Raw genomic sequence first — 247669 nt, 5'->3', positions numbered from 1 at the left:
CTCCTGTCTCAGTTTTGGGCCATTCCCGCTAGTCCTGTCACAGTAGGCAAGGCAGAAGAGACTGGCCCCCAAAACCTCCTTTTCAGGCAGTTGTAGAGAGCAGTGAGGTCCCCCCGACCCTCCTCGCGACTAAACAACCCCAGCTCCCTCAGCCGTTCCTTGTAGGACAAGTTTTCTAGAGCCTTGTTTCCCTTCTCTGGATGCGCTCCAGCACGTCAATCTCCTTTTGAAACTGAGCGGCCCAGAAACTGATCACCGCACTGGGGGTGCGGCCTCACCACTGCAAAGTACAGAGGGACTACCGCTGCCCTGGCCCTGCTGGCCACACTATTCCTGATACAGGCTGTGAAAAACGCTAATCACTTGTTTTAAAAATTTATAAAAGTTTAATAAAAATAAAATGGTTATAAAAATAATAATACAAGTACAGTAATAAAAGTTAGACAATTAGAGTTAGGACAATTAATGGGACAATAACAGCAAAGAGTTACAGACGTCGGGATGCTCTGGGGCACTTAAGCCACGACAAGCATGCCTTGTGAACAAAGGAATAACCTTAAAACCAATAGCCTGTTGCATATACAAAACACCTCATGATTATGCATTATTTTATTTAAAACAAAAAATTCGTCTGGTACTTGTCAAAAAGTTTCTGTTAATTTCCAGGCTCCTTCAAGTCTAAGTAGGCTTGAAGAAGTTCATTTCTGTTGATAAGGAAACTCATAAATTCCTCTCCTCTGGAAAATTTAGGGGTTTCTGTAATTTTTATCTTTGTGAGAAGAATTCCTTGATTATCCCATCTCTTTTTTGAGCTAGTTAAAAAGTATCTTACATAGTATAGTTTCTATTTTAACATTGTGTTATAACCCAAAAATACATTCAACACACTACTTGAGAGAATTAATACGGCATAACTTTCTAACATTACACATACAATATTCATTGTAACATTTGCGAAAAGCCAATCATAAAATATGCATTTTTTCACACAGGCCAAGATGCTACTGGCGTTCTTTGCCACCTGGGCACACCGCTCGCTCATACGGGCTGTCGGCCAGCGCCCCCGCATCCTTCTCCGCCGAACAGCTCTCAAGTCACTCCTCCCCAAGGCCGTAGCCCCGCACGGGGCTGCTGCGATCCAAGCGCAGCCTCCAGCAACTCGGTCCCGACGGTGCCCTGCGGGGCAGCGGCGGGAGCGTGTCCCGGGGTCTGCCGCGCCCCCCGGCTTGGCCGCTGCTGGCCGTAGAGTCAGGCCTGGGGGCCCAGGGACGAGTCCCATCGGGTCCCGAGCCCCAGGGTCCAGGTCTGCACAACCGGCTGGTCTCACGGGTTTTTTTACGCCCAGTCTCTTCTGTGTCAACATCAGGCTGCCATCTCCTGCTTTCCTGCCACACCACCGCCGGAATGAGCCTGGGTCCGTTCTCTCGGGCACCTCCCCACAGGAGCTGTGGGCTGTGCCTGGGGCTGCGTGCTCCGGATTCGTGGCCAAACAGGGCTGGCAATAAACTGCTGTTTTAGCGATTGCTGAACGCTGTTTGCATACTGTTAAGGCCTCCTCGCTGTCTCACTCCGCCCCACCCAGCAAGTAGGCTGGAAGTGGGGAAGAGCCTGGGGCAGGGGGAGAAATCGTACAGATGACTTGAATCGATCGAAGTGATGTTCCATGGCACGTAACATCACTCGGGGCAGTAAAAGCTCAGGGCATAGACTTTCCAAAGTGACCATTGCTCAGATACTGGCTGAACATCTTGTTGTGGGAGGTGGTGAGTGATCGTCTGTATGTCTGGGGGGATTTTTTGTTCCTCTTTCCCTCATCCACTAAAACATCATTGTCTTAACCCACCGTTTTTCATGCTTTTGCTCTTCTGGTTCTACCCCTGAGCTAGCAGCCGGCTGGGGTCACCCCATCATGACTGCAAAGTTGAGTCTGCGCAGAGGCCTCTGCTGAGACGGGCAGGCTCCCCAGCAGTGGGGACTGAGTCCCGTGGCACCACTACTCACCCCCCACCTTGTAAAAAAAAAAAACCCTTTCACCCTTTCTCGCAGCTTTACAAGTCTTCCTGAATTCCTCCCGATCCATGTGCACCCAGCTCTTGAATGCTGTCACATTGTACTCACAACAAACAGGCTCTCGGCTGCTGCTCTGGGGTGAGGTTCTCTACTGCCTCTCATGAGATCTTCTATCAAGAGACTGTAAGTCCACCCTGTGTGACTTTCCCTTTCCTTATGAACACTGTCACCACTGCACACTTCATCCAGGATGCCACCCTCACAGTAAGTAAGAAGTTGATGTTCAGTATTCAAGGACACCAAGGAAAGAAACTTTCACTTTGAAAAAAAAGAGTCTTCTCGCAATGTTAAAAGTGTTTACTTTTTAAGAAGTCACAAGACCCTCTGTGGCTGCAGAGAGTTATTGGAAAACATGATCTGCAAAGTGTCCAACAAATAGGCAAATTTGTACAGGTTACTTTTATAGCAATATATTATCAAAGACATTATTATAGTGAAGTAATCTTAGTCCTTGGAATTATCAAAACGAAGTAGGAGAGTCCCAAAGAAGAAAATGGACTAGGGTTAGATTTTGTGGGAAAAAATACAGCAGGCAACAGACAGTTTCAACTGAGTTATTCTGTTGTTTTTTACAAAGCATGAATTTATTGACGTATTCTAAGATGGGACTGTACTGTCTACATGCTGTTCTGAGTGTGGTGGTGTTGGGTTGTGCTGTTGTTGTTTGTTTCCTTTTTTTTTAAGGAAGAAAAATAATTAGTCCACATGGTGGGTTTCGTTTCCAATTACTTCACAAACAAATTTGTATTGTGAACTAAATTGTTGTGGACAAGAAGGTCATACGTCAAACATAAACCCCATGTAATTATAGGAGAATTGACTCCTAGTATTAGTAAAAGGGCCTTTGATGTTACAAAGGCTTGCCCAAAGCTACAAAGTCGTGAATAATCTTAAGTGTTCACAGGGTGTGAGCCTCACTTATTCAAAATTGTCTATTATATGTTTCTCACCATTTCTGCTGTGAAATAATTACAGAGAAAGGAAGGTAAATTTCCTACAGAGCAAGTGCACCTAACATCAGTGCTGCACCTAGCCCAGTATTTTGACTCCAACATCAGTAAAACAAGGTACTAATAAGGAAGAGCTCCATAGTGTGGTTGTTTCCAGGTACTTCCCCTGTGGGTACATCCCTACCCACTTCTTTCAGTGTCCACTTGTGGATGTGTTTGTCACCAATATGAATAATGTATCCTTCAACCTACAGATAGTGTCCAAGTCCCCAGCCCCTGGTGCCAATATGTTCTAGAAGCTTTCTGCTTTGCAGAAAAGAATTTTCTGTGCCTCCTCATTCTCATACTGTGGGGTTTGGTTAACAACAACTTTGTTGCCTTTCATGATTTTGTAGAATTTGATCAATCCTCTCCCCTGCCTTCTCTCTCTGCATCAAACAGTTGCAGTCATACAGCTCTTGCTGTAATATAGCAGTGCCATCTCTCCACAGTGCCTTTCCCAACTTCTCTACATCCCTCTTGAGCTGTGAAGACAAGAATTGATGCCATAATCAATCTGCGGCTGCACCAGCCTTTTACACAGCAGCCAAACAGCTACCTCTGTCTTGTTCTCAATATTCTTCCCAACGACATACAATGGTTTTTTGATTGCCACTGCACATAAAGTTGATGGGACAATTTGAAAGAAGTGTTTTGGAGCTCTGAGCTGTAACTGCCACTACTAAATTCAGCACAAGGGATGCTTAGGAAATCCAACCACTCTGCAATGCAGTAGCATGTTGAAAGCACATGGTCAGTTATGGACAGTCACTTCCCCTCTGTGAAGTTCACTACTGTTAAATAGCTCCAAAATCATGACCGACCTAATTAACGATTATATCTCAAGGCATTTATAAGTATCTTTATATCTATAAGGTATTTACAAGTATCTTCAAAGAAAAAAATAAATTTAAGTGCACCATTTCAATAAAAATACATGACACATAGAGTCATACTTGATGCCTCAGAAAACCAGTGGAAACTGTCAGCTTTCAAGAAAGTAACTTTTTTTCGTGTACCGATTCCTGGTATAGTTTAATGAGAAAAGGAATTGCATTTACTCTTGTTATTCCAAGTCTGGAGAATAAAATTAGACTTCATTAAATATTGGCTGGCAACGTAAGTAACCGAGTAGAAGATTTATAAGTATTATGAGATTTTCCCCTGGCAATATTTTAGAAATACTTGTCCTCAGACAAAGCCTAAAATATTAATCATGTAAGCTGAACACACTTTTTTTTTTTTTTAGTTACTTAAGTAATTGGTAACCATAAGCTCTGTTTGCTATTATGAAGCTTGCTTAAATTTGAGAACTGTAATGATGACTTAAAATGAACAGATTGCAGTCTAAGAGCTGTACCCTTTATACTGTGGAACTGGCCAGTTGAAAAATCACTCTTGCAATGCAGTAAAAAAAAGTCCTTTGAATACCATCCATGTGGGCACTCATACACTTTTATGTGTAGTAAGGATTCAAGCATACTAATCAGAAGATATTTTAGAAAATTCCCAGTACAGGTACTGCTAACATAAAGGTAATATCACATCGTGGTAGTTTGACCAGTTTGGGTTGGAAGGGACCAGGTGGGGGTTGGCCTCTTCTGCCAGGCAACCAGAGACAGGGCAAGAGGACATAGTCATAAGCTGTGCCAGGGGAGGTTCAGGCTGGACATTCAGAGGCAGTTCTTCACAGAAAGGGTGGTTAGACATTGGAACGGGCATCACATTCCAATGGAGTCACATTTCCTGGAGGTGTTTAAAGAAAGACTGGACATGGCACTTAGTTCCATGGTGTGGTTAACATGGTAGCGTTTGATCGTAGGTTGGACTCGATGATCTCAGAGATCTTATCAACCTAATTGATTCTGTGATCTTAGAGATTGTGGCAAGCACATTTCCCTCTCTCTCAGGATTTTTCATTGAGGTGCACAGAGAGAAATGAAAGAGAAAACAATTTCTATTTCTGCTCCTTGTTTTTCTCTTGTGGAATGTGTTTGGAGAATTGTTTACCCAGAGTGAGCGCTTGGTTTGATCATGGTGGATTGTTTGGGCCTGACGGCCAATCGGATCCACCTGTGTCTGGACTCTGGAGGACAGGGTCACGAGTTGTGAGTAGATAGATATGATAGAGAAAGTAGCATGTAGTTTTTAGTATCCTCTTTTATACAGTATATTAATGTATTATAGCATAATTATAATAAAGAAATCATTCAGCCTTCTGAAGTAAGTCAGACGTCATCATTCTCCCCATTGCGTTCGCCGACATCTACAACAAGAGATCATGTCCTTCCAACCCCGCTGCCGTGAGCAGGGACACCTACTACAACAGATTGCTCAGACCCCATCCAATCTGGCCTCGAGCACTTCCAGGGATGGGGCATGCACAGCTTCACTGGGAAACGTGTTGCAGTATGATTTTCTAGAGAACCAGCCACTTTCCATTTTTACCCGCGCTGTCTTTGGTAAACTCTGTAGATGTCAGGCGAGATAAACAAACGCGCACTCACACGGCGCCCGCTGCGCGCCCGCGTCCCGCCAGGGGGCGCAGCGCGGCTGAGCGCGGCGGGCGGGGCGGGCGCGGCGCGGGGCACGCCGGGAGCTGTCAGGGCGGCGCGGGGGTGCCGGTGGCGGTCGGGCTCTTCCGGCTCGTGTCGCTCAGGTAACGCCGCTCCCTCCGCTCCTTCGCCGGGACCCTGGTGCGGGTACGCAGCGCGGCCCGGCGGCGGCTGCTGCTGCTGCTCCTCCTGCTCCTGCTCCTGCTCCTGCTCTCCTCCCTCCACCCCTGTCGCCGCGCCGGTGTTGGGGAGGGTCCGCCCCTGGAGCGGAGCCGAGCCGGCCCTCTGCTCTATCCTGCTCTCCTCTGCCCTGCCCTCCCCTCAGGCACCGTCGTGGCACACGACTGCTGGGCTGTACTGGGCTGTGTGCGAGGGGCAGGGGAGAGGAGCCCAGGGAGAGCGGTTTTAGCCTGTTAATTACGCCGCATCAATTGACCTGTGGCACCTGCCCCCCTCCCCGCTGGGCTCTGTGCCCCGCAGCGCGGAGCGCGCCCGGGTGAGTTCTGGGGTGCGGAGCCTCTCCGCCCGCCCGCACCGGCAGCGGCCGGCGGGGCCCGGCTTCGCCCTTCGTGGTGGAGCTTCCCCCGAGAGCCCTTCCCGCCTGCCTGGGAATGAGCTTGGCGTTGGGCTGCTGGGGTCGTCCTGCTTTGACCTTGAGCGTCCAGGGGGCTGTGGGCCTCTTTTAGGTGACATTCCCGGTTGCTGGAGTTACTGCGTGTGGTATTTGGAAGGATACATGGGACATACGGCTGTCACTGGGTTGTGTGATGCGGGGTTGAATTTCATCTGTTGATGGAGAGATGGCCTTAAATCTTCTGATGCCAGTTTGAAAAGCATAAATATATGACAGCTTCTGGTGTTAAATGTTTCTCAGAAATAATATTTTCATACCTGTGACAATAATCAGAGAAGCCTAAACAATTTATCTCTTTAAGTGACCTAAAATATGTTAGATACAAGGTGCAGGTTTTAAAGAGCTTATTCTGGGTGACTCAACCGTTGTTTTTATTGCTGATTGCAGGAACCCTTTCACTCCTAGATCTTTCAGCATGCACTAATAGTGAAAGTGTTATGGTTCTCAGGTTAACTGCAGAGTGTTACTGATACCTGAATTCTAGCTGTAGGAGTGTGAAGAGTTGGGAAGACTGTATCTAAAGAGTAACAGGCTAGATAATTGCAGGTAAAAAGGAGACACATCATAAGGTTGAAGATCCTAGTCTCTTCATTTTGCTGCTAAGGCTTGGCCTGTGTTAAATACTTAAGCAGGCCTGGCTATCAAATTTGCTTTCTTTGTGGTTTTTTTTTGTTTGTTTGTTTGTTTGTTTGTTTTTTGTTTTGTTTTGGTTTTTTTTGTTTGTTTTTTTTTTTTTTTTTTTTTAATGTTGGTACCTTTTCAGAAACAGGTGGAATACAGTAGACCTTTTGCTAATAGTGTGATGCCTGAGTATTGTGATTATCCAAAATGTACAGTAATTTTCAAAATAGCATGTATGAATGTTCTGAGGGGGGATGTCAGTTTGGAAACAGGCAGAATATTTGCAGCATAATTTCTGATTTTGTTTTCAATGGCATGAGAATTGGCACTTTTGGAAACTAAGCAGCCTGTAAATGATATGGGGAGAGGCTGCGTTTCTAGCTCACTGAATGTTTTGCTTTCCCAGCTTGTTGGTAGCACCTGTGACGGTAGATATATAAACAGCATTTTGCAAAGAAAAGGTATCTTAATCTTCCATTACTGGAGTGGCTGTGCATTTGAGTGGGTGGGTTTGTTCACAACGTAGGCAGTGTTTTTCCTGTGTAAAATTATTGGCATGCTATGCAGACCATTAGAAATGCTCATCGCAGGCACAGCAAGCTGTGTGGGTAAGGTGGTGCTGTGGTTCAACCCCAGCCAGCCCCATTCCCCTGCCTGCGGTACAAGGAAGAGAATGAGAAGGATAATAGGAAGAAAACTCATGGGTTGAGATAAGGACAGTTTAATAGGGAAAGCAGGAGACACACAGGCAAAACAAAACAAGGAATGAATTCACTCCTTCCCATGGCAGGCAGGTGTTCAGCCATCTCTAGGAGAGCAGGGCCCCATCACACCTAGTGGTGGCTTGGAAGAAAACAAACACCATCATCACAAATAACCCCCCCCTTCCTCCTTCTTTGTATGCTAAGCATGATGTCATGTTGTCTGGAATATTCCTTTGGGCAGCTTGGGTCACCTGTCCCAGCTCTGTCTCCTGAACATCCCATGCACCTCCAGCCTGCTCACCGGCATGGCAGTACAAAAAGTAGAAAAGGCCTTGGCTGTGTGTAACCCTGTCCAGCAATAACAAAAACATCTCTATATTATCAACCATGTTTAGCACAAATCCAAAACAGCCCCTACCAGCCACTGTGAAGAAAATGAGCTGTACTCTGTTGGTGTAAGTGGGCTCAGCCTGTAATCTCCTGCCATTGTTTCCTGTTTGAATAGAGGGAGGACACTTCCATGTGTTCATCACTGGTTTAGTTCTCTTGGCCACTGTTCCTGCTGTCCACCTTTAGTTTCTTCTTGCTTAGCCAGGAATGACTGCTTGTTCTGGGTTGGCTGGCTGAAAATGCTTGTTGATATTCTCTTTTCTTCCTTTTCTTTTCTTATTTTTCTTGTCTTTGGTGGAGCTGTATTATGTTAAACCTGCAGTGTGTAGAAGAGAACCAAGAAGAGATATGATGTTGTTAAGAACCACTGTTTTGAGAATGGGTGAGAAAAGTAGGAGATAGAGGCTGCACTAAATGATACCTGCTAAAGCATGAAATAGAAAAATTGAAGTAATTTTCCTGTATGCACATAAATTGTCTTCCAGATTAATAACCATGTTGCTCTGACTTGTAGCTGAAAAGAAGCTGAATGATAAATAGAAACAGTAAGTGATATGTTTCCCTCTGAGAGGCTGGGGAGAAGAAACACTGCAGGATCAACCATTTTCTCCCAAGAACTGAAACAAGAAATGAAAACACCAAAGAGAATCAGTAAATAGTTTTACTAGTCAACACATTCCTATTTTTATCAGAAACTTGTAGTTCAGTATAAGCATTAAAAAATAATTAGAAGTCAGGGAATGGTGCTTTGCTTGTTTTTTCATTTGCAGAAATTGTAGTGAATTAAACCCTTTATTTATATCTTTTCTGGCTTACTTCTGAGGATAGGGAGAGTGAACAAGTTTTGGTCCAGGCACCGTTTTCAGAATAGTCAGGAAAGGAGTCTACTTTACAAATGCATTTGAAATCTGCCTCTGGAACTGGAAACCAGATGCAATGTAACCACAGTCTAGATAATGCAGAGATATATGCACAACATACGACACTATTTCAGAATTAAAATCAGAATAAAATTATAGAAATTAGTTGAAATTTGAAATTAATGAATTGCTAATACCTTAGACCTCAGGGCATAATAAAAAAAGAAGATGGACAAAGTCTTGCTCAAATGCATTGTATTAGGTTAGCCAAGTAAGGTAAGGATAAGGATATGAGAGCTTCTGACCTGCCTTTGTGAAAAGACCTATCAGGATTGTTTGGAGACAGAATGTTAAACCTACCTGAAGCTACATATTAGAACAATGGGTATGGATTAATGAAAGGCTATTGTGAGCAAAGAATCAATGAAGAAATTACCTGGCTACCACTTTCTTGTTGTCAGTTTGGTAGATTCTGTGTTAAACTGTGTATCAGAATATTTTAAGAGAAGTCTCAATGTGAAGGCACAGCATTACCTTGGAAGCAAAGCTTCTCTCTCAGTACAGAGTACTGCAAGTGTAATGTAAGACAGTGAACCTCATGTAAGTCCTTTTTTTGTGTACTAAGCTGAAAAGTATCCTCAAGTTGGCAAACTCTCCTTTAAAACAAAATATATTAAAAATATAGCTGTAAATGAAGTGATTCTGGTTTGAGTTGACTGTTATGTTTGCTATGGTTTTTTTTTGCCATTGTCTATTTATTTTAAATGCATTGCATATTAATTTGACTTACTAATTTTACAAGAGTAAAGAATATGCAAGAAAGCAAAAGAATACCTCAAGATAAGTCTCCTCTTAATAAATGCTTGGAAAAGAAAAGCTGGCTACTTAAAAGGAATTCTTTTCAGAGAGGATATAGGGACCATTTGAAGCCATGAGGGTGAAACACACAAAAGTGAAAATAAATTGCCATTTATTTTAGGAAGCCTGTCCTTTTCCTGTGCTCGGGCAGTTGGAGAGAAGATAACTATTTGATGTCGTGTACTTATCAAGCACTACTCGACAGGGAGAGCAGTGTTCCCAGGGCCCAGCAGGCGTGTGTGAGAGCTGGGCAGTCCTGCTGTGGGACTGGGAAAGCACGAACTCACCGTGCTCACAGGTGGTGCAGGAGCCACGAGGGGAGAGCGCGGCTGTGCTCGCCCCAGAGCGCTCGTTCTCCCTGTGACAGTGCTTTTTTCAGCCCACTGAACTTGTGGTTACCATGGATGTGGCTGTGGCAGTTAAATACCTTCCATATCCTGTTTTGAGTAATCCCAACAGCCTTATTGCTCATATTCAGTCTCAGGAGCTCTTTATGAAAGTGAGAACTGACACTGCATGATGTTGCAGGTTTGATTGTGGATAGCTGAAAAAGGCCCTACCTGCTCAGGGAGCAAGCCACCCTTTTTTTTTTTTTTTTTTTTTTTTTTTTTTTTTTTTTTTTTTTTTTTTTGACCATGGCAACAGTTTCTTTTGGTCCAGGGAGCAGTAGTTGATACACTATATACAATGTTACACATAACTTTAGAGTAAGGATTTTTTGTTTCTGTTTGGCTTAGTATTGTGAATGTGACTGGTGACTCCAGATCATATTTCATGTTCTAGTGGAAGGTGTCCCTGCCCATGGCAGAGGAGTTGGAGCTAGATGTGCTTTATGGTCCCTTCTAATTCAAAACATTGTATGATTTTAAAAAAACTTCCTAAATATTTGCTATTGTTCAGATGTCAGCTGTGAGAATGAAATAATTATTTTTAAAATGTCTTTAATCAAATTGTTTACACTTCTTTGGATGTATTGCTGCCAAAATTTAGGTTGTGTGGAAGGATGGTAACTCTGTGAGCTGAGATGAAATAAAGTTTAAGGGGGCATATGTAATATTGGTTGTTCAAATATAGTGGTCAACAAAGGGAAGCAGGGGACAAAAAAAGTACTTGAAACTAAGTATTGAAGACTAACCAATAATTTCAAGGAAGCATTTTCCCATTTTTCGCTATGTTGTGTAATTCTGACTTAAATTACCATCTGTTTTTCAGTAAGACATGTTAGATATTTAGCATAATTTAGAATAAGAAGCAAGGCTATCTGGAGCTTTGTTGGTTTTTGGATGTAAAATGATCACTGATTAAGCTGTAATTTATTACATAGATAATTCAGGAATCATTTGTTGTAAGAAAGGAAAAATGGGGAAATGTTATTTTAGTAAAAAGAAATTATTTTAGTTAATGGTTGACCTGAGTTGTAAGAAAGAGGCAAATCATCATCTTTCATTTACTGAGTGACATAAGTTCAGATCTGTGAAATCTGAATATGTGATTTGATCTCATGAAGAATGATACTTTAAAAGTAGAGACCCTAGTGTAAGATTCTGGCATTCATGAGGTGCAAAAGTACTTAACTCTAGAAAAAATGATGTCTGTTATACTTTGCCAGAAACACTAAGATAGTCCTGAGCAATATGCAGGCAGTAGTGCTCAAGGGCTGAAAGAAAAGGAATAAGAAGTGTTCTGTTAGTGGGTCTGGAGTCAAAAATCAAGATTTCATTCCACTGTATCAAACTGTTTTGTTGTTTGCCTGTTATATATTAAGAAGCTGTAATAAAATAGAATTGAGTAGAGGGGTTAAAATGTTACCCTAAACTCAGTTTTTAAGAGGCAATTGGAAGAGATATGTATTTGTCCATGAGAGTGAGAAGTCTTTGGTTACTTTCTTCTGCCCTCTGATAAACAGATAGACATAGATTTGATATTTTTTTAATTTCAGAAAAAATTGTGCTCTAAAGTATATTCATTTACAGTTTGTTTATAATTAAAATTTTGTTTTCTTAAGTAGTAACTAGAGCAGCTGAATTCTTAGAAGACTTGTTGTATGTATCTTATGAATTTTTAAGCTTGTTTCTTGTTCCTCTTTATGAACTCCTGTCTGGTGTAAGCCACTCTTTGGAAGATCATATGACAGGAATAGCAGAAAGAACATTTTACATACCTGATGTACTTGTATCAGACTATACTCAGTGATAGACTTAGGTTTATTCCAGTCTTTTTTCTGTGAAGAACATGCAAAAGATGGAAAAATGTACTTATTTTCTTTTTACTGACAGCTTGATTTTTTTAATGTAATAATAAATAAACTTGTTTTGTAGCTTTAGAAGTAAGGAGGGTGCACATCCAGTTGCTAAGCTAACCTCTGTAATACAAGCCATAGGTTCTTTTTTGATATGAGAATAACTCCCAAGAAAACATCTTGTGTTGATTTAGAAGTTGCCAGTATGCGTAATGCGCAGATTATTATACAGATTTGATTTAATTACATTTTGTTGTGAAAGAAATTTGAACACCTAAAGCAGAGTTGTTTTTCCTGTGGAAAAATATAATGTGCTGTGTTCACTTGTGAAAATAACTAGGTAGAAAAGTGTACTGAGAAGTTATTAATCACAATATTAAATCTTACTAAGTGTTGTAGACTGTTGAAGGGTACTAATGACATAATGGCTAGTTATAGTTAATAATACTGCTAGGTGGGGTTCTTTTGTTTTGTTTGTTTGTGTAGTATGGGGGAGATTCTTCTTTTGTTATTCTACTGAATGGCAATTGGCCAAAATAACAAGTTCAAATAGTTCTTATTCTTCAGAAGACATTAGAGATTCCTATTTGAAAAATTCCAAATAAGAGGATTCTGTGGAAAGTCAACCTAGAAACAGAGTAATTAGCTGTAATTGGAAAATCTTTATCTGTGGTTACAGAAGAATGTATGTATTTTCTGTATATGAGTTTTATCTGTGGAGTCTGGTGTGGGATTTGCAAGACTTATTTTGCTATTCATGTTGTTAAATGCTTCTGAGAGGAAGCAAAGCATAATAAATTACTAAATGACAAGGCTTCTGTTTTCTTTGTATTCAAATCTGTGTTTGTATTGAGTCTATTTAAATACAAATGTTTTTCTGCAGTTGCTGGCTTAATATGTGGGCACTATATGCGACTTAAAAAGCAATAGCACTGCAGTGAAATTAGAATGTTTTGTCATCTGCTTTTTAATTGTCTACTAGTTCTTTTTCTGTGCATCCCATAGCCACCTTTGAAATGGTACACAATTTTTAAAATGCCTTGGAATATTGCATTGCAAAGCAGAAACCCTGAGGAATTCAAAGGAACAAGCTTGTGAGCTCAGATTCTTACAGTACTTGGAACAGATCTTGAGATTTCTGAAAGTGATTTGATGTATGCAGATTTGTGCTCCACAATCAGCCACTGGACCTGTACCAGTATTTCAGTATTGCAGATTGGGTGAAACATGCAAATAGAGCAATTATCTGATGCTTGAAAAATATGAGTGGAATAGTAGCAAATCAAACCTGAAGAGGAGTTTTGGGGTAAAATAGATAAGGGAGAGCTTATGAATCAAGTCTTATAACCTTGTGATTGAATCAGAACAGAATCTAGATAAAAGCTGCATTTTTGGAATTGATTTGGTGAAAATGCTGTTCCTCTCTGCGTTCCTTTGGCTTCAGTGAAAAACATTTAGAGCCTCCTAGACAGGTGAATAGTTTGTGTTGAGGTGGGACAGAAGGCACTTAGGTACAAAAGTTATGAAGAATGAGCACATGCTGTGGAAACACCACTGAAGCAGTATTGTTTTAACGTGAGTTGGAGGAAAACCAAAACCACCTCATCAGTGAAGGGACCTGAAGGCTGCTCTGGGAACACACTATGCACAACCTGCTGCCAAAGAACCACAGCCCCAGACACCTGCTGTCCTTGTCAGAGTCATGTGCAAAGACTCCACAGCCATCCAGGTATCCCCAGAATCGTGTGGCATTGGTATTTTAATCCCTGCTAGACGTGAAGTAGAAGGTAGTAAGTGTCAGGACCTACTTCTGCAATCACTTATGATTTAAATATAAATATATTAAATTATTTGAAATTGTATAGTACATCTTAAGTAGTTTCTTCCTCATTGATAATAAGCTTTTTGCTGGGATGGAAAGCATATTTACATTTTGACATTCATTTAAAAAGTCATGGCCATCTAACAGGTCAGTGATTGCCTGTGTCAGACTCATGAGAATGGCTTCAATCTGAGAAGCTTGGCTCATCTCATCTGGTATACAAAAAGGGAAGAACACCTCCAAAGGATAGTGCTCTTCATATCTTCGTTTAAAAAGAGAAACAAATAAAGAATGTTCCAGGGAAAGTTGGCCCTCATACCAAATGGTGGTTGTGTAATGTCAAGATAAATACTTTATTCTGTAGGCTGTGTGATGGTGCAGCAGAAAATGCTATTTTTCGATATGTTTTTTTTTGATTTATCAGATTTTATTATTTATCTATTTTTTTCAAAGTAGTAAACAATGGATGAATAGGGGTGTGATACTTATAAAGAAATATACACTACCAAGCTTTACATTGTATTGAAATACCAGTGGTAAAATCAAATATTTTTATTATAGATTAAGAGAACAGGAAAGTATGGATAAGAATGCATTATGGAAACATGAAAATATTAAAAACTACACTGTGGAATATCTTCAGACTAAACAAAAAGAAAACCATAGTAAACAAGTTTATTTTTATGTATGAGAACTCATAACAATTGGCATTCCTGTAATTTTAATGATTATAGAATAGGAGTACTCCAAGGTTTATAAAAATAATACATAACATTTATGTAGTATGCTCTCTGGGTGCCTCACTTATTATGGCTACTCATGATTTGTCTAAAACTGAGATTTCTTTGTGGGAAAAAGTATGCAAGAAATTCTTTGCATAAATTCTTTTTGAAAAAAACCCAACTTTTTGTAAGATAGCAAAGTGAGACTGTGACTGTGGAGTAGTAAGAAAATAGAGTATGTTTTTTCTTCTCCATACAAAACTTCATGATGATGATATTTGCACAGCCAGTGTACGGTAGGCATGTCTAAAAGCACAGTTATTCAGTCAAAGATGTTAATGTATTTTGTTTTCAAAATTAAGGGATTATTCTGATTAGTTTTTAAGTCTGAAAAGAAGCTACGTGTTTAACCCTGTGCTCTACCTGGTTTGTTTAACCTTTGATAATCCTTTAACAGATCACTCTCAGGTCTTTCAAACACTTGAGGAAGACAGAGCCCTGTCTTCCACTCAGCCATAAGTGGTTGCATTTATGCTTTAGCTGGATAAAAGGGATTCTGATGCATTCTTCACTCAAAAAGAATTGTTTACTGTGTCAAATTCTTTCTCCATCCACTGTGCCTGGAAAAATTTGAATTGTGCTGCTTTTATATGTTGGTTCTTTCTTCTTTTTTTCAGTGTTAATACTTTATTTCACTTTTGGAGATCAGGCTTTGGTGGTTGTGCAGCTGTCTCTTTGAGAAATCTGTTGGCATTTTACAGGTTTTCCAGATCAAACCTGATCTTTTTTGGGATTTAATCCAAAAATTATTATTATAAAATGAAACCACATGAAAGGGGTTTTTGTTTTTTAATTAAAAGTGGTATCTAAGTGCTTTATGCCAGTGAGATACTGTGAAATCTATCAATTTGACACTCAGAATGTGTTTTTTAAATAATGGTTTGCACTTCTGTTCTGTCTTGGAGACAATTTGTCATTATTAGTCTGCCATCAGAATCAAGAGTGCAGAAACCTTGTAATTTTTTGGCCTTGTAAGTATTTGCTCCTTCCATCCAGTTCTTTTAATTTTATCTATCACTACTTTGTTTTTCTCTGTTCTTGCAACTTTCCTTATCATACCTGGAAGACAGTCTTGTTTTTTCAGTCATGCTTCAGCCTGCACTTCTGCACACGATTTTCTTCCCATTTCCCTTTGAGACAGAAGAGAACAGCATCTGCTGAGTATGAAGTCTCTTCTGAAGCCAAGTACAAAAGAGATCCCAAAAAGTTTCCCCCAATAACACCTCCATTAAAAGGGGCACCAAATCTGCCTTTTTAACATTCGTGCTACAATAGCATTTCTCGTTGAGTTGTATTTGCTTGGGATGAAAGTAGCCTAAAAACTCATTTCTTTTAAAAGGTTATTGAACCTCTGTTATTAAAAAAAGTAGTCTATAACCTATAAAAGTACAGGGTGGTGTTTCTGGAACTCAAATATCTTAATTACTTGGTGTAGACTACCACATGATGAAAATATATTGGGCAAATTGCAAAAGCCTATAATTACAGAACAGTGGTAAACATGTACTTTTGTTGTGCCTGGACGACAATAATAGAAAAACAAAGTAGGGTTGCATCACTGGATTAGAATAGCAAGTCTTGTAAAAGGAAGTGTTGATGTACAGAAGTCTTCCTGAATAGTGTGTAACTATTGTATGTGTCCTTCAGTTTTGTCTTCTGCTTGGAAGTGATTCAGAAAGATTGGTGTCTTCTGTTTGCAGAAAGGCTGGTTTGTTCCAAGGTGGGGATTTCTGGCGATGGACCCCAAGGAAGTAAAAAAGAAAATGAAAAATCACTTTGTTGCATTGTTTAGAACAAACAGTGTTTTTTGGCAGAGACAATGGATTAATTTTCTAGGGATTTTCATTTGGCTTGTGATGTTGTGATTTTTTTTATTATTTGTTTGGGTTTTTAAATAGGACGTGATGTTGGACGTGTTAAATATTTGTTAATATTTGTTTGCAATATGTTAGCTTTTGTTTCTGGTTTGTTGTAACCTGATTTCAGATTTTTTTTTAATGCCATAGATGAAAATGTAATGCTTTTTATACATATTTTAACAATCTTTTCAGGGCTTTTTTCTTTTATCTTTTGAATAGGTAATGTCTGTACATGAATTGCAAGCTGGTCTCTAGCGAGGACACCGTGGGAGGATGAACACGGAGGAGCTGGAGCTACTGACTGATTCCAAGTACAGAAACTATGTAGCAGCTGTTGACAAAGCACTGAAGAACTTTGAATATTCCAGTGAATGGGCAGACTTGATATCAGCTCTTGGGAAGCTAAACAAGGTATGCCTGGCAAGTGCTTTTAAAAAGACTCAGGAATTGCAAAAGGTACTGGTGTAACAGTACAGAAGAGCGAGGTTCCAGCCATCTCTTGCAAATATTTCAGCACTCTGAGCCAAGTGTTGGGTGTGTGCAAGGAGTAAATATATCAAGCACCTTTCTAAGACCTAGAGTTGAACCCTTTGTAATTGTAACTAAAGGGAGAAATTATTTACATTTCTAGTGGAAATAAAGGCAATATCTCTTTTATTAGTAACATTTACTTCTAGTATCATTCAATGTTATAGAAAAATGTGAAAAATAGTAACTGGTATAAATATCAGCAGTAGTTTTATGAAGAGTAAGTTCTAAAATGAGGCTCAAATCATTCATGGACCAGAGAATGCTATCATTCTGATTAATTTAAACAGTTAATTTTAATGGACAATATCATTGTAATCCTTAATAGCACTTCACAAATGCATACAGATCCTGATATTCATAAAAATCTTGTTTTAGTCAGTTGTATGTGTTTCTAGGCAGCCCCACTCAGGAAAATGACAATATAGTTGGAAGTGGCATCATATTATATATATGAAAGAAACTCTCGCTTCTTTTTTTTTTTTTTTTTTTTGATTGTAGCAGTTCTTGCTTCATGTTTGTGCAATGTGAAGGCTATGATATGGAGAAAAAAAACATCAAAATATGTAAAAGCAACTCTGTTTTCCAGTCCTGAAGTGATTGCATAGTTTGACAGTAGTAAAGTTCGTATGTGATCTCACTCTATGGCATTCTCTAAAAGCTATCCCAGACTCATGACCCACAGTTTAATAGTCCTCTTTGAGCTAGTGATAATGGATTTTATGAAATGGAAATAGCAATTTTTGTCCTCAAATGGATGAGTAAATAACAAATGGACAAGCTGTAGGCAAGAAGCCCATTACAAGTGAAGTCGCCTTGGCAATCTTACCTATAACAAGTGTAGAAGTGAAAAGTATGGCAAAGAAAAAGCTCCACAGTAGATTTTAATGGCCTTGGGTTTTTTTCTTGTAACCTAGGTTTGTGTGGTGACTTATGAAACATATCCAGGAACTCCTTTATAAAATGTGCATTTGATGTTTAACTTCTTTTGTGCTGTTTTTCTTTTCTTTTTTTTGTTTTTGTGCTGGTTTACCAGGTGCTACAGAACAACGCCAAGTACCAGGTAGTACCCAAAAAGCTGACGATAGGCAAGCGCTTAGCACAATGCCTGCATCCAGCTCTGCCCGGAGGGGTTCATCGGAAGGCACTTGAAACATATGAGATCATTTTTAAAATCATTGGACCCAAGCGCTTGGCCAAAGATCTGTTCCTCTACAGGTACAATATTTTAAACAACTCTGTTCCAATTGCATAGTCGAGATCCTTTTGTTTTCCTGCATTTTATATTCACAGTATTTCTTTGTAATATAGCAAGAATCAATCAAGAACCAATTTCTTTCCCTCATGTTATTGGTGCTTGTCTAATATTTTTCTTTTGAATATTGTATAATGGAAGAGAAACAGATCACCTAAATTTTTGTTAGGAACTGATTTTAGTGCAATAAAACCTGGAATTTATTATTTTTTTCATTGAAATGAAGTTTTCTGCCTGTACGTACCGTATGTATAGTAATTGAAAAGTTAGCACCTCATTTTATTAACACTACATTTTATTATTTTTAGTGTTGTTGGAAAAGAATCTGAGTATAGTTTGTTGCAAGAAACTTTATTATTAAATTAACAGAACAGAAAGATTTTGTTTTGTTAGCATGGGGGGCAAGTATGAACTTTTTATCAGTCTCTGGAATTGATGATAATGAAAAGGAAGGATAATCTTGAAAAGTTAAGTTTAGTCATCATACACTGGTTTCTAAACCTCCATTATGAGGTGTATATTTTTGGTTGGGTGGGGTGGGCAAGATATTAAGTTATTATATAATGAATAGAGAGATGTGTGCACTGTCACACATGGTTCTTAATCTTTACCTGTTCCTAGAGATGAAAATTTCATCGGTTTGAGAAATGGTGGGATAAAATAGAATTCTGTTTGGGTAGAAAAGGTGTTCATTAATGCTTGGAAAGAAATTGCATGCCTTAACATCAGCTCTTCTTTCTTGCATGGTCAGGATGTTTATATATAATCACATTGAGGAGGGGAGTGTTTTGGTTCTCTATTTCCACATGTTTTAAAAGAAACTCTGAACTCATAGCTCACATTTTTTTGCTTGTACAGTGATTCAGTAGCTGCAAGATCTCATTAACAGTAAGTTCTAGCGTAATGGAAAATGCTACCTTGTGTAATCTAGCTAAAAGCTATTGTTACTGCTGCTAGGGCAAAGACAGATATTCACATTAGGGCATTATCAAAGATTCCAGTATTTGTCATGAATGCAGAATGCCAGTGTCTGAACATCAGATCTTGAAGTGTGAGTAACAGCCTTACAAAGAATGACTGTGGGTTAGTAGGCTGCTTATTGAACACAAAGACATTTTCTGTAGAAAAAATAAGCCAATTGACAATGGTAAAGGACAATTCCTGCTAGACAGATAAAGGCAAAAAAAAACATTTTAACCGAAAGTGTTATTTTGGAATGAGTTTTGTAGGATTTTTTCCTCTATCATGGATAATATCCTATCTACATAGATATTGTTTTAATAGTAAATTTGTAGGTGTACATTTTAAGACTCTTTCCTTAAAATTACCTTTTTTATTGTTCTTTAATTTTCTTCTTCATATGTCAAGGTCTTCTAACCTGAGTCCTCAATGATTTTGAAAATTGGAGTTGTGTTCACATGCATTTGATTATTAGTACACTTCATAATATTAGTAGCAGTAGCAAATATTACTTTAGTATCTCTGTAACTTCTTAGGAGATCACACTTATAACTTCCATGAACTTACATTCAAGTAAATTCAGAACATACTTCCAGTGTTTTCAGTCCTTTACAGGCTGTGTTATGAACAGAATTGCAAATAGGGTTTATTGTTAGTTTTAGAATCTGTTTTCAGACTGAATTTCCGAAGTAGATATATACTTTGATGCCACTTAACAGTATAAATGTCTTAAACTTTACCTCAAGGTTACTTGCTGAAATAAAACACCATGATTTTTCCTTCAGAAAATTATTTCTATGAATTTCCTCAAATTGTTCTTATCCAGTCTTGTTTTTTTTCTTAATAAGTGCAAAGAAAATGTATTTTTAAATACAGTTTTCATTGTGATGTGGTTCAGTGTGGGCAAAATTAACATTTTGTTATGCAGAGATGCTTCTAGTTTATCATATTTATTTTATTGGTGATTTTATAGTAATCTCTAGGCCTTCAGTGCTTGTTATCATAATAGTAATAAAGCTCATAAGCCTTGGGGTACCAACCTATCCATCCAAAGGCAGTCATATTGTGTGGTGGTCTATGCCTATGCACAATTCTAAGATAAAAATCTGATAATAACTATACTGGATGTGCCTATAGCAGTCTTTAGAGAGAAGTAAAATTGTCACATGAGAAGCTTCTTTAAAAAAGGTAAAATTTATTTTTCACAGTTCTGGACTATTTCCACTCCTTGCCAATGCTGCTATGTCTGTCAAGCCAACATTATTGAGTCTGTATGAGATTTATTACCTCCCTTTGGGGAAAACATTGAAACCAGGACTGCAAGGACTATTAACTGGGATTCTGCCTGGGTTAGAGGAGGGATCAGAGTATTATGAAAGGTAAGGATACTTATATTAATAAGGTGATATGCTTGATCTGAGGGAAGGGTTTACTGTAACTTTTCACAGTGTACTTGTACGTGGATTTTATTGTTTTCAAGGTGGTTGCTTTTTAATATGATGCTGTCATATTAATTGCAACAGAATGCTATGGTAGGAGGTTCTTAGCACTAATTAGGACAAATTAACTGTTAGTTGTTCCTGCTAGTAGTTATGGAAAGGGAATTGGCATTAAGCAGATTTAGTGTTATATGCCAGTCTCTTCTCCCAGGTAGCAAGCAATAGAACAAGAGAAAGTGGCTTTAGGTCATTCCAGGAGAGGTTTAGATTGGATATTTGGAAAAGTTGCTTCACCTAAAAGGTTGTCAAGCATCAGAACTGCCTGGGGTAGTAGTGGAGTCACCATGCCTGGAGGTATTTAAAAGCCATGTAGATGTGGCAGTTTGGGACATGGTTTAATTGTGGATTTTGCAGTGTTGGGTTGGACTCAATGATCCTGAAGGTGTTTTCCAACTTAAACAATTCTATGACTCTTGATATTGGTTGACATCCATAACTGCAGCATCTGGGCTGCTGAGGTAGCATCTTAACATATTAAAGGATGAAGTTACACTCCATCACTTGGAATTCTTGGAATTTGTGCTTATATATTCTTGATATTTCCAACTTCAGAAACTTGAATTTTCACAACGTGTATGTCAGGAGCAATTCAACACTGTCTTTTTCTATTTCTGTATAGGCAGACACACACACAGTGTGGTTGGCATCACTACAACAGGGAACAAGGTCTATCCAGCTTGCCTCCTGGGGCCTGCCAGAGGGGGTCAAGGTGCTGCCACATGAGTTGGAGGAAATGAGGACAGGGGAAGGGATTGCTTGTGCTCAAAGAATTGGGGTATTTTTATGCCCTGTTATTACCAGAAGGACTCGGTGCAAGGGGGAGGGCAAAATGCCATCTGCTTTGATTCTTTTCTTCAGTAGCTACGCTTTCCTGGTGTCTGTCTGCACCTCTGTCTGTAGCAACACTTGGCTTTAAGTAGCAGATGAAGGAGTTATTTGACTCTTTGAACATAAGGAGTACAAAAAGAATATATAAAGAGAAGCTGTGGGCAAGCCAAAAGCATTTTGCAAGCCAGATTGACCCACAGGCTTGCTAGCTGGATTGCTCTGTTCAGGCTGCATTATAAGGTTCAGTGTATAACTGGGCCTCTCTTGGCCTCTCAAAAGGAAGTTTTGACCTTCCTTTAATTATTCATTTTAATATTTATTAAAACTGGGGGCAGCTGTGATATGAGCCCTGATTCAGCTGACTTGGTTTTACTGCAGGACAAACACACTGCTGGAGAAAGTTGCTTCAGCTGTGGATCAGTCAGCGTTCTACAGTGCTCTCTGGGGGAGCCTCCTCACCAGCCCTGCAGTGCGCTTGCCTGGCATCACCTATGTCCTCTCCCATCTGAACAGGAAGCTTTCCATGGAGGACCAGCTCTACATAATTGGCAGTGACATTGAATTAATGGTAATGTTTTAATGGAACAATGAACTTAAAATAAGTAAATAACAACACTGAAGTTACTTATTATGTAATGTATTTTGGAGGGGGGGTTTAGATGTATTCTCTATCTTTGAACTTAGCCTTTGAAGAGATGAAAATGCATGTTTGTTATAGCTCCAGTTAAAGTGATGTTTTGGTGCATGAGAGGAGGGTTTCAAAGCTGAATTAATGTATCAGAACTGCTTAGGTTTTGTGTAAAACTTTCCATTCATTACATGCTTCAGCTAAAAGTAATTGAGTTTTGTTGCAATATTTGGTTCCTTTTTTTTTTTTAAGATGTAGAGAGTAATTTTGTCTTTCAAACTTAAGATATTCATTGGTAATATAAAAAAGCAAAAGCTGTTGATATAGTTTAGGGGATCTGTTGATTCTATGTTTCCTCAGTGGTGAAACTTTTTATTTTCCTGTTTCATCTTGTTTCATTATTCAAAATTTAAAATGACTTCATTTAGTACTTATCATTATTTATAAATAATTTTGAGTGCTTTCTTATATCTACTTAAAATAATAAATAACTATTTTGGGGGGATCTACCATTTCTTCAGGTGGAAGCAGTAAGCACTTCAGTGCAAGATACCAGTGTTTTAGTACAGAGGAGCACATTGGACCTTATCCTTTTTTGTTTTCCTTTCCATATGAGCCAGGTAGGTTATTAACATGAGAGATGAATTGACAAATTCCTAAATGTTCTTCACTTCTGAAGTCAGTAGCAGTATTTGGTTACTTTTTGTTAATAATTTTTCTCCAAGCTCCAACAACAGTCACACATAGGAGTTTCTCTGCTAGGCTGGGCTATTCTCGTGTCGTGATCTCTGCCCTTCTGCTCTTTAACTTGATGTGCTAACTTTGAAGTTAAAGTTGACTTCTGTGTATGTAAGCTCAAAATATGCAGAAGCTTTGAATTTGCTCCAATTTGATGAGAAAGCAAATTACCTATTCATTTTCAAGTTTCCAATTCCCAGTGTTCAAAATAAGCAAAAGTTAATCCTCTTAGCACAACAGATTCAGGACACTAGAGAATTGAAAAAGGTTTTTGGTTTTGCGTGAGTCGTTAGCCCTGGCAGTAGTGGGAGATAGACCTTACAGCTTCTAGATAATTTTTTTTTACTGCATTTATTGTTAGTTATATCCTGGTTTTAAATGATCCATGAATTATTTAACTCCTGGAGGAAAACTTATACAAGACTGATTCTCATCTTGTTATAAATTAGGAAAAAAACTGCACTTCTATGTAAGAAAGAACTGTGTTCTTGCTTGGGGAAGTGCTTTACTCATATTTATCACTTACTATAGGAGTATTTGGAGTGTCTCTGTTTAGGTATTGAAATGTTGAAATTATCAATGCAACATTTTTTCAATATTTAGACTTACACAGCATTTAAAGTAGTAAGAAACTGAAAAAGTAGTTGAATTTTTTTTAAACTGGATTTTAAGAATGTTCTTCCAAAGCTTTTGCCTCATAGTAAAATGTAATGTCTTGTAACAAAAAGGAGCTGTTAGTCAAATCTGTTATTTTTGCTGTTCTTAAAGGATGCATGTTATTATATAGTATCTGTTCCAAACAATAATCATATTTTGGTATCCTGAGAGCAAGAGTATGTTTTCTTGTACTGTGCGGAATTCAGAAATGTCAAAACATGAAACTAGCTAGGTTTTTAATGAACATTAAGCTGCTAACATAGAAAAAGCATTACTTTTCATAGTTAAATTTAAATGTGTTTCTGACTTCTTCAGGCAACACGTCCAGACATGATCAGAATTTTGTCAGCAGCCCTTCACGTAGTGCTGCGCAGGGATATGTCACTCAACCGAAGGCTTTATGCATGGCTTCTAGGTAGGTTTGTATTTCATTCCATTGGCCACTAAAAGTGGAGGATGGATTGTATCTTCCTTATCAGTTTGCACTACTGTGTAGAAAGAATCTTGGAAAAATGAAATAATTAATTTCTTTCATAAGAAAGAAAGGCACTTTCTCTCTCCGTGGACATAGAAGATGAAGAATGTCATCCTGAAACTCATTCCTGTCATATAAATTGTTGATACATTTTCCTCTAGCAGTAGTTATGGGCCACATTCAAGGGTAGAGCCTGGTGTAGTAGGCTCATGGAAACAGGCACTCTGAAAGTTTTTCTCTAAAACACAGAATGGAGAAAACAGAGAATAGGCATTATAGAGTGTAAATGGTAGTAGGAGCACAACAGTATACAACATATAAAAAGAAAAGAATGCTGAAGAGCATTGATATTACAGTTAGTGTATGCACACTTTAAACTTCGTTAGATCCTTGTCTGATGGAATTAACAGATCACCAATCACTTTTCAACACTTTTCTGGAGTGAAAATTGAGCAATTTGGAATACAGTTCTACCAAATGACATAAAATCAATACAGTACAAATTTAAATTTTTATACGAAACCAACATGTAATTTAGAAGAGTGTAGCAAAGAATTATAGGTATTAGAAGGCTCTTACCTATTCAGGGAATAGTTGGAAGACTAGAAATTAGAAAATTTTAGAAAATAATTACTCTTATTCAGCCTTGTTAGTTTAAGGAAATGAAGCCTGTGGTCACATGAATCTGATCAGTTACTCTTTAAACCCATTGTGAAAGAAGTTAAAATCATGGAAGTTCCTAGGTGTGTCCCAGGATTTGGAGACTGAATGGAGAGACGTGAAGTGGCTTCTCTACTTGCTATGTTTTGCAGTGTGCTGTTACCTTCTTTGTTTGACTTCCCAGCTCACCAGCAAGCACATATGTGCTTCTTGGGCTACCCAGAACCTTTCCCAGCTGTTAGTTAAGACTTCAGAGGCAGGTAGCCTGTGGGTGACTGGGGAGAGAGAACATGAGTAGCAAAGGGCCTGAGAGAGAGCTGAAATTATGAGGAGGGAAGAAATCAGCATCAGTGTTTTGCATGAGGGGGTTGGTTGTGTTGCTGTAGGAGCTGTAGGGGTTTAGAAGTTAAATATGAGAAAATCCTGGCTTCTTTGGTTAATCATTCTTTGTGACACTGACTTGCAAAGGATTCATCTTTTAAAGAAAGACAAAGAAAAGCAACTTTATGCTTCATACCTGCATTTACAAATTTGGGGAAGAAATAGTTTCTAGATTAAACACTGCACTCATGTTTCATCTAGATTTGATGGATTAGATATGTCTTTTGCTATTATTGAAAAAGGTATTTTGTGTATTTAAAATATCATGCTGCATTTTTTTAGTTGTGGAACCTTCTTTTACAGCTATTTCATGAACATAGTCTCTACTGAAAGTCATACAGCTTCAGAGAATACTTTTACAGTGATTTCCATGTCCTGTGTTGTGCACAGCTACTTCATCTATTTGCTATATTTTTGGACAAACTTCTTGACAATGCAGGATGTTTTTTTCCTTTGGATGGTGTGCTGCTTTTCTATTATCATGGTATTCTATTCCTAATATAAGACATTGCAGATGGAGATCAGTTGTGTTGGAAGACTGTCTGAATTCTGTTGTTCTGTATGGCATAATTTAATTCTGGTGTTTGCTATTCCTTGCTGTTATTTTACAGCTAGAGGTGACCTATTAACATTCTCTATGAATAGAAATCATACACATCTCCTTAAATCAGGTTATCTTAACCATTGTTAACCAATTGATTTTTTTTCTTACTTAAGCCTATTTTTTTGTGCAATTAAAAACTTACTGGGAAAAGAAAAGAAACTTACAATACAAAGGTCCATCTTGTTAGTGTAATTTTGAACTAAAAAAAAAACTTTTTGTAGTGTGACTGATATTCTTTCTAACATGTCGCTGTGTTTTGTTGATCATCTCTATATACTTAAAACACTGAATTTTGTGTTCTCATTAATATTGAAATATTTTTATGTGACAACTTGTGGCTTTCTTTAAATGATTATGGGTTTTGCAGCATTTGTGAACATCTTTCAAGAAGTACCAGAAGTAATTGGTTGATAATATTACATAAAACTATTTTTTTTGATTTGTGTGCAAATTGCTTGTGTGAAAATATAACTTAGTTTCTCTTATTAAACTCTATAAAATCATCTTTTTCTTGCCAACATGACTTGGACTTGGACTTCATATTGGTAAGTTATCAGTGCTAGTGTGTTGATCTCTAGTTTAAAGAAATTGGCAATATATTCTATTAAACTGCAAATATTTATCTGCTTTGTCCTTTGTTTGCTTGAAGGTTTTGATAACAATGGTGCCCTTGTAGGACCCAGAAGTACAAGGCACAGCAATCCTGAGGAGCATGCCACTTACTATTTCAACACCTTCTCTAAGGAGATGTTAGTCCAGGTAGCTATACTGTTTTATTTATACAGTTTTATTAGAGCATATATTTTTATAAATAGATCCTGATCAAAGTTGCTGTAACTTTATCTTTTGATTTGCCAATGCAATGTGACAATATAATCTTGTCTTTTTGTGGTATTTGTGTCCTATTCTTCCAAAACCTTCTCAGTGGAAAAATGAAGACCTCTAGAATAGCAGAATGAACAGAACAAATATTAGATTTCTCCCTCTCCTTTTCCACAATGAAGGAAGCATACATGGATGTTATTTGATTATGAACCCAGCACACTGGAGCCTGTTCTTTCATGAAACTGAATTGGAGAATTCTCTTCCGTAGATATTGGAAATTCCTCTGTGTCTTGGGAATCAGGAAAAAATTATCAGATGGCACTCAAAGTCTGTGTTAAAAGCATCTTTCCCCCTGATAGGAAAAGGGAGCATCTTCTGCTCTCTGTTGGCAGCCAGGAATACTTGAGAAAATTGGCAGTTAAACTAGTTTACCCTTATAGCCTTCCTATGTGAGTTGAGATCACTGGTTCTAAGAACTGTGCTGCTTTTCTCACAGTTGAAATACAGATGTCTTTTAAACTTCTGTGAGTCTGATCTTGAAGTTGGGAAGACATTTTATCTTTAAGACAAATTGATAAGGTCAGGATTTTTCTGAGTCAGAGCTGTGATGCTATGTATGGTAATGAGAGTGGCAATTCTAACAGTAGTAGCTGACACAAGAATATTCAGCTCATCCCAGTTCAAAGCGGACACCCAGCATGGAGCTAGCACCTTCAGTTTTATCTGAAAGTTGTGAGATCTGCTGTTCTATTGATGAGGAAGAGACATCAGAATTCCAGTATTCCAGCAGCAAGGGCCTCCTTGGCACTCTCTCAGCCTTCTTTTATCACCCTTCTGCCTTCCTTAGCAGATGATTCAGAAATTACACAAATGTAAAGGAGAGGCCTGAATGAGCTACAGTTTCACCTGTACCTTATATAAAAACACCATGGTGAGCTTTCAGCAGCATTTAGGCATGGTTAATTGTTATGGTCTTTTTAAATCTGTCCATCTTTTGAACTTAATCAGTGTCAATAAAGCTTTTCTGTCTGAAAAGAGTATGGACATTAGAATCTGTGCCTTGCCTATACATAATACAAATAACATATAGCTTCTAAAACCTTTTTCTGTCTCTTGAAAGAATTTAAAAGCATTGCTCTTTTCTGTCTCATTCTCTAGCAGTCTCTTTGTGTTTTGTTTTATCCAGTCAACTCCTATCTTATTCACAGATACAATGTACTGAAAATTCTGGCCTTCTAAAGACATATGAAAATACAGAAGATTTTTCTTTTAAGATACTTGCTGATAATACTTGGTTTGTAGCAGATATCAAGGCCAACTGGTTTTCATGGCTCTTTCTTCTCTCTTGTTTTTTTTTTCTTTTTTGTCCTTTTTTTTTTTTTTTTTGAAACTGTAGAAGAAACATACTAGCTCAGACAGTCAAGTCAGCCAGGCAGAAAACTAAGCAAAATCTGTAGTTGTCTCATGGGGCTTTTTTTAAATTCTACAGCTCATTCCCTAACTTGCTTTGGTATAGAAACTCAGTCTTCCCATTTATTTCAAAGTTGTCATTGCTATTTAGACAAGGAAATTTTCATCCATGTAAGTGTGTATATCATAGGATAGATGGTGTTTTATTAAGCCCTTAATATCTACCTACTTTATCTTCTCAAATAATTGGTTCATTCTCATGTCTTCTCTTTTAAGAAATATTGAGTTATCTGCTTATAATACTCTATTTTGATTTTAAATAAATACAAGTTACCAAGTTCTGTTGCACAGAAATGTTCTCAAAGGCAAAGTTGACAGAACTTAATCATGGGAGACTGAGCTGCAGTGAGATGAGATAATGGTCTCCACTGTTGAGAATTTCCCCTTTATGTGCAGCTTTTATTGCTTTCTAGCTTTCTTTTTGTTTTCCTGATATGTTTTTGCTCTTTGTAGGCAATGGTTGGAATATTGCAAGTTAATGGACAGGGAGAAGAAAGCACATTAATGCAAGACTTAAAGCCTTTTCGAATTCTTATCAGTTTGCTGGATAAGCCTGAACTGGGTAATTGTAATTTACTCTTCTTGATTTGTTTCATGTCATTTTGCTTTGAAATTTTTTTCTTTTTTATCAATTTGAATAAGTTATATGCTTAATACTGGCAGGTTATCCAGATTTCTTAGATCTTCCAAGCTGTATCTATGTTTTACATTTAATTTAATGCAATCATCAGATTTGCCTTTTACCAAATGCCATTTATTCTACTTTCTACACAGGAAACAGTAAGTCAAAGCCATAGAGAGAACTAACTGCGTATTGGAAAAAATGCAGATTGAATCTTTTTCATTTCTTTCATCAAATAATGACTTTTACTATTATAAATCTCAGCTATTGCTTTTGGGAATAACCTATACTTTCTTGAATATACATACAGAGATGATAGATATTAACAATAAAACATTTTCAGAAGAACGTATGCAGAAGAAGCAAATATTTTTTTGGTTTTGTGAGTGGTTTGTTGGGATTTCTTTTTGGTGTTTCTTTTCAATTTTCCTTTTCCCTGTTTAAAATGTTTTAATGCCCTCTTTAGCAGATGAGTGCTGAGGACTATAGGACAAAAGTACTTACAGTTAAGACTTGGTAAATCTTGCTTTTTTCTTCCTCAAACATTATATACAGTGTTTATATAATGTGTGTTTGGAATACACTTTTGAAGGTGTCTGAAAAAAATCAAAATATTTTTTAAATGCATTATCAGATTTGAGGATGGGATAATAAAACCATAAAAATACAATAATTAAAGAAAAGAATTGGTTAGGACAGAAGAACTACAAGGAACAAAGTATCTGTCAGAAATTTGCCATCTTCCTTGTAATTTATGATTTCTAGGGTCACTCTAAATTTTCAGAGGCAATGTATATGTTAAGGTTTCATGAAGTAGCAAAGCTTTGAGGATTCTTTCAGCAAAATGAGATAGAATAATCTAAAAGGATTTTTGCTTAACTCTGTAAGCATACTCCTACTGAAGGCAGCTCAGTAAGACTAGGAAACACATAAAAAATTAAATGATATCTCAAGCAGGACTGCTTTTTAAATTCCTTTAAAAAAAATTTGGGTTTTTTTTTTTTTTCATCCAACCTGAGATTTAGCTCAAATCCAAAGGAGGAGCTATTTTATAGAATCATAGAATGTTTTGTATTGAAAGGGACCTTACACTTCATCTAGTTCCAACTCCCCTGCCACAGGCAGAGAAACCTTCCACTTGACCAGGTTGCTCAAAGCCCCATCCAACCTGGCCTTGAACACTTCCAGGGATGAGGCATCCATGGCTTCACTGGCAGCCTGTTCTATTGCCTTATTACCCTCTGGGTAAAGAATTTTTCTCTAGTATCCAATCTAAATCTCTTTTCTTTTAGTCTAAAACTGTTCCCCCTTGTCCTATTCCCGTCTGCCTGTATAAAAAGTCTCTCTCCCTCTTTTTTCATAAGCCCCATCTAAGTACTGAAAGGCTGCCATGAGGTCTCTCTGAAGCCTTCTTTTCTCCAAGCTGAGCAATCCCAATTATCTCAGCCTGTCTTCATAGGAGAGCTGTTCCAGCCCATTTGCTGTCTTTGTGGCCCTCCTCTGGACTTGCTCCAGCAGGTCCATGTTTCTATGTTGGGCATCCCAAAGGTGGATGCAGTACTCCAGGTGGGTTTTCACAAGAGCAGAGTGGAAGGTGAGAATCACTTCCCTTGGCCTGCTGGCCACACTTTTTCAATGCAGCCTGGGCTGCAGTTGGCTTTCTGTGCTGCAATTGCACACTTTCAAAAATACTTCCAAAAAGTACCCTGCAGACTATATCCTGAGCTAAAAAAAACCTGCTTCAAATTAAAAGGAAAGATGATGCTCAAAATATTTTATCTTGTATTTGCATTTAAATATTTGAGTGTATTGTCCATATGCTAACAGCATAACATTGCTATATTGTCCATATGCTAACATTGCTAACATAAGGAGATAGCTTAGGGGTGAGTATTGCAAAGTGTTTTGACTGAAAGCCACCTCTGATCAAGAATCCATGAAGTCCATTTACATGTTACTGAGCTGAGCTGTTGACCTGAACATGATGTGTACTGCTGTGACTGCACAGCTTTTGAACTTGGTGTGTTTGTACCCAGCTGCCATTGTACACACATTGAACATGGGACTTGTGCTTTCTGTGCTCCCAGGCACTACAGTTGTCTCAGTGTTTCTGGAATGCAAACAAACCAAACTTTTTGACATGCAGTTAGTTTATGAGATTGAACCAGAAGAAATTTTGTGGTTTCAATGACTAAAGCTGGCTAATGATTTCAATAGCTTTCAGCTGTGGACTGTTGGCAATGCTGTAATGCAAGAGTGTGACTGCTGGTATTTCTCCCTAGGCCCTGCCATCCTGGAGGATGTATTGATTGAAGTGTTTCGAACATTATATACACAGTGCAAAGCAGAGCTGGAGCTTCAGACAGAGCCATCCTTCAACAAAGATCACACACAGCTCAGCAGGTAAATAATGAGTGTAATGTATTTTGTATTAAATAATATATCTTTGTTGCTGGAACCATGACTGTGAAGCCTGTGAGACTGTGACATGTTTGCATGATACAAGATCTATTAACATTAATTGCAACTTGTGTTCAGTGCAAAGGTTTGAAGTGGTTGGCTTTATTATTTTTATTTTTTTTAATATTTAGTGCATGTTTTATTCTTTATCCATGTCAAAAATGCTTGTTTGATTGATTGTGATATTCTTTACATCTGTGTTCTTGGAAAAAAAATAGACTGTTGAGTTTTCTTGTAATAGAAAAAAATTAGGACTGCTACAAGAGGGCTGGGGAGTGGGATATAGAGTTTGAACATTTGAATTTAGGACTTTGAAAGGTGGAGAGGAGAGGGATATTCGAAGCTGGAGAGGGGAGGGAACAACTGTGGGAACAATTATGGTAAAAACAGATCTATTAAAAATGTGGTTAAAAGACAAATATTAAAGAAAGAATAGAGGAGAAACCTAGCAACTGTGAAAAGACATTGGTGTGCGCAGCCTGCCAATATCCTGAGCCCTTGAGCAACAGCTACTTGTAGGGATGGGAGGAGGATCATTTGTCAGTGTTACTTGACAGTGGGTAAACTCACAACGATGTGTAGTTATATAACTTCAAAAATAAGTATAAAAATATGAAATGTTCTTTTTATTTTCTTTCAGCAAACTGAGAGAAAACAAGAAAACAGCAGAATTGATTAAAACTGCCAATCTTCTTTTCAATTCCTTTGAGCCTTATTATATGTGGGATTACATAGCTCGTTGGTTTGAAGAGTGTTGTAGGTAGGTGATAATATTTAATCTCTGTATGGGTAAAGTTGAAGTTAATTTTTGTTTTGTATACTTTTTTCTTCAAAGAAGTCAGTCTCATGAGATCATTAAGCCTGTAAGTATTTTTTTCCTCCTATCCCTCTAACTTCAACCTTTTGGCCAGTTTTCATCAGATGTGATTGTGGGTCTTATCACAAACTCAGTGTCTGGGTTAAATCAAGAGACAGAATTAACCCCTCTACTGAAGGGGAGACTCCAGAGTGATCTCTGAAGCTAGTTCTGTCTGGCCAGTACAGGATTACTCATTGTACAAATTGCTTTTGGTAAAATTGACAGATTTGCCAAACACCTGATGTGTCATCATTAGTCCTGCTCTTTTAGGGAAAAAGAAGGATGGGAATCTTGTCCATGACAAGGAGGGCTACAGGAGAAAATAGCAAACCATAAATCAGGGAAAGTTGAAAATATTAACAGGAGGGAAGGGGATGAAGGAACCACAGAAGAGCAGGGGTTTTTGCTGTGGCAAGGGGTAGATGATGTAGAGATGTCCAATTAGTCAAAATTTTTCTTCCATTGTTTATGGAATTTCTTGATAAAATATTAAGATACTTGGACATGAATTAGTCTATGAGCCAACGGTGTGCCAACTAAAGAAAACTGTGTCTTGGGCTACATTATAAGGACTGTGGGCAGCAGGTGAAAGGAAGTTATTTTTCCTTTCACTTAGTGTTTCTAAGGACAGATGTGGAATATTGTGTCCAGCTTTGGACACGCCACCTGAGGAGAAGTGTTGAGAAACTGAAGAGACTCTGGTAGAGAAACTGCTAAGCTGGTCAGTTATAGGACACTGCATTGAAGGTTGAGGAAGGTGAGTTTGGTTTAGCCTGGCAAAGAAGGAAATTGAATAGCACCTTATGATTTCCTGAAAGGCATTTGCAAAGTTCATACAGCTATACTTTTTATAACAGCTGATGGAAAACAAAGGACAGCAACAAGTGCTCACTCAAGTGGTCAGGTTGGACTTTGAGAAAAGCTTTGCTAAGAACATATGCAGCAGTGGAAGAGGTGGAACAGTGGAAGCCAGGAAGGCTGTGGAACTTTCTTGTGAGATTTCCAGAACTCTGCTAGACAAAACTGTGGACAAATTTATCTAGTGTTTTTAGCAGTCCTGCTCAATGTGAGAGGTTGATCTAGATGTCTGTGACTTGATTTTTGTGTGTTGGGCTGAATTGCTAACATAAGGATAGTCATCTACAGCCAGGTAACATGCAGGTGAGTATTTCACTACATGTAAGTAGTGTTACTGTCAAAATGGATACAAAATTGCATCATAAATAAATGAAATCTGGACAATTGTTTTTGTTTGGAATTTTTTCTGCATGAGCTTCTGTATTATCTAAATTTTTGTCTTCCATGCTCAATTTTCTGTAGCTTGAATTTCCTTATTTTACAAATGTTGGTTGTTTTACACCAAAAGGCTGGTTACTGCTTTTTCTGAAAGAATGGCATGGAGCCAAATAAGCTACTTAGCAGTAAAATGAGAAATTGCTTATTGGTTTATAGTGATTACCACCCAATATATACAGCTTTGCATTGAGTTACAGAAATATGGTCAATGTAAGGGGAAGGGAAAATATTGTGAAACTCCATTTGAATTTTGCAGGAGGACTTTACATGCCAGACTTCAAACTGGGCCTGGAGGTGATAGTGAGCAATCTGAGTTACCTCTGACAAATTTCTGCTTGTTAGTGGATTTTTTGTTGGATATTGTTTCTTTGGTAAGAATTCCTTTTTTCATTACTAACATTGGGATTCTGTATATTTATGGTCTGCAGAAATACTGTATATGCTTTATTAATTGCTTTTCCTGAAAATATATTGACATAAATTGACATTAAGAGAAGTTTTTGGTTCATTGTATGATTCTTGATAGACTGGTTAGACATAACTGAAATTATTTTTATGATGCTTATGCCTGAAAATTTTAGTCTGTCCTCATTTTCTTTCCTGTGTATTCATTTCAGGTATAGTCTTTTGTAGTTTGATATGCTAGTTTAAATGTGCAGCTTTCTTTTAAGAATCTTTTAAATGTCATGATAAGATGTATCTTCGTTTTCTGTTGTCACTGCTTAATCTAGCAAAGACTGTTGGAACTGTTTTTTCTATAGCTGTCTTTCCTCAATTCTTTGCTTTCTCATTTCAAAGCCTACTAGAAGTATGAGAGTGCTGTGTCAGGTATGGCAATCAGCCTGTTCTTCCTTTGGCTCTTAACTTATCTTTCATTCTTAAACTTTTATCTTAAGATTAATAAAGTAATATTAGCTTTCTTCAGCCTTCTTATGATGTTTTTAAATGTATTTGTTGTGTAATGAACAATATGCAGTAGTTTGAAAAAGAGCTAAATATATTTCTATTTATTTGTTACCCAACTTTAAGTTAATTTTGTGAATATTTTTTAGTAAAGCATGTATTTCTTATTCTTGGACATTAAGATATTTTCCTTTTTTCATGTTCTGTATGTTTAAAACAGAGTTAAGCAAATGATAGGTAGCTCTGTTATAGAAAATAAATCTCAGGGTGGAGTTTGGTGTGACAATTAACAAGTTTTTATTATTACTTTACTACTCCTATTACTAGGAGACTTACATTGAAATACAGACAGAACACTTGCCTCAGCTGTTGCTCAGGATGATTTCTGCATTGACAAGCCATCTTCATACTTTGCACTTGTCTGAGCTTACTGATTCTCTCAGACTCTGCTCAAAGATCCTTAGTAAGGTTCAGCCTCCATTACTCTCTGCTGGTACAGATGGTATCCTGCAGCTTCCTACTGGACAGAGCAGCTCCATCAAAGAATGGGAAAATAAAAAGGTAACTGATTAGGTTTTGCATCTTCCAAAATTACTTCTTATGTGGAAAAAAGAAATGGGTTTTGTACAGCCTGTGTTGAACACCCTAGAAGTCTTTGATTAGGTTTAGATATCACAATAATATGTGAAACCTGGGTAATCAAGATAACTCATAATTGTGGTAAAATTTCTTGATTCTTAGGGGTTTTTACCCAGATAAAATATTATACATGTATAAATCACTTCAGAATCAGGGTCTAGGAAACAACTAATCAACTAAAGTTTGTAAAGCACTTGAGGAGTATCATGAAGTAAAATAACTAGACTGAAAAGAATTCACCATTTTGGTTAAACATTAGACATCTCACCCAATTTATGTGCATTGGTTTAATGCCCATCACATATTTTACTGTCACTGTTCAGTTCTTAGAATAATTTATTAAAGAAATAAAATAAACCAACCAGCAGCTATTTCTCTTTTAACTTGGTCCACTTTGTTCTATGCAGCCATGGCTCTGTGAGATATGTTAAGTGACATGCCCTGAAATCCTTGTTTTCCAGCTGAAGAAACTTAAGGAACATCATAGAATAAATTAGGTTGGAAGTGACAGTTGCAGGGCACTGCTAAAAGCAGGGCTGATTTCAAAGTTAGATTTTACTTTAAAGCTAGGTCATGTCACTCAGGATCACATTTGTTTTAATTTTGAATATTTCTAAGGAGGAAGTTACCACGACTTCTCTGTACAGCCTGTTTGTTTGCACTGTTATTTAATCAGAATTTCCATTGTTGGTGCTTGTGTTGGTTGCCTTGTGTTCTTTCACTGTGGATTTCTCAGCATATCTCCATCTTTTCAACTGCCTAGTGGGAACTCACAGAGAGCAATAGAGCTATCTTCACCCCCTCCACAACTTTTAGCTTACTTTTAAACTGAGTAAATCCAACTCTCTGAGCATTCCTTCTTACGTCAGGAGCACCCGTGGTGACTTTCCATTAGGCATACTCAGTACATCAGTGTTTCTTTTGTACTGATGAGTGCAAAATTGGACACAGTATTCTGGTTGTGAATCTGAGACTGCTGAGCAGAGTGGATTAATTACTTCCCTTGATTTGGTGACAGAACCTTTGCTGATATGGTCCTAGATGTGGCTGGTCTGCTTCACCAAAGGAGTCCACTGCTGGCTCACATTCCCATTGTCAACTAGGACTTCAGCATCCTTTATTCAGGATCCTATCCTTATTCTTTCTAGCTAATTGATACCTGCCTTGTTTTGTTATTTTGTTAGTTTGGAGTTTTGTTTTTTTTTTTTTTTTTTCTGAATGATGTTGCCCTTTGAATCTTCAGTGGCCTTCTGTTTCCAATTACAACTGTCTCTTATGTGGCCGTGGTTTCTCTTAAGAGATAGTGAAATGATTTGCCATGCTTCTAATCACTTTTAGATTGTATTTTGTAAAATTGGGTCATCATTTATGTCTCTTCAAGCTTTCTAGTACCTAAGTTTCACTGTTTTCTGCAGTAATATCTCAAATTTCTATTCTTATTCCATCTCTGGTAAAGCAAGACATTATTCACTGTAAATAATAATGGCACTGTTTTTATTTATTAATGAAAAAGTTTTTCATATTATTACATAAGGCTCAAGTTCTGTATTTAACACAGGTAGTGATTAGAGTCAAAGCAACTTCTGGGCCTATTAGGTCTCAGGCAACATCTGCCATTGCTGGTAAAATGCAGGATTGGAAGTAAGTGAGCACCTGCATTTAGGGCCACTGATGGATGCATTTCTATTTCAGTTGTTTCCCTACCTCACATTCTCACCAGGAAACAGACACTATGCTACCAGTTACTACAGCTGTAGAGGGCTAGAGCAGTGCAAAAAGCCACTGGGGGTGCTTTCTGAGTAAAAGCTATTCATCTATTTATATTCTGAATTATAAGAAATTAAGACATATATGTCATGAAGAACTGTTTTTGTTGCAGCAACCTCTCTTTCTCATTTTGAGGAGATGATTTATTTTTATTGTAGTTGCAAATGATTAGTAGTTTTTAAATTAAAAGTTTATATCTTTTTGTAGTTATAACTTTGTATTTGATGGTTTATGATGCTGTATAAATTAATAATACCTATGTCTATGTATTTCAGCATTCTTTCATAATAGAATAGAAATAGTTATTATGTGAAGAAAATGTTAAAACCAATTATATTTAAATATCTTTCTTGATAAACAATTTTTTTAAATGTTAGCTTAGTCTGGCAGGCTTACAGAAACACCAAATATCATTTTGCATAAAATGTATTTGTATGAATACATTTACAACTCTGGAATAAAATTGTTGCTTTCAAACAAAGACATAATAAATATTGTTTTGCTAAGACCTAAATAATATATTTTGAACAGTCATTAAACTTTTATATTGCTCAGGTGCCATCAGTGTCACTTGAAAATCCTAGTGATGTGTTTGAAGATGGTGAAAATCCTCCAAGCAGTCGATCATCAGAAAGTGGATTCACTGAGTTTGTGCAATACCAGGCAGATACAACTGATGACATTGACAGAGCACTGAATGAAGGTCACGGTGCACCTGGCATCCCTATTGTTGGTAGCACATCCTCAGAGACTGAGACAGCATCAACCGTGGGTTCTGAGGAGACCATTGTACAGCCTCCTTCCATAATGGCACAAGGGACAGCAACTCGTAGTGGGAAGACAATCCAAAAGACTGCAATGCAGTGCTGTTTGGAATATGTCCAACAGTTTTTAACCAGATTTATCAACCTGTATATCATTCAGAATAATTCCTTGTCTCAGCCCTTAGGGGCAGAGCTTCCAGTAGACCCCACTAGAGCGCAAGGACAGAATACAAAATGGGACAGAGAATCACAAGATGATGCTAAGGTGAAGAAAACAAAGAAGAAAACACCGAAAGAATACCTTCCTGCCTTTATTGCTGCTTGTCAGCTCTACCTTGAATGTTCGAGCTTTCCCGTTTACATTGCAGAAGGAAACCGCACTTCAGAATTACATCCTGGGAAGCCTGAAGTTGGTAAGCTGCACTCTCATTTGTTCTTTCTTTTTAAATTATAATTATTATTTTTCTGCCAAAAAAAATTTAAGCAATACTATCATGTTTTGTGTGTGTTACTGTTTGCTGTTCCTCTCAGAAATCTAAGTTTTCTTCTGTGTCAACTGGCTTACTTTTGGAAAGTAAATTATTTTGTCATAGATTTTTAAGAATATTGTTGGTATGGAATTTGGCAGTAATTAATATTGGGGTGAAAAATAAAAATTATGCAAACTGAAGCCTGAGAGTAGAATCTAAATTGTTGAGTCTTCCTCTTTACTGTATGGATCCACAATGTTTTCTTTGTCATATAGCAATAGCCACAGCTCACATCAAATATGTTTTTGCTTCCTTTTATCAACTTTGGATTGATGTGTGCTTGATGACTTTGGCAATACATGGAAATTGCAAGCTACTGTCCAATAAAAATCATACCAGCTAAGAAATTTAATTAATTCTACTTTGCTCCTATTAAAGGGACAGTTCTTGCAAAAAATTATTCTATATTTCCATTAAGAAACAAAATAAAAAGTGGTGAGTTTTGGTGAGATATGGATGTGTTCACAGACAGATGAAACTATTCAGATATAGACATGATTAAAACACTGACAGTTATGGATTACTGTAAATTGTGACATTTTAGGATGATCAATGCTTTTTACAGTTTGTAAAGCCTTCAATTTACAGTTCCAATTTCGGATCCACTTCTGATCTGCAGTCTAAGAGTTACTTCTTAGAATGTTTTCATGGTGGATATGTTTGGAACATGCAAGAAATAGTAACACTAATTTTGGCTACTGTCACAGTCAGCTCTGTTTTGTTTTTTTTTTTTTTTTTCCCTAGGAAACTTCGTAGTTGCAGCTTTTTGTTCTTATTTACAATTTTCAAATCAAGGCTAAGTGGTGAGCAGTGCTTGGAGAGGAGTAGTTTCTTTGGTTTTGGAAGCAAGCACGCTAATTTAACATGACTGGTTCTGTTTGTGGTTTTTAAGATGTGTTGTTTATGTCTTCATTATAGGCAGGAGCAGAGCATATATTTGACTTTGTAACATTCAGACATATAAAATATTTGTCTGTTGAAGGCAATTTGGTTTTAGCTGTTTATTAGTATGACAACGCCAAAGATCTGCTACCTTTTATAAAAGATCTACCTCAGAATATTTGTGCTTTTATAGCATGACCCTGAAAATGCTAGATGTTCATTCATTTCTCCCAAGCAGCCTACAAATGAGTGTTGTAGACTCAAAGACTGAAATGTCAGCTGTTTGCTTATCACTTTTTGGTGCACATAGCACTTGCTTATTGTAGGGCAGAGAGCCTGTAGAGCTTGAGTAGTATGCACCTTGTATGAGGGCAGTGCTTCTAGGAATCCTTTTCACTTTCAGGAAATGTCTTGGATTTGCATTTCTTGTTCATCATCTGAACGTTCCTATTTGTGAAATATCATTTGCAGTCTATTAAACAGTGTAACTTTGAGGAATAAGCGTAAATTGTAGGTGGGTAAAACCAACAGGAAGGATTTTGTTCCAAATGTAAACATCTGTTGTATTGAATGTTGGAGTACATGGGAATAGTTCTGGGCCTACTTCCCATAGCAGAGAATTGCACTGGAACAGAGGATGGAAGAAGGTAGTTTCCATAATTCTCACACTACCCTATCTATTGATATAAAGCTTTTATACTGCAGAAGAGGCTGTGTTTGTTGAAGGGTTCCTAAATTTGGAATGTGTTTTTGAAGGCTTGTGTTAATGATGTGACCCAATAGCTCTTCATCACTGGTCAGTCTGTTTATTTAAGGGAGACAAGTTAATCTGATATTTAACATAATTGTCCTGTAATTTTGCTGTATGCCAAATTTCTCAGCTATCTTTAATTGAAGAAATTAAAAAGGGAACTGAGTGAAGCTGAAAACAATGGTTGTGTCTGTACACTCTAGGACATAATATGGAATTGTTAGGTATATTTAGACTCCAGTGGAGCTGTGGATATAAATTAGAAATTGCATCATTCTTCTCTTGATTCTAAAAGGCTGCTGTATTTGTACCTATTAAATAACATTTCTTCACTTGTGTCTGGTTCTAGATGTATTTGCCTTTTTAGGAATGTGATTAGTGGAGTCCTTTTGAAGTTTAAGAGAAGTTACTTTGGTATCTCTAAAATGAAAGGGTGCAGTATTCACTTGGAGAGTTGACTGTGAACTTTGGAGAAAGGCCCTTCAGCCCAGAGTATGGCTTGATAAAGTGAGAGAACAGTAAAACAGGGGAAGCAACCACCTACAATGAAAGCAGAGTATGGTCTAATAGATCATAGCTCTGCACCAAACCATCAATTTTCACAGAGACTTCTATTTTTAAAATGTTGCCAGGCAAATCTATTTTTGTCAACTTAAAAATAGTCTGCATATATATAATGTATTACCCTAGGCTGTATAAAATTTATTACAGAACTATTCCAGACTGCTATCTAGAGTGTTAAAATTTGATTGTTGGTGAAGAATTTTGTGAAGAAAAGTGAGTGAAAGGATGTGCTAACTATTAAAAATCCAGTTTTGCCTAAAGCTGAAAATCATCTGAAATAATTTCCATAAATTTTTTATCATCCTTGTTAAAATTTTTCTATTCATTTTTGATTTCTAAATGTTTGAAGTGATACAGTATTGCATTCTTAATAGGATTATTTTAAGGATACATCAGGAAATATCTTCCTCTTGCATACATTTTCCTAAATGGGCAGATTGGAATATGAAGGGACAATTACACATATAATTATGGAATACAAGAGGAAAAATCCATAATATTCAGATTGTTAATTAAATATATAATCTGTGATTTTTTTTTTTTCAGACTGTGAACAAGTACAGCCTCCACTGTGGCTACAGACTTTAATGAATGCTTGCAAGCAGGCAAGCAATTTCAGTGTTCAGGGTGTTACTATTTCCCTCGTGATGGACTTGGTTGGATTGACTCAATCCGTTGCTCTTGTCACTGGAGAAAATCTAAACAGTGTGGAAACTGCTCAGCCTCTTAGTCCTAACCAGGGAAGAGTGGCTGTTGTCATCAGACCTCCTCTTACTCAAGGCAATCTGAGATATATGGCTGAAAAGACAGACTTCTTCAAGGTTAGATGCAGTATCTCATTGCTGTTTTCTTTTGACTTTTTCTGTCTGGTGAAGAATAAGTCTTGGCCCCTTTACCATCCTTGATATGCTAAAGCAAATTTTCTTGCTGAATATTTTGGTAACATTTGTAACCTGTGTTAGAATCTAAATTAAATACCCAGTGTTTTCTTCCTGCAATTCTCTTGTGGACCACTTGAGTGAAATTCCTTGTTTAATTGAATATTTTAAAGATATAAACAAAACCTGATTGAATAGCAGCATTAATCAGCAAAGGTATGAAACTGAGATGTGTATAATGTAGGACTATGGTAAACAATTTTTGCATTTGTGTAATTTATGTAAGAAACCTTTTGCAAAAGATAATCAGTAGCAGGGTGTATTATGTATTTATATTTCTATGAAAATTTATTTTTGTTCTGACTCCTTAACAGGAATTTTTTTGTGTAAGTTATTGCAGTGTTTTGAACAGTTCCTTCTGTTCATACAAAAGGAACCATTTTACAGATAGTCTCTTGGTCATAGGGTGTCATCAGATGTGATGTCTCCTATTGTTGCATAGAGCAAAACAAGACATGATAGTCATTCACTTTTGTCTCTTGCAACTTTTCTTTTCATTTACAAAGCATATAGCTTTAACTCTTTGGGACCAGCTGGGTGATGGAACTCCTCAGCATCATCAGAAGAGTGTGGAGCTCTTCTACCAGCTGCACAACCTCGTCCCATCTTCCAGCATTTGTGAAGATGTTATTAGTCAGCAGCTGACTCACAGAGACAAGGCAAGTTGCTCATGTATTTACTTAAAGATGAGTAAAGTATATACAGAAATATATTTAGATAAAGGACTTGGTCCCTCAGAGGAGGGTATAAATAACTTCAATATTGAAAGAAACATTGCCTTACATTGTTTCAAATGTTATTTTAGGTCTGTGATGAGTCTCTAGTTACATGCTAGACAATGGAGGTTTTTCACCATTCAGCAATAGACATGCAGGAGACTTTCTCTCTTATCAAAGTCATGTGATGCTTCCCAATACTTAAAGCATGTGCTTAGTTTTTGCTGTTGTTAGTAGGAGTTCATGTCATGACAGGGACTTTACTTATTTTTTTTTCCTCACCTAGAAATTTGTTTCACGTAGAGGCTGTCAATTTGGCATTCAACTTGAGGCCTTTTTAGTGCTTTTAATTTTAGGTATATGAGCTATTTTCACAGCTTCAACAGTATGAATAGCTTGCTTACACATTCTAGCAACTTGTGGTTTTGTTACTTCAGGAGTGCTTACCTTTTTGCCATTCTACCAGAGTTACCTGGTCAACAAGAGTGAATGTGAGCCAGTCTGCCAATCAGTGCAGTTCACAGCTTGCCATATTGTTGAAATTGGTGATGATTTTTAGTGTCACTTAGGCTGGCCTGTAAACTGCTGTGACTGTGGATGTAGAACTTGCTCATTTCTGCCTACCTTCTGGAGAAAACAGTAATTTCTTACATCTTCACAGCATGGATTGCAAAGGCTTACGTGGAGTCATCTCTGTTAGGGAATTGGTATTTTCACTCTATTCAGTAAGTGTCAGTGTATTATTTTGTGCAACTGTATACATTTTGCAGCAGTCTTGTAGATTATTTTCCTGTGAGAAGCATATTTTTCTAAATGCAAGTGATGTTTGCTTTACTTCCTAGAATGCTGCTGTCTCTTTTGGTTTTTGTTTTTGGTGTGGAGAGGTTGTTCTATTTTTAGTTTGTTAAACACAAACTGTTTGTCTTTTTCGTAATTTTCATAGCTTTTACCTAAAGTTTCCATTATTGTGGCAGATATTGCATAGTTAAGAAGCTGTTGCAAAGCTTCTTAAGTTGTATGATGGAAACTAAATCTGGAAGTATGCCACATTGTTAGTGGTTTTAACAGTTTTTAGTTTTGTCTGACATGGTTAAAGGTAAATATACCTACTGTTCATGTTCTATAACCATATATTCTAACAACAAACAAGTGAAAATCTTTGTCCTCTTGTCTTTGCTTATCATCTAGTAATTTAGTTTAAACCCTTATAGTACTTGAAGTAATTTTGATTATTTATTTGGTGTAATTGTCCTGATTGCTGTGCTTTGTTCACTCCTACTAATGCTTATTAGCTTCCTTGTCTTTTGGGTGAAGCTGCTTTTATACATGTGTTCAAGTCATATAATGACATTTACTGTTGTTTGCAGCCTTGCTGGAATAACTCTGCCTGGATCAACCTCAGTAAAGAGAGAAACAGAACAATTATTACTTTACACCATTTTTTCCGTTAAATATCCTGAGCTGGACTTCAGTGATCCTTGTGGGTCCCTCCCATCTCAGGATATTCTATGATATTCTACATATTATTACTATGACTGTATTAGTCATTATGAATCCTTTGGGCAGTAAGTATGTCCTGTTTGTCCAATTTGTTCCAGAGTTAAATTTTACATGTTAGTGAAGAGCTCAATCTACATATCTAGCTAGAAAATTATTCTGTTTCTTTCTATGCAGTAATGGAATGAAAATAAGTTGACTAGAAAGAGACAGGCTAAACTTTAAAACTAAGGCAAGATCAAGATAGGAGGTAATACTTTCATGGTACTAAATTGCTCACAGGCACCTACTGTTGGCTATTACTGCTTTTAAGACTAAAAAATAGTACTTTAACACATAATTAAAGAAGTTAATTTCATTATATCTTATATTGTTTAGGATGCTGTATGACTTTCTTTTTCCAGTTCTTATCAGAAGTTTTACATTCTGACAGATCTAACTTATGGTTTGGTCCACAGAAAGTAAGAATGGAAGCTCATGCCAAGTTTGCAGTGCTATGGCATCTCACACGAGATCTTCATATTAACAAATCTTCTTCCTTTGGCCGCACCTTTGACAGGTTGGTGATTGCAAGTCTGATTCAGTTGAAATAATTTTACTTGAAAATGTTTGACAATATTATACAGCAACATGGGGCGTTTAAAAAGTGAAGAACTACAGTGTAACCATGAGAGGAAGGAAGAAGGGCAAGAAATGAATTTGTGGACAAGAATTTGTGTTAGACAAAATTGTTTTCACAGTGAAGATTACGTTAGCTGTAAATTTTTCCTGGAAGCTATGAAGAGTGTGGGGAAGGAATAGTCACAATATTCATTGACCATCACTGTAGTTAAAATCACTGTGGCCTATATTGAGCTTAATATCTGAGTTCTTGCTGTGTTTTGATAAAAAGAGAAGCAAGAGAGAGAAATCAAAACAGAATTTGAATTATATTAAGTAGAAAGTAACAGTAAAACTAAAAAAACTTAAAAACCGAATTGCAAGCAAGTGCTAAACTATGAGTTCTTTTGTTTAATCTGTGTAAGAGGTCATTTATGGCAAGCAGCAGAGGATTTCTGTTTTGTGTTCTGGTATTGGTATCTTCTTAGAAAAGACTGAAGATCTGGACTCTGAACTACTTTTGTCTTTCTTAGCTAGCACAAATGTTGTGGAAAAGTGTTTATTTCGATTTTGTATTGCATACTTAGCTGAAAGGAGTAGAGTAAAAAGGTTCTTTCTTTGTCTTATGCTGTCACTGCATAAATGGTGATAAATTCTGTGCATACAGCTGAAAGCTTATGAACGTGTACTACTGGAGAATGTAAAACAGTAGGTAAAATTCAGAGTCCAATATATATTTTTTCCATTAGTCTGAAAAGGATTCTCAAGCCTAAAATTGTTAAAAGAAGAAAATGGTTGTGGGAACTGCTGAATTGTCAAGTATATTTCTCTTCTCTGTTCTTGAAGACAAGATCTTTCAATGTTTTCTTTTCCATATATCCTTGTGAATTGGCTTTTAAAATTGTATATTTTTTAATGGCATACCCCTTAAAAGGCAATAAAGGCTTGTTATGCTAATAGCTGTACAAATACTCGATCTTGCTACTATTAGAGCAACTGTTACAACTGATTTTGTTACTACCTCTTCCTTAGACTAGACTGAAATATGAAGAGCAGGTTCAAAGTTTTGATTCCAAATACTGCTTAGTATGGAGTATGTACCAACATTACATTTGTCATATATCAGATTCAAATGGGATTACTCTGTGAGTAGTGTACAATATCCACTAGATTGTTTCTTCTTTCCATTCTAGATCTTTGTTTATCATGCTGGATAGCCTCAATAGCTTGGATGGTTCCACTTGGTCAGTGGGACAAGCCTGGTTAAATCAAGTGCTTCAAAGACATGATATTGCAAGGGTTCTGGAACCTTTGCTCCTACTGCTTCTTCATCCAAAGACTCAGCGAGTTTCTGTTCAGCGAGTACAGGCCGAATGTTACTGGACTAAATCTCCCAATCACCCTGAAGAGGAAAATGAAAAGCAGTTTATGCAGAAGTTCAGCTGCACTGATGGTATGTACACAAGAAGATGATAGGAAGATCCCTAATTTCTTTTGTTTACTTGTTTTGCTTGCTGTTTACATGCAATGTTAAAAACATAGTACAAATTTTGGAGGGTAACGGAAAAAAGTCTTGGAATAGCTATGGCTTATATTTGCATTTGTGTGGTATTTTCCTAATTCAAGTTTGTGTGCCCCCAGTACTGTTTCAGGTTTTATTTTTTTTTTTTACATTAAAATGTTATGCAAGTATTTTTATGCAGAGCATTTTTTCACATCTTACTGAGTCTTGGTAGAACATAAGAATATGGCTTGAAGCTTAACAAAGAACTTAAATATTTTTATGAATGATGTGAGGCTGGCTGAAAACATACCAATAAGTTTTGAAGGTGTTTGCATGTATTGTGTAATTTTAGTTCAGAATTTACTAATTCTGTCTCTTGTGGAAACAAAAGCAGATAAGACTACATAATGTTTCATGGAGAATTACGTTGTTTTGCTAAGGTGTACTGGTAAAAAACAATTTTGCTTTGTTTTTGTGAACATGTCATATGCTTATTGACATATTTTTTTCTTCTGTGGAATGAAAAGACACTACCATGCCTTCATAATTTGAAGTCTCAATAATAGTTTAAATTCTAAATTTTAATTATGAATTCTTATTCTGAAGAACAAAATCTTATATATATATATGCATTTTTTGTGTTTTTCAAGCATTTTCCCACATGCCTGTAAGCCAAGGACAACTTATAATACCTAAAGAAGGCAATGAGAAACAACTTGGTGTGGATGAAATGGAGAACTTCAGCCTGACTGTCAATCCCCTGAGTGACAGGCTTTCCTTGTTAAGTACCAGCAGTGAGACCATACCAATGGTTGTATCTGATTTTGACCTTCCTGATCATCAGGCTGAAATACTGCAGAGTTCTGACTCTGGCTGTTCTCAGTCATCTACTGGAGACAACATCAGTTATGAAGTGGAAACAGAAAGCCTGAGTGCTCAAGATAGCTCTCAGACTCTGAAAGAAGACTCACCTGATGAAATTGTGCAACAAGTAGTTACAGACCTCATATGCAAAGTGGTAAGTGGTCTTGGAGAAGTTGAACCAGTTAAAGACAGTCTGCACTCTGAGGATACTTCATGTAAATTCAGCTCATTGGATAGCTCTGTAGAGGTTACAAAAAGTGATGATCAAAATATTCAAAGTAGCCAGAGTAGTTTACTTAGTAATGACAGCTCACAGTTACTGTCAGCCTCAACTGAGACTGGACTTGAGAGCTTAGGAGACGAAATGTCGAGAAATAACTCTTCACCTTGTATTGCAGAAAGCCAGCAGTCCTTCTCTGATCTTACTCTTTCTTCCACTGAATCAAAATCTAGAAAACATAGCCACAGTAGTATTCAGTTCAGCTTTAAAGGAAAGCAACCAGAAAAAATGTCAGAAAAAGAAACAATTGTTAAAGAGGCTGGTAAGCAACCAGGTGCAAAACCTAAGGTAAAAATAGCCAAAAAGAAAGATGAAGAGAAGAAGAAAGCACAAACAGAAAAGCTTAAACAAACAAATGTCTTCTTTAGTGATGGTCTTGATTTAGAAAATTGGTACAGTTGTGGAGAAGGAGAAATTTCAGAAATAGAAAGTGATGTCGGATCCCCAGGAATGCGAAAATCTCCTAACTTCAATATCCATCCACTGTATCAACATGTGCTGCTTTATCTCCAGTTGTATGACTCTTCAAGGACATTGTATGCTTTTTCTGCAATTAAGGCAATTCTGAAAACAAATCCTTCGGCTTTTGTAAGTGCTATCTCCACTACCAGTGTCAACAATGCATACACTCCTCAGCTTTCATTGCTCCAAAATCTTCTAGCCAGGCATCGAATATCTGTTATGGGCAAGGATTTCTATAGTCACATCCCAGTTGATTCTAACCATAACTTTCGGAGCTCTATGTACATAGAAATTCTTATCTCCTTGTGTCTATACTACATGCGGAGCCATTACCCAACTCATGTTAAAGTAACTTCACAAGACCTCATAGGAAACCGCAACATGCAAATGATGAGTATAGAAATTCTGACGCTTCTCTTTGCTGAGTTGGCAAAAGTCATAGAAAGCTCTGCCAAGGGCTTTCCTAGTTTTATTTCAGACATGTTGTCCAAGTGCAAGGTTCAGAAAGTGATCCTGCATTGTCTGCTGTCTTCTATCTTCAGTGCCCAGAAATGGCACAGTGAAAAGATAGCTGGAAAAAACATTGTGGCTGTAGAAGAAGGCTTCTCTGAAGACAGCCTTATAAATTTTTCTGAGGATGAGTTTGACAATGGTAGTACTCTGCAGTCACAACTTTTGAAAGTACTTCAGCGGCTGATTGTGCTGGAGCACAGAGTAATGACTGTGCCTGAGGAAAATGAAACGGTGTTTGACTTTGTCATAACGGACCTGGAGCACATTGGTCCCCAGCAGCCAATGACTTCTCTGCAGTATTTACATTCCCAGCCAATAACCTGCCAAGGCATGTTTCTGTGCGCGGTGATACGAGCTTTGCACCAGCACTGTGCCTGTAAAATGCATCCCCAGTGGATTGGCCTTATCACTTCTACGTTGCCTTACATGGGAAAAGTTCTTCAGAGGGTGGTTGTTTCAGTGACTCTTCAGCTCTGCAGGAACCTGGATAATTTAATTCAGCAGTATAAATATGAAACTGGATTATCTGATAATAGGTACGTATATGTAGAGGTATAATCTTTTTAACTGAATTTGATTGCTTTGAATTACTTTACTATCAGATTAACTAATTTTTAAAAAATTGCTCTTCTTTTAGGCCTCTTTGGATGGCATCTGTCACTCCCCCAGATATGGTTCTCACTTTACTAGAAGGGATCACAACAATAATTCATTACTGCCTCCTGGATCCATCTACACAGTATCACCAGGTAAACTTATCTGGGTGTCTGAGACTTTCCTATGCAATACATGTCAAATTAAGGACTGTGATTCTATTAGCAGTTATGGAAATCTGGGTGACAAAACCAACAAATATATTGTCTTAGCTATAAATATGGGAGTTTATTGACAATACAAACAGAAAAACAGGTTTCTATGGATGATACTGTTAAGAGAATACTCATATATTTGTTTGCTTCCTTTGGTTGTTTGTTTTTATTATCCTGAAATAACTAAAGTTGAATTCCTCAAGACCTTTAAAATTCCACTTTTTAGAGCTGCCTTCCTTGTGTTCATCTTGCAATATGTATAAACATTATCCTTCTGCTCCTTCTGTGTATTCACAATTTTTCTTTTTAGTCAAGCAGTATTTTTAGAGCTAATGTTCTGAACATAGTGTCTGTTAAGAATTTGGTCCAGGTTCCATAAGAAGCTTTTACCCTGTTTTCTCAGTAATCTTGTTTTTGTGCTTTTTTTCCATTCTTACACTCCTTTGCTTTCCATTCATTTAAAAGTGACTGAAAAGTGGGTTTTGTTCATGTAAATAAATAATTTTGCCTAGCGTATTAGCTAGACTTAAAATTCTGAAATAATTGTTTTGCAAAGGTATAGGCAGAGGATACAAAACTGATTGCTGTAGACATGAGGCCTCCCATGTTCAGAGTACATTTGATATTGGACAACTCAATCAAAAGTTTCTCTATTATTTTAAAAGTCTCAAAGCTGTACATATTGTAAGAATTAATGAAAAACTTCTGAAAAAGAGTTAAGGTTAAAATTCCCACGTTAGGTAAGTCTAAATTTACTCTATTTTCAATATGCCGTTTATGTAGTTATTGTATACTCCTCTTCTCTCCCACTAGCTTTTGGTTAATGTAGATCAGAAGCATTTGGTTGAAGCACGCAATGGGATTCTCTCTATCTTGCATATGATCATGTCTTCTGTGACTCTACTGTGGAGCATCCTGCACCTTGCAGATTCTTCAGAGAAAACAACTGCTGCTGCTGCTGCGTCCATTACCACTATTAACCTTGGGTCAACTAAGGTCAGAACATCAGGGATAGTATAACTTGTTCATTAATACCTTTGTCAAAATAATTTCAATTCCCTTCCCTTAAATCTAAATTGAATTTTTATGCCTTTGTCCTCATCTACTCACTCACCACAAAACCCAGGCTTTTATAGATGAGTATTGAATATGCTTATAAGCTAAAATGTATCCGTTCAATGCAATGTGTCATCTCTTTGCTTTCTGCAGAGAAAATGTTTTGAACATAATGCTGAGGTGCTTATCTAAAGGGGTATGTGTTCTGCTTTCATATTTCAGAATTTGAGGCAACAGATTCTGGAACTTTTGGGTCCAATTTCAATGAATCATGGTGTTCATTTCATGGCTGCTATTGCATTTGTATGGAATGAAAGGAGGCAAAACAAAAATACTTCAAGGACAAAGGTATGTTTATATTACAGTGGTCGCTTCAAGTAGTGCTAATACTTTTAAGTGATTTAGTGTTAGGAAGAAGAAAATTTGGACATTCCAGTGAAAAAAATACAATGAAGTATGGACAATATTTGCATTTCTAATTAGGAACTGTACTGTCAGGGAGGTACCACTTTACAATGGAATAATCTTTCTGAATTCTTCAGGGGAAGAGTAGGTGATACCAGGTCTCTAGATGACCTGTTAGTTGATAAAATTTCAATCCCATGAGGACAGCTGCCTTAGTTTTGGCATAGCCATTGTCTGTGTTGATGATCTGTGACATACATCTGGTTCTTTTAGGTTATTCCTACAGCAGGTGAAGAGCAGCTTCTGCTGGTTGAGCTGGTTCGCTCTATCAGTGTTATGAGAACAGAGACTGTCATACAGACAGTGAAAGAAGTTCTGAAGCAGCCTCCAGCCATAGCAAAGGACAAGGTATGGAAACTGTACAGATCCTATTGATTTATATGATGTCCTCTTGAAGCAGCTTAGAACACTGATGATATGGGTACTTCACTGACAAAGCTGAGCAGCACAATGTGAAAATTTTCCCTATAGCTAAGAGATAAATGAAGGGAACTATAACTTTACAGAGGGATATCTGAATGGACACTTAATATTCTAAATAATTAAGCTATATGTTTAGGCATTGCAGTGACATTGTAACATTGTAAATTTTACCCTGTGAGGGGAAAAAAATGCCACTTCTTTCTGACAACACAGATTTCATATCTTTTTCTAGAAACATCTTTCACTGGAAGTCTGCATGTTGCAGTTTTTCTATGCTTATACTCAAAGGTAAGAAAAGAAACTAAATTTTATTTCTTCATCGGAAAGATGATCAATTTGAATATTTTGCATCTTTTTGTCATAGGATGATGAATAGTCTGTGTAATATAAATAGTGAAGAAAGAATGGGTTTGATCTGTAGGTTTGTTAAAAAAGGTGATTTATTTTGTGAGTTCCATAGTGTTGCATTACCTTTCTTCCCCCACCTAAAAATCCTGCAGGTAATCTGCCCAAAGAAAGCTGATCTTAATTGTGCTCATTAACTCATTCATGCCACTCCAGCTTTGCAATGAAAAGCATGTCTTTTGAGAATGCTCTTCTTCTACCTTCATCTGTTTCTTAATGACTTGATGTAGTAACCTAGTATTAAACGAATCTGTAAGGGTGTTGATTCCAAATACATGACAGGAGAGGTGTGATGTAAAAAGAAATTGGAGGAATATCTGAGGGAGATGATGTTCTCATCATTGACATTGCTGCTCTCTCTCCCTTAGGATTCCAGTGACCAGCTTAGTAGACAGCTGGGCAGCACTGCTGCTTCTGTTAAAAGATTCCATACAGGTTGGTCTTCCAGCCCCAGGACAGTTTCTCATACTTGGGTAAGTGCTCCTGATATTTGCAATTTTCAAATATGCTCAAATGTAGGTGTGTGGAATTATTCTGAAGTGTTAATGTTTCTAAATCTGTCTCTTACTTTTGACTTGTAGAGCTGTTGCCTGAGTTCTGTGGGTCTTGTCACATTAGTTTCTCTGAGGAATGGCTACATATATTAAATTTTATATTATAGTATGATATAAGCCATGACCTTACCTTAATGATTATTTCAGTGATTCAGGCTCTTTAAGCAACAGATGTAAGTTTCTAATTTTTCCTGAAAAATAACAACAATTACTACTTCTTAGGTATTTGAAACCCACTAGAGTGGGCTGAATTCTCACCATGGAAACAGTTTGTGGACTGTTAGAAATATAACTTTGAATATGACTTTCTGTATAATGGTTCAAGGAACTTTTTTTTCAATATTTTGAGTTTATCTTCCCTAGTAAACTGTCTTTGAAGATACTTTTGTATATAATCATGTAAAACATGTTCTTGGTAAATTCTTATGATCAAAATTAACTTAAGAAACTTGACAAGATGTTTCTTGGAATATTGATAAGTAGCAATCCCTGCAGGTTTACTGAATAAATATTGTGAAAATAATTATCTTCAGATTTGTCCTAACTCTGAAAACTGCTGAATAATGTATTATGAGAAGAAAATCCATTGTTCAACTTCTATATTTTTTCAGTGTTCTTAATGAGTTCATCATGAAAAACCCAAGTCTGGAGAATAAGAAAGATCAAAGAGATCTACAGGTAAAAAATTTGTTGTGTGTGTCTTTTTAAAATATTAAACAATAAATCATAGAATCATAGAATGGCCTGGGTTGGAAAAGGTTTTAAAGATCATCCTGTTCCCAGCACAGGAAGGATACTGACCTCTTGGAGCAAGTCCAGAGGAGGGCCACCAAGTTATTAGAGCAATGGAGCACCTCTCTTAAGAGAAAAGGCTGAAAGAATTTGGTTTCTTCAGCCTGGAAAAGGGAAGGCTTCCAGTACCTGGAGGAAGACACAAGAAAGATAGAGAGGGACTATTTACAAGAACATGCAATGATGAGACAAGGGCAGGACAGGACATGTGAGAGTAGATTTTGATTAGATATTAGGGAAAAAGTCTGTACTGTGAAGGTGGTGAGGCACTGGAACTGGTTACCCAGAGAAGTTGCAGATGCCCCATCACTAGAATTGTTTAAGGCCACTTGGATGAGGTTCTGAACAACCTGGTTTAGTGTAAGGTGTCCATGTCCATGGCAGTGGGGTTGGAACTAGATGCTTGAATGTAGTAGAAATACTTGATTATCAGTTCTGTAGTATGAAATGACTCTTTAATATCTTCTCCTTATATTTACAGTTTGTTGAAAAAGCTCTCATTTTCTGTGAAGTTATTAATCACTGACAAGAATAGAAATTATTTGAAAGCAATTCTATATGTGGTTATATAGCTTTTCTACACGTCAGGACAATGAATACAACCATTCTGCACAAAGTTCCTAAAATGCTTGGTTTTTTTTTTCTTTTTTCTACCAGGATGTAACACACAAGATAGTGGATGCCATTGGGGCAATTGCTGGTTCTTCCTTGGAACAGACCACTTGGCTAAGACGAAACTTAGAGGTTAAGCCTTCCCCCAAGATTATGGTTGATGGAAACAACTTAGAATCTGATGTTGAAGGTAGGTTCATTTTCATCTTTATTTAAAACAAAACATTAATTTTCATGCTAAAATTAATGAAGAGAACAGCTTTGCTATATTTGAATGTATGTAAAATTCTTCAGTGTTGTTCTAGCACTAATGTGTCTTGCAAAGCTTGTGATTCTTCAAAATACATATTTTTAAAATATGCTATAAGGTAAATTATGGCTTGAGAAAACTAAATTTGGATATTTTTTTATTATTATTATCTTCATTTAGATATGCTGTCTCCAGCAATGGAAACTTCAAATATAACTCCATCTGTTTATAGTGTCCATGCGTTGACCTTACTTTCTGAGGTAAATGTTTCCTTGGAGATAATGAATAGTGTCTTATAATAAACTTCTATATTGTGAAAAGCTTTGGACTAGAAGCTTGGAGAAGGAGATTTCATGGGAAACACTGATGTGAATGGATTCTGGGTCTTGTCATGTAAAAGTTTGTTACTAACCCATTGAGATGGACAAGATGTGTAGTATAGCTAACTTTTTTGATTGTAAGCTTTGTGTGTTTATCTTTGTGGTACATCTTATTTACTGCTGATAATTGCAGTCAGTCTTTGAATTTTTTCTTTGTTTGTAGTTTATTCTCTAGAGTGCTTTAACCAGGACTTTGTGCTTCTGTGCTTTTACCTTAATGTGCCATAAAAATGATGGAATCTTTATACTCTGGATTTTGCATGGTACCTGAAATGTGATTACTTTTATCATAAACTTGAATGTTCAGTAAAGAACATTACACACAAAAAAAAAAAAAGAATGGTAGGTAAAAAGCAATTTAAGAATGCATTATAACATATCTTCCTCTCGTTTTATAGGTTTTGGCTCATCTCCTGGACATGGTTTTCTACAGTGATGAAAAAGAGAGAGTTATTCCTTTGCTTGTAAATATTATGCACTATGTTGTGCCCTACCTCCGTAATCACAGGTATCTTTAGTTTATTGAATTGATGTAGAAGATGTCTACAGCCAGTAGAAATTTGGATGGTGGCACTTAAGTTGAAACAGGCATGATTAGGGTAAGATGTCTATCAAACTTTCTATAGAGCAGCAATTCAAAACTGGTGTTTGTTGACTTTTTCTTTGTTTAGTGCTCACAATGCATCCAGCTACCGAGCTTGTGTCCAGTTATTAAGCAGTCTTAGTGGTTATCAGTATACAAGGAGAGCATGGAAGAAGGAAGCCTTTGACCTCTTTATGGATTCCAGTTTCTTCCAGATGGATGCTTCCTGTGTTAACTAGTAAGACTTTATTCTTGTTTATATTGATGGCTCTTACAGATTTTATGTATTCCATTAACATATGGCCCCATTAACTATATTTCCCAATAGATCTTTACTGAGAAAAATAGAGATTTTCTGTGGTTTAGGTTACATGTGAAATATGAAAATTATAAAAGGTATATTTCTATGTGCAAATCTATTTTTAAAAATAATTATCATAAAAAAAAATATGTTCTGTGAGACAACATGGTTAGCATTTTGTAGAAACATAGAATGATTTGCATTGCAAGAGACCTTAAAGATCGTTTAGTTCTAATACATCTGCTATGGGTATGGGCAGGGACACCTTCCACTAGACCAGGTTGCTCAGAGCCCCACCCAACCTAGCCTTGAACACTTCCAGGGATGGGGCATCCACAGCTTCACCAGGCAACCTGTGTCAGGGCATCACCACTCTCACAATTAATAACTTTTTCCTAGTATCTAAATCTGCTTTCTTTAAAAGTGGGATTACTTTACTTTAAAAGTAATTCCCTCTTATCCTATCATTCCATGCTCTTGTAAAAAGTTGCTCTTCAGCTTTCTGAAGGCCCTTTAGGTACTGGAAAGCAGCTAGAAGATCTCCCTGAAGCCTTCTCTTTACCAGTCTGAACAACCCCAACTCTCAGCCTGTCTTCATAGGAGAGGTGTTCCAGCCCTCTGATCATCTTTGTGGTCCTCCCGTGGACCTCTTCAAAGGAGTCCACATCCTTCTTACGCTGGGGGTCCCAGGGCTGGATGCAATACTCCAGGTGGGGTCTTACCAGAGCAGAGTAGAGAGGCAGAATCACCTCCCTTGATCTCTTGGCCACGCTCCTGGTGCAGCCCTGGATGCAGTTGCCCTTCTGGGCTGTGAACACACTGGCAGATAAAATTCAGTTTTTCATTTTCATCCACCATCAGCCACAAGCCCTTCTCCTCAAAGCTGCTCTCAGTATTCATTTTGTGTCCAGCCAGTATTTGTGCTTGGAATTGCTCTGACCATTCTGCAGGACCTTGCACTTGGCCTTATACTTCATGATGTTCACATGGGCCCACTTCTTCAAGCTGTCAAGGTCCCCCTGAATGGCATCCCTTATTTTCTTGGAGAAGGGGGTTAAAGAAACAGTTTCATTTCAAACAACACCATGTAAATGGTACCTTATGAAGCAGAGAGCTTGGATTGGAAGCTTTAGCCTAAACTGAAAGAGCAAAAAAATTTGCAAACGTTCCTGAAAATTCTTGCTTTTTTTCTTGCTTTTCTGATTTGTGTATGATTTTCCTCTTTTAGTTGGAGAGCTATTATGGATAATTTGATGACACATGACAAAACCACATTCAGAGATTTGATGAGTAAGTATTGATATAGTAGTGACTTCTCTCCAGTATTAACATTAAATAAATGAAAAATAAGTATCTTAAAGAAAACACTTGTTCAAAATTTCTTCCAATTTGATTTATTTGGTGTTTTTAATGTTTTCTTTGACTGTTTGTTTCTGGAGATCCATAAATAACCTGAAATGAGAGAATTTGATACCATCCTGGCACGCAGTGAATTTTGCCTATATGGCAAAGCTGATTAAGCAGAGTGGGTGGGGTTGGCTTTTAGTTGGTTTGGGTTTGAAAATCTGACACTACTTAAAAAAAAAATATTCTAAACTTTTGAATTTTCTGAGCATCAATACATGCAAATTTTATTTTTAAAAAATGGCTAAACTCTTTCCCAAAAACCCCTAAACCCAGCCACTATTGTGCATACTTACAGATTTTTCTTTCAACTTTTATTTTGAACTTCTGGTTACAGATTCAAATTGCAAACCGTACATCATCTTAACATCTGCTTTCAAACCCCATTATTGCAAAGAGTTATTTGTGCCTTGAAATGAAGCAGGAGGGAAATTCATAAGCTCTTGGCTGTGCTTTCCCTGTTCTCTTCCAGCACGAGTGGCGGTGGCCCAGAGCAGCTCCCTCAATCTGTTTGCTAACAGAGATGCGGAGCTGGAGCAGCGTGCCATGCTCCTCAAGAGACTCGCCTTCGCCATTTTTAGCAGCGAGATTGACCAGTACCAGAAATACCTGCCAGACATACAAGGTCAGGAAATATGTATCCTTCAGTGAACTTCTTCCTGTTAGCTGTTAGGAATTCTGGTGTGACAGAGTAACAGCAGGTTAAATTTTTAACCTGCAAGATCAGTCTGGGATACTCTTTCCATAGCTGAAACAATGTTTCTGCAGCTGTGGGTTAAAATGTTTTCAGTCTTAAATGACTACAAGATATGCAGATTTTGTGATTGCCAGTTGACTTTTATCCGGATAATTTCACTGATCAGTCATCTTATCCCTTGATCAATATCCTTGGATACTTGCACAATATGTGTTGACATGAACATCTGAGGTATAAAAGCCTATCAATTAGGGATAAATAGAAAAAATGACCTTGACAGTTTGAATTCTGGACTTCTTTTGCTGGTGTTTTTTCCTCAGTTCAGTTTATCTGTCATATTTATCGTTGAAGTTTATTTCTTACAATGACCCTTTACCTTAAGTGACTGGGAATGGGAACTGCTTGGATCTTCTTTTTAAGATGATGCTAATAGTTAGCAGCAGCTTTTAGATGCATCATTTTTTCATGGCACCAAAGGGACACTTAGGTCTCTTCTTCTATATGGAAAATCAGTTGCCATCATATACCAAGTTGAAAATTAACTTTTTTGTTTCATTTGTTCTGGAATCTATTCTTTGTAAAATTATTTGGTTTGTTGGTTAGGGTTTTTTTTTTTTTTGTTTGTTTTGGTGGGGTTTTTTGGTTTTTTTTTTGGGTTTTTTTTTTGTTTTTTTTTGTTTTTTTTTTTTTGTTTTGTTTTGTTTTTAATTTCCCATCAAGTCAGTAGCTGAGATTACTATGTTCACGGAACCAGGTGATTTTACTGGTCTGAACTGCAACATGCATGTGTATTGGTTTGACTGAAAAATTTCTTTGTGTCTGCCTCTGTATATATTGAAAGCCTAGAGGTGATCATAATTCAATAAAACTGTATCATCCCTTTGTAATTTCTCAAGTACTATGAGGGTGCAGTGTTTTAATAACACTAATACATCCAAGTTGTTCAGGCTGATTTTGTATTGTTTGGAATCTGTTAACTCCTCTTGTTGTAATGGGTGAAACTCTGCATAACATCAGCAAAGTTCCCAGATGCACTATTGCATTTGTATAGAGAACTAACCCAAAATAGGCAACTGCACTCTTTAGAGGTTTCTCTATTTTGTTCCTTCTTTGATGAAGTGGTTATTTCTTTATGTTGACAGAATAAAACCAGTAAAGTACTGGAACAGTAACATGGCAAATGCTTAAAGTTAACACTGAGAGAAAAGGCAGGAAGGAGAGAATTCTCATTGGAATTATTCTGAACTGAGGGATCCTTCTTGGCTTTTCGTTTCAGAAAGGCTGGTAGAAAGTCTTCGGTTGCCACAGGTGCCCACTCTTCATTCCCAAGTGTTCCTGTTTTTCAGAGTATTACTTTTAAGAATGTCTCCACAGCACCTTACCTCACTTTGGCCAACCATGATCACTGAACTGGTGAGTTGCAGGTGTCATTCATTATTTAGAAGATTGGTGCACATATGAGACACAACCTCATTCCTCCTCAGGATTTTTAAGAAAATAGCTTCTAGAGATTGTACAAATAAATGTGCAATGGCCACAAATTGAAAGCTGACTTATTTTCATAGTCCTGATGTCTGGTTTTTGTGATGAAATTGAGTATCTGTTAGCTTACACTGTTTCAGCTGTTCAGCTGTCTCCTGAATTAAATTTGCATTTGCCCTCATTCTTCCCTACTGAATCCTACTTCACTTTCTGCTTATGTATGTGTACCCTCTCCACCATTCCCACTCCTGCTCTTCTTTTTCTGTTTCCATTTCTACTTTCCTGGTCATTCTTCTTCCAGCAATGAGGATGAGAATCCATGTATAGGAGTTGGAATCCATGTTTCATTGGCAGTTGATGGTCATTCAGGTGGCTAAATTTTGTGACTAGATTTATACAAGGCTTGGCTCAGATTTCTTCTTTCTCATTTTACTCTTCAGAACAAAACAGTAAAAAATATCTGTTTCCAGAGTTTCTACCTGCAGAATCTCCTGTGTTGGCTGTTTGATACACTCTTTTGGGTTTCAGCTTTGGCAGTGGGAATGGGAGTGGCTGGTGCATGCTGTGATCCATTCAGCCTGCTATTCAAGGAGTTCCCAAGGGACTGAATAACAGAGGGAGCAAACCAGAATCATTGCTGTGATTAATTATTTTTTCAATCTGCAGGTGCCTAATGTAGCCCTTGAATAACCACAGATAATATAATAGATAGTATAAATACTAGAAAACTCATTCTACTCAGTGTGGTCTTCTGATTCCTGTGCTGTCCCCTGGCCTTTACACAAGTTACCACAGTCCTGGAGCTACTTTCATTTAGGAGGACTGTGGTGCTTCTGGGAATTCACACCTGAGCCTGACCTGCTCCATTAAACAATCCTTTATTCTCATTTTGTTTAGGTCTTGCTCTCTTTCTAGGTAGTGGAGGGGATTAGCCTTTGAGAGCTTTCCTGGCCATAAAAGAGACAGTTCCTGGAGGTCTTTGTGTTATTCAGGTTATATGTAAGGGATGAAAGAGCTTTAAGGTGCCAGTGTCCACTCATGCAGGAAAGAAAATAAAGCTCCAAACTATTTGTCTAAGGCTTATTATTCAGACTTTCCTGAGTTACAGTCCATTAAAAATGGTATTGAAATGTAGCATTTGATCTTCAGGTGCAAGTGTTTTTACTGATGGAACAGGAGCTCACTGCTGATGAAGACATTTCCAGGTAAATGTATGAACTTATTGCTTGTTTGACTTTATAAAAATCCCTTGGTATGCTGATGGGGAGTGGAGTCATTCTTTAAACTAATTTGTCTTAGAGCTGTTGAGCTCAAATGAGAAGGACAAGTAAACGCTAGTTCAGTCTGACTGGGGTACTAGGGACAGACTGTTCAGGACAAAAACAAAGAAATTCTGCTGTCAGATTGATCATAAATCACTAAGGGAAATTATAAGATACAAGTGTCTGAGTTCTTACAATGTCTGCCTGACTAAAATGCACTGCTGGGGCAATTAAATTATGTATGGCATGACTTACACCTTTTCTGTGTCATACACTTATTCTAAATAAGACTGATGCACTATTAAAGCATAGTTCCTTCTCCTATTAGGTAAGTGACGTAGATATTTTTTCTTGTTTTGTTATCCATTTTTTTCTCATCTGTTTTCTATACAGTGTGATCCAATTTCAGTCAATTCTAGCAGCAGAGGTAGATTTCTCAAATGAGCCAGAGTTATTTGCCCAAGTTTTGCTCACGTTTTTCCTAAGTTTTTTTTTGTTTTGTTTTGTTTTTTGGAGAGCTTTTCCCTCAAAGTAATATCATAATGACTGACAATTTTAAACTTCCTCATAATTTGAATATCTGGGAATAAGATAGAGTACAACACATTAATTATACATTGACATTTTATCACATATATATTATGCATGCATACAGAACTGCACTCATGGCACAGACTTGTGTTGGGATTCAATTTAGAAATTCAGAATAATGCTGGTAAATAAAGAGTTGTGTGTTTGTAAAGGCAAGTAAGAAAAATAAAGTTTTCAATGTGGCAGAAGGTTGTTATGACTCACTTCCCTGCTATAATATATTTTAGAACTTCTGGCCCATCTGTTGCTGGTTTGGAGACAACTTACACAGGCGGGAATGGTTTTTCCACATCCTACAACAGCCAGAGGTGGCTAAACCTGTATTTGTCTGCTTGCAAATTTCTGGACTTGGCTCTAGCTTTACCATCTGAAAACCTGCCTCAGTTTCAGATGTGAGTAGAAAGCATTGTCATTTAAGTTTTTGGATGTTTTTCCATGCCTCTTGGTAAAATTCTAGTGTATAAAAGTGTTTGCTTTTCTGTTTTCCTTCTTTCTTTGGACTTCAGCCAGGGCAGCCCACAGTTCATTCCCTCACAATATCTGAGCGACTTCCAGGGCAAATGATGCTGCATATCAGATTAGTTCAAGCTGGTTTGATTTAGCCTGTGGCAAGAGATTTGCCACACTTGAGAGATCATTAGTAGTAGTGATTTATTCAAGTATTTTATTTTTGAAGTACTTAGTTGCAGTAATGCGTAAGAACTCAAAATACACCCACCCATCTCAGTGAGTAATGCCTGAGATCAGAGGACTGCATGTCATCTCAGCATGACTTGCTTAAATTATTCTTGCACAGTCTGTCTGAAAGATGTGGCAACAAACCTTCATAGAAAGGGGATCCCATGGGTTTTTATTGGTCAATAGTGGGCACATGTCCAAACTGCTTCCTCAGTGCCTCTGCAATCCTGTTTCATTACAAAAAAAAATGAATGCAAAACAATTGGCATTTGCTGGAGATCCTGGGAATGAGAGGCCACGAAGGACAAAAGAAAGTATCATGCCTCTTCCTTTACACTGCACACTGGTGACTTTGTGAGGGCTGGTGCCCTGGCACAGCTCTGTAGACATTTGGTCACCCCTAATTATCCTGCAGTTTAAAAGACACTCATGTGGATTGGAGACTGGAAGGATTTGTACACACTGTGTCAGATTGTGCCCTGTAGTATTTCTAAATCTAATGTTGAAGGTTTTTTCATTTATTTTTTCTTCTGAGGGTTTACTTGGGTTTCTTTTTTCCTCTATCCTTCTCTGATACTTCACCAGATTTCCTCATCCACTCATATTTTTGATTGCTCAGAAAAGCCTGCATGTTCAGTGTGGATAACATCTGCTTGTGTTATCTCATGGCAGGTATCGTTGGGCTTTTATTCCAGAAGCATCAGATGATTCAGGCTTGGAAGTACGAAGACAAGGAACACATCAGAGGGAATTCAAGCCCTATGTGGTGCGTCTGGCAAAGCTGCTGAGAAAAAAAGCAAAGGTATGTTGCTTTTTTCTTTTGCTTTTCACTGAAAGGTTTCACGTGCAGCAACGCACAGCAGTTGGAATATTTTAATTTTTTTTAACAATGAAGAACGGAAAGGATTTTATTCTGGTGTAGGAGATTCCAGCTGGAGGAATCTCAAGTCAACATCAGGTAAAAAACACATGTAAGTATAGACAACAAATAAACAAACAAAAAAACCAAAGCCCAAACCAAACAAAAAAGCCCCAAAATAAATCAGACAACAGAAAAATTTATAACCTGCTATGGTCAAAATTATTATGATCACTGACTTTGGACTTCTAAATTAGAAGTATTATTTAAATAAAAAGTAAAATATGCTCCATTATCTGATATATTTTATCATAAAATCACTTTCAGATAACCAGTCATATATGTAGATACTAGTCTGACTACCTACTTTTTGAAGTAGAAAACCAGTTTTGTTAATAACAATCAAAAATTTAAAAAACTGTTGCATTCTTAAACATGACAGAGCTAAGAGTGTTGAGACTGAGCAGAGCCTGGGACTGTGATGAACAGAAAATGGCAGAGATCAGTAGAAACAGTTCTGGGCAAATCTTGGCTGCACAGTTGGTAGAGGGGAACAGAATGAGGGTTGTCATGATGTTGGTGCATGGGACATAATAAAACCCCAGTTTGTGGGGTTGGAGGCCTGATCTGCTGATGAAGCCAATGGAAGCTGGCCAAGCCCTGTCCCAGGGAGATCCCTTCTGCTGCCACAAAGTAAGAACTGTCAGATATTTTTGCTGCTCCTGCTGTGAGGACAGAGCCCCCCCTGGACAGGCAGTTCACTGGGAAATGTTGATGGGTGAGCCAGGGAAGCAGGGAGGAAGTGCAAAGCCATATGGCAGAAAGTTTTGAAGTTTTATTCTCAGGTTTCTCTCTGTTTAGATGGCTTTGTCAGGTCTGTAACAGTGGCAGCTTGCTGTAGCTACTGTATTTACAGTCTCTAATGTCTTCAGTGAGTAAAGGAACTGCTGCTGAGATACAAGTGGCTACATTAAATTTAGGGATAACTTAGTTGCGGGCAGATCTGAACTATTGAAGCAAGGATCACAATTATGGGATAAAACTAGTGTCTGAAGCATACCTGCATTTTACATTGTATCATTTTTGAACCATGAAGATGAGACTCAATTTCTCTTCTTGCATGTATAAAGGAGTAATGAGTTTTAACTGCCTGCTCCTCAGGCATAGCCTCTAACCCTGGTGTTCAATGTAGTATCTGTTAGAAAGTTTTCACACTCCAGGTAATCTCTGTGCATGAATTTATTCATCATGTGTGATGCTGCTGGTAAGTACTGTATGCTGAGATAGATGCCTGAAGTCAGGACTCCCACAGTATGCTTCAAGAATTCAGAAAACTTCTTGGAATTTCTGGAACCCCTTAGTCATGGCAGCAGTTGCACACTGAACCATATGTAGGTGTATGATGATGAGATAAACACGAGATAATGAATATTGACTTCAGGCCATTTCCTCTTTATGCAGAGGAGAATACTATGATATATAGTGTGGGGTTTTCTTAGAAAATAACTACAAAAAATGGAGTGGATCCTTATTTCCCTTCAGGGCATTCTGACTCATGTTTAGATTAATGTAGTATGGTGTTGCTCAAGCTCCGTTATCTGAGGGAAACAAGCTTAAAAACCTCCTTTGGCAGTGCTGGAAATAAACAGAGGCACAAACTGGCAGTGCTGGTTTTCTCTAGTAGTGTCTTGGCCATTCTAGCTTGAGTCTGCCATTTCTGGACCACAGACTTGTCGGGGTGGGTGATTTTTCTAGCTGAAACACAGCACCCAACCAAGCAACTGCAAGGCCTTCACGGCAGAGTATTCTTTTCACAAATGAAATGCAGTCTGAAAGTTCTCCTCTTTCCTTCCACAGGACAAACAGGAGGACTTTAAGACGGTGGTTTTGGAGGGAATGGAGATGGCCAAGCATCAGGTGAGGGTGGCCTTTGATGCTTGAGTTGTGAAACAAGCTTGCCATAATAATACCATCACCTCAAGGCCCTGGGCACTATTTAGCATTCAGTAAGAACTAAGAGAGATCAGATTTTTATAGAACAAAGCTGAGAGAATTTTGAGGTACAAGACCCTTATTTTTATAGATAACTTTAATTTTAAAAAACAAAAAGTTTGTAAGTTAGTTTCCTGTACAAAATAGGTTACAAAAAGCTGATGTTAGTTCTAAGAATAATTATGATTGCAAATCATTATAAAATTAAATCGTAAAATAATTTTTGTCAAACTGCATGTGTGAAACACACAATCCCTGGTTGGTCTCCATCAAATTAACTGTCATTTTAAGCATCTATGGAATTAGTGGTGTTTGCTTAGCCAATATTGCCATGAGGAAATGGCTTGGACAGGTTGTATTTCATTGCTCAGAGTTGGAATTTGCACATGCACCCCATTTGGTTGGCTGCTGTGTGACACTGACACTTGCTGCATGCTGGGGGCACATCCTGTCATCATGGGTAATGCTAAAAGCATTGTACAGAAGCAGTATGGAAGAAACTTCTCCTCTGTGAATACAACGATAAGTTTTTAAAGGAGAAACTCTAAAAATTAGTAGCTTCATTTAAAGAAGGAGGCATCAACAACTCCTTTTGTGTTGGAAATTTAGTCTTCCCTTTGCTGTGGTTTGGTGTGAGCCTTTCATTTCAGAAGACTTGTAAAGCTCAAATAGTGGTCTCCTGTGGCAGGGAGCCAAGCCACCAGATACATTCATACTGAATTTAAATCTAATTGGGGTTTGCAAAATGGATGCCCTGTAGGCTTCTGAGTTGCAGGACAGTTGCTTCATTTAAAAGGCAAAACTTATATTCGTTTAAGTATCATGTCTTGAAAAAAATCTATTTGCTCAAAGGCTGTGCAGTCAGTGATCCTTACCTGTAGTTCTGTTCCCACTGCTGTCCTTTCCCCTTCATTCTTTTTTCATTACCATTCATTCTTTCATGACCCCCTGCCTCAGCCACAGGGTGCTACCAGGGCAGTGGGATAGGGGTGGATCCACAGGTGGCTCTTCTTGATGAGGCCTTTTGTACTTCTTCTCTCCTTCCTTGCAGAATAAAATCCAGTACTGCTGGAATTCTACTTCATGGCAGAAGCTCTCTGTACTGGTTTGTCAGTAACAGTACAAACAAGGTGTTTCTAGTGGTGATAGTACCTTAGTGTCTAGATTTGAGTATGGTTTTTGACTCAGAGATAAAGGAACTAGGGAAGAGCTGTATAAGAACCTGGATGCTGGTGTTCAGGTACTTCAGTATGCAGATATTTAAGGCAGCCCTAAGTGGGGTTACAGCAGTGTGCTGCTGCTGTCGGGCATCTGGTGTGTGACTGCTGCCTTCGCTTGTGGGGTTCCTGAAATTCTTTTCTTTCCTTTGACATTCCCCCCATGAAGTGGAAGTAACATAAAAACTGAGTTCTTCTGAGAATACACAATGAGTAACTGAGCTATTTCCATTTTCCTTTGAAAAAAAACTTAAGTCTCAGAATGTCCATGTGTGTTATTTGTGATACTAAAAATAGCACTGCTTTTTGCCCTTCCCAAAAACTCTGAACTCAAGCTACAAAGTGAAAATGCTTAACCTCCTCTGGGGTTTATCATCACTGATGGCAGTATCAGCTGGTGAAGTGTCATCAGAGAGGAGCCTGCTTTGGAAAGCAGCTGAAGCAGCTCACACCTTCCAGCTGTCACCAGCTTGGGCCATTTGTGTTGCCCACAGGGTGCTGCCTGGGAGCAGCTCCACAGGGCTGCATGGTGGGGGCTGCCTTGCTTTGGGACAGCCCTAGGCTGAGGTGTTGGACTCGAATGCCCAGTGTGACTCTTCCATTAGCATCAGCTGACTGCCACCTGTACACTCGCAGCCACTGCCTCTGCAGGGCATGGTGAGGGGGAGCAGAGGATCTGCTTTGGAAGCTCCACTTCAGCATTGGTGTGTTTTGTGGATAGGACAAACGTTTTTGGACTTTGGAGAAGTACTGTATTATACATTAGTCTTTTGTTTTCACCTGTGCTTTTCCTGTTTTGTGCTGTGTTATTTCCCGTGTCTCTGTATTTGCAGAAAAACCCAGAGGAGGATGGCTCAGGGAAAACACTAAGCTGGGAACCAGGTCACTTGCTTTTAACCATCTACACCGTTCGCAGCATTGAGCAGCTCTTGCCTTTCTTCAATGTACTCAGCCAAGTTTTTAACAGCAAAGTCACAAGCAGATGTGTTGGACACTCAGGGAGCCCTGTCCTTTACCCCAACTGTTTTCCGAGTAAGGACATAAAAATGGAGAACCTCAAGACCTTCTCTAGCAAAGCAAGACAGAAGATAGAAGAAATGGTTGAGAAGGATTTTCTGGAAGGCGTCATTAAATCATGAACCAAACTGGTACTACTCAGCCTATATGTAGTGTAACTATCGAAATGAAACACTGTATCTTTCCCAGTTGTATAGTATTCTTTTCTTATTTTATATGTAAGGAAATACTTAATGTTGTATTTAAGTTAAATATTTGTAAATAAGAGAAGTTCTGGATGTGGCCTGAATCAAGTTTAAATATTGGTGGCTCATATTGATTATGGTGCCTACTATTTACAGTAAATGTTCCGTTGTCTTGAGTTCTGTCTTTAAAAAAAAAGTGAAAAAAATACAAGGTGCACATTTTTTCAATTTGTTTCCAGTTTATTTTTGTCTTCTTTTTTTAAAGATCTATTGGAACTTGTGCTTATTTAATAACTTGTAAAATGCTATTATGGCAGGAGTTAATACAGGATTACAATGAACTGTTTGTCAGAGGTAGACACCCTGAACCAAAGTATGTAAAGGAGGATACTGGTGTGTTTAAAACATTGCATCCTGTTGGCCCAGCCTCTTCATGGTGCTGGGGAGCAGTTAAGGCCACAGAAGACAAACTTGTCTCTGTCCCTTCCCTCTCAAGTGTGATTATAAATACTATTACTGCAAATCATTTTCTAAATCATGTCATAAAATGAAGATAATATTGCAATAAGAGATTATTATTTGCAAATATTCTTTTTTATTATATTGTTTCCCCCTCAAAATGAGGTGAACTGAATGTGAAGACTAGTGACAGCCTCTGTCTTACACTGTTTGCCCACAGATGATTGGGCTACTGGGGATAAGGTGGGGATGGTGATCCTGTAGCAGCCACTGTGAGCACAGTCACAGCAGAGCTCCAGTCATGCAGCCATGGCCAGTGCTCTGAGGGTGTGGGTGTTGGATTTCAGGCACAATGTGACAATGAACTAAGCTAGGGCAGGGAGGGGCAAAATTCCTTCTGGACATGGCCATGGCTTGTCAAGGAGTTAGACAAACTCGGGGAAGGGAACATTCAACAGCAAGAGCATCTCATTAAGAGGTAAGTTGCTAAAGGAGGTTAAGAATAAGCAGAGTGATAGTCCACTCAGTTCTGATCAATCCTTGCTACTCCCAGGAAGGGTCGGCTCTGTACCCAGCAGCACATGGTAAAAAAAGTGATATTAAAAGATAAGGGAAACTGTGTGCTTTAACTACCATTCACTATACAGGCTGTGGTGGTGCTCCTTTTCCACCAGCAAGGTGGAAAACAGCCAGGCTCACTTCATGGGCGAGTGCATCTGCATTCTCCTGTGGAATGTTGGAAAAGTTAGTTATGCTGCTGCAAGCATGAGAAGAATAGAGCAAATCCATGATATTAAGGCAAGCATTTTCCTGGAAATGGTGTGTTCCCTATATTGTTCCACCAGCCACTGCCATCATGCTGGCAGTGAGAAGCAGGTAGGAGCATGTGAAGTGGGGAGAGCAAGACCAATGCTTTTGCTGTCACCTTTAAGTTCAGATCTGGACTAACTTAACAGCAGCCAGAATTTTTTTTCTATTTTGCCTCTTGTGAAATTGTGTAGTTAAGGACTGCTTTGGTAACTTTCTTCTTAACACTGAGCTCTCAGAAGGCTGGTTGTCTTTTCAAAATCATCTGGTGTTAAATCAGCCTTTATAAACATTTATATTTTCGTTTTGAAGATAAACATTGAGAACATTAAACATTACTTTTCTAAATAAAATAAAATCTAAAGTGACTTTTTGTGATCACAGTCTTTTTTCCAAATTTAGCATTTGTTAAGCGTGATTAAATGACAAGTATGGAAGCAGACTTCCTTCATCACCCCCTGCTAGGCAGAAGATTGTTTCATGTGAACAAACCCACTCATAAACGAGTCAAGCTCTGACCTGTGTGTCTGCTTCAGCATAGATTCTGACGACGTCCTCCGTTCCCGATGGACGGACAAACGCCCGGGACAGTTTGTACTTCTTGACAAGGGCATCAATTTTCTCCTGTAGGCCCGGGGGCGTCAGCGCTCGCCTTTCTGCATCTGTTGTGTCAATAACGCGCCTGTCTGCGACCTGCGGCATCAGAAACGGGGTAAGACAGAAATTCAGGGTTGGCTATGTTGTGCTGCCTGGAGAGGAGCTCCTTTTGGGAGCCAATAAAGGACTACTCAAACACTTGGGGTCCCCAGGATCCCTGCAGCATCTATTAACCAAGTCTTGAGAGGCAGCAGCTGCTCAGTTTAAAAAAAGGGTCAGTTCTGAACGTGCCATCCTGGTCAGCTTGAAGTGAAGCTACAGCTTCTCACAGTGGATCAGAAACTTGTTTCCTCCAGTTCAAACACAGCCCAGAGCTTCCTTACCATGTCTAATGCTGCCACATGGCACCTCTTGCTCAAGCTCTTTGTCTGAATGTTGGAAAGGATACAGAAGCAAGAGCTTGAACATTCAAGTTATACAAAGTGGCACAGCAAGAAAAATCCAGCTGTCCAGCAGGCAGAGGCCTTACAAAAAGAGTTTTCCAATCTGAAAGTCAGAATTTCTTCTTAAGTTAAAATTTGAAGAGTCTGGTTTTTCTTTTAACACAATTGGCTATTATTTCCTCTTTTTTAAAAGTAATTTTTCTATTTTAGTCCAAGTAAAATTCTTGTCCCCCTCTCTGGGTTTTTTCCCCAGCTTCTTTGGCCTGTTTCTGCCCTTTCATGGTCTGTTTCAGCTTTAAAATAAAAGATGCTGTGAGCAGGGCCCACAGAGGCTGCTGTGGCCTGAGCCAGCATGGCTGGTAACTCACCTGGACCTTGAGCAGCCGATTGGGAAGGTCGGCGTAGAGGGCGTCCCACTGCTGCACAGTCAGACCCTTGAGAGCCAGGATTGCTTCAATAACCAGCATGTCTGAGACAGCATCGCCAACAGTCTGCCAACAGGGAGGGGAAAACACTGCAGCAGTGAAGACAGGCAGGCAGGACTTCACCAGGAAGCTTCCAGCAGCAGCCTGACAGGAGCTCACAAACAGGCTAACCCTGCCAGCAGCGTGGTTCAGTACTCTCAGTTTTTACCTGATTAATCAGGTCAATCGTGTTTTCAAGCATCTTTGCTGCTTCTCTTTTTTCATTATCTTTCTCCTCTTTTACCAGCTGTCGTATTTTAGTTTCAGCAGCTTTACTAAACAGTACCTAGAAGAAAAAGATAAGAGGTTGTCAAGATGAAACTAGGATATATGCAGTAGTGAGGATAAAACTTACCATCTAAGCCCAAATAGCCATCATTAATGATTGTTACCATCAATTCCCATTCCCCCATGAAGCACAGAGGAGCTGGTGACAATGCTATGATAAAGAAGGTGTAAACAAGTCTATTTTCAAACAAGGAGAAAAAGTCTTGCTTATAAAACTAAGCAGAGAGTGAAAAGACCTCCTTCTCCAGGTAATTTAACTAAAATTTTGGACATAGTGGCTGATCATATGGATTACCTGCTCATACTTACTGTGCCATGTCCATTTGCCTCAAAATAAACACCCACATCAAACTCCTGGGCCTTGTGGTGCAAGTGTTTCACTCCTGTTTTGACACAGTGCACAGGTACCTGCAGCCCAAGGGTGTGCAGAGAAGGACAAGGTTACAGACTCTCCTCAGCAGGCTGGAACTGAGCACCAGCCTGGAAGGACTGTTACAGACTAACCCATTTTTCATGGCCACTGAGGCCCCAGAACTAAAATGCTCCAATATTTCTGCAGACCCAATTTAAAAAGATTTCATTTATTCCTGTGTAAATAAAGGCTAATTAAAGAAATAAACTCTAAACTAGAAAAAAATCAAATTTAGTTTATAGCTTCAGGGAACACACTAGATTCACATACCAACAGAAATAATACTTTCTCTCAATTCCTTGAGCATTTAGCTTGCTGCAGAAAATCAGTGTCGAACTATCAAGGAGGCTTTACTGACTCACTTGGCTGCAAAGTTATAAAGTCCTCAGTTTGTTTAAGTACCAAGGGATTTCATTAAACATTTTTTAAATTAATAAAAGCTGACTAGAACTTTTTAAGCTCTGCTCTCTTGCATCTCCTTTGCCACCAAGAATTTAGTCACTACTGGAGTATTTTTTTTGTTTGATTTTAATTTTCCTAGCAATCATATTACAGTAGCATTTACTTTTAAAATAAAAAAATGTAAACTAGCTAGAAAAAACATGGAGAATACCTTCAGTGTTTCCTGGAGGTAGCGTGTCGAATTCCCATTGGCATATGCTGTTTGTACCACTGCCATCTTGAACTCCTGTTTCACCTGAGCAAACCAATAAACCAAGTTTCACTGTCCAATAGGCACACAGCCAAACAAAATGAGTAAATGGAAAGACAATCAGAACTTTTAAATGTACAATTAAAACTCCTGGGTACTAGAGGGAGGCACCAGCTCACTGAGAACTTCTGTATGTTTAAAACAACATGAATTCTGTTCAAGGATTTGTACATCCCATATTGATTTTTCTTGGGTCTGGCTGAAGCAGCTCTTCAAGCTTAGACTTTCCAAACCCCTTTTTTGCCACAGCAGTGAGGTACAGGACTGATCTCTTTTTAAAGCTGGTTCACTTTAGGTAGATGTAGAGAAACCACATACCAAGCAACTTCCTTAGACTATTTTATACTTAAAAAATTAGAATGCCAGCATTCATTTCATATGTTAGAGTTACCTTGGCAAGAAGTTCTTTTAGGAAGATACTAATTAAAGTTGCTATTTTATCTCCATCGATCAGGTGAAAATGGCCAGCTGTGTCCTTATAATAATAAACAATTCTATCTGCATCACCATCAAATGAGCAGCATCTCTCATTGGGCTTCATGTCCAGCCCTAGTGCACAGAGTTACAAATGCAAGTTAAAGACGGGAAAAGAAACAAAAGCAGGTAATTTATTTCAGTGAGTGATTAGGAAAACACCTTTTCTGAGCACATGTCTGCAGACAAATGACTCAGGCACAGGTAAAGCCAGGACCCAAACAGGAGGCACAAGCATCCATCCCCAGCAGGCCCTACCACTGTGCTGCTCCCAGCACTGCATCTCTCCAGTACACAACCAGCGTGGGAAGGGGAAGCAACACCATATCTCAGTGTTCAGATTTGGCCAGCAGCTGCAGTGAGAGGACAGCTGTCCAATGGAGAACTCAGTTTAGCCTCAAATAATCTCATATCCAAACCAGCCTGCTCTCCCAGTTCAGGGATTTTCTTTTATACAATTCTCAGGAAATTGACTGAAATAATTTCCTCACTGGTTTATGTCAATGAGTCAGCTGCTGGCACCGAGCTGTTAATTAACCCAGCCCTTCTGCAGGAACCTGGAAAAGTTGTTTCTTCGTAATACAAAGGGGAGTAAGATAAATAACACTAAACCAGTCCTGGCTGATCTTTGGACTCTGCCAGCTTAACATTCAGAGGAGACTGTCAAACACATTCCAGCCAATCAGAGAGATGCTGTGCTCCTCCAAGCAGTTCAGACTAACACAGAGATGTGCCAAACCTGGCCGTGCTATTCCCTCTTTCCATTGCACAAGGAGAACCATTCATGCAGTCACTTAGTAAGAAACAGGCAGCTCCACTTACCCAAGGATGTGGACCCTTGCCAGACCCTGCAGAGGAGGTAAAGCAACATAAAATTACTGACTACTTACCTCCAGGTGGTTTCTGGTGAACTTTCACAAAATCTGCACCACATAAGTGATTGAGTTTCTCCTTGGTTCCATCATTATATATGTGAATTAGCACCTCTTGTGGAAAGTAGGGCTTCATTTCTGATAGTTTCAGGGCTCCTATTCCATTGGCACAGTCAATCTTCAGGTGCCTCTGACACTCTCCAGAGCAGTGAGACTTAGTGCAAGGGAAGAAGGGGCAAAGTGAACTGTTACCCTAGAGAAACCATACCTAGAGCATGCTGAATTAGAAACTTCAGGCCCAAACAGGCTAACAAACAGAAGAGATTAATTCTGTACATTTGCATGAAGAAGACAATACCTGCTATTCACCTGTTTTATCAATTCCATAAAAGCTTTGGACAGTTTTTCATAATAACCTTCCAGTGTTGCTTTCCCATATTGCCCTTGGGTGTTTTGACAGCAGACCATGTAGTGGAGCTGTGGTGTTGTCACCAGACCATAATCTAGTGTGAAATAAAAGGAACAGTATTCAGAATAGAATTGCAAATTAATTGTTGCTTAAAAGTTTTACAGTAAACAGACAAATGCAGTACAGGAAACACCTATGGAATTTTTCAAGTTGTCTAATGAAAACATAACCCTCCCCTGCCCTGCCTTGCATTACAGCCATGCAACCACCCTGAAATAAAACTGTTATAAGCAAGGATGGAAATGTGTCTGGGCTGTTGCCTTAGGGCTGCATAAAGACGTCACATTTACATAAAAATACTTGAAATGAGATTATAATTGCAGAAGTGTAACCTACCATGGTACTGACCACCTAGAACCTGGATACCATCTATGACTGACTGGGACAGCTTCTTGCTGCTTGGCCTGGAAAGCAACAAGTACATCTGATAACCCTGGCAAAGGCATTTATCTATGGACTTGGGAAGGAAGCACATGTGGAAGACTCTACAAGCTTCTGCCACCAGATTTACTCACTGTGAAGAAATCCAAACCATTCTCTGTTGTAGGCAATTCCCAATAAAGTTTGAAAGCCAACACCCCCAGGGACTGCAAACACATGTAAAGTGCTGGACACAGGTGGACACCACACAGTACCCACACAATTCCCCTGAAGACAGCACTGGTACTTCCATAAGAGCAGGACATATCTACAGCCCTTTGTCATTACCTGGTGTCTCTACCAATAAAAACCGAGGCATCTTTGTGCAGGTTCACTGCTGCTTTTTGGCAGATCTCAGTTATCACCTTCTGTAATTCCTGCTCCTCTGCATTTGCTAGCTGTGTGGCATACTCTTCCCAGGAAGGGTGCAGCATTTCTCCAAGAGGATCAACCAGCTTTACACCATTGTCTTCCTTAGCAGAAAAACAAAAGAACAAAAAATAGTAAGTCTAAAAGTGGGGAACTAATCAAACCTCTTTGAAGACAGACAACACATGTTTCAGTCACATTGCTTCTTTAAAAGTGCAGAACTTATGGGATGCAATAGCTTAGCTGTTTATTTAAACCTCCACAAGCCCCTAAAGAAGCACTATAACAAGCATATTGAGTAACCAACTCTTTCTCCCTTATAATTTTGGTACGAAATTCATTTGATATTAAAATTACATAAGAGGAGATTCTAATAACCTTCAGCTGCTCTACAGCAGCAAAAGTCTAAATGCCTGATTTGTAATTGCTGCGTTTTCATGTTTATTTTTAAAACTTACAGATTTTACTCAAAGGTTCTTCTCTTCTCAAGGCTACTCCTAGCTTCCCAACATTAGAAAGTTACATTGCAACATGAAATGTTTCCTGTGTTACACCATTTCCACACGAGAAAAAAATCCCGCTTCTGCGTACAGGGGAAAGATAACTTCAGATAGACCAGAGGTCCTATTTACAGGGAGCAGACTGAATGCTTTAAGCAGGTCCAAGTGTCTTCAGGATCTGGTCTCTCACTGCTATGATGAGCTTTGATTCCAACAAACCGATCACATCTTTCCACCCTTCTAGCAAAACACATCGTTCCACGGAACTGGCCGGATGTTTAAGGAGAGGGCAGTTCTTACTTCGGGGTTGTGAGACGCTGTAACCATGATGCCAATGGTCGCTGTCACGGCTTTGGACCTGAGGGCTGCCAGGAGGCCCATGCGGAACACGACGTGGTCCAGCTGCTCGGCCTTGGTGCGGAACCCGGCGGTGCCGTAGTGCAGGGCCAGCCCGGCAGGCTTGGGGTGCAATGCCGAGTGCTTCCTGAGGGCTTCACAGTCCATCCCTAGGGAAGGAAGCAACACAACGCAGTGAGAGGAGACAAGTGGCCGTGACCACTTTCACGTCCTGGAGGCTGCGGGTGCCCTAAAGCGCTGCCATCAACCCCTCGGCGGGACCGCAGCGGGGACCAGCACCAGGGAAGGAGTCTCTGCACTCCCCGGAGAGCACCGGATAAACGGCGTGATCACATACAAGCAGATCACGCAGGGACCAGGCGAGGAGAGCCAGCACTCCCGGTCGGCTGGATCCAGGGATCCGAACGCGTTCCCGTGGAGCTTCCCGTTTCTCACCGTGACATCAGCCGCACAGGGCGTTCGGCCGCGGCTCCACACACTGATTTCCGAGCCCGAAAGCAGCGTGTCCTGCCTCCCCGAGCGCTTGCAGGGAAGCCCCCAGCGGTGTCCCCGGGATGTTGTCCCCGGCGGCGGCTCCGTGCGCACCGGCACCCGGACACCAGGCCGGGCGGGCGGGGCCAGCCGGACACGCGCCCGCTGCACGGCTGCTTCCCTCGGGACCCCCGGCGATGACGCGTGGACGCCCCGGCTGGGACTGGACGGGGCGGGGCGGGACGGGACGGGATGTGTGGGATGGGTGGAATGGGATAGGGTGGGACGGGAGGGGCGCGATCCCGCCGGAGCCGCCGCCGCGCGCCCCGCACGGAGCCGGCGCGGCCCCGCCCACCCCGGCGGCACCGGCCAATGGCTGGTGGGTGGGCGGGGCGGCGCCCGCCGCGTGGCACTCGGGCCACGCCCCCGCGCGGCGCCGCGGCCGCGCAGGCGCCGCCCCGCCCATCCCGGGAGCGGCCCGGGGAGCGCCGGGAATGGCGGCAGCGGGAGCGCCGGGCCGGGCCGGGCTCGCTGGGACACCCAGCCTCGCACAGCTTCACTGACTGCACGCTCGGATTGCAAAGTTGCCCCCTCAGTGCGCTGCTTTTGGCTGGGGTGGGGTTAATTTTCTTCACAGCAGCTGGTACGGGGCTGTGTTTTGGATTTGTGCTGAACACAGTGATGACCATGTGGAAATGTTTTTGTTATTGCTGGGCAGGGCTTACACAGAGCCAAGGCCTTTTCTGAATTTTGTGCTGCCATGCTGGGGAGGGGGCTGGGGGAGCTTGGGAGGAGACACAGCCGGGACAGGTGACCCCAGGTGACCAAAGGACATTCCAGACCATGGAACATCATGCTTGGTACATAAGGCAGGGGAAGAAGGAGGAAGGGAGGACGTTTGCAGTGATGGATTTGTCTTCCCAAGTCACCGTGAGGTGTGATGGGGCCCTGCTCTCCTGGGATGGCTGAGCACCCACCTGCCCATGGGAAGCAGTGAATTCATCCCTTGCTTTGCTTGTGTACACAGCTTTTGCTTTCCCTATGGAACTGTCTTTACTTCAACCCGTGTATTTCCTGCCTTTTACCCTTCCGATTCTCCCCGATCCCTCGCCCGGGGAGGCGGCTGTGTGAGGCTTGGCTGCCGGCTGGGGCTGAACCACGACGCCCAGCCAACACCGGTGTATCTGCTGATAAAAACATAAAGGATGCATCTCTGCCCACGCCCATCAACGCAGGACTCCATTCCGTGCTCTTCTCCATCCCTGCGCCCGGCAGGGCCCGCAAGGCTCCGCCTGACCACGCCTGCCCGGTGCGGCTGCTGGGCGCTGTGTCGGCCGCGTTTGACCAAATTCTGCCCTTAAAGACTCGTGGTGCTTCCTTGGGGTGCTGAACCTCACCATGTGCTGAACCGCGGGGTTTGACTGCGGCCCTCTCGTTCCAGGCGTGCCTGGAGGGCAGTGCAATGGCTGTCACGGTGAAAGAATGCCTGGAGCTCCAGCTGCTGGAAGTGGAAATGCTCCTTTCGATGTTTCCCAAAAGAGGAGAGTTCAGTGTGGATGCGGATGCCGTGCCCAGCATCCAGCGCTACCTGAAGGATGCCGACGGAGCCCTGCCCCCACAGCTGGAATATCGAATCGCTGTCGAGGTAGGGGAGTCAAAGGTGAGAGCTGCCAAGGAGACTTGTTCATGGGTGATGTTGTCTTTACTCCCTCTGCACACTCTTGAAAAGGCTGCCCGGAAAAAAGGGGGTAAAAAAGCCACGGCATTTTTGTTTGCTCTTTGAAAAGTCAAGAGTAAAAGAAAATCCCGGCTGCTGCTAACATCTGTGTTAGAAATACAATAATGTAAAAATAGCCCACAATAATGTAAAAATAGCCCAAATAAGTGAATGCAATTACAAGGAGTCACAAGAACACAAAAACAAAACCAACCTATGAGCAGAGAAACCAAACTCTCAGTATATGTAGTTACAACAATTTAACTGATTGACGAAAGGGATGGAACTAATTGATGTAAATACTTGCACAGAGAACTCAGGTCTGAATGCATACTAATGCAGTGCCTAGAAATTGAGAACAGACAAACTCAGCCTAAAAGCCATTTTCCATGGAACAAAGGTAATCAAACACTAGAACAATTTACTGGGTAATGAGATGGCCTCATGATTTTTTTTGAAACTTTAGGTACAAGCTTAGGTATCTTTCTAAAATGAACCCTTTCACCAACCTACAGAGAGAAGTTTTATGAGCCATGTAGGGAGGGCTTGTGTAGGAGCAGTGGGTTTTTTTCCATAGCAGATCGTCAAGGAACTTGGAAAGATAATTAGTCATTTCATGATTCACTTCTCTCTACAGGACTATCATATGATTGTACACTGTAGTGAGTACCCCCTCATAGTCTACAGGAGCTGGAAGCACTGAGGACACATAAATCATTCCCTGCTCTTGGACTAGAGGCAGGGTTCAGCTGCCAAAGAACTGTAGTGCTCTGTTTGAAGGCACTGTAGGAATAATCAAGAGAGATTAGAGATTCAACAACCCAATATTCATAAGAGATCAGATAAGATAATCTTGTGGTCTCCCTGACCTGAAATGTACATAAATCTTTTCATCCCCTATAATCCTGATTCCTCTTTACAGTGAATACTTGCTTTAAATGATGGTAACACACAGAATCATAGAATGGTTTGGGTTGGGAGCAACCTTAAAGATCAAGTATTTCCAACACTCCTGCCATGTGTCTCTGTATACAGTAGGTATAATCACAAACACCATTCCATGTAACTCTTGGCCTTTTATCCAGCAGCTGGGCTGAGTTCATTACTCATGTGCATTTGGTAAGGGATGAGATTCTCAAAAGCCCTTGACTCAGTTCATTGCTGTAGCAACTCTGAGCTAGAAATATCCCTCGAGGGTAACTGTGTACCTTCTCCCAAGCCGTAGCATTAGTTCTGTGAACAGCACAAAAGCTGCCTGGATAACATGGGAAGCATTGTGAAAGTGGCAGCATGATGCAACACAAGAAAAGAGACAAAAGAATGGGTTATTGGGACAGAAGGGATGTGGAAATAGTTCCAGTCAGTAAGATGCTGCAATCCTGATTACATCTCCTCATAATCTGCCTCTGACAGGGAAAAGAATGTAGCGTGTCTTCAGTAGCTGCAGAATTAATTTTCTGTGTGTGTGTGTCTTCTGTTTTTAAGGTAAAGGTGGAGTTGCAGGTTCTCCTTCCTCATATGTACCCTCAGGTGGCTCCTCAGCTTTTTGCCAGATCAGATGCTCTGCACAGACAGCAGCAGTTGCAGCTCAATACTCGTCTGGCGTCTCACATTGGCTCTCTGGATTCAGGAGATCTGTGTGTATGTGAGGCTGTGCAGTGGGTGAAGGACAACACCCTGCCTTTCTTGGAAAACTGTAAGGCCTCTGAGTGTGCTTCTAAAGAAGTCAGGGTTAAGGAGATGCTGCATCGCATGTGGATCTACAGCCATCACATATACAGGCAGGAGCTGAGGAAAAAGATTTTTGACTGTGCAAAGAAGTTAAATCTGACTGGCTTCTGCCTAACTGGGAAACCTGGTGTCATCTGTGTGGAGGGACTCCGGGAAAACTGTGAAGAGTTCTGGCGTGTTATTAGATATCCCAACTGGAAGCATATTTCATGCAAGCATGTGGAGAATATAGAAACGGAGGGAAGCATTGATAATCTTCGTCTCTTTCACAGTTTTGAAGACCTGCAGTTTCAGGCACATGGTGATTATGGCCTGAGGAATGACTATCACATGGATCTTGGTCAGTTTCTAGAATTCCTGAAGCAGCATCAAAGTGGACACATTTTTCAGATTTTATTTGGTGTTGAAGGCAAACTTTCAGACAATTGAAACTGTTTATGAAGAGTTCTAATTCTGGAGAGCAAGAGGTGTTGCTAACATTGAAATATTTTGTCTTACAGCTAATGTGAAAAGGTAAACTTTAACATCTGAGATAAATGGTTCAAGTACTTAATATCAACTTTTGCGCTGAACTGCCATGTATTTTTGAGATGTGTTCACTGATTTTCTAAGTATCTAAAACTGGCATTTGTGTCTGTGAGCCATGCCTCAAAGCATTTGCAAGGTGATGAACATTCCAGCGTGTATTAGGAATTACACACTTCTATCTCTTCATCTGTACTGTGCTGTGTGAATTTCTTCTCATCTCATCTCAACTTACTCTCTTTCAGTTTAAAACATTCCCCCCTTGTGCTGTCACTACACGCACTTGTAAAAAAAGTCCCTTTCCAGCCTTCTTGTAGGCTCCCTTTAGGTACTGGAAAGTGCTATAAGGTCTGGCCAAAGCCTTCTTTTCTCCAGGCTGAAAAATCACAATTCTCTCAGCCAGCTGTCATAGGAGAGATGCTCCAGCCCTCTGATCATTTTTTGTGGCCCTCCTCTGGACTTGCTCCAGCAGGTCTGTGTTCCTTTTATGTTTGCGTCCAAGAGCTGTGTGCAGTGGTCCTTTTGGGGTCTCACAGAAGTGGAGCAGAAGGTGAGAATCACCTCCCTCAGCCTGCTGGTCATGCTGCTTTTGATGCAGCCTAGGATACAGTTGGCTTTCTTGGCTTCAAGTGCACATCACTGGCTCACGTTGAGCTTCGTGTCTACCAGTACCAAGTCCCTCTCCTCAGGGCTGCTCTCAATCCATTCTCCACCCAGTCTGTGTTTGTGCTTGGGATTGCCCTGACCCAGGGGCAGGACCTTGCACTCAGCCTTAAACACCATGAGGCCTGCACAGACCCACCTCTCCAGGTCCCTCTGGATAGCATCCCTTCCCTCCAGTGCTCTGACTGCCCCACGTGGCTTGGTGCCATCAGCAAACCTGCCGGGGGTGCAGTTGGTCCCACTGCACGTGTCACTGACAGCAATGTTAATAGCAACCCCTGAGGAATGTCACTCCCACTGATTGCCACTTGGACATCAAGCCATTGAGTCCAACTCTTTGCAACCAACCATCCTTACCCACTGAGTGGTTCATCCATCAAATCCATGTCTCTTCAATTAAGGATGTCTGTCTGGTTATGTTAGTAACAATTTTTCATCTGTTCAATTCATGGCATTTTATGTTTACACTGTTAGGCCAAACACCTTGGAAGTGAAAATGGGTCAGATGAGAAAAAGTTTAGTTTTCCCCCCTACATTACATAAGGAAATACATGTAAAATACAGAAAATGGGAAAAAGCCCCTATATATATATATATTTAATATTACATAAAAATACAAATTATTTGAAGAATCCTTTCTATGTCAAATTAGTGTGGAGAGAATTTTCCAGCAGCTTGTAAGAGGCAATGCTGTTAATGGTCCATTAGGCAGCGTTTTCCTGCAGGGAAGCGTGCTGAGTGTGGACGTGGATGGTGAGTGTTCCAGTTTGTAACGCATGATCATATTTAAATATAATATGTATCATATAATGTGTATAAATATAATATGTAGTTGAAGAACACTACTGAAAAGTCCCCTTGAAGGACCACCAGCCCACCACCTCCCACTCTGTACCTGAGTGCCTTCATGTGAAAAGGGGTACTAAGCAATAAGAGCAGACTCACTGCTGAGCTGCACAACTTAAAAGACTGTGTTTAAAGACTGTGTTTCAGCACACTTAGCTGATGATAACATAAATAACAGATATTATTTTATTTCAAATTAAATACAAGGAAGTGTTTTAATACCATTCTCACAATAGCAATACATTGAAATGCAGAGGATGGCATTGAAATGCAGAGTGTTTCTGGGTGCTCAGAATATGATTAATGTCTTTTCCTTCACAGGTAGGTTGTGGTAGGTGTACTGTCGTGTGATCATAACTTCTGCCAAAAGCACAGTCAGGCCAAAATGTTGACACATTCCCATGAGGCAGTGAGGGAGAAAGTGCCTCTCTTTCTGAATTTGGGACCTGTAATCTGCAGCTGTGACAGAGCTGAGGGGCTAGACAAATAAAATTAGTATTCAGTTTTCTAGAGAAAATCTCTCTAGTAAAGATTAGAGAGAAACAGAAATGTTCAAGTAACCTTTTTTTCCAGAACCATCCAGAAAACATATTACATTTTTCTTGGAGTGGTAATTGCTTAACAACTAATAATTCCTCAAAGTCTATTCCTGGCATTTTGATACTCCCTTTTTGTCAAGAACATGGAGTTCAAGAAATTAGGCCAAACATTTGCAATGGATCAGAACAGTGGTTATCTTGGTGGGGGAATGAAATCCTTGATCTTATACAGGACATTACCTTAGCTAATGTTAAACGTCAGTATTGTTAAATGTTATTGTTAGTAATGTTAAAATGTTCTGATTAGATGTGAGCAAAACATTCTGCAGGTTTGGTTCTTTTAGAAAATTTTCATTTCATTACTCCACACAAGAGTGACCAATAAGCATTTTCTCTGGAATAAAATATTCTAACCTTATGGTTGTTTAAAGCTTGTTTTTTTTTAAATAATAGGTTCACAAATTATGCAAATTACACTGTGACTGTAATGGATAAAATATCAAATGTATTTTTAAGTGCCCATTTATCTGCTTAAGTTCCCACTGATGTTTGTGACCAAACTCTTGACTCAAGATATAACCACTTTTTTCAAAAAAATCTATCAAACTGTAGTGTAGGATATCTCAATTAAAATAACAATCAAAATAACCAAACACAAATATATCTCTCAGATTAATTTTTATTTTCTCATGTATAATTGACGATGTCTTGATCTGAGTTTCTAACCAACTACTAAGAATTAGAAAAAGTTTTCTGCATCTTAAAAAATTAGCTATTCTTAGGCTTTCTAGGCAGAAACAACCTTAATATTTTAATGCTTTTTAACTGCAGCTGATTTGTTCGTTCTTCATTAAATATTTACAGTTTCACTTTCATGGCCTCTTCAGGCCAGGTGTAGGAGTCAGCCACAAAGCTGTTGTAATCAGTACTGTACACCTGAGAGCGGATGAAGGCTTCGAGGTCCTTGGGCTGAGGATAGGTGGAGGCAGTGTTATTCCTGTAGGCTTCTTCTGCGATCTGGAAAGATGCGTTCAAATCCTAATTAGTGCTGTAAAACTGAGTACACTTAACAGGATTTAAAAATATGACTTAGTTGAAAATCAAGATGAGACTTCACCCTCTCTGGTGCTGGCACTCACCTGTGTTCACACTGGCTCCAGGTAAGTACCCCGTGAATGACACTACAACAGGATGATGTTTGTGGGTCTGACTTGGGCTACTTATGAACAGGATTATATGTTCAGACTGTTACAAATACAGTGCTCCTCTCTGCACAGAAATGTCTTAGCTTTTACTGTGCAGTGGTGGATAAAATATTCCACAAGCCCTAAGCACTGAGATACAATTTTTGCTTTTCTCTCATCACTTTATCCTGGTTTACCATCTTCCCAAAGCACTGTAAGAAAAGCATGATTTGTTCAAAGCTTCCATGCTCCTTGCATGTTAAAGAAGATTAGTATTTGCCATAGCTTGATAATATACTTCAAAAAAGTAAACTCATGGGAAAAAGTAGTCCTACGCAGTGCACAGCATGGCTGGGGGAAATACAAATATCTGCTGGCTCTTTCTCACCCAGACCATACCTAAGTGAATCAATTATGCATCACAAATACAGCTGCACAAAAATTAAGTTTAGAAAGGGTTGGAGCTGTCTCAACACATCAAAGTAGCCTCTCACATCTGAAGATCACCTACTTGATAAACAATCTTCAGCCTGGACATTAGTCTGTGAAACAAAGGAAGTCTGGCAGACAGGTTTTATGCAACACCACTGTGAAAAGATCTGCTTGAAACTCTTTGGCAAACACTCTAATGCTCCTCCTTTGAATAAAAAGGAGATGTTCTTCCTGCTTTCCTTAGCTCTCTTTAAAACGTGAATGTTCTAGTTTGGTGAGAAGCTGAGACCCCAAGTCACCTTCTTAAGACTTTTTTTCTAGAGTTAATCTGAATCCCAACTCAATTTGACTGAGAAGCACTTTAGGTGTTTATGTAAGGATATCTTCAGGTCTCTGGACATAATTATTGTGGTTGAATAAGGTCTGAATTCATACCCAATGCTTGGTATTCCAAAATATTTTGATAGTGTTCCTCTCCTGGAAAAGGCAGAGGCCTCTTGGGTTGGGTTGTATGAGCCAGAATAAGTATTTTCAGGAATAAAGTTTGAACAGAGAACAGGCAGAATCACTTGGTAACATTTTCCTTCTTTTGTATTTTCTATAACATGCACACATAGAGGAGGAATTTCTATCACTGAGTTTCTGCCAAATGCAGAGCCAGTTTGATTTTGCCAGAGGAATTTAAGTAACATTTTCACATCTACAGCACAGAGTTACTACTTGCCTAAGAAGACATGAACTTTGAGAAGGAGTTTTCTTAAATATACAGAATGAGTGAAGCTATAGAAACTGTTTCAAGTATGAGGGTTCCTTGTTATTCTTTCAAAAGCATATGAAGTGGAATTACTCACAGTAAGGTGACAAAGAGAGAAAACAATAATTGCAGGAAAAAAGGTCACACAGGACAAGCAAAAAGTTGAAACTGATAACCATGAAGGTCCAAAAGCCCTTCAGCTGTGCAGCTGGCATGACTGGTGGACAGCAGAGTCTGTGCTCTACAGACATACACACTTGCTGTAGATCCACAGCTCTCCTTGTATTTGGATTACCTTTACATTTCTGAATTTAAAATTTAATTTTGAAACTGCTGCATGTCCAATATCGATTCACGTAAACCAACTTGTGAGAAGGTGTGTTAGGTGATTAAATCAAACCACGTAGAGCTGGTGGGAAGACAAAAAGCCACAAAAGGCTGAAATGACTTACCCTCACAGCAATTTTCAGTGACACCTCCTGAATAGTGACTAATGGAGGGTAGAGGCGACCTTCCTGCAAATTCTCTTCTGTAACTTGCTGTGCTATAACCTGAAATAACACAAACATGTGTAACTTGACATGCAGATGCAGCTGTAGCTTGATTAAACAGTATTAATATTGTCTTTAGCAAGGAAATGTTTCTGCTTTGGCAAATTCCACAGATACTGCTTAATCCACCTAGAGAACATTTTTTAGAACCACCTTTGTCATTAGGAGAAGCTACACAAGAATTAAAAATGTAGGGAGTTAAGCCTTTTTCTCAGACAATAAAAATTACATAAATCTTGAGTAAGTCCATGACACACATAAACTAGCAAATAGTTCATTGTGAGATATAAATTCCAGCCAACAATTGCAGGTGGGTCAAAGACTTCTAAAATATAAAGAAGCACCTGTCATTCTGACAGTTGTCACATTAACCTGTGCAGGGAACAGAACTGAAACCCTTAAGTGTAAAATGCTCTGAATGAAATGACTGGCAGCTGGTATTTGTGCTATCATTAGCTACAAATTGTTTGTCTTTTAGGGACTTGAAATAGCCTTTCAGGGTGATCCAGATGTGGATAGAAGGAAAACTCTGCTCTGGATAACATCTGGTGGAGCCATGTATGACACACTAAGAGGTTCTGAAAACACCAGGAATGTCCAGGAAACACAGAGACTTGCAACTGATAACAAAGCCCAAAGAGAAAGCAAGAATATTCCCTTTTGAGGGAATATTCTAGGAAAACACTTGAAACAAAGCACAAACAAAACTTCCTACATTTCCTGTCACATCGGGTAATAGGACCCTGTACATATGCTTGTAAACATCTGGGACTGCATCAGAACAGGTGTCTGTCCCTTCCAACAGAAGTAGGTAAATAGTTTGAAATAAAGTAACCCCAGATTCAAAAGAACTCAGTATTCTCTTATGCAGACTAACTAGAATGTTGGTAGCTGTCCTAAGTTCTTCCATTTGGAGTTAAAATGCTGACAAAAGCAACAGGCTCTTGAGTATAACAAGTGAAGAAAAAGTATTTGTTTACATTTAGACCTGATCTTGAGAAATACAGCAGAGAAAAACCCTCTAGGGGGAGCTAAGAGAATGTAAAATCAAGTTACTGCTCTCCATAACAGCAACCAGGCTATTTCAAAATGATCTACAGCCCTTTGATGTGCATCTGAATGTAAAGAGGCACTTAGAACATGAGGTCCCTGATGTTAACAGCTTAAGAAGGCTCTGCAGGAAAGATGAAAGCGGAAGAAATCAACAGCAAGTTGCTCTTACTGCAATGCATCACTGAAAATTAAAGGTTCAGGAGTGGAGTACTTCTCTTTTGTGATTCTGTTTTTGATAGAAGGCAAGCCACAAAATATTTGGGCAGTGCTCAAAGTGGGAGAGGTAGCAAGAGCAAGTGTACAGATGCCATGCTGTTCCTTCAGACATACTCCTGTAACAGCACTGGAAACTATGCAAAAACACAAACTCAAGCATTTCCAAAGAGAACAACACCCACTTCATGTGGTGTTTGAAAAACACTCCTTGAGAACATCAGATCAGTAGCAGGGGAAAAAAATGATGAAACAACATGTGGGATTACTGAGAAAATAAGAGGTGGCACAGAAAACATAATTGTGCCAATGTATAAATCCAGAATGTAGCACCACTTTGAGCACGGGGTGGTTTTTCTCCAAATACTTCAAACAAGAATGGGGTAGAATCATGAGGGGGTATACAGAATAAAAAACATGATAATTTTTTTTTTTTTTATCAAGGAAACAAAAAAATAGACTTGGGAGAAAAAGAGAAGTCTGAAAGGAAATGCAAAAGACAACTGAAGGCGAACATTTCTTATGTTGCTTGTAGGGAAACCAAATCATCAAACAGCAGAAAATCCTGAGTTTCTTTTTCCACAGGACTCATAATCAAAATGTGACACTAATTGCCAAAAAATGTTAAAATGTATAAACATGTTTAAAAAGCCACTAGGCTCATTTATGAAGGAACAACCCATACAGAGTTAAAACATCCAGCACAGGAAGGCCATGCAGTAAATTTTGCCAGAATCTGAGAAGCCATTTCAGCAGAAGGATCACTCTGTATTTCTCTTATTTATCCTCTTTTCCTCAGCTTCTGCTAGTGATTGCTTTCACAGGAAGATACCAAGCTGTTTGGATCCTAGGTACAACCCAGTATGGCTATTTTCATGTTTTAAATATTAATTAATTCCATTTTTTAATAGAAAATTAGTGAAGCCTTATTGCAGAATCTAAATGAAAGCAACCAAGACAAAATGGCATAAAGCAAGTGGGGCATCTTGGTTTTTGGAGGACATATTCGCCATAATGAAAACATTTTGTAGGATTATTTCTGAACTAAACTGCAAGTCACACATGCAAGACTATTTCATTAGTTCATAATTCTCTGCCTCTTTTGTTTTGTTTGGTAGGCAGCATCCCTTGCCATCACAGAACAACTGCCTGCAGTTAAGAGATATTACAGCTTACAGTACCTTAGATTCATCATCCAAAGTCAAAATTACACTCTATTTCACTTGGCAGGAAGGAAAGAACATTGAAATAAAAATCTGTTCTAGTTATAATAATTACTTATTTGTGACTTCAATCTGATTTAATTGGAGATGTGGCAAAGCAAGAAGCAGGAGGTGCAGGCAAGCAGCTTGGGCTCCTTTCTTTTTGTAATTTCTTTTTTTCAGGTAAGCTACCTTGGCAATGTAAGAAGGTCCCTCTACCCAAAATGCATGGGTTTGGGTATCTAAATTTTGCAGCATCTGGGATGCTTCCATTTCAAATGAGGAATACTAAGCACTATTCTAAAACCCCCATGAAACTATTCTAATTTTATCCTTCCAGTAAAAAAGCCAAGAACATAAAACGAAAAGAGCACTTTTGCTTTTGCTTTGCAGTGTAATTATTCAGCTAAGGGCTTATACAGCCCTGCCAGCCTTCACAGCCCTGACACCTCTTCTGGCAGACTCCTCTGGCACCCACCAGCTCAGCTCACCCAAGCCCCAGAGTCCCTCACACGTAAGGAGACCAGATGTGAAAGCCCTGAGCTGGGAGCAGTAAGGGGGATCCTGCCACCAACAGAACTTCCTATGCAAGACAAAACCCACATTTTTATATGTCAAACTTTTCTAGAGATTTTACTAGGGGAAAGCAAATGCATAGTAAAACCTGTACCAAAGAGTCAGGAAAGAATGTGTACCTCAAGTGAGAATTTAAAAGCCTCCTCACAATTTCTGATACTATTTTACTTCCCTGACTCTTGCATTTCTTTGTTCAGAACTGATTTTTTTCTGACTTCATAGACTGTCATATGAAGCACAGTTCAATCCACACATTTGCCACCTTTTGTCATCAGCTCTCACCATACAGGAACCAAATTTCACACAAACCAAAATGAAGCAACTTCTACAACAAAGTAGGGCAACTCTTAACACAGCAGTTTAGACCAGGAAGTGAGGATCACCATATCCAACTGAAATTACAAGGGAGGATTTAAAGGGAAGATATAATTACCCAAAGGCTGAGGAGATGGATCATTGCCCTTTTATGATGGTTAAAGCCAGTGGAGACAGGCTGGGCTTTTTACTAATTTTAAAGATGGAAATTGTGAATGTCTTTCTTACAGAGGGCAGGCTGTTAGCAAACCTCTTTAAAGATGCCATAGCATGCACCATAAAAAACCTCTGAAAGTCCAACAAGGACAGCATGCAAGTGCCCACCCCTTCAGAAAGCTTTGTATGACATACTGCCTGTCATAGGATCACATTGCCTATCTGCCCTTGAGTGAGAGCCAAGGACCACTTTCTTCCCTTTAAACCATGAAGAGCACAGAAGGAGCAAGAATCTGGAATGAAATATTCCTTAGAGAAGCTGCAGGAGCTGAATAATGCATTCACACATCTTCTAATTGGTGCACCATTTTTTCCCTCTTTTTTATTGTTCCGTAGTTCAAATTCAAACACTTTTTGTAAGCAAAACACTCACACATGAGTCACCCCAAAGCTCCTAACATCAATCATAGTAATTCCTTTCAATCTAAAATCAAACCTATGTGCCTGTGCAACTGTACATATGTGCATTTACCTGTGGTAGCACAGTACTGAAATCTTTCTTTTTTATCCTTCCCAACAGAAGGTGAAGTTTATGTCAGGTGAGCCTAAGCCAAGTGTTAACTTTTTTAAATGACTTGTCCAAATACAATTTATAAAGAACAATACACCTTGCAAATAAAGGCCTTACACAGAAAGCAGTATTTTTCCCGTTTTAAAGTTTTGCTCTTTAATTGCTCATTAATACTAAGTCACTAAATTAAGGAATTTAAATAATTTTGAATACAGTACCTCAGCAGTGGTGAGGAATACATTCTCATCAATATGTCTCATTCCACATGAAATAACACCAAGGGCAACTCCTGGGAACACATAGGAATTGTTACCCTGTCCAGGATAGAGAGTTTGTCCACTTGGAAGAGTGACAGGATCAAAAGGACTTCCACTGGCAAAAATCCCACGTCCCTAAATTGTAAGAAGAAAAAGAAAGCACATTAATTGAGAGATTGCTGTTGAAATATTTCTCACATCCTTTTAAATATGCACCAATGTGGAAGCTGGGTTGAATCTATTTATCATCTCTTCTGAGAGGGTGTTGGAGCTATTTGCCTGAGTATGTCTCAGGAACATTAGAATGCAGGTCCTGGAGATCACTGGTCGTTCTCTGTGGCTGTCTAACCCGATCTGTACCATTTAGAAGGAGGGAAACTGAAGCCAGCACTCATTATTCACTTTGTGCATCCATGCCAGAAGAAACTCCATGGCAAGTACAGAGTTATAAAACCCAAAGTGAGCAATACTGCTATGGTAGCAACAGGTGATGCTACTGGACTTTTTTCCCAATAGCAAAGCACCCCAAAATGACACTAAGGCAACTAAATGTCCTGCTTTTGGATGGGGTGATTTCTGAGGAGCTGTGGGCAGGCAGAGCTCTCCTTTCTTCCCAGTCCCACACTTCAGGCCCTTGAGCCCATTCCACAGCTGAACAGAATGACCAAGGTGCAAGCTCTGCCCCTGGAACATCATCCCACAGAGCAACTGCACAGGTCAGTGTGGAACCTCCTCTGCCAGGACCTTGGGGGTCCCCTCTTTGTAACATACTGAGTAGGGTGAAGGCACCCACAAACTCAGGCACCTGCCAGTACTGATAAACCCTTAGAATGTTTCCCAGCAGGTTTTTGGGTAATGCCAGGTAGGACTGTGGCTGGCAGGCCCAGGTATCATGCCCAGACTGGTACAGGCAGTAGGGAAGAGCCAGCCCCTTTGGGGGAATTAAGAGACTTCAGCTATATGGGTACAGGTTACACTAACACCTGTCCTGAGGACAAGAGATCTGCCTCTAACTCAGTTCAGGTTGCAGCTCATGTGGGAGTGGCACTACACAGGCTCAGTGTCTGCAGCCCAAAGCCCCCTGGCTCCTGCCTCTCTGCGGAGGGTGCACCCTTGAATTCAAGCAGTGAATTGAGGTGGGGAAGAAAAGTCAGCCTTTATTTATGCTAGCACTGCTAAAGTGATAAATATCACTGTTAAATACTTCAGAAGCACTTTGTATCAGAAATATCTCTGCCTATTTTAGAGCACTGGAAATTGAAATGCACTGTAGTGCATTTAAAAATATGCCACTGTTGCTATTCAGCTCTTCAGAAGAATATTCTGTTTTGTTTGGTGTCATGCACTGTAATCCTGGCCTGCTTATTATATGCTTTGGTGACAGATCAAATACTTCAGAGTGTCTTTTGCTCTGTGGTTACCAGATGTGGTTACCCACTACAACCAACCCTTCATGTAGATTGCTTCCCTGGCTCCTGCACTGTGCTGTAATTACATCCGTGCTGTGGAGAATGGACATGCTAAATTTGTCTTTTAAACACTGAGAAACTGTCATTCAAAATGCCCTGTATTTGACAGGAAATCCAAGTATACCCACTATGAAACACATACAGTCAGGTACATACACATTTTAAATTCTAGGCTGAATTTCAGGATAATGTGTTTATCAGTACTTTGATAATAAAACAGCAAGCTTGGTTCCCTTAATTCTTACCTATGTTTATGTAACAGAAAACTTTGTAAGAAGAGTCAGTTACCCCAGTTCTTAAAACAGAATGATTTTAAAGATTCTGTTTCATGTATTGAAGTATTTTCTTACCCTAAAGCGTATTTATGAAATCTCAAATGAAAAGCATGCCACTGTGTGTATATATTACACAAAATTGTACAGTTCATAATGCTTTAATGATTGATGGTGACTGATGCTTTGGTTATAATAAAGATTATGAGTGTTGCCTACACCAATAAAAACCATGAAATGTTTTTGTGAGAGTGCAAGCACACAGTGAATTCAGTGAACTTGCCTTGATAAAATCTGAAAAAACTGTTACTTAATTAAACTCATTTTATCTATGTCCAGAGACATGATTAGTACCTGTTACTCCACCCTCTGTCCTCCTCCCTTTTAAAATTTAATTTCAAGACTTTTCAGGAGTTATACTGGAAAGATGTTAATCTTTGGTTACCTGTGTGTATTTGTAGCATTGCTCAGCAGTGCATTCTGCTTTGCTGGTGGGATTGCTGAGAGCAAAAATTATAGGACGTTTGTTTAGAGCAGCCATATCCTGAAGAATTTGTGTTGTAAAAGCACCACCAATTGCAGCAACTCCTAAAGAAGAAAAACACACATATAACAAGTAGACAAATTAAATTAATTCAAGGTAAGACATGTATGTCACTTGTAAAAGAACAGAGCTCCTTTTTCTCTTTCTCCTTCTTTACAATGGAGTTCAACCTTTTTCCTAACATATAGTTGAAATAAAGTTTTGTATAAAAGATTTTGCAGTAGTGAAACTTCAGTATTATCCCTAGCATAAGGCAGAACCTATTCGCCCCTGTACAATCTGGTGAATTTCTCCTTTCCCTTTTTTCAGGCCCTTTGTGTAAGATAAAAATGTTATCACTTAACCTGCAGCTAGGTCCAATATGGACTAGATAGATGAAGCTCTGGATCCTAAAGTTTTGTGCAACAGACTGGATAGTTTCTCCCAAATCCAGTGTGTCAGATTTCAGTCTTTTTCTGACATGGTGAGTAAAGTCTCTGCCTTCTACATCTGAGCTAAGCTGACAAATAATAATTTTGAGTCTAGGCCTTCTGTGACAGCAATGGTTTTTTTTAATACATTCCTTTTCATTGCACAAGAGATGCTTTTCTATTCCCTGTACTGTCCACACTTATAAATGCTATTCATAGGAACTGAATGCCACTCTTGCACAATGAAATCATCTAACTTAGGTTGCACTCTGCTGCTGCATTGCAGACTTGCAGCCAGTACTTAGATCTTGGACCTCAGGCAATTCACGACCGAAGAGGGGGGTGTGTGATGTTTTTGAGATGCCAAGTGCATCCATATTTCTGAATAATCTACAAGAGCTGGAAATTCAAGGATATCCACACCTTCAAATAAACAGTGCAAATAAACAGATAAACAGATCGTGGAGTAAAACTAAGGATCTTTGTTTTACTGGAGGCCTCTCTCACCTGGCTTGGAGAGAAGGTAGCCTCCTTTTTTCTCAGAGATCCCAGTGCCTGACACCCCATTCTGCTTTCCACACAGCATCTGAGTTTCAAAAGCAGGAAAAAGAGCTTGTTTTCCCTCTCTTGGGGAGTGGAAATGGATTAAAACCTGGGCTGGGAAAGGAGAGCCTGGAACTTGAGCCTTTCTCAAGTCAGTACTGTAACATCTCGTCACTGATGCTCAAATGAGCATCCTGACAGTGCCCAGTCTAAAAGGTCAGCTTGGGATTTGCCTGAGAAGAGTTCCAGATCCTTGGGGGGATGTGAAAGGGGCCCTCACTGCCCAGAGCTGGCTCTAAGCTTGTGCTTCAGGATTAACATTTCTTTAAAGCATCTCAGAGTATTTTCTGACTGATTCCACATGGAGCATGTTATCATTTGTCACATAATGTTATTTTTTGCAACTCTGAGCTCTCTGTACTTCACCATGAATGGACAGGGATGCTTAGATGCAAAAGCTCTGACAGACCAGCTGAGCCACTCTTGATGAACAGTTGTATAAGAGCCTGTTATACACCTTAGTTTCTGGTTAAATCTTCAGCTGCCAAGTTTTTAATGTCTTCTAAAACTGCTTCTGGACAGACAACAGTAAGAATGACAACTATCTTCAGATTTAAGATAAAACAAAATGCTTATGGCTATTTTTTTTTAATTGCAGTTTCTTAGACTCGGTCTATCTAAATTAAGGCTTTTCCTTGAGCCATTGCAGGCAATGCAATGTGTATAAGGATTTGCTCAGACAGAGCTAAGTAAAACAGTGGCAGGAGGACTATCAATGTATTTCCCCATGACTCCTGGTACTCCAGGGAACATACTGAATGTCTAGTCACTCGAACCAAAAATCCCCAATATTAGTTTCTACTGATGTTTCTGATGGAAGAGACTTCATTATACAGAACTGATAAGAGAAAGTGACCTTGAGGGAAGAGTCACATAGGTTTATACATAAAAATTACACACAGTAAAACTCCTATTTCATGGCAGCAAATCTTCCCTAAGCATCCACACACCTTTATCTGGACAAATATTCCTTCACTCTACTCTTCTCTCTCTAGCTTTTTCAGCCTTGTAGTATACTAAGTAAATTCTCTAGACCACTTTGTCTCTTCTGCCAGTCATATCTTAGTGTAGCACAGGAAAAGAAACACTTCATTTACCTCACTGATGACCACTGGCAAAAGTGGATTTTACTGAACAAGGACCATATGGTGTAGGCATAGTCAAAAAGGTAGCTGGTAAAATGTAGGATAATTATCACTGTGGCATTTCAGTTTTCTAGAATCTGATGAATGACTTTACTAGCTAGATAGATTAATCTTCAAGTCTTACTTATTTAAAAAAAGACCAAGAGTACCTGCAGCTCATTCCTGAAACTGTCACTGAAATACAATAACCAAACTATAGAGAGCTGAGCAATCCATTATTGAGATCACAATCCTTCAGCTTTTACAAAAGAAATGCATTTTGGTCTGCAAAAAGGACTGCTGGCTAAGGAACCTAAATGTGAGCAAAAAGAAGACTCAGATACAGCATCATATTTGCATAGCTTTACATGAGCTTAGCTCAGTTTTCTCACTCTAAGTTTGAGGTTATTTGTATTACACCAGAAGTAATTCAGGAAGGTGGTAAGGTCCTCCATCAGATGTTTAAACCCAGTCAGATTCTTTCCCCTGTGAAATGGATGGCTCAGAATGAAAGCAGTGTTACATGCTTGGATAGTTACTATTTGTTCAGTTGCTTAATAGAGTCCATTATGCACCCAGTGTTTTCTGAAAACACACAAAGGTAAACTCTGTTCAGAGCAACTTGATCTTCTCTTCAGACAAAGCCACATCCCCATTTTTTTTCAACAAAGAATAAGGTCATTGACTTAAAGTCAAAGAAATTACCTATTAGCACGGACGGTTTTATATCTTTAACAATATCTTCTAGATTTTTCATTTCACGATGTTCGTGGGCGAAACGCTGTTTCTCATGTGTTAATGAGGCACGCCCCTGAGTAGGGAACAACAAGAAAAAGACATTTAAGTCAAATGGAACCTAATATCCTGTTTATGTATCTGGTTTAACACATCCTATTTTCATTTATATTTTTGCATCTACCACATCAGACAAAGTTACACCGTGTACAGCTAATATGCTTAGGATAATTCAGGACTAATCTATTTGTATAAGGAGTCAATAAATTCAGTAATTGTACTTTAAATCAAAAATAGCTGTAGAACACCACAGTATTAACATCTACTTGAGCAATTACATGAGATTTGTAACTTAGCAAAATAAAAATAGTTTCTCCTAGCTTTTTCAGCTTTGCTCTTGTCTGAAAGTATGGAGACTATATGGTGTGAGTATTTAGACTATAGTGAAGCATACATTTCTCTTCAGATTTTTCATATTTAAATCATTCATTATTAAGGATGGAATATAAAAATAATTCTAACCAGATGTCTGGTGCACTGTTTCTGCATTAGCAAAATTGACTCAGCTGTGTAAAAACTTTCACCCTGATCTCTACTGGCAATTTCCACCCACCAATGGCCAACAAGGTTTCCAAATGGAATATGATAGATGCAGGAGAAAGGGCTATAGAGTATCATTGACATTGACTTGGGCTGCATCGTGGGTTTGAGCTCAGTGTAATGTGGGGTGCAGGGTGAGAATGGGCCAGAGTCTGTGAAAATGCTGTTAGTTGTCTAAATATGCAGAGCTTTGTCTGTACACAGACATTTGAAAATTTCAGCAGAAAAGTTTAAAATGAGCACGCCTCCACCCCTTGTTTTAGTCTTGGACCTGCAGAAAATATCACTGCAAAGGCACTTTTCAAACACAAGACTAGAAGATGCTTCCAGCCCTTCAAACATCTTTCAATTTCAGACAGAAAGATGCAGATTAAATAGATATATAGAGAAGTATATGAGGAAAATTGAATGCTGAATGTAATTTTGACCAAATAGCCAGAACAGGTATGTATTGTCTCCCCAGCCACACCTTTTACAATTGGTAAAATGAAAGTTTCCTTAATCTTAGCAAGATTATTAAGGCTACATGGAAGTATTGGAACAGAATTAATTCCATGATTCCACCAGTCTATGAATTTGAAAATTTTGGCTCAATTTAGGCCTGCGTACACCATCAGACATAAGCCACGATTTGTTTTTTATAACAAAACTGAGAAAGCTAATGCTTCATTTCAGACCATGGTTCTGCATGTGGCAGCAGTGGCCATGCCAGTCCCATCTGCTGGTCCTGGCTCAGCCACTGCCAGAGCTGGTGGGCAGAAGAAGAGGCTGTTTCTCATTTCCATCTGCAAGGAAAAGTGCTTCCATCCCAAGGGTGCCACAGGAAGCTGTCGTGTGGTCAGGGCTGACTGAGCTGCTCTGCCCCACAGCACGCCAGCTTCTTTTGGCTCACCCATGATTACAGGGCATTTCCACAGAGCTCTCTTTTCTACACATTTTTATGTCTGGATGGGCTTATGCAGGTCTTAAGTGTTCTCCTAGAGTGATCAGCACAGAAATACTAAGATGGGGCACTTGATTTCCTTGGTGGATAAAACGTGGAATTGTCAGCCCTGAGGGAATGCCACAGTATTAATCATTTTTGGCATGTTCATGACTGAATCATTGCACCACCTGCATTTTGCAGCCTGCCATTTCCCAGCATCCCAGCAGATGTCTCTACAGTCTGCACACACACTTTAGACCCATCTCATTTTAAAGCAGGAACTTTCCTTAATGTTTTCAAGGGAAAAAATATGAAGCTTTCTTTTTAGTCAGCAAAGAAACCCCAATATTTATGACTTCCAGACCAAAAGCTTGTTGCTAGGATTAACTCAAAATACTTTAATAAAAGCCACTTCTCATTCTAATCTGCTGATTGGTTGGAACTGAAATGCTTGGTGGCAGGAGTGAGTGCCCTGGGCCACCATCCAGTCCCAGGCTGCTTCTTGAGATGGTTCCTCAATGGTTCATCATGTTGCTGCTGAGGAGACCAGTTTTCCATCTGACGTTAAAACACAACCTCTAGGAGACTGCCTTGAGCTACCAAGGAAAAAATCATCACCTCCAAGGGCTGTGACCAGCTCTCTCTTCAGGCTGTGGCAGGCTGGTAATTCTGAGCCCCTCCAGAATCTGCAGATCTGGACAGCTTGCTCAGGAAAGGTGACCTTTGATTTTTTTCTTCAGTACGTAACAGCCAAGAGATCAGGCTGACATTTTAGTGGATAAAAATATTGCTATTCTTTCATTTTCAATTTCAGTCAAAACAAACAACCAAAATCATTCATGAAGCAGACTTTCGTTTTTATAAAATTTTACACTTGACTGGCTTTTGAGTAGGTGTTAAAACACTTTCTGATGAAACACCAGGGATTCAAAGTCCTGACTTTGACCATGATCTCTCATTTAATTGGCTACAAAGGAGTACTGAAACAGTAAGGATGTGATCCACTGCAACATTTTTCAGGCTGCTAGGTAGCAAGATTAGTGCTAGCTGGATGGGTCAGCTCAGGTCAGATTCACTTCTGCCTTACCCTAATTTCTATCTGCTCTTAATTTCACACATGATATTCTACCATTAAAAAAAAAAAAAAAACCTCAAACAAACAAAAAACCCAATGCAAATCAAAACTAAAACAATTTAAATTTACTTATTTATTCAGCTTTGGTCTGAATTATTTTGATGCCATTAGTCAGCATAGATCATGTTTCCAAGTAAATCTTTTTCTAGCATATTAACTAAGAATGAAATATTAAATTATGTGGCTTAGCAAAAATAACAACAGCTATGTGCACAGAGATTTTTGCTTGGAAAATGCTTATAAAAGAAATTATATGGTTGGGTTGTTTTCTGTTTTTTTAATATTTATATTTTAAAATAAATTAGAATCATAGAATGGCTTGGGTTGGAAAAGACCTTAAAGATCATCTCCTTCCACCCAGCCTGCCATGGGCAGGGACACCTTCCACTAGACCAGGTTGCTCGAAGCCCCATCCAACCTAGCCTTGAACACTTCCAGGGATGGAGAATCCACAATTTCTCTGGGCAACCTGTTCCAGGGTGTCACCACCTTCACTATAAAAAAGTTTATTCCTATTTTCTAACATGAATTGACCCTCTTTCAATTTAAAGATGAAATCCCTTGTCCTATCACTCCATGCCCTCATAAAAAATCCCTCTCCAGCTTTCTTACAGGCCCCTTTAGGTACTGGAAGGTGGATAGAAGGTCTCCTGGGGCCTTCTGTTCTCCAGGCTGAACAATCCCAATTCTCTCAGCCTTTCCTCATAGGAGAGGTGTCAGAAATGTATTTTCATTGTTAATTCAGTGATCCCAAAGGAGCTACATAACACTTCCCTAAGATCTACACCCAAGATTTCAAGACCAGCAGTTGATTTAACTACAAAACTTCAAAAGTTTAGAGGCCAGTCCTTTAGACAGTATTTTTTTATCTCCACAAACTGATAAATTTTTATGTTCTGCTCTCCACCAAGTAGAAAGGCAGCAGCAAGAGCAGGACTAGCTTTCCTCTGTGCCCTGCCAACAGGGCAAGCAAGAAGGAATAAACAATTCAGTTTTGTGTATGTTCCTTAAAATAACAGGTTGCCAGTCCATTTAGTACAAGCTTCCAGACATTCATCCCTGAATGCCTATAGCTGGAATAAGAAATCACAGAGGTTTTGTCAGCCAGCAGAAAGAAGAGGATGGAGCCAAAATGCAGATGTCTCAATTCTGGATTTGTGTGGTTTGCTGTCTTGTCTCCTTCCTGACACTGGAGTGGTGCGAAGTGGCTGGACCTGTCAGTGCTGAGCTGCTCTGACTAAAACATCTTCCAGAAGCACAGAGCACGTCTTCTGTCATGTCCATTTCCAGCCCTGGCTTAGCCAGCTTTTGTACTGTGGCTGCTGGGAAATAAGCAGCAAAGGACCAACACAAAGCAGCATAAATCAGAAATTACTCTGGTCTGCCTGCATCTCCATAATCCTAAAAGACTAACATGGCACAGAGCTTACTGGTATTTCCTTTCTTCTCCTGATAGGAAAAAGAAAAAAATGTAAAATACACAATACTTTGAAGAGTTTGAATGAGCTCTGAGGTTCTAGGTATGAAGCTCCGAGTCTTTTAAGTAGAAACATCATCTTCAGTCACATTCAGATAAGTCTTCTAAGTCCACTGTCTTGCTCTTTCAGCATCATTAACAATTCACTCAGTCAATGAAAAGGGCTCAGAAAAACCAGCAGTTGAAAGGTCTCTGCAGTACACCAAACCTCTGTACAGTCTCATTGTTTCACTGAAGCGCCTCAATGCTCACCACACAGGGGAGAGACTTTTTTGGACAGATTTTTTCCAGGAGCTGCTATCCAAGGATGTTATTGCACTGTTGTTCAAATAGCTGTACGAAGACTCCTCCAGGCCAGGCATCTGCTGTCTTAAGGTCCATTATGTTTTCTATTATGTATAGCATATGTAGATGTACATAAAGATATATGTCTCTCTCCTGCATCAAGGGACATTACCCAAATCCAAAGAGAAAATCTTTCACACTGAAATCCACAGATGAACCAAGAGATTTAATGTGATACCTGTGCAGCTATTTAGAGGGGAGGACACAAACTCACAAACTCTTTCAATAGAAAGAGGAAGGCAAAGTGAGAAAAAGAGGCTATATATTCTTGCTTTTACTTCCCAAATATATTCATCAACCCAAGAAAGAAATAAAAAAGCACCAAGATTATTTCCTTATAATTTGAAATGCTTATACGTTTTTCTTATCTTTTATAGAATAAGTAATTTTCTGGGGGCATTTTAGTAAGTTTGCTTGAATTGAAAAAAAAAAACCAACAAAACCAGAAAATAAAAACAGCCAACAAAAAAAAAACTACTAAAAGCTAATGTACCACAAAGAAAATCATAGTATCTTTAATGGATAATCAGACTGCCTGAATTAACTACACAATATACTTTCACTAGAATATTGAAGGCTGAGAATATTAATAACACTCAAGAAGATTTATAATCCTTAAGTCCAAAGACTCAAAATGAAAATGTCAGAAATTACTTTTTAGTGGAAAAGTATTGCTTCTATCACAGTATCATTCTGTACCAAGAAACCTTTGGGTTATTTTGGATTTGAACAAAGGAGAACAAAGCAGCCTGAAAACAGATATATTAGAAGTCACCGTGGTATCTGAGATGGAAAGTAATATGAACTAAATTCTTTATTAGCAAATGAATTACAAAGGTGGACTGTGTTAAATCAGCAGATGAAGTACAGAGATAAAGAAACAATAGTAGCATTCTCTGATTGTGGCATTATGTATGAAAGATGTTGGCAATCCTAAAATGTCTCTACTCCTTAATAGGTCAGAGTCATTGGTATTATATTGTATTATTACAAAACACAGTTGCATGAACAGCAGGACCTTTCAATTCAAGGAGCAAAATGAAGTAATAGGACTCAGTAATTAACAGTTCTATGAAAAAATTGCTTGTGCTTTGGATTTGAAATGAAAGCAGTTCATAGGGACTAGTTTCAGGGTTCTGAAGTTTTTAGTTTAAGGGTCTGATCAACAGGGATCAGGTTTCAAGCAAATGTACATCACAGTTTTCACAGAAAGTTACTCTTATCATCATATTATAGCCAAACTGAGGCTCAGATAACAAACAAAAATGACCCATCAATAAAACCCTGAGAATTTTCATAGAAAACAGCTGTAAAAACAGGAGACCAGAATGCAGAGCAGACATCTATATGGGAAATTAGAAAATGGGAGGCAAACCTTACAAATAGCACGGATGTGCAGCCTAACGCCATGGCCTGTTAGAGGCGGTTCTGCCGGGGCTGCAGAGCACAGCAGCTCTGTGCCAGCGAGGCAGACAGGCAGGGCTGGAAGCTCTCCAGGAGCTGCTCTTCCCATCAGCTGGGAGGCAGCTGCGAATCAGGCAGAGCACCCTGAGGACTGCGCTGCCCCACATTCGAGGCAGGGCTGGCTCTCCCGTCTCACAGCCAGGGCGGCACAAATCTATTTATATAAACACTTGCCTTCATTTCACCGTGTCAACTGTGCCTTATTTAAACAAGAGCTCAGAGATCAGTACACAGATAAATTAATAAAATAATTTGAGGTTCTTAAATAGTGACGACATGAGAACCACAAAAGACATGAGAACTGTAGACCAGGGAGCAAAGCAGTCCATTAGTAACTTGAGTATTTCCAACTGCAAATGTTTTAAATGTTTTGGCCTTCCTTGCATTTTTCCTGTGAATTCCCTACTGCAGAGTTTAAATAGAAACAAACAAAAAAGCAATTGTGAAAAAAAATTGTGGTTAAGAGTCATAGGAGAAGGTAGTGAAGCACCTCCCTTTTGGGAGATGGTCTCTATGTGGCTTTTTAATCTGTTTCATCACAAGTAAATCCCTGGTCTAAAGGCTGTTGAGAACTCTAGGCAGGGACTACAGAGAGACCTCCATGGGAGGCCCCAGAATCATGAAAGGGATTGGCACGGGAGGGGCACAGAGAGCAGGCTGGGAGGGGACAGGCCAGGCTGCCCACAGCCAGAACTCCAGGACAGCATCAGGTACAAGAAGTCACAAAATGCAAAATAAAAAGGGTGGAGGTATGGATATGGACTCACTAGGCAGGGGTTGACTCAAGTCCAAGGGCCTGCAGGTGACAGGCACTCCTGTGCCACCTCATTTAGGAACCAAACATCAGAGACATGTAAGCCCTCCCAAAACCCATACTGAAATTCTATAAAGTGACAGTGCCTCCTGATCAGGCCCATCCTCTAACACCTAAAGGTGAAGAAAATACATTAAAACTAAACTGGGCAACTTGGGCACACAACTAATAAACAGTTGTGTGAAAAAATTGTGCCAATTGTGTGAAAAAGACACAAGATTTTGAGGAGACAATGTCATAATAGTTGGCAGTAAAACATACAATTACAGTAAGAAATACAATTCTGGTGTTGACTTTAGAACTCATTGTTAGAAAAGTAGGGCTGTTTTAGTCCTGTAAAATTTATAAAGTACCCTTTCAATGTAAATAAGCACACATGGTTAATAGGTTAACAAGGTTAACAGGCAGGACAAAATTTATAAAGATAATGATTTCAAGAAGGTAAGATCTGAGAACCAGAGTAAATCACAAATCCATAGAACAGCAGAAAATTGAGCAAATCAATAATTAATTTCAGTAACAGAGCATGAGCAAAAGAAATAAAAAACCACCCAAATTAGGTCCCCATCTCATCAGTACATCTAATGCACACAGTGTCAAAGTGTTACATGCCAGCAAAGGCAATGGGTTTTGGTGGTGTCTCTTTTAAAGAAACACCCCACCAATCACCCTTTTGCCTTGTCCTCACTTGTTTTCATACATTACTCACTGAGCATGAGTAATGCCACGAGCATTCGGAGAGAAATTAATGTTTCCTTTTTGCAAAACTTGTACTTGATATAGAAAATGACAAATGCGAGATTTAAGTGCACAGATTAATTCCCCAGGCATCAGAAAAACTGATGAAGCAAACAAGGATTGCTTTGCTGGGATGGCACATGAGTAAAATAAGGCAGAAACTGCTTTGAGTGATTGTGGCACCTTGGAGAGACTCAAGGCATTGCATCTTTGCTAAAATGTAAATCATTTTTTTGGCTGGAAGAGTCCCAGCCAGTTGCAGTCAGCCATAAAAGAACAGATCAAAAACAGAAGTGTCAGAATAATTGACTGTTGAGAAAAAGAAAGCTAGAAATAATTAAAAGTCAGCAGAACTGGCAGACAGTGGTATATAAAAGTTAAAAACATTATCAAATTCATCTAGTATGAATCTGAAACTTTTTAAAGGAATGATTATTGATATTTTTTTTTTTTAAAGCAGTAACAGACAGTCTGGATGGGATTCAGTTTGATATTATGATACTTCATTGTGACCTCTGAAAATTCTTTCACTTGTTGTATGAGTCTGGCACTGAAATTCTGGTATCATTCCAAATGTCCCCCTTTCTCTTCCATCATTCTCTAAGCAAAGACTGAACCATGTATGTACCCAGCTTTGACCAAACCATGAACTTTAATCAGGGTCATATCCAAAGCCAGTTAATTGGTTGTGAGAATCTTTTGCAAATAAAATTGCCAGGGATAATGAAATGGGGGAAAAAGGATGAAAAATGAAATCCTTTTACGTGACTATCTACAGGTTTACCTGGTTACCTTCATTATGATTAATCAGGACCAGAGAAATTGTTAATTTTTGGGGATCTATTTCAGTCTTCCTCTGATACTAGAAGATCAATATTCTGAGGCCTTCAGCCATCAGACCTCAGTGAATATTCTTGTGCTTGTCCTACAGGGTTTAAGATCACACATCTAAGGGATATTTAAAATATAAATCACTGGACTAGACACAAGTATTACTGTGCTGAACTAGAAAGAATAGAGTGCAAAACTGTAAAAAGAAACATTTCTTCATGGTGACTTACTCTTTAAAATTAAGGATGACATTCATCCCTCTGCAAAGGAACAACTTTTGTGCACTAGAGATTATGTGGTGTACAAAAATGTAATGCTGCCTTGCAAATTATAGAAAAACTTCACTGCAAGAGAAGCATGTTTGGCAGCCCAGGAACATTCCCTGTCCATCCTCAGAACAGGAGCAGCCATCCTTGGCAGAGGGTGGGAGAAGTTTCTACTAAGTCCATTTAAATACTAAAAATGCCTTATTAACTGTATCATATTCCTAGGAAGTTCCAAGAACTCTCTTGCCTATCACCCTACCCTGTTTCTTGGTATTGCCTTAGAAAACAAAACAAAACAAAACAAAAAGCAGTAAAAGCCTTTGCAGCACATTACTGAAATGCTCAGACAATGGTGAATCTTATGAATATCCCAACATTCTCCTATTCTGCCTCTTCTCAACTAGTTGACGCAAAAGAATTTACTGTCTTTAAAGTTCATGGACTAAGACTTGGCTACTAATACAGCTAAACATGACACTATGGCAGCTTTAAAGAAGACACAAAATGTGTTCACCACGTGTCACACACTTAGGTAATCTGTGGGATTAACAGATAAAAAATATGGGAACACTGAGCAAAGGGGAATGGAATGTGGAAGACATTACCCACCAATACCACACATCAGACAGACTGTGATTGTGTGATAATTCAGAAATTAAGAACTAAAGATGAATCCCAACTGATTATGTATAATCTTCAAGTACACAAGAGTGCAAAACCAACTTTATAGTGTCTCTTAATTAAGCATTAAAATTTCCATTTGAATGCACTGGGATACCTAAGACAGTAAGTTTCAAAAAGTCACACAGTTTTAGAGTGGCAAAATTCTAATGATATTATGATGTGCAAAACTTCCTCACCCACCTTTGGAAAACAGTTTCAAAAGGTGAAAGCATTCTGAACAAACTTTAGAAGACCAAACAACAACCCCAAACTGGTATCTACAACATTGTAAATTCCCTAGATGGAATTACAGAACACAACTATGGACAGTATAACAAACACAGCTCCATCACCAGCTCTTTTACCACAACATAGCAGAAAAGTTGGTCATCAGGCTTGGTTTAATGAAAACAGATGGTTCCCACAGGGGGAAAATAAAATTAACAGGAGAATGAAAACACAGCTGCACTTAAAACTAAAATTAAAAAGCCACAAAGGAAAAATTCAGCAACAAAAGCCTGATAAGTGACTTCGTGGCAGCTTTTGAGGGTGGGGGAAGAAGGAAAAGGTGGAAACTGCAGCCAGGTCAACAACAGTTACCAGGTTATTTTTCTTAGAACTGGTTGAAATGCTACAGGAAGTAGATGAAAGGAGAAACAATATTTAAATCTATAATAACACATTGCAAAATTAATGATCAAAGGCCAGCATAGAATGTAAATGATGCAAAAATTAGTTTAGTTGGACAAAGTAACTGCTGAGTCTTCAGCAATTCTGTTATTTCTCATACTGCTAAAGCAACTGATCAGAATATTTCTAGTACTGAAAAGGTCTCCCTGCTTCACATAAAATTCTTTGATTAAGCAGGTTTTGATTTGATTAAAAAAAGTTTAAAAATTTTGATTAACTGGTGATCTATGCTCTGATTTTGGTAATTCTTACCTTTGCGATAATGAAAGGGTTTGTAAAAATAGAGTTTTTTGGATTTTGTTCTCAAAAATCTTCCTCATTTTACTTCTCTTACCTCATTTCTACAAGTTTGGAAAGTTCTTCAAGCCTTGCAGCATTTTTCTGCAATCAGCTAAAGCCAAAATAATTTCCTAAGTGGACCTAAATCACAGCATTCTTTATCAGGCCAGAAAAAGGAACCAGGAATAGTTTAATTATTTACTCACTGTATATATAACTTCCCAGCAGTTAAATCTCAAGCCTCTTGAGGCTTACACTGCATTTCCTTTTTTTGGAGGGAGGGTATTTTGACCTGCGTTGTTTTTTTTTTTAACTTTTCAGTGGGGGAACATTTTGCTGCAGAAGAAAGCCAAGAGAAGACCTTGAGAGCCCTAGACCAAGGACACATTTCCTTATGTCAGCCCAGGCCTTGCACTGACAGATGTCCCTCAAACACAACACAGCAGCAAGCACCCATCCCATTCTCCAGCCCCTCAGGACAGCCAGATGGGAAAACTGGTGCTGCCAGGTCTTCCAGGAACACAAGCAATGACCTGAAATATGCACCGTCGGTTCCCGCTGCTTGCATCAACATCTGGCCACAAATTCAGCCTTAATCTACCTCAGACAGCTGTTATGTCTGGCGATCACAAGTAGTTCACAAATATACTCCAGGCAGGACATGAAATTCAGTGGACTGCTTTTTGGACAAAACCCAAATTAAAGCTCCACCAAGAAGAATAAGCAGAGGAAAGGAACATCGAAGCTATGTGAGACGCTGATTGGTTTTGGCACCGCTTGAGAGCGCAGAAGCTCAAAGGTGGTGAGGAAAGAATGCAGTCACCGAGTCACTAAAAATGTAAGAACCTATGAAAGGAATGAGTCTCTGCTTACCAAGAGCAACAACCTGGATTCTCAGCTGACTGGCAAATTAGCAGTGAGAGGTGTGAAGAGATGGGGACAAGATGGGGAGCAACAAGAAAGGAGAAAGGCTGGTTAACCACCACGGCTGGACGGACATGCAGCAGAGACCTCTTTTACTGCTCCAGGGCTGTGAAGTTCCTACACTTCTGCCCCTGTTAGTTTGTTTCCTTAATCACCAGGAGGTGACTAGTTCAATTGTATAATTTGATATGCCCAGTTTTTCTGGTGAAAGAAATGGTGCAATCCGATGACTCTTAGGCAACCTCAAGGTTTCTGCAGCCACAGACAATACACAGGCCTTTAGTCATTTATGTTTGGACATAAAATCACTTCAAAATTATTAGATGAAAACCAAAAGGACTAAAAATACGCATTAAACAAACAAAAAAAGCACCAGAGGAAAAGGAAAATCTGTGTCCCAGATACCTGCATTCTTCTGTACCTGATCAGGCCACTTTTGTGCCTTCTGGCAAGGGATGACCAAGATGACCTTAGTAATATTTGCCCATCTGTATGTCCATGATTGTACTATTTTCCCTTTAACAGTATGAGGGAAAGGTGCTGTGATACTGTTCAATAAGCCAGCAGACACTGCCTGCAGAATGCATCCTCCTGATGCATAGTTGTGTGAACCACAAAAGACCTTTAATGTCAGACAGCCAAATAACACTGTGAAGCGTGGTACTAACAAGGATGACCACAAATACTGCAAACCGACCAGCAAGGTGAAAAAGCAAAGGCAGTTGGTCTCTCCTCTATTTCCTTTAAGTAGCTCACAAACTATTAAATACATAACCACCTTTTAAAACACACCAGTTTCTTTATTCTGGCACATGGAATTCATATGTTTCTTTATTTTGGCACATGGAAGGAATGAGGTAAGGGTGACTGATGAAGTCTCTCAGCAGCTTCAAATTCTGACCAGTGTTGATAGCACTGCAGACCACAACATCTGCAACATGAGCTGTATCACTGGGCAGAGAAGCTTTTTGTTGCAATGCATCTCAGCTCTTGCAGAAGGATGACTTGCCTGCTATCCTAGTAACGTGCCTATACATCTTTGTCCAAGACTGTGCTAACAAGTAATAGTCGCATTTAGATGGGAAATATTAAACCCTGAAGTGGAACATTTCTTTTCTAACACATTTTTAATGAACTGCTGAAAAATTTTCTTCGTTATGTGCTCATCCCTAATAGAAACAGAACAGGAACTCCAAGTGTAATCATCCCCCCCGCCAAGTAACATGGCAGTCTGTCATTAATTTAATAAACTTTAGAAAAGAAAAACAACTCGCTATGCCAAGAGAGATACTGTTGCAGTTACCTTCACAAAGAATATATTCTTGTCTTTATCTACAGAATGCAAGCAGTATCGCGATATTTAAAGTAATGACAAAATTGTATTACCTTTACGACTAATCCCTTCGAGTCAACCAACCAAATTCTTTTGGTAGCTGCATCTTTGGATAGCCCTTCTTTTTCCATAGCCATAAGAATGAGGTTTGCTATCCCCAATGCAGCCTGAAGGAAAAAGAAGAAAAGTAGAGTACAAAACAAGAAATGAAAGAAATCCCCTGCTCACATTTACCTACTATTTTAGATAAGTTTTCTAATTTTAATAAACAATAAAACAGAATCATTATTTTTTCATAAAATAAACCTAATAAACTGTAACTACCATTTGGTCATTAGAAACCATAACACAGAAGAAGAGCATAGATAAATCTTAAATTATATAGATAAATCGTAGTATAGATAAATCTTCAGATGGATGGCTCTTAAGAGTGTGGACAGCACAATAAATGTTGAGGCTGGAAACTAGAAAATGCTAGAACTAACATTTATTCCACATAATGATAGTTCCAGCCCTGGAAGTGTGCCAGGTTGGATGGGGCTCTCAGCAACCTGGTCTAGTGGAACGTTCCCTGCCCATGACAGCAGGGGTCAAGCTAGATGATCTTTAAGATCCCTTCCAATCCAAACCATTCCATCAGTCTATGATATTCATCTCAGAATACATGAAATATTTTTTGTTCTTTGAAATTTTTGTAATTTAAACTAAAGGAAATAACAGTCTGCATGCCAGAAAGTAAAACACAAGGGCTTTTGCTCTTATCTCTTTCTAAGATGTCCATCAGAAAGGTAAGCCTCCTTTTACCTACTATTCATATGTTTTGTAATTCTAGACTTGGCTGTGCTCCCAGTCAAAGCAGGGGAAAGAAAAACTCACATATCAATCTTTTGCTGAAACATTTTTCATTCTTACTGGATTTTATAATATTTCATCCAATAGATTAAATGCCATACAGGTACAGACTGAAAACCAGGCAACAAAACAAGCCAACAAACTGCTCAATATTTCTGATTACAGACCCGTACATGTATTTTTTGGGCTTGGTTCTGTTTCTTATTCTTTATCACTGATTTTCACTGAGAACCAAGTAAGATTTTCCTTTTTTTGTTAAGAAATAAGTAGTTTTATTAAAAAACAGCTCCTGCAGCAGGGGTGATAGCTACCATTACCTCTTTGCAGCAACAGCCACACTAAAACTATTGACAAAAAAAATAAACATTAGACCATGAATTCATCTGCTTGTTGAAAGTGGAACAAAACCAGGGGAAGGAACTCCAGAGAGATGGATAGTCTTGACACAGTAAGGTGGTGACATGGATCCAAGCCATTTTGAAAACTGCAGATATATCACGATGTATTTAATGAAATTAAAGAAGATAGCATGGGGTTGTAGGCTTCATACGAGAGATGACAAGCCACAGTGTAGATAAGTATAGCCTGCACTTATGTGTCAGCAGGTTAGAAATTAATACTGAAAAATTAATATAAAAAATAGTGTGCATAAAGATCTTCAGAAATGGGTGACCTTAATGTGCAGAATACTGAAAAACTATATTCAATGACAAAAGAAAAAATTAAAAGGGGTACTTCTTACTAAATAACACTGACTCGGGTAAATACGTTATATTTACTTTCTCCACTGTACTTCCTCGTCTCTCAAAAAGTGGTTTGCTTGGTTATATCAAGAGCAGGTCAATAATTTAGAGCGGAAGAACAAAAACAAAGTTCTAGAAATAGAGCAGATCTCCAAAAAATGTCTTATGAAAAATACGAGGCTTCATCAGATGATCAGAGCTTTTTCTCTAAATTTACATTTGCACTGAAAAACAACTTTCAGCAGGTGTTAGTAATCATTCTATCCATTTAATCTTGTTTATTGGACACATGTAACTCAAGTAAATATTAGTAAAAGTCATCATAGTACAATTTGCCCCATGTATAAAAATACCTACCTCTCCAGCTCCCTGGAACAACACTGTGTGATCTGACAATTTGTTCTTGGTGATGCGCAGAGCTGCAAGAAGACCTGCAACAGCAACAGATGCAGTTCCTGAAATGAAAAAAAAAAAAAAAAAGATGAATATATCTGGTTATTTTTGAAACAATTACAAAACTTTACATTTTAAGTAATACCACAGCATCTTTTGCCTAAAAGATACAAGTACTGAGGGTAGTAACAAATAGTTGAGTGGAGTTAGAATTTGCTCTACTTCATTCTCACAAAAGTTAAATGTGAGAATATCATCAGAGTAACATTAAATAAAATAGATTGATTCTATAGATGGGTATAATGGCTAGACCATTCAAACTCTTGTAAAATATTCTAGTTATGACCTTTTTTAGAACAAAGGATGTGAGAGTCCAGAGAGAAGTATTTTGAAGAAATCCAGATACTGAAAATAAAGTTACTAGTTTCATTCCTCAAAAAGATATACCTCAAGTACAGTAAAATACAAGGCTAAAATAAAACTTCATTTCTCATGGGGAGGTTGTCGGAGTAGAATATCAAACTGAACGTTTAGAGAGAAGCTAAACTCGCTGAAAGAATAAGGCCAGCTTATTTAAGACTTCAGCCCACTGTGACAGGAGTTTCAGTTTAGTATCTTCTAAAACATTGGAGGTACCTTTTAAATCTATCTTTGAGTCATGCCACACAGAGAAAAAGGGTAACATTTAGTTTTATGATTTAGCCTGGGAAGGTCTTTCTTCTCCAAATCAGAACCCCAGAAAACAAGACACCTGTCTGTCTTTGAATGGAGAAATTTTGGTCCTTATTGTGAGAAACAGCTATTAATAAAAAGTAGAGCAAAAAAAAGAATTCAAGCAGACATCTAACTCAAACTTGTTCACAGTGGCAGAGTAAATCCAACCTCTGTGATTGCCGACATATCTTTGTCTAACTTGTCCTTAAGGTCTTCTTTCAAATACTCTTATATCTCCTGAGCAAGCTATTCCAGTGCTTAACTGTACTTTAGGTTGAAAATTTCAAACCTAACCGTTTCTTTTCTTCCTCTTCTATTCCTTTTCTGCCTCTTATCTACTACTGGAAAGCCTATTTTGCAAAAAGTAATTTATTAATTTGAAGACTAATGGTGTTAATCACATTTCCTTATCTGGAACAATACCAATTCTCTCACTCTTTCAGAAAGTTAAGTTTTCTTAACTTGATCTGCTGCACCCAAATTGATACACTGCATTGTAGGTGAACTGTCAGCACTGCTGAGTCAATCTTTCAGCCTCTGTTGCGCTCAAGAAAGTTGTATTTAGTCACCAGGTCCTCATATCTGGCTCTTCTGACCCAAAGACTGAAGGTGACTCCTTCTCCCCAACAAAGCCTACTGGAAGGAGAAGACTTTCTTTCATGTGTTTGTGACTTCATGCAAAAACCTTATATTTTTCACAAATTATTATCATCACTAAAGCATAAGGTGAGCCCATAAAAAAAAAAAAATACAGACTCTATTCCTGCAAGGAACTTGGATCCCATTAAGACATCCCATAGACAGGAATGCAGTAGTGAGGTAGATAAAACCTTCAGCAAAGTTGTGATTTTAGAGGAGATTCTGAAGAACCAATTGCAGACAGCACTGATTTCTCTAGGACTGAAAAACCTGTCCAGACACTAACAATTAGGTACTGAAAGTCAAAACATGGGTTTCAACAGTCTTTGAAGATTTATAATGGCTATCTGATTCAGAGAGCTGGACCACAGGGAGATGAACACAGGCCCTGCAATGTCCAGTTCCAGAAATAAGAATCAAATTCTTCCTTCTCTGGGCAGCAGCTGTCACTGACTGACTCAAGGAAATCAAAGATGAGGCCATGAATTATTTTGAGAAGCCTGCAAGAACTTGCAAGAAGGAGATTTGCTGGCTCCTACAAGTCTGTTCCTGATTACCACTGCCCTAACTGCAATTGCCTAAAAGCCACACAGTTGAGGGGAAAATTCTCATTTTTCCTTCATAAAAAGGGTGAAATGGGTATGACCAGCCTGACAAAAGCACTTGGCCCAGAATCTGTGTATTGAACAGTTGCCCTCAATATGCAGCTCCTCTAAATTTGCTATTCACAAGTCTATTTTCTCAGAAACAAGGTGAATTTTAACAATGAGATAGCAGTAATCCCCACATTAAACTTTATGAGATGCTCAAAACAGGCATTCATACTGCAGGCACACAGACCACTGATTTTCAAATATATGTAGCTAAAACTACAGGACCTAAAAGAACAGAAGTAGTAAGAAGCCTGGTACTGGGTAAACCTTTTATTCAACGGCATCATTTGAGTGTTGAAGGCTGGGTTGAATCTGGGTTTGTAGGTAGGATCATCTGAGTTTCAAGAATGGTTACTTTTTCAAAAATAAAAGGTAATGCTTAATAAAATTTAAGAACACATTTTAAAATTAGGAAGTCACTTTTGGAAGTAAATCCACTTAAACAGTTAAAAAACATGTGTCTTCAGAATTATATTTGTTACGTGCTTTTGATTATGACTTTTCACTTCAATCATCAGAAATACAGGACACCTTGTTCTCAGCCCACTTAATGATTAGACCATACAAATTTGGCATTTTTTACTTCTTTAGCCATTTTTATGACTTGTTCTGTCCCTGATTTCTAAATAAAAAATCTTAAAAATGGTTCCTCTGAGGCATGGCTTTGGGAACAATAACCGTCAGGCTGAGACACTTCCACCCCACAGCCTCCAAGAACTAGCTTGTTTCTTTCCCAGATGAAATTAAGTCTTCCTCTGGCAAGTGCCAAGCTGGCAAAGACCAAAAATGGCAAAAAAAGAGAAGTCAGAGTGTGCTCTCAGTTTCCCTTGGTACTCTACCAAACAATCCTCATAACTAGCAAGAAAAAAAACCCATGGTCTCGTTGGATGCCAAATTCTTTCTCCAAATTTATTTTACACAGCTGTGCTTGCAGGGGAGGAGGAGGAGGGAGCCTACATAACACAGCTTATTTCTAGGACAATCAATCTGATCTCCTGAAAAGAAAAGCTGAGCTAGAGCACTGTAAGATCCTTGTTTTCCTTGAAGTTGTGGCCACCACAGCACCCTGTCCCCAGCACAGGAGTTCTCAGAGAGCTGTGAAAGCTGCTCTTCAAGCTGCTTTGTGGTGACAGAGTCAAAATGAAACACCAGAGATTTATAATGAATGGGAATGCTGGGATACCACTTATCTCCATGGCTGGTGCAGTGTTGCTAAGCTTGTTAGCCAGAAAAATGGACTGTCATTAAGTATTACCAGTTGGGATATTTTTACAAACTTTGTCACTACATGATCTTCTGCTTTAAGGAAAAATAGAAGATATATGAAACATAAATAAAATCCTGCACTGAATATCAATAACATTTTGCATTGAATATTTGCATAGGATGTGAGCTACTGTTACCTGTATTATGAGGGTGATTCAGAACAAGGTTATAATAGCAATAGATAAAGGCTTAAATACGACATTTCTCTCAAATCACCATTTGTACAGAATTGCTCTAAAAAGGGTGTTTAGAAGTATTCCACACCAATTTTGTTCAGCCTTTTGACTCTGAAAGAAATAGTAACCCATTTTATTAGATTACTGAACCCACTATCACTGCTGCTGGCAGCAGCTGTCATCACTCCTCGTCAGCAGCTTCCCTTACTCCTTGCCACTGAAGGGGGGCACCGGCAGCCTGAATAGCAGATCTGTTTAACCGGAACTGCTCTGACTAACGCCATGACCTTAAATTTCACCCTGAACACTGGCTCCGGTTTTTGAAATGAAGCAAAATGCAATTCACATCCATCTGCCAAGGCAGATGCAAACCACTTTTTGCAGACATCACGAGGCACAAACAGAATTTTGTCACTTTTCTGACTGTCATCGCTGTAGGAAGGGGTGAATTGGCACAGGTTAAATCCCTTGTGTGCAGGATAAGATAGACATTTATCAAGGGTATGATTTTGAAAGCCCATTCTATTCTCCACAGATTTCTAGAAGATTAATCAAAGCAAATTTAACAAAGGATATTTCCTTTAAAGCGGTGTCAACTGCTGCAACAGCAAACATTTCATTATAGTTTTCTAGGAAGGTGAGTCATGTCTTATATGAACACAATAGATGTGAAATATCAAGGTACACTATTCTATACCAAGTCTCTGTTTTCTGTGCAAGATTCTTTAGCCTTGTTACAGTAAACTGCACAACTGAGCATGAATATGTTAAAGGAAATCCACAGCCTTTTGGGGTTGACACACTATAAATGCTTGGAAGCACAGAGTACTTTTTCAGCAGATATAACTGAACAAAAAAAAAAAAAAAAAAAAGAGGGAAAAAGCCCCAGAATGCTGGGAATGAGAACTCAATTTATATTGGATGTAATTTAATTTAAATTTGTGAGAAAGGGCTTATTGCAATGAAGCCTTTGTCCATTATTTAAAGTTTTGAAAAATAAAACTTGTAATCAAATGTTAGCAGTTCCTTTATGTAATTTTACCTATCTCATTTTAAAAAGCTAGCAAACCATAAGAGGGGAGAACTTTCTGCAGCATATCCAAAAATCTGAGCTATTCATTCTGGACTAAAAGATTAGGAAGTGGTAAAAGTAAAATTCATATTTCTCAATACACAGCATAATAGAGATCACATGTTAACATTGCCAGCCACCCAAATTGCACTTCACAGAGTGCCGGGGAAAAAAAATCCATTCCCAACTCCTACACTTACAGGGGAAAAGGGGAATAAAGGTCCTATGAAAAAGGTGGGATCTCAGTTGCTAGTGAGGCAAATGCTACAGCTGTGGCCCCTCTTTTAAGAGATGGGAGCTCCTTTTTCTTGCCATGAACGAGCTTCTCAAAGCTGTGTGTGCACACTGCCCTGCTCTGCAGCAGGCAGTGAAAAGAGGGGAAAGGCTGTAGGCAAGGGGAGATGTAGCCTGTCTAAAACACCAACCATTTGGCACATTTGGAAAAGGATACAGAGTCCCAGCAGCACAGGATGGCTGAGGCTGGCTGGGAGGGCATTTAGTGTGACTCCCTGCTCAAGCAAGCAGGGCCACCTGGAGCTGGCTGCCCTGGAACATGGGAAGAATGGATTTCTTTTTTAAACCCATAATGAGCAAAAAAAGAAACAGAGGAATACTTGTACATACATGTGCTTGTGTAACCACACGGAAAATTACACAAAAGCTGCAGTAGGGTATTTACTTGAAAACATACTGATTTCAATGTAAATTTACCACTGAGTAACAAAGAGGTGATATCCTGAATATACTGAAAGAAAAATACACTTCACATAACCCTACAGCATATGTCTTAATAGGATTTTAAAAAATTATTTTATTTTAAAATTATTTAGTTTTTTTAAATCTCAGCATGTTTCACTTGAAATCCAATGTCTCTGAAAGTAAAGCACATGTCTATGAAAGAAGTTTTCTACAGTTTGCATATCTTATCAGAATTTGAGATATAAATACCTGAGGTATTATATGTCATTCCACTCTGCATTTTTCAAAATTTTGGTCAGAGAAAGAATTGGAAGCCCATGCCCATCACAGCAAATCAAAAATCTTCTCTATAATTTGATTTCAAGAACTGAAATTTACAGGTACCAAATGTATAAATTTTTATATTAATGTTAAAATAATAGAATCTTAAAAAGGACAATGTTTGTAACACAGAAATTCCAATTTCTGAGAATGGCACTGATTTAACATTGAATTGGTCACAACATAACATCCAGGTATAATTTTCCTAGTTATTCAAATGGCAGTCTGCTGAACACTCAACATATATTTTAAATAAAATGTAAAATGAAATAATTATATTAAGTTACATGTGGTCTACATTTTTTACTTTATGTCTCTTTCTTTTCAAAAAATGTTGATGCAATCAAACAACACAGCTGTTCAAAACGAATGACATCCAAGGTCATGGTGGATACTGAAGTTAATTCCAATCCACCGCAATCTCTCCGTGTAAATATTTATATTGGCATAAAACACAGGCCCTGTATCCATTGTGGGGGAAAGCACTGCAATTGTGGGCACAGTGAAGTTAGAAGAACTGTAACTCCAGTATTACAGAGCAGAGGAACACTTATTTTATGTAGACTGTCTTATACTACAGAAGTTTGTCAATTGAGACAATTTTTAAGTACAGAAGGGAAAAAAGATCAAAACAATTCTAATAATTGAAATAATCGACCAACACAGAGGCAGCAAGGTCAGAGACATTTATGCCACTATATGAAAGGTATCCATGTCAGAAATGACTGCAACCAGCAACCACGTGGTGCATGCACCATGTGCACCACAGGAGAAATGCACGTCTCTTAAGACATGCAAACTGACTGTGCCCAAGCAGCAAAAACTCCTTCAACAGCCTCACCAAAGTCAAAATGGGTGTGGAAAGGGAGCACTATGGCACCCTGGCTTTGACAGGGGCAGGAAGGTGTGCCCCAAGCCAATCCCACCCACAAGTAGGCTTTCAGCACTGCCTTGTACCTAGGACTTTGGTTTTAGCAGATCTTAGGAGACTTGTTCAACCTCCCTGCAGCAGGCAAGGGAACTGGTTCATTTCTTTAAGGAAATTTTTAAACTGTGAATCCCAAGCCTGCTTCCTTCGAGGGCGGTCACACAGAGAACATCTCTCACCCTGAGAAACAGCTTTGTTTGGCAACACAGGCCCCATGGGCCCATTCCCAGGCAGGGCTTGGAAAGAAAAAAAACCATCACATATCATATCTTTTAGAAAATTCCACCCTTTCCTAAATATATTGGAGATGAGCAAAGCTAGCAATCTGACCTAATTCAGGAATTTCTAAATGTTGTGAAGTTTGACATTACAAAATTAATTCATATTTCTCCCATATGGGAAATTATGATCAAACCCCCCTCAGTTTTGGAAAAGTTTTCTAATAGTTAAAACCAGATAAAAGTATTTGTTTTAAACTAAAGGCTTTCTCTGATTTTAATTTCCAATAATCTGTCTCAGTATTTCAGAGAGAGAGGAAAAAAAAGCATGAAGCTGATTTGTGGTTAGAAAAAAAACAGATGGAATCCAAGGGAAAAAGTGAATATTTTCTCCCTAAGGAAACATTGCTATTGTGTTTGTAAAAAGATATTTTGAAAATACAAATATGGAGAAATTATGATAATTTCAGAGGGAAGAAATTAATCACCTGTCCAAAACCAAAGGTGCTTTCTAAAATGCTAAAGTATGAATAATTTCATTATTCCAATACAGATTTATACCATTTGGTCAGAATCCTGTTCACCTTTGTTCTCAATTCCTTGTGTACAGAGAGGTAATGTAGAAAAAGTCAAAAAGCTTTCTCCAGAGTAAAGGATGTGACTGTCCTGTAGCAGGGATTGAGACTGTTTCCAGAAATTCTTAAATATGTCTATAGGTGATCCTTAATGGTCAATCTTTAGTGGTTTTCTCTGATCAGTGTTTTGGCAGACTTTTTCCAAATGTTCTGCAATCGTCAGTTAGGGGCAGGCTGACCTGTAAATAGCTGTGAGCTAAGAGAGGGCAACTGCATTTGTCCAAGTCAGTACTTGCTGATAGGTATATGCAGCTTGCCATGTTTTCTTATCTATTTTAGTGTCTGTCAGAAATCAGGATCATATATTAGGGTATTTTTTAGACTTGAGATACTGAAAGGTCCTCATTGCATCACTAAGCTATATAGGGATCCTTTCTCTGAATATCTTATATAGAGAAAGAAATCCTCAAGCCTTTCTATGAAAGATATTAAACGTTTCTTTTGATCTTAAAGTAGCTTTCTCTTGAAAAATATTAGTACTAGGAGAAACTGTGTTTAAAATACCATGTAAGCACTATCTTCAGAAGACGATGGCAAATTAGATGCAGTGTTATGTTTCTCTGCTTTTATTGGCCTGGCACTACTTGTCAGCTTTTGCTGTGGAAAATACAACTTGCATACAGAGAAGCCACTCTTTCAAGTAGCCTGGAAAAAGCTGTGCTATTTATAATCTGAAAATCTCAACGGATTGATAAAGAAGTTAGCACCATCCATTCTCATTATAGTTGCTAGGTGAAAGATCCTTAGGGTTTATAAAGCTGGAAGAGGAAGAGTGATGAAAGATCAATGGGCTGTTATTCTACTTCCACATTACAGGAGAAGATGACATGCTATGAAAAAAAAAAAGTTACTGAAGGTAACTATGAGGATATGATGACAAATGACAGAGACCAGAAATAAATGCATCCACTTTCACCTCTTGGAAGCTACACAAATATTAATGATGGAGATCACCCAAAAGTCACAGGTATTGTTTGTGAAAATATCAAAGGCCCCATAAGCACAAATTAGATTGCAGAAAATGAATAAATTAAAAGACTGCACATGGCTGCACATCTAAGGAAGGCTGCTACAGCAGCTGAGACAAAAGCCAAAGGGATACCTTCCAACACTTCTGAACATCAAGACACCTCCTCCCAAGGTGCAGGAGAGAGAATGAAGTGGTTTGAAAATGCAAACACACAAAAGGCCTCATCAAGTAAGTTCACCCACAGTTGGTACACTTTTGCTGAAAAACTCCCATTTCTCTGAAACCACATTCTACTTGAGGCTCTTTCTGATTTGGATTAAGGACCTTCATCCTGCAAGGAAAGGGAATTCTCTGTGGGAACTGGGCCTCAAACAACCAGGGAAACGTCCAGATGCAGTTTGGCTGCTATAATGAAGTGCTGTAGCCATGGCTACACTCAAACCCTTCAGGGTAGGAAGCACCATCCTTCTTACAAATGGACATGACATTTTGTAATTAGTTTATTTCCCATCTGGGAGGTTGTTCTCCATAATCTGTTTCAGATGCAGAAGCAGAATTCAGCCAGACTTATAACAGGAACATGGTTCATGTGGATAGTCAAGTCCCTAACACCAGAAAGACAAGGGCTATTTGAATCCACTGCCATGCACTGAATCACTGAAATATTACCTAGGTCCCAAATATGACTCAGTAAGGACTTTTGGAAAACTCCAGCTCCTAATAGTTGGTTTAAAGTGTCACTGAAAGCCATGAGAAATAAAGACAGGTTAACTTCCATTTTTGACCCATCACTGCTGAGACCCCCATATACCCAAGGAAACATGAGGGATAAGAGGCAGCTGGATACTGAGGGCCCTCTCTGGGTTCCTCTCTCTAGCAGCTCATCTGACTTCAGACTCCTCTCAAGGATGGGAGCCAGTGCCCTAGAGGAAGTTATACACTTACTGCCCTAGAGAAAGTTATTTTCCAGTGCTCTCTTCCTGACCAGATATAAGGCAACCCAAGTAGTAGCATACACCATTTCAGCCCTACTTGTCTGTCTTCTCGGGAGGGAGGGACAAGATGCCTGTTTAAATTGAGCACTGGGGAATCCCCCTTGTTGACATTTCCCACCCTAGATATTTTCCTTTTTCCAGCTGCCACAAATGATTCAGATGGGAAAAAGACAGTCAAGGGGATCATTTCTGTCTAAAAACTAAGTGAGACTATGAGGAAAATTGCGTGAATATTTAACTGAGTTGTTAACTTAAGAACTGAAATACAGTTTGACATTTATCAATCCAGTTGCATGGAGGAACAGTGGAGCAGTGGTCACTGAAGTGACAAAAAACCAAGGAAGTATAGTCCAGGTTTGAGCTTTGACATTCGCTCAAAGAAGTCAGTAATTTATATGGGGAAAGCCATTCACATACTAAACTATTAAAAAAAAATACAAACCCGAAGAGTTAACATCTAAATAAAGTATGAGGTGTAAATGAGAAGTGAAAGGTTAAGAGCAAATGCAGCTCACCAAAAATCCATGCTGAGGAAACCCAAGGCAAAATGTGACCTATACATCTATAAATAACACAATAAAGTTGATAGATTTTTTCCCCTCTGGAAATTAAGACTTATTTTTCTGGCTTGTGGGAACAACAGTGAAAAGAAAAAGTTTGTTACCTTGAATGTCATCATTGAAAGTGCAATACTTGTTACGGTACTTATTCAGGAGGCGGAATGCATTGGCATTAGCAAAATCCTCAAACTGAATGAGGCAGTTCATTCCATATCTAGAAAAACAAGAAATTATGCATTATGTTAAAAAAGTTTCAAAATTATACATTAAAATGCTAGCAACATTTGTGGTCAGATTTTGAATGCAAGTATAATGTGAATCATACAACTCTCAGCATGTTTCTGTTATATTCGTTATGTTTACATTCATACAGATTATTTAGAAGGCATAATCATACTACTAATAGTATTTACTCAGTTCTAAGTTATGAATAGAAGATCAGTGGGAAAGGCCTTCACCCTCTGCAGACATCTCAACAGAAAGGTGACCTGTTCCAGTGCCTCACCACCCTCAGAGTAAGGAATTTCTTCCCAGTATCTAACCTAATCATACTTTCAGTCTGAAACCGTTCCCCCTTGTTCTGTCACTACATGCTCTTGTAAATATCACCCAGTCTTTATATGCATTTTAAGTAGTACTGTCTCTGGATTCTTTGCATACCAGTCACCAGTATGGCATTTACAATTACTTTCTTACAACAAAAGCAAAAAAAAAAAAAAAAAAAAAACAAAAACCCAAACAAACAAACAAACAAAAAACAACAAAGCAATGAAAATATATCTACAAAAACTATACAAAGACTAGATTCAAGCTCACAGACATTTGCAAGAGGGCAAGATCTCAGCAGCACATGTCCTGTGAGCTAAAGGAGGCTTTCCTTATTTGCTAACAGCACGAATCCATGAGAGACAGTCAAGCTGTCAATTCATGCTTCATCCAGAAAAGCAATACATACATATAGTGAGCAGTTCAGTGTAAATACATTAATTGAGTTTTTCTTTAAACCATACATGTGTTTGGCAACCACATTAAGCAAAGCTATCAGTATTTAAAAAAAAAAGAAAAAAAAATCCTGTGACTAAACTCATTTCCATGGAAAACACATATTTACAGCCATATTACAATTAGCCAAATCTATGGGGATTCCACTGGCAGGAATGGTAATCCTTGCTGAAAATAAATACATCTTCAGGTTTGATGGAAAAACCTGGACTTCTTCAGCGGCATAATGACAGACAACTGTGTAAAAGAAAATTTGGCAAGTCCAGTACTGCAAATCACAAGCGAGAGTTCAAATAAAAAACTAGAGTTAATTTCTAATTCATTTAAATTTCTAACCTGCTTCAGTTTCTGACATAAATTTCTGTGACTCCATAAGGGTCCAGCAGTTGACAGTTGCACAATAATATGAAACTAATGAGATTATCACTCTGGAATCCTGGAGCTTGGTTATATGTGTTTCTTGGATGTCATTAAGCTTGTCTGTTTCTTTATTTTACCGTATATAACATTCCATTTTCTCATCTGCATTTTATTTTTCTCTGTTTTCTTATCCATTACCTTCATAGACAAAGACCAAAACTCCCTGTGAGTTATATTAAGAGGGTCCCTGTAGAAAATAATCATCCTATACTGGATACATTATCCATATTAATTCTCTGAGCCAGATATCGTGGCTGTTTAATTAAAATGGAAAAAATGCAGGCAGTCTAACTCTGGGCCTCTGAGATTATGGCATCATAGCAGAAAAATTTCTAAGCAGCATTCTTCTGCATTGCACATGTAACACCTGATATCCAGGTAAAAATCTGAGACTTCAGTGCTGCACACAACTAGCAGTACCTCATAAGACCTGTGAATTTTGAGGTCTATGTTCTCAAAAAAGTGTAATCAAATCCAGTAGCTGGGTACCCTTGAGAGACAAGAAAACTATGCACTATTTCTCTGCTTGGAGAGAAATAGTTCTCAAAACCACTAACAGATGAGACATACAGATGAGGTAATAAAAACAGTTAATAACAGGCATTCCAGAAAATCCCTTAGCAATAAGGAATTGGCTGCAAAGGTGCCACACAGTTCTGGAAGTGGTGACCATACCAAAAGAGCCACCAATTCTTCTATGACCTCCACATCTTACTATCGCAATCACTTAAAGCGGAAAGTTGAGCCAAAACCTAAACCAATATTTTCCTTCCTGTATCACTCTGTAATAACCTTCCACCCTTCTCACACTCTGATGAACAGTTTTAGTTTTAGTGGCTTCTGCACTATAAAGGGTAACTGCTTGAATCAGCCCTCATGGAAGCAGAACATGTCCTCTCTGTTTGCACCTCATACCCTGCTGTCATTGCTAATTTTTGGCTTGGATCTGCACCTCTTTACAGGTGGGTAGGGAACACAAATGACTGTGAGAAGAGAAGGGAAACAAGTACTTTGGTGCTTGTCCACATGCAGTCATCAAACCCTGCTGTGCCTGTCATGCCACTCAAATTCCAGCAACTGTGGGCCCCTACAGTTCTGTGAGTCATATTTGCTTTCAAACGTTATGAAAAGAGAAAACAAAGCCTGCAGCTATCCTAAAACGTGACCATCTTAATATCTTCCATCAATACTAGATGTAGCACAGACTGACCTCACTGCTCACTGAGCTTACTCCGATGATACAGAGTCCCTGATCAGGCAGGTCCGGACACCAGTAAGAGATGTGCTACCAACAAAATCATCACATTTAAAACCAACAACCAGTGACTGTGGTTGACTACTAAAAGGGAGCATGTTAAAAGACAGCAACTTCAGGCATGACAAGAAGATTAGGAGACAAAATTAGAAGAAATTGCAATGACAGAAAACTCTAAGAGGTAACTTTTATTTCAAAAGTAGTGGACTACCTATTTAATATGATAGTGTGAAAGAAGAGAGTATACTGCTTATTTAAGTAGTTAAACTTCATAGTCATACACCTTAGGACAATTTTATCTTCCTCTGCAGATCTCCAACATAAATGAAAACACCAGCAGCAGAGTTCCTGAAGCAAGCAGACATTTTATTCAGTTACAACGCTGCACAAATGGGGGTGGGAGTGTTGATCTGCAGAAAGGCTCTGCAGAGGGATCTGGATAGGCTGGATCTACAAGCCAGCAAAGCAGTATGAGGTTCAACAAGACCAAGTGCCATGTCCTGCACTTAGGTCACAACAACTCCATGCAGGGATACAGGCTGGGGGGAAAGCAGCTGGAAAGCTGCTTAGCAGAAAAAACCATGGGGTTGATAGTGGCTGAACATGAGCCAGCATGTGCTCAGGTAGCCAGGAAGGCTGATGGCATCCTGGCTTGTATCAGCAATATTGTGGCCAGCAGGACCAGGGCAGTGATTGTTTCCCTGGTGGGGCTGCACCTCAAGTGCTGTGTCCGGTTCTGAACCCCTCAAGTCAGGAAGGACATTGAGGTGCTGGAGCGAGTCCAGAGAAGGGCAATGAAATTGGTGAAGAAACTGGAACACAACTCTTGTGAGGAGCAATTGAGGGAGCTGGGGTTCTTTAGCCTGGAGAAAGGAGACTCATGGGTGACCTTAACACTCTCTACAACCAGCCACAAGAAAGTTGTAGCCAGGCTAGGGTCGACCTCTTCTCCCAGGCAAACAATGACAGGGTAAGAGGATACAGTCTCAAGCTGCACCAGGGGAGGTTTAGGTTGGACACCAGGAGGATTTCTTCACAGAAAAAGTGATTAGACATTGGAATGGGCTGCCCAGGGAGGTGGTTGAATCACCATCCCTGAAGGTGTTTAAGGAGAGACTGGGTGTGGCACTCAGTGCCATGGTCTAATTGATGTGGTGTTGTTTGGTCACAGGTTGGACTTGATGATCTCAGAGGTCACATAAAACATATGCCTAATGGTTTGCTCAAACCAGATCCAACAGTTCTCCTGCTATCACTGCTTTTGGCCCAGGGCTACACAGGGGATAACTGGGGATATGGAGGAACATGTAACCAACATGAATGTTCATACTGAAAGGTAGTACAAATAAATGGAAGAAAGAATCTATCCAGTGGGCAACAACTGTCTTAACCAGAAGAAATTATGAGATCTAGTTCTACACTGTCAAAACTAAAAACTCAAGAAAAAAACAACCCCAAAAAAACCAAATAAACAAACAAACAAACAAAAAAACCAAAAAAACTCCAACAAAACTTAAAAAAAAAAAAAGAAAATCTTGTAGACATTCCTCCTCAGTGTGCAACCATGACAAATGCACTAATGAATTCTTTAATATTTTTGTGCTCTGGAAAACACTTCTCTGACAGCAATAGCTTGGCTTGAGTCCCTCCTAGGACTGATGGACTTTTGCAGGCAAGTGTTTTGTAGCTGTGAATTCCTCTCTTCCGTCTGTTAAGGATGTGTCACTGCAGTAGCTGATTAAACAAATATAAACTGTCTCTAGAAAGTGATAATCCAGATCATTGTTTCCCCTTGTAAATCCTGTTTTGTCACCCACGCCTTTCTGTGTACTTGGATTTTAGATTCCTGCTCCAAGTCACACAGGCAGTCTGAACCAGGATCCAACTGGATAGAAGTTCAAAGCCATATTTCCTTTGTTTTGTTATGAAGAGAAAATGCAGACGAAAGGTGGCAAGCATGCAACATTATATTTGTCATCAAGTATGGGAGACAAATGCTGGACAATGGATTAAAATTAACCATCCCACTGAATAACATGTGGTTGCCAAAAAAACTACGTCTCCAATTCTTTTCTCAATTTACAACATATTTTTTGTGACAGTCTTAGATAAGTTTCCCCCATTTATAAGTAAATTTATATTCAGTTGTCTATGACAACAATGTTAATGTTCCAAATAATTCTATGGAGTTTATGTAACAGGCTGGAGAAAAATGTCCACAGCTCTATAACCATCCCAAATATACAGTACAAGTATTTTGGCAACTCAATGCTCTTAAGACCTCAACAGGGAAAATCCTCAAGAATCTGGCTTTTGGTGACAGTGGGAGCTACAAAAGTTTGGGCATAATTTTGAATTCAAACCATATGATCAGTAAAATCCATGCTTACTTCTACAACTAAGAAGGTTTTCTGGATGTATATTTGGATCATTTGTTCTTGCTGCCAGCCATTGTTTTGGAAACCTTCCTAAAGGAACAAGTGGTTGCTTTTTAGGTTTTTAGAGCTTCCAAACTCCTATTTGACTACTTTTTTTAATATGTGTTCATACATGGCTGGAACTGAAAAAGCCTTAGAAAACATCAGAATTGGTTGCTGCCCCCCATTCCTAAGAAGGAGCAAACCAAAATGATAGCAATATTGGCGCTGTGTTCCTTGCCTTGTGCGTCATGCAGCTGCCCTGCCAGCCAGAACCATTTATAGTGCACCAGGACAATGTGGAAATTATCTCCTTCCTCCCCACTCCAAATGCTGTAAGCTTGCTCATTACCATAAATCCCACTGCTCAAAACAGATTTAAAGCATAAAGAACACTGCTACAAACTCCTCTTTGTGCCAGGGTTTGCCTGGATGCCTTCCCGCCCTCCCTTGTAACAGGACCAGAGTGCCTTCTCCTCCTCCTCTCCTCCAAGCTATCTTTAACTTCATTTCACAAGGCAATGGAAGTGCTGCAATGAGGTCATCCATCCATCCCAGCTCCTCTTCTGCTACAACTGCAACCCGCTGCTTAAATTCAATGCAATTGAACGAAGGGGTCAGAGTTTTGCACAATTAATGCTACATGTATATTCTGTGGAATATACATCTGTGGAATCTCATCTGGCCCAGATGAGATACCCTCCAGCAAGCACCTCAGCCCCTCTGAAGCAGATGGTACTACTCATGCTGCCTCTCCAACAGCCTGATGTGCTACAGCTGCACAGGACAAAAATCTGTCCAAGGTGCACTGAGCTCCAGCCAGTTCTACAATGCAAATACCTTCCCAGAAGAGGTATCATTAAATTACAAATAACTTTCTCTGTCCTGAATTGGATCAGCAAGTCAGACAGGACATTCTTCACAGGAAGAGATTTTCTAAAGAACTTAAGTCAGCATCTCTGCTTTCCACATGAAGGACTCTGCTTAAAATTCCTTTTTTATTCCCCTGTAGGCAACCACCGGTTTTATTTTAGCTACAGAAAGCACGTACTTGCATAGGACTGTTTTTCATAGCCATTTTCTGTTTCCAAACCAATCCTTTCCTCAATGAGCTTAGTCCATATCCAAAGTAGGCATGGAGATGTGGGAGATGGCAGCATTTATCAGCCACCCCAGTACCAGCAGCAGACCCTTTCTTCATTCACTTTCTCTTAAGGAAATAAAATTCTACTAAAGGTTTCCATATTACTGTTCCCTGGCACAACCACAGTGCTCTGGCACTGTACCAGTGTTTCTAACACTCTTCTGCTTGCTCCTTCCCTGTCCTGAAGAGATGTGGTATTCATTTCCATGGCCTGTCTGTCCCAGGAGTACTGAGGAGAATGGGCTGGAGATGAGTCATAATTTTCTCCCTTTTTTCCCCCCACCCAACAGCACTGCTCCAGGTGTGGATTTACAGCCCTGGGAATAGAAAAGCTTAGCAACAGAGCAGTGCTCATGTAGGAGGGCCTTGAGGGTGGTGGTCCTAGATGTTGTTGTTAATAAGCAGAGGAGCAAAACCAGATTCTCTGCCCACAGTCATACCCTATGTACATAAAGGGCTTCTCTTAAGACAAAAGGTAATTAAATCATAAGCTTTTGTGGTATGCTAGCAGAAACACTTGCTACAAGAAAAGGATGGTTGCTGTTTTTAACCAAATTTGTCATGAGCCATTTGTGTGGCTGCACCACACTGTAGCAGGGACTATTTGCTCTTTAAATTGAAGTCTTTCAAAGTCCATCCTACTGAGACAATAAGTTGACAACAGTTCTAAACACACCCGCTCTAAGTTTTTGTGCATTTTCAATGTGCTGTTGAAGGATTAATATGGATGCTCACTAGTGAACCTGAACTAGATTTCTTCTACTTCAATACCTGATTGAATTAACTCCTAAATGTCTTAGGATTGTAATATATAAAAGCTGCAAAAGAAGTAAGTTACCACATTGTAAAATTTTATTTATTCTTGTTGCAAAACTATTTGGCTTTTACTTTTTGATTTTGATATTTGTTCTAAAGTATAGCATACAGCAATGTTGTCAGGAACTGGGCTTGATCATAACTTAGATGTTTCCAGTTCACATGTTTAGACTTTTTGTAACAGAATTAGGGAGGGTGGTGTGAATGAAGTATGAATGGAAATGTGTGCACTACTGGAAGCAGCAGCAAAACAGAGCTGAAAACAGTGACCCACAAAGATAACAAAGAACAAAGCCAACTGAAGGAAAATGTAAAATGTCTCATATATATCAAGATGAACAGGCCTGAGCTCTAGTAAGGCCAGAGCAAAGACACCTCTGGGACCAGGACCCTGCACCTTGAAAACAGCAACAATCCCTACCACAGCATATCACCTATGCCACTCTTTATCCTACAGGCACAGCAGGAAGTCATATTGCAATATGAAGAAATTCAACATGAGGACATACAGACACAAAAAATTTACAGAGGCTGAAGGAAGAAATACCCTGAGGTAAAATAAGCGTGCCAGCACAGCCGCTGGATCTTAAAGACATGGAAGACCTGTATAAAATCAAATCTATCACCACTTACCACAAGAAGCCCAGAGAAAGCATTGAGGATGTGACAACCAGAGCGCTTTTGCCTTCGGTCTCACACATGAGCAACCCTGGTCAGACCATATAAAGACAAACATGCTGATGCTTTGAATATGTAGGTATGAGACTGATTAATAAAATCAACATTTTTGAACACTCTTAACAGCCTCTCTTCCATAAGAACTTGCACTGAGTGCTGTCAAATCAATTTCCTATGGTGGATTGTGTCAAGTTGCCTCCTCTCTGTGAAACAGTCCTCTCAGCAGGAAGGTGGATGGATGACACAGTACTGAGATACAGCATAAGACACATTCTACAAATAAATTACACTCTTGAAAGTTAACAAAGTCAGACATGAGCCAAACTCTTAGACTAGTTCTTGACATGCCCAAACATCAGCCCCAGCAGACCAGATCACTGCCATGAAAAAATACAACACAAACTTCCACAAATGCAGAGGTATGAGGGCTTGCCTAACACTCAGGTTAAATCAAAAGAGGTAGAAAACTGTATTGCAAATTTTGGTAGTTTTCCTCCTTAGGAAAAAAAAAAAAGGTTCCACGTGAATTTGAAGTAAACAGTAAATTGAATTACTGTGATGGTTTCTCATGAATTCGTATTGTTTCACTTGTTACCTGATCCTGACACCACCTAAGTCAAAAGTAAAACTCCAGGAGCCTGAAAATGTAATTCCACTTGTCTCCTAGCTATTCTACTGCTTTTTCCAGTGTTACCACTTAGCTGATTTAACTGTGACTTAGACCAAAGAACAATCTCAAATTACCTTCAGTTTTACATTCACTTAAAAGAGATGAGTGCAGATTTGAAACAGATGACCTAAGATTTTTTTCTTTTCTTTTCAGCCTCTTCAATTCTTCTTTAGAGACTTGGCACTGTTACATTTTTGGCTGAGGGAAGGAATGGTACTGAACAGATGGACTGGTCAAGTGTCTGAGCAGACTAAATCAGAAAAACAGAGAATCTAGAAAGAAATCCATCTCAGCTGGAAATAGTAAGCAGTTTTATTCCTCATGAATCTTTAGTTGTAGCTAAAGGTGTGTGTCACTTCTTGCCCTCCCAAAAGATAGAGTGGTCTTTGTTAAAGTCTTCAAGCTTACTTTTTAAATTTTAATTAAATGGCTTTATGCTAAACCAAAAAAGAACTGTTGTTATCGAAAAAGAGCATGTAAAATGCATTACACTGTTTGATAAGGCACCCTACACAACTTCAAATCATTTGAACCTGGTTTCAAATTGGTGTTTCCTGGTTACTTCACAACTGCAATCTTTAAAAGTTACTGATTATTACTGTCTGGTTAAGATTGTCAGCAATTTTACTTTGCCAAGAAAAATACCACAAGGACACAGTTCTGAGGTTTGCCCTGATGTTGGTATGCATCTGCACAGCCTACAAATTAGATTTTTAATGATCTTAATTTTGCAAAAGTCATAAAAAAGAAATAAGTACGGCAGCACTTGAACAGTGGTCAACAATGGCACAGAGCTGTCACAGGGAATTCCTCTGCAGATCTTTTAGTATGAAAGATATTGTGTTACATATATTGCTATTCATAATTACTATGATTAGTGGAATCATCTATTCCAAGAAGCCTAGATTCCTAAATCCAGGCAAGAGATGTTTCTCTGGACACATTCTCAGATTTCTGTATGAAAAGGAGAGCTGCTCTTGGAAAAGGTAAAGGTTTCAATTTGGCTGGAAAAATCAGATTTGCATTGATTGTGTGTGGCATTTTGCTTATATGACATGAATTTTCTTGAGAATGAACCTTCATATATTCAGACAGTCCAGACAGCAACTTTTCCCACTTTCCAAAGTGGAGAAGGGTCTGGATTATAGCCAAAAAAAAAGAAAAAAAAAAAGAAAAAAAAAAAAAAAAAAGAGAGAGATCCTTGGCTGATAATCTTACACCAGAAAGTTTCCTAATATTTTTAATTGTATTTATTTAACTGAATCTAATAGTATTGAAAGATACTACTTTAACAAAGCTTAATTTATTAAGGTATTTACTTAAACATATGAGAATTCTGGCTTGGATCAAGAGGACTACTCCTTTACTTTAACTTAAGTGCCTGTTTTGATGCCTTAGTGAATCAGGCCTGAGTGATTTATGGCAATTGCAATGCCTTTTTGGAAATGGTATTGTATCTTTTGCCAGAATCTAAAGATTGTTAAGGAGTCTTAGGAGATTGAACCAAGATGACTGTACATCCTTACATATTTGATTATATTTGTATGAGATTATAGGTATTTTTCCCAAAATAAGAGAGGCAGCTGGATAGCCAAATTAGTAGAAAGCCTGGGGCAGCACATCTGCTCTTTCCCTCTGCTACTTAAGGTATAATGAACAGATGGAAATCTCAATTCCACCACTGACAGCCTTCATCTTGACTGTTAAAAGGCAAAGAAGTAATGAGCTTTCAGAAATGTCAAAAGGAGGCTGTAACAGGAATACTGAAAGCATTTCTGATAGATGAAATACACTCCAAATATTTGTGCTGTTTGATCATTTATGAAACACACCTCTTCCTTTCCAAGTTCTTGATGGTGTTTTTATGGCATTAAAATATCTTATGTACCTGCAACACAAATTGCACTTGAGAGAAAAGAAGAATATTGGAGGCTAGACCGAAGAAATGGACAATGTAGAATTTTAAGAAAAAGGGAGCTTACTGTTTTCAAAGAATTATTTAGACAGCATATTGTTTGACTTGAGGAACTGTGACTGTTACAGTGGAACATTACAGAATCACAGAATGGCTGAGGCTGGCAGCACCTCTGGAGATCATCTCGCCACCCACTCAAGCAGGGTCAGCAAAAGCAGGCTGGGCAGACCACACCCAGACAGCTTTTGGACTCTCTGCAGGGACAGAGACTCCACAACTTCTCTGGGAAACTGATGCCTTGAAAAGGCTGACCTAGAACAGAGACTAGACGGAACAAAAGAATAAAGTAGGTATTTATTAAGAGGCCTCAATGGATACACCTTGGGGAGCACAACCCAAAATGGCCACAAAATGGACAACATGTCACAGGGTCTCACATTTTTATAAGTTTTGGTCCATTTGCATATTGGAGCTAATTGTCCAATTAGCCCCACGAAGCCCATCCTTCTTGTTTTCTCTCTTTGGTCCACCGTTGTTCATGGGCCTGAAATTTGGATCATTTGTCCTTGGTCCCCAGCTAGAGAAGGAATTATTTTGTCTACCTATTCTGTGAAGAGAGCTCACTAACCCCTAATATGAAGCCTAGACTTACACACTAAAGCAGAACAGAAGCTAAAAATATAAAAGCTAAAACCTGAGGCGTCAAAACCTGTGCCAAGACTCAGTCACCCTGAGAGTAAAATGGATTTTTTTCAACACTGAAACATCTCTTACATTTAAGCAAAATGCTTGTGTCTTATTTTCTCCTGTCCTGTCATTGGGCACTTCTTATAAAGAGCTTAGCTCAGTCTACTTCAAACCCTGCCTTCCAATATTTGTACACACCTATGAGCTGCTGCTTCACTGGAATAGACAGCCCCAGCTCCCAGTCTCTCCTCACAAATGTAAATTTATAAAACAAGGATCAAAAAGAAGAAATGCTACTCTGGATTAGAAAAAAAAAATAAAAATCCATAGCTAATGGACATATGCTACTGCTGAGCAACTATCACAGCCAAAAAGGTTAACATAAATAAGGTATGAATAGATAAGGGATTATCAAGTGTGGATAGAGCAATCTCATCTTTATATTTTTTATAGTGTAAGTAGCACTATAATGACCATTTCTGATGTCTGTAGTTAAATATTTAAATATCAAACCAAATTGATTCTAACCAAATGCCTCATTTTATGTAGAAGGCCAAACTAGTTCACAAAAACGTTTTCTGTCTATATAAACTTACAAGACACTGAACATGGCTAAAAAAAAAATGCTTAAATAACATAGAACTCCAAACATTTAGTTGACATTCTCAGCACTCTGTGGGATGACTAAAAGGGCTTACAAGAGATAGGTTTTGAAGAGCTATCTGAAAGAAACAAAGAAAAGTTGCTCTGCAGATGTAGCAGGGGAAGGTATTCCACATTAATGGAGAAAAAAAAAACAATTCTCCTAAGCAAAATATGAAAAAATAAAAGGTGGCAGAGCTGCATAACTGAAGCAGAGATGAAGCAGAGGTAGCAATAAAGCTATGTAGAACCATGAAAGAACAAAATCTATTTTTGGTATAGGAAAGCCAATAAAGATATTTTCACCAGAGGAAGTGTGAACACAGCGCATCAGAGGAAGGAGAGTTTGGCAGCAACATTTGGACCACCTGGAAGGAAACCCGGGTTGTATCACAAAGGCCAGAAAGTACTGTAATCCACAAGGGAAAATATTCAAGACTAAATGTTTTGGAATCTATTCCAATAAAACATAAACACAGAGAAGAACTATGCCTACACATCCTAGTGAGATGAAGAGCACTATTACTTCTTTGGAGAAGATGGGTGGGTTCTGTTTGAGTAGCATTGCTGGTGCCATTTAATTTTCCAGCTCAGTGCTACTCAGCAGAAATTAAATAGCAATAAAAATAGGTAACATTTCCAGTGCACATCACATGTAAGATACCCTAAACCAGATAACATTATAAAAATGAATGTAAGCATGTGTTCAACCAAATTCTTTATGTCCTGGGAATGGTAACCTGCCATTCCTCAGACAGCATTCTTCCTTCTTTCTGCCCTTCCCTAAGGAGATTTGATACAAAATAGTGAAAACCTGGACTATAGCTTCCATGTCTTGCATGATTGTACTCTCTAAAGATAAAAGCGCTAGGCACTTTTGGGCCACAACTTTACTATCCTGTATTAAAAAGCTTTTCCAATCAGCTCTGCGAGTGGAACTGCAACCCAAGCTAATAAATACACATTTAATCTGCAGCAGTTGGCATCAGCAAGCTAAAGAAAATCATTATCTTTCAGAAGAAAACAAAATTTAGTAGAAGTTCAGAAGGGCTTCACAGGCTTTACATAACTGCCTTTAAGCACACTTCTCCTAGACTTGTGATGGTTGGCCTAAAACTGGAGCGCTTCCACTCAATTATAGAATATTTTGCATCTCCCTTAGCACACATGGTTTTCTGACGATTCATATCAGTATTACAAAAGCAAGTTGTGACTGCTTGGTTGCTCTCTGATGTCACATGTGATGATTGACTTAAGTTATTCTGGACCAGGAAGGAAGTGGTCCACATATTAAAAAAGCCCCAAAGCTTTCTTAGATCAATGACCCCATAAAATCAGTTCAGAACTAATCAGAAATTTTTAAACAAAAATTTGTTCTTCAGAAATTTGGTATTATGTAAAGGTAAGAAAGAAAACAAAACTGAGAGAACACTTTTCTTAAGTACTTTGAAAATAGTAGCCAGAATTTAAGGGAAAATCACTACAAGCCAAACACATTTTTCTGCTTTACTGATATGGTTTACTTAAGTCACAATGTTCAAAGCTCCACATAGAGTAAAGCTTCAAAGATTAACCAAAACTCCTTTAATGGCTCCTCAACACTCCAAAAGTTGCCAGCACTATTAATATTTAAACAAAGTTAAGACTTTATGTATTAACTTCAAAATCACTCCTAATTAGATTTTTACTGGGGAAAAATTGGAGGAATGTTTATGAACTTTGCCACAGAACTGGAATACTCAAGCTCAATAAAATGGTAAATTTATAAGGGTAATGTTTTTCCAGAAGTCATCACAAAGAAGTAACAGCCACTCTTGCTTTCATTGCAGAAACAGAAGCGTTCCAGAATCCCGAGAGAAAGGGAAAGTATGAACATTGTATTTCACATTGAAAAACTGGCAATACTTCCAGCTCACCTACACTGGACATATTTTTACTGCCTGTGCTAGTGGCTACGGTTACTCTTTATCATTGTGAATTTAGCTTTCTTAAAAACTGCCTTTGAAGTAAGTTCAAACTTTTCAGTCCAAACGATCTCACTGGTAAATTTATATTCAAATATTTATTAAAAATGACTGGAAAAAAGGTTAATTGGAGACTAAATTAAGGTCCCAACAGTGTTCTAGCTCTATTTTAACATTTTAAACAGGTGGTTAGAAGTACTAAATGGCTCCTCTTCATCATCTCCTCAAATATTCGAGATCCTGGGGATTATATCAGTGATTTCCAAAGAGCACTGTATAAAATTATAGCTCTTATAATCAGAGACTAAGTCAGAAAAGGAAGTGGCTGCATGCTCCTCAGAACTGTTTGTAATCCTCTGCTAAGCCAAATACTACCTATCCTTTTCACACTATTATTTGCACTTTCCCCAGGGAACATCAGATGTATAGCAAATGGCCTCCCCATGTCTGACACAGAGTGAAGGAAGAAATTAATGTTTAAGATATTATTTTGCATTATAGGGGCAGCACACTGAGATGCACTTTTTCTCTGATTTTATTTCAGGATGTTTAGAACATGATACTACATCTAAACCAGAGTCCTTGGATAAGGCTGTGGCATATTGACTTTGCAGAATATACGTGCATTTCAAATTAGCTGGCTCAGATACCACCTACAGCAGACTGCAAAAGTAGGATGCACCAAATAGTTCAAAAGAAAATTTTTTATGGTTTTCCTAAATTCTATTACCAACTGTATACCGTATATGATTCTATTACTAACTTATACTTTCGATTTTTGAACAAAAAATCGTTGTATATATTTTAGTGGACTTGTTAAATTGTTTTTTTGGAGATAAACTGTTGGAATTCTTATTGGATTCAAGCACTATTGAAGATACACTGAAACTAGACTCAAGTTATACCTTTTTAGAAGGATTGAAGGGAAGGAAAGTTTTATACTCATTCCAGATTCTCTTTTTGGTGTTTGACACAAAAACTTTCTGTTAATTGTAATTACTGGTAAATTCTACGACTTTTATGATCCAAAGTCATTAATACATATATGTATTCCAATGACTTCAGAGAATTGATAGGTATGTTCAGGTTATCTTGTCCAAAAAAATGTGTCTTGGTTACTTCAGTAAGTCTCTTGCTCATAATGTATTGATGAGAGATCCATCTGCCTTTTAAGATTAGTTAATATTCCTTTTCATTAGCCAATAATCTGACTTTCAGCCTTTGTTTCCTAGTGAATATTGAAATGTTCACACCCATAGTTAGAATTACTTGGTCTACTTGAGTACTCACAATTTGAGTGTGTTATATGGAGAATAGTGAAGCACCTACTGAGAGGAGTTTAAGAGTGCCAGTTAATGCAACTTTACAGGTTTTGCAGAAAAAATATGTGCATGTGTGGAAAAAAATGGCAAAGTATTCTACTCCTGTGCAATGTCTACACTGTGCAATGAAATGCATAATAAAGAAAATCAGGTGGATTTTTTTTTCTTTCTGTAATGCTTTCCTGAGAATAAACAAGCTCAGTTTGAGCTTCCTTAGCATGGCAGTTATTATTACATATCATAAAGCAGAGCTTTTGATTTGTCTGTGTACTTCCTATGACTGTGAGTTTGCTGATAATGTATTTATAGTAATAGATTACATAGTCTAAAAAGTAAAAGGTTAATTATGCTTATTCTATGTTAACACTATTACTTATTTCTTTCAACCACCTTCCTGAAGGCTATTTTCCCTGTCACCTAATACACATGACCTTTTTAAAGGCTATGTTGAGGTGATGCCAAGCACAGAACACCCACAAAAGCACTGTGTGACCCAACTCTCAAAATACTTTTTCAGAAATGTGCGGAGGAAGCAGAAGGAAGGTATTACAATCATTTTTCTTCCAGTCACTCAGAAGCAAATATACATATGCATGATCACCCTTCTGGGAAGAAATGCTTGCATGGGGAAAGGTTTTACGAAGAAATCTGAAATAATGGATTGAATGATGCTTCCAACTTGTAGAGTATCAGACCAATATCTAAATGTGCATGTTCACATTCACTGTGGCATCTAAGGTGGCTCCAAAAATCCATCCCTCACTTGCTAGTTGTAATTCAGTGGATGCATGCAATCCATAACATCCTGAATATAATCAGAATTATGCTGTCAAATGATGTTCCTCTAATGTAAACTGTCATGTACTATTGAAGAAGCTCATCTGGGTCCCCTAAATGAAAAGGCTCTTGCTGATAATTTTTCTTGTTACTCAAGACAGCTTAGAGCATGGCATCTGTACTTCCCCTTGGTCCTCAGTCTCCAAATTCCACCTTTGTGGGACAAAGACAGACTTAGATCTTGGTTTGAATTATATTTTTATTTGCTGGTAGGCTTTAGTAGCTAAAAATATAAATAAGGTCAGAATGATTGTATCGTAAGATTTGTTCATACTGGCAGGATCATCTGTATATTAAAATGAAAAAAAAAAAAAAAAAAGAAAGTAAATAGCAAATGTCTCTACTCACTGCCAATAGACAAAAAACAAAAACTGTTTCCTAACCCTGTATCATATTTAATCATGTGCTCAAGCAATGCAAGAAGTAATGAAAAAAACCATTGCTTCCACTTCAAGAAGCTATGAAAGACAGGTTGACAAAAAATAAGTGTGGCACAAAGGAGAACAAGTGTTACACTTTGAAACTGCTTATTTACTTAATTATACATTCCATTGCAACATTCCATTTAATAGATTAAGAGGGTAAGCTACTATAGTAGCAAACACCAGGAAATATCTGAATGTTCATCTATCCTACAATTATATTGTATTTTCATAATTAATTTTTTGTGAGCTCCAATAATCAGAAAAAATTAAAATTAAAATTAATGTGATTTATATTAATGAAAATGATGAACTGTAAAATGCATTTTTCACAAGCTTTAGGAGAGCTGCCATCTGACCCAAATTATTTTATGAAAGGATGACCAACTGAACATGGAGAGTGCTGTCAGTAGGGTATTGCACCACTATTGAACATCCTCCTTCAGGGTTCTGGAAGAAACTCCTCCAGAATTCAGAAAATGTTTCCTTACACAGAAAGCCAGCCAATTTCTTTTGTTTTTCTTTATCTCAGGGCTCTGACAGGCAGTGATAAACTGAATTCAGCTAAAAATTAGGATCAGATGGTGAACTGAGATTAGTTCTGCAAACTTCTTTCAATCTGACAAACCTAGCAGAAAAAGGTCTCTCCCCATTCTACGTCTCTCCCCTACATGATTTAGGAAGCTAGATCATCTGGACCAAAACATTAGCTACTGTAGTCAGGGGATACTTTTTTGTTGTTGTTGAATTTATTCAGTTTCTCATTCAAATGCTCACAGGACATTGACACAGGGATGGATTTTTGGTCAGGAAACACATGTCCATTACACTGCTTCCCTCCCCCACTTCCCTCAAAAAAGCCAGGAAAGATGTACAATAACCGTAGCTGTCTGCAAAGTTTCTTCCCTAGAGATGGGAATAATGAGCTCTTGGAAATGTTTAAAGTCTACTAAATAAGAAAAGCATCTAGCAATGATCTGGTAAAACAGTTTTAAAGCCATGAGAATCAACTCAATATCTCCAGCACTATTATTTTTAACTGAAAAACTAGGACTACAGCCAATTTTATACTTCTGGAATTATTATTGTTTTAGAAATTTATACATATTTACATACATATGCATCTTTTAAAATGTCTGCATTTCTTGGCATTCCATGTAGACAACTAGGGTTTTAAATCTTCACAAAATTCAGCTAAATAATCAAGTCCCCACCCATCTCTAAGCATTTGAAGTATAGATGCATCCAAAATGCTTTCCGTTTTCTTCTTTGTTTGAGTCATTAGAAAAAAAAACACATTAAGATTTTGCAAATCCCTAAATATTATATAATTTCTGGGATAACAACTTGGCACAGTGATAAGAAACTGTCTCTAGGGATTCCTCCATGAACCTCCTGGTTGGGGGCATGGATAGTGCTTTGAAAATAGTTAAAACATTTAAATACAGTGAAGGAAACTCAGCTTATGGAGTCTGAGTCATTGCATAATGGCTATGACTTACAAGCTAGTGCACAGCATAAAGATGAATAATCCCCCGCAGACAAACACTACAAATAACAGTCCTGGATGGCCATTTGGCAACTTGCAGATGTTGTTTCTTCCCCTTCAACAACTAATGAAGGCTAGAAGCATCACAAGAGCTATCTTGCACTAGCCACATGCTCAGAGGTGGGCTTATAGATGTAGCACTCAGCAGCTAAACTTTTCCAAGGCTTGGCTTGAGTCTCCAGCAAAAATTCTCGAAACGCTTCTGAAGTCATGAGCAATAAATGCCATGACCTGAGCTCCAAAGGAATCTCTTCCCTTCGAGGATGAGTGACACTGTGGCTTTCACTCTCGCCTACAAAATCTCCTCGTCAGCTCTCAACTTTCATATCCAGTCCAAAAAAACCTCTATTGCCCTGTTTTGTAGCTTCAGAGTACTTTAGAGAAAGACTGTCTTAATACACCAAAGTGGTTTTAGATGCTGAAATCTCACATTTTTCCTGATCTTCTTGCAGTGTTTGCTTAGTAGAATTCGAACAGAGATCTAGTAGGTTTTGCTGTACAGGACAGCCTTATCTTCATGCCAACAGACAAACAAATTGTTCTAGACATACAGGGTATGCCGTAAGCAGCACTATCTGGAACATACCAGATCTCCGAAAAAGCTAAGTTTTCAAACTGCAGAACCACAAACAAATCACAGAATCCATATTTACTCCACCATTGAGGTCTCCTCAGCAAACTGTACAATCCAAAGTGAAAAATATGTATTTCTTTCAACAGAGCCAAAGCTCATAGAAAATGGAATAGTTCCAGTTGAAAGGGAATAATCCATTCTAAGTAATCATCTATTCCATTATCACCTCAGGACTCTGACCTATGGTCGTAAGTCAAGGCACATTATTAAGGCCATTGCCCAAAAACATTAACACAATGTGCTTCTCTTTCCTCCAAGAGATGGCTAGGGGAATACAAAAAAAGCTTGTTGGTGCAGAAGTAAGGCTGTGCAAAATTTAATATTTATCTGGATCCCTCTAAACAGATTAGCTGTGCATGCCACTACTTTACCAAGCAGATCTAACTGGAAGAGACTGAGCAAGCTGTGAAAAAGGAGGCTGCATCCCCAGCATTAAGACCAGATGGCTGTTACATGGAAAACAGGTGTGATCTGTCACTGGAAAGGAACAGATCCATTTGCAAAAAAAGGAAAAAAGGCATGTGGAGCAAACCTTTCTCAAATACATTCCCATCTATTTACAGTAAAACTCATTCATAATGACAATACACTTTTGACTGTCATTATATGTTGCAGGATTAATCAAATAATACACAACATCTACAAAAATCATCCCCAGGTTTTCACTTTTTATTTTTATTTAGTAATATATAACAGATTTGGAATTATACTAACAAAATTAATAGTAGTATAGGAGCAGTCCTTGGGACAGTAGGATACGTGGCGAAAGTTCTAAGTCTGTATTCACCACACAGCTTTTTTTTTTTGGATATTTTGCAGAATTTAAATCATAAACAGATGTTTGTGGAAAGAAACTGGCTCCTCTTTCTTACATACAATGTATTAATCACTCTAAAATAAGACTATAAAGATAGTATCTTGCTGAGTCCTTTGTACTTAGCAATGTTACTAAATACTTAATTTACATCCCATTTGGGACAAAGCTTTAGCAGCAAAATTTGGGATGCTTCAGTGATGTACAAAAACAGTTATAAAAACTATTTAAATATTTCTTATTTTTAGTGGGAACAGTGATAGCAAGGAAGTATTAACGAAGCTGAAAAGCAGCAGTTGGTGCTTATCATCTGTTCATCCCTTAATGAGGGTGGGAACTGTGGTGTGCTATGACAGAACCAAGTGAGGAACCAAGGATGTGGGATATCCAGCAGCCAGCCAGAGCATGACAAGACAGCAGAAGATAGGAGATCATGAAACAAAGTAATTAAATAACCAAGACAATGTATTTAGAAAACCTTAGAACTGCAAATCAGCAACCCCGGACAGAGAACAGCTGTGACATAGAAGGATTAGAGATAATTATAGGTGGGAACAAAATTGGCTAAGAACGCTGGTAGGTTTAGGATTGAACAAATCTATCCAGAGAGAAGTGGGGTTCATTCTCTCATTTACCACTGAGGTAGGGTGCTGCCATGTTAAGCAAAAAAAATCCAAGACACATCACACCAGACAAGGTTACTGTCTTTAAAAGCTTCTACTCCTGCCCCACCAAGGAAGGATAAAAATTCAAACAGACCACAAATAATTGTGTCATGACATTCAAAACCTAACTAAGGTCTATACCATATTAGGGAGAAAAAATGCATTCTGATATCAGCTGGTCTATCAGAGCTGCTTGAATCCACAAAATCTGGCAAATTACTTTTTTACTCTTGTTTTGGTTTGGGTTTTGGAGGGGTTTTTCATATGCCTTCACTATTGTTAATCCACAGCATCACTAGGATAGAAGTTGCAGTACTTCAGTGGTGGTGCAGTTCTCTCACTCATCATGGTCCTTGCAGCCAGGAACCTCAGTTTAGAGCAGAAAAGATATAACCCACTGGTGGTCTCACACAGCACACAAAGAGGAAAGCATACAAAAAGAAGATACCAGATTTTCCTCAGCAGAGGTCCATCTGTTATTACATCCTCTTTCTGAGGATACAGCAGATACTCCTAATGTCTGCATTAGGAGTTTCAAGCTGACACCTTTGAGCAGAATACTGGACTTCATTGACTAATAACTAAGTAAGAAAAATCAAACATTAACCTTATTAAAAATGAAGGACATCCTGTAAATGTGACATTTAAGGAAAGTCTTCAACCACAGGCACAGTCTGAATCCCAGTGTCAGGTGCTGAAAGTGAAGGGTGTCTCTAGCATAGATGGTAGTTAAGTCTATAGTTATTATAAACTGCATAAATTTTCACAATGGCAAAAGCAATCTAAGCCAGGTCTATTATGGTACCATCAGTGCTGCTCAGAACTTCAAAATTAGTTCACAGCACCCTCTTGCTTTATGACTGACAGGTAAGTAGCATGCTAGCAATCATTTTCCTGCATCCTACTTCTGCCAAAAGTTAGGCCCTTCTCTTTTAAAAGCATTATACTAGCAAAAATGGAGCAAAATTAAAACATTTTCTTTTCCAATTAAAATAACTACAATGAAAATGGAACTGCTTTCCCTTCTAGCCATTCTTATCTAAAAGAGATACTTAACACTGTTTGTACAGTACATCCACATTTGACTTCTAAAACTGAACACAGGAGTGGAGTTTGAAGCCTTTTTTAAAAAAACATTTTTCTTTGTGAAGAAGCAGAATTTAGCCTTGGCCATTTCTCTTAGAATGATTCAACTGCTTCAAAATCACTTCTGTAACCCAGGAGAAGAAATGCAATGAAAAAAAACCTCAACATCCTGGGCAGTTTAGTTAACATTCATTTTTCACTTGTAGATTTTACCTTACAGAACTACAATAACTTCAAATACTCAGGCACAGAATATTACTTAAAGCCTCCATCAGCAACACTGCTGTGTTTATCAGCCAAAAAAAGTTACTTAGGTGAATTTTCCCATTTTTTTCAAATCACAGCAGGATTTCTAACACAGAAAGAAGGCAAGGCAACAAAAATGAGATGAAATTTGAAAACTGTGGCTGTATTTATTCAAGCTAAAACTAATCTAGTGGTTTTCAGACTATGTTCTTTGTCAAAAATCTGTTTTGTCCCACATTCTGTTAAGTGGTTCTTTGACATTACCTCTGCTCTGTGAGCCAAAACTGCTGCCAACAAGCCTCAACTGAGAAAACACTATAGCTCTGTTGACCTCTTCAGCTGTTTATATTCATATCAGCTCCTTGCTCTTGACCATCTGACCTCCAGCTCCCAAACACAGAGCAAAAAAATTTGGTTTAGCACCTTATTCTGTCCTGCATACCTGGAGTTATATGAAACAGCCACTTCCTTGTCTTCTGCTCTGAAGTTTTCTCCATAACATGGTTTTATACCAATAGGTGCAGTTACAAAATTTAAGAATTATGGAGTTTTTAATACAATCAAAACCCAGAGAAGCTGAATGATGGCTACCAGACATCATCAAAGCAGCTCTGGCAGTAGAGCTCAAAGGAGAAGGCATCTGGAACAAAAGCACAGCAGTGCCAGCTCTTTTGTCCAGAGACCAATTCTTAGGAGCTGCTTGCTCAGTTGGAGGTGTCTGTTAATGCAATAGAGCAGCACAGCTGCAAGAGGCTGACTAGTTCAGGTAGAATGCTGGTCAAAAATGTGCAGTGGATTCTATACACCATGATCTCCTCCTTGACTCTGAGTTTTTAGCCAACAAGTCACTTCAGTGTCTTTAGCTATGGACCTGCAGCATTTGAAGGTGGTGCTGCGACCGAGGATGTGCAGCTGAATTTGACATCAGGATCATACCCAGTACTCCTCACATACATTATTTCAAAAATGGCCACCATACGTTTTAGTTCACAGCTACAGATGAGCAGCTGGTTCCCATTTCAAAATCTGATTTGGAAAATATACAAAACCAGCTGCACTCAGTTCTCCTATCCTGAAAATCTCGTTCTTTAAAAATATTTTCCATATATAATTTACAGCTTCTATACTTTTTTGGCAAAGGAAAGAAAACAAGTTCTTAGACTGTGTAGTCTGGCTTAGTCTGAAAACCCAGTTATTTTAGACAAATTTAGAATAATTAACAAATTTAACAAAGCATTTCTTTTTATCTGTTATGGCATTCTTAAATCAGCTGGTATAAATGTTAAGGAGGAATCATTTAAGTAACTGTTTTCTCAGTATAACTTCAGTAGAATCACTGTTGTCCCACAGCTGAAGACATTTAGTATTCCAGAAGTCAAACATGTGTTCATATTATAATTAATTTTTCAGAAGACAAGACTGTAATAAAAGATTTTAATAAAAACTTGATAGTGTAAAAATATCTCTTAATGTCTGGATCATGATATCCTACCAGAGAAATGGACTCCATAGCTTTTCAGATGACTCCAGGGCTGCCAAATGCAAAACCTCTAACAAGACAGGCTTTCTATTCTGCACCTACTGAAAAAGGCTAAATAAGTAAGTAAATAAATAAATGAATACATTAATTTTAATGGTGCAGAACCAAAGTATATGTAAGAAAGTAGATTTAAATATTATTGCTAAATGTGGAGATTTGCATAGCTGGTTAAAGCACATGAGATATGAGATTACTGTGAGAATTGTAGGATTTCAGAGAATTGCACAAGTGGTTTCTGTTCTTACATATGGGACCACAAACACAGATCTAGGCAAAAAACAAGCTGATTAAATATTTGCAAAGCATATACACTACCTGAAATTAACACTAGTTAAATTCTTTGCAACAGATTATGGCTTATTAAAAGAACACTGTTTTTCTCCTGCATTTTTATCTCTTCAGATTTGAAAACTCTTCCACTACTAGTAACTATCAGGACATCATTTCAGTTTATCTAAGACACAAATAAGCTTGCTCCTATTCATATGTTCTGTTGAAGGAAGAATAACTCCTATAAATAGTTTCCAGATCAGAGCTCTATCCCAGGAAAGAGCAAAGATCCCAATTATCTATTCCACCAAGGTCTTTTAGAACAGGGAGAGAGGAAAAAAAAAGAATAAATGAATTTACTTATAGCAGTAGAAATTAATCACAAATTTAATTATAATCAAATTAAATTAATACATCCTGTAACTAAGTATTTCAGAAATAGTATCTATGGTTCTGTGATTCTAGAAAGCACATTTGATTTTTTTCTAGCAGTACTTAACTCCATTTTTTTAAAATTCTGCATAGTTCATTTTGAGCAATCCCTGCCAGCAATCTCTTTCCAGTAGCCATTTAGGCTTACTATAGATCAGCAAGTACATGAGCAATTAACTTTGATGACAAAATCCACAAAATTCTGAAATATACTTCACTAATTATTCTCTCACTGTTTCAAAAGTATAATGTTTGACATCTTTCTGGTTTTGTACAAAGTTAGGACCCATTTTTAAAAGGAGAAATATCAGTGATGTGGTGCCAGAGATAAAACAGTAAAGACTTTTCTTCTGCAGGAGCCAATGCAGGGAGAGCAGGACAAATTCTTCCAACCACATTATGAGGAAGATCTAAAAAACAAGGGATTAAGAAAAAAGGATCTTCAAATCACTCATACCCCAGTCAAGTTTTCAAAATGTGTTCCTTTTTTTCTCTCATATACACCCCCAGTTATATAAAGATGACCTACCAGATGACTATTATTTGTTTCTGGGGATACAATCAGTTCCTTTGGAACTCCAAAATCTAGTTGTTAAAATAAATTCACTTACAGAACTGCAAAGAACTTTTATGATTTTGCAATTAAACAAGCACATTAGCTAAACAGATAACGTGATTTATTCAGAAGTTGTTAGCACTGGCAGCACTGTTGAGTGTCTGTGAAGTGTCAGTTAATTGCACTTACATATGGTAGCAGGCTTGAAGTGTCATATTGCATTTTTCAGCCATGGGTAATATTTTTTACAGTGGTTTATAAACACCAGTGATTGCTAATGCAAAAATAAGATGTGAATCTGGAATTTCCAAAAAGGGTAAAAAATTCTGCATATACCAAATACTGTCTCCTTGCCTCTAGATTAAAAAACAATAATGAATCAGTGAAATGAATCAATTGTATGATGTTGCAATTAAGAGCATCAGTCTTTAGCTCCCTTCAATTAAGCACGCTCTCAGTTTGCTTTATTGGCATGAAATTGGTATAGAGAGACTGCAGGGACAGAAGGAGAGAGGCAGTTCTCAGCATTCAATTGATAATGTACACAACTCCAGAATTCAGCTCTGGAATGCTTTTGAATCCCAGTCCCAAAACCCTGGCAAAGAGTTCATACGACAAGGCTTGCACAGCTGAAACACTAACAGCCATAACCTCAGTATACAGTTAAATTTTACAAGTCAGCATTTTACAAGTCAGCATTTCAATCCATATTTAAGCACCAAAAGAGAAGTATCCTGATTTTCAGGAGTGCTGTTTGTCCACTCTTCAGTACACTATATGGCTAGGCAAGGACATATGGATTACTGCTAGGATTCTAGGATGGCCAGGGAAGCCACTAAAGTTTCCACTGCAATTTTGCTTGGAAGACTAAAGAGAAGTTGTTGAGTCTAGCAAGGGCCCTGTCGTGCAACAATCTCAAGGAGCATGGATAATTAAATCCTGGGAATACACCCATTTGCCTAATCTGGGACTATAGCTCTTTGGTTAATGCCACTGTCTATTTTTAATACAGTGATGACAACACTTAAAAAAAATGACACTTGGGTACAAAAATATCTAAACTTCAGTTCTAAGATATCCACTGAAGATCCATGGCAATGTATCTATTCTCTCATGCTAGATTTTCTTTAAAAATTATACAACTACAATGAAAAACAGTATAAAAATGCAGTTATACAGCAATTTGCAAGTGCCTGACAGACAGAACAGTGAGCCATGATGGTTTATTGCTAAATCAGCCAGTGGCAAAACAAGTCAGTAACAACCAAATGATGAATAGGTAATGTCAGTGGTATTTATTAATGGCTTACTATTTGTAGGCAACCAGGCAGCAGAGGCATGCATGGGCATGGGCTGAAGCACTGCCATGGATCAGGAATCTCAGCAGCAGCAGTTTGGGTGGTAGACTCTGAATAAAGCACATCAGTGCTGTTCTCTGGCAGAGGTGGAGGACCAAAGAGAGATGAAGCACTGAGCTACTCAAATCCAGTTAGACAGACCAGCAGTGACTGAAAGTTTTCCTGAGAGCTGAAATATAGGTAGAAATACTTCTTGACGTCTAGTGGGAAAGAGACAGAGCTGGGATAAAAGGGACATAATTTACTGCATTCTGATGTGAACTGAAGCCAAACTTCTGATATTTAACTTTACTAGAGTTTCCAAAAGGGGGGAAAAATAAAAGGAAAAAAAAAAAAAAAAAAAAAAAAGAAACTGCTGCTTCTGACAGCCTGGAAAACTACTGTACTTCCGTAACAACAATATAAACCTCGTTAAAATATTACACTCACACAAATTATTCAAATAAATCAACATTCACTCCATTTACAATACAGTGCACCAGCTAACTTCTGTTGGGAATGCTGCCCACCATTTGCTGGAGCTATAAAAGATGAAGGAAAGTAACTGAGATTATCCAGGCCTTTTCCATTTGAAAAATCCCTTTCTAAAACAGTTTGGAGAAGAAAAGACTAGGAACAGCATGTTCTACAGTTCTTGAGTTTTGAATGGCTGCAGCAAGTCTGGGGCATAATTAAGCATTATTAGAACATGAATACATCCAATTTGAGCTCCAGATTCAGTTTTGGTACAAGAGACATATTAAAAATACAAAAATATTCCCCCACTTTCTCTATCTTATCTCAAAACCCAAAACAATAGCCTTCCCTCTCAGTATCATGTTTGAGGATTTTGTTACTTTTTGTTTTCTTTAAAGGATGAATGAGGCTTTATTTCTTAGGCTCCTCTGCTGATCTTTGCTAAGAATTTCTCTAAGGTCTTGCATCACAAACAATAATAGGTTTCTCTCTGCAAATAAACTTGATGTGATTAGGTTCTGTCTATCCTGCTATGATTTTGCTTCACTAATAGACTCACTTTTCCTTATGCACTACTTACTGCATCCAAAAAGTCTGTAGAGCATGTATGTGTAACATTTCCAGCAATGATATATGATTTAACCACCAAATGAACCAACAGGAAAGGGAAGAACAAGGCACTAAATAACAAAACAAAATCAAACCAACCAACCAACTAAAAAAAAATTGCTTGCCTACATTCTTCTTTTTGTGATGAATTTAAAAGGATATTCATACTAGGAGTGAATTAATTAACCTACTCCCCCTTACATAACAAAACTCACAAAAGAAGACATCTTCTACCAAGTCTTCTTTCCTCCATGTCAGAGTTCCCTGGATCTGGCAACTGAAGGTGTGCTAAATGTGCACACAAGCATCCCATCTCAAGAAACACAGGACAGTTAGTTTAGTTCTCTTTTTCCTCTACACAGGCAGGTGAGGACAATTCCAAGCAGGATACCCTAGTAAGCACTGCAGCCTGGGGAATGATTCAGGGTTCCTTAACAACCTTCCTAGAGATGGCATCATCTGTTGACAATTTAAATGTTGCAAGTGGAATCAGTTAAGAGTCATCATGGTTAATCACAAAATTTGAAGGGTCTCCTCAGGCAAACCATCATAGTTGCTTGAACTATTATAACAAAATAAACCCTGATTATGAAACTATTTGAGTTTTCCTCTTCTACAGCACTGTCCATTTCCCAAAGAAACAGTTCCTTTTTTAAAACAACAATGTGGGGTTTTTTTAGTCCAAGAGCCTTTCTTAATAGTCAAACAAGCTAAGGACCCTTCTGAATGGTTTTATCTCATGAGTATAAAAAAGTCCATCTGGGAGTCTAGGTGGCCAAGGAAGTCTGGACCCAGGTAGTTTCAGGAAGAACACAAACTCATCAATGACTGGAAATGAATCTCAGATGTAAGCACAAGAAGGAACTGGGGGTAGGTTCAAGAGCAATTGTTGCTGTAGTCAAGGCAGCCTACAGGCTACTGCCAAAGGACCCACCTTTCTCATCTCCTGCTGTCCACAATGATCCTCCTTAGGAAGTTAATATTCACTGCATGGTGGAAGGAGCAGGTAGTCACAGACTTGCAAAATTGCTTCAAAGGGCCTAAGTCCCAATGAGGGGAAAAAATCTCTATACAGAAGGATCTTCACTAAGTCTGCCATAGGAGGGAGATGTTGCAGCAGCATTTCTTCTGAACACTTTCTGACAGCCACTTTAGCTTGATCAATATGGGAACACACAGGCACGATGTAAGTCTTGGTCTTGTACCACTACAGTGCCAAAGAGGACAGAGGCACCAACGCGCCTACACCTGTGCTTGGACACACTGTCAGAATGACTCTGTGGTCCAACCACTCCCTTAATGATGCATGGCTATATGCACCTTTTAAGTTGACTTCTTGCCAGTACATTCTCTTGCCAAAAGTAAGGGCTGCATGAATTAATTAATTTAGTCACAAATTGAACTATATTCTAATGCAATCTACTAAATGAAAACAGCTATTAAAATATTTTTCTATTTTGATTTTGTGGATATATTGCTTTTACAGTTGTTCTCAAAGTTAGCTAAACCATGTTTACCATAAAACACTGCTTTAAAGTAGTACATGAAGTGAAATGAAATACTGCTACCATCTGTGAATAATGTAATCATGCAAATGAGGAATAATGACTACATCATGGTAATTTAGGATGGAACACAGTGAATTACAATTGTCAGCAGCTTGGTTTATAGCTCACAAACTTGAGAAAAGCACAGCATATAAAAAGAGTGGGGAAGGATTTAATCAAAATACCATTACAGAAGAGAACATAAACGACACATGGCATTACTTTTCAAGGGTCCACCACTATTATTTGTATCTTGAAGTGTAACTGAAAACTTACCATCACACACACACAGAAAGATAATTCCAGTGATACAGGGCTGCTCATACACACCACAAATCCGCAGGGTTTAGCTTGTAACAGAAGAATAATTCCATCCAACTCTTTGGGGTTGTGGTAGCTAGGCAAGGAAATAATCTATGGAAATTCCACCAGATTCTTTCCATTTTTTAAGTTTCCTATCTGTTCATAGGCCAGAGATTTTCCCTGCCCACTATAATGACTTCTATTGGGGATGATCTGAAGCAGAAAGCAAGCTGGTAGGATGCTGTTCTTCCCTCCTCTGACATTCTGTTGAGGGGTTCAGGGTGGAGTTATCTTTACCAGATTTGTGAAAATGAAATATCCTTTGAAATGGGGAAAAAATTCCATACTCTTTAAATCTCCTCCTTGCATTGGACAAAGAAATTCAAGTCCCTGCTACTGAAAAGATGCTGTTTTCGTCTCCTTTCATTTCTTGTTCTGTCTCCATTCTACATATTTTCCCCTCAAGCATTTCCATAAACCTTTCACTTTTGTACATGAATACCTCTTGGCCACTGATATATTTCTCTTTGCACCATCACAGTTGAGCAGAAAAGAAACAGGAACTGGAATAAAAACAGAGTTATTTTCTCTGGTTACACAGGAAGCTTTGGTGGATCAATCCCAGCCACCAAAGTGTTGTTTAGCAATCCCTCCTCTCAAAGTTTCCTCTGTAAACAGAGATATTTAAGAACAACTTGTCATTTGGAAAAATTTACTTGTCTATATAAAATGTTTTATGACCCATTTTTCCACAGGGCAGAAACTGAACAAATGTGTCTGAATTCCAGTTGATATTATGTTCTTCACTGATGAAGACAACTGTCCGTCTTCTTCTCCTGTCATAAAATATTCTTTCCAATTAGAATATTATTGTTCCTCTAAATTACTGCACTGACATAAAAGCAAGAACCACCTGGTAATGCCCAGAGAAATTATAGTATCTGCCCTCAGAGAGGATAGCTGCTGGCACTGGTAATAAATAAATAAAGAGATAAATGTATACATATGTAAATAAATAAAAGCTGTTCACTGGATTTTTGTCATCAGAAATCCAGATACTTTCCATATGTTTCTGCCTTCCCTCATCTGGGAAAAATCATAATGTACTAGTTCCATTCTGCCATGATAGCACACTGGATACTGTACCACAATCTTTTAGTAATAATTAGTTTAAATTTTGGGTTTGTTGGTTTGGTTTGGGGTTTTGTTTTCTTTTTATCCTGACTCTTTCATAAATAATTTTGCTTCATAAGAAGAACTTTTTTTGGGGTAATATCAGCAGTGGCTGAGAAGGAGGAAAGTATAGCAGTTGACGAACCTATACCTTTTTATAAAGCATTTTCTTTATTATCATGCCATTCATTGTATAAAGGAGATATTCCAACATGAAACACTATAAATTATGCTGCATAAAAAGTTATAAATTGATAAAAATTTAGATTTTCAAAATTTAACAATCATTCAAGATGACATCTAGGAAAATTCCCTGGAAGCCAATAAAAAGCCTGTACAGAGTGCACCGCCCTGTACTGCTGCCCACTTCTTCTTGCTCTCAGGCAATGCTGCTAAAACCTGGCTCTCACTTCTGCTAGCATTTGGCCTCTCAGGAGAATTATGAAAGTGAAAAAGATCTAAAATAGGTATTTTACATAGCTTTCTGACTTGAAAGTATCTGTCATCACCCCGTCTTTAATTTAGACTTATTAAAAATACATGACAGCCCCATGCTTTACAATGTTAATGATTATATATGTCTTGGAAATGTACTGAAAACACCATTTCAGTGTTTTCAGTGACAGCAGATTTCACCAGAATTTGCCCATTCCCAGAACTGATTAGGCAGTGCTAAATAAGAAACCTTCTTTTGGAGCACCATGGCAATAACTAACAACAAATATGACTAACATAAAATTTGACAGACCAAACATGCATCTAAGATTAGCAAAGCAAATACTCGCTCAGTGAAACAGCCAGTAGAAGGCCAAGAAAAGTGAAAAGAGGAAAAACATAATAGAAACTTTCATAAGGAAAAAAAGAGCTATATGTAACCAAAGTATACAATTACAGAGATCATCACAATGTTTGTAAAGGGAATCATGATCTGCATGTTTAACAGTCGGACCTGCTATGCCAGAATCAGCTCTAAGTGCTGAGTCTGCCAGTGGCACATTAAACACCAATCTGAAGTTAGGGAAATGTAAAATTACTGAGCAATTTGACTCAATTTTGATTGAACTACATCACTTTTCCCTTCACCTTAGTATGGGTATCATCATGAATGTAGGTGTCACACTACAGGCAAAACAATTCACAAGTAAACCACGCAAAGTTGGAATTACAAATTTTAAGTGTTCCACTTCAAACATGAACTTCAACCACTGCTGACCATGACAGACTTAGCTGAGAACAAAGTGATCTTTCAGAAGGTCAAACAAACATGAATTGTTCAAAATTGCTCAAAATTACAGAGCTTTAAAGATGTTTAAGTAAAAAGTGCATGTCAACCAGACCTTCAAACATTACTGAGATAATCTTCTGCTTGACTCTGATTATTTCCTTTAGTATCAAGAACAGTGGTTCATTTTAAAGAAAGGGCAAGTTAGAGAATGCATTATGTTAGAGGTTCTCAAAACACAGACCACAGAGCAATTTCTAATGCTCTGAACATTGTTTTGGGGAGGTGACTATTAGCAAAGGTCATCAATGTTATCTGCAAGGGAATATTCAGCAGAGTAGCAAACATAGAACAGGATAGAGTCAAACCAGCAACTTCCATAGGAAGATTATGAACAAGGGAGTGGCAGTGGGGGTGATGGGGAAGAGTATAAGTAGTACATGAAAGAATATGGCTTTCATGCACAGAAATTAATACCACTGCTTGGCCAAGTTTCTTCTGCACAGCAACCAAGGCAGAAAGAACAGAAGTTATGTATGCCTAGCTAAGGTCTCAAATGCAGATGGGGCACAAGGCAAGACTGAGGAGCTGGAAAGTATTTCCAGGTTCCACAGCTCAGCTTCACCTTTGGGAGGCAGAGGCAGAAAACACTTTCCTCTAAGGATCCTGGCAGCTGAGCTATTTCAGATATACACATTGAATGCAGAGCTAGAAATTCAAATACTTTAACAAACAAGGAAACTATGAGCAAATGTGTTATTTGACATGCAAGGAGAACTATTTTATATCACAGCCTAATAATAAATTTAACTACTTTCTGTATATGAAGAAAGAAGCAGTGAAAGAGCTGACTTGGTACCAATACCATGACATTTAAAATTAAAACACTGAAAAGTTAGTCGTGTCGTGGGTTTTGTGGGGGCAGAGGCAGGGGTTGCCAATAGCTTCTTTAAGGCTGCTGACATCTCATGTATGAAATCATAGAGACAGAGATCATGTAGGCACAGCACTAGGCACAGAAAATTTTTAGGCAAATATTTAACAATCTAAATCTTGAAAAAGAAGTTTGAAAAACTAGTTATGTTCAGATGAATTTTACTGCTCATATAAGTCATAAAACTGCAATATTGAAGGTAAATAGTTAAGGCAGTTATAAACGCGTAAAATAGTATGCTCAAAAATCATCTGGAACCTAACAATTCTGTCATCTTTTAATAAGTTACTGACCTTTATTTCTCTCAAGATGAAGTTCACAGTGGAATTCATCAAAGTAGCACAGATATATCACTTACCTTGCAGTCACAGCTTCCATGAATTCATCAAGAAGATCATCATAGGCTTGCCCTCTAATTCTCTTGTGTCTCAGCCCAATATACAAAGGATCTTTCAGCAATGCCTGTTGAAAAAAAAATGTTTGAAATATTACATGAGCAAGTTACAATACTACACTCTTAGTTAATAAGAAGGGGACAAAAATACAGTGTTTGAGGATTAACCCAAGCATATGAAGTACATATCAATTTATCCACCTCTACAGTAAGACCAAAGAAACATAAAGAGATTAAATAAACACCTTTTTGTATCAAGGAAAAGGGATACCCTAGTCTCAAAGGAAGTGTATACTTTCCAAATGAAAAAGTACAGGTTACTCTGAAACGTCAGGTTTCAAAAGTATCTTTTAAAGCTTTAGTAAGTAATTTTCTATTTTTCTTTTATATCCTGAAGGTGCTCTGACATTTTAAAAAGCCATTTTCCTTAATTTTATCATTGTGTTTCACAAATCTCTCTCAGAGCACATCCCTTCAATTGTGCTGATGAGCTGATACTCAGATAATGTGCAGTTTTCTAAAATTTAACATGCCAAAACATAACCAACCCTTTGCCCTTTTCCTTCCAAACTTATTAGATTATCAGTTTATATTCCAGAATTAATCAATTCAGCTATCCATGTTCCATCAGTTGGATATGATTTCTGAATTTGTCTATGCTTAAATCTTGTACTTCTTCTTTCTTTAGCTTTATGATCCATACTTCCCATAAAAGCACTAAGCCTGTATCACTCCAAGTCTTCACTACTAGAAGGTCTGATGTATTTCCAAATTATAACTTAATAATTACTAAATTTATACTTTCTTCTACAAATTTCTTACTAAATTTATACACCAAATGTCACACTTCCACTGGCTTTCCCAGGAACTCAGGTAAAAAGACACTCTTTGTTATTATTTCTCACATGCCTCTGAAAACAAATAAGCTAATTTCCTCATTGTATATAGTGTGCAATCCTCCAACACGTGTCCAAACAGCTTGTAGAATAGGTCAGAAGCTTGACTAAACATTTTTCATCCAAAAACAATTTGTAAATTCAACAGGGTAGCAGGAATTTTTTGTGCATCAGCTTCAACTAGAAAAACATTGTAAAGAAAAATACAGACCAACTTGTCTTTCCAAGAGTCTTCAGAATGCAAAATGAAGAAAAAGTCTGGAAAGCTTTCTCTTCCTGACCCAAACTGGGAAACAGAGATCTGATTTCTGAATTTTAGAGAAGTGCCTAAATTCCCATTCCAGCTTTGTTTTACATTGTAAAACTGAAAAAAAATTCCTCTGGGTCACAAGCCCCTGTTAAAGAATTATTTGAATCAGTATGAAACTTAAAATCTTTGGTGATATTCTGCCTCCCCAGGAGTTCCTGATACAGACCTATAGAGAGACATGTTTGTCTCTCCCTCACTTCATTCCATTTCCACAAAGATGTAAAGAAATAAGATTAGAATGTTTTAAAAAATCAAGCGGGTTTAAAAGCTGAATTTTCTTGCTAAAAAAACTTGCTAAATTAACCACCAATTCAGACCAATTTGTAATACATTACTTACAGCCATTCAGATGTTTAGTTCAGCTTTTTGAAGTGAAACATGAATAAAGCTCAAAATTAAAATTACTTTATAAGTGAAGGTGACATCATTACACTGTAAGTAATTTATTTTTTCCCTTCACTAACACACTGTAACATTCATGTCTAAGTAGCACATTTTTTCAGAAATAATTTTGCCTGTGTATTCACTTTATCCTAAATATTCTAGCAGCAAAATCAAAATAATAATTCTGTACCTGTTCTAGATACTGCAGGAAAAACTGACAGAGTTTGATCTGATATCTGTCAAAGTAATTGTCCCTTTTGTATAGTCTTGTTTTGATATAATCACTTCAAACTTTGTAGTCAATAACTATTTCTGAAATTTTTTCATTTCCATTTTGAGTTTGTCTATTCATTAAAAATGACCTCAAGAAAACCTGAAAAATCAAGGATAAATTTATATATCTGGGAGATGAATTCACAGGAAGTGCAAATTAACTTTTTAACAACAGGAAATCTTCAGGCAATTTTGGGGAGTCCATACAAGTTGTCTCTTGCATCCCACCAGATTGAGCACACAAGGTTGGAAAGAAGAACTACCAATCCTCAGGAGCCTCTGTCAGGAACATCACAGTAGGACTCAGAAACAGCAATCTCACTTCTAAAATCCCACTGCTGCAGTTTTCCATGCCAGTAGGCTTTTATTTCATGTCCTGTGCATGGATACCGCATGTTCCACTGGCCAATTTGGAGTAAATAACTTAATTCCTTTCCAGCTCCCCTAATTTTTCTTCCTAAACTGATTTGCTCTTTTCAAAGAGCTTCCACAAGCTTTTTATTAAGCAATGTCTGTTTTCCCATTTTATAAAACAATGCTCCAAATGAAAAAAAAATCTTTGGTCCCTTTATTTTCTAAATTCTGAAGACGTGTTTCTAAAACACTTTGCAGCCAGACTGAATCAGTCTGATTCCTCCAAGAAGGCAGTTTAGATGGGCAGTGATTCTGTGAAAGTTCAAGAGAAATAGGCATCACATTACTCTGTTCAAAAAGTGCTAAACCGGCCATGGTTCTGCCTTTAAATGTACATAGGCTCTTACACTCCTTTTGCTACTTCTGCATTTTTCATGTCTGTGAGCATTTAAATCTATAGTCAGTGCAAAAACTCAGAACTCCAAAGTAGTTCTATTTATAGGACCACTGCTTGAGTATATTGTCCTTGATGCTGAAATGTAATGTGAAATATTTAAAACAATTAATTTAAATATTTAACAATATTTAAAAACAATTTAAAACAATTATTACAGTGTTTCTGGAGTATTTATAAACTTCTAGCCTGGGAAGTCTCACAAGCAGAGACAATTAATTCAGCAACACATCTCTGATGAAAAGCTTGGCCAACTATATACTCAGAGTTCAGAATTCCTTTACAGCTCAGTGCATTCTGCTTAACAAACGTTACAGTTTGACATGAAATAGCCCCAAAAAGTTCCTTTATGGTCCTGTTTGGAACAACGTATGAAGAAACCCGTGGCGGACACAAAGGAATTAAACATTCAGCAAGTGAAAAGAACAGTGGTCACGTCTGCGCCCTGAGTGGCAAACCATTGTGGAGCCGCTCCCTTTCCAAAGGCCGCTGAAGAATGAATAAGCTGCTTAAGCACATTATCCCCTTATTCAGGTCAACACCATGCAAACCAGGACCTTGGTGCTTGTTTTATTTAGAGGGTTCACACTTCTTGAGAGATTAACATTTGCTACCAACTATTTCATGGCTTTCAAAACAGATTACCAAAAAAAAAAATTCCATCGTACAATCGAGTATGTCAAACTGACATGATGATTAGGTACTTTTCCTCAATGACTTGGGTTTCTTTTGTCACCTAGCTTGTTGTCAAAGCTTAAACTTTATTTTGTTCTTTTGGAAATCAAATCTCCCTTGAAACATAACTCTCCTTTTTCCAGGTTAGTAGGTTTGTTATGCATATCACATGATACTAAAAAAGTTAATGCCAGCTTATTTTTCGACATGTTTATTCTAAGACTAAAAAAAAAAAAAAAAAGTTCTGAAACATTTAGGTTCACCAATGTGGTACGTTCAAGCTCTAACAGAAATAGTATTTTCTAAGAATAAAGGGCTTATTTAAAGTTCTGGTAGTGAAAATATCATGTAGATCTATTTAGAATTAGCTGTCCAAAATAATGAGTTATTTGAAGCACCACCTGAGCACATTAAAACTGTATTGACCTTTGGGGGTTTTAAGAAAAAGGCAAATTGTTTATGCCATCTTACTTAAAGAGATCAGCAAACCATCAAATTTCAAGCAAGGCTGAGCTGTGCACCTGGCTCTAATTTAGCTACAAAAGCCAAACCAGTGAGAAACAGAAAACTGCACACTTAAATATTTCATCAGTTGATCACAAACACACTGAAATGTCATTTATTCCCAAACTTGGCACTGAGATGTTTCTTTGGAACAAATACATACTTCAGTGAACAGCTTCATGGAAAATTGTAGGGGAACATCTGCAAGACCCCGAGCCTTTCCACTGAAAAAGATGGAGCAGAGATAGTTCAGAACCAATCAGCGCTACCTAGACAGTGTTTGGTGTATCGTAATGCTTCAGAGTAGCAATTAACCCCACACCATTAAAATGCCAAAACCCTCCAGCAGCTCTACAATGGGAAATGATTTCCACTAGAGCCACAGTTACAGAGCTAAAAGAGGACTGTATTTGTATGGGACATCTGAAGCTCTGGGACAAAGACATGCCACATGCCAGAAATTAAACACATTTCAGAGCATGATTCATCTAACAGGGCACACAGTTACCAAAAACACCAGGGGGAGGCCGCTGCATTTTCAAGTCTTAATATTTTCTTACATTGATAAATTTTTTTTTGTAACTTTCCTGTCTCAGTTTTAACAGGTTGGGGAAGGGCTGGTGAGCAAGGAGGGTTTCTATTCTCCAGGTAAGTTGCATATTCCAAACTTTTTATTTTTGTTCCACAAGATTGAAACTTCACTTGAAGTGAAATTTTTTCCAATAAAACCACTTAGCCGGTCAGGAACATGTCAATGCTTTGGACTTAACTTCAGCTTCCATCAATACTCATTACCCAGTAATCAATCTGCATTCATTTAAACTTTCAGTTTGTAAGCACAAACATGCTGAATCACAATTTTCTGTCCTTCAAGAACTGCTTACAGCTGCAAAGTGTTTTTCACAGCATTAGAAAGAGCATATAGGATTTCAATTTATACTAGACTGGAAGGCCTTTCTTTTCCTTGAATAAGCTTGCTTTGAAGCCTGAAATACAGGATGATGATACCCTTAAAATGTGTAACAAATTCTGTGTTTCCAAATGCTAAGTGAACTTTGGATGACTTGAATGCTACTAATTGTGTTTGAGAGTGTAGAATACTTTGAAAAAATAAGTTGCATAATCAAAGAACTAAAGACTATTTCTGAAATTTTGTTTTCTTTGAATTACACTAGCCATATGACATACTCACCAAGAAATCACGGCCCCTCCTATCTAAACACCAGACCTTTATCAACACATTTGCAAATGTTAGCAAGGGGCCTCTTGCACAAGAATAAAAGAAGCCTTACTCTCTGTTTCTCCCTAAAAGAAGGAGGTCTCATCTCCTTCTAGTATTAGTCAGCTGATACTTTATCTAGACATCCTCAAAACAGGTATTGGCATTCATGGTAGTAGCTCTTCGGCCTTCAGTTTCCTCCATGGGCTCCTTCATAGGATAGAATGTCACAAAAGATCCCAAAATAGAAAGCCAAAAATGGGTATCACAATGGGTCATTCTAGTTTTAACCGTTGAGCTGTTTTAAGTGTGCTCACCTTGCCAAAACAAAGTGGCTGTCAGTTCTTTAGAGACAAAGATATGGCCATACTATAATTACTATTTTCCCACTTGTAACCCTGAAAACATCACTGAAAACTGTCCCTTGTCTGTTCAGACAAAATTCTAGACCTTCAATAGTGAAGAGTTTAAAAGATAATACATTCATAGTGCTTCTTTGTCATCAATCTTGAATGTAGTACTTGAAAGGAATGACTTCTGTGGAATAAAGTTATTAGCAAAGAGTATTATGAATTTTTTAGTTCAAAATACAAAAATTTATTAAAACTCTGGTGAAGCAATAGCCTGATGTAAAAGAAAAGTAGTTATGGTGTTTAAAAATTCTGCTTAAAAGAATTTAAGGTTGTGGTAAAAAATACAGAGTACATATTATCTTTCATATATGTATAATGATACTATAGATTTGCACACCCGGACTAGACTTTAAAAATTATTTCTCCTTAAAGACAGGCTTAATTTATTAAGCCCAACTTGTTCTTTAATTTCATAAGGTTATTAAAGTGTCAATGTGACCTTTACATCCTGTGCTTGCTTCTGCTCAGGGAGCTTATTCATTTCTAACCTGAAGAAGAATTACCAGTTGTAGCTTCAAATGCTCATTGAACCTTGTCGCTTATATTCCAGTGATTTCCCATGCATGAAGATAGCCTTGCCCAGCTGAAAAACTGTCAGCTCCAGCGAACTTTAACAACAAAATAAAAACCCCTCTAATGGCTGGAAAGAATGCTTCAGGAAGGAATCTTGTAACACGCTATGAAATTACCACAGCCCATCCCCAAGCAAGCCTGCACAAAGCCCGGCTGTGCCAAGGACATTCTGTGGGATGTTTCCGGCGCATGTATGTGGCACTGAATAAAGGCCCCAGTGTGCGAGAGCTGCGGGCAGACTGTGGCTCTGTGCCCAGGGGCACAAGCCTCCAGCCCCCTCGCACGGCACCATCTGCCTGCATCCCTCCATCCCGTGCCATGGCTACCAGAAGGGCTCTTCCAGGAAGTCAACCACACTCCTGTGAGTGAGCACGCAAAGCTAAAGAGCACCCAGCCCCCCGAGGGTAACATTTACAAACATATCTGAGATACACAAATGTGCGGTTATGTGAGCACTCACTAGCAAGGGAGCACCAATGCAAAATCCAAAGACAGAAGTCACAGCATCAAGGGGCAAGATGCACTTGATTTTTCCGATTTTTCAAGGGACTACTGTCTCTTCCAAGTCAGACAATGCATTTGTGTTTGGGGCATGACTCACTTGTGTCCACGAGTCAGTTTGTGGAACCAAGTGATGGATGAAGAGCTCATGAGTTGTTGACGGTGCAGGGGCAGAGAGCAGTGCTGCCTTCTAGATACACCTGAGTCACTCTCATAGCTAAACTCCAAAATGTTGGGAATGATAAAATATTTTAGAGAAATTATACTTGTATAGAAATTTTCTCTTATGATTTTTAGGTGTAATTCAAGATTTCTGAGCACTTGAAACATACAATACTAGTTACAGCCAGTGGTCCATTAATGATGCATATGCCCAAGAAGTTCCTTTCTAAACAAACTGGAATTCACAATGACACCTGAACCTCTCTACTTGGTGGGCTCTGAAAACTACAAGTAATACACACTACAGCTAGGCTAACCATATATTGCCATACTTGATACTGAATACGAAAATTTAAACATTTTTAAAGCAATAATACATCTTACATCAGATGAATTATATATTTTTCAGAGCAATTTGGCTTTCGTTCCACCTGCTTACCTCTCCAGTACACAGTATAAGATACACACAACAATAACAAAGCTTTTTCAGTATGTTACCATTGATATTAAAAAAATTATTCCACTAAATTTACTTGGACAATCTGGCAAAAACTACTCTGTGCACTTTGATCTTTATGGAAGTTTCCAAACAGGAAAGACCTGGGAAGAGCTGAGTAGTGAAACATACCTCAAGTACAACTTTGCTATCCAACAGATAAAGCAAAAAAATAATGGTATTTCCATGAAAATTTAAATGCCTTGGAACCTTTTTTCAGGCCAAACAGCTTACATTGATGATTTTCAACCAGTTTAACTTCTAAAAGCTATTAGAAGTATGTTTCAGAGAATGGCCATCATGAGCCATGCCCTGTTCATAAGGAGAAAAAAAGGCATTTTCCTTAGGATTGGATTAGATGTTGTATATCAAAGTACTGTAATTGAAAAAAGAAAAAAACTGCCTTCAAAGCTAGCACGTTAGCTTTACAGGTTTTCATACCAGAAAATGAAAAACTAAAAAGTTTTTCAATTCTAAACATAAAATTGTGCCAACATCTTCTGTTACGGAAAGTTAGCTTCAAAACTAACATAATAAATTCCTTGTTAGACTGATTTAAAGCACCAGAGCTCTCCTAGTACCATGCTGGTGTATCACCACCATAGAGATTCATCAGGTCCTTCTTTTAAATCTACATTTACTTATGCACCAAGTGGCAGCTGTCACAAGCAGCTCATAACTAAGGCACATGATTACTAGGAGGAAGGGGAAATAATTTCTAATATTGGAAAAATACTGAGGAAAAGTATAGAAATATCTGTTTCCTGTGTTAATTGAGCCAACCTAAAAATAATGGAATGCTTTCTATGAACAGGGCACTGTCACCATGGATGAAGTACATGTTCTTTACAGAACAGGTTCTCAAGCATTAGAACAAGCTGCCCAGGGAAGTGGTTGAGTTCCCATCCCTGGAGGTATTTAAAAGTACATGTGGCACTTTCAGGACATGGTTTAGTGGTGGACTTGGCAGTGCTGGATTAACAGTGGGACCCAGTGATCTTATAGGTCTTTTCAAACCTAAACGATTCTAAGATTCAACCTCCTACCAGAACCATATCTAGCAGAGTTAGTAAGGAGAACAGGGAGGGTAATTCATCGTGTATTTTAAGACAACAAAACAAAGCAAAACAGCAAGGTAAATACTCTGTATTACATTTAACAGTCTGCGAGATCTCTCCTGGTGTTAACATCTGTCTGCAGGGATAGGGACAGTGCCAATTCCACAAATGCCTGTAATTTGAGTTGGAACTTGGAAGACACTCAGAACCATGGTTTTGGAGGAACATTTCATCAGACACAATTTTAGCATGCATAACTCTTTTACACAGTAAAACTGAAAACAAATGGTTGTCTGCATGCCAGTGGCATTTCTTGAAAAACTTAAATCATTTGCCTATTGAGAAAACAATAGTCCTGAAGAATCCAACATCATTTAGGACTTCAGCACATTGTGCTGCATGTAATCACTAATATTTTAACATACAAACAATAGTCAGAAAGAAATCTGAGAAATTTCGTGTATTTTACTAAAGCATTTTCAGAAGAAATCTCACAAGAAATCTCCTAAAACTCCTGGTACCTACTTTCTATAAAAACTTTTCCTGAATCACAGAAAAGGCTCAGATGGACCATTAAGCTCCCTACACAACTAACACCCCACAGGCACCACAGACTTAAAGACTACAGTTTCTTCTTCATGAACCCCAGCTGCTACATGGCTAAAATCTCAGTCACATGTCCTGTCACACATCAAGAAACATGTTACAGAACCCTACACTTTGAAATACAGCTGATGGATAATGGGAACTGGAAGCTATAGAAATAGATTATTATTGCAACCAAACCTTTAGAAGTTTCTTGCTCTCAAAAAACATGAGGAATGATGTGCTAAAACCTACTTGAAGGTCCAGCCATAAGGGCTTATAATAATTGACAGAAGGTGGCCAAACCATAATCTTTAAGAAGAGCCCAAACAGTACCCATGGCAGCCTATGTAGGACCCTAAAAAACAAGTCTAGCTTCAGTAAAATGCTTTAGAGAGGTTGGAGATATTTATCTTTCTTTTTTCCTGTAGTTAGCAGGAGAGTAGCTATCTCAATACATTACATTTTTTAGCTTAATCAAGAGAGTGACAAGATACAGCTGCTTGGGGTGGTTTAAACACTTTAATACATCTAACTTTTCTATACTATTTTTGCAAACCAAGAAACACACATCATTTCCTTTATGTTCATGTACTTACATTTACAAATTTTGTTTAGGATAGGTAGCTGGAATGTCTACTTATAAGGATTCATCCAGCTTTCAAAACCAGACAAAAATACAGAAAAAAAAAAAAAACCTAACAAACCTAAAATCAAAAAGCAAATCATCAACAAAGTGAATCAGCAAAGAGTAAAGACTTATTGTTTTGAAGATGACACTAGTAAAGGCTTGTTATTTATTAGCAGTATTCAGAAGAATGCCATCTTAATAATTTTCCTTCATCTGAAAGATTACAAAGATAACATAAGCCTTAAAAAACCTTCAAAGACCTTTTTCTCTCATATTTAATATTATACTAATAAAGAGGATCTTGCTAATATTGCATCAGCTCGCATGTTATCACAGCAGAGTGTCTCAAGTACATCAGACTGAACAGAATTTTAATATATCAACAGATACCATTTACAGCACTGAAAATCTTGTTCTAGATTACCAGTATATCTCATTTCTAAACCAACAGTTCCGATATTTTGGTTTGGTTTTTTTTTCCCATTCACATGTAACTATAAATCTCCACCACTTGTTGTGACCTCTCCTCAGTTTTATCAAACTTATATCTATTTATTTCATTTACTTCCATAAGCTATTTCCACATGGTCTTTCCTTTGACCCTGACATCCCTGTCTCCTGTGCTGACATTCAGACATTTTCTTTCTTAGAGCCAAATGGGTTGGACCTCTTCCTACACCAACAAGTCACATCAACAGTGTCCCCTGGACTGAAAAAAGTATGTTGATATTATTTTGGTGCTGGCATCTCAACTAAATATCTGTCATATCACTAGTAAAAAAAAAAGAAAAAGTCATTCTGTGCACAAAGCAGACTTGCTAGTGCAAGGCCAACATTTGTAAGAGCACCTTTAGAATTCAAGCGTGACAAGCTTTGTCCCAGATGCTAGGCTGTCTTATGTGGAGCCATAAATAATACATATTTTCCCACCTTTTGTGATAATAGCTATATTTATGCCCATTCCTTCTCTTGTCTTCCCTGCTTCCTGTGAAATTGCTGACGAGGTTGACAGCAGATACTGTGAAAGCCAACGAAAACAAACACTATCTGTTGCTGTCTTCTGAGCATAAAGAATTGGAAATGTCCAATGTATCTTCAAACAAAGTCTGCCATCAATTTAGTCTATGGATATTCATGCATGCTATCCAAAATAAGCATTTCCAGATATGAATTTCTGCCTTCTTTCATAGATCCCCTTGCTCTGGAAAGTGAAGTAAGAAGAAATTAAATGGACTGACAGTAACATCAATACACAGCTCATTCTCTCTAGTGTCAGCTGAAACTGAGATTTAAATCCTGTGTCACCACCTATATTCTTTCTTCTAAAACCCTTCCCCCTCTTCAGCTTCTCAGGTCTTAAAAATCATTGCCAACACATTGTTTGGTAAACGTGAAAATCTGAGGCATCACCTAGTTTTGTCACATTTTCTGTGGTCTAAAGAAATAGAACATTTCACAAAAGAAATAATCATAAACAGCAAATTTCACGATAATAAATTAACAGTCTCAGAAAAAGAATACCATCTATTCCTAGCCAAAATGACAATATTTAAAGGATGAAAATAGATCAAAAGTAGCAGACAATTGCTGAGATCTTCTCACGCACTAAGCAATGGAATGGCATTTCTCAAAGAGCAGTGGAATGACACTTCTCAAAGATATCAAGAGTTTGTTTACTAAGAGGTTGACGTAAGTTCAAAACCAAATTTCAGTCTCTGTAAAAGTCCCCTGAGTAACACAGTAACCACATATCAGATGCAGAGAGAGGCAAGTGAAGTGCAAATTGAGTATGAATTCATGTTAGGTAACTTAAGAACCTATACTGGATACTCCTACATCTAAACTAGTCTAGGTTCTTTTTATAGTCAGCAAGTAAAAAAATATGTTAAAAATGGTTTTAAAATACAATTTATTAGACTGGTTTGAGACAGTTCCTTTAAAAGAAGCAGCACTTGTTCCCCTTACAAAATTAGCCTAGGAGGACTAGCTTAGGTAGAGATGACAAGCTCCACATCTCTTTATAAGTCTTTCTGAGCTTACCTGGTTTGGCTCTAGACTCTCAAGACTGATAATTCAAACACAAGATTGTAACTGTCCATTCCAATGAACCTTAAGTATGGGAAAGAAAGAGGCAGAAACATCACTGCCTGAGTGGGTATAGAGAAGTCTAGATTTGGGTTTAGTATACAGGCAACATGGAAAGGCAGGATGGTTACAAGAAGACTGCAAACACATCTTTAGTATTTTATGGAAGCATAAGAGAACTTTAGGAAAGGCAATTTAGAATGATGGTGGATGAAAGTCTGGCAACTAAAATATACAAGTGTATTATTTTATGCATCTTAAAAAGATAGTATGTACTTGAAAGTATCCTTTAATTTAATTATACTGGAACAACTGGATGAATTTTTAAAAATGCAGTAGCATTTTGTTGTACAATAACTACAGTAAGTCCCTGGTGGAAAAAAAAAAAAAAACAACTTTCCCCATTGTTTTTTATGTATTTATAAAGGACTGTAAGTACTTTTGCTACTGGTAGGAAATGAGGATCAAGGTATTTTTCACCCGCTATTAGGGTAAAAGAAGATGAGTACTATAACAGTAGCAATGTAAACACAGAATTCCTTTCTCCTGCAATAGTAAAGAACAAAGGCCTTTACACATGACTGCAACATTAAAGAAAATGCTGATAGTACATATTCTGAAACAAAGGAAAATATTTAAAGAGAATAAATATTCAAAATCCAGGCCCATTTATATTTGAGTTTTATTGGTAAAAGCACTGGTACTCACAGCTGCTGATGTATGCCTAACAAAATATGAGAAAAACAGCTAAACAGAAACAAGAGAGGAGACACAGTATGTTCCCCTGGGAACACCATGGTGAAGAATAGCAAATGATCTTCTACATTTGAAAATAAGTCAAAACTTTTAACTGCTCTAAATACTGTGGGAAATGCTGTTCCCCTCTGGGCACAATTACTTCATAAAAGGGGTAGGCAATGTTTTGTGTTTCAGCTCTCTTAATATATCATTAGTAGAACGCATCCCCTAGGAAACAGAAGACATTTGTACACAGTCTTCTTGAAGGTTTAATATAGCCACAGAAATATACAGTAAGACAGAAGATACAGAAGAAAAAGTAATTAAAAATTGCAGAAGCCTAGGGACAAAACAGACTACAAACTCAAAGAGGTTGTCTTGAGAAGACTAAAACACACTGGAAATCTCAGTATCTTGGGTAAATCTAGATTTATTACTACATTTAAAAATTCTCAACCCATCTGAGTTAAAACACTGAGTAAAAATAACTTAAGAAATTTTCAAGTTGTGAATGTATTACAGACATATTGTAGCTATTCAATAAGAGCATTAAAGAGGAAGGAAAGGAAAACTCTCAAAAATTACTAAAGAACATCTGCTGTCAGATACTCATGATCCAGTCAAACATGTCACACACCAGTCCCTGCACTGAGGGAAAATGGTGTGCCTTGTAAGTGCCATCCCTTCTCCAGAGCATTTTTTAAGTCTGCAAGTATAATATGGATGCTGGCACAGTTCCAGGTGTTCATGTTACATAAATAAAGCATGTTTAGGAGAGATTGATGATGCCATATTTATTTTAGACTTGGACCTTTTGAAACACACTGGAAAGGTAACACTAAACCCCTCAAATTTTACAATAAGCATCTATAAAATCAGTGTCCATTCCCTCTTCTAATACAAACTCAGTCCACTTCAAATAACTGAATAGATTTAAAAGCAGACTACTGATTCTGACAAAATAAAACAGTGTGGGATTTGTTTTTCCTATACAATGGGCTAGACAGGACTTTAAGTTCAGATATTACTCGACTTTGCAATATTTCTTAACACTGAAGAGAGAATGGAAAAAATTACTCATGACACTGACTCTAGAGAAACTAGTATCCAATCACGTTATTTTCTTGCCAACTAGAAGTTCAGGAAGGGGAAGAAAAAGGAATGGCCATCTATTTTCTCCCCTCCTCAAGTGCTGACTGTATACTACCAGGGAAGGCAGTATACCAGCAAGATCTAAGAGAAAAAAATCCACTTGTAAAATAAAACTTAACTGGTAAAGGAAAGCGTAATTATCTCCTACCAGACAGGCACAGACAGGCAGCAACCAAAAAATAAAAAATACACAGAAGATTTACTTCATCAATAGTTTTACAAATGTTAATTAATGCTTGGAACTCAGCACCACTGAGCCACAGCATTACCTCTGAGCACTTTCCTTGGCCTGACTGTTTTGTGGAGCATATAAAAAAAAGCCTCTTTCCATCACCCAGGTTAATTTGGTCAGTAACATTTCAACATACCTAAATGAAAACCTGCACATCTGGAAACCTGTTTTAATCACACATAGTGTCATTTGCATTGCAGAAACATGCAAAAGTACTGGGAACACACTGGAGAATATAACCTAGAAATGAGATTCTCATATATGCACCAGATACAAAAATAGACTCTTTTTATATAGATGGGACCACCCTCTATTCATAGAATTCTGGAAATGTTACTGCTATGTTATAGTAAAACTGTCACTGAAATGTCTCCAGTTCTAACAATCATCATTCAAGGGGAAGGTCACAGGACCTTTTTAAAATCAGAGAGCATAATCATCCCCATTACATATTTACTACATTTTTTAAAAAGTGTAAAGTGCAACTACTCTACATATGAATGCAAATTGTGATTGTCTTTTATTTAGAAATCCCTGCAGCTCTGCACAATTTAAATTATTTACTTGACACGTTTATATCTTTAGATTTTTAAGGTATGAAATTGCAGGTTTCCTCTATAATCAGTTTTCTACTGTCCAGGTTTCTATTTTGGTTGAAATATGAATAAGAAAAGGAAGTTTGTTTCTGTTTTCTCATCAGCTTTCATTTGCACATTTTTGTGTAGGTACTGCTCAAGAATATGAATCTTGGAAGGCTAGTACTAATTCTTACAACAATTGGAAATAATGTGAGGAAATACAGGAAGCTAACTAGGATAAGCTGAAAAGCTGAGCTTGAATTTGCACCTCAACTTTTCTGGACTGTATATTCCAGCACAGATGCCTGTCATTCCTCCAGAGGAGTTGGAACTGCTAGCCCAGGCATGCTCATTGACCTATTTAGGGCAACTGTGAGAACCATCACATTCCTGCACTTCAGTATTTTAGTAAGTTAAGAGGAAAAAAATATTCCAAAACAAGCATGCAGGAAACAACTTGAAATAGCAACCCACAAGTCCCCGAACTGTCACACAGGAAGGAGTAGCTGCCCTAGCAGCTGCCCTGCATATTTCTCCCTCTTGTGCACTTTTCAGTGCTTAAATCATAGAATTATAGAATTACTTAGGTTGGAAAATACCTTTAAGATCAGTGAGTCCAACTGTTAACCCAGCACTGCCAAGTCCAGCACTAAACTATGTCTCTAAGCACCACAGCTGCATAGCTTTTAAATATCTCCAGGAATGGGGACTCTACCACTTCCCTGGGCAGTCTGTTCCAATGTTTAACAACCCTTTCTGTGAAGAAATTCTTCCTAATATCCCATGTAAAACCCTCCTGGTGCAGCTTGAGGCCATTTTCTCTCATCCTATCTCTCATTTGAAGAAGAGACCAATGCTTTTTAAAAGCAAACTGGCCATCATGATTCATGTGCACAGTAAGGGCATATATATTGTGACCAATGAGCTTTTTAGCTATGCCTACACAGGGCAAGAGAATGTTTGTGTGTCCAGCTTCCTTGCAGCCCTTGCAGCTGGAATGATCTCTGACCCCTGGGCAATCCACATGGCACTGTGCTGGTGCTCAGAGCACCACAATCTCTCCTGCTAGAAACTGCCTGTGTAAAATGTCCTTTCAATATGAGCTGTCCTGGCTCTTCCACACTGTGTAAAGGTACTGTTTGAAAGAGCTGAGTACTTTCTACCTAAACTGAAATTTATGGTATATAGTTTAAATTTAAAGCTAACACACAATCTTTCCAAATCTCCCACAACTGGCCATTGCCAGTATTGAATTTACACATGTGATTAGTTTAGAATTGGTCTGGCAGCCATGAACTTGTCAAAGTTTCTTTTCTAAGGTATCAAATAAACACAGGTCTCATTCCTCTGCTAAGTATCCAGTGTTAGATTAAATTTTTTATGGTCAAAATAAACTCTTTCACCATTAGTTTGACTTCTATATAACACAAGGCATCAGTCTTGCTAGATTTCATTACTCCTCTGTCTGGATAACAGTAGTTTAACTAGACCATGTCTCTTTTGTGACCCTTGAAAAATAAAATATTGCCTGCAAGTCACTGATAAAGATATAAACATTGCAGAGCTGAAAAATCCCCTGAGATATCTTAAACCCACAGGTATTTTATTATTCCTCACAGAAATACATATTTTAAATTGCATTTTCTTCAGTAACACAGGAGACCTGCTTTGCTTTTTCATTAGTTTTTTTTCTTAAAAGAAACAGTAAAAATTCAAATGTCTTTCAAGGGTAAAAAAATAAGTCAACCAAAATTCTGTAAACTCTCATTGGACCATGATCACCGCATTTTCAAAAAAAACCTTACCTTTAATCCAATCTTCCTGATTTTTTTCAATTCATCCCAGATACACCTAAGAAAAAACTAGTACTTCCTCCACAGCCAGCTCAGCATGGTACAGAGAAAGCTTTTACCACATTAAAAAAAAAAAAAAAAACAAAAAAAACTGACAGAGCATTATTTGGAATTCTGATTTAAGGATCTTGATAAACTTTTAAAGCTTTTTCAACATATCCATTTGCTGTTAATAAAGCGGGAAATAGGACTTCTTGCCAAGACAGATAAAACTTATATTTAAGAAGTATCTACCATATTTACAGGGACAATCTAATACCTCCATAGGTACCATCACTAAGGAAAAGCATCAGGAAAAACAGAAAACCTCATTCTTACTATTTGTAGTTATTTTCATTAAGTTATTTTTCTTTAATGTCTTTTGCTTTTTTTACTGCCTATAAAGACAGTTTTTGACCTTGATTTCTATTACTAGGCTTTGCTGTTTGGTTGTTTTTTATTGACCTGCCAGTTTTCACATCCTTGTAAGCCAGACTGATTTTGACTGATTTTGACAACAAGACTTGTCTCAATGTTGTTTATTTCATGAGAGTTTATTCACATCTTTTAAGCAGAAAATAATCATCACTCTAATTTTGATGCTTAAATGCTTCCCTTTGATCCAGCTTGATTGTTTCCACCATCCTTAAACCATCCCCCTTCCAGTGCTGAACATGTGTTTCAGGTAGATCTCCACTACATTTCAGCTGTGTGTATCTTGACAATTATTCATTTTTCTTCTACAGTCTATTTCTTTAAACATTGCAAGGTGATTTAACATGTAACTCTGCACATGAAGAGAACATTCAGGATCCAGAGATCATACCACCTCAGGATTTCCAACAACACTTTCATATCAGCACTCAGACTAATGCCCAAGCATGTTTTCACTGTATTGAAATCCCACCTAAGAAGCACCATCCTCACACCTAAAATATACACTGGTAACGCATAAGTTTTAGTGAGATTCCCATGGTTTGTATTAAATAACTAGCAGTACTCCAAATAATATTTTAAATGCTTTGAATAAAAATGTTCCTCAGTAATTACTTGTCCTGTCAATACCTTAGAAAACAGGCCTGTTATTTTTGGCAGCAGTCAACACTGCTTCTTTTGGACACTCAGTCCTACACTGACTACATGGAACCATTTACTGGCTTGGTCACACGGGACTTTCTACTAGGTCAAGTTTTTAACCATAAATAAGCAGTTTTCATTTCTCTTGCTTATTAGCTAGGCAATTGTGTAAAAATGCTCTACTTGCTTCTCTTTTCTCTCCTTGATTTTATGAGTAACAGGAAAATATCCTAGCTAAAAATGCCTCTGCTAAAACTAACAGTAACAAGGACTTTAATGACCAGCTCAAATTGAGTGAGTTGCTCCTTAAAGTTAGTGGTTTGAGTTCTGCACACAGCAAAACAATATAGGATGAGAGCTTGTGAAGTTGGGTTTTTTTGCAATCTGCTTTTGAGTAAGAATTAATCTTTCTGGATAATTTGCAGGTTGTGCACCTCCACGTTACAGTTGCCAAAAGTACATTTTTAAAACTTCCTTTGAAGCGGGGAGGCCCCCACAGAATGGGAGAAGGAACTAATCTAAATGGAAAACATCTGCACATTTAAAAAAACACGTTCAGCATAATCATTATTTATATATGCACAAGTTGTCAGAGCGATTTCTATTGTGTCTTACTAAGGAAAATCCTGACTAGACTAAGAAAATACACTTATTTTTTCAAGCGGTTTAGCTTTAAAGATAAGGAATTTCAATACAATTCCATGCCAGCTTGGCCTAATATAATCAGTTTAGCCAGCAAAATGTGGATGCTTTTTAGCAATTTCAGTTCTCTATAGTGACTCATCAACTGGTAACATGAACATAAGTGTTAAGGAGGGAACAGGGATGTGCCACTGGGTGAGAGGAAGAGTGCTGAAGGAAAAAACTAAGAGAGATGGTGCCTCAGGATCCCTAACTTTGACTAAAGAAGCCTGAGAACTGTATCCAAGCTCCCATTTATGAATCCTATCAGGCCCATGTCAGGTAATCAATTAAGGGGTACAGCAACAAAGTCACACTTGTTCACATCCCAAGAGCTGAATGCAGAGATCTGATTCCCTCCTAATAAGAAGCCATATCCCAAAATGAAAAAAAACCCAAAAGGCATCCTCCTGATCAGAAAGTATTTCAGAGCATCAACAAACTTCAGGTCACACAAATTTTATGCACATGGTAATACTTTGTGTGCAACTCTTTCATAGACATTGAACCCAATGCTTAATCACAAGAACAGTGACATAAAAGTTGGGCTACTAGCATGGATAAGCCTGTTTTGCTGATGCTGTGTGTATATATAGGTGTTTGATAGCTTTCAAGCAAATAATATGCTACAAAAAATTAAAATTAGAATGAAACAGAAGCATAAAAGCAAAATGAAAAGCCTACAGCCAATGCAATTAACTGCCTAGAAACATTCATTAATAGATTACAAAACTGGCCCAACTGCTCAAAACCAAAATAACTGCTCAAACCAAAAATAAAAATGTTTTATAGCTAATGAGACTTATATGTTAATTGATATGGCTACTTGCTACAGTGTTCAGATACATCTCACAAGAAAGCCTGTCTGCTTTTAGAAGGGGGCTCTGGTGGGACAGAGAGAGAGGGGAGCAGACATTTCTTGTTCAGTAATGCTTTCATCAGGCATTGCCTAAATGACCCCACTGGGGCAGGGGTCAGGGTGTGTGTATAAAGCTGAAGATGCACACACCCAACCCAACAATCCAGAAGCCCCAGCAAAATTTACTGGTGCAGGAATGCTTTGTTTAGCTATAATACACATAAATCTGTGATCCAGTTATCATGCATAAAGTTTAACACTTGTACCATTTATAATACAACCTCCCTATTTCTACAAAAGTGTAAATACATTGCAGGTGATCTTTTTAATATGACATTGTCCAGAGCATTCAAGTATTCAAATATTCTTTCAGAAAAAAAAAAAAAAAAAAAAAAAAAGGGAAGATCAAGGCCAAGCAATTAACCAGTAATCCCAAGAGTACTGGAAAGAAGAGAGCCAATTTTCAAAAAGTTTAAATCTGAATTTCACACAAAAGGAAAGCCAAGTTAAGGAGGGTAAGGTCCACCTACTTGAAGCACTAGAACCTCACTTGGGGAAAATTTACAGTGCTTTTTATAACTAAAGGGAACATATTACTGAATTACATAAACGCACCTTGCCAGCACAGATCAGACTACAGCCTCAAGCAGTTCACCAAAATGAGGGGCATAGTTATTCTGAACCTGAATTCAAAATTCACATCAGAAATCACTGTAGAGAAATTCTCTGACAGAAGTGGAGAAACAATACTGCCTTAAATTATATTTTTAACTCTATCATCCCCCTCTTCTTGAGACCACATTCCATGTACCACATTTTAACATGTACTGTGTATGCAGCACATTTTTAGAGACAACAGTGTCCTTAATTACTTAAACCTTACAAAACAGTCTACCACTGCATTAGGATGAGTATATCTACACTGTATATTAGGATAAGATATTTTCCTTACAACTTTTTAGCTTGCAAAGAATTAAAGCCCGTATTGTAACAAAAACCCCTCAGTACACCTCAGAAAGGGATTTACCTCGTTATCTGTTCCCACATCCAACATCACTGGTAGACACTCATAAGGTTTTACTCCACCACATGCTGTATAAAGTGCCAGTTTACCAACAGGAATGCCCATTCCATAACAGCCAAGGTCTCCAAGCCCAAGAATACGTTCACCATCAGTCACCACAATAGCCTGGAGGAAGAAATGAAAGCACTGTAAAAATCACTTCCTTGCTTGTATGTACCAAGCATTCCATTATTTTCTTACCATTGTTTTTTATTTTACATGTATAAACTGTACATGTATAAATGTAACAGGTGTAAACAAATCAATAGTACAATAAAAGCAAAAAATTGTTTTATTATATTTTAGTGTGGTTTTGTTACACTATTTTAGACTCTTGCTTCACTGTTAATGGGACTTTCATGTAAAACTTTTAAGAATACACAAGAGAGGTATTTAGCATTACATTACAAGAGAACTGGCATTGTTCCCTCTCACATTTTTCTGTCAACAGTATGAAAACAGAAGAGGAAGGGAAAGGAAGTTATCCACAAAAAAAGAAGAACCACCAACTCCTGGGTTTTGTCATGTCTGTTTTCAGCAGAACCAGAGCCAGTCACTCCTACTAGCCTTTGTCAGGGCCGTCTATAACCATCTGATTCTTACCCTTCAAAGATGTATGTCTTCCTCTCTTGAGTAAACAACATACTCCATCATACTTATACATATCAGGAAGCATGTGCTCTCATTGACAGAAATATAATAACTTAGTAAACCCCAAAAACTGTCTATGCTAATAAGAAAGACTTTTCATAATAAATGAGAGAAGTGCTCAGTATGGCAAACGGCTGACAACACAATAACTTTCTTGTCATACTCGGTAGCAAGCCATTTTAGTTGGAAATTGAAGATTTTTTTTATGACAGATCATGAAGCACTGTAGGTGGAAAACTATTAACTCAAACTCTAGAATGGGGTTGCCAAGAGATCATATGGGGTCTCTACCCTTGGTGATACTCAAAATTCAGAGGCTGGACATAGCCCTGAGTAATCTGTCCTGGCTGACCTCATTTGAGCAGGAGGATGGCCTAGATGAGTGCCTTCCTACCTCAACCATTCTTTGATTTCCTGAAATGCAGAGAAAGTATTCAGGTTTGTTTTTTTTTTTTTTTTTGTTTGTTTTTTTTTTACATAATATTCAATGTAATTGACCAATTAATCAGTAAAGAACACCTATAGCTAAAAAACTAAGTGTTTAAATGCCTCAAACTTTGGCTGTAACAGCATTCTTTCTGTTGAAAAAATGAATTAAGAAATCAACAAAATCTAAATTAATAAAAAGCTTATAAAAATATCTTAACTAATTCATCTTGGGTACAAAACAACATCAGCTTTGTTATGCAACTAAAACTATACTTACCTTGATGACACTTTCTGGCCAGGATTTAAGCATTGTAGCAATGTGACCCCGGTCATGAATAGAAATAAAAAGACCTCTGCAAATAAAAAAAATACTCTTCATATAAAGAGTTAACTAAATCATTACAAATCAATGTAATATAAATAAAGTAAGTAAAACCGAATCAAATCATACATTAAATCTATGCAAATGAGTTCCCAGCATACATAAATTCAGTTCAATTATAAGAGCTTAATTTTGTATGAATAAGTAAATTAATCATCTGCATTTAGAAGTCAGAGAACAAGTAACTTAGCAAAGATTTACTGAGCAGAGAGAACCTGTAAGATTCCTTTCTGAAACCAGCTCACTCAGCACTTGATCTGTTCACGTGTGTTCATTAGTTGTCCCTGATCACAAAATGAGTTCCTCTTATGACAGTGATCATTACTGCCCCAGCAGTCCTAACATTTACAGACAAGAATAGGCCAAAGCTTTAAGCTATGAACAAAACCTGAAATAAATCAGATATTATCATTACATAAAATAAATTGCTCACAGCGCATGTGTTTGGAAAATAGTCTCCCTGTTTCATTAGATTGCCATTTTGTGTCTAGAGTTTATTTAATTCTATTTCTTATCTACTTTTTTCATGTGAGATAGCAGAAAAATGCCATCTCTCAAAACCCATGAATGCACTTAAATGCAATCTCTCAAAATGCACAAAGGAAACATCAATAAAGACGCCCATGCCAAAGATGCCTTCTTGTAATTACATTTTGCATTACTAAGTATAAGGCATCATCTTCCAGAATTATTCTCAAGCATTTCCTGTTGCCTATTTTAAAAATTTTAAAGCTAAACTTAGAGAAAATTATTGAAAAAAATAATTTAAATCTAGGTCTACCAGAATATGACCTCATATTCATACAAATGAGTCTTATAGGTCTAAATAAAACTAAAAATCAGGAAAATCCTTATCAGATATGACTGCATATATACCAAGTCAAGCAAAAAATCTCCTGCAGTGTTAAATGTATACTAACCAAGACAGCAAAATTAGTCCAAACATTATATTTAATCTCATATGTTTAAATATTTCAAACATATTAGATGATATGTTTATATACAGATTATCATGTGATTTATATTTTTATATTGAATTTTGTATTTAATATTTAAATGTCTTCTTTCCCTCTTTGATGACAAAACTATGCAACTGAAATTCTTTATTATTTAGGACAAAAAGCAATATAAACCAAACTGTGATTAACAAAAGTATTTCATTTTACACATTTTCCCCTAGATCTAGAAATTCTCTCATCCTGGCATTTCTAATTCATTCTCCTTTTGTGTCCACTTCCCATGCACAGAATTAACAGACCAGGCTGGATATTAACGTATCTCGGTTGTTTCTTAATAAGTAACATCCGTCAGCAAATTAATTTCTCCATCCCAGTGGAGGCAACAGGTCTTCAGGGACAGGAGGGTTAATTTTACCACACTTTGGAAAAGTCCTGGTATTTACTGCACACAAGCATATCTATTTGTGAGCCAGCTACCTGAAAAAAGATGTTCCTTAACAATGAAATCCATAAAACAGCAAAGAAAAATACATGATGCTTCCTTTCTGATGTATTGTACCGTGCATCATTTTATAAAACAGCCTGTAAACTGTTAAATCATAAAATACATCTTATCAAAATTGCTAGCCTCAAGAGACAGCTGTGACAGGTGAGTGTGTGAAAGCAAGCACAGAGTGCTGGAAGAAAGCGATCTTGTGGGATCACTCCTCTCCTTGTCTCCATTCTCCAATTAACACCAACCTAATAGATTTGTGTTAATGAAGCAAGATTTTGTATTGATTTTCTAAAGTGTCAGAGCCCAGCCCAGTGTGCCGAAATGCCCTCTTCCTTGCAAACTAGGGAGAGAGGTCACCATGGAATAAATTCCCCAGCAGAGGAAAATAAAGGCAGGGTGGCTGCTCCAGAAGGGATTTTGTTAGAACATTTGTAAAGACTTTTGAATATGTATTGAGAGCGTATTTCAGATTTCTGTTCAAGCAGGATCAGATTCAAACCACAAAGGAAAATAGAAGCTGAAATGTAAAGAGTGATGTCAAAAGCATTTCACTCCTCTCTTTCTCCCTCTTCCTCCATTATTTCTGTAGTTTAGTAAGACATTTCTGGATACACTGGCCTGACCAAGAAGATGCTCTTAAATTTAAGGGAACAGAATAAGAGAGATGATTTTTTAAATTATTTTATCTGGATCTCTTTTTGCTATCTTTCATTTCTTTAACTAAAACACTTTTCTCTGTAAAGTACTCTCTGCAAGTAAGTACACCAGGTTGGTAAGAGGAGCCCTGACTTGCAAAGGTGTCAGACACAAGAATACTCAGCCAGTACTACTGGGACTTAATTCACTGGCAATTCTACCTGCAGATAGCCATCAAAACATAGCACTACATGTGTTTTTTTTTTATTTTCTATGAGGTCATGCTATAGCCAGGGGAAGTACCAACTGCCTAAGTTTATTTTAAGTGGGATGGGGCTGAGAAGCTGAAAAGGTAGCCAGCAATCTGGCTACCTAGCAGACATTATAGTTATTTTGGGGCTGTCATAGCACAGCTACAAGAAGAATGAAGCATGAGGCAAGCCAGATGATTTAAACTGGATTCAGTTCTACATGGATTTCAATCTAGAAATATGACTGAATTATCCATTTCAGTATAATGTTAATGATAAAAATAAGCACTGTCATGCCAGTGATGCACACCCTGCTCTGCTGGACGAGGAAGAGATGGCCAGCAGGATGTGCATCTGTCTGATAAAGCACTTCAGGCTGCTAAAGCAGATGGACAAGTAATACATATAATCACAATGGAGAAAGAAGCAAGACACAGGGAAAATATTATGGGGAAGAATATGCTGCTTGTAGTCACATGTATGTGCACATACATGCACATATGCGTGCACATACTCACATTTCTAAGAAGAAAAGCAACTCATGGGGAAGCAGGATTAATTTCTCTTGCACACACTTTCAGAGCAGTCCAGTTGGCAAGCTCACTGGAGAAGCAACTGTAGTTTTTACAGCACAGTGTGGTCCTTTCTATTTTAATTGGTATCTCAGTTATACATACTATCTTTTCTTGAAAGGCAAGAAGGCCAATCACCAGAATTGTGAGTTAAAACTGTTCTGAAGCTTGCAGCCTCAGATCAGTTCTGATTAATGTGTTCATTTTGAACACGGTGCAGTACAGATTGTCTTGCCTAAACACATATGATAGAACTTGCCTGAGCACAAATGCAGAAGTCCTCATCTAGAACCAGTTTGCCCCAGTGAACCCTCAGCTCAGTACTGGCTGAAACCAGCCCAGGCAAAGCAAGCATTGCTAGTGACACCCACTTCAGCTAGCCAGAAAAAGTATGAAACGACAGCAGAGGAATAATTAGGCAAAGAGGTAACTATGCCTCCTTTCTTCTCATCACACCAGCTGCAAGACCGAAGAGTAAGAGGGGGAGCCCACATGAAGACATCAAGATCCACTCAACAAAGGGTGGATCTACTTCGGGTCACTGAGCTCACTACACTGTAGCAAAATTTACCAGTTATGTGGAGGTCATTCTACAGCACATGATTTGGGTCTGTTTTATTAAAATTCTAATCTATGAGAACAAAGTCAACAGAATTAAATGGAGCATTTGTTTATTATGTTTTGAGGAAGCAATGACCTACCAGCAAAGTATTTGTCTATTTTCTATTAAAGAACAGTTTAGGAAAATGTGTCACTGTAACAGAATAATCCTTTCTTTCCTCTTATAACAACAGGAGGCAATCTTAACATGTCTCAGAAAATGCCAAACATGTTTAATGAAAAGAAGTTCAGACTTTTCTCACAACCCTACATATTCAAGACTGTTATTTGAATTATGAACTGTACATAGAGCTACAGTAGAGGTGACTTCACTTCCCCAGGCAGCCTAAACCAACAAGCTTAATAATAATAACAAAATAAAATTTAAAAAAATCTCAGGGGCAAGACAAAGTTTATTTCTGAGCCTAGAATCTTCCAAACTTCTGCACTTGGCAGAAAGAGGCAAACTACTTCCCTGGTCCCCGTTGAAGTTCCCTCCTATTTTTAAAATCATAAAAAGCAATACAATACAAACTTTGTACTAGGAACTAAGAGTACTTCTATCCTCCCCAAAGAACATTCTGCTCTTTTTTCACCACATTTCCAATTGTGACTGTTTAATGTGGTCTCATTTCTTCATATAAACGTCCTCAAAGTTTTCATTACATCTTACCATATCAGGTTCCTTTGCATTGCAAGACCACTGAGGCCTAATAAATACAAGAGATGGGCTGATTTAAGAAATGCAGCTGTTGACAGCTTTGCTTATTCTCTTCACCTTACAGGGATGAATTTCATTACTTTGCAATACACAGGTATGTTTTTCAATATATAAAATAGTTGATAGCAGCTGAAATAGCAGCTGCTACTGACTGTCAGCCTGAATTCATCATTGTTAAAGAAACCTGGGCTTTACATTTTCTACATGTGGCACACTCAAATCATATTTAAACAGAAAAATTTGTAAGAAGCAATATAAAGACTAAATCAAAAACAAAAATCAAAAATAGGACAGGAGCATTAAGAGAACAGTAGGTACCGCTAAAACCGCTGAAAGTGTGGAGCTATACACGAGCAACATGTAGTTCATAAAAACTACATGAATTCTATTTATGAATTCTAGCAGCATATAAATGACAATGAGGGTAAGATGCTAATCCTGAAAAGACATTAAAGTTTATAAATATTATGTGTTATTTCATGCTGAGCATTTGGTCTTTTAAATGACTACTGATTATAAAATTTATTTTGTAGAAGACATCAAATACTCTGAAAGACAGATGCTAACATGCCAACTCCACTTTGCTATACATAAAACAATAATGAAAGCCTCATATATTTTTATAGCGACTCAAATGCCCAATTTGGCATAAGAGTGTACTGAACTGATTAAAATACAGAAAAACACAGTCTTCATAATCCTTGTATATGGGAAATGCTTATGTCAAGGGGTCTTAACGGTCTATCTTCAGCTACAGGAGAAAACCATTTTAAAACCAGCATTTAGTTTTATTTCAAGAATCTCTTCTGATAAACACTGTTTCATGACAGTCTTCATCCAGTGTTGGCACCCCCTGTAGCCTTCTTTCACATGTCCAAGTCCATCAAAGTTGCTCATCAATCCCTGTTAGTGAGTGTCATGCTCCAATAGTCATTACAGTTAAAAATAACATTTACAGAGAAGAGAGAAGTACACGTGGACCACTTACAGAACTGTACAGTATCCAATGTGAATTAGCCTTTAGAACAGGAAAGTGATAAAGTTAACCTGAAAGACAGCAGCTGTAAGCCTGGCATTTGAAAATATGACCTCAGGGGAATGAGGTTTCAGAAAAGAAAGGATAAGGTCTGGAAAAATAAAAGGTACATAACTCTAGTGACATAAATATTCAGATGCTGGGAAAATCTTTTAGTACAAATGTTAAAACATTATTTAAAAATAAACTATAATGATAAAAAAATTTAAAATACAACTGGGATAGATAGTTACTTAAGATTATAATTTTTCTGATGCAAGCCCCAGCAAGTTGCAGCACTCTGGATGCTGCCAGAAGTGAATACAGTATCCACACTACACTCAAGCCTGCCCAAGATCTTCAACTAGAGTCCATGGCTCTGCCTTGTTTCTTTGACAAATGACAATGGGCACCGTGTGCTTCAAAGAGACTCATCCAGGTGGCACTCAGTCAGAAGAGCTGGTTCAAACAACCCCATGGGTTCCAGGAACTTCCACATAAAACTCCTTCTGCCCACATCTTGGGTTTACTCAGAAAACCGATTTCAGGTCTCGGCACATTCCCTCTTGGACCTCATGTGGGATTAGGGAAGCAGGGAACCAGGGGCTGCTATTCCACAGTTTGCAACATAGTGAGTTATGTAACTTGCTGTAACAGTCCTGATAGACCTGTGGGCAGGGGCCAGATCACACAGACATTGCCCCATCTGCCCTTCAGCATCTGAAACAGGCTCCAGAGCTTGCATACATTTTCTAAATTGTAACACAACACAGCAGGTGACAGTGAAAAAATAATTACAAGCTGCCCATAGCAGTATAGACTGAAGGCAAATGACAAAGGAACAGAGAAAAAAAAAAAACTGCATCAGTCCTGTCTTACTACTTTTCTCCAAAGGTCTGGACTTTTTCAGCCTCTTGAGATTCTTGCTACCAAAGCATGTAATATCTATATTATGAGAGTTTGAGTGTACACAGATTTTTGCAAAAAGTATCCTTTTTTTCTTGAAACATTTTGCTTTTACTCTGTAAAATGTCCATCAGTTAGGCTCCAGAAATGGGCAAAGAAGTCAAGGCTTTGGTACAATAAAAAGCAACCCAGTGAAGTAATTCCTCAACTGCTCTCATTCAACCCCCAAAAAATTACACTGTAAAAATAATCGGAGTAACAGGATTACAAGCCTTACACTGGAAAACTTTAAAACCAATTTTACATGGTACCAAGAATAATTAAAGCTTGACATTTCACTAATAATCAAAAAATCTCTAGTTAATTTTGGAAACCACCATGTTCACCTCAAACTATACTAAAAATACTTCATAGTAAAAACTTCATGGACTTAGTCATTGCAGATGTTTTGCATTACTCATATAAAATACTCTTTACTAATATCTAACTATACTCTAGATATCTAACACTGTTTTTCATTTACTGCCTCACCTCCTCTGCTTGCACAGCATTTTGTGGTCTGAATGTCCAAACTAATGATGCATCCTTTTCATACAAAAAAAGACTAAATCAAATAAGTCACTTTTATAGTCACTTCTTAAAACATGAATTTATTAATTTTACTATATTCCTAAAGCATCACTAATCTAGACAATCAGCTTTTATATATTGTACCTTAACCACATAGCAGCTATTCAATGGGATGTGTTTGCAAACAAGAGGTAGACTCTGCAAAATACTATGGTTTAACCAGCAGGGCTCTTTTGCTCCAGAAGCTACTTAAATTCCTCTGACAGTTGCTCAATAAATAACTTAATTACTTACACTCTAATGGGCACAAATAGAAGTATTTGAAGACTGTGAATGAGAGAACGGTTTACCAGAGCCAGACCCATTCATTTTTAAGACAAAAAATAACCTACTGTTCTGTTTCAATAGCTATCATGTTTGTATTATTTTATGCTAATGTTAACTGCGTAGAAAGCCATCAACAAACAGCATCAACGGTGTTATCTACTAGGAATCTTGCAATGCTAGGGATGCTTTTCTAAAAAAAACCAAATTTTAAATGCTACTTAAATGTGAAATACTCAAACAAGTGAGATCATTGTCCTTCTATTTATTTCAACAACTTGCGATGGCTTGGCTCATTGGAACATGGAAAATTTCCCATATTTAGATAATAACATCCTTTAAGGCCGTTAACTGGCCTTTAAATTGCCATAATTTGCTCTCAGTAACTATCAACAGGGACAAAAGTGAAGACTTACTAAAAAATGCTTCTTCCTATGGCATGTCCTACCCAGCTTCAATGAAAAAGTCACTTCTGAAATGAGATATTATCTTCCATTTGTAGAGCTGACTCTAACTGCTGAAAATGAACACTCTGTAAAAGTAGAAATCTCCCTTTACCACTTGCACATTTTAAAAAATGCAAACAACCTGATGAGCAGCACTATTTCTGTATTTACTTCCTGTTAAACTTACAGCATGAATGAATGTATGAGACAGACCAATTGTCTAGTACTGTGTTCAATAACAACTTTTAACATGGGGGAAACACCTGCAGGTCCAACTCTATCTCAGACAGAGAAACTGAGAAGCAGCATGATTATTCTTAAGATTTATGTAATCTGATGTTAACAAAGTTCCAACACACCAGTTGTTTTCTGAAATTCACTCACACAGAACGTATTCAGAAAAACCGAGGACATATATATTACCTATACAAAGTGGTTTTAATCATAGGAATTGAACATCTTTAAATAAAATTATTTTTAAAAAAATAATGATTTTCTGACTCAAAAATTACTAGAAGCCTTTATCATAAAATTTGAGAAAATAATTATAATAGATGGAACCCCAAAGAAACATTTTGGGCATTAAATATCTTCAATATATCTGGTCACTGTGCTAGAAATTAACCTCATCCATCAGAGGCAAATAGCCTTATACTTTCCCTCCTTATAAAAATTCAGTCATGACCCCATGTAAAGATTTTCGTTTCATGAAGTCAGGATCAACATTTTGGGAAAAAACACAGCATGCAACAATCCCAGCTAACACAATTGAATATTGCTGGTCTTCACTACACACATACAGGAAACAAAGCACAGGATGGGAATGGACCTAGCGAGGAGTCAGAGTCAGTGCTATGGGGTGATGGAGTATTCAAATAGCATCATCCAGCAGTCACACCAGAAGTGTTTCTGAAGCTTCCAGCCTCTTCAAGGGAATCAAAGGCTCGAGTCCAGTGTCAGAATGCACACAAGCTTTTCTGAGGACGTTGCTTTTGGAAGCCTACATGCCATATTTTATGTCATCTTTCAAAGATGGTATTTGTTTCACTGTAAGACTGAATGAACAAACCATTCATCAAATGACTGACATTACAACCACCCTCAAGAAGAATTCCATTTCAAAACACGAACTGGAGCATTTGCTACATTCTGTTAAATGGCAAAGTAAAAGCAGAACTAGGCACATTGCTTGCAGAATAAGGCAAAATGGCAATTTTTTCAATACACTATTTTCTTGAGAATTACATATACTTATGCTCATATACTATTTATTCATGAAAAAATAACACATTATTAATTGAACAGAAAACAAACCATGTTCCATATTTTCATTGCCAGAGATAAATATCTACAAGTCATGTTTAAGAAGCTCCTTTTAGATTACCAAGGGAAACTCTCAGACATACTGTTGCCTAAAACTGGCTGTATGAATAACCTGACCCTCAACACACAGTGCAGCAAACCTGTACATTCATATGTGCTTAGAATAAACCTAAAGAACGCTAAGAGAAAAGCAACCAAAAATACCCTCTGATACAACAAAGTTGTCATAATATTGTGAACTTTTGAAATGGAGATGTGCTGCTGTGTCTCTGTAAGCTACATTACAGCTTCATCTCAGGAATAGGAAGCTTTTCTTTTTGGTGGAAAATTCCACCAGAACGCCGAAAACAATAGTTAATTTCAGTATACTAGAGTACTAAAATGAAGTTGTGAGAGCCCCTAAACTCCCTTTTTTCCTTAAGACTGAACAAAAATTCATGTTAAAAGCAGTCACTTTGGAAATTAAGAAGCAAAAATGAGAACTGGCTTTTGACCATCTTTGTGTCAAAGGCATGGGTTCTCATTCAGTACAAACTGAAGCTTGCTTTTCTTTTTTTTATTTCTCAGTAAATGTTTCCCTTATTTCTGTCAGTTGATTTAAGCCTTCCATATCACTGCCTGCCTTCAGCTGGAAGTCCTTGCTTTCCTTACAAGAACAACTTGCTTGGTTTGGTTTATGCACATTCATCTATTTGATCTATGCTCCCAGCAGGCCCTTACCCACCATTTTCCAAAAGATAGTGGATTTCCTACATGTGGCTTTATCACCTAATTCTCATTAGCCAAAAAGCAGAACTGACAGTACCATCACTTAATTCAAAGAGCAGTGGTCAGGATGTCAGATGCCCTGAAAACCCTTCTCCACCCAGCAAATTACATGATGTTACTGCTACTCTACAATAGATTCGTAATGCTATTATGTCCTAATCTTTTTCATTTTAAGTTTATTATAATTGACACTGATGACACTTTTTATTCAGCTGTGCCCATAAGAAAACAATTTTATGCAGCTATATAGCTTTGCTAAAAAAGGATGGAAGTGCCTTGCAAGAAATAAAAGGGTCCACTTCTATCCCAAAACTTTTCTTTCTTGTCTTTTTCAGAAGCCTCCTAAGCATATGGCACTCCCAAATATAGTATGTAAAAAGCTCCAGGACCAAAACATCTAGCCATAAATATAGAGAAATACAAGATACATTACAACACACAATCATTCCATTTGTTATGCTTTTAAAGGCTGAAAATATTTATGCCTTGTATTCACTTTTGATTTTTCATTTTAAGACTTGACTATCTATTTAGAAAACTTGTAGATAGAGACAGAAAACTAAGATGTTAGAATAGCCAAGCTACTGCAAAGTTGCAGTGATTTTACTAGGGCTTTTACTTCCTCTTTCAGACTTTACCAAATACAGTTACAGGAATTAAGGTAGGGGTTTTTTTTAAAGCTACTAAATATCTCGTATTGGAAATGTAACAATGAGACAATGTTGGACTGAGTAATGAGAGTATTTTGAACAGAGAAGCTGCTGAATGTGTAAGCAGGGGATTTGGGTGGTGCCAAAGGACGTGCAACAAATGTACAGAAAATGGGAGCTGGAGAAACTCCAGTGTAAGCACACCCCTAAAGGAAAACATCCTCGGAGCATAGGCTGGGATATATACAGAATGAGCTAATAAAGCAGTGTAATGCTTCTAAATCACTGGCATCTCATCTGAATACTACTGGTACCTTGTTTTGCAGTGTCAGATGGTAACATCAAGAATTACTGGGGACACGGACTCTTTGCATAGAAGGACAGCATAGGATTCCTCTATCTCTAAGGAGGTCTTAATATTAAAACAAAATAAAACCCTGCACTAGATGTTTATCAGTCAACTATAACAGTTCTCTGCTACAAGCTCATGTTACCAACACAAAAATCCCTATGCTGGTGATACCTAATTGTAAACACATGCAGCAACACCATTTATTTTTTATCCCACTGATATCTGCAAGCAAGCTCTTTCCCTTCCACAGCATAGCCCTAGGAAGGGAGAAAGATACCCACACATTTTTCTTAGTACTTCCCAAGCAATGAGTTGCAAGGTGTTTGTTTTCTGTTGCAGTTGTCTCTTTGTTCATGTGGCACAAGCTGTTACTGTCTGGGTTGTCCTAAATGAACACTAGAATGGTGCAGAATTCCAGCACGTGGAGATGGATACAATATGCAAACTACTGTCAAGAGCAAGCTACAACTTCAGGGCTGTCCCAGGGCCACTCAAGGCAGAAGGGAGTATCATTCTGTACAAAAGGAAGGATGAAGTAACATCATTTGCAGACACTGCATGGGATTTGATAGGTTGTCCTTGAAAAGGTATTGAACTAAGGAAAGTTAAAGTTCTCTTATTGAAAGGAAGTGACTCTTAAGGTTTGTTTTGAAGTCAAATGATGTTGACAATTAGGAAACTCAAAATCTATCAGGTTTACAGAGGCTGTTTCATGAGGGAAAAATTTTAGTAGATAAATATAGCTTGTATAGAGTTAGAGCTAATAAATAGACCTCTCCTGTACTGTATGACGTGATACCTTAGTGTTGCCAGTGGAATCTTTGGCCAAGTAAAGGTGTGAAATCTAAATAAAATCTCTGCCCTTAAAGTACATTTCATTAAGGAATATACTGCTTTGGGAAATTGGGGAGCTTTTAACCAGAAGGCAGTGTTGCAGGCTGGCATAGAGTCAAAATCTCCCTAAAATTTCAGGAAAATAGAAAGACATTGAAGAGTAACATGGTTATATATTGATACAAGTTGTAGTTGCTGATATGAAACTGTAACAGGCTAAAATAATACCTTTATTTTAAAACACAGATACATAGTTTATTTGTTGCAAAGGATATAGCCTACCTTTTATGTGGTATTGGCACTAGAAAGAAAAGATTAGTCAGAGTAAAGACATTTCACTTGGGATCATGTACTTTTTGTCCAGTCTTCTGCACGTAGATCCACAAGATGACTGTTTTAGTAAAGGAAACAAGAAGGTTCTAATAAATACTGCATTACTAACTGTCACACAAACCGTCTTTCCCATTTAGTGAAAAGCATCTGTATGAAACTTCTTTGTTTCAGAGGACTGTCTCAGTAGGATATAATGAAATGAGGAAGATAATCACATGCCAAAATCCACAGAAGTAAGTTCCCATTAGCTCAAAGTGCAGATGCCCTTGAAAAGATGAATTTGAGTCCCCCAAATTTGTGGAGAAGGGAGAACATTCAGTTGTTCTCACACAATAGATAGTAGAAATTATTAAAAAATAACAGTACAAGCCAAATGAGGACAGGGATCCCCTGGAAACATCCAGGACTCTGTGAAGGAAGTGAACAAGGGAACAGAAAGGCATGGCCAGTATTTTAATTTTGGCCCTCTTGCTCAGAAACCACCACGGATGTCTGTAGAAGAGCACTGAGTCTTGCTAGCCGTGTTCCTTAGAAGACTGTGTTAAGAATGACCAAACATTGACTGCTGCCAAACATTTTGAGAGTTATGTTTTGAGAAGGGATGGCCTCATTTCCTCCTGCTCACAGCCAAGATGTACTCCATCCAGAAAAAACAGAGCAATGCACCTACAAACTTAGGTCTGAAAGCCAGAAATTCCATGCTTGTGATGTGCTTTAGGATAAAGCTTTTATGACCATGATCAAAAGTCCCTGAAATATTACCTGCAGAAGAAATAATGTATGAAGTTTATGAGAACAGGAAGAGGCTAATAATAGATAAAGCTCCAGCTCAGACAAGACTAAATGGAAGAAACAACTCCAAGTGCTACTTCTGTAAAGACCACGACCTCCAAGTACTGTAGGTTATACCTACATGCAAGCACCAAGTACATACCAAAAACATGGAGGATGTTATATTTCATAATGCTAGGTCAGAACTACCTACTCTCAGTTTGGCACAATAAAATCATTCATGATTTTATTCTGAGGTGAAAGGTTAATAAAAAGATTTAAAAAATCACACTGTACCTAAATCGTGAAACCTATTGCCAAAATATTATGAAAAGCCATGAATTTAACAGTTCTAGAGAGACCAGATGACTACATGCATATAAACTGAAGAATATCACAATGTTTTCAAAAATCAAGACATAACTTTTTTTCCTTCAGTAACTTCTTACATGAGAAACTGGCTTAATATTTACAAAGCACTCTATGACCAAAACGAGGTCCACTGTCGTCTTCTGTGCAAGATCCTCACACCTTTCCCTGCAGCACCATTACTGTCTGCTGATAGACCAAGCTAAATATATGCTGGGCACAATCCAGTCTACAAGACAGTCCAGGAGAAAAGAGAAGTTCAGCACTCTGCTAATTTTCCTTTTCCAGCTTTTCAGAGCAGAGCAAATATTTTGCTGGGAAGATTCTATTAGACTTACCTTCAAGCCACAGAAGCAACAGAATGCTAAGTGAAGTTTTAGCTTGATGAAAGTAAAAGCAGATCAGAATCGTGCCAGAAAGTAAAATTACTGGATGCCATGAACTCTATGGCAAGGCTACACACAGGGGGGTAAAAAAAAGGAAAGAGAAAAAAGTTGCCTGGAATATGTCAACAGTTGTCATCTTCACAAAAGATGGAAGTGAAAAATGACCAACATGTATTCCAAAATTGCTTGGTGAGAGGTTGCAACTGGCATCATCATGAGGCTTTAGAAGCCATTAAGAGAAAGGTTGTCTAAAATTAGAAGAAATGCTACAGCTATACTAATTCTCTGTTGAAATGCTACAAAGTAACTTGCCACTCAAACCAGGTCCTTCTGCAGAACAGAATTCCAACAGTTTATTTTCAAAGAAGCATTTTGCTGTTATGCCTTTACTGCAAAATATTTTGATTTCATATGCTGTCCTAATAGTCAAGACCTTACAAGAGATAGGTTAAAAAGCTTGCACATTTCCTTTTTCCCACTTACAGATTAAAATTCTACATAGTTTTCAGAGAAGAAAATACTAGGAAAAATAACTGTGAATCTAGTGCTTTGTTACATCTTTTAATATAATTTTATGTTACACAATAATCACTTCTAACTAAATCTAAATGAAGATACTAAGATAATTATGTATAGCAACAATTAGATTAATAAAGTCCCTAAATAGACATATGTATACATATATATGCTTTTCCAGGGGAGGAAAAATCATCCAGATGTGCTGAAAAAAACCTAAGGGAACTGCTATACTGGTGAAGAAGTAACATGAAATAAATTCAGACATTCTAGTAGTCTCAATCAAGAAAACACCACACATCTGAAGGAGAGACAGAGTTTCAAAAAACTTCCAGGAACCAAACTTTCTTGGCTTATGTGATCATGGAGTACTTGACAAGTTTCTGGCCTCCAGCAAGCCAAATCTGGTTTTTGAAGAGACTTGGATGCCACAGACATCCATTGGAATTAAGGAAAATAATTCAAATAAAAGCCTCATTAAAAACCACAAAAAGATTTTTGAATGCACCACAGGATCAACCTTGTGCTGGCAAGCAGACTGCAACTTCTGATGCCAAGGTCTAACATTTTGCATGTTCTGTCACAGGAAAGAAATATTTCCCCATTCTCTATTTCTTTTCTTTATTAAAAAGCAATGCTATCTTGCAGCAGGAAATCTCAGCATGTAAATATTTGTCAACAAAAAAAGAACTCACATTTGCAACATTTGCATTCAATACCATGCATCTGAATCATTGTGAATGTAAATACATAAAATAAATGTAAATACATATATTATTTTTGAGAAATATAAGGAAAGGAAAAGGCTAAGTCTCAAATTTGTACATGCTGAGTGACTACACACTTCAGCAAGGAGGAAATCTGGTAAACAATTTCAAAGCTAACTAACTTTGCCTTTTAAGAGACTGCATCAGACCAAATAGAGCTGCTTTAAAAATGGTTCCTAGTCAGCCTCATAGTGTGTGACTGCATTGGGAAGTTATTTCAGAGAACTCTGCCACACCTGTGTAGCTGCATCAGCTACCCAGGCTTGCTCTGATCCTATTCTGATTGAAAGGGCTTTTCCTTCTAGGAATGGCAATATATAAACAGTCACCTAACATTTTAACAACATCCAAAGTCTTCAGCATAGCAGAACTTGGCAATTATATCTCCCTTCTCTGAATGCTGAGTTTACACAAGAATCTTAAACTCCTGGGTGTTCTCTATACAATGTAAAAGTTGCTTTTGGATCCTTAGAGGAAATTTCCACTGAGCTTTCCCATATTTATTCTTGTCGGATGAAAGAACTGTTGCATTTCAGAAATCTATTTACAGAAATAGATTCTTTCTTGGTAAGTAATCAAAAGCTGTCATGTCTATGTACATGCCTTGTGCAACTGAAGAATTTTCTCTTTAGGAATTTAAATGATGGATAGAAACTCTGAACCAAGAAGTGATCTAGTAGAGATTCTGAGATAATGCTTTTAATGATAGCATGAGCATTACAATAGAAGCAGAACCCCATTATATTCCTAGCATAAGTAAAGCTTCTATCTGTACAGGTCCAAATTCCTTCTCTGACCAACTCCATGAAGGATAATTTCTTCCCTCATCCTCCTCAACAGTTAGGAAGAAGACCAGACAGACTGGTCTTCTAAATTATGTTTATGTAACAATATGGTGTAGGTAGGTGCATGTTACAGATCTGCTATCAGATCTGTACTGTTTACTTCTACAATAATACTCTCATTCATTAAAGCTGTGGATTCAAAGCTGACTATTCAGAGTGAATAATGCAATCTTGAATCTGAATAGTACAAAAAAAGTCAATTATACAGATGAGCTTCAAACCAGTGAGCCAAGTTACTTTGCAGCTGGTTCTCTTGAGAAATGATGCTTCATCACATGGTTAGCTGGTCAGCACAAATGTTTATTCTAAAATTGCAAGCTATTGCTTCAGGATGAAAACCTTTTCCTGAGCCAGAGTCCTTCTGTGACTGTAAGCACACCATGTGAGCCCATAAAGTCTCCTAAAACCACATAAGGGAGTCACAGAAGATGATCTCATTTAATGATTCCATGAGACACCTACTTTTTGAACTCTAAATTAATTTTGTCCTTCCTTGCCTCAAGAGATAACTTGTGAGCCAGGCGCTTCAAACTCATTTCACAAGGTAAAGAAGTATAACTGAGTATTGGAAAACATCCTTACAGACATAAACTAAACATGACACTGCCTTACTAACTGCAGTGAGATAAACATGGTCTGTAGCAAATGAGTAATTTTTAACTCATTTACCTCCAAGTCTGTTTCTAACGGGATCTGTATTAAACTATGAAATAGCAAACATCTCCTGAGCTATGGGAAGAGGCAGTATTAAAAATATTCTGAAATAAAAAACCATTGTGAAAGAAAAACAGTCACTTCTCTGTAAAGACAGCACTTACATATGAGTCAGCATAAAGCAGATACAGACAGTTCTTACAGATGAGAATATGTTTTTTTCAAGGTATGATCAGATTATACCTTTTTCCTTGATCACAACTTCTTGAAAAAAAATCAATCAATCAAAATTGTAAGATGATACAGTCTGGACTAAATCTTACATCTTTTACTCCTTTTCTCCTTCAGAATATTAAATTTGATGTTTATATTTTCTTCCCCATCCATCTTATGGAGGATACTGTTTATGAGGTATGCTGGCATATAAGGCTTAATGCTAAATCTGCCATGGTTTAGAATGCAATCCCAAACTAAAATATATTGGTTGCTTTGCATAGTTGGTTTTGGAATAATTTAGAAAAGGTTTTTCTTAGGAAAATAACCATAACTCTGTAACAGCGCAGTGGAAGAATGCATTGTAAGCATTTTTCTTAAGTAGAAGAGAGTCTGTCAAAGATCATAGAACCACAGAATGGTTTGGATTGTAAAGGACCTTAAAGATCATCTAGCTCCAACCCTGCTGCAAAAGAGACTCTGAGGTGCTGGAACATGTCCAGAGAAGGGCAAAAGAGGTGATGAAGGGTCTAGAGCACAAGTCATAGGAGGAGTGGCTGAGGGAACTGGGGTTGTTTAGCCCCGAGGAGGCTCAGCGTAACCTTATCACTCTCTACAACTGCCTGAAAGGAGGTTGTAGCCAGGCAGGGGTTGGGCTCTTCTGGCAGTCAGTGAATGACAGGATGAGAGGAAATAGTCTCAAGCTGTGCCAGGGAGTTTCAGGTTGGACGACAGGAAGAATTCTTCACTGAAAAGGTTTTTAAGTATTGGAACAGGCTGTCCAGGGAGATGGTGGAGTTGCCATCCCTGGAAGCGCTCAAGAAATGATTGGATGTGGCACTTAGTGCTATGGTTTAGTTGACATGGTGGTTTTCAGTCAAAAGCTGGACTCAATGACCTCTTTTGAAAACTTAACAATTCCATGAATCTAATTAAAATGGGTGTTTTTCTCCACAGATGCTTCACTCATCTAGGGAGAAAAGGAGAAGTATGTGCATGGGCAGAGGTGCTCCTTGTGAAATATTTTATATGGCAAAGAATATCAAAATGAGGAGTAATGAGACCAGTGTAAGCAAAGACTTAATTTCCAGACACATTTAGCACTTCCTGGAAGGCCAGTAAATTCACCATGGTGGTAAATACTCAGGCAGAAAAAGGAGATGACTTCTGTTACTAAGGGAGGCACCTAAAAGCCACAGATCATTAAACAGGTTTAAATAAGGATTCTTGAGGTATTTTTGAACTTTTTAATGTGCACAGAAGTGGAAATTCTTGGTTTCTGCAGCTGACCAGATGGTCCTGACTCATTCTATCAGTCACAAGGCCAAAATGATTTTCACATTCAGAACAAAACCTTGAAGCCATAAGTCTCTCTGAAAAATCTCCCACTGAAGAATTTGTGAGCAGTCATTTGTTCCCTTACATCTTGCAAGTTTCTTACTTTTGATCAATGCCTTCACTGTAAAAAACCTATTTCTGCTAACAGCCATGCACATGCAGCTCGTTTTTCTCTTTCTTTGCCAGAAAATTCTGCAGAAGGCTCTGAAGTGTTGTTCCAGTTTGCACATGAAGGCAGTGATATACACAATGTTCTCAAACAGGAGCTCACACTCTGTGAGTTGATGTTCAAGAGGCAGAGTGAAACAGAAGTGTCTATCCTTCTTTCATACCATTTCCTCATCATTCTATAAATACAGATATTGTACACAGAATCAAAGCACTCCAGTAACCAACCTATGAAGCAAGAAATCATTAAACAGTGAAACAGGCACTTTGATGATTTGTGATAATTTTTAAGATATCAGTAGATACATATATAATGCATCCTTAGTTTGTACACATATTGTTTTAAAAAATATATATATATATATGTGTGTGTGTGTATAAAATACCAATAACATAAATATTTATACAGGCAAAAGTCTATGCTTTTCAAGTTTCTAAGACAAATCTAAAACTAAAGTTCCATTCTTCTCCTGTTTTCTAATATGCTGCTAGATTTCTAAAACAATATAATAGTTATACTATACAATATAATACAGTACATATACTATACAGTTTAATAGTTATGATCAGTCAATAAGATTAAAAATATACTCATGTTTTAATGCAAATCGACCAATCATTTGCCTTCTTAATGCATATAAGAAATGCACAATTATTGTTTAATGTAGACCAAAAGTGTAGCTTGAACGATCTCAATTATTGCAGTTTTGGCTTATATGCAGTTGTTAAAAAAACCCCTACAGAAATCTGCCAAGAGGAAAATAAGATACCATTACTTTTATTTGAAGTATAAACTTACATACCTTGGCCTCCGGAATGCTAAACCATATTGTTGGCAAGCCAGTCCCACAGTGGGAGTATAAACAATAGGCATGAACCTTTCAATGTCAGAAGCCAGCACTTTATAGAAAAGCTTTTCATTTCGATCCTGAAGACTCATTAGCAGCATGTATCTGTGGAGAATTACATATAATTAGACAGACATCAAGGGAACGTATAAAGTAGATTTAGAAATAGATTTGGTGTTTGGATAATTAAAATTATGTGTGTTCTATAATAGCCTCTGTCTTATTGAAAGTATTCAAATTCATCCTAGCCTTAACAGCACAAATGGTTCAGACACAAAGCATAACAAACTGGTTGAGACAGAGAAACTGAAGTCATCACAGAGTTGTCAAACTCTACATACCCAGGAAGATAATCCCTCTCAGGTATAAAACATTGTGCTGCAATTGAAGATTTGGTCTGTCAGAACCTTATTTGTGTATATCAGTTGCTCCACTTGAAATGAGACCAGCATTAAATATAACTTAAACAAGCTTGCTCAAAGAAAACAGAACTAAAACCATTAAGCTTTGAATGCTCCTTCCTAGATAGAAATTTATCTTAAATCCAGACTAATACTTCCAATAAATACTGAAAAACAAAGCTTTTGAAAACAAAGCATACACACAGCCTCTCATACCCTAAGTCGATGTTTAACTTGAAATCTGCAATATCTCCTAACTAAAATCAATTTTGAGGAAGTTCTGTATTTATTTAAAAAGAAAACCAATGAGAAAAAAAAAAGAATCATATAAATGAGACTGAAAGGAAGTTCATGTTTAGGTGGACCTGCTTTTTACTACCATCACACTTATACTGAATGATTACATTACTGTTTCAATATACCAATCAGGAAGCCAAATTGCAGTGCTGAGTGTGACAAATTATATCAGTCTATGAGCGACTTCAAGTTATACCAGTTCACACAGGTATGAACTCTGTCACTTTGTGAACACTTAAAATTTAGAAATTTAGTGATCTTACACATCACCTGTCTATTCACTAGTTTTAGCAATGTTAAGTATTCTTGTGAAAATTAAGTAGTCTTCTAAACCAATAGGTTTACACAAAATCTTTTACTTAAGTATACAATTTATGTAGGTGGTTTTTTTTTTTTAATTTGCAATGGATTACTAATTACTTACACTCAAAAAGCTTAATATGCCCATCATTTTATTACACAAGTGTTGAGGATACATAAAGAACACATTCCTTCCAAAAGCCTAGAGATTTGTGTACTTAACTATTATTCAAATGAACTTTCCTTCTGCATACTCAGGCATCACATGCTCCAATAAGATCTAATTCATTCTTTAGGAAGACACAAATATAGCCAGGTAACCATGTGACAAAGAACAGCTTAGTAAATCTGAGTGCATTCCATTCAAGCTTAGCTTGCCTACCCCTGTATATCAGGGAAGCACTCCTTTTGGGGTCTATTATGTAAACTTTCACGAGCACTATGAGCAAGGCAAGCAAAGCCAGTTTGGCAGCTGGTGACTGTAATGAGGTGACAGAAGTGAGGCAAAACAATATCCCCGCCCTTGTGTCATGAAGGGTATTTTAGACCCTAAAAAGATAAAGATCTAGAAACCAAAAAGTTGCAGTTGTTCTCTAAATACCATCACCATGAGGCAGTTGGAACCACCTTCCATCATACACATTAGTTTTGAATGTTCTCCAAGGTTAAAATATATCCTGCTCTTGTAGTTCTCAGCTACAAATACACATACATATAAATTAATTTTCTTTCATATTATTACATTTCCCTATAGCCTTTCATTCTCCCAGTATTTCATTATGATATAGCATATGTTGCAATGTCTTTGAATTCTCAGAACATTTTCTTTATTAAAACCTTTCTCCTGAGGATGACTATCCCAACATTTACCTTGAAATACAAGTTCTTGCACATGTAGTTGTGAATACACATGAAGGTTTTCCTTTTGTTACTAGAGAACATTTAAAGTGATGTTAGAGAATATCATGCATATTTTTGGCCCCCACTCTATACTGGACACTTCAACACCATGTGAGCCACAGCACCATTCCAAAGCAGTTGCCGTGTTTTTTTTTTTTTTTTTTTTTAATCAATTTCTTTTAAAAGGAGGTGTGGCTTAAGAGTATAAAACACCTTTTCATCATCATTTCTTATTACTCAGATCAAGCCTAGATTTTAAACAGGGTAAAGAAATCTTTTACAAAAGAAACTAAAAGCTTAGCAAAAGGCTCCCTTGGGGCTTCAAATGAAAAACCTGTTTGTTAAAACTCTCCACTAAGTTTTTACTGTCCTATAGCATTAAACTGGGGTTTTATTTTCTTGTTTGTGTTTATCATGCCATTTTTATATTCATGATACACTAAAGAACTTGCAAAATGAGTAACTGCATACTACTTACATTTTCAAATATTACATACTTGATCATATATACGTAAGTATAAGAAATACTATTAAAAAGTGAAAAATATTTCTAGGGAAGTGCAATTTTTATCAGGCTTTTTCCATGGCAGGTATATGTCTTCTTTCTCAGCATTGTAATTTGCTTAGTTAAGGGTATCAAATTCCTCAAAAATTCCTTCTAAAGGGAAAACCAAAAATGCTTCATATTCAATGTGGGGTTGTTTATTATGCATCAGACAACAAGTATGCATCTTTTAGCAACATCCAAGTATCTACACAACTAAATGCATGAAGTGCTTTTCAGCATTGTGTTTAATGGAATCTTTTACTGAAGCCCATATTTAATTGAAAACATAATGAAAGCAAGCAATAAAACAGTGAAAACAATCTTTTGTGCTATAAAAAGGGAGAAAAGTCATCTGTCCTCAGACAAGGAGTCTTGAATGAAGATTTCAGGCAAGAGTTTCAGAGGACAAAAACCAAGGTCTAGCAAGTCAGACAGAGGAGACTGCCAAGCATTCAAATTTCAGCGTGTCACTCTTCTCCCCTTGCCTTTACTTCACCTAAGAATGTTTCATACTAGTCTGCTATTATGAAGGAAATGAAATACAGTAGCAACAAAAGGATGTAAACCACATTATCATCTACAATCCAAAAGAAAATTGATGTAACTACCGGAAAGTTATTGATTATTTCTTAGGATAACTGGCCCAACTATCACTGGCATACACTTTACAAGGCAAAATGGAGAGGTGAAAATAGAACAAATCCAACTTTTTTTTTTTGCTCTTATCTTGAAAAACATGAGAGTAAATAAAGACGGTGGGAGGAGAGGCTATTATTTTTAACTTGTGTAAGACACTTAGTTCTATTACTCTGCATCATCAGTATTTATATAAAAATTCATTAAAAACAGGGAACTTTAAGAAAAAAACAAAATAAGACAGCCTTCTCTAGAAAAGCAATATGATGGCCCCTCTCCTAATGGTAACACATCCAGTATAACATTTTACAGCATGACTCTTTGAAGAAAGAAAAGCTCAGGCAAAAGATGTCACCATGTCAGGAGCAACAATTTAAGTATCAATACAGAGCAAGAAGAAAGACAATTAAGAACATACAGGGGAAAAAAAATAAATTACTTACAGAATCCATCACAGCTTTTCCAAATTAAGTTAGAGGAATAGAATTTTTTTCCTCTTATTGGTGTCCCTTTTGCTAAGCATACCAGGCAATTGACTTGCTGCTGTGCCACATTCATTTTGTATATGAACTCTTGGTATTGTAGAGTACAGCAATTTCATGCTACAAGCTCACAAAGGCATTTCAGCAGTGCTAAAAAATGTCATGCCATTGTACTAGCTAGCAACTTAGCTTTATGAATTTACATACACCCTCTTTCCAAGCAAAACCAGGCCAATCCTGCCAATGTAAGATGCTGTAATAAACAGCATTTACGTTTCATCAGATGATACCCTTCTGTCTAAGGTATTTAACAGCTTCCACTTCTGCAATATCTAAATGCCTGTACTTAATCTTTTGTATTTGTATGTAAAACACACAAGTATACACCTACTGCCAAGCTCTAGAAGGAAAACAATAGCCTCCCTTCACCTCTTTTCAATCACTGTTTCTATGGAAGCAAAGACTATGCCAGATGCATACTGCAAGAAGCATGGGCATTTTCATGGAATTAGGACATTTACACACAGTAGAAGACAATAACTGCAAGCTCTTATACAAGGTTGTCCTTGAGCACCTGCCTTTACAGGGAGCCCTTGAGATTTCAAGTTCCAGTTAAAACAGCCAAAGCTTCTGACATTCTTCATCAGTGAAGAGATTCAAGGAGTAGTTGTGGCAGGATCACCTTTGCTCTTGTTTAAAATTCTTTGATACAAGTATAAATACAGGAGACCAGAGTTCACATATTGCCTTGAGGACTGAGCTCACCACATGTAATGCACATGTTCTCCAAGCAGGCTCTTTATTGACATATTCCAATGAAATTGTCAGACACTTGACTTATAAATACACCTGCAAGTCACATTTGGCACATGCTGATTTTTTCACTCTCAATTCACAGAATTTTATCTGCCAAGGAGCCCAAGATGTCAATGTTTACAGTCTTAAAAGTATCTTCTGCGTGCAAATGTTACTAAGTATTTTCATCAGTGGTCTTAAATGTAGACCTCTGCATGTAACACAGTGTTATTTTGCTAAAAAATAGGGAAAACAGCATATAAAGCCCCAATAATACATGCGGAAAATATTTTTAATCAAAATACAGTATGACATGAACAGTCAATTTAGATCTGCTAATAAAACACTAGTGTTTTATTAGTGTGTTTCATTTTTAGGGTGTTCAGACAGAGTATAAATATGATTTCTTAAAGAAAAAGCTCCATTTGGGAGGTACCTGTGGATTTATATAATTTAAGATTCCTAAGGGACAACCTGACTTAATTTACACAATTTGCATTGATCCAAGATTATCCCTGAAAACTTATTTCTTAAGTACTATGGACTTGTGCTATGAAAGCATACACTAGCTCAGGCTGGAAAAGAGATTGCCTCATCTGATCCCCTGCTCAACGCAGAGTCAACTAGAGCAATTTACCTAGGACCATGTTCAGTCAGCTTTGGAACATCTCCCATGGATGGAGATATCACCACAGCTTCTCCAGCATTACAAATGGGGCCACAATGTTTATTCACACTGTAAGGGGAAGATTCAAATATCTGGACCAAAAATTATAGCTGAGAAAATAGCACAGACACATGTCACAGAATAAAATGGAAAAATAAACACAGCAATACACTTTTTAATATGTTAATTACTAAAACCTTATTTGAAGTATTCTGACTAGTGGATACATTAGTGAGAAAAAGGCCTAACTTGTAATAGTTTCAAGCTATTTCTGTGAACAGAAGACTTGTTAAGTTTTCTCAGTTGAACTGCATCACTAAAACCAAATTAACAAGAATAAATTTGCACAGTACAATATAGCCTTTATACTAAAGCAGGCATTATAATAAAAACTGGCTTTATAGTATAAAATGGCAAGCTACAGTCTAATGCTCAAGACACATGGATGGAATAATTTAATGTTAGCGCTTCTGTTTTACAGATGTCTGGTCACAGGAGCAGGAAACAAATTTCCTCCTTACCCAACTATGTATGTGGAAAAGAGAAAACGCTAAAGAAGACTCATAGGTGGGAAAGAATGACACTAAGTTTTTGTTTAATTAAGTATTTACAGATCTTAAGGTTAATAGGGGCAGTTTTGGAATAATATTCTCTGAAGCAAATGGCTTCTGGAAAAATTTTGTTTACATTTATTTGTAACCACATTATATTTCTTTATACTTTTGTATTATTTTTGTCTATCATACACGGATTAGTTATACTTTAAAAAAATATTTCCTTCCCCACCCCCAAGACAGATAGATTTCTCTTTCCTTTTTTTTGACATAATAAAGATAGCTGCAAAGTATTCCCACAATACCTGGAGATAGTTATTTTCATTTCATTATTCCCACTGCAATCAAAATTTCAGCATTTGGTGTTTTATTGCAGTTCAAAAGGCACGTCATTCAAAGTTTTAATACTCTGTCATTTAAAACTGACAGATTAATTCTTTCTTCCTTTCCTGAAGAAATTTTTCCTTTTGGCAAAAAGCTACTTGAATATCCAGAATTTTTTGCTAAAAAAATAAAGAATTAAGATTTGGAAATACTGCTGATTTCCTTTTGATTGTTGAATAGCTAGACCTGTGACATGCTATCTGTGATGTTTTGAGAAACACAAGTGTTTTTCTGCTATGAACTGAAGTAGGAGCAAAATTTTTTCCAAGTTAAAAAATACATACAACAATGGGGCAAGACCTTTTTTCTTCTGGTTTTCAAGTTACAGGTGAAGAGAAATTCCAGCAATTCAAGCTGAAACAAGCAGTTGGAACTGCTTTAAATGTCCTGAAACACATGAAACAATGAGCTGTGTCATGAAGGGACTACCTCAAGGCAGTGTTAAGGAGGAGATGGGGACAGAAGGACAGAGAAAGTTTTCTCCTATGTTAAAATCAATGGTTGAATCAGGGGGCTTCATGAAATTTTACACTTTTATATATGTAGGAACTCAGACTCATAAACATTCCAGCCTGGGAAGCTACTACTCTGATAATAACTGATAATGGCATTCTTGAGAGCACTGGAGAATAGTTAACCTACAGAAGACACCACAACTGCAAGCTCTTCACAATTGCAAGGAAGGCTGTCCTCCTCCTCTTCTGACTCCATAAAAAAACAACAACTTTGTGGCAACTTTAAATTATAAAAAAGTCTTGTCACCAACAGATGTGTACCTAGAGGTCATATATTACACACTGATAGAAAGACATCCCATGACAGAGAAGAGCAAGGCACGGGAGGAATTACAATTTTAAAGCAGCAGTTGATTTTTTTTGAATGTGAAAGTGTATTTTTTATGAAATTGACTCATGAATTGGTGCATAGGATAAAGTTTATAGCCATACTTTACCTGTCTAGGTCACATGTCAGCCTTTCAAAATTCTTAAGAATTGTATAAACCTGAGCATCTTGACCAAGAAAGCAAGGCGGCAATAATCCATGAATATTCAATTGTTGCCTCTCCTCCAAGGTAAAAGCCATGCCCTGAAAAAAACAAAAATAAAAATAAAAACCTTGTACAGATGTACACAAGAGATAATTAATTAAAGAAAACTTACACAGCAAATCATAGTCCGGGTAAAGTCAGCATCATAAAATCTATTTAAAATTAAACAGAATTTAGAACTGTGCAATTATTTTGGGAAAAGGTTTTACTGAGCCATAAGAAGACCTGTAGAGATACAATAACTCCATCTCAGCACAGAACAAGTTAACATCTCCTGACGCCTTCAAGAATAATACCTGCAAAACTGCTAAGTTACAACTGAAGAAAAAAGCAGTCATATATTCACTCCACTCATTTTCTGCTTTTAATGAGGTCTGTCTGTCTAAAACACCTTCAGAAATTACCCAAGCTACTGTAAGAAAGATGGTGCCTTTACAATAGAAACGTGACTGTGGGTGTTTAGCACAGCAGCATTCAGCACTCTGGCTGCTGAAGCTTTACTCTGCTGTGGTAACTACAGCCAGTTAGTTTGGTTACCTAGACAGGTTATTTTTGTTTCTGTTTTGTTGTTTTTTTTCTCAGAAATAGTCACCTCATAAGGTTTATTCTTACAGTACAAAAATACATTATAAAATATTCCTGTATCTTATTAGGCTACGTTTTTTACTCCATTTTTAATCCAAATTTTGAAGTGGTTATGTCACTGTGACTTGAAAAAAAGTAGGAAAAAAGCCCTAAAGCATCACACTCTCTGTTCTATAATGATGATAATCAAGTTGTTACCTTAAGTGAAATGACGACTCAAGAAAAAGAAATATCTTATAATGAACACTTTACAAAACATCAAACATTTCCAAAATGTGCTTCTCCTTCCCTAGACAGGAAATGAAGGGAAACCAAGTTTAATAAAGATCAGTAACTGTTTTGCTGTAGTTCTCCACGTATGGGAGATTTCAGAGGTTTCCAAATGCTGCATTTTTTTTTCTCTTAATGAACTTTCTGTGACCAGATAGGTCATGAATGTCTTCAGCTGCTATCCGATCTTGAAAAATCATGGAAAAAGGAAGAGTCAACACTTCTCACAAGTTTATTCAGTGTTGATCCCTCTTATCTCCACTAGACTTTTTGGGCTTAAAAAACCCACGTGTGCTCATACACACTTCAGAATCAGTTCCAAGTGACTGACTTCGTGGAGCTACGTAGTTTGAATGGATCTTCTAGTGCTAGTAGTAAAGTGACAATCCAGTTATTCTCTGCAATTCTCCTTTTCCCTGTTTCCATTAGTCAAATGGAATGAAAAAAAAATCTGAATGTCTGTGTTTGGCTTTACATTAAATAAAATATAGTCTTTAATTACTATAATAGCGTTTTCCCCTCTAACTGGAAAATATATTTTATTTTAAAACAAACACATGTGTTACATCTTGCCAAATGTCTTTTTTACAAAGTACTTCATCTTGAATAGCGTATTCTCCATGTATTACTACAGCTTTATAGTAAACTTCAATTTCTTTGGTTCATTACTACAAAAACATAGCACCCACCTACACTCCCTAAGATTTACATGGTGAGAAAATCCTTTACTTGAATATTCCTCTTTGGCACAGATATTATGAATTTTTCAAATTTCTAAGAGGAAACGCTAATCCTTTTCTTCCCCCCTCAGATTCCATATTTGCTCAGAAGAAAAGAATTATCCTTAAAATATATCACTTGATAATTTAATAAGAGAAGGGCATTTTATAAAATATGTGTATCCTATTCCATCTGCTTATAAAAGGGAAGACTTCAACTATATAGGATTTAAGGGTTAGATCTAGATTTCTTGCACTAGACTCAGATTTTCTTTTCTACATAAAAATTCTTATTTGTTCCTGTTTGAAGTGTTGTTTCCCAGCCATCCAGCAGAGAGGGCTCTAGGTTCAGCTTGGTTTACACACTCCTTTCCCTTCCAGAGGCACATTTTGTGCACACCTGGATGGGACAGACTTCCATCATCTAGTATCCAAACTACTATAAACTATGTGGATATTTTTATTCTGTAGCTTCTATTACAAATAATTTTTTTAAGGAAGAACACTACTATAACAATCTAAAAGCAGCATAAGGGCAAGAGACCACACCATAAATATTAACCTCTGCCAAATTAGTTTTGATTTATTCACTGCTTTATGCTTCATATATATCACAGAGATTAAAAGTATAGTTATTATCAACCCTCCCAGTTAAGAGTTTGCAATTCTTCAAGAGCTGCATTTCATATTTTCATTATATGCTCTGGTTTGTTTTTGGCAAAACGAAGTTATTCTTCAGCCACCTCATTACCTTCCTTTCTCAAAGGTCAAAACTTTGGTTAATTTACTTTATTGCTCCTTACATATAAATACCCTTTCAGATTCTCAGTTGTACGCAGAAAGCTGAGTTTTCAAGAAATGTAACTCATTACAAATACATGTAATTTAGAATTTGTAATGTTGTGAAGTTTTGCAATTATAGCAGTGACTTCTATTACTGCACATCATTCAGTACTCTTTCATTATTTAATGTCTATGGGTTTATCAACTCCACTCTTAACTGTCTGTCCTCTGCTCATCTCCCCAAAGCCCCTCATCTACAATGTTGTTCTAGTGCAGTTACACATAGATCAATACCCTTCCTCAGCTGCAGTACTGAAAAACCACAAAACAGAATAAACAGCACAGCATCATCTTGTATCAGACAGCTTTTTGCACTGGCTTTCAACTGAATTTTCAAGTAGTGCTTGAACAGACAGAGAGTATATTCAAAATACTTCAAGAGCCATCTCAGCCTCTGTTCACAGTGAACAGAGAAAAGTTTCCTCTCTTAATACAAACTAGATTGCCCTGACAGAGTTTTTCTTCAGACAGAATACCTGAAGCTCATATAATTGCTAGGTTTATACAAAGCTCTCTAGAAAAACAGAGTGTACTAAAGCAATATGTGCATCTTGTCCCTGCACTAATGAGATTCACCTCCACTAAAGGGCAGCCATTATTCATTGCAGGGATCCTTGTCCAATTTCTCCCAAGACCTAGCCATCTTTTGTTCTAGTAGATCAAAACTTTCATTTTTAAAAACTCCAACTCATTTAGAAGAATAGCTCATTTCTTCCTCTTGGCCTCACTGCAGGTGTGCCACACAGGTATTAGCCTAAGAGCACGTAGAAGGAGGCTGGCTTAGAAGAGGAAGCTATGTTCACATCCAAGGTTCTCTGTCTCAGTGACTCTTTCATCAGTCTCTGGAAGGGAAAAATGAAGGTTCATAAGACTTCAGGGGTTCAGGAGACAACCACCAACAGCAGTACTCAAGATCAAGTACTCACTTGTATATTTGAGCCTCCCATATCCATGAAGGGGAAGGGAAGAAATGAGGAGGAAGGTGAAAAGGTATAGCAAGGATGTATATCTAGAAGTACCACCATCTCTGAATTGCTGGAATACTGCTAGAGGAAAATTACAGTCTCTAGAGTATTTTGGGGACGGACAAGTAGGTTCATCACTGTCTCAGAGTCCATCAAAAAGTAAAAAAACTCTCTGTTAAAAAACTCATTCTGTGTACCTAAATCATAACAGCGCAGTGAAGAAATTTCAACGATGTTGTGTAAAAAAGCACACAAGTCTGAGGGACTCAGATATGCTCAACATCTGCTGCCATGGCCACAAACAGGAGAGGTGACACCTCACCACTCCTTGCAGGCTGCCAGCACAGCAGTTGGTATCCCTGAGCAGAGGCCAGGGAGTGCTCTGCCAGACAAAGCTCTGAGAAAACTTCACAGCTGCCTGCAATACTTGTCTGCTCAAGATCTGAACCACTTTTTTGAACAAATGGACTACAGAACCCAGCAATTCCATTCTTAAAAACAAACAAAAAAGGGCATGCAAACAAGATGAATACTTTTGGCTGAAAGACTGAAAACACTCTTCAATTACTAGGGAAGAGTTTTTTTTCCCCAATACATGCCAAACGAAGAATCAGTGGCATCACTTCTGGTTGCCAGTCACACATCATCCCACACTGCTCACACCACTTATGTACAAGGTTGTCTCCAGGAGAAATTCAACTGCAGAACCAGATGCAGTCCTTAGGAAACCATGGTCTTTGGTATGCTTGAGTGTTTGCAGGCAATTCTTTTGCTGGTCAAGCTTTAGCCTTCAGCAATTTTGGCTTTTCATACTATGCTACTACTGTTAAGGAGGAATCCAATTCAAAATTAATTTCTTTTAAGGAAAAATTCTTTGGCTGAGGAAGCAAAAAAATGCATGCACAGTCCTGCTAGGTATGAGCTACATAAAAACAGTTTCAGACACCTAATGTCATAAACATTTAGGATCAGAATATTAAAAAAAACACACAAACAAACCAACTAAAAGCACAACTCTGCAAAATTTCACACATTCAATGAAATTTTTATAAAACCTCTATAAAAATATAGAACATATGGGTTTTCAAGTGTTTTAAACAGCATTTAAGAGTTTAATCATCTGCAAATCCCTTTGAGATATTTTATATAATTTGTGTTTTTTAAGTCACCTTATAAACAGGCAAAAAGAAAGTTTTACAAACATTTCCTCTCCATTTTTCATTTTTATTCTCCAAACATACTTCAGAGAATTCAGATAAATATTTCTAATACTCCCTGTCCAACAATCATGTCAAGGCAGAATACACCAGGAAATAGAATAACTCATCTGAGCACAACACTCCATAATGAACTCATTCTGCTGAAAACAAATGTGGTTTGTGGCAAGAAATTGGTGTTGGAGCAGTACATATGGCTAAAGATATTTCTTCTCTTTTCTCTACCCATACTTGTCATGACTGCCAAAAATATTACAAACAGAGGCAGCTAATGCAGCTATTTGGGCAAACATCTCTTCTGCAACCAGTGCTTCAGACCACACCAGTCACAGGAAGAACCCCAGTACCCTAATTATATAAAATTAATCTCTTTTCTTACCCCAGTAGGTAAGAAAAGAGATTAATTTTTTTAATGGTGCAAATTCACACACAGTTTTCTGTTAAGGTGGTTTCTTTTGGACCTGAAGAAAAAAATATTTCTGCAAAATGTCAATTTGCATTAACTCGGAGATTCATGTTTCTTCTTAAGAATATTTGCTGTAAAGTCTACTTACAAAAGAAGGGCTTGAATAGCTGAATCTAGTTTCAATTTTAAAAAAAGCCAAAATCTGGATCATTAAAATTTTGGAGAAAAGAAGAAATCCTTTCAAATGGTGTTTATGGGGGCTAGGAAGAAAGATGACAAATACAAATTGATAAGAAGAAAAAATATGCTCAACAGCAGAAAGTTACGACAGTTCCAAGATGAATAGCATAGAGCTAAGAAATGAAAACTGAATATGAAAATATTGATTTTCTGTTACAATCCTCTGGCAACACATACAGATGACAGCTTTGCTTTCAGAACCAAAGGACTTCGATAACCACTTATAATGCACATGTTATTTAAAGTATTATTAGACTGCAAGTAGAAAAGTCACTGTGTGACAGATCTGCTATCTTTCAAAAAAAATTCTTTTTCCCCAAAACTATGCTCAGATTCTACCAGGCATTTCATGAGGCATATTGGTTAACTCTGGATTATGCATAAAAATCAGTATACTAACTAGTGATTAACAGTCCATTAGATTGTCTGGCAGAGAAACTGTGGTTTTCTTGCCTTTCTACCTAACACACAGATCTTGTCTAGGTCTTGGCCTACAGCCAAGATCCCTGAATTAGCAATGAATCCTGCTAATTAAGTGCCTTCACTGGAGTTTGGAAAGCCAGACCCAGACAGGTATCTACCCTGGTTAAGATGAGGAAGGAGAAAAGGTAGAGAAGGAGGACTGGTGAAGTGCAAACAGCAGAACCCAACACAGATTCAGCACTTGTGCTCCTTTGATAAGCCCCCACACACAGGCATCCATCAGCACTTGTCAGACTGTGAGGCATGCTGAAGGTAAATAAAAACCAATATACAATACCTGATGGGCACAGCTCTGAACATACAAGAAAAGAAGAAACTGTCCTAGTTGCAGCTATAAAATGCCAAAAGGCACAGGTTTTATGGGCTTTTCTTTAAACACAGCTTTTTAACAAGTACTTTAATTTGAAAAACTATATCGTGACATTTGGCATTTATATTTCAAAGCTGTTTTTCTAGAGTTGTGGTAGATCTGCTGCAGTGTGTTGAACTCACAATTTTTTTTTTCCCAGAAACATCAAGTGACCTGAAGCCTACTCATAGCTCAATTCTAAGTCCACAGGATTTTCAAAAGCAAATATAAAAAGTCAAGTCAACAGGGGAAACGGAAACAAAAATCAAAACCAGCTCCCAACAAATAAAGCCCAGATAAATACAGTAGCTAACACACACACCCATGGACTTATGACTCAAAACAAAAGCAGATGGCCAGAAGGAGACTTCTCAGACTTCTCTTGGCAAATTCATCATGGGAATGTGTGGGCAGCTTGGCAGCCATGCCATGAGCTGACACTGTGATTGCACACAAGCATGATTCAGACCAGCACAGCACAAATGACACATCACAGCATTCCTATTTTAACAATCCTTTAAGCTAAGGTAAACAACTATCTGAACGTAAGCAAGCAAACCAGTTTTAAGAGACTATTTCTATATATGTGTTTTGTTGTACACATACAGAGTAAAATCTTTTTGCATTGCATAATCTCCTCTCACCCTAACTTTAAGACCATATTACACAAACAGCAGACAGTAACAAATAAACAGTAAAAGTCACCAAGATAATAATATATAAAAACATATTGCATGCTGTGGTTTAATGTAGGATGATGGCTTGGGTCTATTTAAAATTCTAAATTTAGTTATTCATATGAAATATAGGCACCTATCCATCCATGATAATTATAAGATAAAGTTAAAGCTCACTCTAGAATAGGTACCTTGCAGTCACTAATGCTCCAATTACTATATTGATTACAGACCAAATTCAGGTTTGCCACATAAGCAAATTGAGAACTGGGAAGCTCAAAGGTATGGGAACAACCAACATTGCTCATTATGGCAATAGTATCAGCTATAAATCCACTGCATAGCAGGCTATTACAGCACCAGGCAGCAGCCAGGCACAACACTCCCCTGTATCTCAGGGGGCACTAATTACCCAGATCTGGCTGCTACATCAAGCCTCTGCCATCCTTTGGACTCCTCAATCCACATGTTCCCTTGAAAAATCATATTACTCTGAATTATTCATATTGTTACAGGGATATTTAATCCCAAAGAAACCAGAAAAATTGCTAGAGCTGCATTTATACACTTTCAAATCAGAGCTGGCTGTCACAAAATGTGTCTGTCTCCCTCTGGCCACCCCCACCTGGGAGCTACAACAAACACTGGCATGAGCCAACGGGGAGCTGGATCAATGGATGTGGTTATCTGTCATTAACAGCAACACCCTGATTCTGTTTGTAAGAGCAGCTTTAATTAATAACAGGCTTACTAACTCATATCAGCTGTGGTGTGTGTGTCTCCTGACTCAATTCCCTAGCAGAGATATCCCACCAGCAAAGAGAGACCTGTCTTGGCTCTCTTGGTTGCCCCTAGACCAAACAGCAGCCTAAAACACAGTTTAAACTATAGAGCCAGAGAAGCTGAACAAATATTCTTATATTGGGGTTTGGGTTTTTTGGGGGTTTTGTTTGTTTGTTTGTTTTGGTTTTTTGTCCCTGGATATTTCTGAGCCATTTTTATTCTTTTATAACTCCTTTGGGATGTACTGACCCTCAAAGATTACTACTTGGGAAAGCTCTGCCTATGGGAACCAGAGACAAGAGCAGTTTACCACATCACTTACAAACTTTTTGAGCATGTTCTTATGGCAGATTTTAATTTTCAATATAGCTTACCTATGCTATAGATTAAAAACACTGGTTGTAGGCCATTTCAGAGATCTAGCCCCCTCAATGAAGCAAGGTAACAAAAATAATTTTGTTAATTACCACCTTTGTCAATACTGTTTGTCTTCTAAAGATGTATCAGTGTGCAGATTTATTTTTAGATATTAAATTTATATAATAATAGCATAATAAATAATAATTTGAATAATGGTTGCTTTTTAAAAATAAAGACATTAAATAAAAAGAAAGAGGTTTTATTCGACCATATCTGTTATTCTACTTAATAATTTACTTGTACTACGAGTCAGTACCCTATATCTCTAATATGTAACTCTAATCAAAGGATGCCTGCAATGCTATCAGTGGAATAGCTGACATGGAATCCCTATTTATGAAGGGAATTTAAATGAAAATAATATCAGCTGACATAAAATATATTGTTAACCAAAATTATTCCAAACAAAGCCAAATAATACCTCTCTAACTGTACAATTTTACAAATAAAGCACAGTCACCAGGCATGCAGTCTCCAATATAGAATGCAACAATAGAATATTTACATTTGCAAAATCAGGTGTTATTTGAGAGTCAGGCATTATTTCCATGTAAGTAGGAGAGGAATTTCAGTAACTGCCAAAAATTCCATCTGTCTGAAATAAGTACTTAACCAAATACAGGTTAGTAAGCCCTGAAATCCTGAGGGGATTTGATAAACCTGATATGCTTAACAGATTTTATTGTTACCTTTCAGAGACTAAACAGATTACCAACTACTGTATTCTGGACTTCTGATAGGACTAAGCAATTAATTTCATTTCACTGGCATGATAAACAATTAATAAAAATAAATATTCCACAGACAGAGGGAAATCTAAGTGAGACCCTAGGTGGTGCCCTTTTCTCTTTTTTAGGATTATAATGAACTATTTCAGTCAAAATAAATGAGATTAATACTTTCCATTGTCATAGGTAATCCTATAGTTATAGTATTTCTATTACCACAGCCTGGTAATGTGATCTGTAAGCCTTTCTGCCATATACATTTATTGCATATATTGCATACCTATCAAGCATTTCCAATTCTACAGATGGAAACTTACTTTCCTTTAATTATCTCAGTCTAAGAGGTGGTAGCACATGTATACATGAAAAAAAAAAAAAACAAAACTTTGTTTTGGGAGCTTGTTACATCAAATCTTGGCATTTTTTCTCAGAACTGGGCAGTACTCTAGAACACAGTGTAGAGCAACATGCAAAATTTACACTCTCAATGTGCCAGATCTATAAGCACAGTCCAATCTATAATTGCTGTCCAGCAGGTAGACAGTAATTCAGTTTTTGCTGTAACCATAGGCATCCTATTTGCAATATTCTCTTGCAAATAAAGTACTTTCCTGCTGAAAAGTCACTGAGGATTCACGTTATCATGAACAAAGTGACAAAAAAATTGGCCAACTTAAGACTTTGAGTACTCTCACTATTATTTTTCCTTTTTGAATTCTTAAACTCTCCATCTAGTCATCAGTAGCCACAGTCATTAGTCGAACCACAGGCTGGTTCTATTACAGCACCTGAAATAGCAGCTATGGGATAGAAGAGTACACAGTGTCATACATCAGACACATTCCTGAAAATTATAATCTTACCTGAACTTTGCTACAATTTTGTTTGGTTCCATCCCTTTAGATTAAGACAGGAGGAAAATACAATGAAGGGCCAGATTGACTGGGAAGGCAAACTCTTTAAAATTCAACAGGGAATAAAAGACACAACTAGTCTAAAACTTTAGTGTGAACTCTGACTTTGTGACCTAAAACTGTTACTTAACCAGTTCTACAGAGTCATGCAAGCCTTCCAGAGTATGAAAAAAAGTTAGTTGATTGAAGGAAGATATCTAATAACAGCAGAACAATTCCATTTAAAATTGCTGCACCAGCTGCATTCATACAGCTCTGCTTTTGCCAAGATACAACCTGCATATCAATGTGCTTGCATAGAAAAGATTAGACTGAAAAAAATCACAGCAAAAGCTGTGATAAAATGGGGTATAAAACACTTTTCTTTTTATTTGACTGCTCTCCAAAAGAGCTTGACTCATCAAAGCAAACAGTAGACTGAAGGAAAGTGAGCATTATGGAAATAAGATCTGAGTAGTAGTTAAGGAAAACAGCCAATATAAAACCATGTGAATTTGCTATCAGGCACACAAGAGCTCTACCTGAAAGAAAACTCGCAAAGGTGAAAAAATGACAAGAATCCTCTCTCAAGAGACCTGATGCATTTCAAGTTGCTACCATTTTCAAAGCAAACCAAGGATTAGTTGCCCTTTTATCTAACTGTGCCACACACTGAAATTCGAGTCTAAAACAACATGAAAAGTAAAACTAGACAGAAAAAATCCATTAAAAAAAAAACCCAAAACAAAACAACAAACCAAAACCCAGACCCTTATGTTAAAAAACAATTTTCTATGTTGATGCTGTAAAATGTAACCTGACAGTAAACATTAAACACAAGTCTATTTGAATCTGAAGGAAATAGTGCTCCTCTATTCTAACTTTTCACATTTCCTATAATCTAATTATGCAGACCCATTATAAGCTTTTTCTAGCTACATAACAGAATAACTGCTCCCTTCCCTAACATAGACTGTGATGCCAGACCCATCACTTGTACAAAATGAGAATACCTTGTTTAAAGGTATTAACTCCTAATTAATCTGGAGTGAGCTTTAACCACTGTCCTTGGTGTAAGCTTGTTCTGGACACACTGAGTTAGCAGACCTATAAACACAACATCTACACAAGACAGTATGGAGCAACCAGGAACACAGAGGAAAAAGAAGTTTGAAACAAACTGGCAAAACACAGTATTTTCAGACTAATAGCTAAAGCATTTCACAAAAAAAATCAAACAAAAAAAAAACCACAAAACAGCATTTATGCAGTGAAGGCAGAGTAAAATAAAATGATAGATCTAAGGACATACTTCAAACAGTATTTTTTAAGTCTTACATGGGGTCCTTAATCTTAAGATACCTGTTTGCAACATATTTTAGGCAACAATGAGAGATGCACTCAGGTTAAGAAAGATGAAGGATCATCAATTTTCACCAATTATATAACCTTTATACTACAGTATACTACTTTGTAGTGAACTACAAAGTAAGTCTGTCCATTTCTTGAAACCTTTCAACAATCCAGAATAATGTTACCATGTCAACCAGACAGTAACACCAATATTAAGCCCCTTTCATGCAAAATTGAACAAAAAATCCACTAACAAAACCAACTCTGAAAGACACAAACATTCTATTTGTTTATTAACCTCCACATTACAAATAGGCACACTAAACTTATTCTATTAATTCCTAAAGTTCAAACAGTATATTCTCATTACAGAAAATGGAAATATGCAAAAATATTACAGATACTAAGGGCTTTATTAAGAAAAAAATCCTCTCCAATGAAGTCCTAACTGAAATCCATGTCCCAGTGGATCCACAGGTGTCAAACAAGCATCACTTCCAGCCCTGATCACCTCAGTGGAAGTTTCCTATGAGGCACATTAACTTTCTATGCATTTTTATGCAAATGGAAAGGGGAGTGCTGGTTGTTTCACATGGAAAGTGCAGACACTTCTTTGCTGCTCTAATTAAATTAATTTTAGTGTTCACCAGGTACCTGGTGGTTAAATGACCAGCTGGCAAAGAAAACCATAGTACAGAAATATTAGTTCATCTAGCGTAGGCAATGTAGCCATAGCCATCACTGGGGTTTTGTTAGTTTTACTATTTCTACACAAATCTGAGAGTATATCTTATTTCCAGGCTCACAGTAAGTAGATACTCTTCACATGCATTTGTTGCACACTACTACAGGATTTCCCACGTGAGAATGTCAAGGATCTGCACTGTCTTCAAGGGCAAAAAATAGGGAGATAAGAAAAGAAACAGTAACAAGAAAACCCAGCACAGACAGATTTTGACACTAACACAAATCTTCCATTTCTAGGTGTCATGCTTTTTCTCTAGAAGATTAAAGGCTCACAATAAAATGGCTGAAAAGTTCATATAACAAAACACATACTTTTTTTCTGAACTCAAATGGCAAAACAAATTGAACCAACAGTATTTCAAAGAGCACAAAAATCTGCTCTTTAGTTTTAGTCAACTGAACTGCCTTTGGGGGGTTTTAGACAGCTTATGGTAGGAACTTTAAATGGAAAAGTAGACCAAATTCATTGTGGTTGTTGTACCTTGGCTATTTATACTGTAGTGACACTGCCAGATGCTATTCAGACCATTTCACGTCGAAGGCATAGGAGCCTTCAGATATTCACAATCACCCTTGATGATTATGTACTAAGAGCTTAATGGCAAGCTTCACAGCAAAACAAAACCTTTTATTTCACCACTGGTCTTGACTATTTTGGCAAAGGTTACATTACTTGCTGTGTGAAGTGGGAGTGGCAACCTTCCAAACCAGGATGACTGGTTTCAAGAGGGACCAGTTAGACTCTCCTTCCCCGAAAGTGTTGGTCTCAAAAGTAGTTTCTGCTGTTGTACAGAAGCATCAGTTTTAAGTCTCTCAGCATAGCAAAGCAATCCTTGAAAGAAACAGATTTCTTTCACCAGTACTGGCACACAAAATAAGACCATATGTCTAAGCTATAATATGCAAGATTTTCCAAAGACAGCTTATTTTTCTAGTAGGAAATGTAATTTACATAGACTGAACTTTAGGATTCATTTACAAGATTCATGAGAAAAACTGGCTTCCTTATAGTATAGAAAAACCACTGCTCACAGGGAGCAAGCTTTAATACTGCAAAGTCACTAGCCTTACTGGGGACACCAACCCAATTTAGTTGTGTTTATCTGCCTCTCACAGCGGCCAAGAGAAGTAGCTGACTTTTCTAAAAGAAAAGTAAGACCAGTAAAGTCACAAGAAGGAGTTGCTTGGAGCTGCTGAAAGAGCACAACAGTAAGCAGAGAAAGCAAGCCAAACTGGTGTGGCTGAAAGCAATGGGAATGGAAAAGTTAAGCAGAAGGCCCAAGCAGATGGGGAATGAAGAGCCAGCAAAGCAAGTGAAACAGTAACAGGATTTATTTTCAACAAATAACTGAAAGAGAGCTCAAAGGTAGGAGTCATGGACCAAATAGAGCAAATCCAGCCTGTGTAAGGAACACTAAGATCAGAGAACACACACGAATGCAAATGTGAAGGCTGAAGAAATGAAGCTCAGATGAACACAAGAAGGAAAAAACAGGTGCTGCAAGTAATTGTGCCAGAAGAGCTTTGGACTGCTGCAATCTGCCTCACACACACTGCACACACAAAGAACCTTACTTTGCCGTCTGTTCCTAATTATGCCTGGATTGAAAGCTCAAATCACACTGTGAACGGCAACATTTCTTTTCCCAGGCAGGGGTGGGCAGCATTATCCCACTGGAAGCTCACAAGGATGAATCCAGAACCCCAGCTGGCTTTCAGCGGGAATTACAAATCACACAATTTAGAGGGGAATAGGAGGGTCCCTCAAACAAAGCAGGTACCCAAAACACATCATCAATGGGGAAAGCTTCTCCCGGTTTGGCAAGTTTTTAAAGCTGGAATCTTTAAATTACTGTGTTGAACCAGAACTATTTATTAGTCTTTTGTAAAATGAATGCTTTTGTTTAAGAGCTTAAACTAGTCTATCATTAGTAGTACTACAGCAAACATTAAAAATCTCTCTACTAGATACTCTTAATTTCTTCCACATGTAGGAGAATGAACTGAGAGGCATTTAGAGATTTCTAACCTTTCACATTCTAAAGTAGGGACACAGGTTGTGAAAGGTATATATGCAACTCAAATAAACACAGATAATTAGAAAATTCTGATTGCATGTGTCCAGAATCCACATTTATCCTGTTACACATACAGACATATTCTTGAAAAACTCGTAACTTCCTCCATAGACTGCACAATTTGCCAAATAAACATCTTCTGGCACAAACAACAGAAGGAAATCACAAATTTAAAGTAAAAGTAATTAAGTCCCAAAGGTTTTAGTTTGGGTTGCTACCTATGATACTATGGTATCTAATGTTTGTCATTTCTCAAGTGTCAGTGATAGCCAAGTTTGTTACCTAAAAGTAGGTCAGGAGAACCTCTTGGCTGGGCTCATGTAGCTCTGCAGATCAGTAGATCTTGTACTAACAACTGTGTCAAGTTTGAATGCCCTCTCATTCTTTGCTATCAGTTACACTGTTAAAGAAATCTGCTTGTTCAAAACCAAAAACTAGTCAACTCACCTCCTTCTAAGAGGGATTTTACATTACAGGAAATTCAGAAACCTTCAGAAATAAAACATTTTTACTTGTTTATTTGTTTCAGATGAAACCTTGAGTGAAAGTACACAGCACTGGCAGAAGTCCACAATAAAATTCCAGAGATTTAGCATACTTTCTAACCCATTAACACAAAACTTATCCAGATCGTTACGTATGTTTTCACTCACTTCAGACAAATGCACAACAATAATACAAAAATCACAATTGCTTATTCTGTTTACAAAACAACACTTATTTCTTTATGTTCTTTGCTTTCCATAAGCTCTCCAAGTATTTGTACTGATTTAATATATATGGTCTGACTTTAGAGGTGAATTGTATAATAAAGAAAGTGTAACATCCATAAATAATACTGCAGGCAGCTTGAATAAAATCCAAGTAAAAGAAAATACATCACTATATATCTTCTTCCTCCATCATCATTCAACAAATCCAACCACATGTTGGGCTCTGAAACAGCTGACCAGAAATTGAGAATATCTGCTCAGATTAGCACTATTTGATAGATAATTATCACTGGAGAGAGAGGAGGTCTAGACTGCTTCCTATTGTTTGATTTTTTAATTTTTTTTTCCCTTCTAAAGAGAGGAAACCACTAAAATACATCCTGAGCTTTCTTCAAAATTAGATAGGAAAAAAGTCATGCCAACATCAGACAGTTTTAAGGGGCTGCAATTCAGATGCCCTACATAGGCTTGCTTTTAGGAGCAGATATGTATCAACTGAAAAAATCCCAGACTTGTTTCCCCCTTTGATAAGAGCACTCAAAATAATGTTTTAGTTATTAATTTGTGGTTGTAATGAACTGACACATCATTTAATATTCTCCTGGCAGCTAAAGTCCCCATTAAAGCAATTATAAACTTTACATCTAAAGCATTTAATTTAGAAAAAAAAATTGCCCTTAAGTTGACAGGATGTCCATGAGAGATATAAAACCATGGATGACAACACTTTACCCTAATCCCTATTGGGTTGAGAAATGAAAAGCAGAACAACAGATTAGAAATAATGGGATTTCTTGGGTTAATTTCTTTTAGTAGGACCAAACCTGCACATATTTGGCACTTTGGCTGTATCAAAGTGAAAAGAGAAATGCTGTTTCTAGCCAGATAATTTACAGTCCCACATAACCCATAAAACCATTGCATACTTAACGATCTGAACCATCCTTACCCATTTAAATTAGCTTTCATTGCTCCCTAGAAGTCAGATGTCACTACTATGAATCAATTTGAATAAAGTCTTTTTAAAGAATATAGGAAAACAGTTATCAACTGGACATGATTTTAAGAGAAGAAATGTTTATAATGTAGTTATCCATGAAGTCCAAAGCAATATTATATGCACAGAGTTCATGACAGCCACAAATAAAAGAGAATCAAGCAGCTTGGAAAGGTCTTAAGGAGGTCCACTGGTCCAGCCCTACTGAGAGCTGTCCAGCTGGGCCAGGATGCTCAAGGTCATCTCCAGGGGAGTACTGACTCTCTCCAAGGATGGAGATTCCACTTCTTTCTCAGCAGCCTTCTACTGCAGTTGACTGTCCTCAATTTTTCCTTCTATTTTTCCTCAGAACTATTACAAATTTCCCACACTCAAACTTATCTTCCTGGCCTCTGACTCTTCTACTGTGTCACCAAGTCACCCAGGTCTCTTCCTGCAGGCCTTCTTTCCACTTGTTTCCCAGGCTGTTCCCTTGTACAGAGTTATTCCATCCTAATTGCTGGGCTGCTCATCTGCCTTTATCTAAATTCATGACATTCCTGTCAGCCCATTTTTCCATCGTTTCTAGGTCACTCCAAAAAGCAGCCTGCCTTATAACATGTGCAGTCCTCAGGCTTGCAGACTCTGTCATTACACAACTTATTCATACAGATGCTAAATTGTTCAGCCCATTATGCTTTAACCACAGTATTTCATTATCTGAAATAACAATTTTGTTCTTCTTTCCGATGGAACAGAAATCGTAAGTAGAACATAAAAGCAGTGGTCTAAACTGAGCAGCTCTCAACATTGCTCTGAAGTTTCCTCTCATACAAGTAAAATTTAGAACAAGCTGTGTGTAATTTTTGTGATACCCATGTGAATTTTAACTTTCTCTTTGAAGGCTTTTCTAATATCGTTGAGATATGTGTTCCTTCCTTATCTTCCCTGGGTGTGGTTGGCCTTCCTTCAGCCTCTACTCCCCTGTGGTCTTTGACAGGACTTTCTGGATTGTGGGGTTTGTTTGAGTTTGGATTTGTATTTCATTTCTAAATTCAGGTTTTTAGAAATTGAAAGGATAGGTTTTCAATAATTCTTAAAAAAATGAAAAAAAAAAGTTGCAGAAATACTTTTTTGAAAGATAATTTTAAGTATTTCTTTTCACATTCTTATTTTAGAAAATGAGTAGGAGGTTCTAAGAAACCCCTTCTAACTTCATCTTTTTCTGGGCAGAATATAGCAGTTAATTAGTTTCTCTGTTCAACGGGTGAATACTCTGCAACAGAATAAGGCATAATAAATACCTGATAATTACTTGCAGCTTTACTGTGTTTATTTGAATCAAACTTTGCAGTTTTGAGGAAAATTTTTGTAGCATCATCTACTGATCTTCCATGAGAAACTATTATTTAGGATTATGAAAAGTGGGGAAATTAATCTAACCTCATTTTCTCCAATTAACAATATCATGTTATCCATAGTTTAATGTAAATTAATATAAATTACTAATGGCTGAAAGATACACATATTGTGTTATTTGTATTGTCCTAATTAAAATTAATATCGCTTCTAAGTTAGATCATAGAAATATTTATAGCCTCAACATGATTTTTTTGTTTCAGCATTGTTCTTAGATAATTAGAGACAGACAATTTTTTCCTCAGTATTTATATTGTGTCTACTCACATTATTTGACAAAGTAGAAAAAAATCTAAAGTCTGACTTCATAAAAAAATGACATTGCTGGAGGGATTTTTTACATCAATTCTGAGCCTTGAAGAGCTGTAAATTAAAAAAGAAACAAACTAACAAAAAAGCCAGTGAACACTGCAGAAACATTAAAGTACGTTGATTCTGAGTGGATTATCAAACCTACCAAAACCATCTTGTTAAACAGCTCCAATTATCACAGTTCAACAATAATTCCCTACAGTATCAGTTAAGGGATTAATATGTTTTAAGGTAAAATTCCAGAAGAGATCATTTTCATCTGCGTACAGAAAAGCAATTCAGAATACTATTTTTCGAAACACTACAGCTGGTAAGAAGTGTCAGCAAGGGAGGGGGGAGAGGGAGATGCCTCTCTCAGGGATGTTGCTTCAGCTCAGACTCTGCAGATACCACGACGCAGCAGAGCTCTGTGTCTGCTCTTGTCCAACACAGGACCAGCCACATAAAGCCAGCACAGATGGCTGCACCAGGCTGGATCACATGGAGGAAAACACAAACTCCAGCCAAGCAGTTACATGAGCAACAGCCCTGCTGGACGTGCCAACAGAAGAATGCTTTTGGAAGATCAGTTCCTGTTGTCTAAGACAGCAGCAAAGCTATGCTGACAAAACACTTCCTCCTGCAAGGCACACATCCCATCTCCATGAGAGGGCTCTACTGACACAGCTGCTTCAGCAGAGCCTCTGGTCAGCCCTCCACGAAATCACTGCCCATCCTTCCCCAAGAGAACCTTTGAGAGCTCTTCATGCCATAAAAAACAAAACAAGTCTGGTTAAATAATTTTTGGTCTGTATCTTTTTTTCTGCTCAACAGCCTGTGTGAACCACCCTTTAAACACACACACTCACAAAAAAACTGCTTCAATCTGGTCACACATTTGCAACCAAATGAAATGAAAACTAATATATAACCCTGGTTAATGCAGTACCATGTCTGAAATTAAGAGTGTTGTTACTCTCTTTGCTTAAGGGAGAGCTGATAGCATGTAATTTTCTGAAGTAGAGAAGGGGAAATGGAACATCAGTCAGGACACTTTCCCAGCAGAATACATTTACAAAAGCTGAAGTGTTCCAGCTCCTTGAATGAGGTGATTCCTGCATGCACTTCACCAGCTTTCTCTTCTAGAAATACAAGAAAACACCTAACTACTCTAACAATAAAAAAAACATTCTGGAAACCTTTCAGGCTGGGTCACTTAGAAATGCTGAAGTAAGTACACGATTTGTATTCTGCCTTAGTTTTCAAAACCCTTATCCAGACCTCCTCTATATCCTATAAATGAATGTTTTACATCTTGTCAAGGATTAGTGTCTAACCATCAGAAAGTCTTACAGAGCCACGTAAAAACAATTTTCCAGGTGATCATTCTATTATAAGACTTTTTAACTCTAGGAAGTTTTTCCTGGGTATACACACAGCAGTGAACCAAAATAAAAATCAGAGGATACATCACCAATACTAATGAATATAAACTGTTGTATGTTCTTTCCCACACTTCCCATACTATGAGAACTCATGGGAAAGCTGGCCTGCAGATGGTCTTACAAGCTATCAGGACATGGTTTACCTAAAAAGGCGGCTCTTTATTCTGTTCTTCAATTCCAAGTTTTGGTAGAACAAGCTCTAAGATCCCTTTATTAATTTATTTTATGGGGTTTGTGCCTGAATGAATATGCAGAAAAATGTATTAATGGAAGGTCTACAAATTTTTTTTCAAAAACATCAGATTTTGGGAATTTAAATGCTGTATGTTCCTGCCAGCATGAGGAGCTGCAGACCGATTAGGATTCTGGCAGCAGGTCAGCAATGGGTGAGTAAGGCTGGTAGACCAGCCTTTCTCACCCACTGAACCCCAGATCAGATGCAACTGTTTGCATTTGAATTGGCACTAAGCAATAGCAAGACAGCCTTTATAACATACTACCAGCTTAACAGCAAAAAGGCAGATAGCTATTTAATGCTTTTTAAATGGCTCCTATGAAATAGTACTTTATCAAGACATTAGACAGGAAGACAGCAATAGCCATCCAGCAGCGGTAAGGGATGCAGGGATTTGAGCACTTGGTTTGATCACTGTATGTCACTACATGCATATTTTACCAGTAGCTATGGACATTGGACCCCACCTAATTTTTAGAACACCGGTTAAAGTAAGCGCAGCAGAAATACTTCCATCACTCTAACTCAGAAACCCTATCTTATGTTCACACAGGGCAAGCACTGCTCCCAAGTGAGAAGGTTTTCACTATGTATAAGTGGAAAAAAGCAAAAGCATGTTGTACATAAGCAGGTCTACATGTCAAATTTTTCACTCTTTCATCATTACATTCTAGCAAATCACATACTTCTCTCAACTACAGCAAATTCTCTGTAGGTAGCAAGCCAGCAGCATTTTAAGTTGCCTTTCCTAGTTTTAACAGCTGGGGCAGATGACAGCTTGGAAGAGAAATGACAGGACACTCTCAGGAAAGTGCTGCCTGCATTTTGATGCATGTCAAATCTCACTGATCTTATTACAGGTGAAATTCTCTCACTTCCTTTTTAGGAGAAGGATGGCTGCTCATGCAGAAACAAACCATGGTATATCAATAGAGCATGGGTATATTAAGCCCCAGCAACCTCATAAATTGCATCTGATAAAAGTGAAATTTGTATTAAGGTTATTGTCTTCTCTTGCATGGATTTAAACCACAGCATACATCTGTGTACAGTTAAAACATACAATGAAACATTTTTACTGCACTAAAACATGTTGGGGCCTACAGAATTGCCTAAACCCTGACACTAAAGGCTTTGAATCCCTTATTTCTTAATGATACATATTAGGTACATGTACGTTAGGTATTTTACTTGAACTGAAGGGAGTCTTTTGAATCAAATTTCCTGGCTGTCACCACTCATTGTATTTCACTCATGTTGTGGAACAGTCTTGCAGCACTTGAAGTGAATTCTTTTTGGATAAAAAGGAGTTAGAATATAGGTTCCAGGAGTTCATCTAATATGCCTGAGCTGTAAGTAGATGTTCAGTTCATGGGATCAGACTACAGTTAGTTCAAAAGTACCAAAAAAAGCAACCCCAAACAAAAAAACCAAACAAACACAAAACAACTATAAATATTCTGCTCCCTTCTAAAGAAAACAAAACAAACAAAAAATAAACCAATTTTTTAATAGCTCCAAGCCTCAAAATCTCATCAAAAAGTTCTTAACATTGTATATTGTGGGTGTCTGATCTACAGATCTATGCCACTTGCTATTGAAAATACAGACCATCAACTGCAGCATTTACTACTTGCATACTGTTTGCAAATCTATAGATGTGAGCACATAACTTTAATTAAGATGTAAGAGATTGGTATGGAAACGATTCTAATATGACCACGGGCTACAGCAAGTATTATGTTTTTCTTTCCAACAGAATAAAGAAAAATGTCACATTCTTTTTTATTATGTACTTGTTAGATTTCCACTGACATGTTAACATAAGCAAGAATAATATGATTAAATTAGTCTGAGTTGTGCAGTCATAAGAATTGCACATGACTCAGAATAACTGTAAATTGAAAAAAGCAGCCTGTACCTCCAAGAGGAGCTACAACAACAGATTTTGGCTTTCTCCCTGAAGTGGTTCCTGATCAGTGGTGATGCTGACTCATGAAGGATTTTTTTGTGCTACTTCTACTCTCATTGATTAAGTCAAGTGACTTCTTGACTTAATCTGTCTTCTTTATTGCCAGCCAAGCTTTACTATTTACTCCTATCTCTTGTAACTCCATAGTTAGCAAACCTCTAGCAGACACGTTTCTTCTCTCGTCACCAAGACTGCTGAGCCTGTAGAGCTCCAGCTTGTTTGAGGGTCTAGACCACAACAAGGAAGGTGGTCAGTTAGCCAATAAATGCCATGGAGGTTGTTTTACACCTTTGAAGTAGACAGCACATTCAGCAACCTTTCAGGGCAGTGGGGCAAGCCTTTTTAGGAACTCAAAGGTAAAAGTATACAGGCATCCCTCTTTCCTCTAGGCTATAGGTCCACCAGGGTCCCTTTCATCTGGTTTCATTAGATTCACACATGTTGCAGTATTTTGAAGCTGTGCCTGCTTTGAGCAAAAAGCTGGACTAGATAAGCTCCAGGGGTCCCTTTCAACCCAAATTATTCTGTGACTCTGAGTCTCAGTTTCTAAGCTACTATTAGGGTATCCAGAGAACACTGAGAATCCAAGCAAAACCTAAAGCTGTAAAACAGCTTTAAGAAAGGTACTTGGCATGGGAACAGCTGTGAGCTGAAAATACACAGAAAAACCAGAGAACAAAAGATTCCAAATATCAGAGACAGAATTCTAGCAAGACCAAAGATCCCCTTTTTCAAGTGAGTAAAATCAGTTATGACAGCAAGACAGACCATGCTTTGAACTCTTAACTACAGCAACCTATCAATAGGTTGCTAGCCAGGAGAGTTTCAAGTTGCCACTGCTAGCTTTTGTATTACTTTATTTAGTAACAGAGGTGGTAGCTACTTTAATAATTCACTCAACTGGAGCAGAAGACAGCTTGACACAGTTTCTGTAGAGGCTTTTAAAACCTTCCCTTTATGTCTCCTCTGCAGCACACTTGGACTGTGGCTTCCAGTTAAATTTACAAGCACCAAAACCTAAATGAGCTGAGGAGAGTAAAAACAACTAGGGTGTAGAAAATGAAAGAAATAAAATCATCACAGCTTAGTTGCTCTGTAGACCCAGCTAGAAGATTCTCAATCTGTGAAATTAAGTTCTTTAGTGATGATGGGATTGTTCACTTAGTAGTTATTAGAAGAATTCCTTAAAATTACTATGAACAATTTTGCTTCAGAAACAGCCCCATATGGCCTCCTCTTGTGCCAGAAAGAGTAGGATGGGATGAGAACTAGAGGGTTCTGACAGACCTTCCCCTCACAACAGCTACTTACACAAACAGAATGAACATCTACTAGAGTAAGTATTTCCCCAGCTTCTCAAGGAGCTGCCCTAATTACTCTGTATTTCATTTACAGAAGTGCTGATTTCAAAATCACACACACACACAAAAACCAAACAAACAAACAAACAAAAATACCCCACATTTTCTAAATTCCTTAAATAGCAGCACAGGAATTGGAAACACAATAACTTCTCTTTTCTTAAAGCATTCCAAAACTTGTATAATATTGCTAAGAGAGACCTATTCAACAAAATGTACAAGTTACATATAGAGGCCATGCACATAGGCAATGTGTATGCAAATATTTCCTCCTCCTGCTGCTGTTTCTATAAGAAGAATATAAATGCTTAGCCGAGTAACTAAAATCTCAGACTGCAGCAGGTAGCAATAATAGTAATCACATATCAGACTGACAAACTGTTCTAGTTCCTTGAGTACATACAAGGTAAGTCTCTAGATCACAGTTCCCTATTTTTATGGTAAGTCTTTAATCTCCTTCATTTCTGCTAGAAGAACAACATGACAGGACACAAACAATCCAGGAGATTACTGGAAAGTGGCCGAGATGATATAGGAGACTCTGGGTGAACTAGTCAGAGGTGATGCAAAACTGGATTGGCTTTCCACAAATTAGGAAGACCTGACTGGGGATACAGTAATCAGTACCAGCTTTAGGTGTAATGACCATGGACTAGTACAGCTCAAGATCCTAAGTGAACAGAAAAAGGCAAGCAGGAAATCACAGACTGGCCTTAAGCCAAGGGTAAATCATCCCTGATCACCTTCTATGATAAAATGACTGCACTTACAGACAAGTGAAGACAGAATATGTCATTTATGTCACTTTAAGCAAGGCTTTGACAACTGGATCCGAAAAAATCCATGCACCCAAGTTGGGATATTACAGCGTAGATGGGTAGACAACCAGATGGGTAAAAGGCTGCTGTTGGATGATGGGGCTCAGAGGAACCAGTTAATGGGTTCTACTGCACCTCCCAGTAAGAGTGCTGCAGGAGTCTGTAACGAGACCTGTCCTGTTTAACATTTTTATCAATGACCTGGAGAGAGCAGTGGAGCACAAAATCACCACATATGCAGGTGACCCCAAACAGGGGCAACTGTGGGGATATACACACCCAAGAGCAGGGCTGGCATCCAAAGGGACTTCACCTGGAGAAATGGGCTGACAGGAACATTATGAAATTCAACAAAGACAAATGCAAAATGCTGCAATCCAGAAAGTAAACAATACAGGCTGCAATGGTTCATGTTGGCGACAGACTGACTGGCTTGGAAGAAGTGGATCTGTCAAAAAGGACTTGGTGGACAGCAAGCTGAGCAGGAGCCACTAATGTGCACAGGCCAAGGCAGCCAATAGTATCCTGAGCTGTATCAGCAGCAGTATGGTATGACATGGGCTGAGGCAAATGATCATCCTGCTTACTTGGCACTCATTAGACTGCAGAGTCCAACTCTGAGTCTCTAACATTGGAAAGACATCAATGAACTTGAGCAAGTTCACTGAAGGGCCACTGAAGATGATTTGGGCTGAAGCACATCCCCAGTTATGGAACTAGGCTTTTTTAGCCTGGAAAAGAGAATGTTTTGGGAGGAACCTAAGAGCAGCCTTCCAGCACCTATGCTGAGGCTATCTAGAAGAGAGATCCAAGCTCTCTACAGCAGTACACAGCAGAAGGACAAGAGACAACAATCATAAGATAGAAGAGAGGCTCAGACTAAATACAATGAAAAAAGAAATTCCTCTTGAATACAAACACATACATAGGTTGCCCAGAGAAGCTGTACAGTTTCTATCTTAGAGATTTTCCTGACGTGACAGGATACAGCCCTGAGCAACCTGTCCTGTCTCCATATCTGACCCTGCCTTGAGTAGGAGGTTGGACTTCTGAGATCCCTTTTGACAGGAATCACAATATGGTTTTATAATAACATTTCACTCACATTCTTTCACTAAGCAGCATTCAGACAACAATCTTCACAGAAAAAAAGGATCATTTTAAGAACCACCACAGTTTTTAGCAACAGAAAATAACTAATTCATTAATCTGGGACAAAGTATTGCAAAGCCTCATTGAGACAGGCTAATTCCAGTACAATACATAATAAAATACAGGAAAAAAATCCCCAAAATTAAACTAACATGCTTTGACAAAATGTACTATACAGATAAAATGTCAGAGCACTGATTAAATTGGGTAAGTTAAATAATGGAAAACATTAAAAAAAAAAAATACTCTTTGCAAGCTCCTTAGCATGGAAAACTGTAAGAGAGGGAGTACTTTTGTTTAGAATGTATTATTTTAAAACCAAGACGTGCTGTTGTGATTACTTCAAATACTGCAGTCCCATATGCCACATCTAACAAAACCACTCAATGGTTAGCATGCATTTTCCTTTAACTACTCATTTCAATGCAGAGCCAAACAGCAGCAAACACAATCTAGAGAAGCTGAGGCTCTCTTCACGCTATGACTCAAAAGAAGTTTCCAGCCAAAACAGGTTCTGCTCCTGAAAACATTTATTTTGTGTTGGAAACAGAAATCTATTTGCTTATAACAACATATAATGTGAAGTGAAGAAAGGACAGGACAGGTAGGAAGAATTCTTGTTCATACCATCTTTAACCCAAGCTGCATTTCTCACAGTGCTAGCACAACACCCACAGCACCAAAATGAGATTAATGAGATATATTAATTAGATTTGCTGAGGATAACAGATTCAGGGAATGCAGAGCAGACTCACCAAAAGAGATCCAGCTTTGGATCCCTACAGCTGTATGTCTAATACTGCCCTATTGCTCTGTTCTCCACATGGCAGCTTTGCCTATGTAAAGTAATGAAGTGTAAGTAACAGGTCAGTACAAGATAAATGGGGCTTTTATGCATGTGCCACATTTCCTCATGGTAGCTGAAAGATTATTTCTTTGTATTTAAGTAAATAGATGCATGTAAGTATTTTCAGGGACAAAAAAAAAAATGCTTACAATGTATACTTTGAGAATTGCACTGCTGGCAAGTTGGAGCACAGCCAGACAAGCATTACTTTTCTGTAGCTACTTATATAATTATTTTCAGGATTAGATTCACAGATATTAATTTCTCATGTAGGCTTTCATGTCACTGCTGAAACCCATAACAGAAGAAAGGAATCCACTTTGAATTAAGAAATTATTACAAAATAGGATAGGATTAGGATATCATTCTATATTTTGGTGTGCAAATAGATTCATTTTGCTAACTGTTAAGCCTTCATTGAGTTATCTTTCAAAGTAAATCTTATTTTCCTGGGTATTTACACTACAGAAGTGTGATTTCCAAGAATATTATAAGAATTCATACCTAAAGATAATGTATGCAGCTCCTTCTAATTGAAAGACATATACATGTATTTGTTTTAGCACATTTTAGGAAAGAACCAAAAGATTATAAAAAGTTATCTTTGACAGTAATAGCTCCAACATACAACGTGGTTTTATTCAGCCTTTATACACAAAGGACAATTTCTCTAGGGAATGAACATCTAAATTCTTAAGTTTGGGAAAACAGTGGGTGTCAGATTTATATCACCTCTGCCTATTCAGTAGCTAGCAAAATCGTCAGACAGCTAAATATACCCTTAGAAAGTCAGCCTTCATTCACATCATGACATGTATTTAAGTCCTGGAGACATGAATTCTAGCTTCTTAAAGAAGTGAAGTTTCACTGAGTTAAAAACTACTGAACAGTGCTTAGCTGGAGGTTAAAATACCTTTTCTTGCAGGAAGCACTGACCTGAGTTTCCCCAGGCATTCAGGTGATAAATACTGAACACTTTCTCACCTCTTCTCCCTATTCAGCTGGAAAGAAGGCAACCCTCCGAATGCTGCCCAGGACCAGGAGGCTTAGAGGAGGCAGCCAAGGGTCAGCTACCACTTCATCTAATTAGAACTAATCTGCATGTGGCACAGCATGGCCTGAAGCCAGGAGCAGGTTTAGCTACACAGATGGATGAGCTCTTCCTGCCTATTTAGATCTTCGTTTTACCCCCACAGCATTGAGTATGGGCCATGATTTGCAGTCATGTCTAATGGATTTTCATGGATCTAGGAAACTGTATGTTCAGGAGACTGCATATCCATTAATACCCCCTCTACTTTTAATTGCAATACAGTAGAAAGTAAAAGGACATGGATAAAATATGTCAGGACTGTATAGATTCAACATGGGTCTACTTAGATATGACTTTTAAAGAACTATCAGCTTGCTGACTGATTACTGCAAAAACTAGAAGATGATTCCCTCCACCAAGGAAAGAAATTGTACACAGAAACTAGATTATAGCAGTATAAAGACAATGTAAACACTATGTAAAATGAGTAATTATACAAGACCTAATACTTCATACTAGTTTTCATCCTGAACACTTCTCAAATGCTGTTTGCCTATTCAGATGAGAAAACTAAATGACTAACATTTAATATTCTTAGTGCATGACCTAGTTTCCAGTCCAGTGCCCAATCTACTCCAATATTTTGTCTCTCTTGATAAAGCGAAGCTCAGTAATTAAGGGGGGGAGATGTGTGTACTCATACGCATTACATAGTTCTGAAGTAAGACAAAGAAAGCTTTTTAAGATTTGTCAAGTGTACCTCAAAGCAAACCAGAAAGGGTGTGTGTCAGCCACACCCCCTGTTTAAATTGCTGGTGGTACACTATGACAACTATATGATGCTTTCCTATATTCATCTATTCTTCTTACCTGTGTTTTAACCACTACTCCTAACTAAAGAATAGTCAGAGGACTTGGTAACTATAAAACCAAAACAAAGTTACTGCTTGCCATAAATGACACAAAATTTAGGAAGTCTGGGAAATAATGTCAGTTTGAAGGATGTGCCTTTATCCTACAGAATTATTTTTTTTCGCAGTAATTACACCTCACAAGAAAGAACTCACTTTTTATTTCCTACTTGGAGTTTATCCCTGTACTCCAAGAAGCACAAGAGCTCAGTACCACAAACAGCCTGGCAGGAGCTAAGAGGCTCCAGTTTCATGCAGACCCCTGACCTGGAACACTTTTGTTCTTACAGCAAACACAATGTGAGTGGCTACAAGAAAGAGCCACACTGGTTATGTTTCCCCAGGTAAGATGCAAAGTGAGATGCTCTGCTTTTTCTGAGCTTAGATAAAGTGTTCCTTTCAAGCAGCTGCTGAGGATGAGTGCTGCAAGCCCTCTTTGCACTGCAGTACACAGTAAGACATCTTTTCTGATACCTCTTTATTCACCCAGATTTATTTATCCCCAGCTACAATAGATGCATTTAGTTCAACCACTGCGTTGTGCTAAATGTAAGAATTTGCATGCTCTATAAGAATTAAAAAAACATAACTCAGAATTAGCAAGCTATTTCCTTACCTGACCCTTGACTGACCTAAGAAACCAGGCAGATGCCAAATCCTCTATTACATGAACAAGAGTAATGCTTTATCCAGACTTCATTTACAGAAAGCTATGCAATTGGTAAACCTCAGCCTCAGAGAAAGCTATCATGAACTCTTGTCTTAACAAAAAGCAACAACAAAAAAACCAGATAAACCACACCGATTTTATGCTCTCCCAAGATTATAGTAAGTCATAAATTTGCATCACTGAATTTCAAAACACTCCTGGGATACAGGCAACTTGAAACATACTGAGATGATGTCTTGGAATTGAAAGGACAACTGACCCACATGAGCTCCAGCCAAAAGCAAGGAAAGAATTTCAGAGAAACCTTTGGAATTAACATGCCAAGCAGTCACCTAAAACATATGATCTGAGGAAGACTGAAAAGACTGGAGAGAGATAAGAAAAAACTGCTTCAAGATCTCACTCCTGCAGAAGGTCCAAGAGCCTGAATCCCAATCCCCTGAAAGAAGGCTCTTCATTCTTCCCCAGCCCTTCCTCCTAGGACATAACTTTTAAAACTGGCTTATGCCTGGGCTAAACCAAAGCTATGCAAACCTAAGGACCTTAGGGAATTACTCCAGTAACTGCTACAGCACAAAATCAAAACGTTGAAATTAATTTTCACCATTTTTTTCAATTTTCCTGTAAATAGCAGATACATTTACCTTTCAGTAGTAGAGATTCAAGTCAAATCAAACCAACACTAAGTGCTTTGACAAACTCAGTTATTCATTTTACTTGGACAATACTATGTTCTTCTATTCTGACTTTTATCTGTAACTATTGAACTCTTACTGTTCAGGTAAAGAGGCTTTACTGTCTCTTTCATAAATACATCCCACACACATAAATCTGCTTTGTAAAGTCAGGTATCTGGAGAATGAAATCCAGTAAGTCAGCTACACATCAGTACTGTAAATGTTACAGCACGCTTCATAATCACCACTATGCACTCCATTCCAGGACCAATTTAAGGCAAAGATATTTTTTTCTTGGTCATTAAAAAGCCAGAATTATTTTTGCCTTTGTGGAAAAAGGAATTACGTATTTCAAAATAATTCTTGTCCTTCTCATGCAGAGCAATATTATCTAAACTCCATGCCAAAAGAAAACTTAAAAGGGTATCATTCACAAGGGACAAGAGGAAGAAAACTAAACTGTGATATCCAATCTGAATTGGATATGAAATTATTTCATACCTCACAGCACCTACTCTGTTCCAATAAAGATGAATACAATTCATTAATAAGACAGATGAATCTAAAATACTAACAGAAGACTTAAGACTGCATCTATTTAAGCAAAGTTACATTGAACCAAAGGTGTTTTCAATTTTTCAAATCACTTCTAATGATAAGAGGGATAAGAAGAAGCAGAATAGTGATTTAGTTTTTTAATATTAGACTTTGTTTTTTGAGGAGGAAAAAAACTTTCTAAGCCAGAAATGGGTAACAGCTGCTACTCAAACAAAGTAGGTAAAACCTAAGCATAAACATGCAATGATAAAATTCATGGTTGCTCTATGCCTCACTTATATCTTAGGACGGACAAATCTGCTTTCTGAGCTCCCACACCAGACAACTGCATCTTGACATATTTCCACATCTTTGGCTGAAAGTCAGAAGTCTTCAGATCATAAGAGCTTTTTTTCCTTCAGTTCTATGTTATGTGCTACGTATATAAAAAGCACTTCCTCTGCTTCCTCTATATTGTAAACAAATTCAGGTCCTGCTCAGAGTATTATGTTTCACACAGGAATAGCCACTAACAGTATCCAAGTAAATTACAAACACTGATTTGAACAGAAAGTACACAGTGCTCTGCAAGGAGCCAGAGTGCCCCGTGACCTCCTTCTTCTAAGGCAGGATTTTTGCCTCCGGAATTATGCAACAAATTACATTAGCAAAGCTTAAGACCAAAACATGTTTCCTTATGCATGCAATGCAGGGGTTATTTTTCATTAACTCCTAAAATAAACTATGCCAAGGAATATGCATAAGTAATTTTTAGACAAAATTATAGACACGTTTTTAACAGAAACAAACTTAGCTTTCTCCAGAGCATTTTTAATCACTGAAATTACCCAAAGATTTAGATTCTTAAAGTCACCTTAATTAAACATGAGATACTGTAATATTCATTACTTTAAACAAATTAGTTAGACTAGCCAAAACCACTTAGCTTGCAAACTATGAATATTTCAACATTTCTTTCTACACCAGCTGCTAGGAAACAAGCAATCTGTGAAGGTTAAAGGAGCTCAAACTCTCCATATGACAATGGGTTGGTTTTTTGGGTATTTTTAAGGATTAGTGCACCAGGATTAATGCATTATTAATTTCATGGCAGTTTTGCAGCAGCTTCCTCTCTTGAATCCTTCTATCATTCATTTACTCTCAGCTTACACTATTAAAACTGGTATTAGGATCAGGTTCTTAGGTCTTTCCCTAATACTTCCTCTACAAATTTATCATCCTCATAAACGCCATGAGCTTATTTGTGAGAATGGTCCAATCCTTAGCTTTCCTGTGACTGGGAGATCCTGCCAGTTCCAGCTCCTGGAGCTATCTGTAATGTGTGTCACACTGACAGTCCTTTGAGGCAACCTTAAAATTCCTACTATCATGCTGCACGTCACAAAATCAAGAAAATTAGTCATAATGATAACCCAACACATAATTACACAGCAATTTTCTTATTTCTTTGGAAGCATGTAATTTTGTTCTAGAAAAAAAAAAAAAAAAGATAGAACTATTTCTAAAATGTAAATTCATGGAGATTCAGTATCAATATGCCTGACAGCAACCATTTACTTCTCAAAGGTATAAATTTGCTACTGAGGGGAGAAAGGTTAAAGTAAAAAAAGAGTGACTGATATAGCAGCTCAATCTATGCAGGCTGCATAGGGTGAATAGTAATAAAATTATTCAATTTATTTTGACAATTTCTTAAAGCACCTATTAGATGGCCTCCCCTATCATCCTTGACTTCATCCATGACTTTGATTTTTTTTTTTTAAGATGAACAGACATACAACACAATCCACAGAGAGCTTTCACAGCTGCAATTTCAGAACCACAAGGCACTTCATAGGTTTTGAGAATAGGACACCAACAATAAATAACACTTTTTAATACATCAGTTGGGTAAATTAGATTTCTCATGACTGCAAACCCTTCTAGAAAGCACTGCTGGTGACTGTGTATGATACTCTTCTCCCTGAATGGTACAGCAGAACATTCTAGCATCAACCCAAATTCATCCTCTGCCTCTCAATAGAAACCATCAGCATCTTAATTTAAATATTTGAATTCCTACATCAGGTGAAACACTTGGAAGCACCAAAGCCTTTCCCCAGTCTCTTGCAATTTAAAGCATAGCCTTGCTACTTTTACCTGTCCATGGGGAAGTTTGTAGGTACATGGTTGCTGTGTCATGTTTGTCTGCAGTTTCCTGTACAAAATTTTGGCTACCATATATTAGAACTGTTAATTCACATTCTATTGCCTTTTTCCTATACCAGATTTAGCTCCTTGGTGTTATGTTAAACCAGACAATAGAGATAATTTCTGTAAAACTATTCCCAGTCACAGGCCAGGCCTGGTCTGGGCACAAAGTACAGAGAAAGCACCTCTGTGACTGACAAGAACATTCAAACAAAGCTTAACTAACGGGCTACTACTGACAAACTTTATTATTGTATAACCAATCTCATTAGACAGGCACACAAACCAATAGTGCTATTTCTGTTATCTTCTGCCCTTTCCATGCTAATCTTCCAGCCATGATGGGCAACAGAGCACACAGGCAACCTCCATACATTTGCTCCATCCAGGGGAGCACAAATGACACCTTACAAGAGCTCTTCAGATTTGCAGGGAGGACAAACCACTTGCTACTGCAGCTGAAATCCCAGGATCACATCCTCTACTAAATGATCCTTTTGAATTTTCTTTGAAACAGCAGTTCCACTAAAAATTCTCAACTATAAACTGGAAAAAACTTAATGAAGGACCTAACTGAAGGGAATTAATACTCTCTTTCAGACCTCCAGAGCCTGGAGCAAGGAGACCTTTGGCATGAAACTCTGCATCAACTCCTGCAGGCATAGGCAACAGAAGCCAGAACCACCTGAGCAGGCAAGGAAGGAAAGCATGACAAAGCAAAGATGGTACATTTTAACCTCTGGTCACTGGTTAATAAGAAACATTCTGTCACATGCAGCTCTCTTCCTCCTCCCCTCCACAAGGCAAGCAGGGCTGAGGGAGAGAACCTTGTGCCTCCTATGGCCGCAACTTCTGCTTTTTACAGCAACAGCTTGATACAAGACACTGACTGAGCAGAATTGGATATATAAAGTGCAGAATGCAAAGTAAGAACCTCTGTACTCCAAGATACCCTCTGCAGTTTATTTTACCTAGACAGAAGTAAAATTTCTCAGTGAGCTCTACTCCGATTTATTGTCAGCATCCATAAGTAGGATTAAAAAACAGAACTCAAGTACTCTGGCCAGCATCTCTATAAAACCTACTGTCAAAAGACACATTTAACCCAATTTAAATACAGAGAGATCCTGCTTGCAAGGTGCTCTGTGCCAGGATTAATGTTTCTATTCAAATAACATTTATAACCAATGGCTCGTACTGGGATCTTTGACACTAGTTGCCGTTCTGAACAGCAACTTAAACCAGGAGTTTCTTCAAGTGTGAGGTTGGCTCATAGAAGAACTGTTTGCTCTTTAACAATCAAGATCATAAGTTGCAGGCTGGCAGAATGCAGCTACCTTGTTTGCTTAGGTTTTGGGCAAGGGTGTGAGCTTGATAGTGGCTCACTGGTGGGTACCATAGGGCTGGGTGAGGAGGTTGTCACACTGGCAGTGTATTCCTCCTTTCTGTAAACACCTTGTTGAGGTGTGAGGGAGGAGTAGTCATGCAAGATGTCTTTTGTATGACTGCTTTTATTTTCAGTATGTGTGGAGGGGCTGTAAAAATAAATTCTGTGGTTTTTTCCCCCGGTTCTTATTTTAAGGCAGGGGCAGGTTGTCCTGCATACTATTAATAAGGAGAAAGTGTTGGAAAAAGCATAAAGTGTTTAAATCAGTGTTTATTTTATCACTGTCTTCTATTAAATGTATACAGCTCACAGTGTTCATTGCCTTCAGTCCTTTCTCCTGACCTTGTAGGTAAGTTGCTGTGGTTGGTGTTATGTTCTTTTCTTCCTGTAGGCCTCCAGTTCTTTTGCTTGCCATTATGAAACAGAGTGCTGAGACAGCAAGTTAAGAACAAAGTTCTGTGACTTGAATTACAAGCAAATAAAAAGGAGAAGAAGTTATGCAGTAAGCTAAAAAGCATTAATAGCAACTGAATAGTGGTGTAAGTTGTCACAGGAAGCTGAAACCTAAAACTGTTTTGCTGCAAATCTACTTCAGGCATTAAAAACAATTTTCGGTTGTGTAATTTTCATGTGAACTTCAGTAGTTGAATATAAAATTGCCCACTAGTGTCAAAGTCATAAAACCCTTTTTATATGTCACCCAATAAAAATCGAATTTTCTTTTAGAGAAGCAACTAGTTGTGTACAGAACAAAATCTAGTTGTATTTCACAAGCATTCTCATCCCACTGTCTAAAATGCAGAGCAAAATGGGAAGTCCATGAGTCTCTCTAAGAAGTTTGCAATTGATTTTTAGTAAATTAGTACATCTAATCTCATTAGTACATCTAATTAGTACATCTAGTACATGTGTAAACTGATAGAAGAGACATATGTTCATATCTTAATGACCCTCTAATCACCTTCTCATTCCCTCAGCCTATAACTGATTATTCACCAGAGGCACCTTCACTCTTGTGCCTCTCCTGAGGGTTCCAGTTGAGCCACTGTTAGAAATAAGACACTGGGATGAATGGACCTTTGCTCTGTTCCAGTATAGTCCTTCTATAGTAAATCCCATAATAAGTCAATGCACTGACAATCAACTCCAGCCAACAACTAATGTCACTTGGTGAGAACCTGCTAAGGTTCAGGGGCATCACATCTGGGAGACCTAAGGGTAAAACACCAATGCAATTGCAGGTGGGACGGACACTGAGCACTCTCAGATATTCAGCAGCCCTATCAGATAGTCTGTTCTGAAATTCTACAGCACTTTAGTGCAACTTGAATAAAGAGAAAGAAAAAGGAGAAAGAAAACAGTTTACAGACACATTATACTCAGCAATGACAACAGCAGTCACTCAGCAGAGAAGTTAAAATCAGACATCTGGGGAGGAGAAAGAGCCCTCCAGCACTTAGATTTAATAGAGTCACTTATTTACTGCTCACTGAATTGCTCTGCAAGAATATAAAAGCAGCCTGGAAACAAAGCATTTCTCCAACGGCAAAGTTTCTCACTCAGGGAAGAGTTTACACTTGGCAACTAATACAGGCTGTTGGGGAAGTTTTGTATCGAAACGCGAGTCTATCTTCGCACCAAGATTCTGAAAATAACCAGCTTATGGGAAAATGTGATTTGCTTAAATATTAAAAGGTAAAAAATTAAAGATGAAACTGTAGCGTTAAACTGTCTGTGTGCCTAAAAATTGTAAACTTGTCCACTGAATAAAGCATAAATGAGATTTACAGTAGGGAAAGAGCAAATTACTTCCACATTTCTGTAGTTCATCAGCTTAAAGAGCATACAACTCCCAGCCAAATCTATTTCAGTGAAAAGAAGTGAAACTGTGTTTGTTTTCCTTGTAATTGCTGTTTACAATGTGTTTGGTTGCCTCAGGGAAAAAGACAGACAATTACCAGAAAGGTTCCAAATACACATTTAAACACTAACAGCCTAAAATTTCAGACAATAAACTGAATTACAATTATTGTCTATAGACCTGGACACACATCCTCAAGTAATCAAATTTAGTCCATTACAATCCACTGTCAAGATTTTTGATGTGTCACTGCTGCTGAGATGGCACAAACCACTCAGGGACCCAAAATGCTTTACAAGGGGTGGGGAGAGAGGGGAAACACATCACAAAACCACCAAACATTTTTTATTGAACTTTTTCCTGCTGAAGGTTGGACATGTTTGTGAATTACTAACAGGGTTAAACATAAAGGATTTAAGAATGACATTGCCTAGGGAGTCAATTTTGCCATCCAAGTAGAAGTAGAGGCCAAGAAATTTGGGTGTTTACCCTGGCATTCACACATCCTTTTCTCTCAAAAGCCAGGAAGGTTAAGTATAAAAAGCAATGGATAAGCGTGAAGAAATCCAGTTTTATTGTTGAATGAGTGGGGCACTTGAATGGAGCACCTAAATGGAGATAGGGTTGTGGGACTGGGTTTTCTGTTTTGACTGGGGTTTTTTCTTTTTAAATCTAGCACTTATTTCTTTTACATCTGTTTTTAAAGATGTTCAAGTATGAATGGTTCCATGTAAAATTTTCAATTTGTCTGAGAAAAGGAATAAGGACATAGGCCCCAGGCTTACACATATTGAAGCACAGTTCAGTTTTACCTGCTTGCCAGGGTCTCAAGAGACCCTGAAAACATCATTTGCCTTCCTTTTCTACAAGTCACTAGTAGATACCACTATTTAGTACTCACAGTCTACTTTTGCCACATAAGTGCAAACACACCTCTTAAAACTGGCACCATATCCAAAAGAAAGCACTGATCCTAAGAAATTGCAACTCCTTGACAAGGCGAAGACAGCAGAAAGTTCTGGCATCTTGCAGGACTGCAAGAAATCCCTGTACTTTAGAATCACTAGAGGACATATTTTATCTACTCTAAATTGAATTCTCAGCAACCGGATGCTTGTTTAACGCCCTCGACAATAGAAAGTGAACTGAGAGTAGCAGCTTCCATGTGTGCAGGCAGGCCACAAGCTACCAAACTGGCAACCATGTGGGCAGTCCTCAACATATCTGAGTTTAGTGCACCTATACAGAATCAAATATACACATATGAGGGTGTGGGTGTACATACATACATTAGGGTATAGTACACCTACACCCACAGAAAACATCATCTGTCTCAGTCAGAAAAACGGGATTACCTATCCTTTAACAGACCAGGACCAGACTTTTCTCACAGGCACAAAGACCAGATTTTTCAGCTGAGCATTTCTAACATCAAATTTTGTTCACTGGGCAGATGTGGCCGGTAATGAACAACTATCTTTTCCTGCTTCTCTGCTTTACAGTACACATGTGATATACCACAGCTGTGAGAGTATGAAAGAATAAAGCCTAACCCAGGAAAAGCATGGTGCTAACTCACTAAGGTTGTCAGTCTGATCTTCACACAAGCCATTCACTTAAGAACTGGACTTGATAATCCTTGTGGGTCTCTTGGAACTCAGAATATTCTGTAGCTCTTCTCTCATGTGAATTCAAATCAAGCAAAACCCTTCCCCTCCAGCACCTCATCTGTGATGACCCATCCTCACTGTATGCTGTTCAGAGGTAAGATGTAAGGTGCGTGAGCATTGCAATGAGTCTGCCTCTGACTGCCCTTCAGTCAATGCATTTTAGAACAGGCCCCCTTCTATTTCTTTAAACAAGGTGAGTTTTCTGTTGGGTTGGCCTTCCTGGTTATGCTGAATCAGACTTTTTCCATTAATAACACAGCTGCTTAAACACAAACCCAAGCAAAACAGCCTCTCCTTGGTTTCTTCTTGGGAGTTTTATGTTTTGGTAAATGCTCCTTTAACCTGACCTCAGGAGACCTTCTCAGGCCTACACAGACTTAAGACAGCCTCTAAGGAAACTTTGTAGTCAAGCACCAAGACTAATAAAAGCACTATTCATCTAACTTACATACAGAGCTTTTACTGATGAGTCAACCTGTCTAGTAAAACTAGAGACGGTTTCTGTCAATTTATCCAAATTGGCAATAAGCAAAATGACTGTATATGCATTCTAATGCGGATGTACAAGTCAGAGCACCATTCCAGTTAATGTGCAAGGTGAAATTTGGAGGTAAGGGTCTGGCCAAGGCTTCATGTGCAAGATGTGGTTTATTATCTACCTTTAACCAATTTTCATTTAGGCAGTAAATTCAGGGCTTGTTGTGCCAATTTAACTATTCTATTATTTGAACTTTGCATCTTTATCAAGGCAGTTGTGCAAACACTTCTCTACTCAGCTCTATGTTTCCCAGATTAGTTTTACACATTTTAAAAGTATGATCAAGCTGAATTACTATTCTTAAGCAAACTGGAAACGTGTCAAAAAGGTTTTGCTGTGCTATGGCATCTCTTAGAAAAGCTGCCTGCATTCGCTGATGCAGAGCAGGGAGAAACTGCAGCTGCATTTCAGAGCTCCAAGAGGAATAGTTGTGATAAACACATTTTCCACCCTGCCAGGGGAGAAAATGCAGGACAGCACCAACAGCCACTTTTGCCCGCAGAAGACGAGGTGGAGCATCCGTGGAAGAGAGGATTGGAACAGAAAGAGAGTACCGGGAAGACAGAAGCACGGCAGCAGGAACTCGCATCAGAGCGGCGTAACTTTCAGCAGCATCCTCCTCCCCGTGCCGCCGCTGCTGCAGCTCCTATCCCCTGGGGCTGCCGGGAGGATGGCTCCGCGGCCCGGGCCCGCTGGGCGGCGGCGGGCAGGGCACCGGCCGCCCCCCGCCGCCCGAAGGAAGAGGAAGCGGCGCCGGGCCCGCAGGAAGTGCGGCTGCCCCGCGCCCGCCGCCCCCGGCCCGGCGGCCGCTGCGCCGTGACAGGTGGCGGCGGCGAGAGGCGGCCCCGGCCCCGCGGGCAGCGCCCGGCAGGGCCGTTCGTACCCGCGGGGGCCGCGGCGAGGGCAGCCGCCCTCCTCGCCCAGCGGCGCACCTGCCCTGCCCGCCCCTACCTTATTGAGGTGGGGGTCGCGGAGCACCTCGTAGCCCCTCTTCATGGTGAGCTGCAAGGACCGGGCGGCGTCCCGCCTCTTCTCGTCTCCCTTCCCTCCTTGCATGGTGCGGCGCGGCGGGGCTGACTGCAGTCAGGTCGCTGCGGGAGCGGAGGCAAAGTGGCGGCGGCTCCTCCTGCTGAGGTGACCGCCCGGCGGGGTGGGATGATCCTACCGGGAGGGCGGGAGGCAGAGAGGGAGGGGGCAGAGCCGTGGCGAGGCGCCGCCGCCGCGGGAGGGGGTCACCGGCGAGCCGCTGAGTCACCGGCGGCTCCGCGCGACGCCGGGCGGCCGCCCAGGTGCGAAGGGCGGCGGGCTGCGGACCCGCAGCCCTGCCCTGCGGGGGATGCACGCTGCGCTGCCTTCTAGCAGCCCGGAGAAGGAGGCCGGTCTGGGATCATCACCTGCTGCGGGGGGCTCGCAGGCGCGGCTCTGCCTCGTCGCGCTGGGTTTGGCACAGGGGCTGCCGAGCACCGCGCCCGGACCCCATCGGCCCGGGCCCCGCTGACCCCCCTGGCGCGGCCTCACGCAGGAGCCGGGCCTCTGCGCTCGAGTCACGTTCAAGTTTCACTTTCCTTCTGCTGTTTAAATGGCCATGAAATCCGATCTTTCCCGAAGGGGACGGGCTGCATAGCTTCGTACAGTCAGGAGCACATGTTTGATGTAATTAGCTGTGGGTCGGCTTCAGCTGTGGTGGCTGGGGTTACGCATGGTCAGGATGGAGAGCACCGGGGCAGAGCAGGTGCTTAGCTGGTTTGTACCTCTAGCCCTGACGTTTGTTTTCAGTATGTTCTGAAATTCTTTGCATACAACCCATTGTGTACTGTATGACTGTGGCTTTGTTCCTCTAAATTCATGTATGTAAGCAAAAATAATTTCCATATGGATGCTGTAGTCCTGCTGGAGAATTTACGCAGCTTTAAATGTGTGACTAGAGGATTCATTTAGAAGGGTTTGGTTTCTGTTGTTAAGCAACAACAGATACGGATTTTGCAGATCTTTCAAACTTACCTCTTCACATTTAATCGCTAGGCCTTGTATTCATACTACTACGTAATCTTTTATTAAAAAAAAAATACTTCCACAGAATCTGGCTTTTACCAAATTTCCTATTAAGTAGCTCTGAGAAGTTTATTTACAGATAACTAACAAAGGAAAGTTGGAAGCATTCCAAGTCTCTATTTCTGGAAACTTGACTTTGCAAGTCAGCAGAAAATTCAGTAAATAGATTTGTCCCATGCTCCACTATCTCAGCATTATGGAAAGCAGAAAACTAAAATTAAAAGTTTCTTAAAAACTTTAAACCTGGAGTCTTTCTGTTCAATTATCCAGCTTTCCTTGGATTTCTCTGACTAGCTAAATACCTTCCTCCCCACCCAAGTCCTGAATAATACTTTTTGTAAGTGTCAGGGATGTGTGGTTTCATTTCAGCTCTTAGTTATAAAATTGAAAAGCAACATAGAAACAGCCTTTCTCCTTTCTTTGTGAGTACACTGAAACCATTCTGATAGAATGCTTACCTAGTGCAATATTTTGTCTGAGAGTAATGTGTACTGATGTAATTTTTATCTTCATGTTGCAACACTGTTTATAAAAAAACCCTCTTTGATTTATGTGAAAAGTCAGTGCAATCATTGTGAGTACCTGCTCAGTGGTCCGACCCCAGCTAAGCACTTGTCCTGACTCACTTTGCCCAAGTTATAAAAGGTATGTTATAAAACAGCTAATTAAAGTAAAATTCATTGGGATATATAAATTTTTAAATGTAATCAGAATTCAGAAACCATTTACTACTGTGGTTTTAGTGTGAAATTCCTCTTTCTTATCTTCCTAAAAATACAGTTTATTTCCATTTGTTATGTTCAAACACTAATAAAGACTAAATCATAACTATATTTTGAGATAAATGAGTTGTAAGAATGGCAACAAATCTTTTCAGCTCGAAAGGAAGACCAAAGAAACAAGAACAAGTGGTGTCATGTGTCACTTGTCACCTGTAAAAATCTTCCACTTGAGACCTGGAAGGTCTTTACCATTTAATGATATTTAAGGGATTTATTTGTCCAAGTCTGCTATTACTGATTACTTTTCTTCTAGACTTTATACCTTCCTTCAAATTCAGTTGTGCTGAATTTGTATTGTCTTTATAGAGTATCTTTGATCTAGAGAAATTTTAGAGTGGCTTTTCTAGGACCTCAAAATATTCAAACCATAAAAATAATTCAGGGGTCCAAAGGAGTAATGCTCAGCAGTTACATCTGCAGTCAAAGGTCATTATTCCAAAAGAGGACTGTATTGCATAACAATGGCATGATCTAGTCCTATTTATAGGACTATAAATTAAGCTTTTGTAAGTGAACTAATTATTTGTAATGGCTGTGTACACAATAGAGATCTTTTGTAAATGTTAGCCCACATTCAGATTATTAGTGGGCATTGTACACTATTGGTGTGTTTCTGACAGAAAATAACAGTGATTTTGCCCTTCTGGCAGGCACTTAATTCTTTTTCTCAGATGGTTTCTGTATGGACCACTTTTAAAACTCTTACTCATGATTTTTCATAAGTACTTATGGTTTCTTCCCACCCTCTGTATTTCTTGTCTCTCTCAAATCATCTCTACTAAGGATACTAAGGATATATGAAAAGCTCCACTTGAAACAGTCCTAGAAAAAAAAAAAAAAAAAGACTGGAAGGAAGATTGGTTGTGTGATTTAACCCCAGCCAGAAACCAAGCACTATGCAGCTGCTCAGTCACTTCCTGAGAGGGGGAGGAGAACTCAAAAAAAGGTAAAGCATATGGGTTAAGAACAGTTTGATAAACAAAATGAAGTAAAATACAATGTAATAATAGTAATTTAAAGTGAGGTAACAAAAAAAGAGAAGTAAAACCCAAAAAAAAACAAGTGATGCACAAGACAATTGCTCACCACCTTCTGACCAAACTCCAGCCCATCCCTGAGCAGCAATTGGCCCCTCATGGCCAAATCCAATTTAATCTAATAAGTATGATGTTGTATGGTATGGAATATCCCTTTATGTCAGCTGTCCTGGCTATGCTCCCTCCCAGCTTCTTTTGCGTCTTCTTGTTGGCAGAGTATGAGAGAATGAAAAGTCCTTGACTGAGGGTGAACACTATTGAGCAACAGCTAAAACATCAGTGTTATCAACATGATGCTCCTACTAAACCCAAAATGCAACACTCTACCAGATATTAGGAAGAAAACTAACTCTGTCTCAGACAGGAACTTGAGAACCTGCTTTTTCAAGCCAGTAGTAAGGACAGATAAGTACAGGAAAAGATATTTTGTATTTAATTGTATTTAATTGACTCACTGTGTTTAAATATTTAAGAATAGAACTTATACCTGTACCCTGTACCCTCATGTTACATATGAGTGATCAGAGGATTTGGACTCCCTCAAACTAGTTTTTGAACCACTGTTGATTTTGGGAGCTGCATATCCTGCTGTGACACTGGAGAGAGGTTATCTTTCAGGGCTACCAGTTTGGAAGAAGCGGAAGGGAACTCCTATGTCCCGATGAAAACATCCAGTTAACAACTTTTAGGGTGGTACTTGTGTGTGGTGTCTGACCTACCCCATGAAGATCTGTCATCAAAATAATACCAGTAACAGTTGGGTGCTCACTGTGGGGTTACAGTACTTCAGGCAAGACCTCATCAACCCTGAATCAATGGAAAGCTTTGCTTCATATGTTTGAACCATGCCAGTGCCCTCCATACTTGTCAGCACAATGTTTGCTTTTTTGCAATAGTGCAACACTGTTAACTTCTGCTGTGTTTGTGATCTGCTATAACCCCTGGTCCTTTTGTGTGAGGATGGAGGTTGGGTGAGTTCATTGGGAGAGACTTTTAAGATCATTGAGTCCGACTGTTAACCCAGCACTGCCAAGCCCAACACTAAACCATGGCCCTAAGTGACATGCCTACACCACTTTTAAATACCTCCAGGGACAGTGACTAAATAAAGGATGGAGATGCTCCTTTAACCCTCCTTTTGCTGCTCATGTATTTATAGAAACATTTGTTTCTATACATTTGTGTACCGAGTTGCAAATTTTTATTGAGTTATACGTTTTTTGTTGTATTGGCAATACCAAGTCAAATTTGGCAAGGACACAAGGTTAGTTTTAAAAAATATTGTTTCATGATCTACAAACTAATTGAAGCATTTTTAAAGTCTCTGCAACATAAACATTTTACAGTAGTGGGTAGCAATCCTGACTTGTGGTAGGTAATTTGAAAGTGAAGTTGAATTTTTCATCATTGGGACTTATGTTTTTAGTTAGGCTGAAGGAGAAGCAAAAATTGAACTGTATAAGCAGTATGAGGTTATTGTTTAGTAATGATTTTTTTAATTTTCTTGAAGTGATTTTTATAACACAAAGGTGGTTTTTGAAAAAGATATACTTCAAAATAGACAATGCACTCCTGAAGTTAAGAGCAGAATCTAGTAGAAGGTTTGAAATGTCCAAGTGCCAGCAGTCTGAGCACTGCCAGCCTGCCTGTCCCTGCCTACACTCCCAGGGCTCCCGCCCACCCTGCCATGGTTCAATACCCCATATCAGCTCTCAGGGTCATTGATCACTGCCCCAGCAGCACCACAGCCCTGCCTGGGCCTGGCCATGAGCCCTGCTGTCCTGGACCCTGACCACCTGTGGGCTGATTTGCCAGCCTGGCCTCCACAGCCTCGTCACTCAACAGTCATGACGCTGCCCCTGACCCTGGTTACCCTCACTGGGCTGACCCCGCTTCACGTCCTCAGCTGAGCCTCAGCAGCACAGCACACATTGACAGGGCTGCCCTAGCCTGCCCCAGCCTGCCCTCCTCCTTCAGTGGGGTGGTGGGATGAGCCACGACTGGTGACACCTTGCCTGCCTTGCTGGCCCAAACGGGGACCCCACTGGCCCCAGCCCACACTGCTCCCTGGCCAGAAGATGGGTATGGAGAAGGCAGAGCCAGGCTCTTTTCACAGATGAAGAGTGCAGTGCTAAGAGGTGGCAGTAGCAAGGTGCACCCAGAGAACATCCAATTAGTCTTAAGCACAACATTTTCAAGAAAGGTGGTGAGCACTCAAGTAGGCTGCCAAGAGAGGCTGAAGAGTTTCATGCCTACAGCATTTCAAAACTTGACAAGGCTGTGAACAATCCAGCTTTGAAGGTCACTCTGTTGACAACAGAAGGTTGGGCCAGATGAACTTTGGACATCCTTTCCAACGTGGACTGTTATGTGATTCTGCAGGTAGTACACTGCTGAGAGTGACAAATTCTCAGAATATGCAGGCGTTTTTACGGGAATTTCATTAGACCCACAAAAGGCTGTTCTTCCTCATGAATTCACCAGCTTTCTTTGATCTTGCTCTTCAGTTTCTGACTCTCCTTCTACTAAGGCTTATATCTGTTTGACCAGTGGGATTTTTACTCAGAACTTGCTTCATACCTCTCACGCTTTATCCGTTTTTGCTAAGGGTTTTATCCTACATGCATTAAACTTAGTTAAACTGTTGAACTTCACAAACTAGTGGTAAGTATCCTAAGACTCCACAATTTTGGAATCCCTTGCTTCATAGAAATACTAAATCTATTTCAGCATAATACATACATAATATTTATAGAAATCAATAAAACAGTAAGAATGCCTGTTCCAATTTCTGTTAGTCAACATTCCATTGTCCGGGTGTCATGTTGAAGCACTGTGAGCGCACGTCCATATACACATGGTACCATTAGGAACTTCCAGCACTTCTCAAGTCAGATGTAAATTAGGATGAGACATACAGAAGTAGTTGCATGTCTACATAACCACTCATGCTTCACAGTAGGCCTGGAGTACAATGAGACTTTAATTTTCCCACATGCCAATGTTAATGTTTTGACTGCTTGTTGCACCCCGGGTTGGTTCAGTTAGGGGTTTTAATAAATGTTAGTTAGCCGGTTCTATGTACCCCCATTTCCCCCTCACAATGGTTCGCTCCGGGTCACTCACCATTGGAGCTTTCTCATGTCAGTCTTGTTCCTTCCTGAAGGTTCTGTGTCAGTCACCCCATCCTTGTATTCCTATTTGTCCCAGAGCCCTTTATCCACCCCTGTTGTGTTCCCATTGGCTGCCGTGGTCCACGTCACTCCCCCATTGCCTGTCCCCATTGGGCGAGGGGGGCTTCCACCCCTGTCTGCTCACCCCCTATATAACCCCATGTCTCCTTTGTCTCAGCACCATCTTGACCACGCGCGCGCTAGGGAACGCCGCTCCAGCCACCGCAGCGGCCATGCAGGAATAAACTTCTCCAGCCACACAGGACAAGGTGTGCCTTCTCTCGTCCCTTTATCTCCTCTCAGCGTCGGCCACAGAACGCAGCAAACCCACGCGGAGGCTCAACCCCAGAGCTCTGCACACACACGGCAGCCCCGGCCTCCCGGACAAAGCGCAGAGCCTAGCCAGGCTCCCGGGCTGTCCGGACCAGGGCAAGAAGAACGCAACGTGGCAGACTGGTAGACCATGTCCTTGTTATGATAGTAAATCTAGCACAAGGCAATTAAAATATGCATGCTGCAGTGCAGCATGTTCTCAGAAGATATTCTGTCTGTATTTATGTTTCAAGAAGATTAAATAATGCTCAAAATATTCATCTAACCCTTTTCCAGTGTTTGTCCAAATAGTGCTGTTTACTAAGAATTTTTCTATTTCTACAAAAAGTACCCCAAAACTGTAGAGGCCCAACTATTCACTTGTTGTCTTTTAATCTCACAAGAACAAAACTAATGTGAGGAGTAATAGATTTCAAAGGTGATTTGAAATGCCAGTATTTTGAATATGCAGACACTCTGGAGTGACTTGAATGACCTACATAAAGGCGTGAAAACTCACATTCCTTCTCTTCAAACTATTCAAAATCAAGCAAATCTTCCTTGAAATATCCTGTTAAAATTAATTTCCTGAACTGGCTGGGGATGAGGAATGTAAAATATTTCTAGATTCCGAAGCCTGCTTATCTGAAGGATAGGAAATCTTGATAGTGTTATCTTTTCATCACTAATGCAAATGCCTATATTTAACACTGCACATAGTTTTAGAAATTTAGATGTGTACATTTATTTCCAACTCAAATATTTTAGAGGTATTTTGTAGAAGAATGTTTCAGATTAGGAGAATTAAAAATTTTTAGACTGTTTGGTTAACTGTCTCAGAACAAAATTTTCTTGGCTTCATTTTAGTTGCACTAACACTGAATTTAGAACTGAAGATTTTTGAATGCCAGAATTAAATTACTATGACTTTATGGCATGATTTGTATCTTAATGCTGGGAGTTCACTGTCTTGCTAGGAATAACAGGATTTAGAAAAAGGCCCCAAACAGCACTTTTACTTAAATTGCTGTATCAGATCTATGTTCCAGTAATAAGAGCGGAAAATCTGCAAGATTCCTTCCATTGTTTAGAAAAAGAGGATGAATTCTTTCAGCTCTGCCAATTACAGACAAAATTTCAAACAACTTCAGCACCTTTAGGATAATTTTGGAATAGTATTAGCCAGTGTACTTCCATTGTTTGCTTCCATGGTTATGTCTGGCACAGGAATTTTAACAGTTTAGCAACAGACAAAGCGTGCTCAGAAACTCTCCTCTTTTAACTACTTTGTTTCCTATACACAGGAGCCCATGGAGGGTTTTTTCTTGTCCACATGCTAATTACCATAAATATTTTGGAGATTGTTCTACAAACTCTGTTTTGTTTTCCAAATCATTAGCAATGTTAAAAACAAACCTTCTGACAAAAATGTTGGCAGAAGCTCAAACACAAGTCCGAGTTCATCAAGGAAACCCTTCCCTATGCAAAGGGTCCTTTACATGCTGTTCATTTGGCAAAGCACGTGAGATTGAGGACATGAGATTCCAGCCGTCCTTAGGTTTTTTATGTACAAATCATTTAGAAAAGACCAATTAAAAGTTAAAATCAGTTGAATCATCAGGGAAGAAGGATGAGGCAGTACTTTTGGAGGTAGAGAATTGCCACTCTGCTTTAACAGGAGGCTGTAAAGACTAGGTAAAGGAATCATGGGCATCAATGGCAATGATGCTTGGTTTGCAATTACTTGTAAAAGACCTAGACAGCTTTGTCATGAGCACAAAACACAAGGGCAAAAGAAGTATCATGGAATGGCCTGGGCTGGAAGGCACCTTAAAGATCATCTGGTTTCAACCTTCTGCAGTGGACAGGGACACCTCCTACTAGAACAGGTTGCTCAAAGCCCCATCCAGCCTGGCCTTGAACACTTCCAACAATGGGACATCCACAGCTTCTCTGGGCAACCTATTCCAGTGCCTCAGCATCTTCATAGTGAATAAATTCTTCTGAATATCTAATCTAAACCTGAAAGAGTTCAGTCTAAAGCCATCCCCCCTTGTCCCATCACTACATGACCTTGTAAAAAATTCCTCTCCATCTTCCTTGTAGGCTCCCTTTAGATAGTGGAAGGCTGCTATAAGGTCTTCCCAGAGCCTTCTCTTCTCCAGGCTGAACAATTCCAGCTCTCTCAGCCTGTCTTCATAGTGCAAAGCCCAGGATGTAGTTGCCTGTCTGGTCTGCAAGTACACTTTTACAGCTTATGTTGAGCTTCTTGTTGACCAAACTCCCAAGTCTTTGTTCCCAGGACTGCTTTCAATCCTTTCTCCACCCAGCCTGTATTTGTGCTCGGGATTGTCTTGGCCCAGGTGCAGGGCTAGGGTTAGGGTTGCATTTGCTATTGTTGAATTTCAGGAGGTCCACACAGGCCTATCTCTCAAGATTGTCCAGGTCCGTCTGGATGACATTCCTTCCCACGAGCGTGTCAACCATACCACACAGCTTTGTGCCATTGGCAAACCTGCTGAGGGTGCACTCGATCCCACTGTTTATCATTTTACCAAGCTTAACACCTGAAAGAGCACTTGAGAAATGGCTCATAGTTCATGCTTCACTAGAGCATAAAGAAGAGTGTGTCTCTCCAACCACTTTAAAGATGTTTCTCACCTCATGATTATTCAGGTAGTAGCAATGTCCCATGAACTTATTCACTGATAGATCTGTTCACCTTGTCATCCAAAGAGTCTTTCTATACATCTCTATTGAGGCCCTCAAAGGAGACTATAGCTTTAATATAGCAGTGGTTCTGCATACCATAAATTCTTAATATGAAGCTAACAAGCATCTAATAAAGATTTATACTGAGATAACAATAACTTCCCATACCAAAACCACAAAAAAGATGCTGCATTTCTAAGACAATATTTGGAACTAACCTGGTCATTTTGAAGTTTGACAATATTTTCCAAATAGCGTTATGTCCTTTTACATAGTTAGGATTACTTCTTCTGAGCTTAATTTGTAAAAATGTCCAATGTTATTCTCTGTTGTGCAAAAGAAAAGAGATAACAGAGAATTTGTTTAAACAGCAGATTTTCTGTTTTCAAGTGGTCATGTACAAGATAATTCACCACCGCTGTGGATTTGCAGTTACAGGACAAGAATGACAGAGTTTCAGAAATAATGTGGCGTTGTTGCCTGTGCATAGCAATTAATTGGTGGCCTAGTTCAGATGAGAGTTTCAGTGTCTTATAAAATGTCCAAAGAATAGCTGTCCTAGTTAATATAATTGACTGCAAGGGACAGTTGAAGGGCATGGTTTATTTATTTGAGGAAATATTATCCAAAAATCAAACAAATTCGGGCAATAAATAAGCTGTAGTGAGAAATATGAGTAAATGATAAATTTTAGAAGTAGACTGATAAAAACATTACTGCACAGCATTAAATATCTTACCTGGCAAATAATCAGGTGTCTTCTTGCTTAAGTTTGTGAGCTGTTTGATTGATTCATACTTGTAAGAAGAGATTTCTTGAAGAAAAACATTACTCAAAATGTGTTTAAGTGTTTATGTACAATAAATAAATACATAAATAAACATATCAATACTTGTTACTCTATCCCACCATTACTGCTTGTACAGTTCTTATAAATCTTCTAGTGAATGATCACACCACAGGTTTCCCTTATGGCTTTACCCAAAACCTCTAAATCTCCATTAAAAAGATAATGTTATTGATTTTCAGCAAATCCCATGCAGTTTGGGCTGTGACGTGCCTCAAAAGGAAGGCACTGCTGGGGGCAGTACAACAGCTACAATGACTCAGAGGCCTCTTTCCTAAGTGGTGCTAAGTAAATTAAAGTAATCCATTGTGTATGTTTAATATTTGGATTGAATATAATCTGCCATTTCATTACTCATTTGCTGTTGAAAGGACTTTTGAAATCGCTTCTCACTCTGCCTCCCTCCCTGCAGCTGTAAGCACAGTCAGACTTTCTTTTGCCAAGCTCTATTTGGCAATGAAGACAAGTTTCATGAGTCAGAAAATACAAGACTTTCTCAAAATCTTGTTATCATCTATCTTTTCTGTATGGCAAAGTTCTTCTCTGAACTTGCCCTGACAGTGCAAAAATGCTGCAGGTGACATTATTTATGGTAACTGAATTAATGGTATGAGTATTACCCTTGTTCCCTGCGTAGTGTGAGCTCCTTGTTCTCTGAAAGCCAGATCTTGGTTTATTTCTGATGCACATAATCTGTGGCCAAACCAAAGCACTAACCAGGCCTGCAGGAGATGGATACAATGTGTGCATAGCTGTACTGTGGAGCACGACTGCAATTTACTGCTGCACTACGCAGCAGCTCCGATGTGTGAACCAGCTTGTCATTTAAAAGCATAATGATGATCCTACTGTATTGTGCTAACACAGTGCTGTGTTAGGAGCACTGGTCTGCAGAGAGGCAGTTATGAATTTGTTGTGACTGCCCATGAAGTGGTTGTCATATTCAAGCCCTGTAAGCTGCAGCCTCACTAGGTGCTTATTCCACCATAAATTTATCAGCAGGAATAGATGACAGCAGCTTACTAGTTAATGCTCTGGCAGAAACTGAAAAAAGCAAATAGAAAACCAAATATTAAGGGTTTTGACAAATACCTTCAGGATGAGGAGGGGCAGCAGTCTTCTAGCAATGCAGGTCTGTCCCAAAGCAAGTCCAGTCATTGTGGCACAATGAATGTGGGCTATGTTCCCTGAAATCACAGTGTGGTGGAGGTACCATTGGCATAAGGTTTAGTATCCATTTATCCTTGGTAATGTAGACTGCAGGTGGTGGATTTGACATGAGGAAATTAAAAAAATGGTTCTATGTAGTACTATTAGCATATATTAAAAAGAAATGTCAGTATTCTTTGTCACATGAAATAGTGCTTCTCCATCATAAGGTGACAGATCTTGCCTAATTAAACATTAAAGGTGGTGAGCTTTTTTCCCCTTTTGTTACTAGAATTTAAAAAAAAAATACTTGCCTCTAGTGCAAGAGTCCCCAGTTCTTTTCCACACAGCATTAACTAGTGAAATATAGGTGGACTGGAAAGGAGTTTTGCAGAAGACAGGAGCTAATGGTCAACACAGTGCTTCCATAAAGTAGGCATCTGAGTAGGCAGCATCTTTCTGTAACTTTTCTTGTAACTGACTATAGTCAGTTTCCTTGTAATGAAATTACACTGATGACTTGCTTTTATTTCTCTGATCATGTGTGCCTCAAAACTGAGCTAATTTGATTTCTTTTGTGCTAGAAATTATTTATTCTGAGTCAGAATCCACTGAGCATTTTAGACCCCAGAGGAATTGTTTGTTCTAAGAATTAGCTACGTGGGATGTGCAGTGAGTCCAGACTCAGAGCCTTGAACAGATCGTTCAGCTGAAAGGGGGAGGGTAACTTCCTTACAAGATATCAATTTTAACTTCTCTTTAAAAGATAATACAAATAGTATCACATGGTTGCTCTCAGGCCAGATGTTGGTATGGTCAGTTTTAGCTATAAGGTTGGGTTAGGAACAGAATCTGTGAGAAATGTATTCTCCCTCTCAGAAAAGCACCACTGTAATCACTGTGTCCTAACAAGCATGACAGTGCCAAGGTGCACTGAGAGTATGTTCAATTACACGTGGCGTTTGCACAACATTTCAGCTACAAACTATTTTGTAAAGACCAAGTGAATAATCTTCATGCCACCTACCTGGAAACATGTAGTTGCACTTTTATACTTTTATTTGGCAAAACATTATGCTGAGTGTTAAGTACCCTGAATGCCCTTTGGTTTCCAGAATAAGCCTATGGCTTTTCTAGAACTGTGCCTTTAAATGATTTAGCAGCTTTCAAATACACATAGTTGGTGTATATGTACAGACACAGTCCCTTCCCCTCTGAATTTTAAATCTGAGGTCCTCATCCAGCAAACATTTCTCTGCATATTATATTTTTTATATGTGTGAGAGGTTCACATTAAACTTCCACTGGGAAATATTTACAGAAAGACCACACCTGCAGAGCTTCAGCCTTTCTGGCAAGTGCACTATAGAGGCCTAATGGGAAATCATGGAGAAGAAAGGTTGCCTGCATTTAAAAAGGGTGTGAACTCTCCAAGCTCTGAAGCTATGTGCAAGGTTATATTTAGATAACCTGAAAGCTCTGCCTATAAATTGTCAGGGAGAATTAATGAATAGTGCATGTGCAGTATATCAAACATTTGGTGTCTTAGCCACTATTTTCATATGCACCAAAGTACATGAGTGTTCATTACTGATGGCTGTATACAATAAGACATGTTTAAATTTTAAAAAGACTTATTATTTGAAAATATCTGAATGCAGAAACCAATGACCCACTTTCTTTAATAGCTGGGAGGCACTTTTTGTGTTCCAGCAAGTATTTCTAAAGGGGTTTGTTAATCAAGCAGTCCTGAGACAGTTCATCCTAGAATATAATACTGATGTTTAAAATAAATAAAATGCAAGTTCGATCTCAGACATGGCTTCAGTCTCTGATTTTTTCCCTTGGCCACATTTTTTTATGGACTCTATTGTAATGTATTTTTAAGAAGCTATGTCACATTTTACAAAATAAAAACATTATATATGAAATGTACATCCTTTGTCTTGCCTGTGGACCTCATGCTACAGTTGTAAATCTCACATTTCTTCCTTTTTACTTATTTCTGATGAGAGAGAGTGTGAAGACATCAACGGCTTTGAAATGGTATGCTTTATTTATTTATTTCTGTTCCAAAGCTGTCAGCAGTTGTCTTAATAAGCCTGAATGCTCTGCAGCTCTTGCCAGCCTTGCAGTAGCTCTCAGTCCCCTTTCCCTTCTCAACCCAAGCTCCTTAGTAGGTCTGTTATTTCATTTGGGGTTAAGGTACCGCATGTCTCATAGTTTTGGCTCCTGAATCTTCTCCCTTACACCTAGAGATGGCATTCATATGAATTTGTAGCATGATGAGCCTTTCCTGTAGTCTCTAAAAATATGTTTGCTATCTCAAAATACTTTCTCTCAAATGGTGATCCAGATTCCTGGACACCATAGGTTTAATTCAAGATGTATTAAAAGACTGCAGGAAGTGAAGACTTTAAATCTGCCTTTATGTTTAACCTCCCCTTTTTTTTTTTTTTTCCACTGGTAAGTGAACCATGTGTTGTAACAGCCTGCTCATTTCTAAAGAGCACTGATCCTGTCTCCTGCAGAATCTGCTTCACTATGAACGCCCTCCTGCAATATGCTGAGGGCTCTGGCCCTCATTCATCCAAGTCTTTAGAAACTGAGCTGCTGGACTAAGATCAGTGCATAACAGTTTTCAGGATATAGCTTTGTTCCAAGAAGCACTGTTCATCATTTACTCCTGTCAGAGGATGGGTCCTAAATAAAGGAAATAATCTTGTCTTTCTGTTTTGTTTGTCTAGCAGAAGAGAGAATATTAACCTAGACTGGAGGACTTTAAAATCAGCTCAACTTAAAATATTCCATCCACTTTGCTCTCTATTGATGTTAAGCTTATGATAAGCTGTATATTTCTGTGTAAAAGTTAAATTAATGGCAAAAATAAATTAATACCAAAAAATAATCTAACACATTCTAACTTTGTTATTATTTCATCAAGCAATAATGAACTGGGAATTTGGCCAGTGTATAAAAATATACTTAATAAATCCTACATTATTCTTGTGGCTCCCTTCCACATCAGCATACTTTGTGATTCTGTGAATTAAGCATTTAGATGTATGTGGATTGTACAGAAAAACAGTGAAATAATTGATTCATGTGTGTGATTACTAGTGTACCAATTAAAAACCAACCTTTTCTTGGGAGGCAGGAAGGCAGTGCAACTTTGACTTAGGACTTACACAGTAATTTAGTCCATGAACTGAGAGGAGAATAGAAAACTGTCTCAAACGTACTGTGGACATATGTTCTTCAGGAAAGGAAAAATTTTGGGTCATCTAATTGGTCATTCACATATACACTGCATTTTAGTGTGAAAAAGGAGAATAAATTTTAAATGTGGCAGTGGTGCCATCCCAAGTCACCCACTTCTATATCTTTAGCTGTTTGTGGAGGCAACAGAGTAAAGCAAATCAGCAGCTCAATTTAATTAAAATTAACTATTTTCCAGTGGGTTTTTGCTAACTGAAGTAATTATCTGCACTCTGTGTGATGCACTCAGAGCTATATACCAGTGATGCAAAAAGGCTAGAGGGGTGGAATGCCAGCAACAGCTTCCTTGGTAGTGGCACTATATATTTATCCCTGAGGTACCAGATGAAACCTGAAAATTTGTTCCTGGTGTAAATGGAAAACAAGTGTTAAAAAGACCTGTTCTAGGTAGATAAAAGAGCTTTGTAGTTGACTCTGAAAAGAACTTGACCTTCTGCCAGAGACCCTGCCTGTGGACATGAGGAATCTTGCAATTACTGGCTGTTCCATTTGTCAGCAAATACATTGTTGTAGAGAATGTTGTGAAGATGTTTCTTCAGTCTATAAAGTGGTTGCATGAGAAAAGCCAGCTAGGCAAGAAGGGCTATAATGAAAAGCAAAACCACTTAAAAACCATTGAAGTTAATAAGGCATAACACGCTATGTTATATATATAATTTTGTTTCTTAGGAAGTGACTTGCAGGGGTTTGCAAATACTATCTACTAAATATGCTGCAGTAGTTGCACTTGTCCTCTAACTAACTCATTTCACTGTTCAGTTTCAGTTTGCATGTGATTTCACATTTCC

General features: G+C 38.2%; 4 protein-coding genes and 1 long non-coding RNA gene across 14 annotated transcripts; 3 read left to right on the top strand and 2 right to left on the bottom strand.

Annotated features, from left to right (window-relative positions):
- The first annotated feature begins 5670 nt into the window (after nucleotides 1-5670).
- On the top strand, nucleotides 5671-65544 carry DOP1A (DOP1 leucine zipper like protein A). Of its 8 annotated transcripts, none has more exons than XM_053937030.1 (39): nucleotides 5671-5718; nucleotides 16603-16794; nucleotides 17948-18129; nucleotides 20335-20505; nucleotides 21832-22021; nucleotides 22603-22701; nucleotides 23792-23891; nucleotides 26246-26355; nucleotides 28345-28453; nucleotides 30796-30916; nucleotides 31614-31733; nucleotides 33385-33499; nucleotides 33927-33956; nucleotides 34359-34592; nucleotides 36993-37614; nucleotides 40475-40749; nucleotides 41373-41525; nucleotides 43538-43638; nucleotides 44873-45132; nucleotides 45834-47838; nucleotides 47940-48051; nucleotides 48925-49107; nucleotides 49390-49515; nucleotides 49846-49980; nucleotides 50288-50343; nucleotides 50829-50933; nucleotides 51626-51692; nucleotides 52464-52608; nucleotides 52849-52928; nucleotides 53447-53556; nucleotides 53720-53869; nucleotides 55161-55222; nucleotides 55809-55961; nucleotides 57310-57446; nucleotides 58665-58720; nucleotides 59596-59760; nucleotides 60719-60848; nucleotides 62763-62822; nucleotides 64948-65544. In XM_053937030.1, the coding sequence occupies exons 2-39, from the start codon at nucleotides 16657-16659 to the stop codon at nucleotides 65251-65253; spliced, it is 7473 nt and encodes a 2490-aa protein (XP_053793005.1). In that variant the 5' UTR covers nucleotides 5671-5718; nucleotides 16603-16656; the 3' UTR covers nucleotides 65254-65544. The 8 variants fall into 8 exon arrangements, with proteins under 8 accessions (XP_053793005.1, XP_053793004.1, XP_053793007.1 ...); XM_053937029.1 differs by lacking the exon at nucleotides 5671-5718 and adding an exon at nucleotides 5863-6110; XM_053937032.1 differs by lacking the exons at nucleotides 5671-5718; nucleotides 62763-62822 and adding an exon at nucleotides 5863-6110.
- Nucleotides 65536-73718, bottom strand: PGM3 (phosphoglucomutase 3). Its single transcript, XM_053937037.1, has 13 exons — nucleotides 73395-73718; nucleotides 72903-73108; nucleotides 72022-72206; nucleotides 71650-71717; nucleotides 71214-71347; nucleotides 70863-71058; nucleotides 69890-70047; nucleotides 69400-69483; nucleotides 68684-68782; nucleotides 68256-68372; nucleotides 67991-68113; nucleotides 67102-67275; nucleotides 65536-66501 (listed from the first exon to the last, which is right to left on the bottom strand). Exons 2-13 carry the CDS (start codon nucleotides 73104-73106, stop codon nucleotides 66415-66417), a joined length of 1629 nt encoding a protein of 542 aa, XP_053793012.1. The 5' UTR covers nucleotides 73107-73108; nucleotides 73395-73718; the 3' UTR covers nucleotides 65536-66414.
- Nucleotides 73719-73906: 188 nt separating this feature from the next.
- On the top strand, nucleotides 73907-79869 carry RWDD2A (RWD domain containing 2A). 2 transcript variants are annotated; one of them, XM_053937910.1, is made up of 3 exons: nucleotides 73907-74073; nucleotides 74872-75075; nucleotides 76633-79869. In XM_053937910.1, the coding sequence occupies exons 2-3, from the start codon at nucleotides 74893-74895 to the stop codon at nucleotides 77305-77307; spliced, it is 858 nt and encodes a 285-aa protein (XP_053793885.1). In that variant the 5' UTR covers nucleotides 73907-74073; nucleotides 74872-74892; the 3' UTR covers nucleotides 77308-79869. The 2 variants fall into 2 exon arrangements, with proteins under 2 accessions (XP_053793885.1, XP_053793884.1); XM_053937909.1 differs by having other exon boundaries at nucleotides 74872-75090.
- Nucleotides 79870-80112: 243 nt separating this feature from the next.
- On the bottom strand, nucleotides 80113-232784 carry ME1 (malic enzyme 1). 2 transcript variants are annotated; one of them, XM_053937907.1, is made up of 14 exons: nucleotides 232490-232784; nucleotides 194963-195096; nucleotides 188003-188152; nucleotides 169312-169387; nucleotides 167919-168080; nucleotides 148134-148237; nucleotides 116295-116404; nucleotides 106309-106406; nucleotides 104410-104523; nucleotides 91843-91948; nucleotides 88902-89044; nucleotides 86677-86850; nucleotides 82274-82372; nucleotides 80113-80468 (listed from the first exon to the last, which is right to left on the bottom strand). In XM_053937907.1, the coding sequence occupies exons 1-14, from the start codon at nucleotides 232592-232594 to the stop codon at nucleotides 80310-80312; spliced, it is 1734 nt and encodes a 577-aa protein (XP_053793882.1). In that variant the 5' UTR covers nucleotides 232595-232784; the 3' UTR covers nucleotides 80113-80309. The 2 variants fall into 2 exon arrangements, with proteins under 2 accessions (XP_053793882.1, XP_053793883.1); XM_053937908.1 differs by lacking the exon at nucleotides 232490-232784 and adding an exon at nucleotides 232093-232217.
- LOC128785393 (uncharacterized) lies at nucleotides 232583-239150 on the top strand. Its single transcript, XR_008429862.1, has 3 exons — nucleotides 232583-232672; nucleotides 235156-235318; nucleotides 238761-239150. It is a non-coding gene; the product is annotated as an uncharacterized LOC128785393 (long non-coding RNA).
- Nucleotides 239151-247669: the final 8519 nt, after the last annotated feature.

Source organism: Vidua chalybeata, chromosome 3 (assembly GCF_026979565.1).
Source record: "Vidua chalybeata isolate OUT-0048 chromosome 3, bVidCha1 merged haplotype, whole genome shotgun sequence".
Classification (NCBI taxonomy): domain Eukaryota; kingdom Metazoa; phylum Chordata; class Aves; order Passeriformes; family Viduidae; genus Vidua; species Vidua chalybeata.
Note: the sequence above shows the minus strand (reverse complement) of the source record. Positions and strands in the feature narration are given on the sequence as shown.

Bases quoted from the DNA above. Each gene is read 5' to 3' on its own strand.
- PGM3 (XM_053937037.1), bottom strand. From the start codon at position 73,106: ATGGACTGTGAAGCCCTCAGGAAGCACTCGGCATTGCACCCCAAGCCT. The intron at 69,484-69,889 runs GTAACTCTAACA...TGGTTTGCTCAG, and splicing joins TAAAAGAACTTCTTGCCAAG to GTGAAACAGGAGTTCAAGAT. The intron at 68,373-68,683 runs GTAAGTATGAGC...TTTTTCTTCTAG, and splicing joins AGGCAAATGGACATGGCACA to GTACTGTTTAGTAAAGCTGC.
- RWDD2A (XM_053937909.1), top strand. From the start codon at position 74,893: ATGGCTGTCACGGTGAAAGAATGCCTGGAGCTCCAGCTGCTGGAAGTG. The intron at 75,091-76,632 runs GTGAGAGCTGCC...TCTGTTTTTAAG, and splicing joins TCGAGGTAGGGGAGTCAAAG to GTAAAGGTGGAGTTGCAGGT.
- ME1 (XM_053937907.1), bottom strand. From the start codon at position 232,594: ATGCAAGGAGGGAAGGGAGACGAGAAGAGGCGGGACGCCGCCCGGTCC. The intron at 195,097-232,489 runs GTAGGGGCGGGC...TGTTTTTTTCAG, and splicing joins GCGACCCCCACCTCAATAAG to GGCATGGCTTTTACCTTGGA. The intron at 89,045-91,842 runs GTAATTTCTTTG...TTTCTTCTTTAG, and splicing joins AAAACCGTCCGTGCTAATAG to GAGTTGCTGCAATTGGTGGT.
- DOP1A (XM_053937030.1), top strand. From the start codon at position 16,657: ATGAACACGGAGGAGCTGGAGCTACTGACTGATTCCAAGTACAGAAAC. The intron at 31,734-33,384 runs GTAGGTGATAAT...TGAATTTTGCAG, and splicing joins TGGTTTGAAGAGTGTTGTAG to GAGGACTTTACATGCCAGAC. The intron at 60,849-62,762 runs GTATGTTGCTTT...TTCCTTCCACAG, and splicing joins TGCTGAGAAAAAAAGCAAAG to GACAAACAGGAGGACTTTAA.